The 288358-nt window shown below is 39.5% G+C and overlaps 2 protein-coding genes across 18 annotated transcripts; both read right to left on the bottom strand.

Moving 5' to 3' along the window:
* Nucleotides 1–8102: 8102 nt before the first annotated feature.
* Nucleotides 8103–120148, bottom strand: PTPN13 (protein tyrosine phosphatase non-receptor type 13). 8 transcript variants are annotated; one of them, XM_030946870.1, is made up of 48 exons: nucleotides 120031–120148; nucleotides 95075–95194; nucleotides 87272–87441; nucleotides 83548–83613; nucleotides 80715–80900; nucleotides 77684–77777; nucleotides 65614–66177; nucleotides 56012–56107; nucleotides 54244–54343; nucleotides 47760–47979; nucleotides 46730–46804; nucleotides 46446–46620; nucleotides 46082–46235; nucleotides 45810–45948; nucleotides 45228–45380; nucleotides 43698–43880; nucleotides 42543–42705; nucleotides 38907–39330; nucleotides 38642–38739; nucleotides 36746–36802; nucleotides 35368–35460; nucleotides 33956–34063; nucleotides 33108–33239; nucleotides 32424–32878; nucleotides 31302–31445; nucleotides 29414–29507; nucleotides 28545–28630; nucleotides 27853–28015; nucleotides 26159–26373; nucleotides 25979–26077; nucleotides 23957–24318; nucleotides 23583–23757; nucleotides 22154–22312; nucleotides 21743–21914; nucleotides 21431–21641; nucleotides 20312–20382; nucleotides 19598–19659; nucleotides 18759–18915; nucleotides 18256–18432; nucleotides 16878–16960; nucleotides 15631–15686; nucleotides 14420–14523; nucleotides 13180–13328; nucleotides 12503–12593; nucleotides 11498–11844; nucleotides 10758–10973; nucleotides 9983–10045; nucleotides 8103–8940 (listed from the first exon to the last, which is right to left on the bottom strand). In XM_030946870.1, the coding sequence occupies exons 2-48, from the start codon at nucleotides 95187–95189 to the stop codon at nucleotides 8860–8862; spliced, it is 7557 nt and encodes a 2518-aa protein (XP_030802730.1). In that variant the 5' UTR covers nucleotides 95190–95194; nucleotides 120031–120148; the 3' UTR covers nucleotides 8103–8859. The 8 variants fall into 8 exon arrangements, with proteins under 8 accessions (XP_030802730.1, XP_030802732.1, XP_030802731.1 ...); XM_030946872.1 differs by having other exon boundaries at nucleotides 11498–11835; XM_030946871.1 differs by having other exon boundaries at nucleotides 16878–16957.
* Nucleotides 120149–140193: 20045 nt separating this feature from the next.
* Nucleotides 140194–285492, bottom strand: MAPK10 (mitogen-activated protein kinase 10). Of its 10 annotated transcripts, none has more exons than XM_030946858.1 (15): nucleotides 285136–285492; nucleotides 280549–280668; nucleotides 235299–235455; nucleotides 220175–220246; nucleotides 210378–210547; nucleotides 193569–193698; nucleotides 191617–191675; nucleotides 190726–190864; nucleotides 189616–189781; nucleotides 186321–186392; nucleotides 164829–165011; nucleotides 162453–162577; nucleotides 153118–153181; nucleotides 152551–152628; nucleotides 140194–147509 (listed from the first exon to the last, which is right to left on the bottom strand). In XM_030946858.1, the coding sequence occupies exons 2-15, from the start codon at nucleotides 280554–280556 to the stop codon at nucleotides 147367–147369; spliced, it is 1566 nt and encodes a 521-aa protein (XP_030802718.1). In that variant the 5' UTR covers nucleotides 280557–280668; nucleotides 285136–285492; the 3' UTR covers nucleotides 140194–147366. The 10 variants fall into 10 exon arrangements, with proteins under 10 accessions (XP_030802718.1, XP_030802728.1, XP_030802719.1 ...); XM_030946868.1 differs by lacking the exon at nucleotides 186321–186392 and adding an exon at nucleotides 176571–176642; XM_030946859.1 differs by lacking the exon at nucleotides 285136–285492 and adding an exon at nucleotides 284925–285053.
* Nucleotides 285493–288358: the final 2866 nt, after the last annotated feature.

Below are 288358 nucleotides of genomic sequence, written 5' to 3'. Positions count from 1 at the left end.
CTGAGCTCTTCCTCACAGGGAACTCAACTGCAACTGGATGAGGGACACTGGCTCGAGATCTTCAGAGACAAGCTAGGCAGAGAGCCTGGAATGTCCAACTGGCAGTCACCAACAGTGCTCCTAAACATACAAGCCAAACATGTGCATCATATGTAGCTAAGAAAGGGAGAACCAAGAGATCCATTTTTCCCCTCTCCCATTTCCATTCCCATTTCCCTTCTGCTGCATTTCAGGTCAGCTCCTAAAGAGAACTTCAGGCTTGGCCAAGAGCATGACAAACGAGGCTACTGCTACTGGCTCCAGGATGTTTTGCTCAGCTTTAAGAATAAATGTGCTGTTAGGGCCCTCCCTTTAGACAACCAAAGAGGCCTCCAATGAATATCAACATTCATGAAAAGGGGAGAAGAGAAAAAACAAACATTAAAAAGACAACTATAAAGGCAGCACTGGATAAAAATTCAAAGCAATGTTCAGGAAGCAAGGAGGAAAGAGAAAGGGAAGGATCTTGTAGTAATTAAGCTCCTCATGTCACTATAAGGGCAGTTCCACGCTGTAGGGTCCTCGGACACAGCTAAGTTTCAGTCACTACGCAACTGGCACCATTTTGGCTCATCACAGTAAATTAAAAAAAAATAATTTCCCTTGCTTTGGTCCATGCAAAGGGGGTGAACTCACTCCTACAATGCTGTTCACTCACAATGTCCACCACCTATTTCTCACCATCCTCTCTGCCCCAAACTTGTCTTTGGTTCACAAAAGAGCAGAACTGATGACATTAACATCACTGTCATGAGGTCTGGCCGGGCCCATGAGTGTGCTGTGCAGCCATGTTCTACAAAGACTTTGGAAGAAGTGAATCCTGCCTGGAAACGTGTTAAAGAAGCCTTGATTAATTAAATGCAAGATCACCTCAGCAGAAGCAAAGTTTCAAACAAGAAGAAATAGGACAGAAAATGTTTACATTTTGTTTTGTGACATTCATTTACAGCATGCCACGCTCCTGATTGAGTAAAATTATTTCTGACAGGGGACTAGGCTACAAGAGCTTTATGTGAAGCCTCCTGAACCAACCCACTTAGAGCAACTGATACTAAACAGGAGCACAGGTGCTTTGATGATTAGATGAAGCAGCTGAGCTCTAGGTCATGGCTTTAACACCGGGTGAGGGACATCAGACAATCATTCTGCAAGCCACAGAAGGAGGGGTTTCCTCAGCTGAAGCACAGACCTCACAGTGTAACAACACGGGCAGATGGAAATGCACGCACACGTGACTGAACAGGGTGTGGGGAAAGCCTGCTCTGCTGCCAGCTCATCTTAACACAGCTAGAAAGCATGTGAGCAGCCAGCAGCGAAATCTAGATTTCCCTAATCAATCTACAAGTTTGGCAAATGCTTTTGACAGAGTCAGGTTTTCAACCACACTGACACCCCACGGATTTGTGGTTGTGTGGGCATTAATAACCTGACGTTTTCCCCCAAGTTACAAATGCTTTTGCCACCAAGTTACGTTTCGGCTCCTGGGGGAGCTACTGAAGAAATCCTCCTGAGGCTACCACAAGAAAAATTAAGCAGGTGACTGGGAAAAGCCAGGATGGATTCCCCAAGGGCAAATTGTGCTTGACAGAGCTGATCACCTTCTATGGCAAAGGAACTGCTCAGTCCAAGTGGGGCAGGTGATGGACGTTGTTTACCTGGATTTCTGCAGGGATTTCCAAATGGTTTTCCACAGTCTCCTCCTGGACAAACAGACACATTATGGTCTACACAAGTGGTGCTTGCAGTGGGTGGGGAACTGGCTGGCTGGAAGTGCCCAGGAGGTGCCAGTAAACAGCTCCTCTTCAGGCTGGTGACCTGTCACACGTGGGGTCCAAACTGTTACATACCCTCACAAGTGATCAGCGTGATGGGACCAAGGGCACCCTGGTGAGGTTTGCCAAATGGGGAAATGGGCACTTGGGAAGTAAGACTCACCCTGCAGGAAGACCTGGACAGGCTGGAAAAGTGGGTACTATGGGTAACTTGGGCTAACATGAACCCTATGAAGTTCAACAAGGACAAGTGTAAGGTCACAGAACCTGCTTGAAAGGCCAAGGTAAGAGCTAGACAGAGGATGTTTTTAAACATACATTTCACTTTGACTAGACCCTTCATAACGGCTTCGTTAGAATTATGATTGCTCGGCACAATTCCCTTTTGGATTCCGCTCCTGGATGAGCTGATTCATACACAGTGAGTGAGGCAACTTTATGTTCCAGAGGAAGGGGAACATTTTGAAATGCCCTTTGTGGAAGTCACCTCTTTCCATTCACCTCTTTCAGCCATGCTGAGCTCCTGTGGACTCTAAGGTGAATTTTTACAAAAATTAACTGGAATGTAACATAATCTACCTCTCCACATACATAATATGAAAAATTTCTTATATCAGGTGCTGATTTGTGTTCTTACCTAGGGTCAAGAACACTGGCAAACCTCAAAAAATTAAGTGAATGAGACAACTGGACAACATGACACAGACTGCACAATAAATTGTGCAAGGGAAGCCAAGAGGTCTTGAATGATAAGGTACCTACGTGTTTACCTTGGTTGCACTTGTTTAATGCCCAGTTCCATAACCTTGGAGTGCAAAAGAAAGTTATTGTATCTCCAGGAGCCTCTGATACCATGCCCAAATTCAGAAAACAAGTTCTGAAAACTGCATTATCCCTGTGTGCCATAAACCATCAAGTCACTGGTCACCCAGGAGACATGTAAATAATGTCTCTCTCACAAGAGAGTAATAAAAAGAGAAAGAAAAAGATAAAGCGATTTGGGGGTGAAGAAGGTAAGTGTTCTTGAGGTAAATAAGGCAACCCTCCCTAGTACACCCATGTGGCTGGACACACAAATCCCACTTAGGCAAATATTTCTGTTGAATCCTGCGCTGAGAAAATGCTGATTTCTAAAGCAACCATCAACATGCCAGGGCTACACATCACTAGACAAGGAGTTTATATCCAAAGTCCCAGGACCAAAAGGCCCAAGACAAGTAGCCTGAGCTGCTGGGGGCACAAAGCAGTCATGGTAAGGACTTATCACAGCAGACAGAATTGTTGAATGCTTACAGCAATACAGGGATTTGAAACAAATAAAACAAAATTTAAGCTCTGCTGGGAAAAAAATGCAGCTGTGCATAAAAAAGCAGGTTACAAAAAGGGGATGAATGCAGAATAATTATCATATGAATGAACAATCTTGCAGGGCTCACATAACTCCTGCCTAAATCTAACCTTGTTTGCTAGTGCTTTATGATTCCCTGAGAAAAGCAATGCAGGTAGCTGTGCTTCAGGGAATTATTTCCATTATGGGACTGGGTAGCATAAGCAGATTGTGCTGATGGGAAGACTGGCACTGCTCTAGAAACACTACCATTGAGGAAACACCTCCTGATAACCTGTTATCTGTAGCATCAGCATGATTATCTTTTCATAGAAGAACTGGGAATGTGGCCTTTGTGTCATTATACCAAAAGCCAGCTTTAGGAGGAGCCAGGCAGTGTCACCTCTGTTTCAGAGCATTCAGCACCTGTTGAAGACATTGAGGGGATAAATGGACTTGACCTTACTTTATAATTTAATTTAGTATAAATGAGCATTTTTTTCCTGGATGCATCAAGATGACCCAGACCAGTTATTTTAATTACCAGGTCAGAGGTCACTGTTCTTTGAGACATTACTATTCCTTGTTAGAAGAACTAACTTTAAAAAAGCCTTGTCACATACTAGGACTGTACTGAACACTGCAGAATCTCAGGACAGATTTGAACACAGGAAACCCACAACTATGGGGACCATGCCTTATGGGATGTCTTCATTCTCTATCCAGCAGTAGGCTACACGCAGGAGATACAAGGAAATGCAAGGGAAGTTCTGCTGCACTACCCAGCACATTACCACTCAAGGCCAGGGTATTTTTAAACCCACAAATGTTTGACAAGTGAAAATTTATTTCCTTGACAAGTGCTAAAGGAGCTGTGGAGAAAGTGACCCCGTTCTACAGTGCATGGCCAAGAACTCTCTTGCTTTATTTTCTAACCCTGTCCAGCTTCCAAAAGGCTTCTGCAGATTTGCTCAGCACATCAAATTTGGCTTACCCACCTCAAGGAGACAGAGAGTTGTTACACACCAAATGCTCAGCACACTCCAGTTTCAGTGGGCTTGGTCTGAAAGCTCAGCAATGTTAGAGGTGGAACCAAAACCAAGTTCCTTTACTGAAGTTTTGAGTTCCACCTCTGACAAGGCTTCAAGGAAAGGGGGTTTTAATGGGATATCGCAGTGTATCTATTTTTGAGGACAGTGCAGGAATACCCAATCTAGCTTTAAAGAGAGCTGAGAAGGCAAAACAGACCCTACAAAGCTCCTTGTTACTGAATACCAGGCTACATCTGTGACCAAGTAAACTTGTTTAGAGATAATAATTTATTTGGGAATCTGGCTATTGCACAGTCAGAGCCCTACCAGAGAAAATTTTTGACTATGAAGGTCATCACAGTACAAGGAAGATGAAATTCATTTCCTAGAACCCACTTGAGGAAATTAGCAATTAAATCTGCTCCCAGTCCAATGATTTATCCTTCAAGTCACGTTCTCATAGCCAGCAAGGTCTTTCCAGCACTTCAATAAAACAAAACCAACCACCCTTTTCCTAACATCTCATTAAGAAGCAAAGCTCCCTGCAGAGCCCACTGGGCTGGCCAACACAAACCACTAGGAATTAAGCCCAAGAAGCGATGCTCAAACTGAGGTCTGAATGTTAGCCACAGGATGTGGTGTTCTGCCGTGTTTTTTTTGTTTGTTTGTTTACCCAAAGCAGCAGTGGAAATTCAGTCATCATGTCCACAGTAATACAAGATTTTTCTTTCCATGATGGCTATTATCAATTTTATCAGAAGCTGACACGAACTGGATGGACCAAGATGTGTATCAGCAAGAGATCTATATACCATATAGGCCAAAACTTCAGACACAAATGGTCATTTTCATCCTCACTTGCTCAAGGGAGAGGCTGGTGTGAAACATCCCACTCCACAAATTCGCCAATGCCCAGAGGATGTGATAGATTCACCACTGTCAAATAAAACAGCTTCATCAGAAAACACTCCACTGGACAGGTCACTTGAAATTGAATAGGAACTCCAGAAGGAATTTTCCAAAAGACAGAATCCAGAAGTTTAGTTTACCTCCAATTCCAACCCAGTGGCTGTGCTCCAGTTTGCAGCAATCACTACTCAGAACCACGTGCCATGGGAGCTTGTTATCTCATCATGTATGTGTAAGTCTGCTCTTCATTGTCTTTTCAGTATATCCAATAAAGCATTAATTTGTATCAGCCCCTTTTTGTCAGCATTTTCTTTCCTAGTGTTGAGTTGGCCTTTTCTTCTCTGCTGGCTCATTCATTCATTTACTTGCCACTTTGCCCAGCCAGGAGAATGTCATTCTCTGAATGAATATTTGGTGAATGAACGCTCTTAATATTCAGAGCCCTTGCTACACGGCCCTCTTGAAGCTGCTTAAATGCTGAGTAACGTTTGCCTGAGTTTACTCCTGAGAACAACTGCACTGAGAAGGCAGCAGAGGACAGATTCCATGTGCCACTTGATGTTTGCCCCAAGTCACTGCCCCAATGACTTGTCTGTCAGTGGATGTCACAAATTCCAACTTCCCCACAGATGATGGTTCTTTTTTCCCCACACAGGTAGTTTTAGAAGGACTTTAGTTGTAAGGAAAGAAGCTGCTCAGAAGTATTCAAGTAACAACAGTAATGAACCCTCAAAACAGTTTCCAAGGAGCAACTGGAATCCCTCCTTTGTTGCCCTTCTCTTGCAGGCAAAGACCAGCAAGGAAAACGAAGATATTTTAAACTACCAATGGCACAGGGCTGCTTGTGTGGCAAAGCATTTGTGCTTCTGTCAGCTAATTCTGGCTGGAAAAACAAAAGGATCCTTTCTCTCTTGGGTTAACACACAGGGTCAGTTCTTTAATTAGAACTATAATGGATTATATGTCAGTTTTTTCCCTAGTCTGGTACACTTCCTGCTAAAAATCAGATACCTATATAAAGGAAAATCCCCTTCAGCTGGAGCATGCCCTGGATGCTTACTCAGCAAGGTATCCCAGTTCTAAATAAAAAAAAGCCTCTCAAGATTTTTTGCCCCTGCAAATCATATAGTCAGCATAGTAAGAAAGCACACAGCAATTTTTCTTTCAAGGAACTAGGCTGCTCAATAATTTTACTTCTCATTTCTTCAAAGAGGGCATAAGGATTTTAAATAATCTAATCCTTTGAAGAATAAGATGAACAGATTTCCAACCAGATTTTCCACAGAAACCAAGTTTAAGCCATCCCACAGCATAAGCACACCCATTTTTTTATACTAAGTTTTGAGTTGTGGGGTCTGTTTCAACTAGTGACCACACCCAGTCTCACAGAGAAGAAGTTCCACCTGCTTACCAGAAAAAAGACAACCTTCCAGTGTCCTCAGCAAGTGTCAGACTAGAGAGCATTCAATCTTTATTCAATATTCTATTTCTCAGCACTGAGACAAAAATCCAAGGAAATTCAGAGTACTTCTCAAAAGAGGCCAATGCCATCTTTCACCATACATGCATGATTTCTCAGCAACATCTGAATACTTTGTGTGTGCATGTGTTTCTCCTTTTTTTTTGTGAAGATTTCTGATTTTTTTGTTTGTGTGTGTGTATGTTTATCCTTTTTTTGAGGCCGGGGAGGTTAGGTCTAGTTATCCTCTGCTTTTTGTGTGTCCAGCATTCAAAGGAAATTGGGTATAACACCATACCACAGATCATCATCATATCACTGAGGACAAGCAGCAAAATCTGGAGCTGTTTACTGATCTGTGTTTCCCATAAGTTGTAATCTGAAGCAAGCTGTTTGTGCTGTACCTGCAGTACGTTATACAAAATCTGTTCCTGTTTCTACGTTGTTTGGCATGTACCTGAAAACATTTAAAAGAAGAATTTAACTGCCTTAACAGTGCTGTCTGGTTACCATAACACTTTCTTTTGTTTCTAACACCCAGACATACCCAAACTCTCTGAAGTTACTATTTATGTTAAAGCAGCTGCAGTGCATTAACTAGCTGTGTTTACTTACTTTGCCTGTATACAACTGTTGTCTTGAAAATCTTCTGTCTTCAATTTATAGCTCCTCCACATAGGTATACTGCCAACATGGCTAATCAATTTACCTCTGCTTCTATCTACACAGAATTGATTTTCCTTCCTCAAACTATGGTGCTCTGTAAGGTGCACAATTTTGCTGTTTTGCTGGAGGGAATAAAATACAGAGTATTACTGAAAAGTGGAAAAGGCTCTTTCCTTTTTTAAGTCATGCTCTTACAAGGCAGTGGTCACCTCAGTTTTGGGACACTGGAACACTGCAGGCTACTATTTTGAAGAGTCAAAACCTTGAATAATAACCAGACTCTGAACTTACTTCCACCACTTCAATGCAGAATACTGTTAAATTAGCACTCTTATACCCTTCCTGACAGCACAAAAGCTTCAGTTCTGTCAAGGATTGCTGGGACAGGAATATTGCCCAAGCCCTCAAATGACCACTCGAGGCTGATGGCATTTATTCACCATCCAAGGCTCCCACAGACCTTAAAATGAAAATTTTCTATCAGAATAGTTTTGACTGTTTACAGTATCCCTAAACTACAGAGCTACTTAGAATCTGATATCTTGCCTCCAACCTCAAGCCTGGTGGCAGTAAGCAGAGCAGGTTACACTGTTGTCAGAACCCTGCTGTAACAGGGCAAACACACCCCCTAAAAAAGTGATGTGGTCTCACTGCCCAGGTGGGCTGAAAAACAAGGAGGGAGGGAAAACAAACTCTTCACCATAGCGTGGGAACTCTCCAGAAAGGAGCCCACAGTTCTGCCAGATTTTTCAAACAGATACTGAAGAACAGAAGCATACTGAAAAATTAAAATGTGCACTTTATGTCTTAGGGGCAGCAACCACAAGGAATGATGCCATGGAAGGCCAAGAAAAATCAGTCACAAGGACACAAAAATACCCAGACCCACTGATCAGTGTACATTAGGTATATTTTTATTTACAGAGTAGAGATGCCTAATCAATTATAAGGTTAGACACCCTATAATTCAGCTTTTCTTTTGTGTAAAAGTATATAAATATATACATAAAATTCTATGAAGTAAACATTATTAACTGTGATACAGTTAACATTCACTACTATCCTTATGCTAACAGGCATCTCTTAAAGCTTAAATGCTGATTTCAAGATACCCTCTATAAAATACCTCTAATTGTACTAGAAGGGCAAAAATTCTGTGCCATGAACAAGCTTTCAAAAGAGTCTAGTAAAAGGTCTTTGTAATAAAGTTTACAAGATAAAAATACTGCTTCATCCCTCCCACTTCCCCACCCTGAAAGAAACAAATACCCCAAAACAGTTGCAGAACTGCAGGAAGTAGTATAGGATTACTTTTTTTTCTTCTTCTTTACTTTTCTTTTTAAATTAAAATATTTTTATTTCTGTATTTTATGACATATTAAGGAAGCTGCAAAAAATGCAGCTTTATTAAATATTGTTATACAAAAATCTCACATGTGCATCTGTGGGGCTGAAGATAATATTGGTATTGTATGAGCTATCCCTTTTCCTTAAAACTATATACCTTATTTGGAATGATGGAGAGACTTCATAGAAAAGGCATTGGACAGCAACTGAAGAAAGGGATTAGAAAACTATTGGCAAGACAAATAAAATGCTCCAAAGCGTCTCAATCTCCTTGCTTCCTTATTTTAAATGCACTTCTTCTTCAGTATTTTATTTGTCTCTCTGTTTTTCTTCATCCTGGAGTTTGTTCAGGACATAAAGGACAACTTGATAGCAGAAAATGTACTGATCCTGCAAGGAAAAGGAAATTACAGAACATGTTAAAAATGCCTGCACACCTAAGTGCTCTCACTTGCACTTCACAGTTGTACAGCACTTTAAATACTAATTATACTATTAAATAAAATCATAAAACCACCATCACCAAATCCCAAAGAAAACAAAAGACTCCAAACAACAACAATAACCACCAAAAAACAACAAAAAAAAAAAAGAAGAAAAAAAAATCCAAATAAACAAAAAGGCCACAGTGGAAAAATATGAAAAATATGCAACTTCAACTTAAAGCAAATACAGACACTCCTCTGCCACTGAAGATAATATTTCATATGGGACATTTATCTTTCTTTCACATCAAAACCACCTAAAGGAGACTAGGCACTTTATGTAAGCAGAAATGAAGACTGCAAGTGAATTTCAAGGACTTGCACCAACTAATACAGAATTCAGAGGACAGTGGAACTTCTTACCTTAATCTGAGTGATGGAGGTGTGGGGGCTGATAGATGTTTTGGGGTGTGAGGTGGGGATGGGGCTGATAGTTTACTTATTTGATTTCAGGGGTTTTTTTTAACTATGACTTTACAATTCCTTCCCATTCAAAGAAAAAGTGAAGATTTTAACAAGACCTTGTGATGACCATCTCTAAAGTTAATTAGCTCTAGATCCAGATTATTCTTAAAAGATTGAACTTCTGGATGAATATATTACCAAAAGAGATCTCAAGACATATCACTGATTCACAGCAGCTACAGTTAGGCCTTCTCTTCAGTTTATAATGCAACTTTAAACCAAAAAAGCTTAGCTGGCCTCCTCTATAAACACATGCTTTTGAAGATAAAAACTCACATTTTTTTTTAAACACAGATCAAAACAATACAGCATGTTAAAAACAGCTTGTGTTTATAAATGTTAAATACATCCTGCTACTCATCTGATTCAATTCTTGTGACACAAGTGTCACATTACAGTGCACGAAGACAACTGCTGTGTGCATCACAAAGCTCTCTGGCATTTCAGGTGCTTCAGTGAGTGCCTGGGGAATGCAGACCCACCTCTGTCTGAACCATTCCATGTCTCTGCAGGCGCATGGTGCGCACCAGGTCCGAGATGTCGAACTGCCAAAACAATCAGCAAGTTAAACACTCAAAAAAGACAGACATGCAGAACAAAGGAACCTCCCCAGCATCAAACCAGGGAATAGAATTAGGTACATTAGTAATGAAACAAATAATTCACTACAGCCTATGTTTGTCTGGTAGGTAACCAGCATGTGCTGTCTCTGGGCAATCTGGATGTGGCCCTACATCAGACACTCTCCCCTTTTCTTCTGTTCTTTCTGGACACAGGCAATCTTGCTTACTCTGAGCTAAGCATGCAGAAAATAGTTTCAGACATTCAGAGGGAGCTTAGAAACTCCACTGAGCTAAGCATGACAGCTCATCTTTCTTGGAAATTCACCACAGTTTTGCTACCCCAGGCTGCTGAGGGACATAAACATAAGGAAGCTAGCACCCTCCTGTGGATCACCCTAGAAAGCAATCCCTGGTTGTGCTGGAAAAGCCAATTCACACACACCTTCCACCAATTGCCCAAGCCATCATGGCAACACCATTTTTCCCATGCCATGTGCCAGAAGTCCACTATGGTAGAAGATGTCCTTGCCCTGAGCTAACCCACTGGATATCAGAGCTCTCCCCACCTGGGATCACCAGCAAAGAAACACAGTACTGCCAACAGCACGGCACACTCTTTAAGAGAATGTATGGATTCAGTGGAACACTTCCTGCAGGTCAGGAGCGCCCCTGGGCCATCCCCTGGGATACTCACATCGAGGTCTCTGCCGATGAGCCCCAGGACCACATCTATGCAGATGAGGGTGCCCGACCTGCCGATGCCTGCGCTGCAGTGGGTGATGATGGGTCCTGCCTTGTGCACGTGCCTCATGTAAGAGATGAAGGTGAGCAGATCATCCGGCTGCGAGGGCGTGTCGTGGTCAGGCCAGGCCACGAAGTTCAGGTGGGAAATGTGCCGCACTTCGCCCGTCTGAGGGCCAAAAACAACACCACCGTTTGGCACGTGGCAAGAATGAAAAGAAAGAAATGGAGTTCCCAAAGAAAAGTCTCAGAACACAGGGATTTGCCCAGTGAAGGTGCTTTGTAATTCAATACAGCAAGAGCTAAACTGGAAATAACTAGTAAGTAATTTGAAAGTGTAAGGTTCACTGTGCAGACTGAGCTGATCACACAGAGGAATCAACCGGCCAGGCTGAATTATTAGTGAATTAATATCCTTACATATGTTTCTGTGGCCAATGGGGACCAAAATTTAGAGTCTTATTAGTGTAATTAAATCATAGCCTGGCCCAAATGCTTTCTCCTGTAAAGGTCACAAAGCAGCACAAGCTGCCACAAGGAACAGCTGCCCAGTAATGATCACTGGGCAAAGAGGGGAAGTCCTGGGCTGCCTCTTGATGAGACAATGCAAGTGAAAGCAGGAAAGGCAGAAGTATAAGGATAAATATGGCAACACAGAAAATACTCTAAGCTTGCAGAATTAGATTCACTCACCTGAATCTCTTCAAGCTCCAGCACTCTGATGATGAAGCCCTTCAGCTGCTGAAGTCTCACAAGAGCGAGGCGCAGTCTGTCATTGATCATGGTGGTTTTATTGAGCACATCTGGCCAGTAACGCTGACACTTTATCTTTTCTCCCTCGACCTCCTGAGTCATCATGGCAATCACAGTACAGTTTTGCTCCCAAACCATTTGCCAGAAATCTGCTACAGTAGTAGGAAGAGGTCCTTGGCAGGCAATGTAAACGAACTCCTCGTTCCCCACGGGCATGCGAATGAAGCTGGCATTGATGTATCCACCTTCCACCCCGAGAGGGACTCTGGTGGTGTCATCTGTCACCCCCACACAACAGAGAGACCTCATGTTAGCTGTGCACATCGTCTCACCTTCACACAATACAGGCTGAGCCTGACACACTCACACAGCACTTATCTCCACTGATGCTTCCACAGCTTGCTTTAGAAGAAATAAATCACTTAAATACTTAATTTAGGACACTAATCAGTACTTTTAATAAAGAAAAATATGTCTGCAGGAGAAATATAAATCAGCAGACAGGTGGGATAAGCAATTTGAACTGCAGCAACTCTGAAAAACAGAGGTTGAGTTTTCCTCACATAGAACTAACCTCTGTCAGTTCTTACTTCTCAACACCGAACAAGCAGAATTTTATGGCAGGAAATTTACTGACAATAGTACACATGTCTGTTTTCCCAATTCTGCATGGGTAAAACTAAAAAAGCCTTGGTTCCACATGTATACATCATTTAAGACATGGGATCTGCTAAAACAACTGAAAAAATCTGCGAACATCCGTCCCCACCCACCACAGCATAGTAGTATATTGTTCACTGATCCTAAACTGCTTTAAAAATGCTTGCTTTATTTTCATCCTTACTAGGATTAGGAATCAAACCATGCCACCTCTGATCCAATCCATCTGACCATACAGGTGGTGACAGAATATCAACTGTGAATTTCAAATGAGTTAGGACTTACAAGGAAGTATGTTTTTATATCTGTTCTTTCTCCTGTTCTCCTTTGCTTGTCCAATCAAACACTGATCCAGAGGTTTTAACTCCTGGAGGTTCTGAAAAGAAGCAATTATGTGCATTATGTGCATTAGGAAACACTGATTGGTAATAATAGCAAGAGTGGTTATGTTATCAAGTCATCAACAAACAGAATAATTAAAAATCAAATCCTAACATGGAGATGCAAAATAATGCAGTCACAAGAAGGAATCTTTTACATAGCCAAGAAAATGAAATTAACAAAAAACCCCAAATCAAACCCTATATGCTATCAGTAAATATTTTATCTCATTCTCTCAAAAAAGAGATCATGTAACATGGCTGACTTAAGACTTTGAAAAAACTGATTTAACATTCAGCAGCTAGACTTTACAGCCCTTGTCTATGCCTGTTCACATTATATTCACTTGGTAATTTACCAGAAGCAAGAATGATGCAAAAAGCACTTATGAACTGAATTCAAACTGATCTCATCTCTCAGCAGCTTGTGGGAGAAGGGAGAGAAGTCTTTGGTGTCAAGTCTTTTAATCTCTTTTGAGCTTCCAATTAAAGAGCTGTGGAATTCAAGGCAGTGATGATCCAGCCATTCTATTTTTGTTTCATACTGGGAAAAAGGACTTTAGAAGACAAATAGTTACTCACTTCAATCTCTTTAGAAGGGACTCCCTGTTCCAGCAATCCACGCAGCATCCTGATCACTGACTTCAATTTGGCTCCTGAATATTTGCCTCCAGGGAGCACATTCACAGTAGGGAGTGCAGAGACCTCTTCATTTGTCACTAGGGGGAAATCTAGCAGAAGATATAAATATAAATAAATAGCTAAAACCGGGAAACATAAACTGAAGCTCACAGTTGGATTTGCATGTTGCTGTTTTCTCCTGAATGCTCCCATACACAGAGAGAACACAGTTCTCCTCTTAGTTTGGCAGGCAAAAGCAAATTAACTAGCAAAACCAGTAAGACACAAAATCAGCTCTGATGAATCCAGTAACTAGGGTGAGTATTTTCCTGAACTTCCAATAAATACATTGAAACAAACTTCAAGTGTATTTTAAATGTAAGTTCTTCACGCAATAACCTACAAAAATGGATGGACATGGACAGGGATAATTCAGAACTCTCGACATTACATCCTGTGACTTGTTTTTAGCACTAATACTCAACATGTATACAGCACATCTTACAATTATCTCTTGGAAGGACATTTTTTTTTCCAATACAGCTTGCCTCCCATCAGGTCTTCAGTGCTTCTCTGAAGCACAACAAAATTCATAAACCAAGTATCTCTCTGGTACTGCAATTAGAAGTGTCTTAAACCTACTGACTTAGTCTGAAGTATCACATGGATTATCCTTTCTTCTTTAAATGAATGCAAAGGACTGCTGTATATGAACTTCAGGAACTAACATTTCTAATGCTAGCTTAAAAAAAGTGAAGACTAAATCCTGCCAAACACATCCAACTGTACAGATGCCACTCTGCCACACTGAGCAGCACTGGAAGAACGAAGATGAAAGTAATGCCTCATCTGAGCATGGGGTAGATGGTATGTGAAACACATGATGTATCAATCTAATCACAGTCAAACATATATTTATTGTTGCAGCTTTTGTGAGACAGATACTGAGGAAGGAAGTATCTCAGCTAGTCCCAGCTTTCTACAACTACAGACACAACACTGCCAATACTTGTTCCTATTAACTCTCACACACTTACTACATAAAAATGTAGAGATCCTTCCCAGTGCATTGCTGAGCTGTTAGAATCCTCCTTCTACCTGCCATGACACCCTCAAAACATATCCAGGATATCTCAGAATTCACTTCTGTTTATATAAAGTGACCCTGAAGTTTCCCAGTGATTATGTTAAATGTCCTTGCCTTTATTCACATGCTCCTGGCTGACTGATTCAATCGGCAGCTCATCGCTTCCCCACGTGATCTCCTCCTCATCTGCCTGGCTCAAGGAAGGCTGTGGAGGGGATCTATGAGAGGACAAGGTATGGAAGTAAGAAATAACACCCAGAACCAACACATTTGCTACCTAGTTAAAAAAACACCAAACAGGCTCCACCAGAAAGTAATTTATAGCTACAATTATTTCTGCACTGGAGCCCTAACCAGTAATCTCAAAAATGTAAACTTTTTTTGTCCCCCCGTTTTTTTTTCTTTTTACATCTCCACAGGGGATCTTAAAAATGTAACAGTGGAAAAAGAGCCAGGAATATACAAATCTAGTAATAACTACCACTGCAATTATTTTTCAAAGGCTAAGCAATTAAAGATCATCCAACAGCAGATTTGTACTACTCACACAATTCACTACACTTGAGTATCTATTTCCAATTGCAATTTTTCTAACTTTGTTGAAGATACTGATGAATGTATTAAGTATTTTAAGTCATAACGTCACCAAGTCTCAACCCCAAACTTCCCACAAGCTTAACAACATAAAACCATATACATTTTCATTGAAATTTCACTTGGACTAAAATTATTTCACCAAGAAAAACAACCTTGGAAATATCTAAAGTTCAAAGTGGCTCAAAGTGACAGCTAGCTAGTAACTTGGTCAGTCATATGCTTTTTGCTCCATGGAAAAAACAGTAAGCCCCAGGCATCCAAATGGGAGCTGATAGAGCAGAGGAACTCTATATCTGAGTTGCAGTGGTGTAAAACCAGAAGATGTAACACTAATAAAGGTTGTATAGATTTGAACTGGAGACAGCATTGACTGAATGTTTTCTTCACATCCAAGTACCCAGTTGTTAGCACAATGCAAATGATGTTATTTGGAGACATCTGAACATAGTCCAGTTACTTGCTACAATGACATATGAAATGAACAGATAAAAGTAGGGTGTAGTAAACCACATAAAGCTGACTAGTATTAAGAAAAATTACAACTTTTAAAGTAAGGAACAGATCAAAAGAACAATTCAACAAGACATTGGACAGATGTTTTATTTGGTTTGTTTTGGGGGTGGTTTCTTGGTTTTTTGTAGTTGCTCTTCTCTCATTTCAACATATTACACTTCAGACTTCCAGACTTCATGGGTTGCTTTCAATCAACACTAGAAAAGAAATTTTACCTTTCTGGTACAGCTTTTACTTCACAAAAGTCTTCACACCCATTTACATGTGTTGCCTAGAAGAAGTATTTCAAAACACATTAAAAGACATAGTTGCAACATTCACATGCTGCAAGTTTTAAACCATTAACAATTACTGGGACTATTTCTGAAGGGTACTAAGTTCAAAGCAGCACATAATGGAAGACTTTCCTCTTTTAGACATCTCATTAACCCAAAATAACAGAGGACGAGAACACTAAGCACTTGGAAAGACACTCTACTGTAACAAGGCCAAAAAGCTATATTAAAATCACTCCTGACTCACAGCAGCAGCAGAGTCACCTAAGTTTTCCCCAGCTGGCTTTTTTTTTGTTTCTAATACTTAAGAAACCCTTTATAAGCTAAACTTGTTAGTAAAAACTTCTGCCTCGGAGCTGTCAAGCCACAGTTCCCACACTGTGGATATGGAACACACCTCTAAACGACACACATTCGTATTGACACCTTCCTCAGCAGACAATGAAGACTCTGCAGCACAGAGGAAGGCATTTCCATCCTTCTTTCAAGAACAACTCTAGAAAATAATTTCTTCTTTTTAGGCCAACTTGCTTTTCCCCTGCCATACTGGGCCAATTTTACTCGTGGCTCTCCCTGGAGCACATTGACACAGAGCTAGACTCCTGATTTGATTTTCAGCTCTACTAACTGGACAGAAAGCTGCAAGAGCCAGGATGTGCTGGAGAGACAGAGTTCTGCTGATTTGAAACAAGAGACAAAACCCAGACTTCCAGTAACTGATGTAAACCAGGACATACAATAACATAGAGTAAACCACATATAGAATTTATTCAAGCTAATGAACTTATCCTAGCAAAAGCAGCAGGAGAACAAATTTTAAATCCATATTTCCACATTTTGGACAGCATTCATTTTCACTGTGACCACTTCCCTTCTTTGAGCAGGAATCACTGAAATCTTTTAGACTAAAAAGCTGAAGTAGCATTAACAAAGTAGTTTTATTACCACTCTTTTTGAAAAAAAAAGCTGATGGATTTCATATGATAGCGTAAAATAACTTGAGCTTTGTTCTCTTACATAGGTAATTTATGATAATCATATGCTATTTAAAAATAAATGTGTACACACCATTTAAAGCTACTACCTACACCGTTGTAGTTTAAAGGACATGTAATGTTATTTCCACCAATTCTATGCCAATAAGGAAAAAAACTGAAAAAGCACTTGCTATCTTCTTGCCATCCTACCTCTGAAAAATCTTCAGGTAAAGATGACCCATCACAGTCTGTGTCCTCAGACTTATCTTCTGTCACCCTTCCATTCATCTCTGCTGAACAGGAAAATCAGGGGATACAGCATAAACACACCAGAAAATGCCCAGGAGCCACCCTCTCACAGATGTGAATCCTCTTCCACCTGTCTGGCACTAGACAGGGAATAGAGGTGCCAGAAAAACCAAGAAACACATTTAGAGGCCCTTTGCTACCAGAGTGTTGGAGAGTTCTTACTGCATAGGATAAACAGACTTTAGGTTTCTTTATTTTATAACTGGAACAGCTGCCATGTTATGTGAGGTTGCTTTCACAGAATATCTGTGTCACAGAATAACTGATGGACAGGCTGCAGCTACTGAGGTATCACATTCCCCCTGCCAGTGGTTTTTCTGCAATTCAGTTGGATTTAAGCCAGCAGTAGATCCAAACCAGGATTCTACTCTTCGCATAACAAAATGTAATTAGGACATGCCAGATAAAATCTGACTTGTATCTCTTTGCTGTGGAAGCACCCTGCTGCCATACCCTATGGATTTAATTCATCTTCAGTCATAAAGGACAGCCTACAGGAAACTGGAACTACTGGAGCTCCAATGATATTCCTCAGTTGAGATCCTGGCACAGCCAGAACTGCAGTGACCCCTGACTTCTAATGCAATGACCAATACAATAACCCAATGACCTTGCACTCATGACCTGAAATAATTACAGTTTTGAAAGGTGTATATTGAGTTTTAGAAGGAATCTCTACAGAAGCAGCAAGCATCTTGCTTGAATTTTTGGAACATGCATACAGAGTGTGATGCCACAAAGGAACTACAAACCCTACTCCTCACTACATCTAATAATAAGTAAAAGTGAGGAGATGGAATGAAGCAAGAGAAAGGTGTACAGTCAGAAGCAGGTACTGAAAAAGAGCCAATCTTTCTAAAAGAGACAAAGCAGCTTGGTGAATAGTTTGGTTTTGAGAGATCTCAACACATTTCCAAGTTGTATAATCTGAAGTCAACGAAATACTGAAATGCTTAGCACACCAACATGACTGCAGCTGCAGGACCAGGTACCCAAACAATAGGAATTTCACTCAAGAGACAACTCTAGAATAGGAATAATTTTCTCAGATTACTTAAAGCAAAAATCAGATTTTTCAAACCAGAACCTCACTTATTACATTGCATCTCACATTCATGGTAATCAGCAACTATTTGTCTGTGTTCAACTTGGGAAACTTCCAGTTCAGATATCAAACCAATGTTAACCAACTCCCCTGTTGACAAATCAACTGCTTACTTGGCACCTTGTTTCAAAGTGATTTGCTGTCAGGGATGTTCTTTTTAATGGCTCAGGTTACCTGGCAGGTGATTTTCTGATGCAGCCTTCTTGAGATGTAGAAGAGTCTGAGCCTCTGAAGTTGCATTATTCTGATTCAAGAGGTTCTGAGCTTCCTCATCTACAACATCCAACAGATACTGGACAACTTCATTGTGGTCATCCTCATCATAATACTCATCATCTGGAACCTCTGTTCCTGAAGGCAAATAGTGCAAAATGACCAGTTTTCCCAGTACAGAATGGTTTGCAAGAACTGATTTAAAGGGGCAGACACAAGGCATTCTTTCTAGCTGTTACCTTGGCCTTCCTTTATTTCTCTCTAAGACAAAATCCAATTTCCATAAGTCTACTTTCAACATCAACTAACTCCCATAAAGCAAAGCACAAGACTTGGAAATTATCTTCTAAAAGTGACTGCCAGCCTAGCATTAAATTATTTCAGCATATTCAACCATGGTGTGATTCTCTTGTGCTGGTACAATAAATGCAGAATGATGCAGTCCCCATCTCACCTCCTCTTACCTGATTTGTCAGTGTGTTTAGGAAAATCTGACATCTGGTTGCTAAATCCAAGGGAAGGTGCATCTTCTGCCCCTGAGAAGTTCATTAGTGCTTTTGTGTGATGGATATTGTTTTCTGTATTTCCCTGAGAAGGTCCAAGGATGCCATTGCCATTGACCTGAGGAAGCAAAGAACAATTAACAAATTGTTACAAATTACCTCTTAAAGAGCCTGGCAGTTTGTTGAAGCAGCAAACAACCACTAAAAAGTTTTCACCTCTCCTCAGCAACAAATAAAAACCTCTATTCATATCATCTGAGATATCTGGGTGATGGGTGGGAAGTTTCACATTACAAGAGCAAATAAAACAAAATTAAAGCAACTCAGAAAAAAAACCCACATGCTGATGAAGCAGCAGCTTCTACAAGAGAATACCTGGTAGTACTTAACATTATTTTAATCTCTATAAAATGTATGCAAGCTTCAGTACTTTTGGTCCCACAACCTCAGCATCTCTAACGAAAAACTAAGGAAAAAAAAAAGAAAGGAAACCACCTAGCAAATACAATATGAAAGCATCTGCAGAAACTGTGGGCTGAATGGAGTATTCTGGATGACAGCCTTACATCCTTCTCGTAAGACAATTTGTCTTTCAACAAAGCAGTGCCATAAGAAAGAGCAGATCAATCAAAAAAGCTTGCATTTTTATTATGATCACTGCTTATTCATGTCAATTGATAATAGTGGGTTTGTATACTTTGATCAACAGATTGTTTAATTCAATTATTTAGTTTTAAAAGTGTTTCAAGTAGATCCTTTTCTCTGGTTAATGGTAACAGGCACAAGAGAGGAGCATCTACCTTGGGCCCATAAGCATCAGTTGACTTCTCTGTTTTATCACAGGGATCACCACAGGAACAACCTAAACAAAAATGGGGAAAAAGCAACAACTTTTTCTCTGAAATTAAATTAGCCCCCACTGATTATTTTTATAAAAGAAGCAAGTATTATTTAATACTACGTTATGACATGAGTAGCATTTCTGCCTGGTTTCTGTGCATTGCCAAACTTCTGTCTGAATGACTACATCTCATATAATGACTTTTTGAATGTTCTATTTAATGTGATCAGAAAGCATGAATACTAATACAACTAACCAGCTCAAAGCAAAGAGAAATATTGATAAATATTTTAACAACTTACAGTGGAAACATGCACCTTTGACAACAGTGTTGATTCCTTTTTGCTAAAAATGTACAAGATACAGCCCCACAAACACTTGTCATTGACTACTTTTTTTAAAAATAAATATTATCTGACTCTTGGGTCCTTCTTCAAAGGAACCCTTCTGCTCTATATTAGAGAGAATTTCTAAACTACACAAAAAATTATGTAATACAAACACTGTTGGTGAATCTCTCTTCATGGAGCTTTTAGAGGAAAGATCAAGCAAACTCCTGTTGGAGCTGGTCACAAAAAGCTGGACTGGGATAGTATCTTCTGGTCCATATCAGTTCCTTTATTTTTATGAACAGGTGAATTTCACTTGCTGGGAGTAAGCACACAAATCTTACCATTAGCTTTCATTGGCCATGGACTTGAGTTCTCAGGGCTTTTGGATTTTGGGAACACTGCATGACCATCTCTGTGAAAAGAAATATTTACAGGAATATTTATTTAAAAAATAAGCAAATCACAGTAATCAACAGATATCGAAGTAAACAGTGCTACTGGTAAAACTGCTAATCATTCCCAACCAACTTGGTGTCACTTGCAAACTGAGTGAGGACACATCCAATCCCCTCTTCCAAATCATCAGTAAAGAAATGGAACTGGATTGGCCCCAATACTGAGCCTTGGGGAAAGCCCACTAGCACCATTCACCATCACTCTCTCCCTCCAGCCACGTTTTAACCCAGTGAAGAGCATCTCTCCAAGGCATGGGCTGCCAGCTTCTCCAGGGGAATGCTGTGGGAGACAGAAGCAGAGACTTCACCCAATCCAGCAGACACATCCACAGTCTTTTCCTTTTCCACCAGATGGGGAGCCCAGCCATGAAAGTAGATCCAGTGGGCCAGGCAGGACCTGGCTTTCTTGAACCACTGCTGGCTGGACCTGATCCTCTTGTTCTGTACATGCTGTGTGGTCACACTTGAGGTAATCTTGTTCCGTAACCTCCCCTAGCACTGAGGTCAGCCTGACAGGCCTGGAGCTCCCTGCATCCTCCCTGCATCCTGCAGATGGGTGTCACATTGGTCAACCTGCAGTCACCTGGGACCTCCCCAGTGAGCCAGGACTGATGAGAAATGATGGAGAGTGACTTGGTGAGCTCTCCTGCCAGCTCCTTACATATCCTTGGATGAATCCCATCCATCCTCACAGACCTGTGAGTGTCCAAGCGCCACAGCAGGTCGTGGACTAATTCCTCCTATCTGAACACTTGTAGCTCACAGCTGGATACAGCCTTGTGCTCCCAAGAAGCACAAAGCACAGCAAGTACTACGTACCCTTGTGCTCCACTGCAGCACAAAAGCTGTGAATTTACAGACCCTTTCTGTAGTCAGTCCTCAGTAACATGTGGTGAATTTCCTGTCATACTGGGAACAGGTTTTACTCATACACTCTCAGATACACTCATACAATCATGCAAGAAAAACAAAAAGTACAGGGAAGCATCTTCTTCCAGAACACACCTGGTTGCTTTGAGCACCACTGTTGGAAGGCATGTTTCCAGCATTCTTTTGGCTTCTTTCAGAGTCATTCCTTGTGTGCTTACTCCATTAATGTAATGGATAATATCTAGTACATGGAGACTCTCCTCTCTGGCAGCAACTGATTTGGGGAGAATGTCACTAATATACACAGCTTGATAAAGGCTGTCATGGCCTCCTGACAAGGTCAAACCTTCACAGGGAAAGAAGGGGAAACAATAAAAATCAAGGTTTCTTTGTAACTAAAGGAGGAGGTTTTCCTTTAGGGCAAAATGCAGATTAATTCCGTGTTACCTAGCTCCTCCTTATGGCACATCAGTGTAATGTCAGGCAGCAAATGAGGCAACACTGGCATCTTTGGTAACTCCAGAACACGCCCCAGCACTAATCTGACAGTCCTGGGGGCAGCTCGCAGGAAGTTGACAGCATCAGTATGGCTCATGTTGGTGACATCAATGTCATTCACCTGCAAGGACCAAAGCAACACAGGTGTCCTTGTTAGGTCCCAAGTAAGACAGCATTATTGAGGAAGCATTCATTGCTGTTCTCAAGTGCTATTGAATCATGAGTCTCAGAAGGTGTATATCTTTGTCCTTTAACCACATTTGACTTAGCCTACAACACAGTTAATTTTTATTTTTTTTTTTGGACTCAAAGTTGTCCTTTTTGTTCAAGCCCTGTACATGAAAAGGTGAATTCTCTCACTTTTATGAGTCGGTCTCCAGGGCGCAGTCTCCCATCGCTTTTGGCAGGATCCTGAACAACGTCATGCACGTAGCAGCCAACACTGTCGTTACCTTTGGTCACTGTGAAACCCAGGCTGCCCTTGTCTGACTTTGTCAGAGTCACTCGGAGCTCCACTTCCTAGGGGGACAAAACAACACTTTACTAACAGGCAATCAGAAGAATTAAGAACATTTTACTGAATTTAAGATAACTGATTTACCTACTGATTTAAGTGTGACATAAGGCTGGAACAATATTTCTTATCAGATTCAGCTTAAATGCTTCAAATAAGCATCTCTAATGAGTTCTAGACAGAACCAAATAATGATTTACATGGAAATAACATGTGGCCAAGAGTCTATGAAGTAAAATTCTGAAGGCACACGTCAAAATTCACACCTTATTTTACCCTAAACTAGCTGCCATATATAAGAAAGGCTCTGTATTTTTAAATATCTCAACACATCCATAATTATTCAGGACAAAGTAAGTGAGCATGTTTTGCTACAGTGAGACACAATGCCATAGAGCTTATCTGGAAACTGAACACATGCACGTGCTTTGCCCATTTTAATTTGCATTAATTTTGATTTGAAAGATATGGATCTGTCTCATTTGCATTAAAAAGTCACAGAGCACCAGAAAGGATGGAGAAAAAATTCTGAAGAAGGGAGTAAGAAAAATACAGTTTCTTGTCAAATGGGAGATTGGCTACCTATAACCTGGAAGACCCTCACAACTGGGATGTATCAAGATTCCATTTAAATTTTTTTCAATCTTTGAACAGATTATGCGGGGATATGGAAGTCCCTTCTGATACACAAGACACTTCTGTGGTGTCAAAACCTTTTTCAGAAGAGCCTCAAAAATAGGCTCCATCTTGCAGCAGAAGAGAAAGTCTTTGGGATTCATATTTATAAATGCAGCAAAGAACAGGGTCTCCTGATGCCCTTGATGCCTCAATTTATTCTCTGACCTCTGAACAACCACCTAAAACTAAAAGAGCAGAAGCAAGATATCTGCCATTTAAGCTTCCTCTAAGTACAAGGTTGAGAGGTAGGTAAATATTTAATGCCAAGGTTTCCAGGATGAAATGACCCATGAAATGGACATACACACATCTACCTATGTACACATTGATGCCTCCACAGCCACAGAGGGAAATGTATCAGCTCTTTAAGAGCTCACACAGAAAATACCTGCAGATACTGGTATGAGCATTTGCCATTGATTACAAATGGCAATGTATGTGCCATTTGTTAGGCACACATCCAGAGTAGTGCAAGTATAACCTACAGCTATCCCATTTGTGAATTAATGTGCCTAATTTCTATCCACTCTCAAAATCACGACTAAAACAACCACAGCAGGACATTTATGCTCCTGAAAGACAGAAATAATATATTACTGGCTCATATTCTTCAGCATTTTTTTCCAGCTGGGTGAGTAATGAATCTATTTCTCCCAGGTGTGAAGTCAGCTCAGAGACAGGAGTAGCATAACAGTCATTTATTAACATGGACGTGGTAACATCAGGTACAGTTCTACAGGTGGGGATCACTGGCAAATCCAAAGGCAGATCACTACAGATAAAGCAGAAAAAAAAAAGAAAAACAGGAATAAGTACAATGTGGCTGTCATTCATAAATTAATATATGAACCAAGATTGACTTTATGCAGATCTAAAAATCAAATCAAGAGAAGTATTTCTACAAATAAGTCCAATGAACTACTTCTATAAACATTTCTGCAGAATGATGAGGATCATTATCAGCAGCATACCTGTCCTCCAGCTCTGCCTTGCTGGGAGCCTCCTGATCCGGATACAGGATGGTGCGGACAGCGTCCCTCTGGCTGGGGTGTGCCTCGTACTGAGCCTGTGCCCGTGCCTCAGCTTCCCCTGAGGCCTGGTACAGCGCAGAACTCCAGCCCAGGCCCACCTGGGCTGCTGACTCCATCACCTCCTCATCACCACTTCTGCTGCTGTTACTGTAGCTGTCTCTTCTGGAGGGAGATTTTAGCCTTTTCTTGCTCAGATCAGTAGTTTCATTTTCATCTGAGCTGTCGCCTTGTTCTCTATTTGATGGACCAGAAACTTCTCTGCTGACCTCTGGGAAAACTTGTTGGGGCGAATGGATGGGGGTCTACAAAAGCAAAAGCATTTACTTCATAATAATCCAGTTCTGATGACAAAAGAAAATTTCAAAGACTGCATAAAGTTACCAAAAAACAAGGAGTCAGTGGCTACTGACTGAACTGTTGAAACACATCATAGCAGAGTTCCAAAAAGTTCAATGCAACTTGGCCAAGACAAAGTGTGCAAAACTCTGAAATTTATGCTGCTAAAAACCTTTAAATTCATCTAAGGAGAACAAAAATACTTTAGCTTCAGAAAGCCTACTGACAGCTACTTCTAAACTATGCCCAGCAGTCTTCTATGCAACTACCATGAAATCCCTTCCAACCAGAAGCTGAGGCTCACAGAGCTACTGAAGTCAAACCAACCTCACAGAGGAGGGAAACAGAAAGGCTGTCAACCAAAAAGCAACAGTAACAGACTACAAAGACTAAGATAATTTATGCCAAATGGTGACTGTTAACCAAGTTATTAACCACCACTAGATTGAATAACAATTTTGCCAATTGTCACATATTCCCAAGAATTATGCCAGCCAGCAGACAGAAAAGATTTTAAAACTTCATTTATGCTTTCATGGTCAGATTCTTGTGTATATGAACACATCAATATGTGGTAAAGAAAAATTTTGGTTTTCCTCCTCTTTTAATATGTGCACTGTTTTATTAAAGTTACTGTTAAAGTTTTATAAAGTTCTATTAAAGTTGCTGCTATTCCACATTACAAACAGATCTATTATAGGAATAGTAATTTGTGTTATTAGTTTGCTCAGTTGCTTATCTCTCACTCCAATCCTAACTTCACTTAAATTTGTATTTGTCTATTTAAACTTCTCACATCAGACTTGAATGATTTTATTGCTTGAAAGTAATGTTAAAGTAACTCAGAAGCACAGAATCAGAGTATCCTGAGATGGAAGAGACCCACAAGGATCATCCAAGCCCAATTCCTGGCCCTGCACAGGACAGCCTCAAGAATCACACCCTGTTGTCAGAGAGCCTTGTCCAAACACTTCTTGAACTCTGGCAGGCTTAGTGCTGTGATGAATTCCCTGGGGAACTTAAATTGAAGATCTGTCTCCATTAGTTTTACACTTTCCTGTATTACAGAAAGCCCAATTTTCAGGCAATCTGTCCTCTACACTCTCTTTTGTTGAAACACATTTCATTCCCACTTCTTCAACTATCCTAAAATGGCCTTCTGTTCTTTCAATTTATTTACTGAAGCATTTTGAAAATATTCTTTGAGACACCTCTAATTTCCAGGAGGTAAATAAGACAATATTTTCCTTGTTTTTAAATACATCAACACCAAATTGATATTTTGCAGAATATCCTTCACAGAAATATCCAATTTCTGATATCAACTTCAAAATATTGGGCTGCAAAGAAATCTCTGCTCCAGAAACACCGTGTTAAACGAACTTCTCATGCCTTAGGTCACAAAATGGAGGAAAAAAGCTTTTGAAGCCAAACATTCCTTTAACAGTGCACTCCTAAGGGATTCATTCCAAGAACCACATTTCTGCGACCACTCTCCCCATTATTCCATCTGAATCTTGCAGATGGAATAATGCAGATGGAACTAACCCATCCACCCACCAGATCGAATAAATGAACATTAAATAGCAAATAATTTAAAAAAAAATCCCATTCCAGACACCTTACCAGCAACGAAGGGTCAATGTCTGGTAGTATTCCAGATGGTGGCCGGCAAAGGAGAAGAGAGACCTCTGGAGATGTTCCCCTCAGAGCAGAGATGACTTCCTGTGGCCACAGAGGGATTCACTGTCAGATGCAGACTTGCAGGACTACTACAGTACGAGTTTCACTACTATGGGTACAAACCTGCTGGGACAAGCCCTTCAGGGACGCCCCGTTCACCTTCAGGATGACATCCCCGATCTCAATCTGCCCGCTCTCTGCTGCTGGCTGCCCAGGGAAGAGCTTCTTCACCCGCACAATCGTCGAGCCCAGCTGCTCTGGGGCCAGGTTGTCCTCACGGCAGAAACTGAACCCGAGGCCTGAGCTGTTCTTCAGGAGTTTTACCTCAAATGTGTTCTCTGTAAAAGAAACATTAACTGTGGGTGTACCAGCTGTGGGTTCCTCTGGGTCTGGACTGAAGACACTTGAGATGGTAGTTCATGTTCATACTCAAGTGTTTATTATTTCTTATCAGTAAAACAGTGTCATTACTGTGAGTTGGGCAGCTTTTCATTAGAAGGCACAAAATGGCTAACAGTCTCTTGTTACAAGGTCTTTCAAGACTAAACCGTCCAATTAAGAGCTGACACCTAGATTATTTTCCCTTTTAACCCAGTAAGTGATCCCAAAGAGCCCGCAATGCAGACTTTTCTGCCCAACTACAAAATGCCACCCAAACCCAAGAAGAAGAAGGAAGAAGAAAGCATGAAGAAGAAATCCAGGATGACACCCTGTGCCCTCCATCTTGCTTCTATACTAAAAATTCCAAAATCTAAATTTCTCACCAAGTGATGCACATACACTACTCTCTATAATCTACTTCACACTTTTGTGGATTCTAGTCGATCTTGAAGTCTAGGAAACTTTCTCCATGAATGAGGGTCAAAGCTCCCCTGGGGGTCAGAACAACCCAGAGTAGACAGAAAAATATTCCTGGTGCCCTGGGTTTCCACAATTAACTTATTATTTCCTATAGCACATGGCCATGGAAAGAGTGTCTGGTTCTCATATTCCAGACGTGACAATGTGCAATCTCCCCCTCACATGGTTCTTTCATTGAAGTTGAACAGAAGTGTTACCCAAAAGATCCCTCCAGGTTAAAGAGGATAAAAAGCTGATCACGACTTCTCAGTCAGCTTGTCTGGCCTGACAACATCAATGTGTAGGAAGGCAGTCTCCAAAGGACTATTCCCTAGGAAGTCCATTAAGGAACCTTTTAAAGCACAGAGTGACACAACCTTTCCAACCACTGATCAGACATTAGTGAGAGCAGCAACTGGAGCTCCTGGCAGCCATCACAGAGCCCATGCAAGAAGACCCAAAGGTATCTGCAGGGGTTCTGCCATCTGGGTAGGCTTCCCTTCACCTGTACAAATCACCAGCAAGAGGCTGAATTGCGTCAACCTCTAGTCAGGGGCACAAATCCTTCTCTCTTCATCTAGCTCTTGATGTCTTCTCTCTTCTACGACAGGAGCTGCAGGACCCACAGAAGCACTCATTTATATATAAGTATCTAAATTCCCCTTGGCACTCCTTAATAGCACCAGATACAGCAGCACCCCCCTAACTCCAAGCTTGCTACAGCCTTGGCATCTAAGGTGACACTGGGAAAGAACGTGTAACAGTGAGAGAGCAAAAAGTTAACAGTAGTTAAACAAAGTAACCAAGATGTGAAAGGAAGTCTTAAAAATAAACACAACAGCACAAAGAGACTGCATTATGTGCAAGGGCTTGGTATCGATTCTTATCCAGTCAATTTTCATCCTAAGAAGCAAAGAAAATCTTATGAAACTACAGGATGCTTTGACAGTTAAGACAATTGTTCTGTGGGAGCTGACCTGCAGTGACAAAGCTGTAATCTTTGGCATTTGAAGATTCTGTTACTGGCTTCTCCTGTGGCTCACACTGCCCCACCTGACTTGGGAGCGTGCACTGTGGTGTCACTGGAGCATGAGCCTTGGCCCCTGAAAGCTGACCTTTCTCCAACAGCAGGTGCACCACCTAAAGAGATGAAACATTCTCCAGTTAACTGGCAACAGAGATAGCACAGTCTAGAGTATGTGTTTCCTTCTAACTTCTCAAGGTCCAAACTTTTACAGCAGCAGGTGTTATAGACACTCCCCTCCCCATATATGTCCTCCAATTATTCCTTATTTTTTAAGGGTTGTTAAATGGCAACCTCCAAAATACACTAATGGACTCACAAGACACTTGCCAATAGAGTAAGAAAGGGTGTTCTTCCTATAAAGTTGTGAGGGTGTTAAGAGGTGTCAAAGATAGTGTCACTTGCACATTTGTACAGGGAATTAAGTTAAAAACATTTTATAAAATGAACACAAATAGCAGTTCTCAGCAGTTCTGAATGTGTACGCTCACTGGCTATTTTCAGGTGTGCCAGGAAGCCAAGGAGTCCAAGAAAGCAAATCTAAAATAACCATGACAACACTGGGGAGGATTCCAGTCTTGAGGCTCCTTCACCTCTTTTCTCTGATAGAGAACTGGTTCACCACAGACAGGAGCAGCCACTCACCTGGCCTGTGTTTCTCAGGGTTTCAACAGCTTGCTTATGGGTAGCTCCTTCCAAACTGATCCCATTGACAGAGAGCACTCGGTCACCTACATTAATAATTTAAGAAAAAGTAGGTAGAGCATCAACTATAAAACATCTATTATACACAGAAACTTTCAAGCCTGAGCTAACAAGGACAGTTATTTAAGGAAATTCTCCCTCCCTTCCATGTTCTGAGTCAAGAAGAGAACTTTGTAAATAAACGATATGGTTCAAATCAAAGGTCTTTTCCAATCTAATGATTCTGTGGGATAATCCCATGTCAAACCTAGTATTAACCATCAGAGTGACAGCCTGCCAGAAAGCTCAGACTCTTTATTCAAAACAAATCTTGGTCCACAGCAGGAATGCTCACTTCAGTGAAGAATGTGGCCTGGCTTACTAACAAGAAGGGCCATAACAATTACAGCATTTTCTGTATTGAGTTGCCAGGCGTGCCAAGCAAGGAGGCCACAAATAACACAAAGCCCTCTCTCTTTGTGCCTGGAACAGAGAAGCATTCTCCATTAACATAGGCTGCTTTAGAGAACAAAAATCCCACAAGCTATCTCCTATTTTTCCCTTCCACAGCCTCAGCATTGCTGGTTCTGCATTTGTTCTACATTAGTTTTTTAATATTCACCTGCAGAATTAGCTATCAAGGCAATATTTAAAATGACATCTGCAACAGCTTGGAGAAACAGTTCTTCTTCCCACTGAAAAAGGTGCAAGGACAGGAGGCAAACAGAGTGCTAGTTTCCAGGCCACAGGATATTGTCAAGTCCCCCCCCAGACAGTCCTCTGCCCTTTTTCCACATTAAGAGTCCCCACTGAAAGGATGGAAATCCTACCTTTTTCTATTCTGCCATCTGCTTCAGCTGCTCCCTTGGGAATAATTGCTTTCACATAAATACCACCATGCCTTATGCTAGTATTTACACCACCCTAAACAGAAAACAAAAATAGGATTGTTAGTCTTTTTGCAGTTAGAATACTTAGTAATTAAACACAGTGTCACACAAGGAAAACTGTTCTTAGGAAGCATTTGGGCTACTGGCACGTAGAAAAAACAGAGAAACTATCAAAATCAAAATGTTACATCAAGCATGTTCTGTGCAGTCATGCAATTTGCTACAAATTAAGTTGGGGTGAGAAGACTGTAAAAACACAATGCATCACAATGCAAATGCACAAAACACAAACAAATGTCCTTCAGCAGAAACACGTCTGCATTTTGTCGGACTTTACATGCTTGCATGCACACCAAAGCTCAGAGATGTGCAAGAGCACAGCATGCCAAAGCAGGAGATGCACAAGCATGCAGTGTCCTACTCCAACACAACTTCTCTGATGTAACAGGAGATTAAGGAGTGCTGCTTTCTCTCAATTCAGACAAGTTTGAAGGTCTAAGCTGCTCAAGCTGAACTGACATTGTTTTTGGAGGGCCTTGGCCTTTCTGCTGATTGCAGAGGGGGTAGGACTAGATGGTCTTTAATTGTCCCTTCCATCCTAAACCATTGTGTGATTCTGGCTCACTGTGCTCCACAGACTTGGAGGGAAGAGGAAGACCAACAGTGTGTTAATGCTCACTCCCAAAGCACCCAGATAACCCACAGGTAACTGCACACCTCTCCTCACCACCACTGCACAGCAAAACAATGAAGGGGCAGAATGGGGGCTGGAAAAGCAAAGGAGAGTGAAGACACCACCTGGTCACCCCCCGAGGGAAATCTCTGCATTGGCTGGCATCTTCTAACATCTCTACAAAGCCAGTGCATGCAGGTCTGGTGCTACTCAATAACCAACTCCTGCTCAACCACTGCTCCTCCAACTCTCTCAAGTAATGGAACATGACTTTGAATAGACTGGGATGCCAAAATAACAGAATTTCCTTCTGCACCTCTTACAATCCTACCCATGTATATGGAAACACCACTAGGCTTCCAAGTAATTCCTCCACTGAAAATAGCTGAATATTAAAATACATTAAAATGTATATTTTACATATTTTATATATACACACACACATATATATATATATATATATATATATATTTATTTATTTATTTTACATTTACATATTATACAGGAACACATGCAGTGGAAAATGTATGTAAATTATTCTCTTCTTCCCTGAAGTGCCACTCTGCAGTACGACAGTCCCTAAACATAAAACTACCTTCAAATTATTATAGCTTGAAGAGAAATCAGTCTTAAAAAATATGGTTTTGCCTTCTATTGCAAGAAAGCAGTGTCAGCCAGGTCTCATTTGAGTTTATACAGTTTTTTGCTTTCTGCCTTTTCTCCAGCAGAGGGAGAACACTGAACATGGTGAATGTGACTGAGCATGCACAGATACCCCTAAATAACACTACTGCTTCCACTGCCTGTAGTGCCAGTCTGGGAGGGTCTCACTTCCTTCCTTGCAAATTTGCCACAAGATTAGGTAGCAAGGGACAAAGACCATCTTGCCTTTTGTACTCACAAAGCAGCATCTGTGATAAGAGTCTATTAGGACTTTGGGGCTCCACCATAAAACAAAAAACAAGAATTACTTAAAGGTCAGATGACAAAAAAATGAATATAAATTAATAGTATTACTTTTCAGCTTTGGTAAGATTAACCACACATCAATAAATCTATAAATTAAAGTAATTCTAGAAAATATTTTGCTTCCTTGTAATTTAGCAATTTAATGGGTTGCTGGGAGTAGAGAAAAAAGAGAAAACATCTAAAAACCTTGTCAAACAGTACCGTGACACTTATTCCCAAGCCGTTATCTTTTTTTGCTAGTTCAACCTCAAAGATATCTCCAGGTTTAAGAAGCGTTGTAGAAACCTTTTTAGAATTCACTTTGTTTGTTGTACTCGATGAGGAAGAATCCTTTATTTACAAAAACAAAAAAAAGAGAGAGAGAGAGAAAGAAACAAACAAAACAAAAAGAGACAATGATTTGCCTTTTGCCTTTGGAACAGCTGCTTTCAGCTAAGACCCTAAAGGGTGCGGTTTTGAGTCAGACACAGCCAGAAGGAGTCCATCTGGCAAAGTACCAATTAATAAGACTCAAGGCTCACTGCTTCAACTCTTCCATTCCTGCCATTGAACAGGTTTAGCACACAAATACACTTGGCCTTTAGCAGCCAAGTCTTTACTGTCCAAGTGAGCTGGTTACAGAACACAAACTGCAGTATTTCAGCAGTACAGCAGCCTAGAGTCTGTTGGATTAATTAGCATGAGCTGCCACAATTTAACTGAATAACCTCTATCACATGAACAGAGAAATCACTGCAAGCTGCAAACAGATTTGCAGTACTTGTGACTGTGCCCTTTTGGAAAGGTGAAGCAGCAACTGTATCTGCTCAAGAGCATAACTCACTGCTGAATTTTAATGCACAAGAGCAGTTTTTCAAGGATTAAATCAATCCCAGAAGACAATGAGTTCTGCTGCTACCCACTCCAGATGTATCACTCCTACTTTCCTTGAGGAAAAACGATTTATCTGCCAAGTGAATAAACTTACCTCTAGGAGCGGTCACTAGGTTATGAACATATTGGACAAACACACAGAATTGAAAGGAGGTTTCCTACAGCCTCAGGAAGTGCACTGCAGATTCATCCCAAAGCACAATCTGCCTCTAATAAGACACATCTTGTGACATTGGAAAGCTGAAAGTTATTCCAAGTTACAGAAGTGATTTTCTCTATTTGTTTTGAACAAAATCACCATGCTATTAGAAATCAGCTTCTGGCAGTAGCTGCAGGCTAGGCCAGGCTGCTCTTCCCTCACATCCTGACACCCAGAGACAGCTATCAATCCCACTCTCACACTGATGGGAAATATTCATATGAAATCCACTATGCCTTTTTAGCCGGCTGCTGCTCCTGGCTGCTGGAGTAAGTTGCTTCATCCATGTCGGAATCCCCTCGGTCTGAATACTCCACAGGCTCCACTACCCCAGGCCTTTTACTTTTCACTCGAGTACTGTCCGACGAGAATCTCCTCTTCTCGAGGGCTTTCGAGGCCCCAGCCTGGGGCTCGCTGTGATGCTGGGCATCCTGCTGGGCTCTGCCACTGGCACGTTTGCCCAAGGTGGGCTGGCCCTGGGACAGGCTGGCGCTCTCGGTCCTGGAATCCTGGGAGCTCACACTTCCATCGCGCTTGGACAGCCCGGAGAGGCTGCCCGAAACGGGCCTCTGGTGAGCGCGGCACCGGCTGTGCTCCTCGGAAGAGGACTCTGCCTCGGTGTCCTGCACTGAGGAGGGCCTCCTCAAGTAACCCCTGGCTCCATTACTGATCTGAGCAGTGTTAGACGATGCTGCAAAGCAGGAGACAAGACAGCCATCAGCTTATCTGCAGCACGACACCCTTTTCTCAGCTTACAGCCCAGGAAGGTTTCACCCGCCCAGATATCCCGCAGAAAGCTCTCTGCTCACACTGCACCACCCCAATGGTTACCCTCACACACCACCTCTCCATCCTGTCCCTGAACACAATTCCCAGCTAGCTGGGGTTGCTCACAGGGGAGACTGCACATCCCTCCCTACCTTTGGACAGCCTGTCCTTGGGCTGGGAGATGACAAGTGTCACATCCTCAGGAGCGTTCTCCAGGATTTCCAAGGCTGCGTGCTGGCTGACACCTTCCAAACTGGTGCTGTTTATGGATATGAGGCGGTGCCCTGCACAAAAGGGGTTGTTCAGACACAGCCTAACACCTACATTTTTACCCACAGAGTACAGGTCTGACAACCTCTACACAATGCACAGATTAAAAATTACTGAACTTCAAGTGATGCTGGAATAGGGAACTCTAATCGTGAAAAAAAAAAGCCAAACCCCAAACCACACCACAAAAACTGTTTATATTTCCTCTTTTTAAACCTGCCAAATCTTTACATGTTCTGATTTCTACCTTCTCTTTTACTGTATAAGAAAAAAGAAAAAACAGAAATCAGATGTTAAATGAGCAATATGCAGTTCAGTTCAAGACACAGACTATGACGAGAAGGAAAAAAAGATACATTTTTCTCTGCCCCCCCACTACAGTTATGGTTATATATGGCTCCATTTCACTTTTTAAAACTTTAAAATTTAAGAATTTAAAAATTTAAAATGTAAAAAATTAAAGTAGGGATACTGAGTTTTAAAAACTTTAAATTACAATGCATCTGCAAGACAGACAATGGAAAATAAAGCCCTTATCTTTATGTATAACTTCAACTTTCTGCTACTTCAGGCTTTATCATTTTTACATTGATTTGTAAGATTGTTGTTTTTGTATAGTCTAAGAATGAAGCATCACTAGTTTTCAGAAATTGTCTGGAAGGTGACTGAAGGTCACTATTGCAAGGAACTGTGATACCCAGAGCCACAGATTGCATTTTATGCTATTCACCTGGTTTTAGAGTCCCTTCCAAATCAGCTGGCCCTCCAGGAATAACTGAATGAATAAAAATTCCCAGATCAAGTTTCCCTGTCTTCTCTCCACCGACTATTTGAAAGCCTAGGAAGAAAAGGCCCAAAGCAGGCAAAAATGTCAGTGATCACCATATAACTTAACACAAGTCCATCTTCTAGAACAAACAAAAACTTAGTCATTCTAATAAATGTAAAGCAAAAAACCCCAGACACTTCAAATTTCAATCTGCATGGAAACAGACAGCAAAGCTTTTTGATAAAGCTTTATTGTATACTCTTGTTTTAAGCAACTGATTTAGACTTTGTCTGTCTGTCTGTTCAGGACACTCCAGCAAAGGCTACAGAAGACAACTCTGGCAAGAGAAACACACAAACAGGTGACATGAAATGTACATTTGCTGAGCACATAAAAATTGTTTTCTATCACATAAAAATTTCTGGTTTTCTCCATTGTTTGATGTTTCACAAAGAAGTCTGACCCTGGTCTTAAGATCCAAGTTTTCAATGTCTCTGTTTTATTTTGAGGCTCCTAATCTATTTCTGTTCATTCTACCACATAAACCTGGGACAAATATTCCAGAAGGGGAAAAAAAAAGCAGAAGATATCAGGTCTTCCCTATTCCAGCTTAAACAGCAAATTACCATAAATTGCATAGGGAAGAAAGAGGAGAAATAGTACATTTCTTTTGAACTTTTTTTCATTTCTGCTCAACTTATACATTACTATGCAGTGTAAACTCTAAGTATTACTGTCTTGTAGGCTTTTTTCCCCTCTCAAATTTACACTACAATCTGATTTTGAATGACAGAACAATGTCCTTAAGGACACTTTAGAGAGTCTTCCTAAAGCACAACACTGACATAAAATTTTTCATTACTCATACAGGGAAAAATTATGTGGGCTTATGCAAAAAACTCAGTGGCAGAGGAAGGAATGTAATGCAAATATCTCATCTCCCAGGCTCCTTAACATCAAATCAGTGTTCCATCTGATATTACGGGAATAAGGAAAACACTCCACAATTAGCACATAATGCTTTTATTGTGTCTTTTTTTTTTAAAGCATTCATTTAAAGCATTTACCACAGCTCAAAGCTGTGAAGTTCCACAGAGACAAAATTCTATACTGAAAACAGAGATAAACTTAAAAGGCCAACTTCAAGGATGACTAGTTCACAATATTAATATTATCCTACACTTATATGGAAAAACTGAAAAACAGAGTTGCTTAACATCACAGAAACTGCATTTTAAAAGCCTTCAAAATCCAGCTACTGCCTGCACTGCTTTGCTCAGTTCTACAATAAATGCTTAAACACAGACCAGAAAACTTTATTTTGTTTTTGGCTTCTAGAAATACATGTCAACAGCAATTTTAAAGCCACTTACCTAAGCCAAACTTTTCATCCTTTTTCAAGTTCACCAAAGTGATCTCTCTCTCTGGTGTGGCAACTCTGTTCTGTGTTGTTTGAAGAGAGTCAACTGTAAAGCCAACATTTCATGATCAGACACTGCCTCAACACTTCCCTTCAGGTTTACTTTAAAGTTCTTTTCCATTAAAAAAATATTACTTCTCTGATAACTTGAAAAGCTGTTTTGATCTAGTTGGTTCAGCTTTCATCTTCTAAGCCATGGCCAAACACAGAAAAAAACCTCCACAACCCTTCTAACCCACTTCCATCTTCAGCAGTTAAAAACCTTTTACTCCTCCTAAGAAAAGCAGCTGGCACAGTCTTGTGAAGGGACAACATAACTGAGTCCTAGAATCTTTAATTTCATTAGTCTCAATTCAGGAAAATGTTTAGATCTGTGTTTATGTGCTCTGCTCAGAGGTAGGGAGGATGCAAACACATCGGTAAAATTGAAACTGAGGGTCATTATATGGAATTACTGAAAGGTTACTCAATGAGTTCTCTTAATGGTGTCTCTTCATTAAAAAGCAGCCAAAATTAGAAACATCTACTGAAACTTCTCTTGCTTCAATTTACTTCCTCATTTGCAACTCCACAGGCTGCTGATTCCACCTCTTCTAAAATCTGAGCATCCTCACAATACAACTCTGACTCCTGAGGCTTCCCATCAGGCTGAAGTAGAGCCAGGCATTTAAGAGACCCAAGGAGAATAATTTGGTGAAGAAAAAAAACCCCACTAACAAACACCAACCAAATGCAAAAAAAAAACCAAAACACAAACAAATAAACAAGCCAAATCTCCTGAAACTTCAGGAAACACCAACATACTGCAAGTCTGAACTCATGGATTTGCTTCCTAGAGAAGACATTCATTTGGTCCAGGAGTGCCTGGGATACTTTTGCCCTAAGTGGAAGAGGCAATCCACAACTGCAGAAACCAATGAGTTCCACACACAGGTACAAGCACAGAACAAGTGATGCAGGAGAGTGCAGCAGGCTGCACATCATCCAGAAAAGGAGTTTTATCTCCCTCAAAAACACATCAAGCCTGAAGAGTGAAAGAACTAAAAAGAAACCACAGAACCAATAACCTCCTAAATAAGGGAAATGAGCTTTCAAGCACTTGATTCTGGTAGGAAAGAACACCCTTCAAGTGCTTCACTCTTTCATATCTGAAAAATATCACATACAGATGTCTAAACCTACCTCCCCCAAGAAGCAATCCAAAATAAATACTAGGAAAGGAAATACTAGGAAAAGGTCCTATCTAGCTAACTGACAGAGGCACAGGACAGGTGGAACAGTGAAGCATTTGCAAGTGACAAACTGACTGAACTAATTACTTATCAACTTACCACTCTCTTTTAATGCTGCTGATGACAGGAGATTTTCTGAAGTATTCATGCTAACACCTGTGACATGCATGGAAGTATTAGACACTGTTATCAATTTTTTTAAAATAAAAAAGCTACCAAGAATTATTTCAGTCTTTACACATTTCACACAAGCTCATTCACAATAGCAAACCACTTCTTTTAAAAATGAATAAACATAAAACTAGCTTTGTATTAGCAAATCCAAATTACCCATGTGCTCTAGTTGTAGTTTAAGGTTCAGATAGATGGTAGCTCATGCAAAGGCAATGAATTAAAGGAAGGACAGAGGTTTGGCCTTTATGACCATGGTTAACTTCAGATCAAAGTAATGGATCTTGAGCAATGAAGTCAAAGACTAAATTTTCTAACAATATGGATATTGAATAAGCTGAGCCTAATAAACCAACACAACATATGTCCTGTTTTTTTTTTTTTAAGGAACAAATAAGCTGCTGCAGTAACAAGCAATTTGAACAAGCTACTTCTATTTAAAATTGTTTGCATATATAATCATGTTTTCTTTGAAATTATCACAGCCAAGCAAATGTGGCCCTACTTTAAAGAGGATAAAATAATAAATGTACCAATACATGAAAGTAAATGAGGGAAGATAATTCAAGCTTTTAAATAAAGCAGCCCTGGCCTTCTCCAAACCTATGAACCCCAAAGTTCCATCTGATATGCTTCACCATGCAAAGAACCTATGTCCCCAGCACAGGCAGTGTGATTCAGCAGGACTTTCTGACATGTGGCTAAGACCCTCACCAGAAATGCTGCCCAGAAGATCACGGGCAAGCACATGATCATATTAATCACAAAACTAAAGGTAAAGAGTAAATGGCTGCAATCAGTCACTACATAACCTGCACACCTCATCTCACTCCTCAGCATTTATGCTCTCAGCACTGAAAATGCATCATTCCCAAGTCATTCTTGGTTCCAAGTGCATGGGGTGCAGATGTGGGATGTCACACTGCTTTGTTTGCCTTTTTTTAGTTTGTTTATAATGACCCCATCCCCAGACACTTAACCATCTTCCACTTTTTCTGATGTCCTGTAACTACAGGAAAGCCAACCAGCAGCTAAGGCTGCAAATATTTCCGTCATTATAGTCTCTGTTGTTATAAAGAGAACCTTCCAGAACCAGAAACTGGTAACACACAGACACTAAACATACACTTTTAATAACCCAGTGTTAGTTTAAGTCTATTTAGCTGCTCTGAATGTTTGTTTGTTGTTTTTTTTTAATGTAAGCTCTTTCTTTTAGCTAATAGTAAAACTACTTTTATGCGTTCCAATCCTTGCCAAGAAAATGGAGTAAGTGCATCTGGTTTGCCTCACTACAAAAGTGTTTTTGTAAAACACCCAGCATACTGCAAAAATTTTTTTAACTAATTTATTATATCTGAAAAAAACCCCCCAAAAATAGAAGGAAAAACTCCGAAGTGTGGAGCTACTACTTAGAGGCACTGGCCAACACCCAGCTGATACTGAACAGTCATTTCCAAACAACCACTCCCTACATCCTTTCCACAGAAAACACTAAAAAAGTTCAGCCTTCACAAACAGACTGTGAAGATTAGCAAATTATTAAAAGATCCATATAACCAAATGGCACCCTGAAGTGATAACCTGAAAGCTGTTTTCTGCTACAGCTCTTACTTTACACCCCTGTGGACAGACTGGTGCTGACCAAAGGAGGATTTTTTTGGACTCCCTGCAATAATGGCCTGGATTGCTTTAACATGTGATACTCTACTCCCACTTTCAAATCAGAACATTACCATCAGTTAATAAATATACCAAAGCATTACACCCAAAGCAATTTTAGAAGTTTGTTAGTAAATACAGTAATATTATTTTTTGCATGCTGACCTACAACATAGGCTTGACCGGTATCTTCAATGGATGATGAGTCTGATTCATTTTTCTTTCTTTCAGGGCTTCTACTTAAACCTGCATGAGATTTTGAACTTAAAGGGGAGAAGGAGAGAAGGGGAACCAGACAGAGGGAAGAGGAAGTTGGGAGAGGGAAGGATCAATGTAATAAAATAATGACATGAATAATAAATCAAAACTGATGCAAAATGTACATTGACTGTACACAAAGATACTGCAGGGTGGTCAGAGAGACTCTTACTTGCTTGGTTTTAATGCTCCCATTGTTGATCCAGTATCAAATTTTGGCATTTGCTGAAAGACCCTTCCCATGATATCTTCTATTTTTTTGGGGGAAGAGTCGAAAGCAGTAATAACATTTTTCCTCGGGGGGTAAACAGAGATGTGACTTTGGCTCAGATCATGAAATGACTTGCTCATAACTCTGGGTCTTTCCTCCCATGGACTCTTCTCGTTCTTGTCCCTTGCAGAGCCAGGAAGTGGCTGGAAGAGCGAGAGCTCAGAGCAGGACAGTCTCTTCAGGATCTCTGCCTGGACAGACAGGGGTCGGACAGCGAGTCTGTTCAGAGTGCTGCTGGCCAGGCTGCCAGTGCTGATGGCTCGGCCCATGTTGAAGCCTTTGACAGAGTCTGCATGAAGGTTCAGGCTCCTAAATGAAGCCCTTTCTGTTGAAATTAAAAAAAAAAAAAACAAACCAACAAAACCCAAACAATTAAAGTTATTCAGTAGAGCTACTGAGACCACCTTGTGCAAAGCATGCTTTTCAAACAACCAACTCACACAAAATGTATTTTCTCAAGATGCTTAGCAGAGATATATAATCACCCACCATGGAGTTTGCTCAGGAAGCAAAGTTTGGAGTTCATGACACTACACTAACCCAAAGTCCAAAACCACAGAATATTTATCCTCTTATTAGCATGAAGACTCATATTCCCTGTCAGGCTGCTGTGCCTTAGACTCAGACACATATCTCCTTCTGCAAAACAAATAATATCCTCAAGCCAAGTGACCTGGAACACTACATCTTCCTTTAATAAAAGTCTTTTCAAGGATTTGAACAAATAGGGCTCCCCCATCTCCACTCTATCAGATGCTACCAAACTTCCATCCATCCATTGCTTTGTTTTCTTGGCATGAGCCACTCCACATTTACAGTACAGCTGCAAGGCCATGAGGGCTTGGCAGCATCTCTGCCCACTTACAGAGCACCAGTGCACTCAGGTGCACTTAAGGACCTGCCCTGCCACAAACAACCTAGCACGAAACAGAAAGTGTTGACTGGGGTTCGCCAGACTTTTGGACTCATTAGCAAGGATTCCCTTAAGCAGCAGTGAGAAACAGGTCTTGGGCTGTAATTAAATTCCTGTCAGCTGAGTCGTGGGAACTGTCTGGGTGGATGTTCTTAGCTGAAAGCAAATTCACAATAATACATCTTAGCCTAAACCCCTCTTAATTCAGAGCAAAGCTGAGCAGGGCTCCTTTCTATTACCCTAACTGCCTCCTAAGGCTAGCAGGCTGTGGCTTGGCTTTCACACAGGAACCTGATAAGCTGTGGCAACTGCTTGGCTGGTTAGAGACTTTAAAGGAAATCAGGCCACCTGGACCCTTCATAAACTTCACTGATGTCTCAGAGCCAGTTCACAGGGAATTCTCAGGAAAAGCAATCCTCAACCGCATATATATTTCTGATTTAGGGTGAACCAGTGGGGGGTTTTTAACCCTCTATACATGTAGGAAACAAGTTGCTTTAGGAAGCTGCACTGTAAGTCAAAGGGAAAATTCTACTTTTTGGTACACATCGCCCATTAGGTTTAATGGTAAATACTGTGGCATTTAGAAAAGAGTGTATTTGACAAATGCAGCCTCAGTCCTGCCATTCCAAAAGACTTTACTGCCTCCAATACCTCAGGCCGGAATAAACTGCCACAGTAACTCAAGCTCTGTATGACAGGCATAGAGATAATGAAGATTTAGTTGTGGAAGGTATGTTTTTCTGTATTTTCATCAGGTGAATTAGTATACAACTACCACTTCCTTATCCACACCAAACACCTCTTCTAGCCACAGCCACCAGACTAGATAAGCTACAGAAAAATGATTTTGCCCAATCAGACCAGAAATCCACAAATCCCAATTTCCTGACTCTGACAGAAGGCATCAATGACAGCTGCACTTGCTGTGTTGCCATCATGGGGAAGACTACCCGAATAAAATGTGCTGAGATTTCTTCTCTTGACATTGTATTTACCCTCTGAGAACATCAAACAGAATTTCTATGGATTTCAGATGAATACTTTCACACCATTAACTATATTATATAGGCATTAGTAGGCATTAGGCTTTTCAAACCTTCTGCCAATTCCGTAACTGAAAATTCTCATGTGCTCAAAACTCATCATCTGTAAGGCTGACTTAACCCCTAATTTCCTTTTTTTTTTTGTTTTGCTTTTCCATATGCCCTTTCTGGAATCCAGAATGCCATTTTCTTTACTATTATATATGTCCTTTTCTTTATTATTTTGCTGAATGCTTCCAACTACCAGCTTTTACTGGCATATTAAGGGTTTGATTTAGATTTAGCAAAGTTATGACAACAGCAAATTTTTTGTTTTAATTGTTTTTACTTTTAATAATCAGTGTGCTGGAGTTAACCATAATCCTGATTTGTTTGCTTCTGATTACAAGTGATTGGTGGAATCTGGGACCTCTGATTTCCAAGTGATCTGCACTGTACAGAAGCAAACTATTGTTTCCCAGACTCCCACAGCACAACACATACTCCATCTGCCAAAAGAAACCAAGTTTGTCTAGCCAAGAAAGCCTTTCCTGTATTGCTTTTCTCTGCAATTCAGGATAAGCAAACTCTAAATCATGGAACGGTAAAAAGGCTTTAAGTCACTTGGTCTTATCTCTTTGCCTGAAGTTGGCTGAGCCCAACAGAACAGAAAAAAGGCTGGATAGTTGCTACAAGCCTTTTCCCACTCCCTCCCCTCCCCTTTTCTTTTCTTTTAATTTTAAATTAGAGATCACAATGTCCACAGCAATGTGGTCAAACTTCATCCCAGCTACACTGGTGGAAGTCTGGATTAACAGCAACTAGAATGCAGACAGATAACAAGGAACAAAGAAAGCATGAGCAGGTAGACTGACCAAAACAGCACTTCCAGACCACACTGATGGCCAGCCAGCCAGCCAAGTGAGCTCTGCTCCAAACAGTGAAGAAATTCATACAGATGGGTTTTTTTCACTGTTTACATTATCCAATTAATACTTTCTAGCTAAAAAGAATGCCTTTACATTTTTCTGTTATGCACACAAGTTATGAAGGAAATGGGAATTATGAAGGAAAGATTAGTATCCATGTTGTTCCTTACTAGGCCCATCCAACATTATGGAAAATAAAGAGAGTTGTACCCAAGCTTAGAGATGGAGCATCATGGAATTTCCCCTGTTTCACTTGCACTCCCACGATCACATCATTACTTCCACATTATCAAACCAATCCCTTTCATATTAAGCAAAAGGTAAAAGTCCTGCTATTGAAATACCTTCAAGATACTCCTGAAAGAAAAGGCAAAAGCCTTTACTTAATTAAAGAGGGAAGTACTATTAGTGACCTGTTCTTAGATTCCTTTTAGTTTAGAGGAACTGCTGTGTGCCAGCTTTTCTGTCTTCTCCCAACTCCTTTCCCACCCCTTAAACAAAATCTAAACAAGCTTAGCTAGTAGGGTTTGTTCATAGTATAAACCCTCCAAATGTAGATCTACACACACACAGCACTCAGCACAATTACTGAAGCTCCAGTTCAGTTTTCCTCCTTACAAAAATACATATAGATTGCTAATACAAACTAACACAGCATCACAGTCCTTACCAATGTCCTGAGTGTCTTGGTTGCTCTGTCTGGTTCTCATCTGTAGCTGGAACTTATGCTGGGAAGAGCAGAGATGCAAAAGGTACTGGCAAGTCTTGCTATTGTCAGTCTGAAAGGCATGCTTGATGCCATCTGATGTGTTCTGCAAAGTTATTTTCTTCTTCTACGCAATGGAGAAAGAAAAAAAAGTCAAAGATTATTATAAGAAAATTATTTCTTTTAGCCTACAAAGAATTCAGTGTTTGCTTGTGCACAGTTACAGCATTCAAACTTTCCTGAAGCAAAATGCACTGATGAAAGAGATTTCTATTAAAATAGGAGTCAAAGGTAATGTGAGATTTATAAAGTAGCTCTTTAAAGCTACTCCTGGGCTAGATGAGAAGGGGTTTTGTTATTATTTAATCTGTCTCTGTTACTGTTAGTGCTGAGTAATGACAACCAGAACTATTACATTTTGCAAGATGGGGTTTTCAAACACCCTGAGGAAGTCACAAGGGATGCTGGCATTTAAGAGAAAAATAACTTAATGCTGATCTATTTACCAAATCTCTCCGTTAATGTTCCAGGTCTTGAACTTATATTTTCAGTAATTTTTAAACTTGAATATATCCATTCTAGTGAAAACCATCTCACAGATAAAATGGGCTGTAGCTTTTCAATAGGGTATCAGACAGAATTAGAAGTGCTGTTTTCAATACCTATACAAAGGTAAGCATTTGAAGCTCAATGCTTCATTAAAAACTGACACATGATCACCAGATTATGGTGTACCCACTCAAGTTGGCTGGTGTTGTCCAGATCAAGTGTCAGCCTGTTATCTTTTATCATTTAACTTAATTACTCTTGGAAATATAACTTGAAAGCAACATAGGTGCATGTCCTAATTATACTGAGTACTGGTATTTGCCTGTACCCAGGCCTCTAATGCAGGATTCTCAGTCTGGTGCTCCTTCACTATGCTTGTCCACGCAAGCTAAGGAAAAAAATAAAACCTTCAAAACATGAAAACTCCTATTTCAGTCCCATAATATGACAGCCACACAAAACATGCTGTAAAGCAGCAGCTTAATTTGCAAAAATAACCAACAAAAACCTCACAGTAACTGGAGACACAAATACAGATGTGTACACACAGAGGAAAAGAGACCAACTCACACTGAAGGATATCTTCTTTGTCTCTCTCCATGGGAAGCGCAGCACAGGTGTTCGGGCACCATTGTGAACTTCAAAAATGACAACTCCTTTGCAGCACACTCCCAGAAGGATTCCTGTTTGGGATCTCTTCTCAGGCAGCACATGATGAAGGTGAACCCCATATTCTGTGAGCCTCTGACACAACTGCACAGATCAATGCAATGGAACTTTTATGAGTATGAATTTAGGGCCATTACAAGTTTCCATAGCACTATATGAATATTATATATCTCTCCATAAATGTTTACATGTGCAAATAAATACATAGATTTTAGCAAAATAATCCTCTTTGCCTGGTGAGTCCACTTACTTATAGTTTACAGCTATTATTACAGACACACATCAGCTGAGGGTTTTAAGACTTGGTGGTAGCTCTTGACCTGCCAGACTACAGCAAATGAACCCAATGTTTATTAAAATCAAACAGGGAAAGCACAGAGAACACATGTGAGTAAATCAAACTTGCACAAAGCAGCTGTTAGCAAGGAACTGTAACTAGACAGATGCACTTGTTCTTCATACATTTTTTAAAAGCAGAATTAAACTAACACTGCAATTCTGTGACCATATTAAGGTACCATATGCAGTTTCACACACTGTGCACTCCCAGTTATTCACCTCTGTTGTCATTTCAGTACTGATGTAAGGCACTGATGGAATGAATCAAACAAGGGAAGCTAACTGCTCCCCCCAACACATCCCCAGCCAGGCTAGGTTTTAGCCAGGATCCTGTCCCCTAGTTTGTTCTCTGTGGTTAAGTAACAAGAACACTTCTGTAAAACGAGCAACAGACTTGGAATGGACAAAGTCAGCTGAGTGCCTCTTCCATCACATACTCAGGGATGGTGGAACTGTAGTGTGGCTGTGCAATTACAGTGCAATGATTATTTGGTTTCAACAGTAATCCTTTGCTCCCTGAACTCATTTTGATCAAGGGAGAATCTGATTATTAACCCATGAGCAAACACCATTATTAGATTTCTCAATGGATCCTTTTAGAATAATCCAAATATATCTGTGGATAATGGCTTTCCTATCATCTTACATAGAACCTGCACAAAAAATTCTCCTTGGCAGTACTTCTGGCTTGCTTCATACCAAGGATCACACAAAGTACTAGCTGTAACAAATCTTTTTGTAATTTACAAGCTTTTTGCCCTCTACAGAAAGCACAAAAGGCATGGTGAACACAGGTTGTGCTGCTTCATGAACATTGCTTCCTTTAAGCAAGCATAGGATCAGTAGTTGCTTTTAGCTAGCTTGAGCTAAGACTACTGATTGGAAAAAAGTGAGTGAACTTCCCATCTGTTACAATTTCTTTTGGCTTGTTATGATGTGTCCTTTGGACAAAATCTTTTCAGCTTTCTTCCCTTCAGTGTTGTTCAGAGCCTGAGTTGTTTTACTGTGCTTTCACTTGAAGTCCATGCACCCATATTCCAACAAGGGAATTTTTAAGCCACAGATGAAGGAAGCCAACTGCTGCCCACTTACCTTTAGAAATTCTAACTCTGTCTCTTTTTCAGAGGCACCCACGTAAGTGCTGTGCAGTTTTGGCAGCTCTTCCTTGATGTAGGACAGATCCAGTTTCTCCATCACTCTTGCTGGGACATAGTGTTCTACTCTGAAATAGGACAATCCGTGCACCTGCAACACAAAACACTTTTGTGATGGCACCTCCACATACTTCCATGCCCTATGAGCACAACTGAAGCACAAACATTCATTTTTACAAACAACTGTACATTACAACTCAGAGAATCATAAGATTCTGAGTAAGGGGAGGGAATCACAATCTCCATCTTGACCCACAGCTTAATTCATATCAGTTTCTCCATATTCAAGCCTGACTCTAGTTCCACTGAAAAAAAAAGGCTTTAACACCCAGATTCTGCAACTGTGCTAGACTTTAGGAACACCTGCTCACAGTAAAACCTGCCAAGAGCATACAGCATATCAGCTGAGCTTCCAGTCTGGGACAGAGCTGCAGACCATGTGTGGCAGAGCACAGTCCGGTCTTTAATGAAGCAGCAAGATCACAGCTGAACAAGATTAAAGGTGAAATTGATGATGTACCTCTGCCTGGTAATCTCCATACTCAGCTTGGAGAGCTAAGGATGCCAATAATAAGGCTGTCTCATCATCACAGTGCATCCTGTCTTCTAGAATGTCCTTCCTCAACTGCAGGTAGTACTGGTGACATGTCAGTGTGTGCCTAGAACAGGAATATAAAACAAAACCATGAAAAACACCCACACACCACCTTTGGTACCCCAGTACAGATTAATACTCAATTTCTGTCCATAAATTTAGGGCTTAAGGGGCTATACAAAGTTTCATACACTCACTGTATGAGACTGACATCATCCACAAAAAACTTTATGCGAAAAAAGAGAGTGAAGTTGACAGGAGGCTTGTTCTTCTTCTTTGGTTCTTCTTTCCATCCTTCTGGAGCTACTTTACTTAGCTTTAAGTCAGGATCCACGAAGAAAAACTCATTGTCTGCCACAAACATGAAAGAGAAGCACAAGGGTAAAAGCATGAAAACCAAGAATTTGCACCAGATGGAGGATAAAGACCAGATTTTTAACTCTGAAACTGGGCATTGAAAAGCAAAGTTTTCCAGTGACTAACAACGACTTAATAAGCACAATATCTCTTAAAGGGAATACTGAATAAGGGCAGAAGAAATAATTTAGCAGTTACTCTTACCTCTTAAAGTAGCCAATCCAAAGAAGTGATGCTCCACCAAGCCAATATGGGCAACAACCATATCAAAGACATCTTTACATATTGTTTTGGTATCACAGGTCAGCTCCAGCTTCTGCCCACTCAGGAGCATCACATTTACTTTTCTCCTGGTGTCATCACTCTTGCCTTTCTTAGTCTGCATTTTGTGAAATGAAATCTCTCAATATTCACACTTGTAATAAAAACACATTTGTTGGTTTAACACACTTCCCCTGCCACAGATGGCTCAACAGCCCCTTTCTTACCAGGATAGACTTCGGTAGATCCAAGGAGATGAATGGCTCAATCGTCATTTTCACAAACTCTGGGCCAAAGAAATTCTGCAAACCACAAAAGAGTATGAATGAACACTGTGTTGCTGGGACAACAGGCTGGGGCACAGTTAACTCCCACCCTGCAAATGCAAAAGAGGGACCAAAGGCTAAAATTTGGCAATTACCTGCTACCTAGACTGTATTATATGCAAAACATTTTCACAAAAAAATCTTAAGGGTTGGGGGACAGAGAGGGGAACCAACATGGTTCGTTAAAGCCTACATGAGCTAACTCATCTTAATGTGATGGACTGGAGACAGAAGCAGGAGTTATTACCCTGCATTAGGCACCCAGTGCCTCAGTCTTGCTTCAAGTTTTCCCATCCTTACTTAAAAAAAAAAAAAAATCCAGTTCATAGAAAGCAGCAGCAGAGGGCATCAAGCCATCATCTATTCCACACATCAGACACTCTGTTTACCTCTGTAAATATACCTATATACCTCTGTCTCCCTCTTTGTGTGTAATTCCCTATTTCATCCACATACCAAGATAGCTGGGAAAGCAAAGGGGATTTGCACAGGGTGAACTTATGAGCCAAATGAATGCACTCTCTCTTTACCTTCCCAACTTGTTCATTTAATAACCTCTGATGCTGGCAGGGCACATCCACATTCCATGAAGAGAAATGCAAACGAAGTGGCTGAAAACACCACAGAACAGAGGAGGAAACCTATGCCTTACCTTTGTTAGGATGCTATACTGTTTAATTGATGCAATTGTTGAGCCTTGCTGTCCGTTTTAGCATCTCTTGATGCCACTTTAGGCTCTGTAGCCACTAATGCCACAGAATCTCAGAAGTTTTACCCTGTGAAAGTAGGCCAACCCCACACACCTGGTATTTCATCTCCTGATGACTGTTTATTACAGGACCCGGTTTATGAATCCCACATACCAGAGTTTCAGTCAAGACAGCGCTGTGTTTCAATGAAAACAAGAGTTCACCTGAGCTCAGGGCATTACCCTCAGCTTCCTTTGTGTCATGGCTGTTTCCAGGGCTATTTCCCTCAGTGGGTCTCTGGTGATGTCAAGCATTGAGGATCTAATTGCATCCCCAGGGTAGAGGTTAGGCCGGGACTGCCTCAGAGCCATCCTGGCTTGCAGTTGCATCATTTCTTCTTCCTGCCGCTTCAGCATCACCTCTTGGCTTATCAGCTTGCCTTCAAATGGTGCTTCATGCTGCCTGCAGGAGGGTCAGAGGGGATGACACATCAGCAGCTATGCCTAAGATATTCTGCTGCTTTAAGCACATCCCCAAGTGGGAACACAGAGCACAAACACCAGCCAGCAAATGCTACATTGAACATATTTATTTGGCAGCCAGAATGTTACCCCTGTGCAGCAATCCATCACTGCAGAAAATAACACACCAGGTTTCTGCAGCTGCCTGCAGAACTGCTTCATTTATTCACATGAAAATAAAGGCTCAGCTGCAGTCTGAAAAAATACTCAACATTACGAACCCAGTGAATCAGAGCAAAATTAGTAGATGCACAAGAAGAAGAGAAGTATTAATGCTTTGCAAATATCTTAATTTCTGTGTTCATGAGGGGACTGTGAAAAAGGCACGCTCAAAAACATGTCATTAAAAAAAAGACATAATAGTATACTTCCTCTAAATAAATATTGCATCAACACTTTCTGCTTGCATGGGCCTGATATTTATTCCCTGATTTCTCCTGAGAAGTAGTAGAGCTTGAAATATTTACATAAAAATGTTTATGTCATAACATCCTATATACTAAAGTATTCTAAATATCATACACTAATGTTTCCATAATCTTATTTTGCTGAAAATAGTTCCTTTTTTTTTAAATTCCCAAGGATGCCCTGGCTGATATACAGTCACCCCAATGACTAAATTGGTCTAAATTTATAATCTGAAGGAAAAAATAAGAAAAACAAACAAAAAATGCATCAGTATTAAAAAAAACCACAGCAACATATCTGCCATTTTTTTCTGCAAGTAATGATCCCAAACTTCCTATCAGTCTCATTCTTTACATAAGGAAAGAAATTCACTTCCTGTTTGGGTAAACAAAAGCCATTTTTTATTTGAAAAATAAAATAGCTGGTTAGGAAATGTGAACAACTGAGAAATCAAAAAAAAAAAAAAAAAAAAAAAAAAACCCCCCAAACCAAAAAACAAACAAACAAAAAAACCCCCAACTTCCACTCTCCTTGTCTGTCCCATGCTTACAGAAAAACACCTTCAAACCCCAAACTAAACAAAAACCAATTGTAGAAAATGGTTTCTGTAGAAATCCTAAATGAAAAAAAAGCAATGTTTTCCCCCTGTTAACATAACTATACAGAGGCAATTATTAAACAAAAATGGACAGGGGAAACTAAGGTGGCTTTCATGAAAAAAGTCCATTTTTTGGCAATTCTGAACTGAGTGTTAAGCATACCACCCAAACTGAGTAATGAAAAATATGAAAAAGCAAAGAAGATGTTTAGAAGACTGTGTATCATTACAGTCAGGTTTAGAAATGTACAAAAATAGAGAGTAATTGTGCACTGAGTGACACAGAGCTCTTTGTAGTAAGGTAACGTACAGACTTCTTAAAAATACTTTACATTTATATACCTACTTCCTAGGAGAATCTAAACATATGTTTGATGAGTGACAAATCTGTTAATAAGCTAAGAGAAAAATGCATCTGTCCCAGACATTACGCTTGCCTCCACTTGCTAAACTGGATGTGATTTCAAATTTTATTTTCATCTTTTTACAACATTACTAGCTAATACCAATAATTTTAATACTAAAGTGTCATTGGTTAGCATACAAAACTTGCCTTAAAGTAAGAAGAGTTAAATATAAGAGAACAATGCTAACATTCCTCAAAGAGAATTTCAGGGAAGACACAGAGTAGTACATTATGGAACAAATGTATTAATGGAAGCTTTTCCCCTGTGCAGGACTATCACAGCATTTATTTCCCTTCTCCCTCCTCTGTTTTTTCTTTTTCTACAAGACTGATTAACATGCACCTAAATGGACAAAGAAACGAGAAAAGGCCTCAGACCTGCCAACATACGTGCACATGCTTAGCTTTTCACCGTGAGGAAACTTGTTAGGATTGACATATATGGGAATATTGACAAAACCCTAAGTTAAATACACCCACAAGCACCCTTCAGATCAAGGTCTAAGGATGGGCTCTGAAATAAAACAAAAACAAACACTTTCTGAACATAAATATCTATGAATTATCAAAGACATTTGAAAAAGACATGTTGCAACTGGCTCTATCTAAAAACTTGCTACTGTGAAAACACCTACTGCAGAAAAATATCTTTTTAAAAACATACAGCCCTGTGCAACAGCGGCAATGGGTTTTTATCACTAGGTTGGTTTTATCATCTCTGTTGGCATGTACTAATTTCTCTGAAAATTGGGGTGGCTGTGGGGTGGCCCTGGAGGAAGCTCAAAAACCTAAGGGTTTACAAATTTTCCTGTCTTAGTACATAAGCACTATCACCAAACATAAATCTGCACATTTCAGCATCCTGGGTCAGTAAAATGAGCTCTGGCTTGGTCAGACTGCCAGTTTTCATGGGGAGGGAGCAACATGATTCAGTCTTTAGGTTCCAAGACAAGGAATGCATCTCTCCTACAGAAAAGGAAATACTGCCGAAATGAGAGCTCATTCCTGAAGTTCTGAATATGCAAATGTTATTACTGGAAGAAAGAAAAAAAAGTCAAGAGTCTAAATTACATTCCTAACAGATAGCATCACAGAAGTTTGCTTTGTGTGATGCTTCATCAGACAAGTTCTTGGCTGCTACTCTGTATTTTCATCAGTGTCTGACTGCAAACCTCACAGCTGCTTATTAACGTACAGATGGTAGGGGAGCACAAACCTGGAAGGCTGACTTGGAGAAAAAAAGGGAAGTGAATTCTCTCTTCACCTGGTGTACTTACCAAGAAATTAGCAGGTATTGGATCAGAGAAGGAAGTTGGAAGAAGGGAAGCAGGTAGGCATTCCCTAATGATTAGTGCAGTGGGAAGGTCAGGAATAGACTGAGAAAGATGGATGCATTTTGGTAAGGCAGGAAGGGTATGAAAATGAAATCTACTGGAAGGAAAAGGCAACAGAAGGAAGAGATCCATGTCAGCTGCTGCTCCTAGAGAGAAAAATGAAGAAATAGTAAAGGAAGAAAAAGAAGTAAAAAAGGAAAAAACCCAAGGAATATAAGAAGCAGAGAGGAAACCAGACACAAGCCATTGCCACAAGGAATGCATTCCAAGAAGCTTAAAGGATAACAACAGTCACAGACCACAAGAAGGGTAATACTGAATGTCTACGGCTTCTGCTAATTTAACATCAGGGCATGCCCACCCAAACAGCACAAGCTGCATCTTCGATAACTCTGAACAGCTTTGCTGTTTCTTTTAAAAGAAACCTCCCTCAAATCCAAATCCTCCTATTTGATTTACAACTCAATTTTATCAGGATAAGTGGATAATTAAACAGATTGGTTTTAAGAATATGCCACAGGAGCAGGAAAATTAATATGTACTGAAGGACAGTTGGCATCTCTTCAACACAAGAGAGACACTGAAACATGCACCCCAGTGCTGATGGAATTTAAGTAAAGGATTAAGTTGCATATACTTCCCCAAACTGTGGAATCAAATGGCCAGCCAAAGCATGTAAACTCAGATCCTGCTCCTTGTTATCGCCAGTTTTACTTTGAGACCTGAGGTTTCTGCATACATAAAAGCCACGGTATGCAGCAACACAGGACATCTTAAGGCAGCAACATGAAATGCCCTGGATAAAATTACTAAGTTATTTTCTTAGAAATCCCCCATTTAACTAACTGCCATATTGGATGGAATTCCTTTTACACTTGTTAGCACTGGAATCTTTTATGAGCTGCTGTAGTAAGACAGAGAGAGCACACTGTTTTCTATTCAGCTCACATTAGTAACGGAGGTATAATCTATTAGTACAAGACTGAATTCTGCTTGTGGCTGCTGTCCTGTTTCTCAGTAGATCTGCAAAAAAAGCTAGTAAAACTAGCTGGCAGTCTTTTCTTTTCATCTTGGATATGCATACTGTCTGGTAGATTAAGGAAAAACCCAAACTTCTTCACCTATAAAAATGGGTGGACAATTTTCCACAATGGGTGGAAAATCAGTTACCTGTGGTACTCTACCATATTTTTGTGCTAGTGCAGTGGTATCAGAGTGGAGGTCAAGGATACAGGAGATTAAAAAAATACTAAAAAATACTGTATAGTTACATACATGTAAAATTCAATCCATTGCTAAGTACAACAGGTAAGTCTATGCTGTGCTTGCAAAACATATTTTCCTTCTTGATTTCAGTCATATACAAATTACATCCATTAAAGGTACCAGTCTTAACAGTGTAATATAAAATAATGTGAAACAAACCATGAGAAACTATGTGCTGCTTCACCTCAGCATTTTCACTTGCATAATAGGCCTGGTTCATTTACAACAATGACTCACTTACAATGTGACTCATTTACATACCACATATTACTTTCTGTTTCTGAAATACTTTGTAAATAGAAACAAAAGCTCTCTATCAGCATCCACAAATTACTGCAGGTTTATTTGGAAGCATAACTACGGTGCTGAATGGGCAATTTCCTGGGTTCCAGGCAAAGCAGGAAGGTTGACTTAGCAGTTTTCACCAAAATTAAAAAAAAAAAAAAATAAGGCAAATAAGTTAAGAAATCTATATATTGTTTCTGTACATACAGTGGGAATAATCTGATTTGCCTTTTTAGTGTTGTGCTAAAACAGCGTGAATTACGAAGTAAAAATGTTCAGTTCTTTATCAGGGTTACATGGAATATATATAGTATTATTATATTTATATATTATATATATAGAATAACCAGTAACCCTTAAAAGTCTGCCATAAAAGCACATATATAATGTGAAGACAGGCAGGATTCCCATGACTGCTTGGACACCACTAACACATACAGCATCACACAGATATCATATTCCTGACAAAAAAACTGTGTGGACTTAGTTAAGCTGCACCCAAATACTTCTTCCCTGCCAGAAATGCCAATATACAGGTTTTTAGATGACTCTGCATTTCTCAGGCAAAGTGCAGGTAGTAAGGAAACCTGTTCACCAAACGAGGAAACCAAAAGCTGTATGACCCCCAAGGAGCTCTTCTTGTGCTCACCTGCACTGCCATTTGAGACCCTGCCTTACCCAGATCCACTTCTAGCACACAATATAGTGCCAGGAGCAGACACTCATTTTCATCTCCATGTTCACAGCATGGCTCTAAGCCCTGTTTACCCTTTGCTTTAAGAACACATTCACCAGCAGTGTCACATCACCCAACACAGGCCCAGGCTTCACACATTTCCAAGTTTCTTTAACAGGATTCTCCTCCAACATATGCCAAAAACATATAAATACCCTAGAATACTGAGCACAGCAGCAATATTGCTCTTGATCTACAGCATATAAAGCAAAAAGCTGCCAAGGGAAGGCTTTGTTGCTGTGATGGGATGAGGGAAGAAGGGAAGAGAGAGATGTGCCTTTATTTTTTACCCCTTGCTACCAAAATTATCTGCATAATTTTGATAAAATCTTCCAAGGTGATTAGGTATCTGGCAGAGACCAGAAGAAATTTTTAAATCCAAAAGGTTAATGTCAGTAAAAATTTTCAAACCTTTAGAGGGGAACCATTCTCAAAATGTAACAGACATGGCAAGATATGCTTCTGCTGTATTAAAAAGATGCTGTATCAAAGGTGATGTTCAAAAGTTTCAAAGAACCTACTTTTTAAAGCTGTACTGTTGAATGGCATTTGGAAAAATGAAACTTACATGGGTGCTGTATTTTAATACACTACTCAGCAAAGTAATTTTCAAAAAGCATAAACTGTTGCTGAATTGGCCTGCTTAGTAAATGCTGAGGTATTAAAAAAATGAATTCAAACAGAAAAACCTGAACGAAAGATTTTGCCAAAACAACCAAACCAAATGTATTGCTTTTGACGTATTTCAAGGATATAAGCATGCTTCCATTTTGTTATTAAATGAAAAAAAAACCCACAAATAAATCTGTATTAATATCAGTAATTTCAAAAACTTTGTTCTGGAAAAGTATGATTTAAAAATAATTAAATATTTCCAAGCAGAACATAGCCTCTGACCTTCTGACGGTTATAACAACCTGAGTTCAACCCAGTCTCCACTAAACATGGGAACTAAATGTGTGCACCCAACTTACCTCTACATTACAGTGCATCATGAGACTTTTACTTCAGAATGCAATATTTAATTCTGAAACGCTATTTTCATTCAAGTATTACATGCCTTGTTTTTATAGTCTTAACCAGAAGCAGGGATGGGAGTGAAAAACTTCACCTGCAGATTTAGAATACATTCTTTGATAAAGAAAAAGCCATATTGTTTTCAAAGGGTTTACCTTGTTCTCTGAGAATTAGGTTGACTTGATGTGGAGATATCATCAGCACCTGATAACACACCACTGGCATCATCTCTCTTGAAAACTTCATTTCTTCTCACTAGCAAACCAAAAGACAAATTAATACCTGACTGGGCAACAAAACACACACATTACAAAGAGTAATCCCATCTAAACCTCAAGGATTTATCAGTCATATGAGATTACTCAGAAGGAATCAAATTTATCTGTTCTGCACAATGGCACCACAGTATGAAACAAATTAACATTATGAAGTTGATTTCAGTTTTCAGAGCTACCTTACAGTTTTACCCCAACAAAAAATAGCTGATAGACCTTCGAAGAAGAATACTAAGGAAGGCCTAAAAGAAATCACAATAAAACTTCACAAAATTTCACAGACCCCTTCCCAAGGTAACATATCTTTTTTGTCAGCCATGAGTTGAGACAAACATGGCAGAGACATCATACAAAACTACTCCAGACCAGAAAGAGAGCAGCTAGTTAACTATGCATCCAGTACACAAAAAAAGGAGCTAAGAAGGCAGTATCTGAACTTCTAATCATTATCTTTGGAATCTGACTCCTCATTATAATTTATAGGGTTTTTTTTCCTTTTGGCAATACATTAACCTGTGATTCTCTTTGTAAAATTACAGCTTTTGCTGGGAGATCTTCCTGTGGCAGCACCTGAGATGCTACACTTCAAGCTTGATTTTGCACAGCACTTCACTTCCCCCTCTTACCGTACCCCCAGCAAACAGAGCTGGCAGGAGAGCTCCTGCAGAACACACTAAAGTCACATTGATTTAGAAATAGTTTTTTTATTTTACAGTCATTTCACTGAGCCCAGATTTACTTCTACTAGAAGGCAGCAGAAGGCAGCTCTATCTTGCCTGTAAAAACTTAGGAGTTGTTGACTTTGGACACATAAACAGTCTGTTCCAAATTGCAAGCAAGCAAAGGGAAATTAAAGGAGCCTCAAAATTTGTTACTGCTCCTCAGGCTTCTGGCTCAGTAAGCACAAGGACAGACAATGACAAAGGAGGTTGAGAGAGCAGTGAGTACATGGAGGCTGGGCTGGAATTCTGTGCATACTGAATACATATAGTGCAGCTACATTCCAGCTTCCTAACTATTGTTTTCTTTCCTAATTTTCACCAAATGATTTGTCTCCATATTTTATAATGATTCTGTAAAGATGATTCTTCCTGCCATACATCAGCAAATAATCTTTCCTATCATCTCCCGCTTTTTCAAGTGATTGATTTAATATAAACTACTTAAATTTATCTTACTAACAGCCTGTACTGTGTAGTACTTTAGCATTACACTGAAATCCTTGGCATATAAATTATAAACCACTTAACCCTCATAATAAATCCTACTGATATAATTATACTATGGAGGTCCCACATGAAGCTTTTGTAATTCACTGTTACTGTGCACTAACAACAACTCCATCACTTTTCTGCAGCATTTTCTGTTATTTAAAAAAGAACACTTCCAGTAAAAAGTTAATTATTTCCAGCTTTTCCTACCAAGTTCCCTCCCAGAGTGCCTCACGTCAAACTTATTTCTGAACAGACTGCACATTATGCTGATCTGTACATCATGTAATTTCATCATCTTAGAACTTTGTATCAGGACAATTATCAAGACTCCTACTAAAGGCTTTTGTGGTCTGGTTTTCATCTCGAACTTTTTTCTTTAGGTTTTTTTGTTTCTTTGGGTTTTTGGTTGGTTGGTTTCTAAACATAGGTCTTACCTTGCCTGAAATCTGGTTCTGAAGAAATAACAGATGGACTTTCACTTGAAGTACTATAAACATCACTGTGATAAGATTTGTACCTTCTCAAAGGCTCTGAAAGTTCAAACCAAGGTGTCAGAAGTAGAAAGCAACACTCATAATGTAAAAATCAAACACAAACATTTGACTTTTTAAAAAATATTTTCAAACCATTTAAAAATGCCTGTGGCTACGGAGCCTAAAAGCAAACACCCAGGGGATGCTGGGCAGTCCCATTCTGTTCCCATGGCCTGAGGGTTCTGTGGTCAGCCTGGCCGCTCCTGACTATCCCAATGCTGCCATCTCCTCTGAACCTCCCTCAACATCACTTCCAAGTTAAAACTGGTATTAAAAAAAACCCCATTGAGACCCGAGACAAAAACAGATCCCTCCTGCAAACAAACCAGGTGCAAACGTTTGGTGTGCACCTCTTGCATGTAAAAAGCAATCACCAGAACTCAGTGCCTGGCTCCTTTATGATGTAAAAAGAAAAATAACCAGAGAGATAAAGCAAGCGCTGGAAAATTATAATTCAGCTCATCTTTGACATCCACAAAATATGATTAACAATCAATTAGTAAGCCCCTAGAGGATATTTAATTAACCAGAACAGCTAAACTGATGTGATGAGAAATCAATACAGCAGTCTCAGTTCCTACTCTCAGGGGATTACATAAATAACATACAGGAGCAAAGGATTCCACAGAAGGGGGTATGTACTTGACATTTGCAACCATCTCCCAGAACTTTCCTAAGCACAAGCCAACAACCATACACAGAATGTGCATAAAAGCAGAACACACACACACACACAAAAAGAGTCTCTACATCTTGGGAATACCAATGCTTCACTGTCAAAATGAGACAAAAAACCTCAGGTACCCTCATCTGCAGAAGGCTGTTTCTGGTCTGACTATAGTTAATGTTTTTGAAAACAAAAGCAGTGATATAGAAAAAGCACATGTAACTGCTGTGAAAACAGGTGCCAGTCACTACAGCAAGGAACATGCAATGCAAGAATACAAAACGGGGAACACGTGAGCAGATGTTTCCTGGAGGCTGCAACAAGGAAATCAGAAGTTCCAAGTTTTCACACCCAGAAAACAAAATGTGGTGAAAAATTCCGAGAGACCAATAAACCTGCTGCATAACTTCTGTTAGGTCAGATGACAGGTTAGTCAACAATACTACTCCTACAGAATTCCTACAGAAGTAGGAAAAAATCCAAATAGGAAAGAAGCATGAAAAGAAGTAAGATAATGCAGTACTCTAAGAACTAAAGTTTGCTCATGTTCATTTTGGACAGTTTCCAAACCCTTCTTCTTTAAAAGCCTTTATTCCCCCCATTTTTACCCAGCTCACTTGAGCTGTGTAGGGAATCTTTAGGAAATCTGGGAAAGGTAAGCAAAGCTACAAATCAACTCATGAAACCAAGAGGTCTCACCAGCCCATCACAGCTGCACACTTTAGCAGGATAAAACCCAATTTATCCAAAGAACATGTTACCATTTTACCATTTAACTCTCAGAAAGGAACAGTATGGACCTACAGCAAGATGAAAAGAATCCACTGGGGCTGTGTGGGAGCAGCGAGGTTGCTTCAATCTTCCACAATGGCTACTTTCAACATTGTGGATTTTACAACTAAGAAATCTGCCCCCAGTCTAGCAATTACTTGTCTACCATGGGAAATAAAAACCAAATTCAGTGGGTAGCTTTTGGAGATGTGTTTTCAAAATACTCCTAGCCCTTAAGTGAGGCATCAATCCACACACAACACTGGAGCTACAGTACTGAAGTGTTTAACTAAAACCAGACCTCTTGTTTCCCAGTAGTTTTATTAGCTATAGCTTTTTCAAGTCTGCTGAACTGACTTTGAAGCAAGATGATGGAGAGGGAACAATAAAAAATGACGTGAGATTTTAAACAGACTTATTTTTTTCCACTTAGTCAGCAGCCAGGGCTTCTCAAATTGCACACAAATTATGGCTCCATTCTGGTTCTTTGAGACATTAAATTTTGAAAACACCAAACCCATGGTAAAACAGAAATACACAGTTAAACCACGAGACAAGTGTTTGTAGGTGGTGGCCTGCTAAGGGACTCTGCAGGGTGTTTGATTTCTCCTGATTCATCCTGTTAGCAGGGGCTGGTGCCATGCTGTAGGCCAAGAAGTCCATGAACCAAGAAACAAAAAGCAAAATTTCCACACACTGTTTATCTCAATGTTGTCACAGATCCTCACATAAGGCCCAACAAGGCTCAAACCTACTCACAAACAGAGCTGGAGACAGGACCACACTCCTGTCTTGCCACATCCTTCTCCCTAATGAAGACCACACAACTTAACCCAAGTACACAAGCAAATGTATTATTTTCATCTGCTGGAAGCATTCAACAACCTTTCCATGCTGGGCTATCAGGCAAAGTTTCAAGGCAATTAAGTAGCTACATCCTGAAATTTCATGTAAATCCTCTAGATTTATATCCATTTTGCTCAGTTTAGAGAAAACACATACAGATGTGGAACTGTTTGCTGCTGGGGCATCGTCCTTCCAGTTCTCTGCTGGCCTACACAAACATCTGTGTACATCTCCCCAGCACTGCACCCCCTCTTAACCCAGTGCCTTCCTTCCAGGGCAAAAACAGAATATGCACTGCAGACCTGCAAATACTCCATTAAAATGTAAATACTGAGACTATTCTATCTATAATGCTTGCATAGTCATCCAAATAATTTATGCTCTCTCCTCGGCAAGTTCTCCTCAATTCTAACGTATCATATTAGGATTTAACTTCAAAGAAGGCACTTGGATCATGTCCAAGCTAAGCTTCTAATTAAGAATTGCCTTCCAAAGGTCACAAAGTCCCAGTTCTGGGATCAAATTAAATTTTAGCTTTTCATACAGAAGTTCCAAAAGTAAGGACAAACTTCTAGACAAACTGTTTGGCTGGGAAGGAGCTGAAAAATGACAACAAAAGCTAAAGACTACAATAAAATAACTTCTCTCCCATAGTTACAATTTTCCCTGGGAATTGTGAATGGTCTTGGCTTGCTGTCTTAGTTTCTTGGGGTTTTTTTGGTTTGGTTGTTTTTTTTTTTTTTTTTCATTTTTGGTGACAGAAGAGAGACTTCAGAACTGATCTAACTTGTATAAACACCAAGCACATTGTAGCAAAAATAATGGCATCAGTTACCTTCCTTAACATTTCACTGTTTAGATTACATCTTTTACCAGAACACTTTAAACAGTTTCGTTCCTTAATAGAAAAAACCCATGAGTTTAGGCACTTTTTAAGAGTTTGTAACTAAAATGACTATATAGAATTTGTACTAATAAGTGAAATAAGCATTACAAGTTGGAGATTTGTGCTGCTTAGTGTTCCAGTGGTGCTTTTTCAAGTTCCCTATCAAAACCAGCAGAGCACAACCTCCCAGGCACATCATGCAGCATGAAATAACAAAACACTATTTACACAAGGCGAGACCCGCAAGCCCAGACAAGTCACTTACAGAGAGCCTCACCTCAGCCAACTTCAACAGAAATCAGAGAACCACATTCAGCTTGGAATTTCATTATCCTGAGCACCAGTCACATCAGATACCCAGGTTTTCAAATACACATCATTACAGAATTATTTCTGGCGGCACAGAGAAGGCGGCAGAATTAAACCGACGCTTTCATGACAGGGAGAGAGCTCTCGTTTGCCCTTTGAAGTTTGCTGGTGGGTGTCTACTACAGGAGGGTGGTACTATAATACCACTTAAAACACATTAGCTCTCCTTCAGGAGAAGCTGGGACTCACTTCTTTCCCATTAGTTAAATCAATAGATTAGATTCATATTTGCTTTTCTTTTTTTTCTTTTAATCTCAGAAAACTTGGACCATCTTATGCAAGTCAGTATAGGTTTAACAGGAAGGACATTGAGATCCAGTCAATTCCTGGTAGGGACCCACATGCAACAACTGACAAAGGAAGCTATCCCATTCAGACTTCCAGAGGAGCAGGCTCATTCTAACTAACTTGCAAGGTTTCCACCACTCACACTCCACATGAGAAAGCCGTACTGCACATGCAGTCCAAGTCACCAGCTATCCAGGCAACCCCCCAGGGAGCCCCATCTGGTGCAGAGGGCCTGGCAGGACCTAATGTACCTTAGATTAGATGTAATCTAATGTAGAAAAATGTAGCCTTGGAAAACTGCAGAGAACACACATCTCTAGTGCTAGGATGGAAAGGAAAACAGAGAGATTAACAATAACAGCGCCAGGGTCTGGTAGGAACTCAAGAGTCCTGTATTTAGAAAGACACCCCTGTTTTCTGGATCTGGATCATGCCATCTGGGATAAGGTATGTAAACTAACACAGGCCCAGATAGAGTTTGTCTAACAAAGTTGCTTGCCTGTTTTAATTTAAATGTTTTATCCAACGGAGAATGCAATGTATTGACCAGAAATTGACAATCTCAGCTGAAAGCTCGATAGATGAGATAAAGCAGATGCCATTCTGCTGTGCAATTATGCAGTTGTTAGAGCTGGTTTACTACCCAATGTTAAGCTGTGAAACTCAGCACAAAGTAATAGGTGCTGATGCCATAGTACTTGTATTTACAGATATCCCACAAATACCTTCTTCCTTGAAAAACCAGCATCTCTTGTCTCAGTAAAAGCAACAGCTGGAGTTCACTAACCAAAATAGCACCAGTCCATTATTCTACCTCTCAGATTCATCAAAATTATTTCTGAATATTGTTCTACTGGACAGACCAACCACATGAGAATCTATTTTGTCACAAATGAACTTAAATCACACTGCAGCACCACAGAGACATGTGCAAACTGCCCCTTCCTTTGCTTTCACATACAAACAGATGTGCCATTGTGCATGACTGGAATGGCCCACAGTGAACTCAGAAACCCAGAACACAGAATTCAAGAGAAAAAGGAAGTAGGTGCACTTCAATGATTTCATAGTGCTAAGTTTGTAAAGCAGCTATTCACTTTTTTCCCCCTAAATCCAATCCCCAACCTCTGGGGCTTAATCTGCTGGGATAAATTTGCTACCAACAGCTGCCTCACTACCTACAGAAATTTTCCCTTATTCCAAAACGCACCTTTAAACTAAGAGAGTTCCTAAAATCCAGGCATTTAAGAGTATCCTTAACTGTAACCTTTAACTGCAACCTTCCCAGCTAAACACAGGCTGTCATAACATGGAAATTTCATAAATGGGGTCCAAATGAGTCTTCAAGGTAGCTGATGAGAAGTTTCATGAGATAAACACATGGAAGAAGACTTAGGAGGAAAATACTCTTGTCTAGAAATATAGACTATTACTGCCTCTTCCTGCTGACTCCATGAAGCAAAAGCAATAATTGTACAAAAAACATAAAATCTGAGGACTTCATAATCTGAGTTTTTTGCTGGAAAAAAAATAAAGGTAGAAATAGAGAGGAATAAACACATCTTGTGGGTCTGGAATTCACATGGTTCCCAACTGCAAAAACATTTAGCAAAGGCTTGAGAATATTCCCAAGACACCCCCATTTCCCCACCCCTGGATTCAGCATTCCAGAACTTCAGCAAGATCAACTTTTTCAGTATCCTTCCATCTTTGCTTGCCCTGTCTGCTATTTCAACCCACAGCCAGCTATATTACTACCCTCACACCTGGTTTTGTCCTCCTGTATTCCACAAGGACATGGGCAAGCTTTATGCTCCTTCATGTATCCCACTTACAACATCCTCATAAACAACACTGCATTTTAAAAAATGTAAAAAAGGATACTCATTCACTCAAGTAACACATAAATCCTTTCACTTTGAATCATGCATTCACTCAAAACAAAGAGTGGGGGGAGGAGCTGCCTAAGCAAAAGGAGAGGTTCAGGCAAGGCTACCATTACCACCTCACAGCCTTGTGCCTTGCTACTGAGCCACTGGAAGGCAGGCCTAGGATAGGAAAACTTGAGTGTGTGCCCACTTCACAACTGTCAGGAGATACAATCAGTTTGGTGGGAGAGAAGGCCAAAAAAAACCTGGAGCATGGGAGAACAGACGACACCTTCACTCTGGAGCTGCAACGCAAGCTTGCAAAATGTAAAAGATTGTTATTTTCTCTCTGAAAGAAATGGGACACTATCAACAAGTGCCAGGCAACAATTTCTAAGTTTCAAAAGAACACCAAAACCAAAACCTACTCTCTGGGTACAGGTAAGATGTTTGGGTTTAACACCTAGCAGCTTCTTAACTCTAATAAATTCTAAGGTCACAAAACCTCCATAACAAAACAAGAATGAAGAAAAGGGCAAAGATGAAGAACTTACTGTCTTGGTAAAATTAACACATACTTTTGGAGTGTCTTATTAGTGATCAGAATTGGCTACACCATAAGTCAAATAGCAGACTCTTCTCCTTGCCCCCATCTGGCTAAATGGCACCTAATCATAAACAATCATCTTCAGTATAGAAGAGATAAACAACCTCAACCCTGAAACTCTACAGCAGACTAACATAAACCAGCAAGTTCAAGAGCAAGGCAGTCACAAGGACATGGTCCTTTGAAGCCTTTTGAGGCTAAATCTGAGATGTTCTAACAGTATATTACAGTGCAATTTAGATGGTCTGCAGCTCACTACAAAGTACCACAGCACAGCTGTAATTAAAGCTCTGTCATTCTTTCCACTATAAACTCTGCTTTTCATGAGTTTATAATTTAGATTGTAAAAATCTGTTCTGAGTGAAAGCTTGGCAAACCAGAGCCTGTGCAGAAGAACATTTTCTTTTTCCAAGGCAGTCAGCTCCTTAAGGTTTTATGAATAACAAAAGAGTTTTCCAGCTTAACCCAAAGTAAGTTAAAGAAAAATAAGCCATATGTCACTTAAATTCCTTTGTAGTTTGAGGAGGGAAGTTTTATCTCGCCAAGTTCAACTCACAGAGAGTCCAATGTCACTTCACAATTCAAAAATGGAAAAACAATGCATACAGCCAAAAGCAGAGGCTTAATACAATTTACACAGGCTTAGCTATAACCTAGACCTGGACTCAACTGAAGTGAAAATATCCCCAGACCTACCAAAGAGAAGGCAGATTGTGTCTCCTCTGTTAACCAACTATAACCCTGTTTCCCGTGACTTCTGGCCCATTCCTCCCCCTTCAAACTGAACTGAACTCTTATTCCAAAGTGCATGAACTTTTGAAGTAAGTTATTCTCCTTTATTTTTCACTCATGCCTCTCAGCTGCTCTGGTCAGAAGAGTAATTCCACACACACTTGACACTTGATAGTGTTGGATGTGGAAATATCTATCTACCCACTAAGTACTTCAAAATTACATACAACAGTAACACACAAAAACTCAAGACTGTATTTTTCATTTCTTTGACAGATGAAACTGGCAATAGACTTTTTACAAAAGATCTCAAAAGACATGTCTCGTGTAAAAAAATCTAAGATGAGGATCAGTATGGAACAAAAAAAGGAAAAGGGAAAGAAGTCTTAACAGACCCGCAGACTTTATGTATTAAGACTTTCGTGAATCTGCTTGCTAAGGCAGAATAGATATTTCCAGTCTGGCTTCCCAAGCCCTAAAAGACATAACAGCAACTAACTCCTATATGAAGAATCATTCATCACCCACATTACTAGAATACTCCTTTAAACTGGCTCATTAAAAACTAACATTCACAACTAGTTTCTGGTCCAAAAGATTTTCTTTAAGTAGTTAACTGACCAAAGAAATGGTACAATTAGGAGCCTAAAATATAGCAGTAAAGCACACACTCCCACCTTCAAGAGTGAAACATACCTTCCTTGAAAATAGAAAACTCCGAAACTCAGCTACCTGTTGAGAAAGTGTCTTTACTTTTTTCCTAGCAAGTAATTCAGAAGGATGGGCAGTGAGTCATTGGCTATTGCCCCAGTCTTCCCTGTACAAGTTTGTCACTCAGCCTCTGTGACTATTAAGGCTCAGTTCCCAGTTTACTTTGACTGCACTTTCACCCATTCTCCTTATGAATTGAGTAGTTTCACACATCTGACCAATCTCAGTTTGCAAGGCATGGGCATGTTTTGTTTTCTGCCATCTCCCAATCTGCCCGAATGAGAATGATAAACCCATTGCTCATCAATGGGTTTGGCCATGCTTTTGGTTTTGCTCTTATGCAACACAAACCTGCACAAAGCTGCACTCCTGAACAACAAGGCTATTGAGCTTTCCCAATGCTGGGAGTGGCCTCCTCTTAAACTCTGTCAGCTGCCTATCCCCAGCGATCCCAGCTGACTCATAAACTTGAGATGGACCCTGTTGATTTCAGACTCTTAAACCAAAAGCCAACCAAGCTTCCCTGGATCTCATCAGACACCCTGGTAGATAACAATAGATAATAAACTTTTATAGAGATAAACAATGGTAACCCCACAGTGCTGCTTTCATCTGTGTTCATTTCTTCAACGATAACGTGACCCTCATCCCCTCACTGGAAGATGTGGTCTGATAGCACAAGAGAACTCCAGCTGTACAGAAATCACAGCAGCTTTTTAACCTGCCTATGCCATTTCAGTAACACTCTTCCTTTCTGGAACAAAAGGCTCACATGCACAGGAGAGGATCAGCTTCCCGTGCTAATTGCAATACAAGCATCTCCCAAGATGGCTACAAAGGGCATGAGCAGGCATTTTCAGAAATTCAACCTTTACAAAAGGCTTTATCATCTCTCTTTAATATGGAGGTATTTACACCTCAGGCAGAAGAAGGAAGTCAAGGTAGGGTGTGTTTTCAGTTACTCCTGTCACACAACAGGCAGGCTAACTCACCAGTGAACTCTTTGAGTGCACCTGAGTAAATGCCTGAGCCAGCTCTGTACATACAGCTCTTGTAGCATACACCTTGGATGACCAAGTGATGCTCTCTGGCCCAGCACAAGCAGGATCCAGCTCTGCTCTCAGTTTCTATCCAACTGTCTCAAACTTACAGCCCCTGAAAATCACCCCACAAAACCAAAGAAAATAAAACATGCAGTTCCAGTTACAGGGCTCTGCATCAAGGTAATTTTATAACTTTCCCCACAATGATTACTAAGACTTGTTCTCCCCCATGCATTTTCTTAATGAACTGATGGAACTTGTGTGAAGTGTTCCCACTGAAGTGAAGATCTGAACACAAGGCCAAAAAAGATTCATATTTAAGGGATTAAGTCCAGAGTGATACAGCACAAAAACAGAGATCTAGAGATGAAATTCTGCCTTTCCTAAGGGGCATAAATCCATCTGTAATAGCTGGAGATGAGAATCTTCCTTTGAGAAAAATTGCTTGACAATTGGCTGTTACCAGCTTTTTAGTTTCTAATTGTAATTGATGAGCTTGATACTGGTTAGAGATCAACTATTCTGAGTGAGCAATCTGGACAACCAATTTATCTTCATTGACAACAGATTAATGACTTCACTTTATGTAAAAAAAAAGATGAAGCAAAGCCCTCAGCTGTTTCAAGAGCTGCTACAAGAGAACTCAAATTTACCATAATGAGAAATCTTTCTTTGGAATAGTGGAATACTGAGAAAATCAAAAAGCTTCACTAACCTTCTACATTCATAGCTTCCCTCAGAAGCTGCAACTTCTTCTGTCTCTCTCTTATCCTGTCAAAGGCACTTGATATTGCTGCAGAAGTTGATGTCTCAGGCATGTGGCGTGTTTGGTCCAGTTTTTGTGGTCCGAAGACGTCCAGTGCTATGCTCCCATCAGAGTACCTTGCTTCCTTGTTCCTGGCAGCAGTAGAAGTTCTTACTGTAAATGTTTCACACTGATGGCTGTTCCTGTGACGGCCTCCAGCATGGTCCCTCTCAGCTGCCTTGTCAGTAGTGCAAAGCAAATCTGTGGAAGAAGCCCATATTTTCCGTTTGGGAGGGACATCTGTGTGAAGGTGACCTTTTTTCTCAAGCTCACTGGTTTTACACCTATGAGGACAGAAAACATCTTCCTGACCCGAACTGTAATCTGCAGAAATGCCCTGGAAAAACTCTTCCTCTTCTCGTGTTCCTCTAATGGACAGAAATCCCATAGACTTGCTAAGTCCTTTGTTAAGGGTGGTCTGTTGAGAGAAGTGAGCTCTGTGTCCATCAGGCACATCAACCGTCAGTGTTTTTCCTGGAATGAGGAGACATTTCATACATGTAATTTTCTATCTAATACACAGGAGTCCCACACAAATTAGTCAAGGTGTATGATGAACACACGTTTGGGCACAGGTTTTACCACACAAAGCATTGAGAAGGCTGCTCCAAGGACTCCCTCAGACAACGAAGACAGAAATACAACAGCTTCATACATGATGACCATTCTATTTCTTTTATTTCTAAAAAGCTCAAGAAAAAAAATAAGGCCTACTATAATTCTGTGTTAACAGTAAAAACCCCCAAACTATCACATACTTGCTGAAAGTTGTTTCCTCATTAGTTTCATTTTCAAAATAGCCTGGACTATCACCAAAAATACTACTTAATAATCAATCTGAAATCAGCCATTCCTCTCACACCCAAATACACCGCCTACAGGTTTTAATAACAAGTCCAGGTTTGTTCTACAGATTTACAGATGCCCTGCAATAGAGTCAGCAGTAAGAAAAGAATGACTGTGTACTTAGGAATTATAAAAATCCTGGATCTTCCTCTAATGACTAATTTTGGGGACTACAGTATCTCCTGGTAAAGAATACTCTGAAACCAACAAAGCTTCCAAGGTTAAAATGATTCTATGAGTCTGTACCCTTTGAGTTTCACTAATACATAGATCTGCCAATACTTAGGAAGTTTCTCTTCTGCCTCTCCCTTCTCATGAAATTACTTCCAGAATAAAAGAAATTGCCAGAGGTGGAACCATATCAATGAAATATGTGGTCTCTGAAAAATATCATATCATGGTGAGCCAGATGGAGTCAGCATGGCATGTGACTGGTGCCTTCCTTAGAGCTAGCTCCATCTTTATGGTGATATTCCCATGTACCTTCTTTAAGAAGGAGCAGCCTTGAAGATTTCACTGCAAAAGCAAGCAGTCATGAGTTCAAAGTAATCCCTGTGCTGTATTTACTACTCTTAAAGAATGCTACACAGTCCTGCCTGCATCGATTGAAATTAACTGCCCCACTTGCACAGCAGGCTCCTGATGATCTTTATCTAGAGTGTTATCCTTCCAAACAGAATTTCACAGAACGCTTTAGGGATGCTTGGAAATGTAGTCACTAATGCTTTAAAAGCTTATGGCTTTTAAATGTGTAAACACCTTTCAACTCTGATATACTTCTTCAAGAAGGGCTGTGCTTTTAGTTTGTAGTTTTTATTTAACTAACAATCAAAACCAGCAAGACTCAAGCCAAATGCAACCAAGTAGCCCCTTGCTTCCTACCACCATGCAAACACATGATGATAAAATGTTAGGGTTTGGATTGTCTAAAGGTGTCTTGTAAGAAATCACACAATTCCCACATGCTCTAGCCAAGAAAATAAAAAACACTTTTGCCAGTGAGAACACTAATCTTCTAAAAGGATCTGATGCCTCATTTTGTATTTTACAAAGATAGCTTTAATATTAAACTAAACATAATTATCTTTGTGGTCAAGTAAATATTGCATTATTACCTTATTCTCAGACTACACATCATCCTAAGGCTGGTGAACTACGTATAATTCACACACAAAAAAGCCTTTTAAAAATAAGTGTTCATTGTGAAGTTCCCACTACCCATCTAAAGCAGTGGGATGACACCCACTCTGCAAACATGTACTTCACATTCATGTACATGCACCAAGGACAAACATTCCTGAACCGGATTTTAACTCAGTCATTTGCGAGACAAAAAACTAAACACTGCAGTTGGCTCTTTAAGATGACCAACAGGAACACAAATCAAAAGGAGCTATGAAATCGTCCCCAGTAATGAGAGCTCCAGGATAATTTTAGTCTGGAAAAAACCAAAACAACCTCCTCTACACACTGTTAAAAAACCTCAAACACCCACTTCTTTAACACTGAAAGCATTTACATGCAGGGTCCTTACTGAACAAAACAAAGGCAAACAAAGCAAAAAAAAACCCAAGAGAAGCAGGCAGCTGCAACTCCCATACATCACCACAGCTATGCACACAGGATTACTTGCTACAGAATTGGTCATGACTCAGAAGTACATTCCTGCTTCAAAAGATCATTTAGGTCTCTGCACACTGATCCTGTTGCAGGATCACATGCAATGAAAAGAGTCACAAGGTACTTTCAGCATCTGTGGGTATCCTCACCACAGCACTGCAGAGACACAACCCTCTCTTGCTGTGGGCTGGTGAGAACTGCAGCTACAGTCCTGTCAGTGAAAGGGAGTGCTGGGGACAAGGAGCATCCTCTTCACCAAAGGAGCTTAAAAAACATCTCCCACACCATCTTTGTGCTTCCTGTGCACTTGGATATACCAGAAGCTATATCCTGTCTGCACAGAAGCACTGAAGACCCAAGCTCCTTTGCCTGAGCACACAAGAGATGCTCTCTACTCCCCATCCACTGGGCCTTCCCTAACAAGAGAAGTGAAGGCCATGAGCACTGTCCCATGGGCAGTGGCTAGGGAAGTGCTCATGGCTACAGCTTTGCCACTCAGCCAGCCAAGGGCATGATGAGGCAGGAGATGATGAGCTGTCCTGCCAGGAAGCTGCGCAGGAGGTGCTCCACTTCCACACTGCTCTTCACTCTACGGGTCTAACTCAGATCCCCACTGACTTCTGCAGTCAGCGAGAGATTTCTACATAGTATCAAAATGAATTTACAGCTGGCCTCAGTATTCCGGCTTGAGACTGCAAAATTCTCTTGGAAGGCTTTCATCTGTCCTTTATTACTCTTCTCATTCCCACTTCTGCTTTTCATCAGCCTTGCCAACTCTTCCCACCTCTGCAAAACCCATCCCTCTCTACGTGACATTATTTCAACAAGCTCTGCCCAAACTGACTGACAGTGCCAACACGAGCTGATTAAAAATCATCCTCAGAGAAGTGGAAAAAATGAGACTTTGGGGCAAGGAGTGCACAGCCTGGGTATCTTGAGAGGGCAAACTGAAACAAAGCAGTAATAGAGAACTTTCAGACCTGTACTTTATCCCAGCCAAAACTGCGTGCTGCTTTTAGTACCAGAGCGCCAAGGCCAAGGATCAAGGGCAAGACTTCTCAATACAGAAGTAACTCAAGTGCAAATACCAGTAGTAAAATTGGATTAGGCAACCAGCAATCAGACCAGGCCAATATTTCTGTTTTTAATAAGGTAAATATGTCCTCATCCCTTCTTCCTTTTTTGAAGTACTATTATCGACTTTTTTTATAAGTCACACGATCAACTGTTAAGGTATTTTCACTTTTTTAATCCTGGACTTCCTCCACTACTTCAGCACTACTTGAATCAAGAGTCTTAAACGACTGCAGGAAGTCTCTTTCAGCACAAGGCTCATGTATCCGGATTCCAAAAAACAGTACACCTCCAAAACAGAGCAGACTGGAATAATATTCCTCCTTAAACACGCGGATTTTCAGTTGAATGGCATGCTCAAGTCCAAATTCATAAGTCAATATGTGGTTTATTCTTCAGCTTTTTCCCCCCCAGCTTTTATAATGAAATGTGTGGAAAAATGAAGGAAAGCACCACCATCAAAAATCTATATATAAGGAATAAATATCTAACTAATGATCAAAAGGAACCTGCATAAGGGAACTTTTATGTCTTTATAATGCAAGACTCATTCTACGACCTTCCCCTTTAAAAAAAAAAAAGTTTGTATTTGTAGGGAAAACTCTGGAGACCTATCCCAAGTATCTTGGCTCAACTGGAGACATTAATTACACCACCTGAGACCACACAGAGCTACTCCAGGCTTCAGCTACCCAGGTGTGTAACAGGACAGAGCAGTGCCTCCCTGTATGTCAGTGAGGGTGACAGAACAAGCCATTGGCAATTAAGATGCTGCAGCATGTAAGCAACTTCAAAAAGAATTCTTTCCCCTTCCCCAGTTACTTCTCTGTTGCACTAAACTCTCCTCCTTGCCCATCTGAAGAGTGTATGGATTCTTGATTCCTCATATCGCCCTCGGGTGTTTATCCTCCACTTGATGTTACATTAAGTGCAATTATTTATAATTACTGTAAATAATTCAAATGCAATTACAGTAACTGTATGATTCCAGTGTATAATATATAGTGAGGGAATATATACAATAAAAATAGCAATTAATCACCAGGAGTTCACGATTAAATTCCCTTGTGGTGCTAAAATGAAACTCTAGTTTTCCACACACACCTTCAACTGCCAGATGTTACATTTGCTAAATGACCATAGACCTGCTTCCCTCTTCCTTTGGTGTTTCCAGCTGTGAATGCAACTACACCCTTTCACACCAGTGTCGTTCACAGACCATCTTTCTCTCAGGCTGACAGTAATCTGGTTGATCTTCCTCTGAGAGAGAGCTGTTGTCTAACTAAATCCAGTCTGTCTGCCATTACTTGTGTACCAGCCTGATCATACAGGCAATTAATCCAATATTAAGTAAGCACAAACTATAACTGTTTTTGCTGCCTAAATTAAACTCAATTTTCTTTGTCTTTCTGCCTGCCCCTTCCTTTATTTTGTGAAAAACAGAACACCTTTTTCAACTCTGTTATGGATTTTGACTTGTGGATGTACATAGATGCACACATATGGGAGTGAGGGGTGGTTGGGAAGAGGGGCTGGAGGGAGCAGGGAAAGACTGCCCACATGTGCATGAGAACACACCATCTCTGCCAGATTGCAAGGCCTCAAGAGAGGAAATTATTATACAGGAGTTTAAAAAACATCTCCCACGCCATCTTTGTGCAGAAAACAAAGCAATAGGAAAAACCTCTTTCTCCCCAGACAATGTGGTTAGTTTCTAAAATATGAGTGGGTAGCTGATGGAGGAGTTGGGTTTGCAATCCCTTTGGGGCAGGCTAAAAGCCAAACAGAAGACAACAGAGCCAGATGTGGCCTGTGGGTTGACTGCTAGGAATGGCACCCCCTCTTTTCCTTTCTAAATTGTTGAGAAAAATCCAAGTTTCAGACGGAAATACTCCTAAACAATGTATTCTCTGTGAAGGAAGAACTGAACTGGACACAAGGACTGCTGGAAGCACTATATGTAATGGCCAAATTATCAATCCTGTACAAAAATTTGCATTCTGCTTTGGACTGACAGCTCTTCTATCAAAAAACACCAAACAGCTCAAAAAAACAGGCAACTTGTTCAGAACAGGGGTAGTGAGCCTTGCCAAGCAGCACTTAATATTTCATAAATGCAACATTTTACCTCTTCCCTTCCGAGGCACCTCTGCAAGAAAAGGCAACCATTGCTCTTCCCCACTCAGCTTTATGGGTCAGGGTTTTGTGGTACATTTCTCAACCAAGTAGGCAAAAAATCCACCTAGCTACTCCCCTCCTGGATTTTTGTGTATCCCAGGAGAAGCTCGGTGATACAGCTGCTTTTCTGCACAGAGACAGCATTTGGCATCTCTAGATTGGTTTCCTCACTGATCTCTGTGTCCATTCTTGTTTTATCTTCAGAGTTCTGAGTTTGTCCTCACCACTGCTCTGGAAACATTTCCAATAGCACCAGGCTGGAAGCTCCCTATACCTGGACAAATTATACCTAAATTTAAAAGATCTCCACCAATGCCAACCACCACTACTACTAGATGCAAACAGAAACACTTATTGGAAGAAAACAGGCATGGCTTTTGGAGTGAAAAAGAATAAAATCTTCTTTTTTTTTTTTTCTTTCAACAAGAAATCTTCATCTGACTTTCATTTGGTTTTGCTGAACTCTGGAAGTTATTCTCCACCTACTCAGTTCTTTTTTTCTGGAACTGAGGAGCCAGGGGAAATGAAAAGAAAAAAGTAAAAAAAGGATATTTAGCAGATTTGAAGATGACAGACTTTCAAGCAAATGGAAATGAGTTTGTGCTGCAGTTTTTGATAATTTAAGTCTGTGTGTTTGCATTTATCAAGATAAAGTTTAAGTTAATTCAGTTCACACATGGAGGTAATCCTATATACGTTAGGATGTGCAGTAATACTATAAAACATCTCTTTATAGAACAAAAGTGGTGTTTTCACCCAGATCAGGAACTAAAACATTAATGCACAGTCAACTTCCCTGGATCAAGAGAAAAAAGGGCAGATTTTCATTTAATTGAGTTTTATGTTGATATTATGGAAAGTGTTAAATAAACAGTAGAATGTTGTTAAAATTAAAAGCAGCTGCACTTAGCATTTTTCAGTTTACAACACTTACCATTTTTGTTACACCTGACAGTGCATACAGTCTAATTAAACAGGGAGTTGACCAACATCCACAATTTCAATCACTATTTCCAAATATTTCCTATTGTGTACAGTTAAGTTGAATCTAAATGATCTTTTAAATTAATTTCAAGCCTTGGTTCATGTGGCACATATTTTTGGCAGAGAAAAAGGTCAGAATGCAAGTGTGATATTATAATATATGAGTTGGACTTGTGACAGTATACCACATTGTAAAAGTCAAGTTAAAATCAGGGATCCTTATGGCAAGAAAGCCAAGACACCTGTTAGCTGCACCTCTTTAGAAGATGAAACATCTCTGGCAAAGGTCTGCCCTTGGTGGTGATGGATCATCAACTCAAATTGGAACTTTGCAAACAAACACACAAGGTGCAGGATTTCAGGTATTAGATGGCTGGGAAGCAGGTTTCCAGGCAAGTACAAGTTAGGGAGATTTCAACTGAGCATTAAATAGCCTACACATCCTTTTCAAAGATAAATTGTGGCAAAGAGTAACAGAGTGAATTAATTCCTGCTTTATGTTTGGAAGAGTTGGACAGTTATTTAATCTTTTGTCACACCAAAAGGACTTCATGAAGCCAATTAAGTAACTTTCACCTATAATTCTTGATGTAAGAACACTTTTAAGGTCTAAGGTGTTTTCAAGCACAAAAATTAAGTAACTTATTGGTTCAGATGACTCATGACAGGTCTTACTGCTTCTATTTCTGCTGGCTCAGTCAGTACCTAAACACTGTGTTCCAAATATCACTTGAGTAAAACCAAACATTCTGTAATATTAATTTACAATAAATTACTTCTGCAGCCAACCCTGCTGTAAAACTCATTCACCAAGATAGCCACAGAAAGTGAGTCATGGAAGAGACAAAAAAAATTAAATTTAACCGGGGAGAATATTAACACAAAGCTGTTTATAAATGTAATAATTATCTTGAGGACATAAAGATGGAAATGAATAGCTGAAAATATCGAAGCTGATTACATAAGGTGAGCAAAATATTTGATTTAAACATGTGAGGTGAAAAAAATTTCAAAACATTTATCCTAAGTCAACAATAAAGTCCTGGCAATTATAACTGTGGATTAACACGGTATGGAAAACTGATCCTAATAATAATGAAATTCAAATAAAGGAAAAATCTTATCATTTTACAAAGACTGCAAGTATCTAAAGCTTTAGTTGGCTACTCTCCAATTAGAAGCACATCTCTCTTACTGAACCATCTCTTGTATTCATGAACTTAGCATGACTTAGCAGCACGATTTATTTTAAGTTACATGCTCCAAGTAACTTTACAATACTCTAAAGTTCACAATAAATGGCATTCCCCTTATACTGCTTTTTCTCCATATGACAGCTATTCTATTCAACATGAATTCTAAGATTTTCACAATTCGACAGATCTTCACCTCAGTGAGAATCAGAGTCCTCTGTCCTTTCCAGCAAAGATTGCTGCTCACTGTATTTACTTTACTTACAATACACTAGGGAAGTGACTAGGAAGGTTATACACGTTCTTATGTGCACCCACCTCACCTCCTCCAATCATCCCCATGCTAAACTTGACCCAAAATGTGTTCTCAGAGGCAGTTAAACCAGAGAAAAGGGTGAAAGATGACTCACAGAACTTTTAACTGATTAGAAAAATGAAGGCTCCAAATTGTAATTGTCTCTTAGTAGTTTACTGACCTATTAAATGTTTGCCAATTTGCAACTGGACTAAGAAGCATTTATTTCAACTATAAACAGCAGCAGAACAGCACTGTGACAAATCAGGGGAAAAGGGCTTTGTGCCTTCCTGAGCTGTTCTGGTTTTGTTGTTTTTTTTTTTTTTTTAATTGTAACATTTTTCTTAAACCTTCATCTGACCTTCTACTTGTGGCTCCTCAATCTCAATTTATGAGATTATGAGATTATATTTAATCAGCACTACATTCTATAGCTCACTTTCCCTGAAATTTACAGCTGTGCTCCCAGGGCAGCTGCTCTGTGCTGTTATTGACTGAATTTGCACCAGCAAGCCAGCACAGCGTTGCAGAAAAAGAAAAAACAAGCACTGAATTTCCCTGAATCAAATGCAAGCTGTTGCCCATTAGTATCAGACACCCATTTCACTGGGTCCTCACTAACTTCCAAACACATGACTCAGTGAACTTAACATCAGTGTAAAAACAGAACTGAAAACAGCAAGAACTGGTTTGGTTATTTGAGGGGTTCTGTTTTGTACATTACAATTCCCTGAGGTCTCAGCAAAACGAAGATCAAGCAATGAATGGATTAAAGATCAAAATAAAGAGAAGATGGTGCTATTAAGGCATACTAGGAAAACTGACTGATAACAGAAGCAGAATTGGGAAAGGTTTTGGAGAAGCTAAGAAGGTTGCAAAGCTTCTAAGGAAAAGGAGAAAAATTAGTTCCACAAATAAAGAACGTGATACAGAGAAATTGGAAATGCTAGAGTGGAAGCAGGTCAGGCAACACATAAAACAAATGAATGAGTGATTTCCATTTTTTTAAAAATGAAAATAGAGACTCAACTATCAGAAAACATGAAAAATATTTTCTGCTTCTAGGGATGGGGGAAGACAGAACCATAATACCAAAATATCATAAACCCTACAATGTATGTGAAAAGCAGTTGTGCTCATTGACAGTTCATCTTGAAAAGAATAGGAAAAAAATCAAGTATTCAAGAACATCTCATTAATAACTTGTACCTCTCAGACCAGGCTTGGAATTATGCAGACAATATAATGTTTGCACTGGAAGAGTGAAGCAGAAACATTTATTCCCTGGGCTGCCACACATTTTCTGTAACACTCCACACATGTAAGCACTTCCAATGAACTTCACAGGAACAGGTGTTAAGGGATGAAGACTATTCAGGCAACTTTGCAGTCTGGGGGTTGTCAGGTTCTCTCATTTCACAAATATTATTTGAGTAAAGATTCTATTAAATTAGAATTCTTCAGATAGTATGAAGTTCCCTAAAAAGAGAACTTTTCTTTCAGAAAATAATTTTGACCAAGATTGCTTAAAACTCTCTGTTAAACTTACTGGTTGATAGCAGCCGAGCCAAGTGGACTCAGTCTCCAAGAATAAGAGGAAAAAACATTCTACCCAAGACATTTTTTTAAAGTTAGAGAATACAAGAAAACCAGCAATTGGATCATCTAGTCTACTTCCTCTGAGTTAAAGACAGAGTCCTCAGAGGAGGTTTCAGACATTACATCTTATTCACCCTGGTGCTGACCCAGAAAGCCACGAAGATATTGGCTGAAGCTAATACAGCAATCTCCAAAATTTAGTAGAACCTAAAACAAAAGGTTTTTTGTTAAGATATAATGAAGACACTGGGGACAAGCATTACTTCAGGAGAAAGAAAAATCGGCTAAAAAGTTTAAATGAAGTTGGGGTAGGAAAACACATGTACAGAGAAACAAAACTCCTCAAACCACACACATTTAAGAAGAGTTAAAGATTTTCTAAGAAAATGAATAACAAAACAGCAGAAGACTGGTCAGTTGTATTAGAGAACAGAAGACTAGAAACAACAAAGAAAAGAATAATCATAGTTTGCTAATGCAGTGAGAATAGACTTTAAAGACAACCCTGCTATGTCCCCAGAATTTTACAAATATTCTGATCATTACCAAAACAGAGTTAACTATGGTTATGGAATAAAAAGTAGAATAGGGGATGGAACAAGGGTATAGGAATGAAAAAACTTGAGGTAGAGTAAGGCATTGTGCGTAAATAAAGTTCTTGAAAAATATACAGAATAGGGTAGTACTGGCAAAAGAACAAAGGTGTGTAAAGAAACAGTGATGTATATTGGACAACACTGGACACTGGGAAGCATAGAGTTAAAAAATAAACAAATTAGCAACCAGAAAAATAAGATTCTGGTTCAAACCTTAAAATTAGTGGGAACCAGGGAAAGAATTATTTATTTTAAGAAAGCTCTTAAGAAATTCAGAAAAGGCAGACACTACACAGTTTATGAATCCAGTCAATTAGATTGATCCAATCCCATACTCTGTATTTCTAAAAGATCTCCCTATTGCTACAGAAATATTCTGGAAAAAAAAGAAGAGAAGAACCAGTAAGAAAACAAAGCCCCTGAGAAAGCAGTCAGAACAGTGAATTTGTGCCAGAAAATAAGAAACAGCTTGTGCCAGAAACTGTTCCTAAACACACAGCGCAGTAAGGGAAGGGCTGACAACCACTACCATAAGTGTTTTATATCAAACAGTAACATAATCTAGCCTCATCTTAAAAAAAATTATATACATATATATATATCTCAATAAATGAAGACCATCAATCCCTTGCCAGACTTGTGTCTAATTTCTGCAGTTCATATTGTCACTGACAACTTCATGGGTTAGTTCAGCTCCTGCTTTTCACTGCATTGCTGCTTGACACAAAGCCAAAGAACAGAGGAGCAACTTGAGCACATCAGCAACATATCTTTGTTGCAATGACTTAGACTGGTCCAAGCTGATGCCTTATGAAATGTTCCTGCTCAGCTCACAATTCTTCCAGAAAAATTAGAGACCAGCCTTTTGGAAGAATACATCCTCTTGTCTGAAAAGCCTAGCACAGAGCTGATGCTGCTGATGCTGCCAATGACCTTAAACAACATCTGTGATCTTAAACAACAAAAAGTCATGGCAAACATCAGCATTCAACCTACATCACTTTATACTTTTACCTCCAGAGTGGCAACAGCAACTGTCTGTCTCCTCCTTGGTCTCCCAGTTTCTTCTTTCTTTACTTCCCTGAAGTAAAGTACAGCCCTACCTGGCCTCTATATCTACCTCACACTATCAAAGCATAGCAGAACTGTGATAGAACATATACCACTTCTCTTCAGGAAAAAAAAAAAAGACAGTAAAAGAGCTTTGTGTGTGTGCAGGGAAAAGAATTCAGGGCTCCTTGGGATGCAGGAAGAGATGTTTTGTGCAATTAGAGCTATGATGAGAGAGCAGAGTCCACAGGAAAGAGGAAACAAGGGAAAGCTGCTTCCTGTTCCTCTAGCTGACCAACCTCCTGGTCAGCTGAAAATCTCCTTTCTCCAGAAACAAAACATTTGGCTGAGAACCTTTAAAACCTGTTCCTACCATAAGGACTGAACTGAAAAACAAATATTTTCTTGACATCATCACCAACTTTTAGCTAGACACTGAACCATCAGAGTTCTGTGAATGTAAGCAAGTCCTCCTCTATTTGATTTCTTTGTTTGCAAAATCTCCCCAAACCTGGGTTTCCCCAGGGCTGCAATGAAGCACTTACCTGTGGGAAGCCCTTTTCCCCTCAGCCTCTCCCGAATAGCCTGGCTCCTGTCTGGCTGCAATTTTCTATCTCCATTACAAGGCAACTGATCCATCTGCAAAAAAAGGCAGTAACAAAGTCAAAAGATAGGAAGAGCTCATGTTAGTATGAAACAAGCATTGTTTTTATGTAAATGCACAGTATTAGTCAAAGAGTTAAGTGCAGAATGAGAGTTCAAACTTTTTAATAAAGAACTGATTCATCAGTGAGAATATCCCCTTGAATTATCCATATTTGAACAGTGTGACCTTTATTTAACTACACATTTGGTTTACCTTTTTTCCACTAAGAATAAATTAAGGTCACAATTTAAACAAATTGCACCCCTACAGCAAACTGAAGGGACAGCAGCACTCAAAAACCACCTTCCATGATTACATCATGACTAGAACTTGCCTAGTTCTACGGAGGAGTTTTCTGCATAACAGGAAGGACTGTCTTGTACCCTGGCAGGACTGACTGCACATGCCAGATCACATGCACCCATTTGTGAGCAGCCTCTTCAGCCCCTCAGGCACATTCCTTTCACGTGCCATTCCTTTTACTCCCACTAACTTTTCACTTAACCTTATTTTTTTTAAAATCACTTCTTCCCTAGGAAAAACTTTCACATCTACAATCATTCAAAGAAGAGTTTATTTGCTACAACAAAACATTCTCAGTGAGATCCTTCCATATAGTGGGAGTGTAACCTGGATAGCAGGAGGGAAAGAAAAATCAAGCAGACTTCACAGTTACAATACAACTCAGTTAACGTGAAACAGACTGAATCAGCCTGGGGCTATATTGCCCTTTACAAAGCATTTTAACATGGCAAATGAAAACATTCAAATGGGACCTCTCAGCTGTGCTTCAAATGACCAGTTACAGAGATAAGACCCCAGGAGCCTTTGATGAGGCCCATCAAGATTAGAGCATGCCAACCTTGGAACAATAAGTTGTACTCTGCCTCTGAAAAAACAAAATTTATACATTTTTCTTGTTAACTTACAAAATTCCAAGACACATACAGAGCACTGAACATTAAAACCAGCAGGGCTGGTTGGCTAAGGTGCACAAAAACCTAGCAGCCCAGCTATACTGTCATTGCTCTGTAAACTCTAGGTTCTGTTCAGCTGGGTTTTTTCCTTGTCTTCTTGCAAAGCCAATGCAGTGACATGTTCAGCATTAAAAAGGTCACTGGCAGAGGAAACGAGCAAAGCTTCAGCACTGGATAACTGCTAGTCCCACTCTAGTCCCACTCCTTCATTAACAGCATGGACAGGAGACTGGGAGCACGCTTGCTGGATTCAGCTCTGCACTGGATTTCAGAACAAGTACTTGGGAGCACTGTTACTTCTTGGGCAGGCTGGTTGAGATCAGTCTGCTGCCCTAACCCCAGACTTCCTGACAAGAACAGGAGGAGGGAAAGCAGAAAACTTGCTACCCTGAAATGGCCATCAATAACTTGGAGAATAATGACTCAGAGTGGCTGTTTCCATAGATTGTGGCCTGATGTAAAATGTGGATCTTTATTTTAACAGCACCACTGATGATGGCCCTGTAGCCTTTTATTTCACTGAACCACAGACTAGTTCCACTTGGCAACTACACAGACTTCAGACACTACAGTGAGGAGCACTGGACTGACAGACATACCTCACCGACTAGACAATGCTTTGTGGAGCTCAGGCTCAGCACTATTTCTGGAGGCCTGGCATGATCAGCTGCTGTCAAATATTAGACAAATGCAGGGACCTCTTGCTTTCTACAAGCTTTTCTGAACCATATATATGAACTATCTAACAATTAGATCATACCTTTTTATTAAAAAAAATACGGGAAGCAAATAAACATCTTTCATGAATTTCAGTGCTGTCTCTCTGAACAGCAATTTTTAATTTACATGGACCTGCTGCAAAGAATCCAGAGAAAGGACACTAAGGTGATTAGAGGGATGGAGCACCTCTCCTACAAGGAAAGGCTGAGAGAATTGGGGTTGTTCAGGCTGGAGAAGAAAAGGCTTGGGGTGACCTAATTGTGACCTTCCAGTACCTGAAGGGACCCTACAAGAAAGACAGAAAGGAACTATTTACAAGGGCATGTGGTGACAGGGCAAAGGAAAATGGCTTCAAACTGAGAGTAGATTTAGATTAGCTATTAGGAAGAAGTTCTTTACTCTGAGAGTGGTGAGGCACTGGCACAGGTTGCCCATAGAAGTTTTAGATGCCCCATCCCTGGAAGTGTTCAAGGCCAGGCTGGATGGAGCCCTGAGCAATCTGGTCTTACAAAAGGTATCCCTGACCATGGCAGGGAGGTTGCATCTAGCTTCAAGGTCTCTTTTAACCCAAACCATTCTATGATTCTATGACAATTTATGGTCTTCCTTGATTTACTTAAAATTATTTAACTATGCTGAAGTTATGCTGTAATGGTTTAGGTGAAGAGAGAAGTTGCCCTTCAGGAATAGTAACTTTGCAAGATGAGCTCTGCAATTTCTTTCACTTCTAAAAACAGTTTGGTCATTATTAGACAATAAAATCCTCCACAATTCTCATATTCAAGAGCTGAGCAGAAGTGCAAGAGAATTGGCACACTGCCTTATGAGTCCTTGTTTCTGTTAATAAGCAACTCTCCAAAAGTCAAGCATAACATCAAGTTAAACTCACAGCAATCATTTCTGAAGCATTTCAAGTAGCAACAAGACTACGCCTTGCCCTACAGTTCATCACCTTGCTCTCCTGTTTCTCCCTACTTTTTTTTTTTTTCAATGAAGACAGTTCACGAAATGACCTCCTGAGAAACTCATGAATGCATGTTCCAGGAGGAACTGTCAAGTGCACAAACTGCTACATGGGGACAGAAGCTGTTCTCTCCTTTCATCACTCATCTTTGTGAAAATTGCAACATACCGAAACAAGAGGAAGAAAGACAGCAGAGTGACTCTGAATTAGCACTTTTGCTCTCTTCCTGCTCACCTCTATTGTTCCCTCAGATGCTGACACAGACTTACCCCAGACAGGCTTCCCAGAACCAGCCTGACCAACTGCTTCACGTAGGAGAAAGAAGGGGCACAGTTGCTGTTCCTTATGTGGGCACTGCAGGCATCCAGAACTGTCCGTACAGACACACGGGCGTAAATGACATCCTCACACATGCCCAGCAGGATGCTGTTCAGGTGGTCTCCAAGCTTGATGGGCTAGTGACAAACAAGAACAGGGGAGACAGGAGAATCAGTTTTAACAGTGATTTGGGGGACACTCAGAAACAAAAGACACTCAACAAAGCACATTAACTATTCATGAGACTTGTTGCCTACATTATCTGAGTGCCAGTTTGAAAGTCACCATCCAGGAGGTGAAAAAATAATGGCTGTAGAACGGGAAAGGGGCATTTAGCCTCTGGATTCAACCCCTACTCTACAACGACTTGGCCTAAACAAGCTGCCTGATCTGCAAGGTCAGGACTCCAAAGACTTTCTCAAACATTTAATGAACAAGTGAAAATAAAATAAAAGGGAAAAGGTTCAGAGGAAGTTTTAATCTTTAATTTTGACCATTCTGCGGCTCACAAATATAAAATTCAAACCTCATAACAATAATTTTGTACAATCCTCTGTGCTCATTTTCTGCAGTTCCTCCCCTCACCAATACTTTGCAGCAGATGTGTTAGCAAATTCCCAAATTCCAGTGATATCACCAAACAGTATCAACAAAAAAGGAAGGAATAAAACAACCAAGCCAATGGTTAACAAAGCAGAGCTTCACAACTGCAGGACAACACCCATACAGAGTAAAAAAAAATAAATCCAGATGTCTTTCTGCTCTCCCTGATCAGTGAATGCAGCACAATGAAGGTGGAATATCCCTCCCCAGGCTATGCAGCAGTCAGTGATAACACTTGTTCTCAGGTGCCACAGGCACTTGGGGACCTGAGCTTTCTGATCTGCAGCTCTCCCAAAGTGGGTGGTTACCCACAAAGCACAAACACTGTCAGGCTTTTTGCATCTCAGAGTGCTTCAAACAATTGCAATCTTTCAATCTTCCCTGTGTGAGCACTCTTAAGGTGAACCATTAAAAAGGCATTCTGGACCACCCCGATTTAATTAATGTAGGCTTTTCCCATCTATCTGTTTATCAGTACTAACTAATAATAAAAATCATGTATGTGAATAAGATATGAATCTCGTGTTCAGCCACACTCCTAGCAGAGAAGCAGCTCATTAACCAACACAGGCAGACAAATACAGAAAACATATTAAAAAAAAGGGGGAAATCTGCACATGAAAATTAACACACAAAAGTAATGCCATACACAAGATTGTCCGTTTGCCAACACTAACTCCACAGGACACAGGATCCACATGACAACGTCCCAAAGGCAAATTCCTTCCAGGCATACCCTCACCACATTGTCTTTGGGGAAATATTGTTTTATTAGCAGAGCATGCCTTCCCACTACATTACTGACAAACTGCTGCCACACTCTTGACACGAAAGATAGAAACAAAGAAAACAGGAACTAAAATTTATGCCTACATTCCTCTCAACACCTACCTTCTTTAAGTCACCTACTTTAAGGCATTCTCCTACTACTGTTGAATACTGCTCCTTTCATCTCAAGACAGGAGAGCAAAGAAAGAGAAAAGCCCTAGTATCTAAGAAAACTCTAGGCATTTTGGGAGAGGCACAGTAGGCATCATGAACAGGTACCCCTAAATAGTCAGAGCTTTGAAGTTTTTTAACCTCACTTAGCTGCATTCAGGCAGCTACTTCCAAATAAGTATGACTGAGATCCCAACTACCACTCTGTTAAAGAAAATATTAGGAACTGAACACTTAAAATGCTCAAGTCTTTCAAAATTTTCTTCCTCAGTCTTATATATCACATCAAGTAGTAGGAACAAACCTAAATCAGAACCACAAATTGCTTCGCCCACAGCTTCAAGTCCAGAAGCATTTCATCTTATTTCCACTATTCTAAATATTCACTTCTTAAAGTTTAATTGGGGGCAGAGAAGGAGCACTGAGGAAGATAATGAATCACATTTATCTTCAGTCAGTTTTGGCAGGACAGTGTAAGAGTTCTGCTGGGTGTGTAAAATAACCACATTGAGCAATAACACTCAGCTCTAAGCAGTCTGCAACTGTGTCTGCATTGACTGACAAATCAATAGCAAGACTCTACTCCCTGTTCCAAACAATTCAAACCCTTTCTTCTTCTTCAAACCCTTACTTACCATTGTGAAAGGTAAGTATCTATATGTACCAAATCCAGATTCACAGAAGCTATGGCAGCATGGAGAAAAAGTTTATTATGTGTAAAACAACACTGTTACTTCAATATTTATTTTTATATAAGCCTAAACCAAAACAAATTATTTTCTCCTTTGTCAGCAGCTTAAACCACTGTCTTTCAGCCTGTGGCATTACAGGATAGACCAGCCCAGATGTATCTTCATGGAAACTAACACAAACGTGCTATCAGCACCTTCCCCCTGCAAGACAACACCACATTTCACGAGAAAAAGCTCCAAGTATGGGAAAGGAAACTTCTGTACAGTGCAGTGACTGGAACAGACTGCCCAGAGAAGCTGTGCAGTCTCCCTCGCTGAACCATCTGGATGCAATCCTGTGCCATGTGCTCTGGGATGACCCTGCTTGGGCAGGGAGGTTGGACCCACTGTGGTCCTTTCCAGCCTGATCCAGTCTGTAAAATTCTGGGAAAGGCATCTTACTCCTCAGTGTCTCAGTATGAAACCCTGCCATGCAAACTCAAATGCAGAGTCAGTCAAACAACATCAAGTCTGAAGTTGCAATATCAAAGAAAACCAAATCTAAACTTACCTGACTTTGAGGAACTTCGTGGTCAGCTCCCCAAAAGAGTGCCATACCAAGAGAATAGATATGGACCTGCCACAAGACACAAGATATCTGTCAACTCATGGAACAAGACTGCAAATGCAAAGCAGACTTCTTAAAGGAGAGCAACTAACTTAACATCATTTTGCTTAGAAATACATTTCTAGTATTTAAGCTCAGCTGTCTTTCACATCCCACCTCTCCTTTACATGAGATTCAGGGAAGCAAAACCTAGTGCTACAAAACATTCAGCATCCAACCAGTGCCCCCATCTTCTCTGCTCAGTTTTAAGCTTTCATCTCACACTGAAGCCAAAAACTCATGTAACCCATACAATCAGCCTAGTGTGGGGTAAACACTGCATGGTTGTGTCCAAGGATCCTTAAAACCTGTGTCTGAAGGCAAGGCAGACTCAGCACGACTCAAGCAGGGATCACAAAGATTGAGATCAAAGGAAAAAGAAGGAATGAACAAAAGAAGATAAACACTGAAAGCAGTACCTTAACCTATAACTGATATTTGAAGGTAAAAATACATTAATCATTACACATATAATTAACAATTAACATATCTTCAATACAATACACCCATCAGTACAGGGAATAAACTCTTTAAATACTGCAGAATTAAGAGCACACCTACAGAGCCAGCATGTGCGTGACTGCCAAAACAAAACAGGTAAGTGTAGAAAGAAAGCACAGTTTAGTTTTTCTAAACTGTGTAAATAATATACACTAGTCATGGCTCTTTATACTTAAAGCAACAAATATATTGAATAATTCTGAAGACAATGAACAACAATTACAAGGACAGCAATAAATTAAAAGCTCACATAAGCTTCTTCAGCCTCTTTACCAACTAAAAGCAAAACATCTTACTTCAATTCTAGATATACAAATTGACAAAAATCTGAACAGATTAGGACAGTAGTCAGAAAAATGCATCAAGAGTTTTAAGTCAATACCACTGCCCTATCCAATCAGAAACATTCTTTTTCAAATACTGAGAAAATTGCTCCCTATCTGGTTTATTATCCATTAGTGTTTCAACTGAAAAGCTACAAATTCTTCCTTACATTTTAAGATATACCACAGTTACACAGAAAAAGGTGAATATGCTTTCATGGCAATAATGAATGCAAAAAAACCTTTTCAGAAAAAGTCAACAAAACACAAAAGACACAAAAACAATCCAGAAAAAGCCCCAAAAAAACAAAAATGGAAGTTCTCCAATTCTTTCAGTCCCCCAATATGCAAGAACAGCAATTAAAAAGACTATTATAAAATTAGTTAATTCTAATTAGAGACACTGTCATAGTCCTAAGCCTGTCAGTATTCAAGAAAAATTAGGACAACAGTCAGATACATTTCTGGGTTACCCTCTTTGGAATCTGGAGTTGGACTTGATGATCCTTGAGGAGCGCTTTCAATTCAGGGTATTCCATCATTCTATGATTCTGAGCTTCAAAATACCCAAAGATATTTCCAAAAATGAGATGTGCAATCAGTCCTCTTAACTAAAACTTGCTACTCTACTAATGCATCTGAATCCAGCTTTCAAAATAAAAACATTTATTCAAAAATTCTAATTAATGTTTGTACTATACTTAAAATATGTTCCACAATAAATAGATCAACATGAAATTAATTTCCCAAATCAATCTCCATTCTAATTTTGAATCGTTTGGTTACTCTATTTCCAATAAGCTTGCAGTTACTTCAGACATATTTTGGATTCAAATTGACTGTGCCTTGGAATAAAAGGGGTATTCTTTTACTGACTGTAATTTATGTTTAGTACTTCTCCTTGAATACTGTTAATTTGTAATAGCAAGTACAATCATAACTGAAAAGACAAAGGTAAGCCTGTCACTGTCTGACACAAGGCCTTAAAAAACAAGGTGTTTTTCTGCCTTCAGCAGCTTTTAGTAGAACAATCTAAAAGGAAAACACCAACAATTTCCAAAATTAATTCAGCGAATTACAGCCAGTTGTGATAGAAGAAAAAAATCGTTTAAATTTTGTGTCAAAAGTTACCACAGTCAGCAAAGCAAGATCTGATGCTGTGATCTAAGAAGCACAAAGCCAACATATTTCTTACAAAGAACCAGCATACACCTGATACAGAGTTTAACAGGAATGCAAAGGGAAGCAGTCAAGAAAAGAGGGGTGCACATATAAGCTATTTATCACCCTTACCAACCTCAACTAATAAAGTCATAAAAGGACACCAGTTTTTGTACAAAGCTATGTTTCAGGGAGCTTCCTTCTTCCACATCAGCAGCTAATGGATCACCTTCCATCCAGCAAGCAGGGTTATGCTGACACCAGGGCAGAAATTCCCACAGCCCAAATGAGCAAGGATTAATCAGCCCTGCACATGTACAGAGTGCCAGCATTTGCTCATGGCCTATTGACACACTCTGTGCTGGCATTTACAGGCCACAGAGGTCCCTCTGAGTGCTTCCTTCCTAAAGATTAAGAAACATCACAGCATGGCTTTTCATAGTAACAGTCCTCCATTTATTTCAAAAAGAGAAAAAGTAGCTTATTGAATGCTGGCAGAGAACAAAGAATGCAATCAGCTCTGACCAAGGTCACAAGCTTGTCACTTCAGAACTATTTTTTCTGCCATTTTTAAAGGCCAGTTTTGAACATTAATTTCAGAGCTGGCACTAGAGGTAATGTTATTGTCTTCAAAAGTGTTGTCCCTCTTGAAAGCAAATAAACAATTCCAAGAGTGTGACTACAGGATTTGGCAGCTATATCCTACATAACTGAACCTGAGTATTCATTGATATCAGAGTTATTTTTACTTCTCTATTGGAACTTTCAGCCTAGGTTTCTAATTGTTTATAGTTTTGCCACAGACACAACTGTAAACATATTTTATTATACCATTAATTTTGACATTATGCAGGGCAAGAAGGATGTCTAACAGGCTTGGGAGTAACTGTGGATATTCAGTAGGTGTTCAGTGATACAGCCCTAAAGAAAACGGACTATATATAAAAAGCTGCTGAAACAAAATATTCAACACAGAAACACATGTTTTAATAGTCCTTGTGCACACAACAGCAACTCATGCCAATACCACTTTCCTCTGAAGTAAGAGCTGTTTCTTCCTGGAGGAACACTGCCAAGTGTCATAATTGTTCCCAGATTACAGCACTGTCTGTGGCTAGCTTCCCTCCAAGGATTATTGATCCAGGGAAGCCAAGGAGATAGAAATAGCTTGGCTTCCTTTTCACTCCCACCACTACATATCTTGGGCTAAGCCAAGGGAATGGTTTCCTGAGGAAAGTGTTACCATTCACAACAAATTCTTGTCAAGAAGACAGCTGAGAAGATAATAATTTTGACTGTACCTGTCAGTGACCTGGAGGAGACCACATATACAAACCTTACCTGTCTGAATATTTACTCTTGTGAAAGAGTTCAATGGGAAAAATGGAAATTCTGTGCAGCCATTGCCCAAGTATGTATGTGGCCAGGGCTTGTGCAGACTCTTCCTCACAACTGCATACAACTATAATCACTATTCCATGTTAACCAGAAAAAACAAAGTAGGAGGATCCCTCTCCCACCTCACAAAAGAAATTACATGAATCACAAACCAATGGGGAGAAAAAAAGGCCAGTTTAAAGCTATTTTGTGAAGGGATCAACAACAAAACACCAGAGCTGTCTGCCAAAGAAGAGGCACTGTACCTTTTCAACATCTGACAGGGATGACAGTGAGTGGTTCTGCAGAAGCTCCGGTGCTGTGAACGCTCGCAGGTCTTGTTGGGACACATTCTCATCAGTAAATGACACACTGCCAGATGGGAGCAACAGGAGAGACCATGGAGAAATGATGAATCCCAGAGCAGCAGGATCAGCTGCAATTGAAAAGGGAAAGAAAAACAAAAACCACCCTGAAAATGAAGCAATATTGTTCGATGCCCTTGCTGGATGTTAGTTTATTATCAGCCTACATACTATTAGTGGAATAGATTCATGCTTCCTTTTCCACCTGTGGTGTTTCATAACCACAACAACCACCTCAATTTTAATCACACTGGGGAGTAACATCTATCTTTTATGACTATTCTTCACTATTACTCGTAACAGCAAGCTTAGGAAGAGCCTGCTAAAATACTCACAATCTCCTGTCCTGAAGTTATTTCATTTATGTTACAGTTGACATATAAAATGTTCCCTTTCTGAAGTGCACATGTCATTAAGGCTAATTCCTACAACAGGAATTCCATTCCAAACTCCATTCCTACCATGGAGTTTGCTCCTATCCTAACATAGCACTACTGCAGCAGCAATGCCTGGAGGAGAGTAGACAAAGTGGGGAAGGAAAATACTCATTAGAGTTGCTAATAGAAGGGGACAAACCAAAAGAGTTTTGGGGCACAGAAGTCCTTTTTAGCCTAAAGTGAAAAAATATTACAAATACCTGAACATTTCAAAACAAGCACTGAAATTGCAGAACAAATAGTAACCAAGATATGCAATTCGCCAGCTAGGTTTTTGATATCTGATGACACTGCTGTCAAACTAACTAAAAAAAACCCACCAAAAAACAAAACAAAACAATAAAAAAGACTATTTCCTTAAGTAAAAATATTTTACATGAATCAAATCAGTTTCACTGAAGGAGGTATTAAGTTTTACTAAGCAAAACTAAAAGTTAACTTTTATTTTTTCATAGGCAAAAAGGCAACAGCTCTGCCTTCTGCCACACAATATATCAAAGACCTGAGGAAATCCACATTTGAATGATATGTCCTTTTCCCTTGACACAGTAAGCAAAACCAGCAGAATAATAATTTCCTCCACTAACACCACCACTAACATTTTCCATTCTCCAGCTCAGGATATTCCTACAGTGCTAGTTCCTAGACTGATGAACTATCTTGTAATCTAGAATATTTCTAATCTCCTAGGAAATGTATTAAATTACTGCTTGCAGGTATCAGGTGTAAAAGGATCTCCCAAGTAATTCCTTCCATTTTCTAACCCCACTTCCTCTGAAACAAACAGAACAAGTACTGGTCGCTGCTGTGGCAGCAAGTTCAGATGTTAAAAAAGAAAAAGAAACAAAGATGGACAGGCCATTCCTATTATATGTAACAAGAAAATACCACTTTATAGAGCAAAGCTTCCAAAAACATTTTCAGGAAGACTACCTTAATTGGCCTTTGACTTTCAAAAATTATCCTGTGGGTAACTACTGGATTCTGCACCACTTCTGTGTGTATTCACCATTGATATGAAACCCCTGAACAACCAACACCTTATAATATTTTAAGATTTCACCTTATGAGCTCAGGAACCTTAAGAAATGTAGAGGCTTTAATCTTAAATTAACATTTTATATAACAAATACTTGAAATACATAAAAACTCTTCATATTCTGAAACATACTAAGACAAAAAATTGATTTAGTTTTGAGAATTAACCCCCCAAATTAGTCTGAAGACTTCCCAATATTAATTTCAACAAACTCTAGAGCATTTGCCCCCTATAGATATAGAGTCTGAATTTATTGATCCACCCCCCACTCAAGAATCTTCATGACCTGAAGCAATGTAAAATTAATGTGATAATAGGAAGTTTAGAAAAAGAACTGATTTTGCCAGGCTCAGTTTACTGACATTTTCTCAGCTTCCTCCTTCAGTAGCTTATAATTTATGTAGCAGATCATAGTGCCTACATCACAACTCCAGGAAATCTCATCTGTTGTTATGAAGGATGAGGATAAAACAATTAACTCTCCAGTTTCTTCCTTAAGGCATGCATCATAAACCAAAATAACTATCTCAAAGCTCCAACCAGGTAGCTATTACTAAGGAAATACTTTTTAGTAACACTACTCTAATGTGTTTGCACCATGGATAAAAAAATAGCAAAGATGCAATGCATCAAACAGCCAGCAACTATAGGAAAACAAAAGAAACTATTTTCCAGTGATACTATTCATGTCATCTTCTGTTTAGGCTTTCAGAATCATTTACAAGAGCAGTTAGGGTAATATACTCCTGAAAATACTGAGGAAAATGACCAAAACAAAACCCCAAGGATTTCAACCCCCTTTTTTAAAGGCACTGGAATTCAGGATATGGCTCCTGGTCAATTTTCTATCCATTGGGCTTTCAACTGTGCTAGAGTTGCCAGCCTTCTGAGTTAACTCCAGAACTATGCAAGTGGGTAACAAAACACTTGTGAGAGCACAGCATTTCAAGCAGTGCCAAGACAGAGATAAATAGCGTGGTCTTACTTAAAGTGAGAGAGTGAACTGGCTTTAAACAATAAAAACAGAAATAATCTTCAGCTACAGAGCATCTGCCAAACAAATGAGAGAGGAAAAGAATCCTTTATGTGCTTTAACAGCATACAAATAGCCTAAAAATGACCCACCACATTCCAAGAAACACGACGACAAATATTTGAAATGGATCTATTTTACATTATTGATAGCAGGTAATTTTGAATTCCCAAGCTACAGTCAAGTCAGCCCTTCAGGATCTTTTTCCCCCACTTCTCTCTTAAGCCACAGCCATTAGCACAGAACACACAAACAGACACACAGATCTCTGAAAAGCACAGAACAACCCAAAATATACACAAGGTTTTCAACGCACATCTTTGTTTCCCCTCCACAGCCCTCATTGAGACAAGTAATCTGAACATTTGTATGCCCAGGCCAGGCTGGAGGCAGCCAGAGCAGTGACTCCTCTGCAGCCTGGGCAGGAATCCTGAGGATTATGCCAGCACACAGGACCACTTGTGCTGGAAATGCTCTCATCCTTGGGCTGGTGCAGCATGTCCCTGCACGCCTGCTGCGCGGGGCAGGCAGCGCTGCAGCGTCTCTGCTCCCTCTGCCTTTGGCACAAAGGGATAGGAGAGCTCTGATGGGACACTGAACTCCTTGGAAAACTGAAATGCACTCTTTCCTGAGGGCACTGGAGAAACAAACAGGGTGAACAATTAGTTTCTGAGATCAGTTTCTGTTCCTGAGCTGCCCCACAATCAAACACCACACTACACTTCACTGTGGTGCTGACCACATCCAGCAGAGCTCTGCCAAGAGTGCAGTCACTGAGCCTCTGTGCTGGGAGTAGGGTGGGTGGAGGTGGAGGAAGGGATGAGGAATAGAAACTAAAAAAATTTTTAAACACCAATAAAATTACAAAAGCCCAATCTCTCTCCTTCTCAGCAACCAAAAGATCAAATGTCACCAGATGATGAAAAAAGGAAAATCATTCCTCAACAGTTACTGGCAAAGGGAAAAAGCAATTATTTATCACCTGCCAACAAGGATGAGCTAGGAAGTGAGGATTAGGGTTTTTACCCCTTTCTATTGCATTTTTCTTCTTGTCAACCAAACCAATCCATTTCCTGCTCCATCCCAACTAGGTCTGTAATTACTCTGGACTCACCACTAGTCCCCATCAACACATTTCACACTTTGCCTTCCTTCTTTTCATTACACTTACTCAAGCAAAGCAGCTCCAGGAGTTTGACTGTCAACAAGATTTACAGGTCCCTGAAAACCATAATCTTCCTTCTTCACATCCACTTTCAGATGATATAACTTTTCTTTACATAAATAATTTCCCATATGCAAATTTGCAAGCCATTGAACTTGCAAAGACTTTCTTTCTTTGCTCAACCTGTCTTTTTGATATCAGACTCACTTTTCCCCTTCTCTTCTCCTTCCTTTAGATACATGTCTCCAAGCTTAAGGTCCAATTATTTTCAGAATCCTCAACACACACTTTAGAACAGGAGTGGCCTAAGTGACATATGAAGGCTTTCCCAGTTTCCAGTTTAGATAAATCTTTTCCAGTTAAACCCAGCAAATTAGAGGGACGCCTGTTTTATAACTCTCAGCAGCAGCGAGCGCAGCATTCTCCTTGTGCTTATACACTCACATTTGAGATTACTTCAAAGACTTGTTTCTTTGACCTCATGGAGTTCTGAGTGCAAGATAGAGCATGTCTGAAACAGCTGATACACCCTTTCAACAACAAAATAGTTATTGCAGATAATTAAACAGATGTAAGAGAAGGGCAGGTCTGGTATCGGCCTTTTCAAATCTCCAGATTAATCTCAACATCGCCAGTGCAACTGATGTCAGATCTGCAACTGAGTCCCAGATTGCCTTTCTCCTTCATTTAACAGCTTATAACATGCTGACAAGACAGCTACCAGAGCTGATCTTCTAAACTGCTGATTAGCAACTGGGCACTTCAATCTAAGCTTTCATTTTTTATAATGCTAGAAATAAATGTGTGAAGTATTTTTAAGGAGTTTAACATCTGTTAGAACTGTAAATATAAAGAGGGATAAAAATATGCACATTTCTGTATTTGTTGCTGAATGAGGTGTGATGTGATATTCAGTTAACCATGAAGACAATGGATCTCCATCCTGTGCTTCTCTTATTCAGTGCTTTGATGGATAAGAAGATAGACTCACTAAAACTCACGCACAACTTCTATATATTGAGAAGTCCTCAAATCTGTAACAGACCTTGTTATGGACTTTTTTCTAATTTCCAGAAACTAGTTTAAATAAGAAATTAATTGAAAAACAGGCTCTCAGTTGACTGAGTGATAGCAAGATTCCCAACTTGAAACAAACTACCAAAACTCTACCAGGATCACATACATAAATTATTACTTGGGCTGGTAATTCCTTTAAGAGTCTGTGGTTCCTGGGCTGGTGTGGGGAGGCTGCCAACAGATGGCAACTTGAAAGCTGGCTATTTCCACAACCTTTTTTATCCCCCTCATTTCAAAACAGCTGGTGCACAGACCATTGAACATTATGCCTAATTTAATTTTTTTAAAATAAAAAATTTACAGAACACTCAGCAGCGCTTATCTTTTGTTACAGAACAGCCTGTTCAGGGACTCCAGGACCCTGTACAGGGAGGAAGAACACTTTGGAGAGCTGGTCAAAGCTGAACATGCTGTCATCTTGCAGAAGCTAAAGCTTGCCCTATCTCCCTCTGCCCAGGAGTGATCAGTCAGTTCTGAAGAATTCTGGACACTCACCCTCTGCCATAAAATAGCTCTTCCACAACAAATGCATGGAAGAAATGGGCCTGAAATTTGACCAAGGAAAACAAGATTTCTTTAGAATCCCCTGTTTGCTACAAGTCCTCCACAAATAAAGAGCAAAATTGAGTCAGACAAGCCTAGAGGAACCTCCACATTTTCTATTCCTGCATGTCAACACCACCTTCATAAGCCAGCATAGAAACTGATATTCAAGATGACAAAAAAAGTTTCTAGATTGCTTCCTGAGTGAAGACAACCTTCATTAAAGACTGTCTGGTTATCCAGCTCTTGCTGGGAGGAATTAGATTACCTTTATCAACCTTAGCTACACAGAAAAGCTCTTTCGAGTGTCTCTTGAAGTGCATTTTACCAAAGGCTATATCCCAGGTTAATTAATAGCATGCAACTGAAAATGGTTTGCTGAACTAGCAGAAAAACAACTCAATAAAACAGCTCCATCTCCAAAAAAGAGACAGATTCTTCTGGCACTGATTTTATCTGAATTTGTGTTTTGGTCTTCATGGATAGGAAGTAAGATCAGAAGCTTCTGCCAACTTAGCCAGTCTTGGCTGGCAAACATTCCCCTGCCTTAAAAACACATATCAGAAGTCCTGGGGCAGATTTCTGGTTTGTGATCTCATCTTTCAGTACTTGTTCTTCTGAAGGAGGTCTGACAGTGTTCTCATTGTCAATGCTTGCAAGCAGTCTTCATGGAGATTATGGAAACTTTTCTGCACTACTCTCAGGACAAGAAGGAGTGAGCTCTCATTTTCAATGGAGACTCCCTTCTAGAAAAACTTTAGACCCAGGATAAAGTTTTAAGTGGAAAATTAGTAGTGAAACCACTACTATGTGCTCATACAACTGTGATCTTGCAGGTGGATTAGAAGATGGAGCTCCATGTGTCAATTCCTGTAAAGTTTACAAGAGCAAACCTCTAATCATTCAAGATCCCTCTTAAGTCAAGGTCTTAGCAATCTGCCCTCTTAAAAGAAATAATTCTCCTGACTGTCTCTAAGAGACAACAAAGAGTGAAAGAGAGGAAAGCAGATGCCAGCTTTCCTTTTCTTGCAGTATGAGAAGCAGCAGGACGGGTCAGTTGCTCAAACTGCAATAACAAACTCAGCATTCCTAATAGGGAAAGCTTTTTCCTACACATCAGCTGTGAGAACACTGGTAAAGGGAGGAAGGTAAATTTGAATGGGATGTCAAAATTACCTGTAATTCACCTGGCAAAACATATGTTGGAGGAGTTGATAAAATTCCTACTTGTAAAGCTAAGTCAAGTGTGATCAGAGATCAGGCACCATGTAGCAGTTTCTGCCCACATCTGCCTTCTCTGGAGCCTGTGAAGTATCCAACAGAGACCACTCCCAGAGGCTGTGCAATGCATAAGACAGAGCCAGCGTCTGACTCAACAGATTGTCTACACCAAACCTTGAATAAAACAGCCCAAAACAACCTAAATGTTGAATCTTGATAAAACTCTAAATCAAATGCTTGCAAAAAATACAAAATATTTTGCCCTAAATAACAAAGATGTGCCCTTTGCATAGTAATGTCACTAAACAATGACTATTTTCAAAGTGTGAGCTTCTGATTTATCATTAACAAAACGGAATAAGCTTACATATGCATGTTTAGATATAAGGGGATGACCCCCATAAAGGTGCTGAAATACTAGGATGCATCATGGGAACATATGCTTTATCTGAGAACAAGTTAAAGATGTTACTGAAGTTCAATATGTGGGTTAAGCATTTATGGCTATTAAAAAAAGCAAGAAAGGGAGGGAAGGGCCTTAAGGACTTGCAGATTTTGAAGAAAAGAAAGGAAAACATAAGGAAGGGGAAAAGTTCCATAATCAGACCTAGTGCTAAAATGTGTATTATTAGCAGTATTGCAGATACCAAGCTTACAGCCTACTGAGGTGGGAGGGAGAAGAAATATTTCTACTCCTTTGAAGTACAAGTCAGCACCACATTCCTTCAGTAGCTATGGAGGTGCTGCCATCTGCATTTTGGGCAATCATACCCTCTGGTGAAGTTTTCTGTTTTTCACCTTTGAGACTAAATCTCTTCAGAGCACACTGGTCATGACTGCACAGTTCTGTACCCATTTCCATGTCCCCTTCAGTACCAAAGTGTTTCAGTGTTCTCAGACTTATTTATCACTTTTTTCCTATGTTTCCATCTCACTCCAATGGGCCTAAAATAATTGAAGTTACCATCACAAGAACTGGTGTGTGCCACAGGTTCTGGCAGAACATGAAGTGAAGGTTAAAAGCAACCTTTGGGCTGTGGTGCAGAGAGGCACTTACCCAGAGACAACCCAGGAGCAAGGTAATGCTTGTGTTTAGAGCCTAGAAGGACAAGGCAGTTTACTTCTATGGCACATTAATATAACCAAGATGTTTCCAGTTCTGTATTTATCAGTCTTAAACAATGCTTACCTTTTCTGAATAGTTCTTGAAGGCTCTCTGCACTTTGATTCAAAATAGCCCATATTTCCTCTTCTTGCAGTGGTCCCCCCCGAACTTCCAGAGCCTCTGCTAGTGACACATGCATGTTACCTGGGAAATAAACAGACTAATGTAAGACTAAATAACATCCTTTCTTCTCCATGCATGCAGTATTCAAGTAGTAATAACCCATGTTCAACCCTCAGTCACAAATATTCTCCAGCATTAGCAGAACCCATCAAATATCAATAATACAAAATGCTCCTTATGGCAATAAAGAATTTTGAGCACCCACTCCAGAAAAACTCAGGTTAAGAAAATAATGACCCATATTAATATCAGAGGCTCTACATCCATAAATTCAACAAGCTAGCATTAATCCACATACTATAGGCAAGAGCTTGCTGTTTATAAAGATGACAGATCGATCAGTAGTTGCAGGTTTATTAAAATAAATCAGCTATTAACAAGATTTTGACAGGTTTAAGTCGTGAAGCTGTTGTTAGAAAAGGAGGAAGAGCTTCCTTTTCTAACAACAGCTTCACGACTTAAACCTGTCAAAATCTTGTTAATAGCTGATTGATAGCATCTCATGACCATACTATGAGACCACTGCCAGCAAATATGCACACAAGCAAAATTGCTATGGAACTGATAGGTAGCTATGGAACAGCTTCTCCTTGCAGTTAAAAACCAAAATAAAACTGTTAGCAGCACTCGACACATCCCCAGAAAACAAATAAAGATTTCTTTCCCCAGATAAATGAGGTTATGCTTTGTTATTTTTTGAAAGAGCTAAGCCATTTTCATCACACTACAACATAATATTCTGTTGTCCAAAACCATCTGAAAACTGAAGACTGCATCCCTAAATATTCTGGCAAAGCAAAGCTTCATCCATTCGATAAACTCAGGAGCAAATAAACCATGTGTCTGCTTAATTATTCCAGCTTTCTATGGAAAGTTCTATGGAAGTTCTCAGATTGAGCACTCATGCCAATTTATATTTCTGATTAGGATGCAGCTGCAGTGGCTTCTCTCTGTGCTTCTCTCCAAAGCCCAGAGAATAAAATCTTGAGGCTGTGAGCTGCAGTAAGAGCCTAAGGTGTACGGTCACTCATCACTGGTAAGTTTGTCATATGTCTCAAAGGCTCCAAAGTTGCTGCTGGAAATGGAAAATACAGTTCCACAAGCAATGCTTATGGTCTGGAGACCAGTAGCTGATACCAACAGTTGCAGATGACTCAGTGGTACTACTGGAAGCTCTTCTCCCCTCCTGTAAATCACCCATCCAGAGCTTCCCCACCACACCATACAACCCTGGCTCAGATGTAGGATACTAACCTAACAAATTTAAAGAGGAACAGGCTTACAGGCTATATTTAGTTTCCCAAAAGTCTAGGCAGCTTTACACCTTCCATGTGTTTTTAACTACAGATAACCAACCTAAACACATATAATGGCAACATAAAAGGCTGACTATCCTGCAGTTTCTAACTGAAAACATGGGGTTTGACAATACTTGCTAAAATACTAGCCTTTTCACCTAGAATTCCATACTACCAATGAAAAACCACATATTGCTGGCTGCTTTTCAGCACAGCTTATTTTTCCTTATTTCACAACTTGCCAGTTTCTAGCATTCAATTACTGTGCATATTTACTAAGCCAGATATATTTTCAAAAATTAATGTTCAAAAGTCATCATCAAAGGCAGTGGAAGGGAAAGCAGGCTCAAATACATTTAAAAGAAAGATGAAACCTGAATTCCCAAAGAGAAAAATAAATAAACCATGAAAAATGGCAAGGTAGGGACCAACACAGACTTGCAATAAATGGATGGAAAACCAGAGAAAATTGTGCTTCCAGTCAGCATGAGATTCACATACACCAGGCAAAGAGTAAGTGTCTGGTCTCACTGTTCCAGGAAATTCTGTGATTTCATGCCACTGTCTCAAATTTCAGTAGGTACATCTAGAATCAAGCTATCTGGATTATTCAGATTAAAAGATCTCATCTTCGCCTAGGGACTAAAAATACATGAACCAAATGAAAACTTTCTGTGATAAATATTCTAAAGGAGAATGGCAAGCATAGGAACAACAATCCCCTCTCCCCCACCCCAAATCCTTCTCTGCCACTCCCCTTCTCCCCTTTCTGCAAAACACTGCATCCTTTCAGCTGTGATTAAATAGTGTGGACTGTTCTGTAGCAGATAGAAGCCAATTTCCTATTTAACAACACAACAGAGACCATAAGCATGTCTGCTCAACCTCCCAAACACATTACATCAACAGTAAAAGAATCCTACAGCAAACAATTCCTTGATCACAGTAAGAAGCAGCATGAATATACAAACCCAGCCACCCAGGCCTCTGCTGCAGCAGTGCAAGCAACAAGATCTGCTTGCATTTTACACTTAGTAGGAGCTTGACAAATGAAAATGAAACACGCAACACAACAAAACCAAACTATTTCAAACTGATTTTGAAAGCCCAAGCAAAACCTGTCACAAAACCAGTCATTACAAGCACAACCACATGAAAAATGCCACAAGCTGGGATTTGAGTGGGATTCTCATTGAAGCAGATCTGTTTCAGCAACTTTTTGGTAACTTTCTCCATGACTTTTCTTCCTCAAAGTTATCTTTAAGCTGCAGTGCTTGTCTGTCTCAGCAATGGGCAGAGCAACACGCTGGTTATGAGGATTAAAGAACCTCCCACAAAATGGTTCTCTAGCACCAAGGAACTGGCTGAGGGAAGCTGGGGGGAAGCTGTTGGGAGGAAAATGCAAGGTCAGGTTTCTCTACCTGTCCAGCCCACCTGGCATCACCCAGGCACCGATTTGGAGCTGACCGTGGCAGTGCCTGGCTCAATACATATTTCTGCTCCACCAGTTTGTCTGTCTCAGATGTTTTTCACAAGAAGATATTTGTAGAAATGCTGATGTTTGGAATGCACAACTCCAAATTTGCTCTCTCCTTAGATTCTGGGAACCCTCAATAGTGTGTGAATACAGAAACCTAAATGCTCAATTCATTCAAAAGCTTTTGGTTCTGTGCAATACCCAAACATTATGATAAATTGCAATTTAAGGACTATATTGAGTAATTTTTCTAAGAGAAAAACATTTAAAGTTTTTGTAGAATACTATATCAAAAGGATGCTCCTAGCAGTCCCTGTGTTTTTCCCAGTGTTCCAGGCTGACCAGCAAAGAAATCCAGATGCACTGGTAAAGTTCTCTATGGACTCATAGTCCACGTCAAGCCATTTTTTTTGCCACAAGTGCTCTCCCCATCTCCTCTTTATCCAAGAAAAGCAAGATCTGGGATCCTGTGCCCTGTTCCTTTCACTCCCTGTAATAAGGATGGACAGACTAAAGAACATGGAAAGGTGCACCTTCCAAGGATGAGTTCACTTCCCCTTTTCTTGGGACAGATTTACGATGGCATCTTAATAGGAGGCCACATGGAGATGGGATTGGAGCAGGCAAGTCTCAGGGTTAGGTGGTATGAACTCCACAGAAACTGCTAGGGCATGGAGTATTCATACACCCAAAACTCACATGGGATCACAGCCACAGGACATCCAAACAGGGAGATTCACACAGCAGAGAGCACAGCACAGCGTAGGAAGGCAGTGGACAAATAAACACAGCTAGCACTGGAGGTGCATAGACATGAACCTGACAGACTGCTTGTTCTGGGGCAGAATTTACTTCCAGACCACACAGGAATACTATTTCCACAGGAAGGGAGTTGCATTGTATGGAGGCACCTTTTATGCTCCAGGACAAGAGAGTAAATTCAGGTGTAAATCATTTGTATTAACAAGCTCGGAGTGCAAATTTCTTGGCACCATTCAGCCCTGAGCCATGCAGGCAGCACAGTCACGGGGAAAAACGTTGCCTAAGCCAGAGCCTCTCCCATGTTTCAGACACTTTTTAAAAAGAGCCTGCCTACCTCATGAGGAGCAGCTGCCAGCTCCTCCCTCCAGAAAGCTCTCACACTCCCCAGTGAGCGGGATGGGGCTCTGCCTCTTGCCTCAAAACAAGTGACCTCCTGGCTTTAAAAAAGTCTCATTTTAAAGTCCCAGCAACCCATGTTAAAAGCACATCACCTATGGAACATCCAGCCAGTGCCAGCCCCATGAGGCAGCCTTCCACTTGCTCTGTCCCAAGGAAGACAGAAAGCACAACAGGAGCGGCCCTTCACACAGAGTAATTCTGTCACAATGACTGTTTGCAAGCTATATACTTTTACCCCTGCCACTTACAAAGGCTTCACTTTTTAATTGCTTATGTATGCAGAAGTTAAACACTCAGAATTCTCATTTCCCCCAGCCACCACCATTTCTCCTCACACATTTTAAATTTTAAATTGAAGGTCTCCAACAGCAACAAAGAATTCAGAAAATTTTAAAGGCTTATACTTTCCAAATTTTATTGAACTGTCACCAGCCAAAATATTAAGAAGCTTTTGCCATAACAGTGATTATTAAAGACTTTAATACAGTAATTTTTATCCAAAAGTTCCTAGAAACTGACTAAAAGTCAAAAGGCTAAACTGCATCAATTTAACTGATGCTTGACACTTGGTGTTTTAGTAACACATCCCTTGTTTTTTCCTTACCTTGTGCATCAACATTTTTCCCCAATGTTGTAACGTCAGACAAAAACTTTTAGTCAAAAGCTGTGCTTCAACATCAGCTAACTGAAATGCCTGCACTACCTAACACTTGATATTTCATAGGAATATGATGCCAAGGAACATGAAAAGCAGCTGCTCTGGCACACACTATGCAGGTGTTTTTAGGTGTGCAAGAAACAGTGAAAAAATCTAGAATACCAAAATCTGTTAGAATTTCTCAATGATCACATAAAATATTCTGATACTAATTTTTTATCATTTGACAAAATTTAAAACAAAGAAGAGAGAGTAAGAAGGCTCTATATACATACAAAATACTTTCTATACTGAAAAAACCCACCTTATTTGTCCCACGTAAAACACTGTTAGCTGACCTTAACTGGCCTGAATATGGCAATATTGCCCCCTTGCTCCACAGGGACACTTGGGCAAAAGGTGGCAGGTTCTGAGGAGACTTTTCTCTTAGCAGATGAGCCAAGAGCCCCTTCTTGGAGATGGCTTCTTCCTCTGGAGATATAAAAGCCTGGAGGCAGAAGTACATTTAACAAGGCAATTCTATCCAAGAGAACCTCTTAAAATTCACCTTTCTTATGCCATGATTAGCTGTCTGAAAATAAAACACTGCCACTTTCATTCAGCACTCACTGAACACCAAGTGCTTTCTAAAAGCACTCGAGAGGCACAAGTCTCAGTGACACTGAACTGGGGCTAGACCTGGACACTTTCCAGAGTCTGGTCTCTCCCATTTCAGAACCTGAGCACCTTGAGCCATTACCATGCCCTGTAATTTCAGAATCCTGGCATCTATGCTATTTATTTACATTGGCCCATATCTTACACCCCCAAACAAGATCTGGACTACATCTACCAATTAGTTTATCCCCAATAATACTGTTGCTGAAACTGGGCTGAAGTGCAGAACCCTGGAGCCAAGTTAGAAAGCTTGCACTTCAGTAGTCTTTGAAACCTTATTTTCAAATCCACACATAAAATGTGGTTTTCCTATAGCTGCAGGTCCGATTTGCATAGAAAATATCCAGAAAATAAGGCATTATTTGCAAATAGTCAAGTCAAACATGCAATCAAGTCAAACAAACAAGCTAATCAAGGCAACTGTGCTTTAAGAGGTTTTTTTTTCTTTTAGAGTCCTGCTCTTGAGTTAATTACTGCACATTATTCTCAATTATTGTCTTGAAGGATAAGGAAACAAACCCTTGTGTCACATCCACTTTTTTCATTTTTCCTACAGATCCAAAGACGGGGGACACAGCCTCACAAGGTCCAACTACCATTTCCCTCCTCTTTTTTGAAGTATTTAAAGAGCTGCCAGAAATCAAAGTTTTTGGGAAAAAATCCCACAGTCCCATGGTGCTTTTCATTCAACCTGTGACCTGATAACAGCACTATTCCTTCTCTTCCATTTTAGAGAGGCCAGCAGAGATTAGTATTACCACCCAAGTATTTCTCCCCTCTTCCTGTTATGGAATAGATTAGCTTCTTCCACTCACATATTTTCTTTCCAGGTTCTCCTCCTTCTCCCCCACAGCAGACAGGATGAAATGTCAGCAAAACAAAAATCTCATGCTCCTGGGCAAATCCTCAACCTATACCAAGATTGCATTTCCTCTTCAAACTGACATCTTGCTGCTTGAGCTCAGACCTCCTAAGCAAGGAACAGAAACTAGCTCCAATTTGTGAGAAAACACAATATGGAAACACTCCCAGAAATATAAATCTTGGCCTTTTATCTGAGCATACACAGATTAACAGATGAGATGTTAGCATTTCTATTCTCAAAGCCTTAAATCAGTATTCTATTCCCAGATCTGGAAGACAGAAGAATGTGACATACTGCGAATCTTGGCTTGCCCCTCCAGGACAAGCAGGGTTTATTTTACTCAAAAAGTGCTTGCTTTCTTTCCTGGAAGGTGGAAAGAAATCAGCTTTTGGCATTGGCCTGAACACACAATGGAAGACAAGCTAGGGTTAGTGTTGACTCCCTCCTGTGCTCTCCTGTCTCCATCACCAGAACCAGATAAACTTGTTTATCTGAAGCTTCGTGTTAGGCAAACTAGTAAAGCCAGTCCAAATTGCATATAATGATCATGAAAGTCATGTTTTCTAGGCAACTGCAGAATGCTTTTTTATACATGAGGGTAGCTGATGTTTCACATTTGATATTAAAATTTTATTTAGAAGAGCATATAATTATCACTACAAAGTAAGCTTAATCCACATAAATCGTAGCATGATTCTTGTATCCCTCTCTTTGTTTAATTGTCAGTGGAAGATTCTTGGGCAACTCCCTTATTTTGCTGTTGATCTGCTCCACCTGGGAGAGGGCACGTCTCCTTGATGCATTTCTCATACTTGCAACTTTCATTTTAATTGCTAAGTAGCAGAAGAAGACCTGTGACTAAGGCAAGCTTTAGAAAAAAAAAAAAAAAGATTTCAGGACTACAAAGTAGCTTGGCTATAGTTACACTTTTTAAACAGCACATGAGCCAGTAACACCCTCATTCACACATAACAAATTAAACCCTTCTAATGACCTGATGTTAACCAGAAGCAAAAAGGCATCTTGCTACAGGATGGAGTGACGACGATGTGCTGTCTATCAGACAAAAGGCACTAAGAATGGCACCTCCAGGTTTAGTCCAGCAGTTATTCCATTGTTGCATTCCAGAGCCACACATTCCTCACATACTGGGAAAAGGTCATGACTGAAGTCTGTCCTTACTCACTCAGCTCTCAGCACAGCTGAAGAGGGAATGAAAGCTTTTGTCAGGGGAGCAGAAATAGTGGCAGGCACCTGATTTAAATGTCATGGAGCTACTAGAAAGCATTATTCTAAGTCTGTAAGTAGTGCTTCCCACCATCTGTGACATTCTAAAGCTGCCTACAAATGAAACACTGGGGCTCTGGTGAGCAAGCGAAGGAAGCACTGATAATTACTTAGTACAGTAACTGCTTTTTCATTCAGTACGTTATTTTACAACTATATTATAGTATTATTCATAATCAGTTCCCAATGTTTGAGAAGACTAATGCTCAAATATTTAACACCAAGATATAAATTGCCACAGACTAGAATAAGTGATTCTACCAATAAGTTTCACCAATGGATCAAATTACTTTAGAGCAGATTTTTAAAAGCTTAGCTTAAGGCCTCTCCATGATAATGAAGTGATAACTTTTACTACATCAGACAAATTCTCTAGTTCCAAAGGGCTCAGGTTCTGCCAGAATCCTTTCAGTCTCAGTAACAGAGAATGGTATCTTCCTTTAAACATGCCTCTTCTTGGTAAGGCTGTCCCCTTGCAGTAATGCAATAATCAGTGTCACAAAGGCAGCACAACTGGATCAGCAAAAAATTAAGCCAAGTGACCAAGAGTTTTCTATTTTATCAGATGTGGCACTTGAAAGTCCTTCAGACAGGTACAAAAGTAATAAGTTATTGTGCTGCAATACTGGGGGGGAGAAGGGAAGTTTTAGCACCCACCAACCTTAGTCATAAAGAAAAGTGCTAGGTTTGCAGCATATTTGTAAATAACATAGGAGTCAACATACTCTTAAGAAGTGTAAAGACTGACCCTGCCATATGTTAGTTCAAAGCCTGACTTCAATTCTATATCTTCACATCCAATCCTTCCACAAATGGCTTTTTAGGCTATTGAGTAAACTGAATGGTTCACTTGGATCTTGAGATTTCTTCCTTCCATGGGCAAAAGGTGGATCTTGGCAAAACAATCTTTGTTTATATTTGTCTATCAGACATTTTGGAAAAAAGAAATTAGCACAAAAGATATACCACTATGGCATACCAAAGCAGTTTTTCCATAATTAAAAATGACCTAATGTATGGTACAAGTAAAGAATGCAATGGATTCAAAAATAAGGTTTGTGCTCTTCATTTGGAAGCAGCATCCTTACACACTCATGAGAAGAGAGAGAGCTGCTGACCTGTGTACTCAACCAGGAAAAACCCCTGGTATTCAGAGGACAGTTCATACTAACAGCTACCTCACATCTTCTCTGGAAAGGAAATAATATTCAACAATAACGATAAAACTGGCTGAATAACAGAATGAAGTTTGAATGACTTCTACCTGCTTCTGATTCCTCCAGCAGTGCTTTACCTCAGGTGTATATAGGTAAAGAAGCTGCACGGCTAAAACACCAGGATTCTTTTGTTTAAGCACACATTTAATTTGAGAGCTGACAAACTCCCACATGGATCACCCCACTTACCGTATTTCTCCTAAACTGCACTTTTGTGTTTGTATGGGTTTTGCCATGACAATTAAAAAAAAAAATCCAACCAATTTAAAAGTTAGTACCCAGCCCGCATCCTCTGCAGCTACTCGGTTCTTACTAATACTCCAATATTTTTAATGGCTTCCAATAACTTTCTTACCCAATGCCCTAAGCTGAACTACATCCTCACACATGTTTTTTTCTGCCTGTGACTTGGTGAAAATAGTTGATGAGTCCAAATAATTACTGATGGAGAAAGATCATCTACTGAGAAAGATCGTCTACTGTGCACCAAGTCTTCAGTCTTTGATGCTCAAAGAAGTAATATTCCAAGCGCCTGGAAAATTTAGATTTCCTTAAGCAATTACATATGCTCTACAACACAGAAGTTGTAGCAGAAAAAAAAAAGAGGCGTGTTGCCTTCTCAGACAGTTATGATTTCTTAGGTTCATTTCCGGGAAAAAAAAAAAGGAGAGATATGGCATAAGGAACAGAACATTACAAGGTCTGCAGATAGATAACACCATGGATATCTTATCTGTGAACTCACCTGTCTGGCAGTAAAGCTATTATTCACACAAGTGATGACTAATTATTATTGTGAAAGTCTGAATTTCTAGACTGAAAAACAGACAAGATGGAACAAAGGTCTACATTTCAGCTGTCAAGAACTGTACACACAAGAAAATCTGTGTCTCTAGGACCAAAGCAGAAGCCGAGAGATTCTTGCTCAGCTTTCCTGCAAGTTCTGCAAGTTGAAATAAATGCTAATTCAAGCACAAGAGCAAATATCAAGTCTCATTCAAGGATTACTGCATTTTCTTCACTGGTCTGTAACAGAAGAAAAAAAATAATTTTGCTCTCAGACAGAGAGCCTCTCTATTCAGACATGGTAGTACCAGGTGTGAGATTTACTCTTTTTATATGCATGAAAATACAATCTAAAATGCCCATGATATGTTATCGTCCTATTAGGCATGAAAACCTTTACAAAGATTTAAGCAGGGGGAATCAGTGACTAATCTTATAAAGCAACTTCATACACTTCCAACTGAGAACCATAACTGACAATGCCCTGGTGCCTCATCAGGAAACACTCCAAGGGAATGGCAGAGACATTGAACAGACAGCTGGCTGGATTTGACTTGTCCATGCTGCCTCAAATGAAGGAAAGATGATTCTAAGGAAATGAGAAGCACTGGCAAATGCCACTACATACCTGGCTCACTGCACTTTGTCTGTCAGACTTCAGGAAGGATGCGCTTTTGACAGTGCCCACTCATGCTGAGAAAGAGTGTGTGCATGTCCCCACACATAGATGTGCTCCCCACTATCTATATAAAATATGTGGGTGCATGCATATACTCCATACAGATCAAATATTTCACTTTTCTATTAGGTTTCTGCTGAAGGACAAGAGAAACGCCCTGAAGGACAAAGAGAGTTACAAATGGGCAAGAACACTGATCTATTTTGAGAATCAACATGAACTACCTGAAAGCCTTGTCAGAGGGTCCCTAAAGCCTATTAAAGGTTTTGGCCAAGGTAGATTTAAATAAGATTCTGTAAGCATTTGGAAAAACAGATTTGATACCAGCAGATGGGCTGCAACTCTAGTAAGAGGCCTCCATCTGTCCAGAAACTAGCTCTTCACTCTACACATATAGACAGCCAGACACATGGTATTGCAAGAGCAGCACCAACCATTTCCTGCAAAGAACTTCAAAACATCCATCATCTTTAAAAACCCCTGTCCTCATAAGAGACTTCACAGCACTTCCTTTTCTCCATAAGCAACTCATTTTCCAGAGGGAAAAATAATCTAGTCAACTGCTATTTCTTGAAAGCACTTAATTGCTGTTCAAGTGATAGGAAAGATATTTTTCTTTCAGTGATATTTCCTTTCAGTGATGCTGAGCTGAAGAGCAGACTGTTGGAAATTGTCCTTGAACATGATACATCTCAGTTTTTCCCCCAGTAACTGAGAATCTGTCTATGTAATGTAATTTAGGTGACCTACCAATAAGGTCCAACATGCCCTACATGAAAGAGTATTGGGTTAAACCATAATACAGAAGATACCAGACCTCTGAGTTAAATGCACACTGTGCAAACATGCAGATCTCTTCTTCTGCCTAACACCTACTTGTCCCACAGAAACTGTTTCCACATCACAAGGTGATCATTTGTCCTCTCAGGCTGCAGATCCCTTCTTTCTCCACTTCCTTCCATATTCAAGCACACAGAAATGAATTTAAGACTAAAGCTGTGCTTGGTCTCTGCATATACACTCCCAACCAGCAACCAATTTACAGGGCACTTAGAAATCTGAGAGCAAGCAGAAAATATGCTGTGTACTCTTCCATGCTGGGAAATAGACCCACTACCCAGAAAAAGGAAGACAAGCTTTACATGAAGGATATTATTCCCTATGGGCTCATGATAGGATTTCCCTAAATTCTCAATTTCCTGCTGCTGGTGATTTCATATTTCAGTATTTCCAAAGTTCTTTGACTACTCTGTTAAATCTATTATTAGCAGAGTCTTTATGCATATTACCCACAGGCATCTTGCAAATATTGGGAAAAAAAAGGATTTTAAAGGCAGATTTTCTTTATCCAACCATCCACTGCTGATCCATTTCCTGCAAATGACAGCGTGCATCAAAATTTACCTATTTTTCACCCACTCAACTCTTTAGGTGTGGTATACACCAAGTACTGAGAACAGTATGGTCTGTGTGACAACTATTTAGCAGCATGTCTAGAGACAGCCACCAGTTCAAAGACTCCACATAAAACATGAAGATTTTTGGTGATGGAAACTTGCTTTTTAAATGAGCTCTTTATGGAGGCCAAAACCTTCCCGAGCAGCTTATACTGTCTAGTTTAAATCCTGCAATTAGGAGGTTTTAGCTCCAGATTAATTAGTAGACAAAGCCACTTGAAGACTTGGAATGCTTATGGTTAGGAAATCATGATCTTCCTTCAAAACATGAGTTGACACAGCACATATGGCTTTGTGCCAAAATCATATGAGTTAATCAGAACCTGACCAGTTAACTTGAGTCCCTCAGCCTGCCACTCTGCTCCCCACACTTCAGAAAAATATATAATTATATACTGCATGATTCAGTATGTGTTTACAACTGAACAATTGTTAAATTGACTATACTGCCCCTTGAACAAATTTCTAACACACACCCAATTTATGATTCATCTTAAATTCAGCGGTTATGCATGATTTATTCAGTCCTACAGCCACGATATTCTCCATGGTTTAACTGCCCTCAAAGGTGGTGTGATTATTAGTCCTTTTCCTGTTAGGTGGGAAAACTTGGCACTTCTTTTTCACAAGAGATTCACCTACTTGCTATTTCTGCCCAGCTTCAAATGCTTACCAAATTTATGGTTTCTGAGCCAAGAAACTGAATGAGATTTGGAGTGTAGAGAAAGATCCTGACCACAAAGAATATAAATCTCAGTATCATTTGACAGCAGCATGAAAAATCCTGCAAGAGTGATTTCTACAAATCCTCAGCAGACCTTCCACACAAAACAGACTGCCTGATCTATAGCAGAGAGTGAGTGATGTAACATTTGATTTAGCTTCACACACCAGAATGGACAAAGAACTCCATCTGATCGCTATCTGCTCTCCATAATGTTTTGGTACTTGGACAGATTACAGGACAGAACAAGCTACAGAAGATGGCATTGCCAAAAAAACAGGAAAAACAAGACAGCAGCACCTCCTCCCATGACATAATACGAAGCCTGCTATCACCAAAAAGAAACCCAGAGTTCTGGGAAGTTTTACTTTGTCTGGATGATAAACATTCACATTAGAAGGACAAAAATCCATATTATACTCTTGGGCTGCATAACAAAGGCAAATTAGCAGAAAGTTTTCCTCTACAGGCCTCGAAATTGAGAGGGAAGTGATTCACAGCATCATCCTTCTTTCCTTTTCTTTGAAGAACATTCCTACAAATAGCAATGGAAAGTTAGTCAGACTGAGGACATACACAGGTATTGCCCAAGTACAAATTATATTTGCTGTACTGGAACAGAACCAAGCAGAAGGTCACATTAATCTCTGAAGCCATTGCCCAGAGAGGGATTAAGTGAAAGGAGAATAGAAGGATAATATAACAGTAATCCTTGAATCTTCTATTCATACAACTGGCCCAAAGGGAGTTAGACCAGTTAAAGAATGCACCAAATCTTGCTGCCTTCACAATAAATTTGATGATACTGTGTACCACAGCTTAACTCTGTAATTGTTACTGCATGGACACCCAAGAAAACAGTAACTACAACTGCATAAAATAAACAGAAAAACCTGACACTAAAAAAAAATATTCTCCCTTCAAAACTTTAAAGCTCAAGTCTTACCTAATCTAGTCAGCATACAATACTTTCATCCTTTCCATGTATGTCTAAAACTTAGACAACAATCCAAATTTTCTTCCAGTCCTGACTTTAGTATTTCAATTTTATACTTGCAAGATTAAAAAAAATGGGTATATTATTTAAAAAGCATTATTTACATTTTCAGTATACAAATGGCATTAGCTCCTAGGAGCAAATTCAGCTTTTACACAAAACTGTTCACAAATGTGCAAAAAACCCCACGGGTTGAACCTCTTCAACTCGGTAGTTGTATCTTCCATTGCTAGCTAAATACTTTGGAGATTATTCACTGATACATGACATACAAAATTCATAAATGTAACACTTAAAAAACACCACTTGGAGAGTAGTCTGAAACAGATTTCAAAACTTTCAAATGTTTCAATAGTTTCAAAACATCCTCCCATAAACTTTGCTTACAAAATACTGAATTTGAATGAGAGTTTATCAAACTTGACCAGTTGTACTGGTTTACCTCAAGTTGCATACACACTTAACCTGAGAAAAAGCAGTAGCAGCAATCAATGAGAAGCATCAGGTGTTCACCACTTACAGAAATACCCAATTTGGTATTAGTGTAAAGAGGCAAGAGGAAATAAAAGAAGGAGGGATGGAACAAAATTTTACAGTCTTGAGATGGAAATCTTAGAGACAGGAAAATGTATTATCTCAGTCCACAGTGGGAAGTTATCCATGGATTCCTCACTGTGCATGAAAGCTGGAACCAAGACTTCATCAGAGAGCTGAGAGAGAAGAACAGGGAGTGTGCCTGCACTAAAGCACACACAGGCTGTTTTAGCCAAGGAAAAAATACCCAGCTTACAGACAAAGCAGAAGTCAGGAACATTAGAAACTTTCACACAAGAAAAATAAATTGAGAAATCATTATAGATATCAAGCCTGGCTGGCAAAATTAAGGGATTCAGTGGACCATTACTAATCAATTCCAGAAGAAAAGTACTTTTACCTCCAAAAATTGCTTTACCACTTGGTTTTACACTACTGACCCTTTTTCATCCATGTACCTAGACTCTGAATATTAACCCAGTTATATGGGGGAAATAAATGTATAGAACCATTCACAGCCTGCATTTTAAAAGGTGTAGATTAAAATTTTGAGCTTTGGCAAAAATTTAACTGAAGACAGCTGGCATTAACCTAGATTTTTCTTCCTACCATGCTGATGAGTGACTTCTCCCATTTTCTAGGGATCTTTTACAATAATTACTTGTATAGAGGTTGCTGTCAGGCTTCACCCTTGATTTTAGACCATCAGTCTACAAAGAGGTAATAAAAAAACCCCAATTTCTCCCATTAGCAGATGGGAGTGGGGAAAAAACGAAGGTGAAGGAAACCCAAACTTTCCCAACCCAGAAGTCACACACACTTTACAGCTGCTTTTTATACCCAGGTGCCTGCTGGTGACTAAGTAGAGCTTTTTCCCCACAGCAAAATCTGAATTCCACAAATTCTTTGAAAAGAGTTGGAAGACTTTATACTTTGATGTTCCAAAACTATTGTAAAAAGCAATCGCTCTTTTCAGATGCATATTACTTCTTGGCACAAACTTTATGTTGCTTGTTGCTAGTTTTTTTCTAACTGGCATTTATAGCCTATCACTGAAAATACATCATAAGCCTTGAAATGAATGTTGTCTACATAAAATATATATATACAAACCTATTAAAGTCTAGACAGGCAATAGTTTCTCTTCCATTTCTCCAAAACCACTGAAGAGGGAAGCACAACATGCTGATTTTGCATCAGCAGTAGACTTCCCAACCAGCAGCTCATATTACAGTGAAAAGTTAAATTCTGTGATCTTCAGCTCCTTAATATTCTCAAAGCAAAGACAATGGGTGGGACAGAATCAGTGATAATTAACATGTATACCAAAGAGTTCAGTTAATGTTAAGTGCAAAAATATTTTCTAAAACACTGCAAACTATATTCTGCACTGTGCGAGCACCAGGAAAATTGCCACGTATCATGTTAAATTCAATTTGCTGATTCTATTCTGCTCACTAATACTGAGTAGTTGAAGACACAAATTCCTTCAGTGTCTAACAATATCACAGAACTAAGGGTTTTGTATTGAAAAATGCTCTGTTCAGCTACTCTGGGCAAGGCCAAAGAGCACACACAGCACACATGGTAGTATCAACAGAGCAAAAGAATCTGATATTGAGGGAAGCAAGAACAAAAAATGCCTCTTACACAGTATGTCCTTCCCTTCTTAAGTAATATGTTTGTCATCTGTAAAAGGAACCCAATTATTTATGTCTCCAGAAGTTGGCTTTTGTTGTACTTTTCATGTGATGCCATTTAAAATGACAGTATACTTACATGTTTTACCATTTTACCATTTTCACTTTCCTGTTCAACAACTAAAACTACAACCTTAACCAATCACCAAAGTGTTCCTGTCTTTTTCTCCTTTCTTCCTGAGCAGCTATTTTTACTCTAGAGTCACATGCATGAAAATTAATTCCCCTGATAACTTGACCATCCATCATTTATTCCCTCCTTAAGCAATCTGAACAAAAGGGAATACAGATTCCAAGAGGCAAAGGATGAAAACACCAGGAAGGAATTACAGCTGGAACCAGACAGCTGTTCTTCTCTGAACATCAAGTCAAGCCCATGTGGTCACACATGAGCTTCAGAGGCAGATCACAAAAGATTTCTTATTAAGCTTTTGGGCTTTTTCTTTTTTTTTTTCTTTAAGGGTTTAAAGAAGTTCTGAGTTTGGAAGAGCTTCCCATTTCTGTGGTTTCAGAAACTTCAGCAATGTTTAATACAAGAAGTACTAAACTGGATCAGGCCAGCTCTCCCATCCCCTTTCCTGGCAATCACCAGTTTATTGAGGTCCTGAGCTCAAGCTGCACAGTCAAATCTAATAGTCACTAATGGTCTCTGTTCTGTTAACTTCTCTAATCCCCTTCTGAGCACATTTACACTTTCCCCCCACATGACATTTTGTTCCAGTAACACAGCTGCAATTAAGCAGTTCACAAAGAGTATTTTCTTTTGTTTGCTGTAAGACAGCAACTTACTTCTCAAATTTCATCAGAAAAGAACATGCTAAAGGTCTTGAAGGACCCAGTCATGCCTCAAAGTTGCCTGACTTCTGCTAAACACCAGTAATTGTTTGCAGCTATCAAAAAGAACAGAAAATGGTTTCTTCCAACAAAAGCAATAAAGCTTCCAGCATACCGAATATTTTCTCTTCTTAAGGCCTTGCAGGATGTAAAATTTCAAAATTATTATAAAACCATTTTTAGGATTTTCCTTAGTATTTCGCGACAAAACAAGAAAAACCCAGCTTAAAATTTTCTTCCTTTACACACTATATTCATCAAATACACAGAGGATAGAACTGGATCAGAGACCAAGGAAAAACAGAAAAATTATTCTTACCAAAACTGTTTGGCAATAGATTGAAACAAACTAATGTGATACAATAATATCAGAAAACCTCTAAAGACAAGAGTAATAAAAAACCAAAAAAAGACTATTTTTATAATGCATCACACTTCTGAAACACCCAAGTCTTGTGCCAATCATGGTGAGCACGCATATTTTAAATTGACATAAAGGAGCTTTGCACAGCTATTTCAGTAATTCAGTTCTACGTGTTAACCCATGTGCTTAAAGCTCCAGGCTGATTTGGCTACTCCACACATGTGATAACCTAACTGCAAAGCCACTCAATAAATGAGTCTATATTTCTAATGAAACAAACTTTCAGCACTGCCAGCTAGCAAATCTTTTATAATCAGATAATCTTCAAATTCTTTATTAAGGTCGTTCAAGGGATTCAATGACAGGGCACACTAAAAAAAGAAGCTGTTCAAAATTTAAGGTTCTTTACTATTAGCTTGATTGCTAAGCATTGTCAGATTATAGCATCAGAAGAAACCTCTTTCAGGAAATCTAAGTCTAAAGTTTTGGGGTTCCTGAGAAAATTATAGCATGTATTTCTTGCAAATCTTATTAAATAGATCACTGTAATAAGACTTCCCAAACTTTTGATTTTCAGAGTCTGAACAACCTTACAAATAAAAAGGGGTAAGAGGATAAATAGATCTAAAAACCCTACAAAAAGTAAGAGAGCAAACAAATAAAAAACCATAAGATAGAAATAAGATAATTATTAAGCCTTGAAGACCTTACACATTACCACTAAGCTGGGAACACCAAAAGTACTTGCAGCTATGAAGGCCTGAAAACTCATCCCAATCTTTATGAGGAAGAAACCTCAGCTCACAGAAGCCTCCACCAGCAGCACATGAGATAAGGACATTTTTGCAAAGCCCACAAATCTGAACTAGAGGGAAAGGAAGGTGTCACAGCACAGCTTGAATGAGCCCAATCTTTTCTCTCTCCCCCTACTTCTTTACTCCACCTTCCTTTTGTTCCAGACTGTGTACTCCTCCAAAAGAATAATGGTTTTCTATCAGTTTTCAGACGCTAGTCCTTCTAGGTCAAAATTTTCCAGGTGCTGTACAGATGTTCTTGCCACCTTGCAAAATAATTTCTTCCTTTTTCAGATACAAGCCATTTGACAGCCCTCAACTGCTCTTCTTGTACAGAGCACTGTTAATTTATGGATGTACAGACACATACTGCATTGTCTATTGCAATGTTATGTGTCAATAAGGATGTCAATAGCATTTGCACTCCACTTTCATCCCACTCAAATTTCCAGTGAAGTTAGTAGGGAGAGCCTCACTGCTCTTCAGGGTGTATCAATTCAGGCACCAACCATAAATGTCAAAGTTATTTTTATGAAAAAATATCATCAAAATTTAAGTTTCCCTAGACTGCAACATATTTTTAATATTTCAGTGGATTCATTAGCTGCACTATTATTTTTTGCTGCCACTTTCTGTACAGTTTTCTAACACTAATTAATAAGCTGAATGTTTGTTCAGGTGTTTCTGAAGCTCTGTCTCTAATGGTTAAGAGGAAAGCCCTTCAGGTGCAATACACTGGTCTAAGAACACAAAAGATGATTGAAGATACATAAAAACTCTAAGATATAGAGTCAATGAAGGCTGGATAGGATCTCGTTCCTACTAGAAACCTACTCAAGACAAATCCTTTACCAAAAAGTGCACAGGAAGCTGATTAACAAATAAATCTCTGCATAATGCATGCATACAGGCACATTTATTTCCTAAATGTCAAATTAATGTGAAGAAGTCCAATTTCAAAAGTTAGAGAAGCTGAAAGCAAACTGGCTTCAGAAGAACAAACAGAAAATGCACCTCAATCACTGAAAAATTGTTAAAACACACTAAGGCACTTGAAAGACATACCATAACAAATCCCCTGAAGGAGAAACCAATACTTATCACCTGTTGAAGCATCCCATTTAAGGAAGTTCCACACAGTCTTTAATTAGGCTGCTGGAAGGATAGCTCCACATAAACTTAACCACACAATTGTCCAGTCAGTGACACATACCACAGAGATGTCTCTCCAAGCACCACGTGTGCTGTTCCTCACTGCCATTAAAAAGCAAAGCATAAAAGCAGCACTTGGACCATCCTATCGACCACTTGCTGGCCCGGGATCCAAACTCCCAAGTTAATTCATTGAAGGCAAATACAGCTTTTGCACTGACTTGAGAAAAGAGCTATTTTTCCACTGGTCATAATCCTAAGCACTAGGAGGGGATTTTCTGACTTTACAGTAAAGGTACTAAAAGGCAAAACTTCTGCTCCATTTCCCTCCTCTATTTTTTCTCTGCTGAAACACTTAATTCTTTGAAGAGAGAAATGGGTAAAATTGGTAATAACATAATGCTGGCCCTTGATGAAAACTCAGCAAGATATTTTACAGCACTGATACCCTGATAAGCAAACTAGGTAGAAAAGTTAGACTGTCTATGTATGACATGGTTAAATATCCACATGCTTCATTTTTTCACCCCCCTGTTGCTTAAGGCAATATCCAAGTCCAAATCTATCACCATTTAAACCACACATGACTTTGCCAGGAAGCATAACTATTTCTAACAACTGAAGTTTCAGACTTTAATTTAGCTCTGTCTTTAGTCATTTATTTCATTTTTTAAAATAACAATATATAGAAGTGGTTAGTAGAAAAAGTCAACAGTCCCAACAAGAAAGATGGAACACATTTCAACCCTAAATAAGGTTGCTCACAAGTTTGAAATTTTGTAGTTAATATTTCAACACTAATGTTCTACAGGGTAGAACAGACAAGGGTTTATGAGTCAAGTCTCATTACCTTTCCCTGGTGACCCTAAGAAAGCCCTGGAACCATGTGCGTCACAGATTTATTGGGGTGGGTTTTATGCCCTCCATGTAGCCATTCATGTCTATCTGAAAACTGGAAAAAACACAGTGCAATATGCCCATGCTATTGAGATGCTGAAGAAATTAATATTAAAAGGGAAAAATCCTTATCTGAAGCATAAAATTAATCACTGGGAACCAATTCACATGTGCAAACAAGGAGCTGCAAACAAGGGTGTCTATACCCCCAGAGATTATGAGATAAACCCTGCTCTGTCTGTACTCAGCAGTAACTTAGAAAACCTTTGCACTCAGTTCCTCGGGTTTTTTCTCTAACCTTCCAACCGGTTTTCTAAACCTTCTCTTTCTTTCTAAACCTTCTCTAACAGGTTTTGAGGGCCTGCCCCCTACATGACTAGAACACTGGCTGTGACATGAATAAAAGTGAAGACAGACTGTAGAACAGACACGAGACTCAGAGACCCTTCCATCTCCAAGCACGCAATTTTACCCCAAAAACTGTTTACATTAACGAATCTTTACGCCTTTCAATGCTACTTCTGAAACAGCATTTAAGTCAACAAAAAATGCAACAATTTCCTAACAAGGTCAGCATCAATTTCAAGCTTACAGCACAAATATAAGTCACCCACAAGAATGATGCTCAAGAAAAGTCACCCATAAAGACTTCCAGCTCCAGATCTACTTTTCTAAATAAGCCAGACTTCAGATACACCATTTCCAATGTACCTCTCTGCACATACCTGAGTACCCACACTACATACAAATACTCAGAGAAGATGTCAACACCACATGAAAGCCATTTTCAGATTCACTTTCAAAAATTTCAGTCAGGTCTACAGAATGTTCCTGCCCATATTTCTCTCTCAGATACAGACAAATGCTGTTTAGGAAGACCTCCAAGAAACACACACACACACACACACACACACACAAAAATTTAGCCAGAGTTGGATAAAGAAGACATGATACCCCAGAAAACCACGTCCTTCTGCTGACAAGGCAGAAGCACACAGAAATTAAAAGTCTCAAAGTCTAAAAAAGCATGCTAAGAAAGCATGCTAAAAAAGCATGATGCTCTTGACAGTATCAGATTAGTTCATTAAGAGGTTTGTGTTCAGTTCAAACTTGTGCACTTAAATTTTCATCATTTTTAGGTCAGTCAGTTCTTCTCCCTGAGCTTTAATTTTAGCTGCAAAACAGGAGATAAAGTTTTTGTCTCTTTTCCAAGTGCCCCATCTCACCAAATTAAACAGCCAATTGTTTGAAGCAGCAACCAGGAGGTAACACAGCACCTAGTCCTAAATCTGACATTAATTACCTTACCACCTGCAAATCCTAATAATGCCCAACATCCTGCAAAACTACAGTATTCCCTATAAATACCAGCAATCAAAAATCAGCAGTTTTAATACTAGGTCTCCTGTAATTCTTGACATGATACTTGCAGACATTTCTGTGGCATATTAAATTTACACATAAAAGATAAAGGACAGATGAAACCCTGAGAAGAAAGCCTTCCCACGTCTGTTATTCTTTCTACAGTGTCACAACTGGAGCAGATCTCTATCCTATCCAATTGGATTTCAAATTCACAGGGCATATCATTGTCCCAAGGCAACCTACTCAATTAATTGCCTTTTATAAAAGCATTTGAATAGATAATGATGCACAAAGAATATGCCTGGTTCCTCACCAGGTATTTAAGTGGCAGAGGATAAAGAGAAGCCCAGATGAAATAAAAACATCACCAAAGAGTCGTCTCGTGCCCTTCCCATCTGTAAATGCCAGCTTCCTTCTCTGTACTTCAGGAGGAGGTGGGGCTGAGAAACACTTCTTTCAGAAGTTCCACCCTTCTTTACAGATGCACAGATTTCATTAATAGTTAACTGGCGACATACAACATTAACTTACCCTGGTATTCACAGCTTTCCATCCACACTCGTCCCATGGTAAGCGACAGCTTGGGGCAACTGCTTATACTGCTTACCAATATTTTCTGCACCATGACACCCTACACCAGGACTTGCTTTTCAGTCTTTTAGTCTCACTGACTAGCTCACTTTGAAACAGTAAAATTCCAGTCAAATTTTTTTGTGAGCAGAGGTACAAAAAGTGACAAGACTGTTGAGCTGATAACCAACACTCTTTCCAAAAATACATCAATACTTAATGTTCTCAGGCTTAACAAAATCTTACAAAATCACTTTTTGATGAGTTTCACCATCAGTGGACTAAAAGTTCTAGGCTTATCATGCAAGTAAACTGGAAAGCCCTTCCAAGGAGAATCATTCCGCTTAAAGAGCTGACCTTACTCTTGTTCAGGTTAAGTCTTCACAGGAGCTCTGGAACAACCACTACAGAGGCTCTTGAGTGCAAGGTGTCCTTCACTGTGAAGAACTTTGAACAAGAGAATGTCAATATTAACAAGGCCCTCTGGGCCATAATGTTGTGTATTTCAACATATAAATATTTGAAGCCATTTAAGTATGGCAGCGTTCAGAGACCTCAGTGATAAAGAAGAGCTTTGTGAAACTGACAGGCACTTCAACAATAAACTCTATTTAAGAGTCTGCCCAGTCTCATTTTATCTAATTACTTACCTCCCTTGTAGGAATAGCATGCTATTAAGGTTTGCTGATTAAGATTTGAAGGCACTTTGAAGATTTATTGTACCATACAACCACTAATTATTATTGTTCATGCCTGCATTTGGTTGGGAGAAAAATAGCTATGTGCCAAATAATTTCTATTCCAGATGTAAAAATAAAAATATTTGCCCTGCTGTGCTCTTTAAGAAGTGAACAGCTAAAAGACTGCATTTTTACTTTCAGACCTTCTCTGTGACAGTCAGTCTGTATGAACCATATGGCTGAAAAAATCCCACCATAAAGGAAAAAAAAAAGGTAAAGACACTAGAATTTCCTGTCACCAGAACAGGTAACATTTATGCCCTGGTAGCTTCCCACTCTCAGGAATGCAATCTCCTCCCTTTCCTGGACTTCTTCACTGCTTCCCTTCAAGGCACTGAAAATGCCAGTGCTTCGCACAAGTTACAATGCTATGCTCAGGTTATCACTGGTCATGATGAGCAGTCACAGTGGTTATTTAGCACTCATCCACACAGTCCATTTTTACTTTCAAAGGCTTCTGAAGCTGTAAATAAACTATTGGATCACATCCTTTAACCAGGCTCTGTTATCCTAGTGAAAATACACGCAGTGTACTCACATTCTGCCCAATCTTTTCATACAGATACTTCCTCACTCTTCCATCCACTCAAATATCCTTGAGCCTGGGGTTCTCACAGCCTTCAATTCCACTCAACAACAGCCGTGGAAATGAGAGGGTTTTTTAAATTAAGCTGTTAGAACAACACCCTGTGATACAGCCTGTCTCCTCTTACATCTGGTATATTTGAAAGTGTTTACTTTGACTGTACCTTCAACTTAAAAAAAAAACCTAAACCACCACACTCTGATTAGGGAAAAAATCAATATAAAACTCCTGATCTAAATAAGGTTCTTTTTTTATCATGCACAGCAAAAGAAAAAAACAGTCCCATTATGGAAGGAATACATTATGTGCCTTTCCACTCACCAAACAGGGTTATTAGGTTAAAAGTGAGTAATAAAGTATTTTTAGAAGTTAAAACTGTATATTTCTCTCTTTCTTGCTGTCATTCTCTTCTTTCCTTAAATTACTGCTTAAATTCTAGAACTGTTCATGGAAAGACATGCTTGTTGGCAGGTAAAAAAAAGGCCCTCCAAGTGAAACGCATCTGCTGCATGCGAAACTGAACAGATATGTCCAATTGATAGCACTAGGAGTGGTAGCAAATTCTGTTGTAACTGCACCACCAAAAGATCCTCTGACTAGATTTACTCTTTCCTCATCAGTATTTCTTGCACAAGACCCAAACTGTTTGTTTTCTCATTTGTACCTCTACTGTGGCCGATTCTAACTCTTGCAGGAATGTCTTTAGATCCTATTTCTGGCCATCCAAAGACCGACTTTCACAGGTGACGTTCAGTCAGAGGCCTGATCCTCTGATGTGAACAGTGACAGCAGTCCTGCTCTGGAATGGGCACTAAACGTCATCATTTCACCAACCTGAGCCCAAACTAATGACCTGGGAGTCATGACACCTCGGAATGTATATATTCAATGTACAGCTTTCTCACATGATGTTCTACCCTCAGGAAAATGTCTGTGCATTGTGACCCAGTTTCGCTGCACAGTTTCACAAAACACGTCCTCTTCCCTGAAAAGGTTTCAGGAACTGATCAGGGTTACTGCCCCAGCTAGTTCCACATGCAAAGACTTTCATATTCCCTTCTCCAAAACTCACACCTTAATAAGATGGCTAGACACAGATTACCTGCAACCAACCTTACAGTTTCCATGTCCTACATTTACTTCTGATCCTACCTACAAAACCAAACCGGTTCCCAAATGTTTCCCCAGTAAACAGGAGGGGTACGGAACAGCTCCTGGCGGTTCCCTATGAAGTCACTGCCTTTGTTGTTTTAAACATGCAATTTAAAGAGAATGACACAATCTAGAATATGAGGGAGATTATCCTGCGGTCTGCGGAGGTGTCGATTGCTAGAAGATAAAAAGCCAATGAAACCTACGCTATTTCTCATCACCGGCCAACAGATTTATCCTTCATTTCTGCTCCTCCAAAAACGTTAATGAGGAAAAAGTTTCCTCTCTGTTAACAAGTCCGAGGGCCGCGGGGGCTGCTTTGTTTGGCTGGCGCAGGCAAACCCAAGCCCTTCTGGGCCGGCAGAGCGCGTCCCGCTGCTGCCGAGCGCCCAGCCCGACCCCACGGTACCGGGGCTGCGAGTCCCGCTGGGAGCACCAACATCCCCCGCCGCTGCGTGCGGCCTTGCCGCACCTCTCCCACACCCCGCCGCCGGCCCCGCCGCGATCCGAGAGCCAAAGCCAGGCACTCCCACGCCCACCGGCGGCCGTCCCTCCGGGACAGCCCCCATCCCTCCGGGAAAGCCGCCGCCGGGATGGCTGCCCCGCTGGGAGCGGGAGCCGCGCACCTACCGCCGCTCTGGAGCCGCCGTCTGCGCTCGCAGGGCGGCCACGGAGCCGAGCAGCGCGGAGCTTCGCCCGGAGCGGCCGCGCACGGCTGCGCTGGGAGCGCGGAGCAGCATCTCCTCCCCGCCGGCCGCCAGACCCGGCGCGGAGGGGGCGGGAGCGGCGGCGCTCCCCGCCCCGCGGCTCCCTCCTTCCCTCGCATTCCCTCCCTCCCTCCCTCCCTCCCCCTCCCTCCCGCTGTGCACGGCCGGCCCGCAGTCGCCCCTGCCGGTGCCCCGGTACCTGCGGGTTCGCACCGCGGCCGCCCGGCCCCGCCGGCCCGGCGCTCCCGCTGCCCTCTCCGCTCCTCCGGTCTCTGCCCCTCAGGGCCGCCAGCAGCAGCGCGGGGAGGCGGCGCGCACCGCCCTCCGCCCCCGAGCGCCGCGCCTTCCTCCCCTCCCTCCCTCTGTCTCTCCCTTCTCCTCTCTCTCTCTCTCCCTCCCGCCCCCGGGGCGGCGGGGAAGATGCTGACACACGCCCGGCCCCGCCCGCTCCCTCCGCGCCCCGACCGGCATCGGCCCCTTCCCGCCCTCAGGGTCCGGCCGCAGCTCCGCAGCCACTTGAGGATTGACTCGGGACTCGGCTCTCCTGGGGGCGAACTTCAGCCCCGTTCGTGGCCCCAAAGGCGGTTTTTTGCTTTTGTTTCCTTTTTTTTTTTTCCCCTCGGGGATGATGTGGCTGCTCCCAGACCTTGGCTCTTCAGCTGGAAGTCTTGCTCCGCAAACTTGAACAAAAGCCTTCATGCCAAAGCTTTCAAACACGGCCGATTGTTCATAGCTGTCAGACAAACTTTGGTGGAGTTTGTCTGACAACAGAAAGGTCCACTTCATGAGGTGAAAAGTTGGGATGTGTTCCTCCTTTTTTTTTTAAGACTTCTTTTTCCAATTTGAATGTGAAATGCACTGTGGGAACCCACTGCCCACTTGTGCAGTGGGGTTGGAGCTTCCCCGGTGGGTTCCTGTGGAGTTTTTGTAGTAGCTCCCTCCTCTGTGGAGCCAGACTCTGGAAGAAAATAGTCACAAAATAGCACTTTTAGTCACAAAGAATGATGCCAGCAGAGATGTGGCCCCAAATTTGGGCTATGTGAAAATGAACTTTCAGAATGATAGCCTCGAAGAGTAATTTCTGTTTGAAAAAAAAATTAAAACATTGTGAAAACAGTTGCTTTAAAGTAAATAAAAATGTCTGACTTTAACTGTTTCCTATTGAAATACCAATTGCTTTGTCTCAACTAAAGTATTAGGGACTCAGCATAAAAGTCAGTCTGCCATAACTAATAGTGTCAGGGACTTTGTATAAGTCATAACAAAAATAAAGATGAGTAGTAAAACTAATTTACATAGTAAGAGGCTACAGTAATCTGAGAGGTCGTTAGTTACGTAATTTAAATATAATTTTCTTGTAATACAAGTTCTTTAAGTTGATAACTATCTACTTACATTTTAAGGTGAACTGACTGTGTTGGTATCCACATTTCCAAAAGGAGCTCATTTTGGTCCCTGTACATTTATACATTCTATGACACCTCCTCTTTCTACAGGTCACTGTCTCACTGAAAGAGAGTTTTTAATATATGTTAATGATCTGTAATAAATTTTATCTTAAAACTCTGTTTCCACACTTCAGACCAATTCATAGTGGCCCTAAGCCATGCCACTATATATTCTGTCTTCACTGTATTAGAAGGTAGGCCACAGAAAGAATTCTTTGTAGGAATATGATTTTTTGCAAAGGTACGTTATTAACTCAAGGAAACAGAATGAATGAAGCAGGACTTGGGGATGTGTTAAAACCCAACCTACATAACCAGGCCACATTGTATACTTGTACTAGAACACTCCTCTGAATATAGAAGTCTCCTCCCCAGAGAGTCATCTCCCTTAAAAGACTGTAAATTTGATTGTAATTTACTTTCCTCAAAAGATGTATTTCCTTGTTCTTCATTCTCCTAATGAGCATCTGTTTGGGACAGCATTTTCCTTGGCCTTGTCAAATGTATGTGAATACCTTAATAATTATCTCATTAGACTATTTGATTATATTTTTAATTAAACATTTCAACACAGAAACTTGGAGCTTAGGATCAATGAAAAATATAATTACCATCTTCACCTACTGTGCATTTTACAGGGATGCAAATACATGGAAAACATTGCCATAACTTTAGAAACTTCTTACATCACTGACTAAAAGAAAGACATAGCATGTACACAAAGACTGATGCCTTGTAATGCCTCCACTGTGGGAAAATGAAATGGCTTTTGTCAGTGTGGTGCTTCTGGATTCGTTGTGAACACAACACATTTACTGCAAAGATTGACATTCCAGCACTTAAGAGATTCCTGAGTGTGGCTTTTTCCTTAGCTGTTCTAAGGAAATTTCCATACTAACCAGAGTTGCAAACATTAAATTTTCTTCTGAAGAGATTGTCTGGCAAGTAAACATCCTCCAATTACTCCACCATCAAAATCTTGCATCATTTACTTATAGCTTATGTTTAATGTAGTGCAACTTTGCTTAAGAAAAAAAAAAAAGACAATTTATATTATCTACTGTTTATGTTGAAACTTCCTTAATAAAAAGTTAGGTGTCTATCTATGCCTAAACTGGGAGGTCCAAGAGCATCTCCAGGTTCCTGGTTTGGGATGCATGTCTGGCCACACCTTGACTGTGTACTAGGACAAAACCTGTACATAAACTGGACAGAATCATCCCTTAGGCTCAAGAGTGTGGGCAGCTGAGAACCAAAAATTGTGTGGCCTGCTGCAGTGTACATGTGAAGGTCAGTTTAGAGGGAGACTAAGTCTGACAATTCAAACTTTGTGACTAATGAAAGCCAGAAAAAAAGAAAAAAGCCCAACATCTTACAGTAATTCACACTCTTGGCCCAGAAAGTACCTTCTGTTTGTTTGTATTAGGTGTTGTCCTTATATTGTCTAAAAGATCCTAAGCAAATTACATGAGTGGCTCAGAAAGAAGCAGCAAAGGGAAATAGCTACCACAAAGATTAAATCTCTGGGAAATATTAAGACAGTACAGTGACTGTCTGGGATTTTCAAAAGCGACAATGAATTTTGGGTGCTTCCCTGTTTTGGTGCACAAATGGGGACCTCATTTTCAAAAAGTACAGTACAAGTGGTATCTGAACTTTGGCAGCTTGATTCACAGATCCCTTTAGAAATACTGGCCATTTTATGTTCTTTGGCAAAATGACAATCAAGGGATAGGGAAAATGCTGCCTACAAACGTTTGATGAGGCTCAGTGCCAGTGGGAGGAAGTATTTTCAGTCCCCATCTGCAATGAAATCTATTTGTAGGCTAGTGCCAGTGAAGTCTGCAGTGTTCCTGTTGGCCCTATATTAGTACTGTTGCAAAAAAAGAGGCCTGAGATATATTTGGGAGTATGGGTATCTTGTAGAAATTAAAAAAAAAAAGGAAATGCACTAGGAAAGTAGTTCTTCCATCAAGACTTTTCGCTCTTGAGGATAATCTTCAAGAAAATCTAATTTACAGGAGCTAATTAGCTCTAGATACTTAAAACCAGACTGGTTGAAATAGTAGAAAATATACAGTAGAGAACAATCTTGCCCAGACAGAAACTACTTGTTCAAACTGGTCCTCTCTGCATTTAACTTTGGAGTCTATCTTAATGAAGGTTTTGTTCAGGAATATTACAGCGAAGAGTTAAATCAGAGCAGCGGAAGAGAGACATTAAAATGTGTAGGGAGAGTAGGAGAAAAGGACTTGTTTTCATCTGAGATTTGAAATGAGATGAAGGGTCACCAAGGCTGACGAATACACAAAGGCTGTCCTAGACTGCAGCCTGTTTGGAAGAAAAGGCTCTCACATCAACAGTAGTTAGATTGTATGGAGGGACAGACCAAAGTCTAGACAAGTTGCCAGGGGCACAGGGGGGCACAGAGAAAAATGATTTTTTTTTCCAAAATGGTAGTGTTTCTATTATTTCTATAATTCTATAATTGATGACTCTCTGCTGACCAAATTGTAAAGGCCAGGCATTGTGGATTTTGAATATTCTTCTGTTGTAGCTCTCCAGCATCTACAAGCATTGTGTTTGTCTTCAATCTATTCATTCCTCTTGCTGTAATGCAACTTGGCATCATCCTGTGTGCAAGTGATAGCACAACTGCTGCTGAGAGCTCCATGGTTCCCTCAAACAGAGAAGGAGTGACTTGTACAAATGACAGCTTTATATTTGGCCATGATCTTCAGTACTCACAGGTCAACAAGAAATGCTGCTTATCTAGTGGTGAATTCTGTGATTTGGGGGTCATTCCCAAATTTGTTTTTGGGTTTGGTTTCATGCAAGGAAAGTTGCACAATGACAATTTCAGTAGGTGGCTCTCTGCAGGCAAACAATCCAACAGGAGTTGGGAGTTTCTCAGGCTACGCACGTGAATTTTTTCTTCTTGATCAAATCCCACTTTGCTAAGGTGACAGAAATGACTGGAAACTAAGGTGGTCATATTCATCTTTAAGGATTACATGATTTTGCTATTTTTGACTAGTAAATATGTGCATATTCAGATGGGTGATCTTGAACCTAACTGGAAGGGATGAGAACTGAATGTAGCAATTGCAGTGCTTTTCTTTAAAAGGTGGTAAACCCAGTAAAAGTTAGCAAACCAAATTAACATAACTCAACCCTCTTTTTCCTAACTTTTTTACCACTGATTGTTGACATCTGTAAGATTTTTTTTTAAAGTTTCTCTCATGGATAGCATTCATTCAGGGACACTGGTTGTAGCAACAGTGTAACAAACTCTTGAGTCCTGAAAATTGTGCTCAATATTTTCTTCATGATTTTTTTTTATGTTCCCAGTGCCATCTTTACAGAGGCAATACCAGAGTTCTTGCATTTCCTAGGAGCAGCCAAAGGTACATAAACAAATGCCTGACATTACAGGTGATGAAATATTTCAGTAAAGGTAAAAATATCAATGGATGAAGAGATAATAATAATATAGACTGATGCACACGTGTTTGTTGAGTAATTAAATGCTTTGGAAAACCAGCAAAAAGAAGTTTGAAGATAGACTCCTGGAGAACATAGCAAGAGAAACACAGGATTAAAGAAGAGTCCCTGTATAGACTACTAAAGGAGCTATCAAAGAGTCAGAAGAAAACAAAAATAAGAAAATATATCTGATGACATAGAAATATTGTACTCACTGTGATGGTGCTTGAATTTATTTTCATACTCATAAACATCTCTTCTGCCTGTCTGAAAATCACTTAAGGGTATCATTCTCCACAGGAGTTCCACCAGAATTGTTCCAGAGTAATTATATTGAAATCTGTGGAATTAGTCCAGTTTTGCATTGAAGTTACAGTGACCATAATTTGACTGTAGGTGACAATTACTGTGACATCTACTTATTTACAAACCATTGTAATTTATATTTCTATTCACATTTGCCATAAAAACTTGTGAACTAATTTGACCAAAAAGCTATCTTGTGTCCTATGTAATAATAAAGATTATTTTAATACACTTTTTTAACGTTATTGTACAAAACTGTGCTTTTAAAAGCTATGTGCTGGGATATCTGAAGATAAGTTTGATTTGACTAGGTAAAAAGCTGTTTTGTCATACTGAAGGGACTGAGTTTTGCCCTAAAAGTGAACCTTTTTAAGCAGTTTCGCCCACTGAAGTAGATTACTTTTAATTTTATTGGAATAATAAGCAATAATAAGTAGTGCTTTTGCATTTGAGCAAGCATTTTTTTCAGTATTTTACCTTGCTTTCTTAATTGCTTATTAACACCAAGCTTTCATGGTAATTTTACTCTTTTCTTGTAAGTCATTATCAATTAGTTTTGCTCTTATGGATTTTAAATCAAATGTCTTTTAAAAAGAAAGAAATACTTTTGAAGAAGAGAACTCCTCCCACAGAGTGAGTGGCATCCCTTCATCCTGGTAAATTTTATCTCCAGTAATACAGAGGCCAGCCACTCTCGCTGACTTCTGTGAGGATTGCATGTGAACAGCTTGTGAAAGTTTCACACTTTGGTGATTAAAAAATTATATTGATTAATATAATTGTGTAATAATTTTTGGACAATTCTTTCCAACTTCCACTTAGTTGTGTCACACTGCTTCTCTTAGTAATGTTTTACTGCTTTGTTAAGTGGAAAGTATTTTTGAAATACGAAGCAGATGGAGCAGTGTGATGGACGGTCTTCCTCATACTTCTTTTGTTCTATGTATTTCCACAACTTGAAACATAAACAGATTTTCTAAAAGTTATTAGCCCCAAAGAGAAATTTCTTTAGCATCTCCTGGCCATAAATTACTTTTAGAACAAGCAGAGACAGGAAACAATTTGTAACAGAAACACGCCCTTGGAAAAGTTTCTCACTTCTCAGAGACAGGTCATCCTTTAATCCCTGTGAAGGAAACACTTGACAATTGGGGTGAAGTGTTAATGAATTGCTTAATTTTCAATTCTGCCTTTATAGTCCTAATTATATATTTTTATGTATGCCTGATAATATTTTGGCATCCAACTCTTTCCTCTTGAAGCTTTCAAAGCAGGTGGCTATATGGGATTTGCTAAATCTCACAACACATGGAAGAGTAAAATTATCCACATTTCAAAGAAAGAAAAGCTGAGGCATAGCTTGATATATTCAGGGTTATGCAGGAAACTTGGAGCAAAGTACTGTTTTGGTCTAAAGCTTTGGCTCCCACTTCCACATTCTTCCTCCAGAAGAGCTGGTAGTCAGAAGGAATCAGACCCTTTCTCTTCTGGAAGGTTTTCCTCTAGCTACATATAGCAGTAGTTAATAATCTGTTTTCACTTTACTACCTTCCATAGCGAGTCTTGTATTTTTTTTAAATTTAAAACAAGCCCTTTTCTCCCTGCAACTGTGGAGATTGCTCTGTAGAAGACTATCTTATTTAAATTTCAAAGGGCTTCTTTGTACAGTACTTCCTTATGGTGGAACCACTACTTTATGCTTTTAAATAAAATCTTTACTCAGCATGTTTAAAAATTACAGGGCATTGCACACAAGGAGCATTTCAGGCTACATTTGCAAGCAAACTTAGTGTGTACAAATGCAGTGAGAGCATAAGAATGTTGTGATCTTTAGAGTAGCCTCTCCTGTTCTGAAGTTGCCACTCTTTGGCTCGACACTACCTAATGGGTACAAGCCACCTAAAAACCAAAGAAACTGTATCTCATTCTTTTTGTTTGGCAGCTTGTGTTTTTAAAAACCCAAGCACAAAACATACCACGTGTCCTTACTTATCACATGACTAATTAAAATCCATCTGCTTTACACTCAGGGAATGCATTTTATTATGTCAATTAAAATCAGGCATCATAAGATCCACACAACTTTGGCTGAATCCATTAATAGGAGAAATGCAGGGTGAACTGAAGCAACAGCATGTGGTACCTGTCTCTTCATAGCTTCATTAAACCCACAAGCACTTCAAACACCTTCTCTTCAAAGTTAACCCCAGCACTCCATGCCATCAGTGAACAGGGACAGAAATGTACAGCTGGCAAGAGGAAAGTCTGCTAATTCCAGTGTTTGAAAGGGACAATCTGTAATGTGGTGTTTGGGTGATAAGAAAACACAGCCACCCATGAGATAGTCTGTCTTTTATCACCACTGGTGGTAAGAATAATCTAAATCTAAAATAAAAGAAGCTTTTGAAAGTATCTAAGTAGGAAACAGGGATTTTTTTCTGTTTCTTGAGCTAGGATTTGACTGTATTGTCCACATCTCAATGTAATTTATCCCATTGCATGGAAAGAGAAAATAATAGTGCTCTAGGGAAGGCACACTTACCATGTATTCAAAAAATGTTGGAGGGATATGTCCAAATCATACAGCATGCCATGACAGCAAATCATAACCACATTACCAATTTAAGATGGAGAGGAAAAAAAAAAAAGAAGTTGTCATTAATAGAGTGCTTTTATTACTTGGATTATGCTATTGCACAACTACAAATAACACTTAGTTCTCTGTGGTACATATCATAGTCAGTCTACCTGAGGTTAGAATTGGGAAACTGCCATTATTTACAGGGAAAAATATAGGAACGTGTTTGTCCACAGCATATTTTCTGACCCTCATGTACCAAAGGTCCATCGAGATGTACTCTGACAACTTCAAGGACAGCAGACTAATAGAAAAATATAAAGAAATTCAGGGAAATGCACTCAAATTCAGTGTGACTGAATTTGTCTCTAAATTACCTGGTTTGTATGAGAGTTTAAAAGGAAGCCTAAGATAAGAGGGTTAAGCTGTACTGTTGGATCAAACCCTTAGCTGAATGTGACTGGAGAGAAGTCACTCTTCTATTACAGGAAACTCTCTGGCATCAATTGTTTCCTTTACAACTTTTAAATAGACCCATTGTCTCTAAGGCTTATCAGGCAGAGATTTAAACAAGCAAACTTAGCCATATGTTCTGCACATTCAGGAAACAAAATATGAAAAAATATATTTTTCAATTCTTATTTTAATCTTAGTGAAATTGTCATTGCTAGATAACTGTGGGAATACGTTAGGTATGAAATCACCAGAGGGGAAAAAAACCCCATGTTTTTAAAGCTGTATAATAGTGGGGATAAAAACATAACTTATTGAAAATTATTTTCTCTGAAGATCACTGAAAATTTGCAGAATTTATCTGTTCCTGGAGAAAAATATTAGTATTTTTAAAAATAGTTGTTTAGATTTATATTCCCTACTGGTAGGGCTTCTTTATTCCAATATGAGCAGTTCATTTTCTCTAAGAAAGCCTGAGAGGTTCCAATATTGTAATTCTTCTTTATTCTAAAGAGAAGCTGACATGACATTACTCAATTTTAATATGAATCAAAGGTCTTCTTTTTGACAGTCGGCTGGTCAGTGTCACAATATTCAACAAACTCACCTGGGCAGCGGAACAAGGCTGAGAATTGGAGCTACATCAGCTCAAAAGTTTCTGAAGTGTTTAGCCAGAGAGGTCTGCCCTCTAATTTAAGACTTCTCTGTATGCAAACTGTGAAATTATTTTTTAAGTGGTCTGATCAGCAGTTGTGTAAATAAATATGAGCCCATGTACATTGGGTATTCAGTCCTTGACATTATTCCAGCAGACCAAGTGACTGCAAACCCAAGCCAAATGCAGTGGTTGCTCTTCCATGAGCAGGCTCCCAAATTTGGAAGGTAGAAGTACATATAGATGGCAAGTAAGAAAAACCAAGATTTTCTTTCTTGTTGGACCTTAAATTTGAGTCCTTTGAGCGTTGCTATGTATAAGATGTTACTGAGAAGAGAGGTGCTTACCGAAAGGAAACCAGGAAGGATCAGAGCAGGCTGTGATGTAGTTTAGAAAAGGCAAAAAAAGGAATCACTTTCATAATTTTGCTCTGTGGGCAAGTATTTTTTAATTCTCAAATCCTTTGTGGTTAAGAGTTGTCCTTTCTCTTTCTTGAGTAAAAAGAAATGAAGCAACCTGTATGGGGATCTTAAACACTAAATACATGAGCCATCAGCAAATCAGCAGTCATCTGAGTTGTGCACATTAACTTCCTCTCACCTCACTCCAGCCTACGCCAGGGGTTTCCTGTTACATCCCTGCAGCTCAGTCTCCTTCCCTGGTGTAAATTGATATGGTGCAGGAGACTTCACTGGAGATAAAGGACTCCTAGTAGTGCCCCACATGCAACATCCATGTGATCTGCTCTTGGAACCTAAACTTTCCCAGATCCAGGGAGGTTACAGTTCTGTGGCTTGTCCACACTCTTTCTCCAGGAGAGCAGGTGGGATGACTTCACTCTTGGTTCCCTTTTTTGCTCAAGTAATGCTTGCTGCTCATGGGTTTGTAATTCTCTACAGACTTGTTTCATCTTTTGACTTGAAACATTCTGTATATTTCCATCCACCAGCTCATCTCTTTCCATCTCTTTTCTGTCCTGCTCAGGCTGGGAGTTGCTTTCACCAATGATGCAACATCCACTTTCTTTTATACAAAGAAAATACAATTTCAAAGCAGGTTTTTTTTGTTTGTTTCAAGTGCGTTAGTCTACTCCAATGCCATTTGTCTTTCTATCTAATACTTCTGATGTTCAAATATGGTATGAAGCATAGGAAACATAATAAGAATTATTCTGTTTTAGAAGATGGGATTCAATGTGTTTTTTCTCTGAAAGGAGATATTCCAAGTTAATTTACTGATACTGCCACAAATACACTGAAGGCAATGGAGTTGCACTGATTAACTGTGCCTGCTAAAACTCAGACTGACGTCCTTGTTAGCATTGGCTGTGTAATTATTACCCAAGAAGGGGCTCAGATGATATTTTTTATGACACTGCTGGAAAGCTTTCTATTGTGGAATGCTAGCAAAACAGATACCAAAAGCAGGTATCAATGTACTTGCCCACTTTTAAGTGCCTTAACACTGCAGGTACTCTTTTCTGCCCCAGAAACATGATTTACTGCAAACCTGTTCCACAGACACTTCAAGTCAAGTAGTTAAATGTTCAAAAAAAGAAATCTGAAACTCTGCTGATTTTGTTCATTTTGTCTTGGGAATGCTGCAGACTGCAATATATTTCTTTACACAAGAGACTTTAGCATCTGATGTGCATCTGTTCTGGTCTAAAGGAAACAAAGCAGCTCCCTTTTCACCCTGTTCATCTCTTTCATTGTTAAGGCAAATAATGAACAAAAGCAGATAGTCTCACAAATGCATTTGAAATTAGCATGCCATTTAATCTTTCAGACTAATATTTTGCTGTCTGCATGACTGGGTGTTTAGCCTGGGTTATATTCTATATAATCTGTTTCAAGAACTTGCAGTTAAGCTGCACTTTCTTGGCACCATTACCATGAATGCTGTGACCACCTCCAGAACAGGCAGCTTTCAGCAATAACCCCATGGTTCTGTAATGATGTTTAAATAAACAGAAAGCTGTAGCTGAAATTCCAGTACTATTCATACAAAATATTTCCATGGATGTATTTCCTCTGTACCCTCTTTTACTTTTGTTGTAGTTAAATTTACCTGCATTCCCTTGCTAGCTTCTGCGTGCTTCAGCATCCATAAATGAGTTAATAACAAATCCCTTACCTCTGTTTCTCCATTCTGTAGGCACGCAAGCTAACTTTTTATAATTTATAATGAGTTGATATCCAACTTTACAGATTCTTAAATGCAGGGAGGTCAAAGCAAATTTATTTCAGACTATGTGCAGGATAATAAAAAAATTATTTGCATCATCAGCATAACAAAGTACTTTAATGTACATGTTAGTGTTGTTATTTGCAAACCCTTGGACAATCTCTTATTTCTGATAAAAACAAGTAGGGAAGAGGGAGATGATTGAATTCCTGCACATGATTTAAGTGGAGTTGTAGCCATCTCAGAAAGTTTAGCTCCCAACGTCAGAGACTGAATTTGCAGCTTGTTTAAATAACACTCTCAGATGGTCTGTTGTGATTTGCAGCACTTCTAGCTAAGAGAAGTGGGGAATCCCATGGTGCTGTGGATAACAGAGCCATTATGCAAATGTACAACCTTAAATTTGTGCTGTTTGCACCAGTAGGTTTGTAAAAATCTAATGCTGACATAGAATGAGTTTCAGATTTCCCTCAGTAAAAACCTGATTTAATTTCCTGGTGGTGTTGAAACTTCAACCAAAGGCTGGAAATGATAGACATTTCATTTATATCTAGTATCCTAACCAAAATTACAAGAAAACAAAATAAAATATGAATAAAAAAAGATAAATAAAACAAGATAAAATATGAAAATTACTTCTTTTTTTTTAAACTGAGTACCTTCTTATTTCCATTCTAATCAAATCTCTCATTGAATAAAGTGACAGTTTTGTACAAAAAGTATTTATGAAGAATGTCTGGAGGAAGGACAAAGTGACTTGTGGTTGTAAATGGATTTCAGTAGCTAAAACAACCAGTTGTAGTCAAAGCACTGGAGTAAGTATAGGCAACATTTTTATACCATTCCCCAATATCAAAGTATTTGAAAATAAATAAAATAGAGTTAACCCTGGCAGTAAATTGTTTTCTCCTTCAGTATATTATTCAATCTTCAATTGTCTTGTAAAAGAAGTGGCTGAAAATATGGTATCATGTCAAATGTTTACTACCACAAGCCAGAGTATTCCCACAGCACAGAAATTGACTATATCCAGTATATCTACATTGGAAGACAAAGTATTTTTCATTTACTTTGCTGTCTCCCAGACTGCAATTGCCAAACATGGCTGCACTTCATTTGATTATAATGATACCCTTGCAAAGAAGGGCTCGAGAGGTGAAAGTGCATGACTGATTTCAAAGACTTGCTTTTATTTTAAGTCACATACAGAGTTATTCATACAGAAAAATTTTTAAATCTCGAGCCCCTTTTTGGTTCTTTCTTCTAAAGAAAAGTATTATTAGTTCAGGATGGAAGACACATGTAAGTAATTTTCTGAAATTATTATACTTTTCTGAAAATCTGGTGGTGGTTGGATTGCAGGGAGCAGAGAAAAAGATGTAGCTGTCAGTCTTGCACCATACTACTGTAGAGAAACTGCACTTAACTCCTTCTCACATCAAAAAAAATCAGTCACTATCAGTTAAAAAGAAAAATGAGCCAGAACCGTCTGAGCTGCTATTCATTTAGTTACTTTGCAGAAAATAATTACACTTAAGCCCCACCAGATAAGGAGTTTCTTTCTCAGCCTTCGTCTCTGTATAAGGCTTGACCTTGATTCTGACCTTGGTCAGCCAAATCTCCTTTTAGACAGTGAAGGAGGAGTTTTTGTTGGAAGAAGGGATCCTGAGTGAGTAGTGTTATTGAAGGAGAATGTACACATGAGGTCCAAGAAATGACTGCAGCTAATACCTGAATTTCCCTTTCTCACTGAGATTTTAGCTATGTTCAGCTGTGGCATCCATGACTGAGATGAGGAGGAGACTGTAATGCATCTCACTAGTGAACACTGCTCCTACAGCATTTTGTCCTGAAAGGGCAAGACAAGATTTTAGTGTGTCAAGAACATGGAGGGAAAGAGCTAAACTTTAAAGGGTACTTAATAGGATGCACCTCACATACTTTTTCACTGTCACTTTAGTCCTTTTAATTGCTATTTTAAGTCCTGCTCAGTTGAAGAATAGTAATTTTCTTTCCCAGCCTTAAGAGCTGCCTGCCTTAGTCTTTTAATTTTGAAACTCTTTGAATGGGTAGGTCGGAACCATGTGAGTGTGTTAGAAGAGGCCTCCCACAGGTAAAGCATGGACTACTTAGCCTGTGTGACAATAAATATTCCAGTTCCCACTACTGAACCTCAGGGAAAATATTATGTATCAACTGAAGCAAAACCTACAAGTCTAATTATTTGGCATCAAAGGCCACAACCACCAAACCAGCAATTGTTCACAGAGCACCACAGAGAATCAAAGAACTCCTCCTGCCATGCAGGGGAATGATGGGGAATCCACTGCTTCTCTGCAGCGCAAAACTCTCACACCTGTATTCACACAGTGGGACAATGTGTTGGCCGCTCCCAGCTCTCCCTTTTTCCTTACCCTGATGTGCATTCCTGTGTGTATCCTGTGTTTTAGGGGTAATCTTACACACGGTTACAAAAGCCTAAAGCTCCAAAACCACACGTGGCATTTAACCAGCTTCTGACCTTGGCTGAAGATGAAGTTCTGATTTGGTGTTATAAACAACCCCTTGCCTACAGGGAGACTGTTTCCCATTAGCAGGTGTTGTTTTGTTCATTATGCTCATTAAACTTGGTATTTCCTAAAAGAGTGATGACTGAAACTGGCTGTCAGGTTGTCAGGTATTTATTCATCAGTTCAAAATGCTGAACACAGCATCACCAACATAATTGCCTGTAGTGTCAGAGCTGTTTCAACCAGCTACTCATCAGTCCTGTATATCAGTTCATTTGGGTTGATTATTGCAAAAAAATGCCACTGTGGTAGATGATTTTGTTAATACTACTGAGACAACTGTGCTCCTCAGCAGTTAAAATAGTGGAGGAAAGAGAACATAAAACACCCTCTGCATTGCTGGGACCTGGGGGCAAGTATACACCCTTATTTCAGTGTCGTGTTCTAAGAAAAAAAAGAAAAAGCTATTGTGCCAAAATGTTTCCAGGGATATTTTCTCCAAACACCACACTAATTGTAATGAACTGCTGCCTACATGCAATGTCATTTACTTTTCTAACTTACCTTCGAACATACTAAGCACTGTGATACAACTAACTCACACACACATAGCACAGATAAGAGGTAATTCCTGCTTGAAGAAACACCTGACAGAAACTCACTGCCTGAGGCAGGCCTTGATGGATTCTATTTTACAAAAAATTTGGTAAGGAAATATTTTTCATTTGGCTTGTTGAATGAATTGCACTTTTTCAGTTAGGGGCTATGTTGTTATTACTCTGACTGTTCTTCCTTTTAATGCTCTTCCATGAAGAAAAAAAGAGAGTTCTCTTGTGTGCATTTACTGTGTTACCTGTTCCCTGACGTTAACTCTAGACCACCTCAAACCTCAAATCAATGACAATATGAATTTCTTGCATGGACTTCACCAGGTAGTGCAAATCATTAGCTCCTCACAGCAAAATTGCAATGTTGGTGCTGCAATGTTTTTTTTTTTTTTTTATAATACACTTCTTGCAGGCAATGTAGCAGGAATTTGCATGCGATCATTTCAAATGGCTCCTCTGACATGGTGAAATGAGAGATATGATAATTACTGAATGCTATTTTTTTTTTAAGAGAACTCATTTCCTGAGATGATGGAGTAACCTCTAATAAATAAATGCACTACAGCATAAAACAGAAGATGAAAAGCTGTATCACTTGGCAAGATGTGTGAGTTTTTAAAATGCTTACTCTATGTGGGAGCAGCAGGTTCAATGCACAGATTTAAATGAAAGTTTAGCCTGTTACTAGTAGTCATTAGCTGTTTCCACTGCTAAAGAAGTTGTTATAGAGGTAAAGAGTAATTATTAATTAATTAATATTAGGATAAGGTTGATCTCTATAGTTTGGGGGTACTGGTGAGACCCCACCTGGAGTGCTGGGTCCAGCTTGGGAGTGCTCAGCTCAGAACCCATTGGACTGAGTCCAGGGGAGGCCATGGATGTGATCAGGGGGCTGGAGCACCCCTCCTATGGAGACAGGCTGAGGGAGCTGGAGCTGTTCAGCCTGAAGAAGAGAAGGCTCTGGTGAGATCTTAGAGCCCCTTCCAGTACCTAGAGAGGCCTACAAAAGAGTTGGAGGTGACTAAGGTAGTACAGGGACAGGACAAGGGGGAGTGGCTTTAAACTGAAAAAGGATGGGTTTAGGTTAGATATTGGGAAGAAATTCTTTACTGTGGGGGTGATGAGGCACTGGCACAAATTGCCCAGAAAATGCCTTTGTGTTAAAGTGAACATGAAAACAAAAAGAGCATAGATTTGAAAATAACTCAACACAAAGGAATTTCCCCAAATGGCAGTGTTGTCCGGCTGTCCTGCTGTCTGATGGCTGAGCTATCTAAAGGGAAGAGGAATAGTCTAACATACGTTATCTATTTGGATGCAGTTTTGCATGTTCTGTTGGAAGAAGTTTCCACTACATAATTTCTAGTTGGTCACAGACAAAAGAGTTAAAAATGCATAAAAGGTAATTGTCTGAATTCTTTTTGGCCTCTTACTTTTAGGACTCCAAACAGTTTTGAAGAGACTGAGAGTGCCTAAATCTACCCACGCCCCCAACTGGTTCAAGCACCACTCTCTTCTACCCCTCAGTTCTGCTCTCTTGACCACCTTTCTTGTTCTCCCCTGAGCTACAGGGAGCCTTTTACACTCAACCATACAGAAAAACTATTGGAAAGGGAAGAAAAAATAACAAAAACTTACTGAAAAAGTAGAATTATGTGTTGTCCCTAAACCTGGAGCATCTAAGAAATGCTCCAGACCATTAAGTCCACGATGAACTGTCCAGGGTCCATCTGGCTGGAGAAGAAATCCAACAAGCAGATGATTTATAGGCTGAAGAGCTCGCTGAAGTTTGCCCTTGCTGGAGCCTTGAGCACATTTGTGCCTTTAGGTGTCACTGTTCACCTGCACCGTGAGTCCTCCTCGCTGAAGGCAGCTGTGTCTGTGCCGCACCAGCCAAGTGAAGAAAAATTCCAAGGCTGCTCTGCTGCAACAGCTCTGCAATACCACATTCAGAGGAGCAAGACGACTGTGACATTAACCTGAGGTGAGGGATCTGATCTAACACAGAGCTGGGACAACCAAGATGCTTGTCTTCCTTCTGTAACACTGCACATTCTGATTTTAAAATTTATTTTCCCCCTCCCCAGTTGCTGGATGCTCCTGTGAATTGGTTGCAACACAGTGCAAACTTGATGTACATTCACAGTCCTGGATTTAGTGTCACAACAGTGGTAGTAAATTCTTTGCAGCACATGTGTGTGTGATAACTGCTTAGAAATCCAGCACTAAAAGTGATGGATGGCTTGGTGGTCCTGTTAGTTTGCTCATGCTCATAATTATGGCCAAGAAGGGAAATTAAAACAGCCTTCATGTATTTCAGAGATCACATGACAACGTTGGCAGATGAATTATTTTAGCAATGCATGCTGTAATTTGTTGCGTCCACTAACCCTCTCTTGTGCTTGTGACAAAACGTCAGAAAGCTAAAATTGATGAGTACAACTGTGCTGAAACCTGACCAGCATCATCCCACTGACCCACCTGCAGCCAGCAGCATGGAATTGTGTTGCAGTGTTGTTCAAGATCTTATTTTTCTCCTTTCTGATGAAAAACATGTGAGTTCTATACTTTGCCAAAAATTAACATTTTCCTTTATGCCTTATAATCCTTCAACAGACTGGCATTGCAGAAAGCCGTGCACTAAAACCCTCAGAGTACTCCTGCTTTGAGAACATAGGTGTTTTCTGGTCTGTTCCATGGCATTAGGATTTTGGAAACAAATTTGCACAATGTTCTGACTGCTTGGAACTCAGTGGGATTCAGACATTAGGTTTGATTCCTGGACTATTTCTCATAATGCTTTTTGATTTTCAAACCAGAGCTTCATCCTTCATTCTCTCAGTGACATGTTGGACCCTACAGTACTTCCAATTTTACTGAAAAGAGCTTTTGCTCTTCTAATACTCTGAATTTATCTGTGTTCAAACCTTGTTAAGTCTGAATTGAGGCTGGTATTAAGAAAGAGTCTCCATTCCCCCTGAGCACCCATATCCACAAATCTTTCCCTGAAAGGCAAACCGCTCTCTGGAAAACAGATGTGGGGTAGGCACATTTAACAGCACCCTGTGGTGAGATACCTGAGGATTTTCACTATTAGGGCACCTTGGATAATTATTCATATTTTAAAAAAGGAAGAAAATCAAAAAATGAACATTTATTCTAGCTGTGATTTAGCATTCTGATGATACACTTAAAACATATCCTTTTCCTTCTAAGACAATGCAACTGGACTGAAAAGATAAGATTATTCCAAGAGCAGGGATATTGTCTAGAGAATGCTGAGGACAAACCCATCAAAGTATAAGCATAAATGTATATACCAAGGCAAAAAATTCCAGAAGTAATCTTTCTGAACATTTGTTGATGGCAAATCAAGACTCAAAGACATTTTTATAGGATCTGCCGTTAATTTGTTAATTACTATCAGCTTAATCTTGTAACATCAGACATGTCTCTACCTAGTTGGCATTAACAGCAGAAAGGGGTCTTTGTTTTTTACCTCATCTACACCTTAAGCCATTAACTGTTCTGGAAAATAGAAAGGTTATTTTGTTGCATTAGCTGCTTCTTTGTAATTTCTTCCTCATGTGTTTATAAGTATCAAAAATAATTTTATTTTAATATAATATTATTTTCCACTGGCAGATGTGGAGTAGAGTAGGGAATAATTTCACACATTTTAAATTTAGCCTAGAGGAACATTAAATGCCCCCATTGTTAGTACCAGGCTTATGATGCAAGAAAGGCTAAAATCTTCCAGACAGCAACAATCAACCATTCCCCATAACGGGACTTACTTAACAAAAGCCCCAGTCAATCCATTAAATAGACATATTCACAAAGGGAGCTGTTTTATCCAGGACCCTAATTCCTGGATAAATTTTTGTATATAAGTGCCCCTGGAATGGGGCAGAACATCATATGGAAGCATCAGGTGACAAACAACATTTCTTCCTAGCAGTCAATTTCAAAATAAGACAAATACCTTAGGAAATTGGAATTAATTCACCAGCTAAACCTTCTCCCTGGCTTCTTCCATTGTATAGGAAATGATGTTTTCTTGGAGGCTGAGCAGTTTTGCAATTCAGGCTCTAAGCTCTGCCATTGACAGAGAGGGTGTTGGAAAGCAACCGGAGTCTCTGTCTGTATTTACTCAAGGAGAGTCCCAGCCACAGAGCAGCAGATGGAGAATCATTTCCTTTGAGCATCAGCACACAGAAACAATAAAAACTGAGCAGCCTTCAGCAGAGGGCTCCACAGGAGCAGCAAAGCTTCCCCTCTGCCATCACACCAGGGAGTTTGCCATGTACATACCATGCAGTCCCACTTACCATGAGGGTGCTGTGGGCTGGTCTCAGCGCACCCACAGGCCTCCCAGCGCTGTGCTCAATAAATGTCCATCAGCCAGAGCACAGGGCAGCTCACTGACCTTCATCCCCTTGGTCTGCCTCAGGCTGAGAGCTCGGGGGGTTTAACAGAGGCACTTTGATCTCCTTCCCCATGGACGGTTCCATGGATCTGGCGCAGGCCCTGCTGTGGCCTCACAGCACGCACGGGGTGCTCGGGCCAGCACATGGGCCTGTGGGGAGCTAAATCACACAACTTCAGAGCTCCATGATGTATCAATCACTGAAATATGGCCATAAAAGTTGTGTCTCCTGAAAAGGGCAAACCTCTCAAAAAAAGATGACCCTTCAATTGTTTCAGAAAGTACCCAGTAAAACAAAAAAGATGGTCCCTGTGGTATTCACATGCCCTCTGAAGAGAGAGAAGCTGTGAGACAAGCAGAGAAGAAGGAAAACAATTCTTATCTCGCTTGCTGTGCCTGTGTTGTGCTAAAGTAGAATGCAACATGGAGATTGTTTACCCAAAGTGAGGATGTTTTGTTCCCTTGGCCTATCAGGGCCAAGAAGTGTGTGTGTGTCGGACTGTCACGGGACAGTCACGAGAGAATCAGAGATGAGTGCACTTCTGAGCAGTTGTGAGCAAGAGTGAGTGCATGGCAGATTCAGTTTAGATGAAATGTACATAGTATAGTATAATAAAGTAATTCATTGGCCTTCAGATAAGCTGGTGTCCTCATCATCATTCTCTCTCCCTTTTGTCAGAGTTGCCTTTGATTTACAATAGGTCCCTATATAAAATGGGTCCCTCCCATTTTGCAGCAAGAATCACAAAGCCGAAATTCCCCAGCCACTGCAAATCAGAGGTTTCTATTAGATTGTGTAGCTTGGCCAATCTGCACATAGGAACTGGGAGAAGAACAGCAAGTCCAAACAAGAGTACAACTGTGCATAGTAAGCTTGAAACAACATTCAAGTACCAACAGCTATAAGAATTTCTTTCCTTACAGTAGTTCCTACAAGGAGCTTTAATTCATCCTTTTCTGCAGCTCCCACCTTCAAATTGTTTTGGCAGAAAGCTGTTTGGGATTTTAATTTTCATCTCTATACATGATAAATCCAAATATAAAAATGTCCTTTGTGTATTATGGTTTGACTTGCTTGGAAATGTTCTGGACATAGCTAGCTTGTGCAAGAATTGAAAAATCAGCAATCTTTTACAAATGATGCATCTCTTTCCTGTTTGTTCTTTTTTTCATCTAGAATGAAGTGTGTTAAAATTTGTGAAAAATCAATCTCCAAATATTAACTCTGCAATTAGCATGGGGATTTAGGGGTTGGTTTTTGTTTGTATTTCTTCTGGGCTTCTTGTTGTTGGCTTGATTTTGGTTTACATTTTTTAATTGGGGAAGAGCTGGGAGAGGGGCTAGGTTTTACTTGACAGACTTTCTTCATTCTGACCAGTCGTGTCAGACCTACATTTCCCCCACCCCCTCCAATATTCCTAAGCAGTCAGCCAGAGGAATAGACTCCAAAGCTACTCAAAGAAAAAATGTTTGAGTCTCATATGTCTTAAGATACTTTTACATTTCTGTAGTGCTGTAGATGCTTCTTAAATAAAGCCCACCCAAAGCAGCACTGAATTCAGTAATCCTGGCAACGTCCATGTGTTTACTGCTTTATCTGTGTCCCCTAGAAAGGGCTGGAGGAAAAGAAACAAGAAGCCAGGAGAGCTGTAGGAACATTCTTTCCACCTTCTTCATTGATACCCTTCATGCTATTCAAATAGACTCCGAAATACACTACTTTAATTAGCAAAGCTTGTTTTAAAGTAAACAACACAAACACTCCTTATAGGACAGTCACAGTCTCCCCTGCTAGATATACAGGCTTTTTGGCAAGATCACATTCAAACAGCATGAAATTCACCCATGGGCATGGTCCCGAGAAGGCCCTTGCACCTCTTTAACTTCCATTTAGCTGCTCTGGATAGGAGCGAGTGGTTTGTGGGATAAGGACAGCTTTCCTCCAAAAAAAAAAGATGGTCCAAATCCACATCTGTAAAGATCATCAGTTTTACCACTATAAGGTCATAAAGGTGTGATATAGGCGTCATGCATAGAGTACATACCATACTTAATTGAGTCCTGTCCCCGAGTGACTTTGAGCCCCTGTGAAAGTACAACGCACAACGCGCCCACATGGAACCTGTGGTGGCTCTTTCCTGGGAACACTGCAAAGTCATTCACCAGACAGGAGTCAGGACAGCAGTGAGAAGAGTATCCTCATGAGGAAGCTCTGACAGGATTCCTTTTGACACATGGGAGAACATGAGAGTCCCATCTTCGTTCAGTAATTGCTAAACAAACAGAAATCGGAAATCATTGATGCGACATTGACCCATAAAACACTGATCACTGAGGCCCTGTTCTCCCCTGTGCCACACACAGGGAATAACAGATGCTCAAAGTAAACAGGATAAGAACAAAACAGTATGGAAATAATGTTGGTTCCTTAACAAATGTCTTACTGTAGTCCATTTATGCTGACTGACACCGGTTGTTCTTTTCAGTTATAACTGTGCAACAAAATCAGACATGTCTCATCTTCCAGTCTTGATACTGAGCTGTTGCTGATTTTCTTTTGTTGGTCAAGTTATTTAATTTTTCTGTTATTTTTCTTTTTTTTTAATTTTTCTTTTTTTTTTTTTCTTGTTTACATCTACGTTTATCAACACTGATACATTACAGATCTTGTTAGGTATACTTTGAAGTCTGATCATGCAGAACTACAGGCAGGTGCAACTTAGATCTTATTACAGGATGGACATGGCAAGGTGAACAGTTGGTTTTGCTAGTTAAGATCTGGAGCTTCGTTACTGTTGTGGCTTAATGTATACTGGCCATAAGTCCCACTTACCCAATTTACTAAATATACATGATTCTATATGTACACTGAAACTTCCAGCACCCTCCTTTATCAACACGTCACTGACTCAGGAGAAGGTCAGAGGTCAGCCATATTTAGGCAAACAGCAGCCTTATTGTAAAAGTTTTTAACAGAAATAGCGTGTTGGATTATTACATATTAGTTACAGAGGAAGGGAAAAAAAAGTCCATACAACTATTTACATTATAAATATCTTGCTTTCCAGAAGACAAGAATGGCCCTGTTCAGTGAAAATTAGCAAAAGAGACCTGTCTGAAATGATAAGCATGGTAAGGATACATTTATTTCCCAAACTGACTCTGTCTTCCTTCAATGTGTGCTTTTCAGCTTTTCCTTCTCAGGTAAAAAGGCACCATTAGCCTCAGTTGAAGTTTTTCAACATTCTTTTGTCAAATCAAACCCTCTTTAAAACTCAAACTTGCCATAGGCTGACGAGCCTGAACATGCATTAAGTTAAACATTTCACTTCTTGCAATCAATTGTTGATTAAAAAAACCCCAAACCTACAACAAAAATGAAAGAAAAATCAGGCCCCACTGGCAAGTTCCTAATACACTAAGAAGATTCCACTAAATTCCACTGGACAGGTCAGTTTTCCAGCTCACTGGTGAAGATGACACATTCACCATTCCCCTGCATACCTCAAGCATCATACTAATTAAGACAATTACATATTCATGTAGTATGCAAATCTACTGCACAATGATTTTCTTTTTTTTTTTTTTTTTGTGTGTGTGTGTGTTTGTGTGTGAAAAAGATCGCCTTGAGCTTGCAATTAGTTAACTGTGTCTTTGTAAAGTGGTGGAAGTTCAAATAAGCACAGCCATCAGATTCTTGAAGATGTGTGATTATGTTACAATTCCTCTCTTTATCCACACTGACAACTGGGATCAAGCACAAATGGAACAGAGGTTCTACAAATCCATATGAACACCCTCTCTTCCCTACACACACATACAGAGGTAAAGAAAAAGAAAAGCTTGAACATAAATTGAATTACTAGCTCAGACTTTAAAAAGAAAACTAACTGGTTCCTGCAGGTTTTCGTTCACGTTGCTCTCCCTGGAAGCACAGAGTTTGTTGCAAAATGCCTTTTTTGTTTGTTTGGTTGGTTTTGCATGTTTGAATTCACACAAAATTTTAAACTCTCAATAAGCATGAAGGAAGAAATATAAATAGATCTGAATAGAAATAAATAGATCTGAAACTAAAATAGTTTTTGGTCCTTTGAACTACTGTGAAGCTTGCAATATATATAGCTATCATTGGTTACTAGAAGTTACTTTGAATTACAATATTCCAATTCCATTTTACAGTAATTCCAGCATACTTAAAACACTTTTTAAATAAAACATTTGGGAGATTTTCTAAAAGTAACTCAGGCAGTTCTAAAAGTTACTATTAGCATGTTTTTCATGAGAAAATAAATTGGTAGAAATCACTGGTGCTCACTGACAAATTTAGAATACAATCCAAGTCAGTTAAGTAGTACTACTTTGGGAAATTCCCTAAAGGCACTGCATCAGGTCTAATTTCTTCAGTATTGTTATCCCAGAATTAGAAAGTAAAGCAGTATTTATGAAGATAAAGGAATGTATATGAAGCAAATTGCTTATAAATTTGGAAGAGTGACATAGTGACGTGATCATCTGTCTTGTGTAACCTTCAGAAGCCAATGCTTTGCAGAAACTGGTGATTTCCAGAGGAAAACCATCAGTGCATTAGGGCTTAGAAAACCTGCTCAGGCTTCCTGTAGCTTTGCTGTTTAGGTTTTTTGTGGGTTTTTTGGTGTTTTTTTTTGACACACTGCCATACTTGCACTCTGATTTCAGTCTATTTTATGTAACGCAAACTTGCTATGATTCATGAATCTATTTGTGCCATGGAATTCTAGATAGGAGGGGGGAACATCAACCACAATACAATTCGCATAAATCACAGTGATCAACTCAAATATCTGAACTCTCTGAAGATATATTCTAATGGAATACAGTCAAAGCTCACAAAATACTATTGCAGCTAGCAAGTCAGTATCTGAAGACTGTTTTCAAAAATTACCAAAATTTTGGATTGAAAACATACATAACCTTACATCAACTTGTAATAAATCAATGCCTCATCCTTGTTTAAACTCAGCAGTGAGAAAGAAAATAGAAGGATGGTCTTTTAAGAACTGTTCTATTTCTTTTTTTTTTTCCTCATACTATCCCAAAGTTCTCCATCTGAAAAAAAGCAGGGATGTATTTTCCTCTCTACCATCTCAATGCAGCTAGTGCTCTGAGCAGTCACTGACAGATAATGCTCATGCCATTCTCCTCACCCTGCAGTTGCCTATATACATGACTTAGGTGAGCCACTTGGAACAGAAATCCCTTGGGTATTGAGGCACTTATGACACCAAGAGGCTCCGAGGCATATTTTCAGAAATGCCAAGGTGTCCAGCTGCCATTCAGGATGATGTAATTTGTGCCACTTCTGGCACAGGCTCACTGATTGCCCCCTATGGTGCCTAAATACCTTGGAACATCTGTCAAAGATCTTTGGCTTCCCAATTTCCTTCACTTCTGCACTGGTGGCAGTGATGCTTACAACTGCAAACCCCAAAATATTAAGTGAAAATTGTTGCCAAAGTACAGTATTTAGGAACATGTTAAGCAGACATAGGTTTAAAAGATCAATGGCAAAATTAAGGAAAGCATCTATCATTATCAAGATGAATAAAATTTTGGAATAATGGGGAACAGACTTTAAGAGGATGGTATCAAAACTTCTAGAATCAGAAAAAAAAGTGGTTTCCCTTAAAATATCCTCAGAACATCCTCACTACGATCCTTTATTCAAGAGTACACGTGTTATTGTAAGGTATCAGCTGACAGCACCGAATTCCTGGCACAAAGCAAAACGAAGGATGCTATTCCTGCTACTTTAGTTTGGATACACAAGGACCAGAACTTTAAAGAACTAATGCTTTTCTTCACTGATGGCTTTTTTTTTTCCTAGTGTCCAATGTGGACAGCTCCAAGTCTCCTCCCCCAGACAGAGCTTCTCATGAAGGAGACTGATTTGAGGACAAAAAGAGATGCAGTAATTCTTTCAGGCCCCATTTCAGCAAGGCACTTAAGCACATGCTGATGTCGATCACTGCTGAGCAAAGGACAAAAGCACACGCTAGTTAATTTCTTGTAAGCATCCTACAGTCTCCATGAGATGTTTGAACAAGCCCTGGTGCTTAGCAGAATCAGGGAATAAAGCTGATTATGTAACTCCTGTGTTGTGAGTCCATTCAGCACCCACCTAAGGACACCTTCTCCGGTGACTGTTTTTCCACCCTGCACTCATGAACCCAAACAGGACTGAATTATACCACGAGACTAAGAGCACAGATTTGCCTTCAAGAGATGAAACATGGGAGGTCTACAAGTCTCCATCCACTCTAAATGGCTTCTCTGCTATTGCCTATGCCATGTCTCCATAACATCACTGGCAATGAACTGGGATTACTCCCAGTTTCTACAGTCTACACTGGTGATATTTTTGCAGTTTTGCCTCAATGAGACTTAGTTTAGCTTTGCTTAAATAACACACCCGATAGGTGCACACTAAGGAATGTAAAGTAGATACTAGTTACCTGAATATTATTAATATGTATCTATGGTAAATTAAATCTGGAGGTGATATATTTAATTATTGCTAAGAAGTCACCCTTGGTGTTATTGCCTACATACCTACAGAGCTTTGCTGTTAACCTTTCAATACTTTTATGATCATTGGCTTTGGAGTGAGAGTTACATCACTCAATAATGACCTGATGTTTCATGGCTTAAGAGAGAATATTGCTAAATATATTTAGCAGTAGTAAATTATTGCTTTTAAAATTACTGCTCTGAGTTTTTAGAACATTAACAACCTAATTTTATTCTCAAAAATTTTTTGATAAAAATCTACGAAAAATATAACCAGGGAAAGACTCCCACTTCTTATAGCAATTCTGATACAGCTCAGACCTACCAAGTCTGATTTTATTTTATATCCTCTTCATTTTTATCTCCCCTCCTGCCCACCCTGGAGAGAAGTTTTTTTCTTCCCTTTCTTCCCTTTGAAAAAAATCTGATTTGATACTATTTTTTTTTTCCTACCACAGAGTGGCAGGCTTGTAAGCCACCCAATGGAACAGTCTTATTTTGGTAGAGTTTTGAATATTAAAGAATTAGTGAATTTAAAATATCCACTAACATAGTCTAAACAGTTTCTCTCTCTGGCATTTGGAAAGGCATTAGAGTAGGATTTAGCTCATTTCAGTTTCCATGGCACACTTTGGTAAAAGGAGAGATGACTTGGATTTTAGTTAATTTCCAACTCAGATAATGATGACCTTGCAGTGGAAAATGCCAATTGCTGTTTTGGCTGGAAAAAAAATTCAATTATTCTGAAATTTTCTGTGGAATTTTGTCATTCTTGCAGTTACCACGGGAAATCCTCTGCTGTACTACCTGGCAAATTCAATTTGATATTCAGTCACTGTTGGGTTCCTCAGAACTTGTCCAAACTGCCCAAGACCCCTGGCTGCAACCCTTCCAGGCCAGCGCACGAGCTGATTGATAACCTTGGCTGTTAGAATGTTGGAAAACTAGACCCATGCACTCTGTGGTTCTTTTCTGTGTAACACAGATGCTAAAACTTCCTGGGGAGTCCACTGATTTGTCATGAGGAAATGAAGAGCCAAAAGCACCCAGAGAATGCCTGTTCTCTGAGTAGCAGAAGTGCCTGCAAGAGAATGATGAAAAGGGAAAACAACCTCTGAGCTGCAAACACACGCACTGAGAGGGAGTGAGCTGCAAATATCCTTTCTCTAGCTAACCTAATAAAGATCTAGACATAAAATAAAAACAAGTTGGTGCATGTTCTTTTGATCACAGTCTGCTTATTCCCCAACCCTGTCATACCCTCTAATTTACAAACAACATGTACTTCAAAATAGCAAGCCTATCTATGCCCTAAGATGATAACTCCCTTAACATTGACAGAAAAAGTTGCTTACTGATACCTTTCTGGGCTTAGACATGCATAAACCCCCCTCATTCTTGTTCCCTGTAACTTGCAAAGATACGTGTGCTTCCTTCTAACCCAGTATTATCTTGGCATATCTGCTCTAAAAATCAGAACAACAAGTCTTAACATTCACAAACTAGCATTTTTTCTATGAAGCTCTGTGGCTTCTTCTTTCAATAAAACTGGTTATTATTTCAAAATATATATACAACTCTCAGCAGAAATTTGGTGCTACATCTTCAAGTGTCTGAGGGAGCCACAGTTCTATGTGGTTATTTACACTTCCACAAGTCCTCATATGTAACCTCATCAAGGAGCAAACAGATAGAATTTGTACTGTAAGATCCCATATATTGTTAAGCAGTTCGCCTGGAATGGGCCATTTATAGTTGTGGAGTGCACACTAAGTGCCTGTGCAGATGTGCAGGCACACAGCTGCATGCACTGCCAGGATTCTGTTGGCACATGTGTGTATATGTGTGAGGAAAAAATGCATGGAGATCCCTGCCTGCCTCACTGGGCAGATGGCAGAGCAGACAGTGAAGGCAGACACACACTCGTATGGAGGAGCGTGGCTACTGCACACCTTGTCATGCCAGTGTGAAAAAGACAGTTGCAGGTTGCTGGTTTTGCAGCCATTCATTTTACATCTTGTGGGGAGGGGGGTAAAAAAAGGATTTTTTCAGTTCCTTTTTTCCTTTTGCCCCCCAGTAAGCATCACTGGAAGAAGACCAAAGCAGAGCAACTATAAGTTAAATACACACTTGAGCTTAGCTGCATTACATAACTCTGTAGGAGAAGCAGGCCGAAAAGATTTTTTTTTGTTTGTTTGTTTCTTTGTTTGTTTCACTTAAATCTCTGTGTTTTATTTCTCTTTCTTTTCATCTCTTAGCTCCCATCATTTTTTCCTCCTAGGTTCCATCATCCTCTGAAGAACGCTGGGTTTCGCAGGCAGGCGGCTAGTCACCTGCAACAACCGAGGGGTCCCGCAGAAGCTTCCAGGCTGCTGTCCGTGTCAGACGCCAGGGTTTGATCCGTGGACATGGATGAGATGTCGTTGACAGATGAGGATGGAGGGAGGCTCTCACTGCTGTTCACTGCTGCACCTGTGCTACGAAAACGAACACCAACGTGATTAAACCCGAAACCCCAGAAGGTGCCATGTGTTAAAGAGCAGAGGGTGCTTACCTGGTGGTACGCAGATCATTTTATCCAGTGGCAAACCTCAGCAGGAAATGGGCCATACAAACTTTAGACATTGGATAATATTAAATATCTTACCAGGAAATTCTGTCCCTCAGTCTGCTTTGAAAAGCTATAGCTCATACAGTGTTTGTCACCCCACTTCGCTCTAGTCCGCTTGGAGTTCCAAAACACCCAACAGCGGGCCAAGGTCAAACAATGCGTGACCAAAACAAAAACAGACCCTACCTAGTCCTCATAAATTCTTCTCATATATTCTTCACATTCTCATAAATTTCTCCATATTCTTCTCATAAAATTCCAGTTTTCTTAGTGGCAATCTAATAGAGTGGGTGGGATCAAATCACCCAGAGGAAATGCAGAATGGTTTCTTCCTCTTACTAAGGATTAAGGGACTAAGCCCAGGATTTCAGCCATGACTGCATTTTTGTACAGTCAAGCTTACCTCACCTCTCTTACCATTACCATTATGATGGTACCAGATATTATTGCAAAAAATCACTTTGACTTTATGAAATGAAGAAAGAACCTTCCTGAGATTATCATTAATGCAACTGAACATTCATCACATCCCTCAATATTATCAGAAATTATCTGTCTGATAAATTCAGACAACTGAATGAAAAATACAGAGCCATGTAAAGAATGTATTTATCCTGCACCTATGATTGCTTAACTGTTACTGCTCACTGACCTCAGCTCAAACTAAAGTTTGCAGAGAAGCATAAACCTGTTTGATTGGGGTTTTTTCCCCACTGAATTTCCAGGCAATGTTTTTTTTTTTTGTTCTCTCTCTCTCCATACATTAGCACTGTGTTCAGTTTGAGAGGGATACATTAATTTCCGTTAAATATTCGTGATACTAAAATGTGTGATTTTGTATGGTCTTGCATAGCTAGAAATTACAGCTAGGCAGGTGATGCAGGTCTTTGTTCTGCAGATAGATGCCATTTCATTCTTCTGTCTGAAAAGTGTGCTCAGCCAACTTTTACAAATTTTCCTTTCCACCAAATGGCTAGAAATGAACATCTATTGTCCAGTAAAACTACGCAACTCATATATTCCAAATACAGAGATTAAAAGATATCTCTACAGCTTAGGCAAAGTATATGCTGCTATGGACAAAAGGAAAGGATTTTTGTCACTTTCTAGTTTGCAATAAAAACATTAATTTGAGAAAACAAGCCACCATACCATACCTCCAACCACTATTCTATATTCCTCAACTTTTTCTTCCCTTAATACACATCCACTGTAAATATGCACAAAACAGAGATAGATATGTTCACATTTAGAGCTCCAGATGGGAACTGCTTTCTGCTGTTCTAGTTGTACATTATGGCATCAGAACCAATTAAATTCATTTACTCTCCTGATACATTCGGAAAATAAAATAGTTAATTTTGTAAGAGCTGCAAAAAGAGCAATCTTAATGAAGTCTGACTGGTGGCTGCAGACAGCAATCATCCATCCTCTCTGTCATAAAATGTGTTTTGCAAAGTGTTATTTATGTGTACCTCATAATTCAGTACAATACTGTTACTTCATGTGTACATATTATTTAATCATGTGGTATTTTATGAAAATACTAATCAGTCAAGACAAGTACATTTATGGGTAGTCAAAATATGACTGAATTCATTCATATTAATGACTAAACAGTATATTACCTTTCTATGTTTACCATGCTGGGCAGTAGCCTGCCATTAAGTCATGGATACTGTCCTAAGAATAAAATGGAAAGAATTCCAGTAGGTTCAATCAACTTTTGATCAAACTGCTGCTTTCTTGGAGGAACGTGCACTCAACTTAGCTAGGCAAAATAACTGAAGAAATAGCTGCAGAAATTGTATGGGTGAAAATTTTGTTACACTCTGTCTGATTCAGCACCACTGAATTCAATAAACCCTGCTATGATCTTCTCAGCAAGTATCAGTGCAGCCCATGAGTTTCTGGAAAGTGCATTTTTATGGCTATTCCTAGCTTTCAGCACAATTCCACATGACACAACACAGATGTGACAGCTCCTGCTGCAGCCCCAAAGCACCCAGACTCACAAACTATCCACAAAAACAAAGGAAATCACACTAAACCTCAATGACAGAATTAAAGAGCTCCGCAGCACAAAGCTGGACTTGGGCAGTGACACTCAGAAGCCCAAACAAAGCTGTCCCAGTCAGTACGGAATGCTCCATTTGCTGTGCTACAGCAGTTTGCTCCTGGAGGGATGTGTGTCAGGTGAGACAGTGCAGATATGACAGGGGTGCACTCAAAAGAGAAAAAGAGCCCCATTTATGAAGTTGCTGTTTGGCAGGAAGCTTCTCACTGGCTGCAGGATTGAGGAAAAGTGCTAAAGGTTACAGCAGATGGGAAACAGCTCCTGGGATCTGTTCCTGGCTCTGCTATTGCCTTGACAGCTTCTCTTTTAAAGCACTCATCAGCTTGTGTGCTGTGAAGAAGGGATTCCTTCCCGAAAGGGCTCCTGAGAAATGCTACTAAATAGCACCACTGGAAGTGCCTCTGAGACTTCAACTCAAGTGATACAGATTTGGGGTAAAAAAACTGAAAGGAGAACTGCAGCACTCGCAGTTTCCAAAAAAGCCCAGTGTCTGTACTGGGGATCTGCTCAGCCTCTCATAAATTGTGTAAATAGCAGCTCCTGGGATTGAGTGTGGCAGTGCTTGGCAAGTCCAGCAGCTGCTTAATTTAGAGTCTGCACATGACAGAAGAGGTTTCCTACTAGTAAAGGTGTCCAGTAGCTCCTGGGTGATAGCAATTCAGACGGCAAGTAAGAGGCAGGAAATGAAGAATAAAAGTTCCATTTTCACCTAGAAAGGGAATGCTACAAACAAGCTGCATTAAGATCTCTGCTATTTACTATACTCTGTACCCAGAAAGGACAAGAGAGTTGAAAATGTTATGTGTGAAACTACAGCTGGGTAGTGAAGGCTAGGGGAGAGTGTGAGAGGAGGTTAGATACTATGGACAGAACTTAAGTTTAATTCTAAATAATCTACAGCTTTGTATTAAACTTTTTTTTTTCAAATGCCACTGTTTGATAATAACAGAGACACTCTTTTTGTGTATGACAGGCAGAAGTAGCCTCTGCTGGGAACAATTTTTGACACTGTTGATTTTGTTCGCTGAACATAAGCATGAGGGGCAGCTACTTGAGTTTCCAAGCCGATATGTTGTACTAACCAATTCTTCACAGAAAAGAGATTGACAGGCTGATACACAGGCACTCTAAGTGGCTCTATCAATGAGCAATTATTATCCCTGGTGCTGTCAGCTTCAGCAGTCTCCTCCAAAACTCTTATCAAGTAATCATGGAAACTAAGCTCCAGCTTGCTTGCCATGATTATTGATAGAGCACTAAATCTCAGCTTTCTGAATTCTTGCCAAGAACACCAACCAATGAGTAGAGCCTCTCTCATTTTCCTTATGCTCAGGACTGGTGTTTTACCTCTTTCTTCCATTATTTCATTCATCTGAAAATTTAACTCAGGCACACAAAGTGAAGAAAAACAGGAAATCTACTGTTTCACAAAACAGCCTCGTCTGAGAGTAGTTTGAAATATTTTCTGAACTTGTTGGTGCCTAGCATTCAGAAACAGTCAAAGGGAAACACCAGGATAAATGCTAGGTAAAAAACGACAATTTTGTATGTCTGAAAATGTTTTACATAAACAATAAAAACCTTCCACAGAGCAACACCAGAATGCAAACTCGATAAAGAAATCCCTGGGTAGTTAATTCCTGAAACAAGCAACTACAGTGTTTCTTGATCATAAATCAACCTGCAGCCACAATTCTGCAAGGGAGAAAAATTTAAGGATGAGGATTTATCAGATAAGTTTTAGGGCCCCAGACTTCTTTTCAGTGGTGGCACAGTAGTTAGGTAAATTAAATCTGCAAGTTCTGTTCTTTGCTACTTGGCAAGAACAGAGTGGATTGTTTCCAACACATTACTTCATCCATGTCAAAATCCAGGTGCAGGGCTTGTGCTCCAACATCACCACCCAGCACTTTATTAACTCCCTCCATTATTGCCGTGTTCCCCCTTGTCCTGTCAATTACTAGTGATGTATTCTTGTTCTAACATTACCTTGGCTCAGCAGCAAGTGAAAAATGAGAGTGTAAAAAAAAAAAAACCTGTGTGAAAATATGCAGAGAACACTGAGTTAAATGATTATACTTTGAGGAAAGGCAGTTTTACTCATAAACACAGCTGGAACACTGTGCTCAAAATCTGGGCACTTCAAGTTTGCTGTGAAACTGTACCTTCACAAATATGTATTTCTGTGTACTGGCAGTAACAGCTTGCACTTCTGTGAAAAGACTGCTGATGTGAATTTTACTCAGAAAAAATTTCGTCATGATTTTTTTGTGACAGGACTTTAGGAGTCAGTGGTTGAAGACAACTTTCCCTTCTCACTGAAGTGTCCTCAAGTTTTGTCAGCCAGCTGTTCTAATGTCATTGGACTTCTGAGAGGATAGACTACCAGATTAGTACCAGACACCTACACAGGGCTGGGGTGGGGGTCAGGTGTGCAATGTTGTGTGTCCAAGAGATTAATGTGTGCTAACATCACCAGTATTGCTTGCTTCAACTAGCAAAGTATTGGTTCAGTTATCCAGCCATAAGCCCTACGAAAATACCAGTGTGAGAGAAACATCCACACTCAGAGGAATACAATCGGTAACCACAGACAATACCAGCACAATTGTCTCTCAAATAGCAAGAAGATAATTTTTAAAGTACTATATTAACATGACACTGGAGTACTATTAATAAAGGTCAACCCATTAGAAGCAGTGGATCTCCTAAAAACTTCTTCATTGGCTTGCATAACTGCAAGTGTAGCCTAAGCCCTTCAGCAATCTCCATTCCCTCTTTGCCAGTACAGAACAACACCAAGGTTATTCAATGGGGCTGAGTACCTGAAGGAGAAGGCTGTCCTTTTACTACGCCATTTTTAGTCTTTTCTTCAGAATTCATTACTTCTTTGTAGATGAGTTCTGGAAAAGAGAATTGGGACAGTTAGTGACAGAGGCCAGTGCCTGTGATCAGGAACAGAACAACTACCACACCCTGCTGTAGCCCTGAGCTTCCTGAGTCTGCCCTGCCTTGTCTTCCCAAGTCTGACAGCTCTACTCACCTAAGGCCTCTCTCTTCCATTCCCCTCATCTCATCTCCTTTTGGAGCTGAATGGAGACAAATGGGATTCAACCAGAGCAGGGGAACTGCTTAATGCTGCACTATCTAGAAGAGAAGCAGCACAATATCACAGCACCTTTTACTGTGGCTAAAATTCTGATGCAATGCCCTGCTGAACAGTATTCTGTTCTCCTTGGATTTCAGTGAAGCACTGGAATCCACACCTCCTGTGTTAACGTTAACCTATGTAGACAATGATAGCCCTCAGAACATTTTCCATATTTTTTGCTATGGTTTTGCCATTTTGCCACTAAAATACTCCTTCCCATGTAATTCTAAACTGCAATTACCTTTCCATTCCTCGATTGTATGTTCCCTTTCATCCAGCTGTTTATCATATATCTGAGGAGGAGGCTGCAGGAAAGAAACACAGCTGTTTAGTCAATTGTCTGTAATAGTGTAAATAATCAGGACTAATTACCTAATTAAAGATAATTTCTCCCCTCTCTCTTTGCAATTCCTCCTGTACATGCAAAAACATCTGAAACACATTTGAATATTAAGGGGATTAACACTCCTGGAAGTTAACTCTTTTTGTAGAAGAAATCAACATACTCCTCTGTTTTCCTTTCTTAAAAAGGAGGCATAGCTGCATTTGAAATAAAACCCAGGTCAACAATGTCATTGTGCTTGTACTGAGCCCAGAAACTCCACACCAAAATTATTTGTACCAGCAGAGAGGTACTGTCAGAATACCAAACAAACAGCATTCTTGATTAATTAGTAGTAACATTAACATATTAATTTTTAATTTGCTCTTTAGATTTGCTGCTATACAGAATTTCCAAAGTAACTCTAATTTTTAACTGAGTCTCCATGCCACAATCTCTAATCCATATTCCAAATTACCAAAATTTCCAGTATATGTTTTTTTAACTAACTTTACTTTGGACAGAAAGTTTTGGGTTTTTTGTTTTGTTTTGTTGGCTTGGTTTTTTTAATTGTGTCTATTTTAGTTGATGGAAATGTCAGAGAACTGGCAGATCCCAGAATTTACTGAGACAAAGGCACCTAGAATTTCAGGGAGCCTGAACACCTGCTTTCATTGGGCAACTAAGCCATATGTTCATTGCATCTCCTGATATTGGCTGCCAAATAGAGCAGCCAAGGAAGGCAGAAGACTCTCCCCTCCTTCCTTCTACCCAGAAGCTCCAGCATCTGAGGTAAGAGTACCTAATGAGCATGGAAACAAGATCCACAACACTTTTCTTGCTCAGATGTATTTCCTCTGACTTCCATCTTGGGCACTTGCCATTGAGTCCCCTTCAAACTATCCTTCTATTAAATGTATATTTACCAAGCTGTTTTATTGAATCACTGAGAATTTAGAAATTTTCCATCAGTCCATAAGAAATTTTCCATCAGTCCATATGCTACAAACACAACTGAAAAAGTAATAGCTCAGTGACATGATATGGACCAGGAAAATTATATGATAGCTGAACTGCACAAGTCCACTGAAAACAAGGGCAGTTTCCCCAGAGTGACATTTGTATCAGGGCTGAAGATAAGGGGATTGGGTGAAGTCATGGATTGCTGAGTCTCATACCTGAGAAGGAAACATATAATGAATTAAAGTGAGTGCCAGGCCTGAGCATGGGTACCTGAGGTTTTGTTATATCAGCAAGGTAAGACACAGGCCCAGACCAATGCAGCTGTTCTCTTATTCAGCATAACCACCCTCCTCATTCCTTTCCAGTGAGTCCTGATGCCACCAAGATTGGCACAACCTCTGTGAGGATTCTGTGCTCCTGCTTTGTGTTGTCAGAGAGCTGGATGCTACAAGAATTGAGGTGATCCTCACCACTGACCAGTGGGGTGAGATAGGTAAGCTCCATTCCTCCAGCTGAGCCTGCTGGGCTCCTGCTCAGCCCCTCAGCCAGCCCTGGAGCATGCCAAGAAAATTGAGGGGGGTAGGGATTTATAGGAGCAGGAGGAGAGGTGTTTGGCTGAGCTGAACCACAGTGACAGAACCACCTCTTCTCTGCCAGGTGCAAAGGGAACAGGCAAACCAAGTTGGACAAGAATATCCTGGAAGTAGCTTTCTAAAAGCTTCAGGAAGAAGCCTACAAAAAGCATAGGTGGGGGTAAAATTTCTTCTGCCAATTATAAACACTCTTTTTACATCTTCCATAGAAAAACTTGTATTTCTCCCCCAGACAGAAATAAGAGGATAGATTCCCTGACTACTTTAATTCCCAAACACAAATGTAGAATCAAAAGGAACAAGTGATCAGATGCACCTGTTCTTAATTCACACAACCACGGAATCTTTGGTTTATTTATCTTCTAATTTAATTCAGCTACATCTTAAGCAGGGGTAATTGGCTAATAAGCACCAAGAAAATCAGCAGTAATCATTGCCTAGATTAATACACTCTGGAAACAAAGGCATTTTCCAGGGAGAGAGCCCAGAATAACCTCACTCATTACCCAGCTCCTATTTTTTTATAGAATCAAACAAGGGAGAGCAACCAAGCTGTCCTTCACACACTGCAGGATGCCAGAAGCTGCACCTGCACAGCATTCTACTGCTCTGCCCGTGCTGACATTGCAGACTTTTTACTTGTGAGTTAGCAGAACCCACAGCTATGAGACGTGGCTCTCAGCAGGCATGAGGGAGCCAAGGGTAACAAATATTCAGCAAGACAGTAGCATGAATAAATCCCTGCTCTTCACAGAGGCTGGGTCTGTAACCACTCTAAAGCCTGTGCGGAGCACAGTCAAATGGAGTTCTGCTGAGAGCCCAGGCCAGTGCTTCACACTGGGAGAAGTGAAGCTTTCCCATCAAAATTCCCTGAGTCCTCCCTTTTCATTGAGTCAAAGTACAGAGATGAGCTGAGAATACCAAAAATATTTTGAGAATTTATTTTCCCACAATTCTCATTACTTCATATGAGAACCACAAATCTTAGCACACTGTTATTAATATATTGTAATGCCCTCCATGCTGACCACCCCTTTTCTGCTAACTTGTTTGTTTTGTGGCTTTTTTAAAAACCAATTTCTAAAATTAGAGGGAGGAGGTTTTTAAAGATAATAAAATTAGAGGTTTATAAAGATAATAAAAAAGTAGTGTCTCAGCAATGGACCAATCAGAGCAGCTGCCAAACCTATGCCCTCCTGAGCGCCTGATTTTAGTCTTGATGCAAAGCTTTGCCTAAAACTGAGTTTTCTACCTAAATCAAACATCTTAGAAAATGACTGAGTTCATAATCATTAACTTTCCATGTGGATGCAGCTGCAGTGCCATAGGCATTCGTATAAATCCTTCATACTGCACATGCCAAATGAAAGTTACATAGTTTACTTTTTTTTAGGTGTTTAAAAAAATGGATGTGGCACTCAGTGCCATGATTTAGTTGATAAGGTGGTGTTAGGTCACAGGTTGGACTTGATGATCTCCAAGGTCTTTTCCAACCTAGTTGATTCTGCAATTCTGTAAGTCTCAGAAAAACTACAGAGTTCAAGAGGCATCAAATCAAGGCAGGGTGTGGATCAGTCCTATGGGGGGCAGCATCTAGCTTCAGTTTAAGGCAGCCATTTTCTCCCCAAAACAGATTGATTTGTAAGCAGTTGCACTGGCAACAATAACAAAGTATAGAATCTATTTTTGGATGCGGAAGCAAAGAATAAATTATATTTTTCTTGTAGGTACTAAAACATCCCCCTGTTGTTTCAATGGGTCTTGGCTCTTCCATTTTACAAATTAATTTTCAATATTTTTCAATAAATGTAACATTCATTGGACATAATAAAATTAAAAAAAAAAACCAACGGAAAATGTCTACATGGGTCTCTTTCTGAGAAAAAACAATAAAAGCAATCCAAACAAACAAATAAGCAAAACCAATCAAAAAACAAACCAAAAAGCAAAATACACAAAAGACAAGGGGGGTTTATGTTGTCAGATAAACAGCAGGAGACTACTGGGTTTGTTAAATACCATTCTAATATCCAGAGAGTCTTTTCACTAGAGAAAAACCAAAACATATGTTGAAACCAATGTATTCTCACTTTCCCAAAGCAACACAGATTGGTTTGCATGACACTGCTAGAAAGCAAAGGGAATGGGCTGGAGCTCACACTCCAGCAAATCCTTCCATCTCTGTCCTTGCCTCTGCAGAGCTAGTGCCAGCACAGTGGAGACCTTGGGATGAGCTGTTTTTAGAAACCTTGGCGGAGCAAGGCCTGAGTCTGCATCTCTTCCCAGAATTGCAGGGTCTGGGGCAGCAGTTGTGGAGCAGCACAATGAGGCAGCGATGTAATTAGCAAGATAGTGCAGATAAAAGAGGGAGCAGAGGATGCAAAGATTAATGGTGTGAGGTTAAACATTTTGTTAAATGGCTTGGATCCTTATAACAAGTGAATACAAAAATTCCTTGTGCTTTGCTACAATCTAAATTGTGTTACTGATACCATTCATGTATTTATTTTTGCAGTGCAAGCCCAAGTACACCAGCATGCTTGTCACCAGAGGTCCTGCATCTCTTTATTTACAAAGTGCTTGGGATTTCACCTTGTATTGCCAAGGGATTCCACAGTGGGCTATAGATGATCTCAGCTATGGATATGGAAGAAGAGATGACTCTGGGCCCATTTGTTCCTTGGAGTTTGTGCAGAGGCTTTTGGAAAACTCCACACATTATGTGCATCAAGGAAATTGTAGATGGAGCTATTTCTGAACAGCTGGACCATAAGGATGCCATGCAGCAGGATCAAGATTACTGGGCTACACACAGATGACTGAACAGCTTGAAGATACAACAAGCAAGCTGGGAAAAGATCAAGTTCGGTTCAAAAAAGAAAAATAAGAAACGAAATGCCTCTTTCCTCTCTAGCCACTCCTCCTCACTGACATTAACAAAGATTTTTGCAGAAGCTGTGTTCAGCTTCTGTAATCAATCAGCAATGAACAGATAGATATTGTCGACTAGAGGAAATGTCTGTGCTTGTGCACAAAGCAGAGCTGCACACTTCTTTTGTGAGACAACAGATGCACACCATCAATCTCTGAGCAGAAAACCAAGCCCTATAACTGAGTGCTAAAAAATGTGGCAGCTCATTGAAGACTTTCTATACAACATCTATACATACAGAGCTGAGCAAGAGAAAAAAACAGCAGAAATTATGCACAACCTGACAGCCCTGCTTATGTCATGTAGTGAAGGTGACACCTTCTTTGAAGTGTGTTTGCCAAGGTCACAGAGCTCTCCAAAGTGCTTCTCCATCATAATGGATGCTTAGCACTCACAGGTAAAATAAGAGGTGGGTGATTTGTTTTTTTTTTAATTGTGACAAACTAGTTTTAAAAAATTGAATTTAACAGCAGGTCATAGATAGTTTATATAGGGCTAAGACAGTACAGCCGCAGTTTCTGTCCTGGACCCTCAGACTGAGAACCATAAACCAAGCTGTTTTCATTAGCAGCACTGGAAACGCATCACATTAATAGACAGTAACACCCAGATTGGCATGCACAGAAAAATGAATGATAATTCACAACTCAGCCCCCTGTGGATGGTTCTAGATGCAGAAATACACCAGTGAAATATAAATCCTGTAAAAATAAAACCAGGAATGAAAGCTATATGAGTTACAGTGAATAAAACCCTACAAAATCTATCACTGCTGTAAAATACTGTCAAAAATAGAGGAATGCTTGAAAGGAATATTTTTAACACCTGATATTTCTGTTTCATTAAAAATCTCTCTTCTAATGGATGGCACAGATCAGACAACTAAAAATAACTGCAGGTACAGGAAAGTTCAAGACAAATTTTGAAACCAGCTAACAGAAACCTGACATAATAATCTACAGCAAATTTTGCTACTGGATTTGTTCCCATGGAATGGAATAAGTTTTTCCAAGTAGGAATCAATATGACATCACACACACATTAAAAAGGTTCCAAAACGGAATCCAATACAACATGAATGGTCTCTTTGAAAATATCAATAAGAAAAGGAAGAACTTTACTGTGCTAAAGCAATGTATAGGAATCAATTTTGTTCACAATTTGATCATTTTGGGATAAATCCCAGTGACCTGCAAATAGGCATAAACATTAGGGTAGATATGAAAAATTAAATACCAGATTTGGGATTTATTCACAAATCATCTCAGTGAAGGATGAGAATGTATAGCAGCTTAAAAAAAAAAGGCAGCTGGGTAATTGAAAACAGTCTCAAGCACAGCATTTTCAGACAGGAAAATGGAGATGCTAATATGTCATCAGGGAGATACTGAGATTATCTACAATAAACAGGAGAGTCTGCATGTAGACACAAGAGATATTGGAAACCTCTTCTTTCCAGAAAACAGAGCAATTGGAGGGAGAATAGGTATCGTGTGTGTCATTTATTCATATAATAGTCCAAATGCTGTTATATAGGTAAATATCCTCTCATCAAAGTAATAAACATAATATTTGTTTAGAAGTAGATCTGAGATAGTTGCTGAAAAAAAAGAGACTTCCAGGAGAGTCTTGAACTAAAGAATAAAACAGAGAAGTAAGTTCTATAAGTTCCTATTCTGATTTTACAGTAGATTTCCTGCATAGTAGATAATACTTTTGCCCTGCAAACTCTTGTTTCCCAACATTTAAATTAGGTGTGAAGATTGATAACAGATTTCAACATCTGGGAATTCCACACGACCCAAGCCATACGTGTTCTCCTGTTCATGTTTTGCATGTTCTCCTATTTTTTAAAAGCAGATTTTAGTTGTCATTGGCTGAATACAGAAATTATCTTAACTGTCATGCTATTCAAAATAATTTCAGTGTATGCTCTGGAAACCTAACGCTGTGACTTTTTAATCAGAGATACTGTGGCAAGCTGTGTGTGCTTAAAAGAACCTGCCAAACTCCCTATGCTAGACCTAAGAATTCCATGTAAATCCACACCTGTGCAAGGCCTGTATCTAGCTGTGAGTATAATGCTGTTTCAGAGCTGTTGAGGGCTTTGGCTGTGTTTGTTTCATGAAGAAGGAGAGCCACAGCACTGTTTGAGTAAACTCCTGTGGTTGGTGAATAGCAAGTCCCACTTCTAATAATAGCTCATCTTCCTCTCTGGGTCAGAGAATCACACTTGGCATTTAGGGCCACCCAGAAGAGTTTAATGCTGTGACACATTGTGGGAGAAAGGGTATTGCATTCCCAGAACTTCCCATTCGTGCACAGTGTTTGCCCATTAGAACAAGGCATAATAGTTTTATTGCCCCCACACAGTCTCTGAAAGACTGTAATCTTATAATAGACTTATAAAAAGGGACTGCAACTGTCTCACTAGTCTGCTTTTTAACTGGATAGGGCTGTTTTATCTGTTCCCCTCACATTTATAATGCTGTAAATCTGAGCAGACACAGAGGGTTCTTACCTCCAGGTTAAACTTTGACACCAAATTCTCTGCTTATTCCCTGAGCTGGCTTCAGTGCTCTGCATTGTCTACTCCAGCACATGCTGACATTTAACGATGCTGCAACAGCTCACTTCAAAATTCCTGTCGCATTAAATGCTTCCAGTCACCTGTCCTCTCATCCTCCTGAATGAAATGGACACTGTACAACAGATGCCGGGCTGCTTTTGATGAATTAATTTACTGGGGAGAAGAAGGAATCTAACTAGACAGCAGAAGTTACCTAATTCCCCCCTCCCCAGTACTATACTGGCTGAAAATGTCATCTTGTTTAACACCTCTCTATCCTAATCTCTGTTATCCCTACTGCACAGGATTACTGATAGTGGGAGGAATCCTGTCTCCTATCACAATATGGGAGGAGAACTTCAAAAAATCCCAAAACATCCCACTGCCAAACCTTTAGCTACATGATGAAAGACTTCTGTCTAAAAGTGCTTATCAAGTATTACCAAAAAAAAGGAGTGCAGTGAACATGGGCAGATGCAACACACCGCAGGCTTCTAAATCCCAGTGGGGAAACCAGGAAAAAGAGTGGGAAGTTAAGCATTATGCAATGACCAAGCACAACTCTGTCACTAATTTTCCCATTTCTTTCTTGTCAGGTTCCCTGGCTGCAGATTTGCAGGGCACTCTGTGAAAAAGCAGGGTTGTCTCATAGAGTCTCATCATGCTGCAAATTCAACATTAACGAGCCACATGGCTATTTTTAGGCTTTGAAATGTCATTCAAATACAACTTTCTTTGTTCAGTTGTACCCTATTATAACTTCCGTGGTTTTGTTCAGTATAGTCAAATCTACAGAGTCAGATTATTAAGTGAATAAGCAAAAGTATCTACCTCTCAAACAGCTAATTTGTTGGATGTTTCTAGATGTCTTCTAAGTCCCACCCCTGCTAAAAATTTGGCAAGATCTAACAAAAATACATAAGATGAGTCATTTCCCCATTGCCCATGGCTTTAGGAAATATTTACTGAATTTGATCCTAACTCTTCTGCAACTGTAACAGGGCAGATATCTCAGTGGAGTACTTGCTGAAGAACACCCTTCTGAGCAAGAACAGAAAAGCGCCAATATCCCACAAATATTTTTTTTTCTCCAGAAAATAATTAGTAAATGACTTATAGCTAACCACTGAAGGTGTGTCAGCATGAACAGATGGTTATTTATAATTTAATAAATTGTTCATTATGAAAAGAAAGTCTTCCACTTTAACTTTCCCTCTGAAAATGAGAGTGGCAAAATGAAACCCTATAAAGTACTCCTAAATAACATCCTCTGAAAAAACGTCATGCGCTGGAAATTTGATGGGGGTTTGAACATTCAATTTACTTCAGAAGTTTACTGCACTTTCAAGAACACAGACTGAATTGGAGCATATCACTCAACAGCAGTGATTTAATTTTACAAGATCTTCATTTCCTATGGTGGCTAAATCAGATTTCTGAACCTGTTTTCACACATTTCATACAGGGTATTACAGAGCACCTCTGAATTTATACCTATATCCATTATACCAAACCTTTTATACCATGCCACTGAAGCGCTGACAGATTGCACTCATCCCTGTTAACAGCAGCCTCACCAAGTCTTACAGAGAGGTGTCTAGAGCATAACAGGAGTATAAGAAAAAATCCATTTCTGTTTGCACACAGTGTACATGATACTGTACATTGAACCATAGCCCAGGAAAACACCTGAGCCCTTCCTTCATTTTATGGAAAAATTTATGTCCTGGTAAGATTCTTCTGAACTCTGACTTCAGGATTTTTTTTTTTTTACAGAATCCCAACTAGTTTTTTGCTCAATTTTCCTTTTCTCTACATATATCCTTGAACACAGACATAAAAAGTGATGTTTGCTGTCTTCCATAGGGAAAGGTTTGGAAAGAAAGATAGTATCTTTTGCCAGAGTGAGTTCTATAGCTAAAAAGGTGAGCTAGTGGACTCAAAATCCTTTCTAGAAGAAAGCAGAAAATGGCTTCATATGCTTGAAGTGGTTTTGTTCTTCCCATCTATTATCAGTTAATGTAATAAAGAGAGATATCCTGTCCCTACAGATCTCATTTCACATCACTCCCCAGACCACCACAGTCCCAGCATTGTTGTTTCCAGCATGCTCATTTTTGTGCTGCTGTAAAGCAGCAGGAATCCCTGAATCCCAGTTGTGCTGGGTATGTGAAGGGAGCAGTGCTGCCTCACTTACCGCCTCCACCTCTGCTGGGTCGTACCAGACATTAATGTATGGATGCTGTAAGGCTTCATCTACTGATATCCTCTTGGCCGGGTCAATGACCAGCATCTTTGATAAGAGGTCCCTGGCTTGGCTGGCTGGAACAAGGGAAGCAGAGAAACACAGAGTTAGTACAGAACATCCTCTGCCTCCAGAGGAGCCTCAGTACGGGTAGGAAAAGAGCAGTGGCACAACCCTTTGAGAGATTGGTTGTGTATGTACCTCTGCTCCCTTGCCTCTTCACAGCAAGAGCTCTTCAGTAATCATTTTAGGTATGATTCACTAGAAAGGTGGCAAAATCAGGGCTGACACCATAAGTTCCCTAGCAAGCTTTAGTGACATTTTACATATGTGCAGATTCCACACAGAGGGATGAATAATACCCTAAAAAAACCCCATGCTTGATGGGTCTGTGATTATTAGCAGGATCAGAGTACAAAAGTTCACATAAAGTCTAAAATGATGGCATTATTAAATCAAAGCCTGAAACTTACAGGCACTCTTAGACTGGCTCAGAAAATCATGCACAGCTCTCTGGATGTTTTAAAGTTTCTCACTTAACCTGCTGTGAGGCATTAAACATTTTAATGAGGCATAGACATTAGGTTAATCTTAAGGCATCCCCTTAGAAGCAATAATTTCAAATCTGTAGCCTTGGGGTATGGAAGTGTTTGGAACAGCTTGAGTCTTGTTTGTCCTGCATAATGAAATTTAAATCAGTGGGGCACATCATCCTGCACTACATATACATACATACATACGTACGTACATATATATATACATATATATATATATATATATGAACACACAAACATCGAATTTTACACTGCAGCATTGATTTATTTTACCTGATAATATATTCCATTGTGCCCATCAGGCAAACAATGCTTGATCAGGCAAAAAATGCCTGTTTGCCTGTGGCAAACAAAGCCACAAACTCAGCTTTATATTACCCAAATGGATTTTTCCTAGTTGGAGTTTGTAAAAAATAGAATACCATCTGAACCCACACAAAAAAATTATAACAACACATATTTATGTTATCATTATTATTATTAACTATGTAGTGTTCTAAGCTCTTGGATGCTCAAAATTATTTGCTGTGTAAGTGAAAAAGACAATGAAAGGAAAAAAGTTGCAAAGAGCAGTAAGTGCAAAGATATTATTAGGTATCTCATCATACATGGATAAGTATCTAATTAAACCATTAATATTACATTATATTTAGGCAGGGCATGGGATGATACAATGCTGCACAAGTAGGGGTTCCTGAATGCACTGTTTCTTGCTTCCTGGCTATATCTTCAAAACTGGCATTCAGGATGCTCAAATGTATGTGCTTTCTGTACCCAAAAGATAACAGCACTGTTTGACAGTCATTTTTATTCATTAGCTGCAAATGCTGGAAAATTCCATTATTCAGTTGTGTTGTGGTAGGAGTATAAAATTCTGTGTATCCAAAAGCATCTGCCCAGACCTCTCTCCTTACTCCCAGAGCCAGGACAGCAGCTGGGCTATGAAGCAGTGGTTAACTGGAAGAAAATTCTGGGTCGTGTAATGACATGCAAATTGCAAGCAATTGAAAACCATTAAATGCCAGTGTGGTGAGTGGCTCCAAGGACTGGAGTGGTGCAGAGCCAGTGCACAGCACAGGTCTGCAGGGGCTCCAGGGCTGCCTGCTAAACACACAATAATCACTCTTTCCCATTGAAGGTCAATGCCCCATTCAAGTGAAAAAATACTTCAATATATTATTAAAATCATGGCATTTTTTCTTCTACAGGGAGATATCTAGTCACACTGTAATTAAGTTAGTTTTCTACTTCACATATCTTAAGTGACCCACAGAATTTTTCAAAAGAAGAAATCCACCCCAGTGGACACTAAACCTCAGCTACTTCATTTTGGCCGATGTTGATAATATATTTGTATTTTCTAGTAAAGGTAGAGCTATAAGGCAGGCACTTGGCTGAACTGGTATTTTTCACTTAAAAAAAATCCAGTGCAAGTACTGAGATCTCCCAACGGAAGTTCAATTGTTCTGTTGTGTTAAAAATTCAAGAATTAAGAGTAAAGGAACACCTCAATTTCTTGAGGCACAGGATCATCACACGGAACACCACGGGAATATTCTCAATGCATCAGTGATTATGTTCCCTTGACTGCCCAAGCACCAGGATCTCCAAAAACCATTTCCAAAGCCTGCCTCTCAGCTGAACAAAACCCATGCAGTCACTGGCCTGCAACTAACTCCATTAAATGGAGTGCAACTAGAGAGAAGAAAAATTGGAAAAGCGTTCATTCCACTGCAGCTGCTGCACGTAAACCACATCCCTTTGTCAGACATACCTTTGAGTTTGTTGTGTTCTGAGTCTGCTGGGAAGAGAGAGTCTGGAAAAAGTTTGGGGAAAGTGAGGCCAGCATACTTGGGTCTGTTCTCGACGTAGTTCCGTACTGTTGGCTGCAGCTTCTTCATGAATTCTGGACACGGTGTTCCCAGCTGCTCAATAACTTTATTCCACTGATCAATATCTGAACACCAGTAGTTAAGGCAAACAAAGTGCAAACCCCCACACAGCCTCCTGACATTTCTGCTTGTGTTCTCTGAGAATCCTCAGAGGTATTTAACTCCCTTCACAACATCTTTACAGTCACTATCTTTCCTTCTCTTCTCACTATTCCTCCAGGTCCAACAGCCCGCAAAGGGAAAAACTCTCACACATAACTGCAGGAGATCGTACAGCTCTAAAACCATGACCACCACAGAACAACACACAGATTCTTCTCTTTGCATCTACACTTGTTACCTTTTTTTTTTTAAACTTGAAATCCAGTGACTTGCGCTCTGTTTTTTACATGCAGATAATTATCACTACTTCAGCTTGGAAGAACAACATGTGCACCTGTCTCCCTATTCAGTCTGTGGAGAGGGAGACCCAGCTGGCTTAAAGAAGTTCTGTATAGGACAAAAATCTTCCTCCACTCATTTGCTTTGTACTTTACTCTCTCCAATAACTTCACTGATGCTAATTTTTCCAATACCAGCCAACCAGCAACCCCTCAAACACAATTTGTTTGATTTTATAAGAACCCACTGGGACTCATTTTCTATTGACAAATGATGCACAGGTGTAGACAGATGTTTCTCTTTAACTGAGAAAGTGACAGCTACATTGCTAAACTGATACTGGCTAATGGGAAACAGGCTCTAATGCCTAAAAAGAAAGTGCATTACAGGCATTTCCTACTGAGCTTTTTATTTGTTGAGGTGTTGATATTTTAGATTTCTTGTGCTAACATTTAGGCACCTGATGGATGTTATGTAGCTCTTTCAGCCACGTTCAGTACAAGACTGACTGCTCCAACACAAAAGCAAATTATCTGTAGCATCTCTACATCACACTAATTCACAGAGCTAAGAACCTGATGACTACATGGGGAAAAACAAAGGAGGGTTACATGCAGCCATGGTACACTGATGCTGAGAAATATGATGGAGTTTTGCTGAGAACACACTAGAAAGAAAAGGCTTTTAAAAGACAAACATTCAAAGCATTTCAGCACAGAGATTTCTGTTTTTAAAAGTATTCTTTTGAGTTACTATTTTCATCAGTATCATAAGTGTGGAGGAGTTTTCCAAATATTAAGACAGATAACAGAAAAAATATAGTCAAGCAAAAACCAGTTCTTGGTTGCAGTAGCAATATCAGATTTTAAAAAGTATTTTATTTTAGAGAAATGAAAACAGTCTTTTCACATATCTTGGAAAGTAAATACAGACTAAATTTGGATTTACATTAAATATCTTATTTGAGAAAAAAAAAAAGCTAATAATTAATTTAAAAATTGCAGGTTTACTAATCAAAAGTGTTTAAAGGAATGAAAATAACTTAAACATATGGTTTAAGAATTCTAAAACAGTGTTTTAAATTGTTTCATTTTCAGCTGAAAAAGGTTGCTAGAAATAGGAGCAGTCTGGAAAGATTTTTCTGAATACCTCTTATTTTTTAAACTAATATGAATATTTATATAGAAAAGCCCCTCCCACACACACACCCTGTAGGTTCTATGTAGTTTATCTTGTGTTGTCCATGAAAAATATTTTTTTCTCAACAGAAAAATGAACAATTACAACAACAGTAAAGTTATCTAAGACTACAGCTGCTCAAAGAGTAGCTTAAATATTTCATTAGAAAATAAAGTGGTTTGACATTTTAAACTTATGTTCAAGTCAAGACACCTCAGTGACTGCTAGCTGAACTGCTTCAGAAGCAGCTCTCTGAGGAACCTGAGAATACAGAGTGTGCAAATGCTTTGCAGAGAAGAACAGAGAGTACAGAAATGAAGAGGCTGTTAGTTGTGCCAAGAGAAGCTAAATGGGTGAGAGTGCCAAGTTTTAAAATCATCACTGGAAGCATTACCTGTGCTTGTTGAGTGAAGTGTTTGATAAACAGGGAGGGCCAAACACAGGACTTGCTTCAAAGAAGGTCACCCCTGTACAGAGCAGGTGAACCATCTCCCAGGCCTTTAGTGAAGGCCAAAGGAAAACTGATCTTTGGGATCACAGAATTATGTGGGACTTGGACACACTGAGAGGGAAGATGTAGTGAGATGCCCTAGACATGAGCAATAAGGGAAAAGGGGTACAAGAAGTTCCCAGAGTAGGGCCTACATGACGGGAACCACCACCAGTGGTGACAGAGAGGGAAGAAGGAAAATCCACAGAGAACAGATCAGCTCCTACTGCACACATTTCTTCTAAGCTGACAGAAAGCCTCTCACTAAGAGACAACACACAAGCAGACTACCACCCACAACTGGGACATGTTGAGATGGAGTCATCCCTGCAAACACCAGAGCCAAAGGCAATGGAACAGGCAGGGCCACCATGTCCTGCTCCTTGACTGGACCTGATTTGCAGGATAGCGCTGGACCTTTTGCAGCCCTGCTCTTACCAAGAGCCAAAAGGTCAGGCTTTATGTCACAGCAACCTCACGGACTGGCTTTATGTCACAGCAACCTCAGCGACTGGCTTTGAGTGATGAATGATCTGAATGGGTAATTGTGCTTCTTTACTGTATTTTTTCTGACTTAAGTTGTTTGTACACTGCCAAAACCCTTAAATAAAATACATCCATTTGCTCTTTAGATACATTTACATGTACACAAACACACATACTGACATGATGGAGCACTCAGGACTGTTTTTGACCTGATCATAGCAAACAAAACCATGCTAAGTAAAAGCAGTTAGATAATGTTTTAGTCAGATGAACAGACACATTTTCTCTCTAGTAATGGTTCTCCCCTTACCTAGACCTTAAATCCACTGGATTATATTCTGCTGGGCCAGCTCTATTTCACTGTAATGTCTTATGCAGTCACCATGTGTGATGCATCTGTGATACACTTGGTGATGAGAAGTTGTACTTGTCATGGTATGAGATTATAGAAAAGTCTTGGAAAAAATCTGAGGTCTACACATCAAAGCAAAGAAACAGGCTTCTCTAGCTGCCAGCCAGCATTAGCTTCAGCAATTCTGCAGGAAACAAATGTTACAACAGGACAGTCCTAATGTGAATCAAAATCTACAGTAGATGACATGAATCGATTAGAAATTGTAACTATTGATGTTATTGAAAAAATGGTACTGAAAGTTATTGATCACATAACTCTGACTTCTGAAGTTTTCCAGGAAAAAAAAAAAGAAAGAAAAAAGGAAAAAAATCCCTTAAAGAATAAGAAAAAAAGAGGACCCTGTTTTTCCTCTTGAAATTAAGCAAATGTTAGACTGACAATTGGAAAGAATTCCAACCCAAAGCTCTGGAAAATGATGGAATGTCTGCCTAACAGCTATTTGAATCAGTTCAGCTGTCCATTGCCCTGAGCAGGATCAAGGAAAACGTGTCAACCATTCATAACAGCATCTGTATGATTTAAGACAGAAGAAGGGATCTAACCTGGATTTATTAGCTTGCCTCTGGCACTAACAATATGGCATTTAGTAGCATTAAGATGGCCACACAGGGTTACAGCAAAGATTTAAGAAAATAGATCTAAAATGAGTATCTTCTGAAGGAAGATTTGTCACTAAGGTCTCAGGTTGCCTGAAGCTCACCCACCACCTTTTCTCTTTGCAGCTTTATACTCGCCTAAGGATTGTTCTCCTTTGCTTTCTAAATACTTGGTTATTTATTTGGAAAGCAACACATAGCTGAACTTCAGACTAAGTGACACAGTTTTCTAAAGCAAAGGCATAAAAATTTAATGGGAAAATAATATTGTGAATTAATAATAAAGCATTTCTTTTGAAAAAAAATCAGATTTCACAGTAAAGTCATCTATTTAGAGGCACAGGCTGAAAGTGTACCTGTATTTATTTTTTCTGTGTGCATTGATGCAATATAGTTCAAGAGCATGGATTAAAAAACAGTGTTTTGTTCATTCAGTTGTAAACCTCAGATAAATAAAATTCCTGAAAATTTCCATACAACTATAAGGAAATTGAGTTTGGCTAGAAGAGAAAATTTACAATACTTCTCTGTCTCAATCAGAAAATATTAAAAGCATTTCTACAGTATACAAAATAGTAGCTTGTAATTAAAAAAACAATTTAGACAACAAATTATTGTTTCCCTATCTAGCCTCAAGATCACAACAATTTTTCTTTTTCCCTCTCATGATGTGTCTGTGTAAATCACACTTTTTTTTGGAGCAAAAAATTGTATTTTTAAGTTCAACAGCAAGGATTTGCAGGAGTTACTGTTTGCCTTAGGATGCTTCAGTTGTACTGCAATACAAATAACTTAATCTCTCGTGTTTGTTCATCTGAAAGAGAAGCATTTGTCTGAAATGCTCCTAGAGCAGTATCAATGGACTGTGATGTGGGAAACAGGAGTAATTGTGCCAGAATAGCTGTTTGTAAGAGAGCTGCTGGAATTGTGCTGGACAGTGGCGGTGCTGTGGGAATCATGCTCCCCTGCCTGGCACACTGGGCTGCTCTTGCTCCACCTGCCCAGCAGCACCTCTGAACCAGCTTTGCTGCACAGGAGCAGGATTTGCTCTTTCTGGATAAATGTGCTGCTTCTGGACATCACTAAAATGAGGATGTGTCAAATCTTGCTTTTCTTAAGGTAGGCACAACATAAACAAAACAGACACAGGATTTTTTTGTTTGTAACAGGCAGACAGGGGAAGATCATCTCTTTTCAATCTCAAAATCTTGAGGGAACCACCTTGCTAATTGTTTTCTTCTTAAATCTGCATATTCCACCAACAAAAACTAACTGCTCCACTTCAGGCAATTTTTTAATGCTCGTAACTTGTCAAATTTAGAATAATTGCTATTAAAAGCTCTGCAGTTCCTTTCCCCAACACCAAATTGTGGCAACAACTGCAAAGATGATAGGCCAATTTTAAAAAAATTTAATTGGACCCTTCTTTTTAAAATAAATCTGCTAAAAAAGACACCAACCAGCTTCACTGTGGGAGACATCAGTGTCACATTCATATTTTTTTCCACAGTCCTACAATTTACACATTGATGCCAACACAGTTTACAAAAAAACCCATACAAAAGGAATTGAAAATGCAACCATCTGACAAGAGAGTAACTATAAAGCATTTTCTGTTCCAAGGTGAACACTTTGAGAAGAATGTGGCATTTGTAAAAATTAGACTGCAACAGAAAATACTGTGCACTGTTCAGAATAATAGTTGCCATTTATATGGAATAACAGAATGTGGTGATAAGAAAAACTAACATGTAGCACAAATAAATTACTTAAGAAGATTACCATTGATCATTCAGGAGTTAGGAGATAGCAGTGTTCATTGTGCAGATGCTATCATTAACATTTTGGATGCCCATTTGTGGCCCCTTAACTAAAATTTTTAAATACTATTTTTTGGCTGGTATTTCATTCAGTTGCTGCTCATCTGTGCTTACACAGCAGCAAGCAAATAATAAAATCATACAATGGTTTGGGTTGGAAGGGACCTTAGAGATCATCTCATTCCAAGTCCCCTGCCATGGGTAGGGACAGCTTTCAGCAGGCCAGGTTGCTCAAAGCCCCATCCAAGCTGGCCCTGAGCACTTCCAGGGATGGGGCATCCACAGCTGTTACACCACAAACATGTTACAGGTAAAAAGCCATAAAAGCCACCTAGGAGTTGGCATAGGAAGTAGGATCTTAGTGATACAGCACAATCCTAAAATGTTTCTGTTTTTACTGTCTTTAAAGTTGGTATGAGCTCAGTTTGCTTCTGAATCTCAGGTGTACCTGCAACAACTTGGATAAGAAATCAAGACTAGATTCCTCAAGCCCAAAACATAGAAAACAGGTTCCTGGAAACTGTAGGGTTGCTCCTCTTCCAGAATCAGGAGAAAACAGAATCATTCTGTGTTCTCATTTGTGTAATTATTCAAAAGTTCCTTTTGCCCTTTACCAGTGAGTTTTTACAACAATTAACAGTTACTCAATTGCCCAGTGTTTAAGGAGAGACAAATTTTGGCCTCAGAGTTCCAGAATATTCAACAACATACACCATTCTATATATTCATGTATCTATCAGTCTATATCTATCTATCAGCTGAGCCACCTCCAGCAATCCTCAGCTCACCAATACTTCATGAATCTTTACCATCAGTTCTATCTCTACATTTTCTCTGACTTCCAAGGAGTGGAAGCTGTACACTCAAAGGATGGAAAGTCAGCAAAGAGAAAAGGCCGAATAAAGAGAGAAATGAAAAAAATCTTCATGAGAAAATATAATAAATATGCAATAAAGCAGTTGTCAAAATGTATGATCTGAGTTGTATTATTGGATAGGACCAAGTGTTCTCATTTTCCTTGTATTTACATACAGATGGCAGGTTTTCCAAGATAAAATCATAAGCTGTTAGCACACTGCCAAAGTTCAAACAATTTGTGTTTAGTACAAACATTTCTAAAAGAGTTACATTGCTGTATTGAAAATAATTAATAAGCAATGAATAACCTTTCATCCATTTAATAGTGCTGGGAGTGGATTTTTGCAGCCTGGGCACTCATTTTTTGGTGGTTTATCCACAAACAGCACTGTTTCCATGGAACCACTGCTCATTCAGCATTATTGCTCACAGAAAAACCACACCAAAAATTACTTCTCAAATAGAGTATAATTCTCATCTCAGATTTAAAGCAGAATGAATTTATTGTGCAAATACACAAAGCTGCTTTCCCTAAGGAGTTTATGATTTCTAACTGCCACTGATACCCTGAAAATCACAAAATGCTGTTTCTCTTACTGTTGTAACCTTTAAATCTGTACTTGTTTTAACAGGTAAGACCACAGTAGACTTCTGCGCAAAATTTCTGCAGGCTCTATGTCTTTTTCCATCAGTTCAGATTTCCTGACAAAGAAAAGGTACAAAAAATTAGTTCTTGGAAGGTTTGCTGGAACATTTTCCAATAACCTGTTCTCTTATATTTTCAGAACAGTCCCTGCATCTTCTGCATAAAGCAGAGAAAGATTTAGGGCGGTTATTAGGATCTTTGATTCCTGAGAAAATAATTTTGCCACTAATTCTAGAAAGTACAAGCCCATCTTTTAGAAAAAGATTATGACCTGTGCTATAATGACTTGTGTACAGATATTGCTGGACTTTATAGATCATTCTGACTCGATACAGCAGTGTTGGTATATGGAACCTAGACAAAGTTATTAGGCAAAATATGTATATTGAAAAGTTTTCTCAGGAACTACAGTAATTTTTCTGCTCTGTATTTCATCAGCAATGCAGATCAATTTGATGTGAAGTTTGTAAGTAAATTAACTCTATGCCTGGAAAGAATCTGTCAAAAGGTGAAACTATTGTTTCAGAACATGAGTCTTGAAAAACAGTTTTGTTTTTGTTGAAATGAAATGGCCAGAAGTGTGGATTTTAAAACAGAGGTCCTTCAAGAGTATTGATGACTTACATGTTTTTCTGTCTATTTTCTTCACCTCACAGTTCTGATCATGTTCTTCACTTTCTGAGCACTGAGCCTCGGCTCAACTCCTTCTCAGCTGATGGAGTTTCAACTCTGTGAGAATCTTTAATGATGCTGGTTATCTTCTGAAATTCAGCTATCCTTCCTGAGCTCAAAAAGGCCCTGTTTATCTCCTGAATTCCACAATATGGCTTTGAAGCTCTGCCCAGCATTTTTTCAGCAGTTCAGCTGAAGTATAAGCTCATCAAATCTGTTGATGGCTGGAGAACTTCCTCTACAAACACATCTGCTGCTGCACCTGGCACTGGCTGAAGATTTCAAGAGCTCTGATATGACTGATACCTAATAACTTCAGGGAGAAATTTAGTCATAGAACTGTTTAGGTTGGAAAAGACCCTTAGGATCATTGAGCTCAGCTGTTAGCCCAGCACTGACAAGACACCACTAAAGTCCACTGAAGGCTGCCTGGGCTGCAGCGATCCTGCACTGGTGGAGTTTGCAGTCCTGAGGAATATGGGTCAGGTGAGGAGTAAAGTCAGGACCCTGAATTTTTGGAAAGCAAATTTCCAGCTGTTTAAGGAGTCTGGAACAATAGGACACTGTGGGAAGCTGCCCTCAGGGACAGGGAGCAGAACAGAGCTGGCATGTATTCAAGGACAATTTCCACAGAGCACAAGAGCCAGAAATCCCCTTATTCTCCAATACAACATGCATGGCAGGATTGCAGCTGTAGAATAAGGTAGAATAAGGCTGCATAAGCTTGTGCAGACATATACTAAGAGCAGCTGACATCACATCTCTCTACTCAATATATACTTGTTTGCCTGAGCTTGTCCAAGTAGAGGATTTAAAGGCACATTCATCCTTGTCTGCCCAAAATGCCTGCAGTGGCTAAAAAAAAATGTGTAACTACACTTTCATAGCTCACCAGAGGGCTAAGGCACCTCCTTCACACCTCCAGATCATCCATGCAGCAATGAGAAAAGGTTAACAGACTCCCTCATACAAAATCTTAAGGAGACCACGTGGAACAAGAGTCAGACTCAGGTACAGCCAGCTTATTCCATTGTTCCTGAGGCAGCACAACACACCAAGTCCTTGCTCAGGGCTCAATTAGGTGCAAGCTTCATGCTGATTGCTTTTTGAAAGCAGAACTACTGCTGCCAACATTGAAATGAAGTTTTTATATGAAATTTAAAAAATAAAAAGGAAAAAAAGAAAAAGCTATAGCACACGAATTAAGTGCATCACACGCATACACCAAAAATGGTGGAGAGATAGTAAAATTTTGAGGATCAATAAAGACCATGAGGATTTTGGACACAGCAAATCATTCTTCCCAACTGGGAGTTTAAAAGAGAATAGAAGTGGGTTCTGTTCTCAGCTTCACCCCAGTGATTTCAGTGAATTCAGATGGATTACAGGAGTGGGACAAAGCAGCCTAGCAAAGTACTCCACTCTGCACTTACTCAGAGGCATTTTCTGCTTTTCTGCTCCTGAATTTTGCTACTGAAATTTTTAAAGTTAGCTGAATGGACTATTTAATTGTGTAAACTGTAACAGCATCAAATGACCTGCATTCCTTATCCACTGGAAAATGGCAAAGAGTAAATTTTGCAGTCAAATATATGACTGACAGTGCATTTCTCATGAATATTCAATCTTTTAGCTTCAAAACTGCTTTTCATGGTTATTTATGCATAAAAATTGACACAAATTAGTATTAAATACTGTTCAAAACACAGTGTGGATGTGAAATGAAACACTGCCTGTTAAGAAAAAATTGCTGATAGCAGATTCTGGTGCACTGCCAGGCTTAACCCATTTTATGTCAAAGAGGAAACTTCTTTAAAGAAACGGATGTTTAATTACTCTTGCTCCTGCACTTAAACACATCCTTAAGTACGCTGCCCTCAAGCTCTGAGGGCTTAGAGTCCCTGCTGATGGAATTATCCAGCTGCCCAACTCCATCACTCCTCAGAAGAAATAATCTTTTTTACAGCAATGCTAAGCATTTTCTGTGCAGGTTTAAGGCAGAGGATGGCACGAGGTCATGGATCTCAGCAGGCTGGGTTGGAGCTTGCAGCATCCCAACTGGTTTCCAGCTGCACAGATGGGCAGGGGAGCCAGAAGTGCTGAACCCCTGCTCATGGCTGCTCAGCAGCAGGGAAAGGGTGTGGGGGATGGATTTGGAGATGAGGTGGCTTTGAGGAGCAGCCTGAAAGAAAGTGGTGGCATCGTTCTCTGTCCATGGAATTGGCAGCCATGGAATAGCAGAAAAAAAGCAGAGAGGTACAGAAAACACAGAGCAAGTTTAGCAATGTATCATAAATGAAAATTAAGAACATGAACTCAATTACAGGCCAATCCCAAAGAAACCAGCAGCTGGTAATGACAATTTCTGTGGAGTTATTGCAATAATAGATGGCACACAATGCTTTAATTATAGAGGCTTTGTGCAAGTTCTTTTTAACAAGCGTGCAGCTGTGTCAAAGAAACCAGTTTTTGAAGTGCTATTTAAGACATATTCAATTCTTTCTGGATTTATTTCGGAATATCTTTAAATGCTAGCTTATAAAATGTAGGTCTATGAACAGAAAGCCAGTTACAACTACATCACTGAGGGATGCCTAAATGTTTGACTCCACATTGACAGGAAACAGAAGCACAGCAGATCTGGAGCCCAAACTGACGCTAATGATTCCCATTAACACACAGAAGGGAAACACTTACTTTCACATAGGTACAGGAGATGTGCTCCAGATCATACAAAGACACGAGGAAAGTGCATTGCTCATTTCAGTATGGGTATGCTCACCCAGCATTTTGGACAAAACACAAGTTAGAATCTTACTAGGCAAGGCTGTGAAAATATTAATGATATAATTACCTACTTTCATTTCTTTAATGCTCTTCAGATGATACTTTTTCCACATTTTCATCAAAATATTGAACCCTTTAAAATGTAAATGAGGTCAGAAGTGCTGAAGTGAGCTGGTAAGCGTGTGCATATACACACGCAAGTGTACATGCACACCTACTCAGAGAGAGTTACATAAAATTAATAATGCCTGGAAACTCCTCTGTCATCTAAGTACAGAATTTAAAATAGAAGGAAAACTCATACCCAGGCCATGTCCATTTCTCATATTCATGCTCCTATGGACAGTAAAAGATTGGACTTAGATCAAGCAGGTACTGATCTCAGTTATTGTTATACACAAGGAAGTGTTCCACAATCTGATAAATACTAAAGTGCTTCAACAAAGCATGGAACAAAATAAGAAATATGGCTGCCTCAGCCCTGAGTGTGGAAGGGTCTCTAAGGAAAACAAATATATTCTTAGTCTGCTTGTCCACTGATTTAGTGTAAATCACTTCTTGTTGATGCCAAGAATATATTCTGCTTTCACATAATAGTTCCATGTTCTTAAATAAAAGATGGCAGACCCAAATCCATTACAACAGTTTCCCAAGAAACATCCAGACTTCTGAGTAGTTAAATTACTACCAAGTGATGATTTTAGTCTTGGGAAGAAGTTGTGCCCACACTGAAACCATTTCCTACTTTTCTACTTTAATACCACCTGAAGAGCAACCAAACAAAGCAAATAAGCAATTCTATGAGTCTATAACAAATAAGCATTTCTATGATTTATGTCTGAGTATCACAGAGATGCAGAAATGCACGTGAAGTGCAGAACCTCTAACATCTCTCCCTGAGGTAAGCAGTGACTTGTGCCTCCCCTTTTACCACCTTTAAAAAACCCTCATTTGTGCAACACACCCTTCCCAAGCACATACCACCAAATTAATACAGAGACATTCATAACACAAAGCTGTGGTCACTGGCTGCAGAAAGCAATGCTGATGAGCTGTGTGGGATGCTGTTTTCCATCTCCTCGTGCTGTACTTACTGTGGCTTTCACCTAAGGCTTTTGCTGAGAGGCAGTAATGGTTTGGTGACATTTTGGCTTGCAGAGATTTTGCAGTGGGACTTAAGCCAGCTCTTTAGGTACAGAACAGAGGTGTGTCAGCACTAGTCTAGTGGGATGGGGCTGGAAGGGAAAGGGTTGGAAGTACCTATGGGGGCCAGAATGGCTGCTAGGAAGGATACGATCAGTGCCAGGAAACAACACAGCACCTTTAATCATTTCTCCCATGATGCACCCTACTGACCACATGTCAACTGAAAACAAAAATGAAATGAAGGTAAACAAGAAAACAGGAACAGAACAACAAACAAATGAGAAGACTTATCCAATCATGCTATAGTGCAGAGCCTGCAGATACAGAGCTGCCTCTTGCTCTTGGCGGCTGCTTTTCTGCCTGAGCACACAAGTTTCATGACAACAGAGCAAGTCTGAGAAAAATCAACTCCAACAGTTTCCTTTACCCCAGTGAGGATGAAAGACAATGCCATTAAATACAGAAACCCAACTGAGACCCGCAGCTGGCTACTGTGTCATAATAAAACTTTGTAATTAAAATTTACCAATTAATTTTGTCTTTTTCAAGTTTTCATTTGTATTCATTACCTAGGTTTATGATGCTTTGTCTTGTAAATGAATGCTGGTCTCTGTATTCAATAAGGATATGCAAATTGCTATTCCTTTATCATTCCAGCTACCAGAGATCCATGCATATTTTCACAAGCTGAACTGCCAGAAGCCGCAAAAGGAACTTGGGTCCTTGTGAAGACATATCCACTGCTGATTCAGGGTTATGAATAGAATTTTTGAGATCATTCAACTCCAACAATGCTTGCTTTAGGGCCTGTGGCTCACTTCCAGCAAATCTCAGTGAAGCCAGCAGTCCATCACAAGGATCTTGACAATCTCATAAGATTTGTATTTGCCATGATAGGAAATGGTGATTTCTAAATAGGCCAGTTGAGACACAGAAGTGCTAAGCTGCACCTTCTGCAGTGAAATTCAGAGAAAATCAGGGGCCTATTTACCTCCTGCAGGGAAGAGCAGTTCAGCTGGGTCAAACAAAGCTCACCACAATTTACACTGGACCACAAGATGAAACTGACTCCTTATATCCAGCACAGGATTAAGGTGGCATTTTCCCCCATACTGATTCCATGTAACCACATTACCTCTGCTGTCCTTGCTCTATGATAAGTCATAGGGCATGAAAGCAAGCACAGGGACAGACTGGTGTCTCAGGGCCAGGAACTGGGGAAAAAATATGAAAGCATCATGCTGCTTGGTTAAATTTACTCTTACAATTTCATATTCAGCAACAGTTTAAAGTGCATTTGACTTTGAAGGCAAATGCCCTATTTGTGGAAATCTTAACATGCCCGGGTCTAAGGTTCCCTTGTTGCTCTATTTAGCATATGAAAAGCTTCAACACTACACAATAAATAAATCAATAAACAAAAAACAAAGAACTAAAGAAAAGGCTACTTGTTCGGAAGCAATAAGCAGACCTAGAGATGCAAATTATTGCTGCTTTCATCACAAGCTAAATGGCATGCAAAATATCAGGAAAAGATAGAGCAAGCAGTTGTTTGTTCGTCTGTTATTAATTCCTTTTTCTTTTCAGAGGCTGCCTCCTGACATCACTGCTCTATGCTATGCTCCAGAGGGCACACACACAAGTTGAACTAGTGCCTTACTAAACTGCAAACCGTGTAAAATCAGAGATGATTATTCCCCTCTGTGCCTGAGGTTTGGGAAGGAAGCTCTTTGAAAATTTCCAAACCAGAAGGAGCAAAGATAAACACCTAAATATAACCAACGTCCTTCTTGACTGCTGCCTGTTTTTCACCTCCTGAGGCAATTAGAAATAAATCAAAGTGGAACCAGGATCTGGCTGCATGTTAGAAGTAGTTAGCTGGAGGTTAAGAATTTTAGCACATACAGCAGCAGCTGTCAGCAGTCCCAGTCCGGGCACTGAGACTTGTGCAGAGCTCCAGAAAGGACTGCAGAACTGAGGTCTATGCCTTGATCCTCTGCTTCATTTAGTCCAACATTAAACCAGATGTTGCAGTCCAAGTGATTTCACTCATATAAGCATCAGAAAAAACCAAGCACATGACAATCTCTTATCACCTGCATTCAGCTCCAAAGCACTGAAAATCTCCACCTGGTAAAAGTTTTTTTTTTTCAAATGTGAGTAATCACAAATGCTGGCTATGCTGCATTAACACATGGAACATCCCTAAGCTTTAATCAAGGGCAGGCTAACTTGTAGTGACAGACCTCTTCATGATTCAAGGTAAAGCTTCAGTTTAGCAACTATTTGCCTTGATGTTTTTAAGATCATGTGAAACAGTGTTAAGGAATTTAACCTACAGCTGTTCAAGACTCTCTGAAGTGGAACTGTTGGGATTTGGGTAGCCCTTGATGGGAAACCCACTCACCACTGGAATATCCAGGTCCTGGTTTACCAGGAGTAGGGGATTTTTAATGTGTTCAGAAGCTCTACAAACAATATTATTGCACACTCTGGAACACATTCTTAAATGTCTACACACACTTCAGAATATGAGTAAACTTGCCAAGGACACCAAATGCCACTCTGGCACAGCCAGCTTGAACAAGTGCTCACCAGAAACCAAATGCACGTGGCTTCCTGACCAAAGGAAAAAACCATTTTAATCATTAAAAAAACCCAGAAAATCTTCTCTGGGCCACCTCCTGGTTCTGATTCCCCACCAAACAGGTACTTCCTGACCCAAATGAGTGCTTGCTCATCCTTCTAGATTTCAGATTCCCTCCAGCAGAGATGCAGAAGGGTCACGAATTGTAGAACTACCCAAATTTGCTTCTATATGGAGAGGACCCAAGTCAACCTTTCATAGACATTTCCTTGGTAAATCTACATTCTTCTCCTGCAAAACTGCAGGCTCTCTGGGACTTCACAAAACAGTGAGAGGGAGCCCATAGGGAGAATCTGTAACTGCCCTTGCCCAAACTCCCATTGAGGTGGCTTTTCAGTCTTGCGCTCAGTAAGATCTGACTGTCATTCAATGAAAATTGTGACGTGCAAAATGAAATTCATTAAATGCAAGCCACCGGACACTCCAGAGACCAGAGATGCATGCGCACCTGAATGAGCTTTGCTATCTTTTCCAGCCTCATGGGCTGGTTCACACTTTCTTCCCAGAGCACTAGTGAGAATACCAAACATTCACATTTGTAGCAGCTCCTGTTTCAGTGATGCAGAAATCACCCCTCTGCCAGCTGAAAAGAGATGTTCACCTCCTCAAAACTAACTGAAGAAGATAATGATAGACATATTAATTAAGCAAATCATGACACCTGATTTTACTTGTGTAACTGTAGGCCAAAATATTTAGCCTACAACACTGCTTGCCAATGGCTAAGGTGCAAACTCCAGTAAAGGCAGCTGAGTATGCCTGTGATAACAGCGAGCTTCTCTCTCCAAATTCTCCTAAAATGGACAGACACCTTGCGGGGCAGGACCCCTCTTTACCTCCCTCTCTGTTTTGAGTACTTCTGCAGATCTGTACTGATGTCTGCTCTGAAGAACCATTTCTAGGCCCTTACTTGAATTTGCAGCATGAAAAATATAATAGCCTGTATGGGATGCTCTACCTTTTTTTAAAAGGTTTTTCTATTATTTCTATGCAATAAAAAAGGGCATGGTTTATAAAAATACAGGGTAGTTTTCAGTAATACGTGGGCAAAGATGCTTTTTTTCCACATGCTCCAGATACCACAGCTATAAAGACCCCAGACCTGCCAATGCCAAGGAAAGTCTGTGTTGTGTGGCACTCCCAATGACCATTGTGGAGATGGCTCAAACTCTTGAAAAGGATTAAAACCCTCCCCAAACCACCAAACCCTTATCTCCCTCAATTCTGGCTAAGTCATGGCAAACTCCCAGTTTTGTGACATTCCAATCTCCTTGCTGAGACCTTGCTGAGATACCAAAACCCTCCCCTTTGTGCTTGTATTTGTCATATGCTTGAATTTCAACATGTTTTCACAAGGGCTTGCTCAGCACAGTATCAGCTCAATCCATTAAGATTTCCTGAGAAAGTTTTTCCTTTCTAATTTGAAACAACACTTTCCACATGATGTTATGAAAACCTTTATATTTCTCAATAACAGTTATAAGATTCCTAAGTGTTTAAATAATTGCCTTAGTGACTTCTAATTTTCTTCTTGCCAAACACCATGGAATACAGGTGCTCTCCTGACAGATGCTATATGGAACCAAAAGGGAATTGCCACCATTTTACAAGGGTGAGGCTTCAAACCAACCTCTGAATTTCTGTCTTTTTTTAAACTTTCTGTGACTCAGTGGGAAGCCTGCACTGGAGAAGGCTCCTGCCTCTTAGGCTGCAGTGCCAAACAAGTGCTAAAAAATGACTGTTAAAAATGACTGAAAAAGCCATGGGAATCCTGAGCAGAAAACTCAAGAATAAGTGGAGGCACAAGGGATGACTCACACCCTTCCCTTTCTCCCATTTTCTTTTGGATATATCTATAGAAAAATACCATCATGGTAAGAGAGACCTACAGATAATCTTGCCAAGGAATGTGAAACACGCTACCTTGTGTCTAACAGACCATAGCATTGAAAATCTGTTTTGCAGATCCTGCATTCCCTAGCTTCAGGTCCTCTTTTAGCTTCTTTTACATTTTGATTTCAAAATATCTCTTCTCAGTTCTCAAAGACTATTCAAGTACTCTCGTGTTACCTCTTCCAGCAGGAAACCCACAGGTAGCCTCTTTTGCTACAACACAAACAGATCAGCAGATCATTTGTATGTTTTCATATCTGCAACAGGAATCACAGAATATGCTGAGTTGGAAGGGACCCATCAGGATCATCCAGTCCAACTCCTGGTCCTGCTCAGCACACACCAGGGGTCACACCCTGTGCCTGAGAGCTTTGTCCAAACACTCCTTCAACTCTGCTGGGTTGGTGCTGTGACCACTGCCCTGTGCTGGTGCCTAGTCATCCTCTAGGTGAAAAACTTTTTCCTGATATCCAACCTAGACCTCCCCTGATTCAGCCTCATGTGATTTTGAAGGTGTTCCAGTTCTTTATTTTGATCCTGTCCAAATACCTGCATGCTCTTGACAAAAGGCACTTCAGTACTGTTTTGTCCACATGTTCTAAATTCTCTGCTTAACTGTTCCAGTCTGTCTCAGCTCAATTTAGCACAGCTGCCATCAAGAAAAAGCTGACTAATGCCACAGAAAAAAACACCAAAACGTTTGACACCATCCAATTCTCACAGGTGCCAGAAAACTCAATTAAAACTTGCCTTGGTTGAAATTCATACAAGGCAGCAGTACATCCTGAAAACCTTTAAGGTGAGTGATGGGAAACAAGCAGTGGATCATCTTCACTGTGGCACCTGGGATCCAGTCCAAGAGCCACTCAGATGACAGACAGCATGGGGCTTTCATGCTAAGTGCAAATTACACTCTAATCTGTTGGAGTATGCATATCTAATTTAAAAAAAAAAAAGAGAAAAATGGCAACAGCCAAATAATCCTCACATCCATCCTGAGACCTCTTTGAAACAGGTCTCACCTCATATGAGAAACTTTAGGACAAATCCTGAGTCCAAAACCAAATACCCAGGGAAGAATAATTCAGGTCAACAAAATCCAAACTTAGCTGTCAATGCCATCATAGCTTAATGCAGCAGGTTAACATGAACCAGTTGATCCCACCTGGAAAGCCAGGCCAGTCACACTTAACAGTATCTTTTACATAATCCTGATGCTAGTTGGTGGTTTTCATTTTAAGACAAAGCAAGCCTTAAGAAAATACCACCCGGAACAAATAAAGCAACAGACTGCACTTAACAAAAGAAGTTTTTATTATGCTGTAGTTTAAGAAACACCCAAAAATGCCCTCAAAACACTAAAATTACACCTATTAATCAATGCAGATCAAATGCAAAAATAAATTCTGATTATGAGAGGTGGAAAGGCAGCCCTTTTCCGAAAAGACTTTCTTGATGAAAATTTTTTCTAAGGCAATAGAACACTTTCTGTCAGATGTCAGAGAGCATTTCTTAATCCTACCACTCTCAGAGACAGCTGGTGGGCAAGGGAATTTTTGAAAATCTGGCTGCAGAAAACATTAACTCTATCTGTTAACGCTGAAATCTCTCCACAATTCCTATTGGATGTTCATAATTACACAGAAGAAAGTTGGAATTTTTCTCTCTTCCTACTTTAATGGTATTTTCTCTTTTGACTGTCTAAGACTTTAAGCTACTAGCAGTAGGAATTCTGTTCTCCATATTTACAGTGGAAATTCAGGCCTAGCCAAACTTAGGACACTTGTCTATTACCACAATATATTTCTATGGCTAAATCACTGTTTTCCTTTGATCTGCTGAAGGACTCACAAGTAAAATTGCTATAGTACCATCCTCTACATGCCTCCTTTTCAGTACTGAAAAGAAATGCTCTGATCACTTTATTTTTCCCACTAAGTCATTTGTGCCTGTAGGACATCACTGTGGAACCTGGCAGCTCAGATCTTAATAAAACTGTCTCACGTGAAAGCATTCATTTTAAGTTTTCCCTTCCCTTCAAATAAAAAACCAGAAATACATTTCCAATCCTTAAATTGAAATCTTATGAGATTATGAAGATGTTATTACCTAGAGCTGAACCAGCTTTTAGGAAAGCCCTGGGGTTTTCTAACATATTTCCAATGGCATCCAAGAATTCAGGCACTTTTTAGCTGCTCACATTCTTTCCAATTTAACAAAAATGGAATTACCATCAAAGAAACACTGAGCAAGAAACTCAGAAGTGGACTACAAAAGCTTACTGGAACTTGCCAGGAATATTTTGGTTTGCAACTCCATCTGGAAATGGATTGAAAGGTGGATTTCTTCTCGAGAGGGTCTGATTTCTGACAAGGAAGTTCCCCTGGCAGTATTTTCAAATGTCTGCTCTAGCTGATAACAAGGAATGAGGACACCTGCCAGGCAATTTCCACCCAGTACTCTACAGGACACTGGAGGCTGTTCTTACTTGTCTGAAAACCAGCTGTAGTCTACCCAGATTCCAGAGCTTTCTCCTAGCAGCTTAAGAGAGAGTTTCTTGTTTATGTAGATGAGAGGTTCTGAAATTAATCCACTCCATGTTTTAATGTCCACAAAGTCTTTAAAAATGAAATTTCATTTCGAGTCAGCAGCACCTGAGTGCAGTGGTAACTCAGTGGGATGATTTAGGTGAGATCAAATTTTAAAATATTTTCTTTCTATAAAACATGGCAGCAGCTGTGAATTTTCTCTTAGATGTATACTGTGCCATACACAAATGTTCACACTTCAGACTAGAAATGAGTAAACTCATATTGATAGCAAGTGCACACAGCAGACTGTCTTCTGAATGATTAAAAAGAACTGGTATTTTTGATTTCTATACAGACTTGCCTCTTCCAGCTAGAAAACTCTCTGCTGGAAAGCCTTAAGTAGCCCAAGGGAAGTATGTAATGTGAAGTTTGCCTGCAGCTGCACAAATGCTTCTCCAGCTCTTCCTGCACCTGGGAGGGAGGGAAACTAGACCTGCTCATCAACAGCCATGGAGGGGTGGGAAATCATATGGGTCCATACACAAACCAGTCTTTTCAACACTGACAACTCATTCATGGGATCAAACTGGTTAACAAATGAGTACTGACTTGGAAATTAACGTAAAAATTTTTTTTCTTCTTATTTTCTCTTTTTTTTATTTTTTTAAACTTTCCGCTCACCTAAATAAGGCCACCTTTAAAGCATGGTAGTAATTGCAACCTGGCCCAAATTCTATTTCAGGAAACAGGATTTCCAATGATTTAAAAAGTAGGACTATCTCACAACTTACACAATGTTCGCTGCATTTGTTCAAAAATTCAGTTGTTATTTTCAACTGATGCTGAAATGTTAAAAGAATTTTTAAGATTATTTTACTGTTATCCCTGAATACAACGCTGTCATAAGAGACTGTTTCCACAGCCAGACAGAAACAAAGTAATTCTCATGTTTGAATGATTTTTTAAAAGCTACACTGCCTGAATTATATAGCATCAACATTTTTTCTAGACAGGGGCAAAAGAACATATCTCCTAATTTGTTGTGGAAAAAGGAGAGCAACCCATTAACCATGCTTCTATGCTTTTATCCTGAAACCATTCTTTGTATGAATTCCAGCTGCTTATCGACTAAAATATCAGACTTCACTCAGAAAGGATTAAATGGAAATATCCTCAGTATTTACAGCTGAACCTCGAGTGTATTATAGATAATTTAGTTTTTCATTTTTGTTGGGTTTTTTTTCTTTTTTTTCTTTTTTTTTTTTTTTTTTTTTTTTTTGTTTTGTTTTGTTTTGTTTTTTAAGAGGAAAAGAGTGCATTGTATGGTGGAAGCATTATGATGGTGTTACCACTGAAACACAGCATAACTATCACACTGAATTTCAGATCTTGGGAATGCTGGGAGCTGCTCTGCACTTTGAGGTTACAGCTGAAGGTGGGTGTGCAGCCTGCTCCTCATGCTGTAGGGACAGCTCAGCACCTTTAAGCACCTCAAAGCTACCTACTAATAAAGAAAATCACCATTTTAACCTCTCTGCCTTGTTTTGCATCCAGTAACTTTCCAGCCCCTCTTCCTATAAGACTGGAAGCAGTAAAGTGCTGCTGTCACCCCCTCAGCAAGCAGGAGGTCCCTGCTGTCCCTCCATCTCCCTGTCAGTGAAGTACAACAGCATCTTCACCAGGCCACCAAGCACAGCTCAGCTTTCAGAGGAAGTTGACAGAGCTGTGAAAACAGGACAGGCAGCACCCAACTTTGACAAACATGACAGGAATTACTCAAAAGTCAGCAAAAAAATAATTGCTTCCATGGCTACATGTCTGTGAAATCTGGGTTTTCTTCACACGAACTGCCAGTGGCTGCTGATGCCAGATTTTCATGGTGCCTTTCTGCCAACTAGCTGAAAATAAGATGCCTTTTTGTTTCCAGAAGTGAAGAGATGATATGTTGCCTCATTTTATTCTGATGGGCAAAACACACTTACTTACATTTCCAAGCCAGCACGGGCAGGTTTAGCCTGTGATAAACAGGAGGGTAAGTACATACCTCCTCTTTTGTTTTCATTTTCTAATATTGCTTTCACCACCTTGGAAGGGGTAAAAATAATATCACCCAAGACAAGAAGAACAAGATAGGAGGGAAATAAAGTTTAGTTGACAACACAGACCTCATGCAAGTAAAGGGAAGTTCATTTTAAAATCAAGAGAATCTGATTTCAGGCCAATTTGGAAACCACAGCAGAAAAACGGTTGTTTTAAACTGGGTGAGTCAAATTCTTCATTTTGTTTTAAAGAAAAATAAAAATGTTGTATTGACTCAACACTGAGCCCATACAGCATTGAGATGAATCCAAAACCATGATGCATTAGCAAGCAAAAGATTATGATGTCACCACAAATGTTATGAAGTCAATATTTCCAAAACATAAAAGCAGAAAAACAGATTTACAGGAATGAGATGGGCCAAATTAGGACTTTTTTCTTTTTTTTTCTTATTTTTCCTTTTAAGAATAGTAAATAAATCTGTCCAATTTGCCATCATAATGCTTGTTTTCTATATTGCTTATTGACATGACATAAATAGTATATAAGATGGAATGATTACAGGTTTTAGAGTAATTTAATTGACTGAAATAATTCTGTGCATCTGTTTTTCATTTTCAATTTTGCGCATATCAGTAGTGTGCTATTTTTATTTAGCCGTACCTCTGAGATTCAACTTTCTGCTTCTATCTTTACGCTCCTGGTATAGTCATTTTATGGTAAGAGGGATGGGGTGGAGGAGAGGAACAAATAATAGGTGAAGCTGCAGCAAATGGCACAAGGATACAGTCCCTTCCTGGAAAGAGGATTTTGTGGCGAACCATTTCTCCCATAATGCATCCCACAGACCATATATCCACTAGAACAGCAGAGACAGGGAAGTGAAGAAGGAGGGAAAAAAAAGCAAAGTTAACTACAACATTTCACTCCTAAAGGAGGGGAAAAAGGTTGATCAGCACAGTACAGTTTGTTTTGTGGTTTTGTTGGGTTTCTTTTTCATGTCTCACCAAAAGCTAAAATAAGTAACTAAACAAATAAATGCTGTGTCAGTCAGCTCAACAGCAGTTAGTAACAACAGTGGAAAAAGTTTAAAATCAACATTTTGGGTAAAGGTCCAGAGCTAGCAAGTAAAGATCAAGTAACAACTGCACAGACCCATGGTATACACTGAATTTATGGCTAAAAACTCACTCCTTTTTTTTTTAGGAAAAAACCAAAACAACCAGATAATGATAATCTGAATAAATCCTACTTGCAGAGCTTCTAGGCTTTGTTCTTCAGCACTGTCTCTCTGTAGCAGCTGACAAGAGGCTCCAAATGGAACTGCTCATACAAGTAAAAGCCATATGGAAAAATACCACCCTTAAAGGTTATTTAAAACTCGTCTTTCAGGATCTATACCTATATCCTCTCTGTAGGTACCTATCACAGAGCATGACCTGAGTGGACTCTGTTTTGTACTGTGTAAGCACTCAAAATAAATGCTAAAACAAAAGCTCCAAAGGACAAATATCAACAAGACTAAGAACATTTCCTATTTCCAATCCTGCCTTCAGCTTTTAGATGAAATATGCACAGTTACCTTATCTGCTTGACTTTGATAGGGTTTTTTTTCCCTTTAAGTCTTTAAAGAAAAAATGCTGGCTAGATAGCTACACAGTATTCACAGAAAAAAAAAAAAAAAAAAAAAAGAAAAACCCTGTCTTCCATGTGAAGAGGAAAAAACTGCTTTGAAATTATTTAAAAGACTATGTTGTTTCTGAGCCTGAAATCCTCATTTTTCTGGTTATGTTTGACCTACACAACCAATTTTTCTCCTCTTTTTCTTCTCCTTTCTTAACCTTCAAAAGCAATCCAAAACAAACCAAAGAAACAAACAAACAACTCATTTCTTGGTGAAAAAAATAAAGGTGAAATGTTCCATTTGGGAAAAGGAGGGTACAGGTATCAGGGGCATGGGACAGCAAAAGCATGCCAGAGGCAGAGGCAGAGTTTTCTTCCTAGTGACAGTTTTAGGACCTTCCATAGAAGTGCAGCAAACTGGTGATAATTATGCATCTTTAGCCAACCAAGTGCAGAAAGAAAATGAAAGCAGTGAACAGTCTTTATACAGGCAGTGTACATAGTCAGAGGGGAAAAAAGTTGGGGAGCTTCAGTAATGTGGCAGCATAGGCCGGAGCAGGGAAGCAAAGAACAACCCTTTCTGTTGACTTCCTTGGGAGCTGGGTCAGAGCCTCCAAGCAGAGTGGCTCCTCTGACAGCTGAGCTTCATTTTCAAACTTTTTGTTTTCTTCCTCTCTTTATTTTGGCTTTGTCCAAGTAAGACAAGATCATTCATCCTAAGCCAGATTCATTGCCCAGGGAAGTCAAAGGAAGTCTCTGTGTTAACCTCAATGGGCATTTGATCAGGACCCTTGGATGTGGCAAACATTAGAACTTTCCCAGCTGTGTCACAAAAGTGTGTCTAACTTTTTCTTGGTGCAGTTTTAATCATGTGAAAAGCAAATGCTCTCTCTGTCCTTTCATGGACAACAACAATAATCCTAATCATCTAGTAAATGTCTGGAGGGAAAAACATCCAACAAAAGAATTCATTTGACAATAGAAGAACTCTGGATATTGACTAAAGAACTATCTAAAGAGTGCTAGCTCAAATTTCTAATGGCAGTTAGCAAAAATTTCAAACAAAATACTTTAAGGAATATCATTACTTTCAGAAATTATTCTCTAAGCTAAGAATCTGCATAATAATAATTAATATAATATAATATAATATAATATAATATAATATAATATAATATAATATAATATAATATAATATAATATAATATAATATAATATAATATAATATAATATAATAATAATTTATCTACTTTTTTGACTTTTGTATTAAAATTTATACTTGAAACTCATAAAAATTACAAATAATTCATACAGGGACTTGCTAATTTCAGAAGAGTTTGTATGATTATATTTTTAGTAGTGCTGAAGTCATGGAATTGGCTCCCAAAATCAGTTTCACTGCCCTTTACAGGATGCAGTTAGCTGTTAGGAAAAGTTCTTCTGCCGGTTAGCTAACCTCCTCAACATAAATTAAGTAGGACACTTCTAATAAATTCCTGGTCTTGTCACATTTGCTGTATTTGCCATCAAAAAGTCTCCTCAAACAGACAAATTATACCTTTGACAGTAAAATCTGAGCCATAGACTATTCTTTCATTTCCTGCCTGGTCTACCTGGCACTCAGATGCAATTCTCAGTTTTGCTACAAAATGAGAACAACTTAAAAAGTTTTCCCTTCATCTTCTGCAAAATCTGAGTTTTTCCTTATCTTCTTCTCTATAGCAAGCACCTCCACCTGCTTTTCACAATATTTCCAAGGACCAAGATCTCTCTCAGACTATTCAGAGGAATATCCTATTTACTTCTAGGGAGATTACATACAAATTATATGTTTTCTTTCATTTTTTTTAGTTTCAGTTTTTCCTCTTCTCTGCAATTCTACTTGTCATTTAAAAAAACTGAATTCATACTGCAAAATTTATACCTAGATCTTGACAAGATGAAACCTGTCAGCAAAACCTGGGACTTTGTTAAATTTATCATGAAGAGGGAATTAATTCCTGAAATTCAGATCTAGCTCCGGATTTACAGAAATGCTGGAAGGGCCAGGATTTTCTATTTCAGCTTGTACTTCTTGTTCCTTCAAACAATTCAGGGATTCAGACTCAAATTTAGAACACGTCACTCGTTCAGCAATTCCAGTGGTTCCCACATTATTTCACGGCCACAGAAGGCAAAAATGAAAGCTCTGGTCAAAATGAGTTTGTAGTTGTAACTTCAAACGTAACTAAGAATAAGTTTCCTGTTACTCTGCCATCCCACACTGATAAATTCACCAGCAGTGCATCCCAAATACATTCTGCAGCTGCAGTTCACAACAGTGAGGAACTGCTCTAACTCCAGGTGTCATTTCCCACCATTTCCCACTACATTTCCTGTCCCTCCTTTGGGTCCCCCTTACAGTGGTGAAGCAGAGCTTGCCCTTGAGGGGGCCTGGCGCAGTGGCACTGCAGCCCTACCGTTCTCCTTGTAGCCCATTCCCAGGATGACCTCCGGTGCTCTGTAGTAACGTGTCACCACATAGGGGGTCATCATGAAGCTAGTGCCTGCAGTCCTGGCCAGTCCAAAATCCAGAATCTTCAACGTGCAGTCAGATTTTACTACAATGTTACTTGGTTTTAAATCCTGCAAAAGACAGTGAAAAAACCATGTGACTTTATAAAGCCAGGCACAGCTATGATACCGACTGATACTTAAGGTCACCCTTCAAATGCTCTTTCCCTCTTCTGACCCAGTTGCTATCAGAAATACTTGTAAATATCCAGCAAACCCTTGCTGTTGTTTCTGTAGCAAACTGTTCTGGAAGTTGTTCTACGTCAGCATACTGGGCTTTACCTGGATAACAGGAGCCTACTGGCATTAAATTAATTGTATTTACTAGGATTAGTATCCAAGTGCTGTTTTGATTAGATTATTTTCTCTTAATGCTGTGAACCTGATAGAGACAGTCCAACTGCATGTGTAGAGATATCTTAATGCTTCATTTATAATAATTCAACTCATCCTTTGCTAGATGACTCTCTGGCAGCCAAATCTATAAGCCTCTGCTAAACACATGAAATGCCAAGAAAGGAGAACTTTGTAGAAGAACATCCACTTTGTAACCCACTTTATCAGCCTTTCTTTTGTTTAGGGAATTTTTTTTAATGTGGAAATCCCAAATTAGTGAAAGCACTTTTCAATAAAGAAGTTAAGTCAGGGTATTTGCAATCCATTGAGAATTCCCTCCTGCTCACAGTGACATGACCTGATCCCCCCTGCTCTTGACTATCACACATCCACAGCCAGGTACCACATCCTTACCAGACACAGCACTGATGTGGAAAAAGCAAAATGAGAGGATGCATTGCATATAGACTCAGCAGTCTTTTCATTTGCTTCAGCACATGTAAAAGATGGCAAATGCCAATTCCATATCCCCTGACCTCTGACTGTGGCTTTTATGTCTTTTATCCATTGCACTGGGACACAGGGCTTTGATCCCCAATACACAAGAGATCCAAATGGCATTTAAAGTCTTCATGATCATTTCATATGCTGCCTTAACTTTTAAGCCAAAGGCCCCTTACCCTGTGAATAATCCCTGCAGAGTGAAGATGCTTGATTCCACAGAGCATTTGGTACAGAAGGTAAGACATTCGCTCATGGTCCAGCTCCATCTGAATGACCTGGCACAGGTTGGCATCCATTAATTCCATTACCAGGTAGCTGAATGGAAAAGCAAAGCCACAGGGTTATTTTTTTGTGTTGAAGGCAAATCACAGCCTCATCTCAAATAAGAAACAATGCATTTTCTTGCTTTAAAACTCACTTTATTTCTGAGGACTGGGAGTAACACAGCTGGAGACTGGGCCCACTAACCACAGCACCATGGTGGTGTTTGTATCTCACTGCTGAGACACCACTCTTTCAGCACACCAGGAAAACTGGTGGATTATTTGCCCTTTCTTGGTGTATTCCCCACGACAGAGACCATACCCTACATGGCCAATCAGCACCACACAGAAAGGCACTAAACCCAAAAGGCCCACAAGCACCAGATGATGTAACTGCTTGGCCATTGATCACAGCAAGGATGGCTACCAGAGTACACATAGGAATCTGAGTGAAACAGAGGTGTCTGAGAGGGCAACATATGCATCTCCATGCAAAATGCCTTCAATGCCTAGTGGTTGTCCAGCAGGGCAAGGTTCCAACAGAGGTGCTGATTTTCTTCTACACCTACCCTAGTTCCCCAGGCAAATAACATTACACAACAACAAATACGAAACTGGTGGTTTTCACCTTAAATTATCAAAAGAGCTCCCAGTATGGGAATTCCGAATATTTTTCTACCCACTAGACTCACACTATCTTTTTTAGAGGGGGCTACAACCTTTGTATTTTGCTGAGGTAAAGGTACACCATAATGCCCCACAAATCCCTAAGGCTTTAGTTTAATTTCTGCCCCTGTTACTTACACATCCTGGAACTCCTCCAGAGATTTCTGTGGTGTGAAGACATTTAATAAACTTATAATCTGAAAAGCAAAGTAAGACAAAAGAGTAAAAATAAATTATATGCATAATCAGTTGAATATGTTTTGAACTATGTAAAGAATAAACTGTTTTTTCACTGCTCTATTTATATTAACACTTCTCAATGTATGGATCAGTAAAAATGCAGCAGCATTCAAAATAAAATACCACAGATCTCTCAGATTTCTTTTAGGTGCACTTGAAATCATCTGAAAGAAGGATAACCAGTGACAAAACAAAGTGCTAAGGGGGAGACACTCCTCACAATTTTGAAGTTGCAGGTTCAAAGACCAACCTCAGCTCAATCTAGCATAGCAGTCTCTGTGCTACAGCCAGAAGTTTCTTATTTATGAGGAATGCTAATTTGAGGGGGCAAATAACCAAGGACCATCTTATCAAACAGTAGTCCTTCCTTCTCTCTGACATGGCCTCAATGCCTTTGAGGGCACACACATGCACATGCTGGCTGACACAAATTCCATTGTGAAAAGTACAACTTTTCAGTAGAAGCACTTAGAAACAGAGACATCCTGAGCAAAGGCACCTTGCATAGTTCAACTCCTTTTCTCCTTTCTCTTGTTCGGTTAGCATTTTTGTTTGGTTTATTTTAAACAGGCTGGGCTTCTGAAAGACACTGGTAAAAATATGTGAAAAAGAATAGAGGGAATAATGTGACCCCACAGATCTGTATTTCCCCTGTTTTCCCTCAGTAATAGAGGGAAGCAGGTAACAGAGGTAGATGACACCAGCACTGCTGCCATGAAGGCAACATCTGAATGTCTCCCTTCCTACTCCATCACCTCTTTACGTTTTCTAACAGACATTGTTCAACATTCTTTCTCTTTACTCCACATATTTTGACTGAATCTTACCTCTGCAAATGTACCTTTACAATCCTCTCCTTCCTTTGCACTTCTCTGTACAGACAGATTAAAGCTCTGACCCAACCCAACCCAGCTCTGACTCTGACCCTGCTGTTAGAAGCTGTCATGCACCATGTTTAAAATTATGTATTTAGAATTAGTGACACTCCTGCTGCCCCTCTGCTCTCTCCAGACCATTAAAAAACTTCTCACTCATCCCTGCATTTTCAAATCCTCATGCATTGGGCTGGCTGAGGGTAGCTTCCATCAAGTCAACTGGGAAGAGACAGGAACAGTCCTGATCAACACAATGGGAATGTAAGGATAAATCACTGCCCAGAAGTGAGGCAGAGACACTGTAGTGTCGAGTCCTGCAATTTGCCATTTTAGGGTCAGTCCTTCCTCTTTCCATGTGAACATGTGATTGAGAACAAGTGTAAAATCTCACCTTCCATCACATTGTTTTAAGCTCATTTATGCTTTGCATAAGGAGAAAGAGTCATTGCAAGATCTGAGGGACAAGTAAACACTGCAAACTGAAAAAATCTATCCTAATGAAAAGGAAGGGGCATATAGATATGGCAGCAGGAAATCTAGGAGGTGGAGGAAAATTAAATCCCTGGGACATCCCTTTACAATGCAGTGTGGCAATCCTACATATTTCACTACAAAAAAGCAGGTGATAGAGTGTCAGGCAGATAGTTCTAACAGATAATGGTTAAAATTAGCATGCAGCCCTGGAATAACACTCCTGGTGCAGCACAGGAATATTTTCATTCATTATGGATACTAAATGATATAGAATAGATAGCACAAGAAGCAGAAAAGTCTAGAAAAATCCCAATTTGGCAGAGCCTTTAAATAAGCACATGGAATACCCTCAGTTTCTCCTGCGGGCATGTAGTACCAGACAGTGTGTAGCCCTTGAGCATAATTTACTTGTGATTTCTTCCATTTAAAAGAGGAACCCAACGAAACAACTTCGTTTCTAACACAGCAATGCACCTACCATTTCTCCTGCTGAACACTTACATTTTTATGATTCACACACTTCATGAGGACCAGCTCCCTGTAAGCTCTCTTGGCATGAGTTTGGTTCTGAAATGGTCTGCTGAGTTTCTTAATGGCCACATTTCTGTCAAGGACGGCATCATATGCAGCACTGTAGTGATGACAAACACAGGGGTTATGCATCTTAGAGGGTATCCAGTACTTCTCATGGCAAATTCCTGAACCTCAAGTCCACCTTTTCCTTTGGTTTTTCCACTGAGAAAAATACTGGGACAAAAGAATAAGAGAGTTTCTAGTAAAAAAAAAAAAAAAAGTAAGAGATCAATAGTAAATGTAGCACCATATCAGCAGAAGACAGCCTACACCACCACTTCTGAACTCCAACTCCATTGGAAATTAACACTTATTTTCAAGGGGTGGGGGAAAAAATTAAGCAACTTCAGATAAAAATACAATAAAAACTGGATGAGAAGGAAGTTGTTTCAGAAAGCAACTGTCTCTGCATGGCTACAGCAGAAAAGGGTTTTGCTTTTTCTGTCTCAGTTAAGAACACTTTCATAACATGGCTCAACAACCAAGTGCCCACTTACCCCAAATGAATTTTGTGTTTTCCTTATGATATTTCTAATGGAGTCAAGTTATTTAGTCATTCTTTGAGACCATATCATTCAATTCCAATAACATACCTAGAAACAGAACCATTTCACAAGGATTTTTACTGATTCCTGGTAACAAAAATATTTGTTACGTATGCACAGTTACAACTTTTGAAAATGAAGAAATACATTGTTTGAGAAGTGAACTTTTAAAGCTGGGGCCCCAAAATGCTCCTTAAACTTGTATGTGTTTTTCACAACCTTCAGCTATTTTTATAAATGTTACTTACGTATTTGAAACACTTATTTTGCTGGTTCAAATCTGACTACATAATTTCTGGCTTCTAAATACCATAAAGGACACTAAGTTCTAGAAGCATTCCCAAATGGACAGCAATCTCAGACCCTCTTCCTGATTTTTCCTTTTACCAAGAAAGAGGAATGGCATGACACAAGTTTTCTGCTAGTCCATGAAAAGCAACAGTGTAATTCCCAAGGAGATAAATCAACCAAAACACTCATTGTTCTAAAAATTGCTTTCCTAAGCATGAAGTAAATATTCGGAATCCTGCAAATTTTCTTCTCATTAACCCTTGCTTACTTCAGACACTCAGTGAGAGAGGCTAACTAACCAATTTGAGCTGAAGCATGCAAGTATCAGAAGCTTAGTCACAAAGCCAACAAAAATGTACAGCTGTTCCAAACAGGTAAGAAACTGTTGGGAATGTTTGTCTGGGAAACCACACAAGAAGAGAAGGATCAGAAATACTGAATTTCCACTACATCTGCATAAATAACACACCAAATGCATCCCACAAATTAGAACAAAGGTGATGAGAAGTTTGGCAAAGATTACTTTTAGGACTTATTTAGGAAGTCTCTTGAGAGTGGGCCTAGGGAAGTGATCTTTCCACAGCCACATCTGGAGTTCTGGGTGGTACTCCAGGCTCCCCAGTATGGGAAAGATAAAGACTGGAGCACTTCCACTGATGACCTATGAAGTTTATTAGGGACTGGAACATCTGTCATACAGGGAGCAGCTCGGTGAGCTGGAGAAGCTTAGCCTGGAGAAGGCTTAGGGTGGATCTTATCAATTTTCCTAAGTATCTGCCCGGAGGAGTAAAGAAGATGGAGCCAGACTCTTCCAATGGTCCTGGGCAATCTGCTTTAGTTGACTCTGCTTTGAGCAGCTGGGTTGGATCAGGTGTCCAATATCATCCATTCTGTCAGTTGGTAACAATTCTTTATTCTCCTATTCATGAATAAGGCATGTAACTTCCATGACCCAGCTAGTCACACGCACAAACAAAAATACTGCACTCACCAGTTAAACCATACAAGCAGCAGCTTAGGTGACAAGGCTATCAGAGATCCAGCCTGACTTGATTTCTCTCTAGCCACAGAATTTCACTCAACTAAACCTTGTGTTAGGAGGAACATGACATGTGATTTACAGCCTGACAGTATGTAGCAGAAAGCAAACCTCCTGTAGGAGCTGTCAGAACTGTGTCTCTCATTCTGAGGTAGTTCAGCCAAAACAGGGCATCCTAAAGGCAACAGCTAAAATACCCTTTAGTTCCATTAAGAAAGCATTGAACAAATAGGATGCAAAGCCCAAAGATTTAAATATACAGGATCTTTCAACAGTTAAATATTCTGTCCCTATTGTTCATGGACATATACTGCAAATATACTCCAGCAGACAAATCTCTCAGCTAATCCATATTACTTGATCACCCAACTTCTTTTAGGATGAAAAGCCTATATAAGACTCATCTGAGCTGAGTAAGAGTACTGTGAATCATTTTAATAACCTTTTTTCATATTTTAATCTCACTAGATACATCATAAAATTACTGACTAGGAGTTAGAAAACAACAAAAGTTTGAGCAAACATTTTCTTCAGCTTCTGATCTCTGCTTTTCTGAATTTTCTCTCACTGTCAAAGCAACAGACAAAACAATCAATCTAAAATCAGAAAACCAAAGGCTTCTTAAGCAGTTGGCTTTTATGATCAATTCCTGCCCCTTTGTATACCATGGAAGAACTAAAGTTCCTAATCCTTTGTAGAGGATATTTACTTTGAGACACAAGGATGTTGACTGCAATTCTATCATGGTCTTCTGTCAAATGGAAGGTGCCCAACTACTTGAAGAAGTCATTACATAAATTCATTGCCCTGGGTAAATCCAGAGCCCTGATGGGTTTTTTCTGTGCTCACCAGAAAGAAGCTTTGGTTTGCAGCCAGCCAACTCTGCACTTCACTACACTGAAACTACAGACACCAGATGTAGGTCCTCTCTCTGCTGCTTGCTACACAAAATCCTTACCTTGGAACACCGAGGTTAGTACTGATGATAAGCCTCCCTAAGACAAACTTCAGTCACTGGCAGAAGAGTGGCTCTATAAACACTTGGCTCCAGGGATCAGGAATAAGAGAGAGAGTAATGAGTGTCTGTGAACTCTGGTGAAAAGGCTGAGTGTGAAAGTCACTCTAAATCTCAAATAAGAGACTGGACTTGCATCTAAAAGAGTTTCTCTGGAAACTCTATCATAACACCTCTTGCTCAACTGTGAATTTATTTTTTAATTTTACAGTTTCTTGATTTTATAGCAGACTCTAAATTACCCCTGGTCTTGTAATAAAATGATAACTTTACTGCAACATGAGCTCAGAAAAATCCTCAGAGTTTACTACCATGTCTCTGGCAGCTGTACAGACAGAAAAGGCAGTAAATAAACTCTTTCCCCATAAATCCTCTTTACAGTTAGCTTGACATGGTAAATGTTAGTGCTAAAAATGCCTTTTAAAACGGTAAATAATTTGAAACAAACCTATTTAGCAGAGATAAAAAAATTTAGTGAATATAAAGTTGTGACTACCAAGAGATATATGTAATCACAGTTATTTAACAAGGCTGTTTTGCTGACTTTGGCAGGAAAAAAATGAAACTCCTCCTAGTCAGATTTTCACAAACCCAGGTTATCATTTACCATAATATTCTGTGTGACCTCAGACTATGATGATCAATGAGAAATGATCTGTTGTCAGGCACTTGGAGGACCAGGCATTCATTTTTATACCTATTTTGAAAAGAAATGGAAAGCATTCTAGTTTCATGTCCAAGTTTCTATTTCAATAGACACTTACCAAATAAACACTTAAATTTATTCCTCCCATCTTCTCATCAACAGGAAAACTTAACATTCATGAATTCCATTATAGTCTACCCACCAGAAAAGACTGTTAAACCTACAGAAAATTTTTTAAAGCCAACTCTTAGAGATGGGTTCTTAGGATAATAAAGGATAACCTGAAAATCACATTTAATAAGAATGCTAATGATGGTTCATCCTCAACCACCAATCACCACCAATATATGGAGTGGAGCACCTTCCCTAGAAAGGCTCAGATACACATCTAAATGTATATGCACAGAGAGATAAAAAAGAAAATCATAGATGGATGCATATATTAATCCTTACCACAGCAATTTCTCTGTGGCAATTTCAAAGCCCTTGGTTTCAGATAACTATAATTATTGCAGTTTCTGAAGAAGTAATTCATAGGAATGACAAGAATAAAATCTTTTCTTGCATCAAGCAAAATTTCTGTAGATGTGGTTTATGATGTTTTAACCATAAAATGTTTCAAGTGCTTTACATTCTCTCTACTTGCAGTCTCCTTTCAGCTAAGTACTCCAACAAAAACGAGCGAAAATGTTATTTTGCTTCAAGCAGACTTTTCTAAGTTTGTTGTGGCAGGAATTTTTTGGTGGGTTTGGTTTGTTTACTCCTTACAGTGCCCTCATGTATCAGTTCAAATTTTAGAATGAAATTAGACTTTCTCATTCTTAACTTGTTTTTTCTCCTCTTGATATATAACTTCTGAGTTTCTAAAGGCAGACATTCATACAAACAGTTCATATTCTGCTCTTCAATAATTACTTTTAACCAGAAAAAAGTTATTAGAGTGAAAACTCTCCAGAAACTATATTTAAATATAGTGAATGTTTTCCATTAAACTAGTGGAAAAATAAAAGAATTCCATACATGCACCAGGGTGCAGAAAGCTTGCCCCAAGCAGTACAAGTCAAAGGCCACTGTAACAAAAAGCCTTCAGATGTCCCTATTAGATTTAGAAGCAACTTTGTGCTGAAAAAAAAAAAATCCAGTATGACTGTAATGAAGAGTTGCAGACCTCTTGTCAGGAATGGCTACTATACTCTCTGGATCAGCTCTATTCCCTCTGAAAATGCAGAAAAATTCAGACAATATTCAGAGCTGATGCTAAAGAAGACCAATACAGTCTCACAATGGATGACTGCTGCACTTTTCTTATTGCCAGTTATGGTTCCAGCCTGCTTTTTTGTGTGTTTCCATCAGCTCACAGCTTCTTGCAAGCCAGTGGAAGCAGCTAGATTAGAAAATATAACCAAGCTGCCTCCCCAGCTGCTACACAAGTCATCAATTTTTTACTATCACCAGATTCCAGTTTCACAGAATAAATAAATCAGTTGCCAAGGTTTTCCATTAGGTTCCTCATCCCTGCAGAGATTATTGATTGGGCTCAAAGTGTTCCTTTCTGCATTGCAGATGCAATGTGCATGTGAAACATGCATGTGAAACGTGATCTATTATCTTGTGTTGGAATGAAGTAACATGAGAGAGGACTGAAGTGCCTGTATTTTTTGGGATTATCATCCCAGTCCTTGAATGTAAATTCAGTATTGCTGTCAAGATTAATAGTGAATTCTGTAGTGCTTAAACTTCAAAGATGTGCCACAAAACCAGGAGAATTTTAAGAAAGAAGTTCAAAGTATGTGGCTCTATTTTTACATTTCAGCATTTTATCAGGAAAGACAGCTGGGCTCACTCATCCCCTCCTTCATCCTGCTTTGGATGCAGCCCAGGATGTTTTGGCTTTCTGGGCTGCCAGTGCCTATGGCTGGGTCATGTCCTTCAGGGCAGGGCTGCTCTGGATGTGTTCATCCCCAGCCTGTGCTGATCCTGGGGTTGCCCCAACCCAGGTGCAGCATCTTGTACTTGGTCTTGTTAAAGGTCATAACCCTGCAAATTTGCTGAGATGCACTTAATCTCTTTGGCTGTGATTAATGAAGATATTAAACAACCCTGGTCCCAGTATGGACCTCTAAGGGGCACCACTTCTCACTGATGTCCATCAGGACTCTGACCTGTTGACCGCAACCCTCTGGATGCACACGTTCTCCCCTCAAATCCACCTCTTGCCATTTTAGAGAGAGGGATGCTACAGGGGACTCTGTCAAAGGCTTCACAGAGGTCCAGATAAATGACATGTGAAACACTTCCCCTGCCCACTGATGGAGTCACTCCATCACAGAAGGGCACGGGGTCAGTCAGGCAGGACTTGCCCTTGGTGAAGCCATGCTGGCTGTCCTGAGTAACCTCCATGTCCTCCCTGTGCCTTAGCACAGCTTCCAGGAGGATCTGTTCCATGACAGTCCCAGGCACAGAGGTGAGGCTGACAGGTCAGGAGTTCCCAGTAGTTCCCTTTCTATCATTTTTAAAGATGGGTACAAAGTTTCCCTTTTCTCAGTCATCCGGGACTTCACCTGACTGCCATGGCTTTTAAAGCGTCATGGAGAGTGTCTTGGCAACTACATCAGCCAATTCCCTCAGCACTCTGGGGTGCCTCTCATCAGGTCCCACAGACACATGTACATTCAGGTTCCTTGGTGGCCATGGACCTGATCTTTATTTACGGTGGGAGGGACTTTGCTCCCCAGTCCCTATCCTGCTGTCCCTCCACTGCAGAGCTGTGGGAAGAGAGGTTGCCCCTGAAGACTGAGGGAAAAAGTTGAGTATCTCAATCATCTTCTCTCTGGTAGACCCCTACCAGAGAGAAGATGAATGAGATACTCAATGTTTTTTTTTTGTCTATTACCTGGCTCAATAGCCTACATGCTTACATGCAAACACAAAGTCCAAGGTCACATATCATTCAGTCCCTTTACTCCCACCCATAAAGAATTAAACTGTATCATTGTCATATTCAAAACAGTCCAATTTTGAATCTGTATTTCACATTCTTTGTCAACTACTACAGTCATTGCCTAAAATGTCAAAGCCAAGCAGCCTTTTGCAGCAAAGATAAAAGTGGAAGCAGAATTCATTCATAATCCTAAGGACAGCTGGATCTGAAAAGTTCTCTGTGAAATCTATCTCACAATTTAGTCATGCTGAGAGAGCTCTTATCTGCCAAAATTTCAGATGGGAGGGTCTGAAGAAAGGTGTTTGAGCCATCATATATAAGATAATGTAAAAGAAGCTGCAGGGATAAAAAAGAACGGAACACTTCTTTTTAGTAAACATATTTACAATAAAAGTTAGTTATCTTTCTAATTACATGAGCTGGTGATGCCCTAACAAGAATCTTTTTGCAACCCACCAGTTACCAGTTGAGCATATTGAAACAAAATAAAACCCTTTCCATAGTCATTTTCTCTCACAAAGACAGCGGGGATACAGGGATACAGTGGGAAAGGCAATGTGGAAACAGCTATAAAGTTCACACATTGCCTGGCACACCACTCAATGGGCTCTGGTTCTGTTTGCCAGGAGATTAAAATATTCATGAGGATGCTGAGTATGGAGCATGTTTACACACTTCTCATCTTCATGTGCTCTGCTAATTCCTTGTGCTTGGCTCGGAAAGCCGCTCGGCTGTTTAATACTTTTCTGAACAGCACTGTAAAATCAGTACTTTGTACTTTCTGGTCTTGAATGTCTCTTGTCACTACCTCACTACATGATCTGCTAGCTGCCAGGAACTTTTGTTAGCTGCCAGCCTGGGAAATTCAACCTGGGCAGCAAAAGGAGCCAAGTTTCTTTTCCATCCTGCTTTGAAAGGGCTCTAGACCAATACACTTTCTTCTACATGTGAAGCATGTAAGAGATGACAACCTCATGGTTTCCAGAGTATCCTACACTACTCACTCTCGGCATGCTCAAGGATTTACCAAAACCAGAGCAAAGTAAAAAACTGAAAAATGGACCAAAGCTGGGAGTGCCTATCAATATTCAGTGGCAGGAAATGCATGGGCAAAATAGGCTTAAGCATGATTTGCAGGTAAACCATATTAAGTAGATGTTTACCCCACATCTGGAAAATGGATATAAGACACTGAATTTGGCAAAGAGATCTGACATTTACTGCTCTGAACTCAGCAGGGAATGTAAACTTTGGACAGTTTTCAAGATGGGTAAGCAGCACAGCCAGAAAAAGTCCAGTTTCCTTTTTAACAGCAATTTAAAAGGCATGGGAAATAATGGCATTGAGGCAGAGTCTGTGCACCTGGCAGAAGCTGAGTACCTACCACATTCAAAATGCCAGTCACGTGACAAACCTGCTATTTTTTGGACCTACAAACTGGAATAGAAACCAGCTACTATCTTACTATTATCCCCTCATAACCATAATTTAAAAGACTTGCTTGCTTGCCTGACAAACAGAACAAAAGCTGTCACTTGGGTGAATAAGAAATGCTATTTCATTTTTTTGCTGCATTTCTCAAATGCTTAAAAACCAAAATTCAAGAGTGGAATAAAAGTGTACTGCTACCAATCCTTCACCTACAATGTGATAATCATGGGAGAAAAAAGGTAAGAATTTTAAGCCTAAAAAGCTGCTCAAATTCTTGTTCCCCCCCAAACTAACCCTGCAATCTCTACAAGGCTGCTCTAAGCAGACAAAGCCAGCATATTTTACTGCTGCATAACAAGCCAAAGTGTCTTTTTCCAGTCGGAACAAAATGAAAAATATTAGGTGCTGCATAGAGGTAAAACCTTAGAAAGAGAAGGCCATGTAAAATCATGGCTCAGGCCTGCAAATATGGATAAGCAGAAAAGGACTATGGGAGAGAGACTCAGCTGAATTAGAGGTAGAAAAATGAGTTATATAACCCTAGCATGTTCACACTGTGGTGTATGGTGGTTGGTTTAATTATGTTTGTCATGATTTAAAGCTATGTAACTGAGAAAGGCCTGACTGCTTGAAAAGGCCTGGATTTTTCAATAAAGCAGCTCTCCTTTGCACCTGCCTGGGGACTCTGCATCACTCCAGACCCTCACCCCACAATTAGGTTTTTGAGTTGCCATGTTACACCAAAAATTTCAAGACTTAGATGTGTAGACAGAATTTTAAAACACTGTATTTGAAGCCAGAAAAAAGATAAAAAACCAACAAACCCCCCCAAAAATTTCCATACAAATAACACCCATAAACAAACAAACCAACCCCTCAATGTCCTATTTTTGACTTGCAAAGGGATTCCTGTATTTGAGTCTTCCTACTTTCTGCTTCCCTAACTATCTGTCTCTATTGCAGACCCCTGCCCATTCTGCTGACTTCTCCCATTCATGTCATGCCAGGCATGTCTTGCATTGTTCACAAATTTCACCCAAGCTTCACACTGAATATCTTGTTTCATATTGTGTTTCTATCTTCCACAACTTCTTTTTAATTTTTTTGAGCTGTCACTGGCTCTTGTGATTGTCCAAGGACAGGTTCTTGGACACAAGCCTTAAGTACAATATATTACTTTCTGTAAAGAACTGTGAAAATCTGTAGACTACATTAATTTTAGATTAAATATCAGCAATACCTGCTGATAAAAAACACTGAATTACCTGAGCTGCATTTCTTTCCAGACTGGCTCTAGTTTTTCTAGAGTTCCACTGCTCTAACCAGTTTTTCTGGTTCCACTGCTTCGTTGTTTTGATGCCTGCCCTTTTATTTAGGTGCCCTGTCCTATTGCCCCACCTCCCCGATTCCATGTGGCCATGGCCATTCTCCTACCCCAGGAGAAACCCCTTGGTCCCAAGAGGGAACAGAAGTGATTTGTCACAGCAATTGGTCTCATGTGAAACACATGGTGATCAGTGATGATGGTGCAAGGGTGTTCATGTCAGTGGGGATGGGATTTCAGGGGAATGACATGGAAGGATAAGCCTGAAGTCTCTTAAGGAGCAGCTACAATGCACTGACAGGAGTTAATGCCAGTCCTGGATTTCCAGGAGGAGCAAAGAGAGCCTTGAATAAATCTGTCCAGTAAGTTGCATCATTGCAGCGACCCAGGACAAATGTGAGAAAAGGGAGATCTGTCAGCGACCAAAAGGAAGCTTTTGACAGTTTAGGAGCAGATAGGCACCTGACATCTGTAAAGAGGGTTTGAAAACATCACTGTCTGATAGCAAAAAATGTAAGTTAAATGGAGTTTCTAACTAACCAACACCAAAAGAGCTTAAGTTTCACAATCATCAGTTACTTCCCTGCAGACACAGAATTTACAAACAGCTGATACATTTTTTAATGGCTCCAAGGGGAGCACAAATCCAGACACAGCTATGAAGAAACCTGTTCAATGCCTAAGAGTTGTACCAATTCAGCTGAAAACCCTGCCTGCCAGGGCTCTCAAATGAGCCTGACCCTGCCTTTACAGTACTGAATTTGTGATCAGGTAAAGGGAGCATTGTTGCCAGGGTTCACAAAAACAGATTGCACAGAGATAGTTCCCTCACAAACTTATTTATTTTTCCCCCCCATAAACCTGCAGAGTATAAATATGGAATAGATTTTGCCTGCTTAACTGTTGTAGTCATGGAAACCATACAAGTTCTTTAAGGAGAAAGGAGTCAAAAAAGGACATAGAAATATAGGCAGTGTATTTTAGAGACAGAGGGCATGATTTCTTTGCTAGAAAAGAATCCGTAGCACATTTTATTACATACCATTTGTGATTACCACTACATTTTAAATTTTACATTTCTCTCTACAAGCAAAGGGAAATGAAACAAAAGAAGACAAATGTGAAATACGTGGTGACTCCCTGCCTACTATGAATGTCTGCATTCTGATAGAAAAAGGACATTACCAAAACCCCCCCAAAAATTTGAGAAATATTTTTTTATATATCCCTTATTTATTTTTACTTCTTTCACACTTATAGATAGTTGTAGTACATAGAAGAAGCTTCAAGAATCAAAGCAAACAATGACTCAAACACAATCCATCTGTCCTATTTTTTAGATGTTATGTATAGTTTGTCACATGGCAACAGCTCTGTGTGATCCTAACAGCAGTTCCTTCCATATCCAAGCTCAGTTCTTTGCTGCAAGAGCACTCCAAGACATGGCCTCTACCTCCCACTCCATATGCAAGCAAACTGTCTCTGGATATGTGTTAATATGCAAACTCTAATAAATCAGCTTAAGAAACACAAATCTGACCAACTTAAACAAGCACCTCCACTCAATACTCTGGAGGTCAAATACAGAGAGATACTCAGCCTTTGCTGTACCCACTGGGAATCTCTCAGCACCTTAAAATTCACACACTGGTGATCCAGATTCCAAATACAACTGAGAAATTTGCTGTCTTTCTCAAGAACCAAGGCATAGATACATCAGAACCACAAAGCAGAATGTGCTGTTTTACATGTACACCAGATCAATGGGCAACCAAATACACAGTTTTTGGTGATTCAAAGCAATAACATGCTAGAAAATCCAAAGAATACCACAGTGTAACTGCAAACTGGGGCTGGGGAAATGTTCTGCAATGTACAAATGAATGAGGTTTGAAGCTTGCTGTGAGTTTAACTTCTGGTATTGCAAAAAGAATTTTCCAAAATGTAAAAAAAATTTTTAAAAAAAGGAAGAAAAAAAATTTAAAATCACTATGTGTTGCCATTGTATAGGATGATATTAGCACTGGGAAACATGGCAGAATGGCAGAATGTGCTCATACTGGCATACTTATTTCACTATCAGTGCAGTAACAGTTCCCAGAGCAAAGTGACAGCTCTTTCTTACATTTCTCTCACAGAACACACTTGTAAAACTCTCTAAAAGTTGTTTTCAAAAACCTCCTCGGGAGCAGGATGTCAAAGCACATCAGCAAAGCACACAACAGCACGAGGAAGAGAACACTGGTTGAACTAATGGACGTAATTTGAAAAATCTACAACAGAACGGGATCAATCTGCAGTGCCAGCCAACAGAATGTTAAGCACAAAAAGCCTGCAAGATGTCACTGCAACTGGAACGAAAGTAATCAAACTCATGACATATGCTCAGTTCTGCTTCATGTGGGACTCTGGGGCTGACAAAATTTATGCTGCCACTTCTCTTCAAGGCCACTGAAATTCTAGGCATATCCAAATACATTGTTCACACCCTTTTGCCTCTGAATGACACGTATTCTTTGTTCTCCTCTTCTGAGGAAAATTAGTGATTGATCCCACAGAGAACATCTCTGAACTTCAATGGAACTATACCAGTTTACACATGCACAAATGTTGATCTCTATCAGGGAATACAGTATTTCAATTCAGTGACACAAAGAAATCAAAACAGTATTGCTGGGATAGCAGGACCACAAAGGAGAAAATTATTCAAGTCTCAAAACTTGAATACACCAGCGTCCAGCTAAACAGTACAAAAAAAATTGTGTATTAGCTGTAAGACACTGATATGACCATTATTCTTTGTGGTTTTCCCACTGCACTACAGCAAAAGCACGAGCTTGGAATTGATTATGGTCAGAAGCATCAACTGCTCTTTTCTATGGCTTTTACCATTATTCCCATTGCAAAATCCCTTGAGATCCTTATAGCCAGCCCAGGAGTCAATGGTGCTACACAAAACCAGAACTGAAGGATAATCATTGTACAAAAGAGCTCAAGTGTTTCTGCACCTTGTAGTGGACAATACCTGTCACATTTCCCCTCCAGCCTTTGAACACGCTGGGGAGTGGTTGAGTCACACCCTGTAGGTATTGAAAAAGATGTGCAGATGTGGCACCTGGGGACATGGTTTAGTGATGGACAGTGCTGGGCTGGACTCAGGTGATCTTCAGCGTCTTTTCCAACCTAAATGATTCTGTGGTGCTGTGATTACTTTAGGGAAAGAATCAGCAGATTTCTAGGCTACAACAAGCACCATCATCACCACAGGCTGCTCTGAAAGAACTCTGTACTCCATAAGATTCAACCACCAAATTACAATTAAATCAACAAAGGACAACCTATGGTAATATTAAGCAACACAGGAAGCTTTTTATTGTCTTGCTGGCTCTACCTATTACAGGGAACACTGAAAGATTGTTATCTCCTTTAGGTTCAGCCTCAAAAGTATTATCAAACCTCTAATTCAAAGAAAGATACATGCAGTACATTTACCAATTTACTACTTCAGGAATGTATTTACAGTCTCCTCTATATCTGCAGATGAGGTGTCTTTCTAAATTTATAATGCATTCACTGAAAAGCTCTCATAAAAGCATAATTCCTGCTCCCATATCCTCCACTCGAACATTGCTCACACAGAAACTTCCTGCATCAACAAGACAGAATAAAGCCCTTCCCAGCCAACCCCTCCAGTCCAGCTGACACATCATTAGACCACATCTCAACATCATGCAGCATGAAAGCTTGTGCTCACTTTTAAGAAAAGACCAAGATAAAAGATTTCAGCTGAAAGGCATAACCAGACTCATTTATTTGATGTTCACTCAGACAACTTAGTTTTCAAAGCTGTAACTTTCTCCTGATAATACACACAGGCATAGCCACCATGTGGTCATAAACCAGGCCAAATGTCTTCTATAAGATACTGCTAAGATTTTAATTACTTGTGTCCTCAAGCCTGTAAGTGATGTCTTCCCTATCTGTCACAGAAACCTGGACTTCACCCTTGCTTCACTCGTAAATTCAAAAACTGTCAGAGGCCCTTCAAATTGCTTTTGAAATATTTCTGTACAACACTATTTTTCTAGACATCACAGACAGTATCAAAAACATCACAGGCAACATAAAAATGATGGCTTGCAAACCACAGCAGAAAACCTACAGATCAATTACCTTGCTTCCAGGCAAAAAACACTCATCTAAACCATAAAGAAACACCCACTCCAACATCAGCATATTTCTGTTGATTTTATGGAACATGAGAATTCCTCTCCATCCACTATCATCCACCATGCACAAACCCAAGCTGAAAGTGACCTGCCTCTCTTTCTCAGCCCCTTGCAAAATGAGGTAGGTGTCAACTCCCTTCTAACATTGCAGAGGGGTATCAGCTACTTCTTCTCTCAGCAGTTTAATGGCACATATCTCATTAAACTCAGAGAACTGTTTCCTGTTTCTATGACAGACTCAAGGATTAACTAGTGTGGTTACAGGCCTGTGCAGTTTTTACAACTACAGTTTGGTCTAATAACCTCCAAGCTGTGTTTCAGCCATGCCCCATTGTCGTCATGCCTGTAATAACAACATGATAATGATATGCAAACACACCCTTTATAGGCTTTCTCACGGATGTCAGTGTGATGTTCAGTGGGAAAGCCTACATTTTCATAAAGAGTAGTGTTTGCAGGGTGAAGAAGAGCTTCTCTGCTCAAGAGATTTCAAGCAGCTTTTTTTCTTTCCTTCTTTCGGCTGCTAAAATAATTTTGTGAACATAGTTAACACAAAACCCATTGAAAGAGACCAAAGATTAATTTCCAAAGATCCTACATATACTGTGTCTGTATAAATACCATTTCCTCACTGGGTTTATAATTATTTCACATGGGCACAATTATAACAATCACACCATATAGGTTTTATCTTTTTCACATAATTCACTAAATTATCATCTCATGAAGATTTAATATCTTTAATGCTTCCATATCAAGAAAATAATTTTTTCTTTGATGTAATTTTCAGCACAATCCAGTGAAATCAAGTCCCTATTTTTTTCATAACCACGTTTCCTGCTTCCTGTGCCTGCCTCTGTTCCATGACACAAATTGTTTTCCACTGACATTTTCCTGCTTATCCTGAAACCTGTTCATAGAACTGTATGGGAAAGTTTTCAGTATTCTGTGGCTTTGCCTAGGAATCCTGCAACACCTTCCAGAACCTGAAAAACATCAGGCCTCTCCCCCTAAAAGGAGTTAGCATTCAGCAGCCATGCTCCATCACTCCATAAAACCAAGTGTCACTATGCACCAAAGCTGTCTCCAGTAGCTGGGCAGCCAGCTATTCCACTCAATAAGAGGTCCTCACCTACAGTTATCCTGAAGGAAAATCCAGAAAGTGTTCATGCTCTGAGAAGACTGAGCCCAAACCCCTGTGTGCCTGCCCCTGGCAGAGGGAACAATCAGAAACCACCCATTAGGCTTCTACACTTCTCCTAATTCTGGCAGCAAGGAACAGAATTGCATCCCAGATCTGTGACACTTCTTGAACAAGCCATCAAGTATAAACAGGGCCACTGGATCTGAAAGAAGCTATGACCTAGGTTTTCCCCACTATTTCATAGAGGCACTCCTTGTGGCTATTCTTTGCAAAGGAACAAGACAAGCTGGGCAGATCGCCTCCACCAGAGCATGCTGTGCTGCATAAATAGGCAGGGTTTTGGTATTTTTTTACCTTAATCAGCTTTTTCTAGATGTAAATCTATTTCCATCAAAATACTTCTTAATAGAGTAAGTTTTTACAGTAGAAACTTATTCTAATAAAGTTTACTGTGTAAGCTTATTATTAAAATTAGGTAAGGAGAAACTTACACAACTGAAGATGTTTCTCATCATGCCTTGTTTTCCCTTAGCTAAACTACAAATATTTATCTCCTAATTGTTTTTTCATTAATTAATCACTTCACCATTGATTCTTCACGATTTGCTGATGGATGGTTTATTGTATTTCTGGTAAATTCTGCCCTACAACAGGCAGTTTACCATGTAGCACAAACTAATTAAAAAATGCTCATTATCTTCCCCATCTATCATGTAATACTTCTATAATGTATCAGGAAAAGGCCTTTAATGGCCTCTCCATGCTACTCACCATTTATGTGGATTTGTGTTAACTTTCACTTGAACTTGCTTGTTTTATGATTTGATTTTCTTCCCTAAGAAATTCTTAAATTTTGCTGTCAACTCAGTATGAAAGTAACATTCACAGGATGGTTTTGACTGTATTTAGCTTAATTTCTCTATTTTTTGCTGCTCACAATTGATCATTACAGCAATTCAGCTGCAGAGAGGTTCAACAAAAACTGATTTTCCTCTGAAACAAATAGAGGATAGAAAGGAGGAAGAAAAACCATCTTTCCTTTATAGGAAATTGAAAAAACAGTGCAAAATTAATTTCAGTAGTACTGAACCCAAAATATGCCTCTTTCCCAAGGCTGATTTAAGAGTAACCTTGAGTTGTTTTGTGTTTAAGGTAAGGAATATAGTGCATGGTCATTTAGGTCAATCTTTGGACTTGCATGGTCTCAAAGCATACTAAACACTGGAAGTGATGGACTGAGACATAGAGGTGTGCTGTCAGTGTGCTGTTACACTGGCAATTATGGTGTCAGCGCCAACAATCCTAGGAAAAAACATTTGCCACTGGATTAAAGAAACCTCTTGCTTTACCACTGCCTACACCTGTAAAGTAACACACATTACATCAAATTCTGAAAAAAAACCAGCCAGTGACAGAGGTGACAGATGAAATTAAGACTTTGCCCCGATCAAGTTATAGATAAAAGATTGCAATAGCTACCCGAATGCCTCATAATTAAACAGGTAACAAATGCCTGCACAGAGACATTTAAATACAAGCCACAGAAATTTAAAAGTCATGTCTAAAATGCAGAGGCAAAAGCCACCCAGGATTCCACAACTTTTGAAGATGATAAATTCAAATTGCATTGTTTAGGAGAGCTAGTGAATTTGTCTTTTGTTCACATTATTCACATCAATGCAACATCACTTTTAAGAAATAAAGGAAAGATTAGCAGTTGCCTCGATTCGAAAGGCTTCCACCCTGAATATTTGAGAATGCTATGGGATGTGACAAGTTTCTGTATTGCTCTCAGTGACTTTTACTGCACAAAGACTAAAATTACGGGGTTTTCTTGGGATATTATTTGCACTGCCTCTGGAAATAGTGCCTCAGTTGTCAATTATGATAAGATCTCTCTCCTGCTTTCTTGCTAGTTCCATTTTGCTGTGTGGAGAAACAAACCCAGTGCTATCACTCTCACCAGCCAGGGAATTTATTAGCAAACCACTGGGCTCTTTCTGCCTCAGGATGTCTGTTGCCTGACTGCTATTTTTGCAATTTTAGACAACAGCTGTGGCTGGCAAACTCTGAGGAGATGCAAAATGCCAATTCTGTTTCCAAGCATCGTAAGAGAAAGTGCTGATACTCACCAAACTATTCCCTGAGCCCCAGAGCCAATAGGTTTCAAGTTCTGGTAGCGTTTGAGGACTGTGAAGGTCGAGTCACCTACTTCCACGCTGTAGAACTGGTTGTCAACTTTGCTTTTGCTCATGTTGTAATGTTTGGCAATATATGACACATCCACTTGTTTCCCAAATCCCTGTCGTACAGAAGAAGAGAAGGGGAGAGGGGTTGGTAAAAACAGAGAAACCAAGGCTGGTAAAGCATTAGAGTACTGATAAAGCACTGTCAGCCTAATTTTTCAATATAAATTCTTGTAATTTTCGGCTCGTTTTCACAAAGAATTTATCAAATCTTCTTTCATGCAGGAAGTCACCATAAAAAGGCACTGATTAAAGAAAACCAGTTAAAGAATGCTCCAGCTGATGTTTGTGACACAGTTACTGCCAACCACTGGGTCTCTGCCTGCCATCACTGCTGCTTCATGACTACTGGATTATGTGCTTGTGCTGATTCTTCCCTCATTTGTTTTACAATTAATTTAAAATAAGATGACTTTCCTCAGTGTGGAAGTGGGACAAAAGACGCAGGAATCAGGCCCTTCATTATGGATCAGACACAGCAAGCAAATGTATTCCCATGAGTGCTAAAACTTTCCCTAAGCACGTGATAAAGGCCTTGAGAACTTTCCAACAGGGGTTGCAAAAGAAACAGAGCAGTTAATGAGACAAGCTGTGACCCAACATGGCTCAGTATCATGGAGATTCATTCAGAAGCTCCAGAGGTCTTCAAGAGTTCTGGGTTCCTAAGGATAGGAGGGAGACTTGCTCTCATGACCTAACAAATGCAGCAAACAACAATTTTCATGACACAAAACCAAGCACTGTAGCTAGCACTGCACAGCAGGGCTCCTCCCCAAAACTGTAAAATTAAAAACCAATAATTTTTACAAGACTTAAAAAACCCTCCCTCAAATTTGTAAAATTACCATGCAGCAAGTTACATTATAACCCCTTTATGACTATTGCTGAGCTCAGTTCCCTATGGACTACAGAGCAAATTTATAGTAATTTGAGATAAAAATCAGAATTAAGTGCTTGTAATTAAGGATTCTGTAGTACATGATTCTGAGCATGGGATGCAAAAGCTCAACATATTACAACAGATCTGCCCTATAAGAGTTGACAGTTCAGTCATGGAAGTCAAGACGTGCCCAAATGCCTTCCACAAAGCAAACCCAAAAAACAGTTATGCCTCTGTCTATGCTTTTTTCTTCAGCGCTTCCAAACACAGCTTATAATTTTTCTTATTTGCTCTATTATAAATTTCTTTCCCGCAAAAAAATCTGAATGATCAAATGCATTATGCGTTTATGGACCGCTAAGTTGAAATTTGATGGAGCTGGGAAAAAAGTAAAGTTGACTTTGATTACATTACTCATTCAATTAAAAAGGACATCATTCCAGTGTTCCAAAAATCTGGCCATTAAAAACAGATTACTGACCTTGCAAAGAACTTGGATTTTAAGGTTTGCCTTGGAAAAATTATTATTATTTTTCTGTCCATTATCTGACTGGAAGGCCCTTTGGCACTGGACAGCATCATCCTAAACACCTAATTTGGAGACTTTGAAACATCACCTCAAGTTTCTAAATGAGGTGATGTTTCAAAGTCTCTAAATTAAGTGCTTAGGATGATGCTGTCCAGTGCCAAAGGGCCTCCATTCAAACACTAAGTCTTATCTCAGAAGACCAAGTGGAAACTTTAACTTGTTCTTCAAATATTGTGAGGGGGAGAGCAGGGGAGGCCTTGCCCTAACACAAAAAGTGAGAGATCTATAGACACTGACACAGCGCTAAATTGAAGCTTCCAGAGAGTGAAATGATTCCAGAAGATGTTTGAATTTGTCTCATTGGAAGACGAACAGGCTGCATCTGATTCACACTGTGTAGCCTTAGTCTTAAAATGTCTTCCATTCTGTGAAGAGAGATGCATGAATTTGGCTATTCAGCTCAGGTATTCATACCAGACCTGAAACTGGGAGGTTTTTTGGGTTTTTTTAATAACATGCTCCTGATTGACAGGAATTTCACAACTCCCTCTGGCTAGACAAGCACATTTGGAGCATGTTTTTCCTGATGTCATTATCAGAACAATGCAGGACATATTCAGCATTAACACCCATTACTCTGAAACCAATGTTTATATATAAAGTGTCAGCATAAAAATTGCATTCCTGAGTGAGCCTGACTCACATCCAGCTCCTCTGGAAGTACAGAGTGAGTGAATTTTTTAAACAAATTGGATGACTGTGTTAAGGCTTGGATGAGCCAGGCCTGCCACAACTTGTTTGTGTCCTCACTCCCAAGCTACCTGACAGCTCCTTGTGTGGCATGGAGCTACATGGGAGCACATATTTTATCATTCTACGTCTAGAATAAAAATTGCTTGCTTTTGAGTTAGCCTGACTGTGTGAACTAGTAGCCTCAGGAAACTCAAGCCGCGTACAGTGGGGTTTCTGAACTGCTGCGGTTCCAGCAGCTGGTTCTTTTAAATCCAGAAATGTCTTAAAAATCAATTAAAACAGCTGAGTAGAACCACTCTGTAGTACCTCAGTTATATGGGTAATTAACATATCCAATTGCCCCAGTCAACAGCAATTAAAGTTGTGGACCCGGAAGACCACAACTGATAAGAAAATGCAAATGTCTGGATGAGGAGCTCTCCTCTGCATAACACAGACCACTCCTATGACAATCTGCTCCTACTGTGTGTGAGAGAGGTAAAGACTGTTTCATTTTTCATGGAATCATTTTTTCTTTTTAGATTATTATCTTTTTCTCTACTTAAAAATTTGTGCCCCATAAGGTCTTCGATAGAAAACAAACACCAAGCATTACTTGGAAAAATTCAAGGCAGGCTGATTTAGTTTGAAGTTTACTTCAAGCAGAATGCCTCCTCTGAGTGACAAAAATTTCAGCTTTGTGGACAGGCCAAGGTCTAAGTTGCCTCCTTGCTCTAAATCCACGCTGTTAAAAAACTACAAAAAAACCTCTACTCTATATTTTCCAATTTTTGCCAAAGCCTAAACAAGCAAAAAACCAAAAGCACTGTAAGGTTACTGATGCCCAATGCACTGCTTACTTTCATAACAACAGGAGATGAATGATATAATTATCCTTGTCATGATGCTGACTTAAACCAAATCCCTAAGTCAATGAATCAACAGCATTATTGAATTAATCACATTTGATCAGATCCCCAAGCCAAGCTGACACATAATCAAGAAGCCTCTCTGGTTGATTCATCAGCCACTTCCTATTGAAGGACAAGGAAATGGCAGTTTTGTTTCACTCCAAAATTAAGATAAAAAATGTTTTCCCTTTAGCAAGGAAATTCATCTCTTTACAGAGCATGTCAATGTTAGTTTTAGTTTCAAACCCTGATGAGAAAGTTCTTCTCCCAATCTTCAAATTCACAGAGTTCATCTCAAAGAAGCCTACATACCACATTTTGTTCTTTTCCTGTTACATCCTCAGTGCTCATTTAAACCCTTTCCAGAAGCCTTGGTGTTGGTACAGATATTGATATTCCCCCAGATGCCCCTCTGTACCCCACTAAGCTATTTCAGATTCAGGTTTTACTGCACAGTGCTTACAAATCCTGTACAGGCAGCTTAAGTTAAAGTTTTGATTATGTGGCATCAGAAAGGAACCCAGAGCTAGGAATTTCCAGTATACACCCTTCTGTAGATGCACCTAACCATAAACTCCTTTCAAATGTGATTGAGGCTAACATCATAAGAAACCAGGAAGTAGCACTTCATTAAGAAATAGATGGGGGAAGGAAATTTATAGATACACATTGCAATCAGGATATCACAGTAAAAATGTATAGGTCTCATATAGTAAAGTGAATTTCAGTGAGTTAATATATTTTCAGGTGAACTTCAAATGAACTTGGGCAAGCTACAATACTGAGGCCCCAGAACAACAGTAAACATTGAAGCTGTGAAACTTTGAACAAAACACATCTAAGTTTCTCAGACCTCCGTGTAAGATGAAAGATTATTCCTCAGAGACAAAGTATGCATGGAAATGCCATTTGTTCTCAGTTTCCATAAACATTTGGACAATGAAATTACATTACTTCAGCACTGAGAGGAACTTAGCTTTCATTTCATACCTACAAAAATGCATGAACCATTACTTTCTCCTTTCCGTACCTAATTGAAAACTTGTAATGCACACACACACATTCCCCAATGCCATTCTCTATCCTCCATACTGAGAAATTTAAGAGTAAGAGAAGTGAAAGTTTCTCAGCCCTGAAAACCTAACTATCCTTGTTAGCTCACTTGAGCACGTAGCCATATTTGCAATAATGTTTAGTTAGTAACCTGACAAGTGAGAAAGAGAAAAGAAAATAAACTGTCAACACTCAAGCATTTGAGATGAAGGAAAAAGATACTCTCACCATTGCTAATTTCTTAGAGAGCATGTATTTTGCTTTCAAAGGACAAGTATTTAAAAATTCAACGGAACTCAAATAACTTACTGCCTCACACAGAGCTACAAACTGTGCTCTTTTCCTTTCTTTCAGAGTACAGAGAGCAAGAGAGTTAAAAAGCCCAACAGAAATAAAATTATGTTATTTTCTATATTGTAAGGTGAGTTGCTTCCTGATGTCTCATTTTATTTGTCCATTTCTATCCTACAAAATAACTATACTTATCATATTTTACTGACAGACCTTTGTTTCTGAACACCATTCCTTCTATTATTGACGAGCCTAAAATATGACAAAGTCTTGGAGCTCAGCATCTCATACATTTCAGCTTTTATAAATACAAACCATGCTAGCAGCTATTTAAGGCAAATTGCTCTCCCTTGCATCTCCAAGACAGTGAGCACTGTCACAGATTCTGCTGGCAGCATCAGCAGAGGGGAAACTTTACCTCAGTGTTTGTATCCTTCCCTGTCTGCCCACAGAAATCCTGGCAGGAGCACCCATTTGAGGGTGCCATGATGCAAGGATGCTGAAATCAATTAAATCCCTCCAGGTGTGTGCAAATGCAGGTGAGTGAAAGAATCAGATGGAAGGCTGAGAGGCTGACTCCCAGCTGGCAGAGAGCTCAGGGATGGGCAGGATGAAGCAGAGAGGATGCTCTGAGCCAGACACCACGATGGCTCCCCAGCAGCTCGCACATCTGCACCCAGCCTCAGACAAAGAACCTGGTGTGGACCACAGCACATTCCAGAGGTGGGCGCCTTTGGATCCCTCAGGATACAAAAGGATATCTTAAAGCTACAATTTAACCTTGAAAGTCAAATGCGGAGATTGTGCAGACCAACATTCACGAGTCTGATAAAAGCCTCAGGTTTCTGGCCAGCCCTGCAGATGTGCACAGAGGCAAGCCCTGCTCACCTGGGTGCATCTGCCCAGCCAGCAGCACCATGAATTTAATGGCTGTCCTCCCACTTGCACAGCTCTAATTCTCACAGAAGTCACAAGTGCCAGAATTCTGGCATGAACATGAATTTGCTGAGCCCTCTGCTTCGAATTTCATGGTCACAGGTTGCTGTGTAAATCTGAATGGCCACAGAAGCTGTCACTTGGGAAATACAGAGTGTCTTTGCATAGAAAGATCTACTATATTGTTTTAAATTGTGTATTCTATATACGACACATTTGTGGCAGAAATTTTATCTATTTTTTTCTCCCCATAAAGCCAGACTTCTCACTTCTTCTGGCTCTCCCTGAACTCAAAAGTCCATAAACAATGATCCAATCTCCTACACAGGGTTTCATCTTGTGTGTGTACAGTTGGATGCAATATTACAGATTTTGGTCTTACCAGCCACATCATACCACAGTTCTCCATTCTTCCACCTCATTCTCCTCCTGTGAGACTTGTGTTAGTCATCCAGTTTTCCTGATTTTAGTGTGTTTTGGGTGGGATTTTAAAGCTAATTTCTGGCCTTCTTTTAATCTCTCTCCATCTGCCTTGTCCCCCAGACAGGGGGCTTTCTGCACTTAGCCTTTCAAGCAGACAACAGACCCCTGCAAACAGCTCAGCCTTGACTGATCAGTGATTGATCTTTTTACATTTGCTTTATTCACTCTATTTCAACACATCATATGAAAGTATTTCATTAAATGTAGTGCTAGTTGGGTTTGGGGTTTTTTGTTGTTTTTTTTTTTTTTTTGTTTGGTTTGGTTTTTTGTTTGGTTGGTTTTTGTTTTGTTTTGGTTTGTTTTTTTTGTTGGTTTTTGTTTGTTTGGGGTTTTTTTTCAGGTTGGGAGTTTTTTTAATAGCTGTTGTTTTTTATTTGTTTGTTTAAACACTCTGTTCTTGTTTAACCTCTTCTAACTGAGATAACAAAATCCTATCAGCTTACCTAGCTCTTACCTAGTTCTGATTACACACAAAGCAGCAAGTCTGCCTTCTCCTTTTCAATTGTATCTACTCAAAACATGAAGCAAAGCACTAATTACTTATTCTTCTCTTATCCTCCACATGTTCACTGAGCTCTTGGTACTTTTAATTCCTTCATTCCTGCAGATACCAAATTTTCATAGCTCATTTATAACTGTGGTATCATGTACTGCTCAGAAGTCACTGTATCCCAGAGGTGTGGCCCTCATGCCAGGCCAGATTCCTACAAATGTGCAATCTGAGAGTATCTGCACAAGAAAACACTACTGCAAATGATTCCTGATTCCCCTGATGCCTGAAGAGCTCAATGCTGACACACAGGTGACATCCAGCCCTGGCCATCACACCAAAGGAGGTTGAAAAGACTGATCGAGAAACACTGAAAGAAAAGGTTCCTTGAGACTGGGGTTTCTTTATGGAGAGGAATTAAATCAGTGATCCAAACCAAAATATAGCCAAAGATACAGGAGAGAAAGTAGATTTCTCAACAGAACTATATAATTACAGTATGTGATGTGAAGATAATAGCTAATGAAAGGATTCTCCCTCTTACAAATAATGAATGTATGGAGTTAAATAATCACATCTTTAGCTAGAAACAGACAGCCCTTGATCCTATGAAGTATCATTTTATTCATACAAATCTAATACATCCATTGTTGGTAACTTTTGAATGCTAACTAATCTCCCATTGGAGAGAAGGTATAATCATAGGACACACTACATTTAGAATTGTATTCTAAATAAAGGCATCCCATATACCTCCAGCTTAGGGAACATGTAAATTCTGAAAGGCTACACATGTAGCCTGTCACATATTGTTTTAAAAAAACATACTGAAAGACTGAATGGAGAAAAATATGGATGAAGAAGTCAGTATTCTTTTGGAATTATTAGATATTGTTAATATATTAGTATTAAAATTTAATGTCCTGTTCTACTCATGATACACTACTCTGGCATTACCTTGTGCTACAACAAAAATGTGTAGGGTCCTACAGATAAAAGCTTGTTGGTGATACCAGCCTTACAGAAGTTTAATGAAATTCTATAGGCCTTCTTGTCCTACATTTTTTATGATAGAAAACCAGATGTTCTCTTCCTCAGCCTTAAGAAAGGTGTCTGTTTCAGAACATGAATTGCCTATCCATGTCCAGTAATTCCAGACCTGGGTGTTTTCACACTGCAAGCAGGGTGAAGGGGTGGGGAGCTACATATTTACCCTACTTATGCTGCTGAGCATTTCTCAGGAAGGTCTGGGTTTTTTTCCTTAAGCTGGAAATCCTTAAAATTCTATTCCTGCTGATTTAGCATTTCATTGCACAAAACTAGTATGCTCAGTGACATGAGTTCTATGTCAAAGATAAGAGCCTGTAATTATGAATATGTCACTTTCCTTCAGAGCACATAAAGCTATGGCTTTTAGGCCACAAATACATATTACAAGAAAAATACACCCCCCAGCACTAAAAATAATCAAGGTTCTCTTCAATATTGGAGCTTTAAGGAAGGCATTTTGGCACAAACACTTTGGAGAAAGTCTGCAGTGAGGCATAAATTTCAAATGGAAGCAGGAATAACAATGGAATAAACAATATTACCACCTGGACACTATTCCTAGTCGCTAAATAAAGATCTGGATGTCTGGACCAAGGACAGAGATATAACCCCCATCCCACTCTAAGCAATACAAATGAACAGCACCCCAGACAGGTCATAATGCAAGCAGACACTTAATTTAGAGACTGTTCTTGCGCATAGTTACAGCTGTTATTTGGATCAGAGCCTATCTTCATGGAAAGAATAAATTAACATGAAGTTTAAACCAGTGTTTGTCCTTAAGAGAATTGATCTGAAGGTCTGAAGACCTTGAAAAGGTGTCTATGTGGTAAGTGCTTGAAGGATGGAATGCTGTTCCCTACAATGCCAGGATAATATCTCTTTGTATGTATTTAGTGGATGATGCCATTCTGGGTACCTGCTGCAGCCATCAAATAGGAATTAATCTCACTCAGTGATAAAAATGCATCCAAAATGGTCTAAGTAAAAAGGAGAGGAGAGATATGCAAAAAACCTCTATTCTGCCCAGTGAAAGTATTTTTTTATCAATAACACTTTTCTCATACAATCTGAGGAAAAAGAAATTGCAATTTCTGCAATTTTTTTTGGAAGCAAATTCTGTCAAAACATTACAAAAATACTACATTTGACAAAGCTGCCAGTGGAAGAATTAAGCCAGTTAAACACACGCACATAAATAAAATAAAATAGAAAAGACAGTTAAGCAGATTATCAAACTGAATAGCCAAGACCCATCCCAGAGCTGATCATTCCTAAGTCCAGATTCAACATTCTCAGCAGAATTAATATTTAGTGTCCCTGAGTTAAAAAACATAAAGCAAACTTTCCAACACCTCTGTCTCATCTTAAATGCTTTTACACAAGTAATAGCCCTTTCCTCTTTTACAATTGTGCTTTCACTTGGACTCCATATGTAATATAAAAGAAAAAAATAGTGTTTATCATAAATTCATCTAATAATTCATTCTAAGAATGCAGCATTGTTTTCCACTTCAAAAAGTGAAGAATGTCCCTAATATCTCTCCTGTTAGTTAGATTACTGATGTCCCATCTCACAAAAAAACCTTATAACTATGAAGAGACAGAATTCAAGCAGAAAACATTGTTCAGAAGTGAGCAGAAAAAGTCATCTTTCATTCACAAGGGAAAATTATGCACATAGATTTGCGACTAAATATGTTAACTAAATTAACCAAGAAAACCAAAAACTGGATAAATCAAAGCTTTTTCTTTGCATCAAAGATTTAGTTTCCGCTTTGTGGGCTCCCATACATTGTGACCAAACGATTTCAAGGGTGATGTAGAAATACAGAATTGGTTTTAGTGCAGCCTCATGGCTCCAGGACCTACAACAGCACATGGTGTTCAATGGGAGACAAGACAAAGACCACAATTTTAATTACACTTCCTTCATTTCCAGCACAAGTAAACAGAAAATTAGTCACAGGCTACAATGTAAAAGGCTCTGTCTCAGAAGAACAGAGACTAAGATAAAATAGTTTTAATTTGCAGTTTTTCTGTTTGAATACTGTGCCATTATTTTCCACTAAACAACCTCAGAATATTAACTGATAGTTTGTCAAAACAAAATCAAAAATTATTAAGACTAAATTACAAAATAAACTTGAGGGCAATCTTTGGGATTAATTTCTCTATTTTTTTGGTATTTATTCTCATTTTTATAACCAGTTACTTGCAGTAAGCTGCTGAAAAACTCATTTCCATTTTTCTCTTATTATAGCATGTATTGCAAAAATGAAGTACAAGTATATACTGTACCTTGTTTTACCTGTAAGGAACACACACCTGACAAAAGGCAATCTTCACATCCAGAGTAGGTTCACCAAAATAATACAAGAAATGGCGGCTCATAAATACCTGCAATTAAAGAAAAGTAGACATAGAATTCTTGTCTGGCTGCTGATGTGCAAGTAGAATGCAGCTCTAGCTTCATTTGGATTATAAAACCAACCTGATTTGTTACCCAGCTTGTCAAAACCAGAAATGTTGTAACACTGAACTGTAAAAAAGCTTTAAATTCTGTCCAATGCCTGTCAAGGTTATGACCCCAAATATGACTTGGTTACATCTGGAAAACCTTACAGTAACTGGCACCATTAATTCAAAGTTTATCATGTCACTTGCATACTCCTACACCAAAAATAAAAACAACAAAATCAGGTCAACAATGTTCTAAACAATGTGGGAATAGGAGACACTTACTATTATGGGGAGGAAAAAAAAAGTTCTAAGTTGACAAGTATTAGGAAAGTTATAGAAGTGGAAAGACTAGCTACATCACTGTGGAAATTCATCCACTTTGTGAGCATTCCATGTAGTTCTCGTTCTGGTCTTAACATTCTACCACTAGAAAAGCTACAGCAGAGAGCAGTAAGAAGAGTCTAAAGCACAAAGAATTTTTTTTTTTTAGCCTAGAAAAGAACTGTCTGAGCAGAAATATGCTGGAGATACATAAAATGAGTGGCATACTGAAAAATGAAAAGGAAAACACCCTTCCATTTTTTTTCAAATTAAAAATAAAAAAGGCACCAAGCTATGTTATCAGAGTTAGAATCAACAATAGGAAATAATTCTTCATACACTGTTTCGTCACAGTGGATCTCATGTTGCTGTGGAAGCCAGAAGTCAGCATAAGCACTAATATGATTAGGCAAATTCACATAAGAAGAAATCTGCTGAAGGCTATTAACCTCAGAAATATCACCCCTGACTCAAGACACCCCTGAGTCACAGTCTGCCACTCCACGCTCAGCTATTTCTGGATTTCCCAGTCATCTGATACTGGCCCAGGGAGCCATAGGCTGGATCAGACAGGCCTCCCTGTGCATCCCATCACAGCTGTTTTTGTTTTAATTTAGTTCCACAGCACCACATCCAGCTCTGCCTAGCCAGCCCTGTCCTAGCTGCATTCCAGCGTGGCACATCAACCACCAACACCCCCAGCAATGTTGTCAGGCTGGGATGGGCAGCTACATCACAAGACTTTGGAGCACATAGATTCTTCTACAAGACTCCAAAAAACCGCAAAACACCCAGCCAAACACACAAAACAACAACAAAAACCTGTTAATGGTACAATGAAAAAACTAGCAACTTTCAGCTAAAATTAGATACATTATATAGAACTTAATGTTTTTCTGTTAAATATAAGCTGATTGTAAAGACTTGAAAATGAAAACAAAACAAAGACAAAGCTATGATTCTGAAACACTATTTAGCTACTTATGGCACTTGTCTTCAGTAGAAACAACTAACGAATTTCAAGTGTAAATGGCACTAAATAAGACAAGACTTAATTTGGAGTAATTTCAACTCAAACCAACTGATCAGGAGTAAAGAAACTGTAAGAACGTATTCACCAATACTTGCCAACTTCAATGCACCGTGTGCTCCCACATGTGTTTAATTTTTAATGAATGAATATATGAATAATCCTGTTATGAAAGCAAGTTTATGACCTTTTCTGCATCACGTTACAGTGTCTGAGATTGCTGTCTCACTGCCCACTGAGTCATTACCAGAGTCTCATATTCCACAGAGGGTTTTAATAGCTTATATTAAAACAAAAAAGAAGAAAGGAAGGTTTTTTTAAAGGAAAAAAAGGAAAAAAGGCTTTTAACATTAGTCATATTGCCAATGATTTCTGGAAAGCCAGCAGGTAATTACACTGTCATGCTGCAGATATACTCCCTGTATGCATTACATTGCTATAATAATCAATGACTGAAATGTCAATAGTTATGACACACCATGTTCAAGTCAGGGCTTAATGGTGGAAAGTGAAGAAAGGAAGGGAAGAAAGTTGGGGGAATTTGGTTTCTCCCTGAATTTGCTGTGAGGGTCTATTGAAAAGATATACTTTATATTATGCATGCATGACTGGTCATATCCTGCTCCTCAGCTGTCCACAGGAATTACTGTGACTGCTAATAGTCACCCTCGGCGGAACAATGGACTGGTGAGTTTTAGGAACTGGAATACATTTTAGAATTTATGATGTTGTCCTTGTGGGCAGTTAATGCTTATAAAATAATAGAAGTATGGTATGTTTTAATGGCCTAGATCAATAGTCATATTGCTCTGTACATGAGATACACCAGATGAATCACAACGGAGCTGAGCTCCTCCAGCTGTACAATGGGAACGAATGCCACCTTTCTATGGCACAGAAAGGTGTACCCAGGACAAAACAGACTTGAGTTCATGTTCTAAAATGTTTACTGAATTCATACAAGGTTCCCTTCAGTGCCCGGTAAGTGATCCCACATGCATGTAACTTGTAATTCCTTCAGGCAGAAAACAGATTCACTCTCAGCTGCACAGATCTCCTTGATCACGTCTCCTCTGGTGCGAGCTGACACCACATCACTAGAGATGTTTAAGAAGTGTCAGAATAAAGAACTGGCCTGATGCTGAGATAATTCTGTTACAACATAAAGCAGTTATAAAACCAGAAGCTACTGAGACAAACAGCATCACTCACCAGCGACTGGAGCTTTATGTGAGAGCATAAACATCCAATATTTCTTTACCCCACCTCTGACACTTTATCTTTTCAAAACTGAGTGAAATCACCCAAGGGGCAGAGAACTGGGAGAACAGAACATTGCTGATAGAATAAAATACTCCGGGAAGCCAGAGACTTCTGTAGCATTAGAAGGAGAAAACCTATCTGTGAAACAGCAAAGCCACAACTAGATCCCAAATCTTCATTATGATCAAGGCATCTGTATTCCAGAAGCCAGAAAAACATACAAGACTCAGCAGCAAACATATCACATACTTTCAGGCAAAACAAATCTAGGAGGCACTAAAATCAGGAAGAGGAAACCAGCCATGAAGGCAAGATAAAGAAAATCCTGAAAATCCTTCTGAGCTGTATAGTGGCACAGCCCCCAAGGGAACTGCTGGATGGATCCACTGAGGCTTGGCCTCTACCTAGCTTCCTGCTTTGCCATCCTTTTCTTCACTCCACTCTTCCTTCCTTATGGAAAGCTGTTCTTCAAAATATAATGTGGACTAAAGACAGGCCCAAATTTCAGGCATGAACTTCTCTTTACCTGCAGTGCTCCTATCAAATCTTCCTTTTCCGTACAAGGATTTTTTAGGGCTTTTTTTTACTTTTAATAATGTTTATCTGTCTCTCCAGGGGTCAGGAGGATTATCTAATTATTATTCAAACAGCTCTTTGAAGACTGAAAGGATTTAATCAATACTATTAGTATAATTACTGAGAGCAGAGAAAAAAACATGAGAGCAGTTAAAACAGACCAGAAAACCAACAGCAGCTGCAGTTCTCAAATAGAGCCTCCCACAGTAAACCTTTCTGCTCATCTTTGAATTCTTTCCTCACCCTCAGTGCTGTATGATATTGGTACCCAGGGAATGTGTGGGCAATTTGGCCCAGTCAGATTAAATATTTTGGCCTAGGAGTGTTGTTTTCTACCCAAGCTGCCTTATCCTTCATGAAGTAGCTCCTGGATCATGGACAGGGAGACTGTGTTTGCCTCAAGCCTAAGAGATGCAAACCTCCAGTCTGAGGGGTCTGGGCTATTGCTCTGCTGGCCCAAAGAGAGCCTGAGCACTTGCACCCACCATGCTGAGCTCCTTTATCTGGAAAAAGCATCACAGTCACTTACTTTTGAGAAAATACCTTCCTGACGGTTTATCATCCCTGCATCCCCTAATCAACAGGGGATGGAGGGATGGGAAACCATCCATCACTGCCCAATGGACAGTGCCTCAGCCTGACACAGTATATTTAAAGCCTTTTGTGAAAGTTCAGGAGGCCAATGTCGAGCCTCAGTAAAGTCCCATGTAAATTTTATTCAGAGAGGTAAAGGAGCCAGCTGCCCTGCTGCAATACTGCTTCCTTCATGCCAGCCCAGGCAGGCAGGGCTGCTCCTCTCACCCCACACATAACCATGTGTCTCAAATGCACTGATCCAGGGCTCAAACAAGGCTCTCCATGAGGAAAAACTGCAGCAGCTCTTTGACCTGTATTTAAACCAGTATTTAAATGCACTTGAAATGAATATTCCAAACTAGCCCTGCTGCTGTTCTCATCACCTCCCATGATCCTGTTCCTATACTTTGAGAGGTATTTACATGCCTACAACAAAACAAAATGGAAACAAATGCTTAAATTCCTAAAGTTAAAAAGTAGCCCCACATGGAATTAAAAAAAAATATTAGAAATGCAAGTCCCAGTTTAAACAGGAATCTAATGGCAGCTGGAGATAAAGTAGAAAGAACTACTTGTATGTAAAAGTTCACTAGATTTAAACCTGGCATATTGTGGCTGCAAACTGGAAGGTTGTAAAAGAATCACAGGACATCCACCAATATCTAGGCCAAGTCCCATCAATTGTGATAATCTCAGTAATATGGGGAAGCAATATATATTCATATCAAGTAATCAAATCCAGCATTTCCCTTTATATGATATTACCACCCAAATACATGGCATGTAAACCATGGGCACAGTGAATGTGCTCCCTATCTTCAACAACGTGCAGTTCTCTACTTGTTCTACGAAAGGAGAATTAAAGTATTTATTACTACCTCATTTTGTTTCATTCATAAAGATTCAGGGCATGAAAAAAGAAAAATTAATGAAATAGCACCATCACTTAAAGTTATTTCAAAAACCCATCCTGTCCTAATTCAATGAGAGGGGGCAATTGATCAATTCAGTTGTCACTTAAAAACCTTCTTTAAAAACATTAATGTTCAAAGATTAACTTTCATGAATTATTAATGCTTCCTGTTTTGAAAATGTGCTTGAACAATTTCATGCATTTCCAGTACTGGAATTCCTCTCTCCTTCATCTGAAAATACATCCTCTCACCACAGTATAAGTTCTCTGAAGCTTTCAGTAATATTCTAACTCCTGTAACTATATTTTTCCTTTACTGAAACTTGCTTCTTCTACTATTCTGTGTAAACAAGAACGTAGGAAAGAATGAAGACCTGAACAAATTCACACAGCATGACAAAGTGTGCCAGCAGAGAATGGCAATGTCTGATCCCCAAACTCCTACAGAGTTTCAGACATGGACTCTGACATCTTTAGCATGCTGGATCAAGAAAGAAGTCCTGCAATTCACCCACATTTGTCATATAATTGCTGCTTCTTGTAAGAGGGATTTGCATGTTCAAATATCCTATCAAATTGGTCTTCACTTCAGAGACCAAATCTTTAGGCTTATCAGCTTTTTGTATATAACTTTTTTCTTTCAGATCTAATGTACAGCACTGCAACAGGAGACCCATCGCTTAACAAGGAGCTGAAAGACACCTCAGAGGATAAATATGAACTGACATTTGCAAGCAGATTAATAATAGGCAAGGAGAGTGCTCCTGCTGCAAAAGAGTGCCTTTCTGTTGTGTCTACTCTCCCATTTTAATTATTCTTGGAATAACCAGGGAAAGCAGTGATGTGAATAATGTAATTATTAAGGTTATATCCCAGCAGAAACAGATCATCTTCCACTGGGAAGAGAAGTGGTGGCAGGTTAAAAATCACAAGGATCACACAAGTAGCTCTAAAACAGCTGCTGGAAAAGAGAACGAAAAGGAAAGAAACAATTTTGGAATAGCACTTAAAAGGAAATATATATGAAACAAAAAAGAACAAACCGAAAAGACAAGGGACTGATAAGCAGATATTCATAATGAGCACAGCTCACATGCAGAAGACAGGAACAAATAAGCTATAAATCTGCTCTTGCTACCAGCTTCTTGTTTTTTCTCCAGCCCAGTTATTATGAGAGAGAATTCTTCACCTGACTATATTTGGTCTAAATGCCCAAGTTGTACAGCCCAAGATACCACATCCAGAGGTGGTATTATACTTACTGTTATGAACAGGTATTATAAGGAAAAGAGCCTACTCCTGCAAGATGCTGCAGCAGATTAATTAGTCAAAGTTTATGATGATCTTCTCATAATCTCTTATACCATCTTTTCATTTGCAGCTGGATGTCTTCACTCCCTGAGTAAATCCTAGCCTCTTCCTAGAGTCATAAAATTAAACTTTGATGTTGGAAGCAGCTTGGAATTTGCATAGGATGAACCTGGAGTGGCAAGTGTGTGAGACTGTGGCTACTACTGTTAACAAAAAAAAAAAAGAAAAGCTATTTGGAAAGAGATGAGCACAGTTAAACACTGCCTGCCTCACATAAGATAACTTTTATCACAATAGTGAAAGTAATATTTTTTTATTTTTACGCATTTTTCCTGTTTTGGCACTTGATTTTAATCTGCTTTCTCTTTCTGAGGAAAAAAGAAAAAGATAAAAAATTGAGGTACCTGTGTCAGCACAGCTGAATGAAAAATTCTGCTCTCTCAGAACTTTGTTTTTCTCTATTAAAAAATAAAATCAATATAAAGCTGTTCCATGGATAAATGTCAGTGGCAAAGCTGCCTGAAGGTATGTACTGAATCACATCAAAATATTTTTAATAAACTGCCAAGTCAACCTCCAAACCTAATTCAAATTCAGTTACATTTGCCTTCAACACAGATGTCCCTAGCACTTTATGATGGGTGAAAATGACCTATATTTTATGGACTACATAGAGAAAAAGACTTGATTACTGTCTGTATCAAGCAGTATCAAGAAAATAATCAGATTTGACTAGAACATATATTTTAAATTTGAATAGTTTGGAGTCAATTTCTGATCAGTTGAACTCTATGGCATTGGATCTCATTCTTACAAGCTGCGCTGTTGCACATGTTAAACACCCCATTAATGAAGGGTGCTTGTAAAAAGAATTACTATCCCAGCCAAAAGCAAAATTCTAACTTTGGGAGAAATGTATGAAAGGCCAGGGCACTTAGATCCCGTTATAGATCCTGTTTCAGGGTACCTTAATTATGTGGCACTGCAGTAAACAGCAATTTCTGTCAGTTTGATTCAATTTAGGGGAAAAATTGACAGGTTTGGTCACTTAAGAGGAAAAAAATTGCAACCAAAATAATATTTAGTCATGCTTTTACTTATTTGATAAAAATTTTATTACATTCTACCAATGCCCATCTTTCCTGTATCAAAGTATGCATGATGGAGATATGAAATAGTTCAGGACTGTGGAATAACTTGCTCAGCTGCAACATCTGTATTTATCATCACAACTTTAAAAGGGCTGTGTAATTGGCCAGCTAATTCACACCTCAAGGTTATTCAGGAACAGAGCCAAAAAATCACTCACCTTGGAAGGGACCTTAGGACAGCTATAATCCAAACTTTCTAATCAAAACAAGGACAGTTGCTTCACTTATTTGCAAAGTTAGGGTGCTCAATCCCTGCCTTGGTTTGCATTTACATATTTGTAAATCCATATTATATTTACATATAGTTGTGTGCGTGCATCCACTAGCCACACAACTAAAAACACTAAAAAATGCAAGAAGCTTAGTTATGGAGTGCAAGGCTGCAGCCATGAGCAGATTACACTGTAAATTCTGCAGCTACAAAACAGCTTATTTCTCAAACAATGAAAATACACATTCATTTGCTTCTGAAAAGCTTTTCCCCCTTCTAAGCTTTAATATTTGCAAATTTTAATTACTCCCATAACAAAACACTACTAGAACAACTCATCTCCAGGATGCAAGCAGGATTTATAGCAAAATCTCTGCAAGCTGTTAATATCAAATGACAGTTACATATTGTTTTACAAAACACAGAAAATATTTTGATACTTTCTGTCTGCTTTTGATTAAAACCCTAAATTTATGAGAAAAAACCAAATTCTTAATGGAGTAAGAAAATACCCTGTGTTTCTGATGATCAATAGTGACAGGAAAGAACAGCTTGTCTACTGCTGGACTGTAGTCATTCACCTATGCTGCTGTTATTTAGAATGTGTCATACTAATGTAGAATGGCTAAAGAAAGAAACACCCCTTTGATTCAGGCAAATACAAACCCAGCAAAAGTGCGTGTTTCCTTGCTCCAGTCTAGCTGTAGATAATGCTGGGTAAAAGTTCTTCAAAGCATAAGGGATAATAATGATAATTATTTATGCACTGAATAAGGTTAAATTTCCAGATTATCACAAAACAGTGGGAGATGAACTATTTAAAGAAAGCATATCTGATGCTGCCAAGGGGTGTTCCTGCAAGTGTCATTTGCTTTTCCATATGCAAAACCAGAAATACAGTAGGTGATTAATGCATAAATACAGAATCATGAAGACTGTTGTTAGTTTCCTATTATACAGATAACTGCAAACTAGCACATAAGGAAAAAATTCATAATCCTGTAAACTTAGACTGGACAGGTAAGGAGTGATCAAAACCAAGTCACGCTCCCTTTAGGTTCTTAAATAAAAGTAAAACAAGGAAAAGCATGTTAAAATACAAAAGGTAATCACCACAAGAAAGTAATTTCTTTTCTTTGGCTCTCTTTGTTCTGTAGCATTGGAACAAAGTGACTTTGATAAAGTCAGGGGATAGGAATTTCTTCAGTAAGGAAAAAAAGGAGCCAAAGAGGCAAAGTCTGCAATTTTCTAGACAAATCATTTGGGAAAATGCGGAAACCAAAACAGGCTATTCCGTAATTCCTCCCTCTTCATTGCCTCTAAGACACAGAGACACTAGCTCATACATCTTTCTGACTGCAGGGAAAGTCTCCCTGCTATGGGTAAACAACAATTTGGAATTGATTTTTCCAGGCAGAGGCCCACAGCAGCACTTCAAAGCATGGGTGCCCTCAGAGTTAGACAGAAATGCTGGAACTGATTAAAAGCAGAACTGAAGCACAGACATTTTAGACAAACAGGTGACTCTGCCTCTCCTATTCTTGGGTTGCTGAGGAAGGTTTTCTGAAAACTTTGACTCTGCTGAGGAACAAAGGTTCAGAGACAAGGATAAAAGGCTTTAAAAATCTGCACAAACATACAATGTCCAACACCTCATATGAAAAGAAAATTTTCACAGGTACTGAATGTAACTCAAATGTGACATGACATGACATTAAAAACTCTATTCTTTCTTGTATCCCAGCTCCCCTCAGAGCTGGGAAAAAGGGCAAACACAACAACTATGGGTGTCTGGGCCAGTAAGGCAAGGGGGCTACAGACCATAAAGGAACAAGCTTAATTTACCTGGGTACACCAGAGAGACTGAGGACTTCTTTCCTCTGCCACAAAACAGTACCATTAATAAGGTGAGGTGTACACCAGCAAGAACAAACTGAGCATCCTTGAGTCTTTGCCACCAGCACTCTGTGGTGAGTAATGCAAGGAAGCACTGGGGGAAGAAAGATCAAAGGAAAACTTAAATGACAAACTTACGTATTACTTGGAAAGAATTTGGACTGGACTACCCAAGATGAGTATCATTAAGTACACTGACATGAAAAAGGTGAACATATTTTACATGAATGCTTATACTAAAGAATTTAAGAAGTACAAGAACACAACTGTATCCTACTTTTGACTACCTAAATGTAAGTGCGAGAATAATTCTCACACGCTTCCTTTTAGAACCTTCTTACGTAATTTTTTAAATGCTACAATCCATAGCTTGTTCTTCCTATGATTTTGGCTTCTTTTTCAACTGTGACTCAATTACCAGAGCTCCTCCACAGCTAGAAACCTTCTGATGTCCAAAGTGACAAGCTTTCTTTAGGCTCACAAGAAAATAGCAAGATAAATAACCTTCATTTTGCCCAGCCTTTCACACCTGATTAGTTCTATTCCCTGTAAATCATCAACCCATCTGCCTGACACCCATCCCAGTCGGATTAAAAGCTTGGAGTGCACAAATACTGCACATCCTGCAAAGCTTCATGCACACAAGCCATCAGATCAGTAGCAATAATAATCACACCTCTTACATGTGTTCATAATGCTCATGGTCATCTGAAGAAGAGAAAGCTCTTAAGGGAGATATAAACCCAAATGCCCTTTTTGTTCTAGGAAAATCCCAACCATTTAGCGTGTGTGCCCAAGGCATAAATGCTTCCTAGAGCTCCCATGGGGACAGTGCAGCTTTGCATTAGTCTCAGTGGAGGCCCATGCTCATAAAGCACAACACAGCCCTTGCACAACCCCACTGGAGCACTGGCATTCACTGTCCTAAACTAGAAATGCAAACATGAATGAAAAAAAGTAGAACTTGGTCATATGCCAGAGCTCTAGAGTCTGGGATTAAGGTCTCAGGGCTTTACCATTTTTGGTTTTGGAGTTTTTGGGGCGGCAGCCTTTATCAAGGGCTCAGCAGGGGATCATTTTCTGTCTCTGGAACATCTGTTGGCCACTAAAATCCCAATTACACTTAGCTTTTTTCTTGCAGCAGGCAAGGAATTACGCACCACAAGAAGGCAATTGCAGTTTGAGCGAGTGACAGACCAGCAAATGTAAGGGTAGCTGAAGTCACCTCCTCCTGCTTTTATACTTCAACTACAAATGTAAACTCTCCTGAGCTGGGCAGAAGCTACAGCACCTTGCTTACTTTAACTCTATTGCTATCTTCTAGACTTCTAAACAGGTACAATATATTATGAAAAATATGTATACATAAAATACATAAATATAAAAAATATATTCATATATTTCCTTGTTCTCTTGAACCTCACAAAGGCCACATGTCCAGAAAGCACAACCAGCCAGCTCTGCTGCCTGATTTCAGTGCCAAGTTGAAAACACTGCACAGAAAGGCACTAATTCCCTGTATCACAAGTTAGTTTGAGCCTGCCTCCTAAACAAGAACAGATGCTCAGAGAATCAGATATGACTGAGCCTAAGTGTTTTCCGATATCATTTCCAGTTCCCATAGACACTAAACATGAGGTAAATCAACTTAAATCCAACTGACCTGACATCACTTGCAAGGCATTATCCCACTGTGAAACAGCTGATTGATTCCTCTTCTCCATTTCAAAATGGTAGTGTGAGCTACTGCAACATGCAATGAATGCCACAAAGCTGCTCAGCACAAAAATGACTCTCTGTCCACAAAAAATAGCTGAATTTAGACAAGAAATTTTCTTCACATGGTTTCCAGCCTCCTGTAGACTACAGGATGGCTTCCACACCCTATGCTACATAAACCCCTTGCAATAATGTGCACAGTAAATGTATTTCCAAGGTAATTGGCTGTTTACTGCAAACTTGGTGATAAAACCACACAGTTTAGACCTCTCCCCTCTCCAAGTATGGTGCACCATGCAAAAGTAGGATCTAAATGTTTTACAAAAATAGGTTCTTTGGTAAAGACGTCAGGAGTTCCTCCACAAACATTTGACAGATAATAAAACAAAGGCACTGGAAAATAACTTATATGTTCACTCAGTCAGGAATAGTGGCTTGGATGCCTGGCCTTAATCCACCTACTGAAAATTAATATAAATAGGAAAGGTCAAATTCCTAAACAAAACAAAAGTTTCTCTTAAGTCTTCCTTAACAGAAACAGTCTTCCTTGACTGTGTTTCTGTCAAGGAAGACTCAAGAGAAACCCATCCTTGTTTCCAAGAAACAAAGGAACAAAATCCAATTTTTCTTGCAGTGCTTTCTTTTTTTGCATTTCCTTTTCAAATCCAAACATATTGGAGTAGAAATGAGCAGCTGAATAAGCTGATACACTTCTCTGTGAAATCTTGTATTTCTATAATCTTTTTTTTCCCTACAACACATTTCTGGGTTTTGGTGTGAAATCAAACGGATACATGAATAATAACAAGAGATTTCATGTTCTTTCGAATGGCAGGGAGTTTTAACTTAGGCTGGGCAGAAATTGGTGAATGATGATGGGATATAGGAAAAGGAACATGATGTTTTTGAAGCAGGATGAGCCTTTAAAGCCCTTGTAAATGTAGGTATAAAAGTAACCATGCCCTGCCTCTCTTCATGAGTACAAAGACTCTCTATCAATCATTCTGTGTCCCCCTGATCCTCTTTGTCCTCAATTCTCTGTTCTTTAGGGCATGAAAAAGAAGAAGGCTGAGATTTTGTGTAATTTAAGTACTTACAACTACCAATACACAAGTTGGAGCCTTAAAAACAAACAAAAGATAAAATCTTACACCAGATTCAGACCTCACAAGAAGGTGTTTTATAATACTGTAATTTTTTTTAGTTTTTATTTTTTAATCTCAATAGGCCATCAGCTTGAATAACAATCTTGCAAAATGCATTGTTTATCAAAGCAGATGCTACTTTCACAATATATTTTGTTTGTAAATCTTTCCTTTGGTTTTTGTTTAAAGTTGGAGGTTTTGTTTAGGCACAATGTTATAAAAACATTTCATCCCTGATTTACACAAAAGGGGTGAAAACTGAAGGCAGGCATTTTATACCATTATTGATTTTTCACAAATATACATAGGTATGTGCATTATACACAATATAAACACAACTGTTCAAACATTTTCCAAAACTGAAACTCAATGAGCAGAAATGCCACTTATTGGCCTCAACAGAACAGCAGGGAAAATGCTGCCCTGTTCTCCTTCTCATGACTGGCCTATTTCTCTAAATTACAGGGCCAAACCTCTGCAATAAAGAAGCATCACTATTAATCCCTTGTGCCAGCTGTCTTTACTTTGCTCACACAGGGGCTCAGTGCCCTGTGCTATGTAATTCAAATAAAACACATTATTTGAAAGAACAAGAGGGAATAATTTCAGCAGATTAGTTCTGAGTTGCAACTGAGCCTACCTCAGTCCTACTCAAAAACTGTGCTTGATTTCAGTTTCCTCTCACAATCTCTCAGGCTCTCTGATTAACAGCAACATTTTATCTGCAGGTAGCATGTCTTCAGAATTTACAGCTGAAGATACTAACTTTGAAAAATGTAAATTGACCATGTAAATTTGTGTCTCAAGAAACACTAAAAAATTCTAAACTGAATGGAACAGGTTTGGCAGACTAGGTATGTGAAACAGATACAGATTTTGTGAATGGCAGGATTTCATGATCCAGTACAGCATATTGAAAATGTTCCTGTGCTGAAGTGTGCTTTTTATCCTCAGTTCTAAGACATAAAGAATTTTCACAGCTTCTGCACACTTTAAGATATTTTGACCCATGTATGGTGAGAATTTCAGTGTTTTTTCACCTCTAAGCTATGTAAATACCGACCTCCTTGGAAATGTAAGCCCTGTACATCTAGCCAACACAGACTGTGGTCTCAGAGAAGAGGACTCATTTTGTTTTCTATTAAGCACATTGAAACTACCAAAAATGTACAAGAAATTACTTCTGGGGAGGCATGGAGCCCGCATGCTTCAGCCTTAATCCTCCTTAGTCTTTAGCCATAAACTGCCAGCTCCACCATTTCAGTGACTTCTTGCTGGTTGTTGTTGTTGTTGTAAGAGAACCCTGGTACTGAGCAAGGCTTCACTAGACATAAAGTGAAAAGGGAAAAAAGGCTTTTTCTTGTACTAATCTAGTCAGAACATGGAAATCTTAATAAGTTCAGTTTGGGTCTGTCTTGCATTTTGAATTGCCATCAACTCTTCCACAACACAGATTCATGATCAGTTCTGTCTCTTCCCTAATCTCTCCTAGACAGGTATGAACAGACCCCCAACATCATCATGACAATGCTGTTCCCATCAAAATTAATCCTGGTACAGGCTCTGCACTGGTGTTCCCAAGCTGACCTCAGAGGGATTCCAGGCAGAACAGCTGGAACAGCACCAACACCTCCTCTCCAGCAACAGCCAAGCATTGTTTAATGGCAGGTCATCTTAACATGGCATACTGGGGACCCAGAAATGGAAACAGAGTCATAGAATCCTAAAGGTTGGAAAAGAGCTTTAAGTTCAAACATTAAAATCCTCATTTATTCCAATTTCCTGTGCATTCACTTAACATGCAGCCAACAGTTGTACCTCCAGTAGGATCTGTTCCTAGGAAACTGGGTTTACCCAGTCACATCCTATCATGAATTTAATTGACTATGTTTATCAAACTAAAAGGACCACAAAAAACCCCAAACAAGTTAAACTTAAGTAAATCACTCACTTGGGCGGAAAAAAAAAGTAGGCTACATAAGATACAAGAATGCTTTGTGATTTTCTGCAGCTGTTCTCAGCATTGCTTAGCAAATTAATTTAACACAGAATGTCATTCAGAACTATCTTTAGTCCTTCTTAGTGTTTTAGTACATTATAACAATTAATCATCTTTTATTAATTCATGGGCATTCAAAGATGACCTAAGAACAGTCACATTGTACTGGGTACTGCTAACTCATCTTTAATATTAACATTTGCACTATTATTCTACTTATTACTACACATCCATATTACACAGAGAATTTTACAAGTGTATTGAGACCTTGATTTTGGAAAAAAAAAAAAAATACAGGCCTAAAGGGAATATGAGCATGTGCAACATTCTCTAGACCACAGAGGGAAATATGTGCATAAGGCTTTGCATAGGATCCACAGCTGCACAGTCATTCTTACAGAAGAGAAATATTATTAGAATTAGATTTAGTGGTGAAACTCCACTGTAAGATATGCAGCTAAATAGGTCTGCCTCCCCATTCTGTCCAGGCTTAGAGCTGTCATCTATACCTATATATCTTCATTTCAATATTTTTTCCAGGGTTCATTGACAGAGCAAATCAAAACCTTCTCTGTCCTAACACATATAGGCATTTTTCATAAATGAACATACGGTCACAACCAGTTCTCCCTCAGAGGAGGCAGTCTAAAAACAATGTCTAAAACCAACCAACAGAACACCTTTAGAAAGTGTTTCTTTTCCAGCACTAGTTTTCCTCCTATTACTTTGCATGGAATTTTTACAGCATGCTCATCACAGCCTAATGTAAACATTTCACAAACAGATGACATGTCCTAGTAGTCCCCTTATTTTACAGGTTATTTTCCTTTTTATTAAGCTTGTTTTCATCAGTAATTAGGTGGCCTTAGATGCCTTACCAGGGATAGGATAGTCTGACAGCGAAGTTTTACATTTTGTCCAGGTGACACACTTGCAATTGTTGTCAGGTCTTCCTGGGGAGAGCTGCAAATCTGGGGAGCACTGCTCAACACACGCAGTCTGTCGAAGTTCCACCTCTGTCCCAGTGGAAGACAGCTGTCAAAGAAGTTAAACACAGGCAGGGTTAAGGAAGCCTCACCTGGTCTCAGTTGGGTCAGTTAGTTCATTTTGGGATTGTTTGCTCCATTTTACCATGCTCCAGGTCAAAACAGCACAGATACCAAGTAGTCCATTTTCTCTCATTAGAGTAGCTGGGTTTTTTTAAACCCTCTGCAGCTTTTCCAAGGTCAGTACTTTCATGTACTGCCATAGTCTGTTGGATTAAAAAAGCCTGAAGATCACTATGATGCCTTGTGATAGGCAGATACCTGCCAGTGGCAGAGAACATTTTTGTTGCTATGGGCCTTTAGGTATAGAGAGCTCTTCAAAAGGCAAATAAACAAGAAATACATTATTCCTTAAATGTGCCATTAGACAAGTTTAAGGAGTCCACATCCTGCATCTTCTTTCTGCACAGACTTGAAGGCTTATTTGAAAAGGACAACTCCTGATCTGGAGAAATAAAGAAACCTTCCGAGGAGAGGTAAATTAAAAACATCAGTGTTGAAGTAATCAGGAGTAGAAATTTAAGGGAGGAAATCAATAAAATCTTATCAGCTGCATATCTGTGAGGAGAGGGTACATTAGAAATATGTATTGCTGTCCACTGTTTAAGAATAATACTGACACTTCAATTTCTACCAAACTCATGAAATTGCAAAAGCTGTTTACCAACCTACCTGCCAGCTATACATTTCCATCTTTCTCTTTTGCCCTGCTGTCCTGAACAACTGTAGCAGGTCTCATAATCTATAGAGCAGGGGAGGGAGGACAAGGGCAATCAATAGCCTTGCAGCTTCTCCCATTTACTCACTCTGCAAGATGCTTAAGTGTCACTTGCATGGACAACTTGGCAAAATACACCCTTCAGACCATCACAGGGCACATTTACTTCCAGGTGTCCTCAGGTTCCTACAAAGGTTTGTACAATGTGCCAAATCTGATTTAGGATACAAACTTCAAAAGGAGCGAACAGTTGTTTGAGGCCTTTAGGACACCCTTACATGATACTGAAAAACAGGATTTGTATATTCAAGAGCCTCTGAATCTTCAAAAAACAGTATCAGTGATCATACTCTGCTTTCTACACAGGCATGCACGAGTAAGCCCATGCCACAAACCACCAGGCAAAGTCAAGAGTAGAAGAGAAGATCAATAACTCTTCCTTTCCTTTTTTTATCCTCCTTACAAGTGATTTTAGATTCTAATATTCCTGATAACAGTGCTATAAAAAATACTGCTGAGGAAGACACCAGTAAATTATCCAATCTATATTCCTGCCTGACAGCAGGATCAACTGTAATTATTTCTGACAGATATTTTCATAACTTGTTCTTCACAATGCAACATGTCCTTGCAATTTACATTACAGTCAGTGGAGAATTCCTGTTTACAAAGAATAAAATCTGTAGCATCAGAAGAACAGTGCTCAACAGTATGCAAGGCTCACAAAGATATGCAAGAATTCACAACAAATTTATACACCAATTTAATTGCTGGTAGAAAGGTTAATCAGGGTTTATGATGACTCCCATGATGTTTTCCTCCAGAAAGTCTGAGAGTTTTATCAGTTAATGAAGAGCTTGTGTGTTTAGTACCCTCTTGTGTCAGTTGCTTTACACATGCCAAATATCATCTTAAACAGCCACTGCATTTGAATTACCATAACCTGATGAAACAGGTCTAATCAACCTGATCAGAAGAGGTCAATGAACTTTTATCATTTGCCTCTGTTTCTTTTACAGTGTGTATTATTATAATTGTAGCTCTGTATAATCCAAACAATACCTGAAAGCTGCTCAATTAAAATGGTGGTGATAGACTTTAAACAGAAGGTCCTACATCAAAGATAGACCAAAAGACAAATAAATTCATATTTGTGAGTTACTATTCCCACATTATTGCAGAACAACCTAGTCTGTAAGTTGTAAAATGGCCCATTCTTCTATGAGACACACATCCATCTGTCGTATGTAGAACAGATTTTCCCCAAATTAACAGCCATGTACTACCAATCAAACAATTTCACTGCGTTGCAGAAAGGGCATAAGCTCTGGACTAGTCTTAACATTTCAATGAAGTTTAGAAATTAAGCCTATCTCATTTAGTAAAATTGTCTTCAGACATAAAGAACCAGGCAGCATTTGCTGTCAAACTGATGTCTGAAAGTGATACTCTGAGCACATAGTACAATCTTTTGGATTTTGGGGGGTTGTTTTTTTTTTGGTACACAGAGCTTACCTGCAATCCTTGAATGGTTAGAGAAGATAATCAGATCTTTTTCTAGTCTGGTCAGCATGTGCTGTTCAATAGCTAATCACTCCTGAACAACATTCAAAGATGACATAAAAAATAAATCTCTATCCTATTGTTAAGCAGGATGCAGTTTATCAGTCCATATGTTGAAAGAGATGTACAAATGAAATTCACAGCAGCAGCAATAATGAATGGCATGTTTAAAAAGCAAGATGGATGCTTCCAACTCTCAACCAGAAAGGCACATTATACCAGCCACAGAAAGATGTTTCCATTCCAAGACCTTTTAGTGCATTCATGCCTAGTCCCAGCTGCATTTCAATGAAGATAAAAATAAAATTACTTGTACACTACACCAGCTCCACAGCAGAAGCACTTCCATTCCTGGGAATGGAAGAGACAACTCCTGAAGCAGAACTTCTCAGAGACATACAGAGTCAGCAGGGCACAAAGCAGCTGTTGCCGCTGACTGGATGGAAACTGAATGTGCAGGAATTCTGCACTGAGTTGGAAGAGGAGAAGGGAAAAAGGAGAAAAGGTATGTGACCTGTGCAACTCCACAAAATTTATCACATGTCTTCCTTAGATAAATTTCAAGGCTCTAATGGGAAGGCCAACACTACCAGCAAAGAAGCAGAGTTCTGTTGCCATTATAAATAATCCTCAGCAAAAGAAATGTTTCAATTATTTGCTTAAATCCATAGCACAGTGTAGCCCTTCCAACTTCAGGCATGTAGTGTCCTCCAAAGGACATGATCCACTACCCAACAGGGCCAGCCTTTGCTCACTTCTCCTATGTTTACTGCAGCTATTGTGACAAGTATTGGTATCACAAAGTCCAATGGTATTTGTTGCTTTTCTCAAAGCTTCAGATTAAGAATTTTATCTTTCATTTAAAAGATGCTTCTCTTCCTCAGAGTTGCAGAAAGGCAACAAAGAACATATTCAATAGCCTCAGAAGGTCAAAAAAGAAAGATCATACAAACATTTTTCATTTAAAAACAAAATGACCCAGTAATCTCTTCAACTCATGATTTCTGAGTACATGAAAAATGAAAGGCAGACCTAGGCATGAGCTTATTTAACCAATGTGTAGCCATAAATTCAAATAGTTTCTTGTCTTGAAAAGAGCCTTCCTCTATCACCAGTCTTTAAAGGAAACTCTAGCAGTTCCTGCAGTGGGAGGAAAAGCAGGTTCATTGGTGGCTGGTGTCAGTCACTGCTACTGAAGGCTGAATCACCATACAAGAGTGAAGAGTCCAAGCAAAGGTATGCCAGCAGCATGGACAATTAATCTCCTGAGAGAAATTTCCACTGACATAAAATTCTGCAGCATTAACTAAGGGTCAGCTCGGTGTAATGCAGAGCCAAAACACAGACAATATCTCATCTACACTGTGACCATGAGCACTGCACAGCAAACATTTTTTAAAATCTAGTCAGTGTATAAATCTACTGCAACCCTTATGAATACATATGGGGGGGGGTGGGCTACTGAAATCTTCTTGGCTTAATTTGAGAAAAAATTGCACATGGCAAGGAGCAACTGCAGGGCACTGGCTTACAGGACAGGATTTTATTCACCAGAAATTGCCCCAGTATATCAGAGACACTCTGTAATAAGACATTTCAACATATTTGTTTTTATGCAAACATGACCACGTGACACAGAATGCTGAAAAAGTGCAAAGAAAAGACCTGCATAAAAAGTGTTAAACCATTTTCAATAGTAAGAATTGACATCCAGTTTCTCTAGACAACTTTTCAGTTGATGCTGCAACAGCTGACAAGAATACAACTTGTACACTGTCCATCTGATTGTCCTCCCAAAGGCTGGCCCAAGTCAAGTATCCAAGTTGCTACTTGGATGTGAAACCTGATGATCAGAATGACTGCTAAACATTTAAGAGTGAACCATAGAATCCTTGAATAGTTTGGGTTGGAAGGAATCTACAAAAATCATCTAATCAATTTCCCTGCTGTGGGCAGGACATCCTTCATCAGGTCAAGTTGCTGAAATTCCCATCCAAGAGCAGCCGACATGCACTTCATTTGAGGCACAGTTCAACACGAAGAACAGGCTGCCTTTCACAAAGATGGTTACAATGATGTGTTGAGTCTGTCTTTCCACTGTCCTTTTCTACTGAGATTACACAGGGGCTTTCTCTGTACAGTGGGCATTATCCAACCCCTCTGAGTGCAAAATCCCAGTGCCTAAAGAACAGAAGTTATGTTTTGAACTGAAGTAGCAAGACAAAAGAATCCCTTACTAGCCAACACATTTCTCGTCAGCAAGGGCAACTAAGTAGTGTTTTGCAATCACACAGATTGAACTATGAATATATGCAAAAACTTAACACCACTGAGGGAAATAAACTCATTATTGTTTCACCATTTAATTATTATTTCTTTCCTCATTGCACTATAGGTATGAATCCATGCTGCCACACTTGTACCTATTAACTCTCATGTGTACAATAATGTAAGCTCACTGCAAGAAGTTGCTTCTAATGAATCCAAATCAATCACTGCTCACTGAAGAAACACTGAATGGCACTTACTTAAGATGAAGACTGGAACAGTTTTAACAGCTGATAGCTGGGGCAGAAGGGCAAAAGGGAGAGAGACAAAAAGAGAGATGGACTCTTTTTGCTTTCTTTCTATGGCATTGCCTAAACCAGCCTATTTTGAAACACACTGCTGTGAAGCAGTTAGGTACTTCTATCACTATGCAGAGTTTCACAGTAGAATGCTTTTTGTCACAACCATTACATCTGGTAAAATTACTGCAAAGTGGGTGTCAGATATAATTCAGAATTGCTCTGACCTAGAGAAACTGTGAAGCACCTGGTAGCGCAGGTTATACAAGAGCTATTAAGAATAAAGATTGGACAAAATGTTTGGAAGCTATTCTTGACAACATCAATAGGTCATGTTTATAAACCAGTACAAGATTTGAATGCAGTAAAAAATAGAGCTGTAAAAGCTCATTAAAGATTGTACTTGGTTTGATTTCCAAGAGGCAACCACACATCTTGGTTTTGGCCTGAGAATATGTGGTCTGGTTTTGGACAGACAAGTCTTTCTTTTAAAAATAACTCAATCACTTTTCACCAAGGAGAAAAAAATAAGGGAAACTGGGGTGGAGAGGTTAATTTATGAAAAAAGTGTATTGTACTACATTTTTTTCTTTGGTTGGTTTGTTTGAGGTTTTTAAGTGAACTTAAAAAACAACATAAACCTTGGATTCCTACATGTGCTCTTGAAAAACAATGGCCTGACAGACTGAAGGACCTCACCAGAAGTGAGGGCAGAAAAAAAGAATTATTTTTGGTACTGCCTGTCAGCTTCAAAGGGAGGGAAGGAAACCAAGGTCTAGGTGCAAAGGACTTAGTATCAGAAAAAATATACATAATCCAAAACTTTGATATAGCTTCAGTGTTCAAGCTGCCTGAAGTCCTATCAGTCAGGACTTGTCATTGTCATAGCATAGCGTAAGTCATGAGGGTGACAAAACTTTCTAAGGTTTCCTACACTCCCACACCTGCAAGGCATGTAATTATCTGCTGAGGAAGGAACATGTCTCCTTTCTAAGTACCAAAATTCACTCTGCTCCACTAATGAGCCCCTCATGGGCTTGCAGCTGTATTCACAGTCCTAATGATACACCACATTGAGTATGGACCACTGCGCCTTTGCACTTCAGGAACATCCCCCCTTATATTTATATAGATCCTGCAAGTGTCAGAAGTCACAACTATACAACCTGGGATAAGCTACAATTCTCTCCAATTTCTTCAGGTATTTTTCTCTTACAACATTCACAGCCCAATCAGCAATGGTCTTATCTTGAAGGAAAACTTCTGTTTAAGTATCTTGAGTGTATTGAGATTCCTTCATTTCTCTTCACACTAAGTAAGTAATGAACAGGTAAACTATTGTCAGCTACATGTAGGAAAATACTGTGAAAATACCTTCTTCTTCAAGAAAGATGATGCCTTAAGGAGAGAGATCCATCTGATGTATTTAATTACAAATGTGAATGTGGCTTTAGATCATGAAAGCACCATGATAATGCCCTGTTTCTCATTTCATGTCAACCCTAGCTCAATGTCTACTACTGTGACAGATTTTAGAAATGCCACCCCACAGGCCTTAGGTTTCACTGCCAAACAGACAGATGTTGTCTCTACTTACAGCACCCAGAGTTCTCTTACATCCCTCATCTGAAAAGATTTCAGCTCCCATTTGCTCCCATGTTGATTTCTTGTCCCTCCTGAAACTCATAGCAGCACAAAGCAGCAGCACTGTTTGCCAGCAATGCAACATCTGGGATTCCCTCAGCTGGCAAAATGCACCACAAATTCTAAGTGCAATTCACAGAAAGAAAAGCTCAGATTAGTAAGTGTGTACAGATTTGTAAACATGCAGCAGTCCTTGCAAGCATGTGTCTTTGCATAACTACTCAAATTTCTGTAACTGTGACAAGTGTATGCAATCCTATGTTTGATTCCATCGACCTTCTGTGAAGTGCTCTTCAGCACTAGTATTCAGATGAGGTATATTCAAGGAGCTCACAGAATGAACAGCCAGGAGATACTGGTGTCTTTGCAAAAACCTCCAACATCCAGTTATCACCAGCTGCAGATAGGGAACACTAAAAATGACACCATTCAGGGACTGGACTCATATGCAATTGTCCCCTGAAGTAAAGTTCAGAGGCACCAGCTCTGGAATACCATCAGTCTCGGCAACACGGAGATGGTAAGTTGAAAAACATATCCATGAAATTCTCATTTCTTTACCTATTGTGCAAAATCAAGTATAAGGAGGTCTATGGGCAGGCTGGAATAACTACTGTAATTGCCTCAATGGCCTTTCCATAAATAAACATATTAGAAAGGCACTCTGAAAATTTACTGAGGTACACAGGAAGAATTCAGTTAGCATTTTTCTCAAATTTGAAGGGATAGTTACTTTAATACCTTTCCTGGATTTACAGCTACTTCTCCATATATACTGCTAGATCACTCATACTGAAACTGAACCTACAGCTTTTCTACATCCTCTACAGTGCAATGGAGCACATCAAATGGCAAGATATTAAAAAACCTCTCTGACGGAGAGCAAGCATAGGTCTGTGTCCTGCTCACTTTGTACTGTCAGATATGCACATTCTTGATGCATTAGTGCTCATCAAAAAGTTCAAAACAAAGCAACCCCTTCATTAAAGTCCCATCTGAAAACTGCCAGTGCTACAATTGTATATGTCACACTGGAGGACATTGTGAAATTTAGGGACAGATTAATAAGGACATGAGAGCAAACCCCCTTTGAAAAGGACAGTCTTTGATGGCTTGGCTCTTTTCTTTGTTTTGTACTGGACCTGGACACGAAATCCAAATACCTTCAGGTCTCAGAGTGTGGTATTCACATGCTCTGAACAGAGAGAGACATAATTCTCTCTCCCAGGATTTTTCCTTGAGAAGCTCAGAGAGAAAAGAGAAAATTCTTATCTCTACTTGCTGCTCCTGTTGTTTGGCAATGCGGAATGTGTTATGGAGACTGTTTACCGAGAGTGATTTGTTAATTGGATTCTGCTGATGGTTGTTTGGATTGCTTGGCCAATTGGATCAAAGCTGTGTCATGACCGTCTGAAGACAGTTACGGGTTTTCTTTAGTATCCTTAATATAGTATCTTTTTAATATAGTTTTAATATAGTGTTAGTGTAATATAGCCTAGCTTAATAAAGCATTGTTCAGCCTTCTGGAATCATGGAGTCAGAGCACATTATTCCCTCCAATAGGGATGCCCTGCATCGATATCAGAGGATGGCAAATTTTTATCATCAATGTCCAAAGTCAGGTCTCACACTACCTGCAGCAATATGGAAAGCAAGCTTCATTCCCACAAGGGGGAATAGGTTTAGCATTCCTGCATTAAATTATGAGTAATTTCAGAGTGCAGCCTGTTCAGCTTTACAAAAGCCATCCTGAGCACTGCTAATAAATCATGGAATCACAAAATATCCTGACATGGAAATGACCCACAAGGATCATCACAAGTTCAACTCCTAAAATAGCCATGGTAGCATGCAGTGGGAGCAGCACCAGCTGGGCATCAACCCATTTTTAGTGCAGTTCACAGAGAGTCCCACACTGCTGGGACTTTACCCTTCCCAGCACCCAAACTGGCTGATTTAGGACCAGTTGCACATGCACTATAAACCTGCACTGGCTACAGTGCAAACTTACAACGAACAAGTACTGAATAAAGGAAATAGCCAGTTCATCACACAGTCTACCTAAAGTTTGTAGATACTTCACAATAATTTGCTTTTCCCTGCACTTCACATATGGATAAATAGTTTACATAACTGGCAATTGTGTTTAAAAAAAAAGGGAAAAGACAAATATTAGGAATATTAAATATTAAAAAATAGTAAAAGAAAAAATAAATTAAAATAGGCAAAGTAAGATCAACAAAATCACTGAACCTACATATTTTGAAAATGAAATATCTGCAATGAGTAGACATAGAAGAAAATGGGGAAAAAAGGCAGATCATTGTTTTAATATTTTACTCTTATCAACACCAAACAAACTTGTCTATTCAACAGAAATGGACAGTAATGCTGCAACATTAAAACATTAATTATCTAATCAGATAAAATATTAGTTAATATTAGATAAACTATTTGCACAATCAAAGTACTGAAAAGAATCTCTATGGATACAAATGTATCTGTTAGACATTTATTTTCCATCAAAGAAAACCCACTATAAGCAAGACCAGCACAACAACTAAGTCTGAAAAGAATGCAACTAAAAAAAATGAAAAGAATGCAACTAGACACAGACAAAGGGAATCAGTAGAAATACAGGCTGCTCCCAACTCCAAAAGGAAAAGGCTCTGCAATTACTTCAGGTTTTCATAGAGGCTACAGTTCAGCATGTTTAGTAAAGAAAGTAGAAAATATGTCACCATGAAGCTAAGTTTTCAAACAAAGAGCAAAACAGTACTAAATAAAAGGCAAGAAATGAATACCCACAGTTTCGGCCTGGAGAAGATACAGAATATCTCCCAAAAAGCATTCACATTCAGAAGTAAGTAACTAGCAGTGGCTCAAAATAAGATAAATCTTTGTGTACAGATACTGACAGCAATTGTTGACCCCCATTTCCCAAATATCAGTGGCATCTTGTATTTGGATTACATCATTTATAAAAACCACAAGATTTCTTACTCTCATAACAGAGAAGCTTTCTGTGATTGATATAGAAGTTTCAATCTTAGGGGTAATTTTTTGTGCCAGTTCAGTAACTTCATTTCTGATTATACAACACATATGCAATCTCAAAAAAATTACTGCAGTTGACATTTTGTCTGGTAGTGAGTTATTGCAGTCAATAGATATCGTTCCACTGATTTCACTGGGCTTTGGCTTATTTCATTAAAAGGTGTTCTGCTTTGCAATAAAGGTCTCATATTTATGGCACCAACCTAAGAGCTTTTGGTTATGTTTTAGAGTCCAGATTCAGCAAAGTAATTAGTCTGGACCATTCTACTTCCCTGATGGATATGCTGAAGTACTTTGTGTAACAAATCCAAGATATCAAACTGAAAATTGCTTAACTGATAAACTGAAATTTAAGGTAAAGCATCCTTATTTCACTACGTCAAAAATGTTGTCATTTTAAGAGGAACTTATCACTGCTTAAATATTACATAAGATCCAAGACCAACCAACATATTTTAGTCAAAGAAATTTAGCCAAAATATTTAGTCAAAGTAAGATGAAGCAAAAGTAAAATAAACTTCTGGTTATTAACATGTTAACATAAATCAGTGTGGCATTACTGAGTGAGCACTAGGTCATTGTCCCAGTTAATCACCAGAGGAAAGAAGGGATGCCATAGAGGAATGGAAAATGTTTTTCAACCCTGGCACTTGCCATTGCTCTTGTGATACTGTGAATAGATGGAGGCTGAGCCCTATTGCTGTGGGAGCAGCCAGCACACCTCTCTAGGCACAGGAGCAATGGCAAAGCCATCTGGCGAGCCTCTGTCCTCCTGCACTGATTGTAAGCTGCTGCTGAAAACAGATAGCTAGTCATATTTTTATGGTGAACTATTTGTTATTTGCTTATTTGTTTCTTCTAGGCCCTTAACTGTCATGTCTGGACAATGTCTCATCTTCCATTAACTATATACTCACAATAAAGTAATATAATGAAATATGTAATATGTTCTTACTAAGTATATTTATATACACCTTTATTTATATTTATATAGACCTTTGACAATATCACAGATTTAGATTACTATGCTTTACCTAATTTTTCTTTCACCATGGTTCTAGAGTTTAAAATACAAAATAAAAACAGTTTAAAATAATTACTGAAACCAGGTGCTGCACAGCAGCCACAAGATTACAAGAAACAGCAGCATATCCAGTTGCCTTGGATGTCCCCAAAGCAAGACACTAAGTTAGGTTCAACCAAGCAAGTTTTTACTGCTGGACATGTGAGGCAAAGCCCAATTCCACATCACTGACTTAGCATCCCCAAAAAAGCCCCAAGCCACCACAAAAAAATCACATGCAGGTTAGATAAAAATGTCTGCCACTGATGATTTTCAAAGTTGCATTTCTAAGCCACTTTTTTAGTCTCAAAGGAATCTTTATTAAATTTTCTTTTAATGATTTGAGAGTCTAATAAGATAACTAGACACAGTTAAATACTAGGTCAGCCTCTTGCTGCCAGTGTCTCCAAGAAGCATGAAGGTGGAGAAATGTGAATGAATAATAGTGCTTCCTGAAGATCCTCTTCTCCTCTTCCACCCTTTGAAAAGTTAATTTGCATAATAAAAGCAGCAGGATATCCAAAAGCTGAAATATCAAAGTGAACTCACTGGCTCACATTTCATTTAGCTTTGGTCATAATTCTGGTCTCCTCTCGGCTCATTTCACTCACTCTCCTTGATGTAGTTACCCTTACCAGTTTGTGATCTGTGGTAGCACATGAAGACTGACTGACACGGAAACTGCTTTTTTAGATGTGCTGTGACCTTGTACACGCTCAAAAAGATTTAATTCTCACATTCTTACTCCTCAGAACAATGAGTGAGTTTTGGGCATAATTAAAAGGAAAGCACTACAGAGCAAGGTTGCATTTCCAAGCAGTTGCTCTTTGTTTGAGGGACCCTCTAAGTCAGTACATGAATTGCTTTAGAACTCACAAGTCACAGTCATAGAATGGTTTGGGTTGGGAGGGACCCTAAATATTATCTTGTTCCAACCATCCAGCCATTTGCAGGGACACCTTTCACCAGACCAGGTGTTCAGAGCCCCATCCAGCCCGGCTTTGAACATTTCCAGGGATGGGGCAACCACAGCTTCTCCGAGAAGCCTCTTCTGGTGTCTCTCCAATGTCACAGTAAAGGACCTATCATGCCTGATCCCATTTCCCCATCCAATTCTCATCCACACATGACTTGCAGGCAGGCAAGACACCATGAAATTAGTGTTGGTTACCTGCCTACCCCATTACCTGCCAAACATTTCCAAAGGCCATCCCACCACATTCAACTCTGCCACTTGGATAGGAGCTCTCCATACGTACCAATGTAACCAAGATCAGAAGAAATGAAGGCCTGAAGGACAAGACTGCCAAATTTAAGGGTAAAATCAGATTGTTTTCTTTAGCCAATTTTAGATTGCATTCAGTAAAAAAAGGCAGGTCAGTCAAAAATATAACTGGTTGACCTAGAAACCATGTATCATAGTCAGTTGTTTTTACATCTCTTTCCATGGGTTTATGTTCCTGGACAAAACTTAACTCATAAGTGTTCTAACAGTTGACATATTTAAACAAAAATCTCTATGTATGAAACATTCAAGGGACAGTGTTTATAGTATTTGCAGCATCTGTTGCCTCAAAGTACCTTAAGATGCATTTTCACTATCTTTAAAAAAAAAGTTTTTCATTTTCAGTTCAGAAATCACAGGTTACAATGATTGAAGAGAGTCCTGTCTCAGTAATTCCAGTTCGCTCCTCCATCAGCACAACACAACATGACAGCTTTCACAATGCATCACCTTCCTTAAATATAAATGCTATCTTTCTGAAGTACTGCCAAGAAGTTTGGCACAGTTGCCAGTCTGGATTACAAGCAGAAGACCACTACAGCACTGACTTGCTCAGAACAGAATGCTTTTTGGGGAAATACATCCACTCTTTTGCAAAAATCAAAGACAACAGGTAAAGTACCAGTCACAGCCATGGAAGTCACCTAACTACAATACATACAGCAGAATACCTTTGGTGGAAAAACTGTGAGCACCAGCAGCTGATGCTCCAACCTCACTGCCACCAGTGGCAATGCCACACCAGCAGTTCTTTCTAGACCCACCACAACCAAAAACACAGGATCTGTGCCCCACAGAGCTGTTTTCCAAAATGGCATTAAGTTGTACAACAGTAAAGAGCAAACATGTAACAGACAATGACAACAGCAAAAAGCTGAACTATAACTCAGTTGAATCAACAATAGATAAATATACTTTGTTTTTAATGCTTAATTATTGTACAGTTGTTGTTGCTGTTAATGATACCAACTCCTACTTTTGCCATGATGATCAAGACAGGCCAGTGCTTTCCTGAGAAAACATGGGACCTTTTCAGATGCTGTTTGGAGCTGCAAAGCTCACTCTCATTTCTCCTCACCCCACAAGCCTGCACAAATTCACTGCCAGAGCTCCCAACTTAGTAAGCCAACTGGTTTAACAAGCTGAAGGTCACTATTAGCCAGATCTCCCCAGCTTCTGCCTTCACATCAGACACTTTGGTTGGTATGAGTTGCCCATCAGCCAGAGCTATAGCCTGCAACACCAAAACACAGCCATAAACCACAAATACAGTGAAATATAAGGTAAATTGTGAGTGTTTCCGTACTGAGTAGTGTTAAGCTCTCAGGGAACTGGCAGACAAGAAAAAAGAAGTTAATTTTTTTTAAAAAAAGAGCCCTTTCTTCCACAAAACGACAGAAAAGGTAAATAATTTCGTAGTTTCTTTCTTTTTTCAAGAGAAAGTCTCTTCAAGGTCTACTATTAATGAAGAAAATCAATCTTCTAAAATTTAACAAAGCAAATGGAAGGATTCTTTAGAGGTCCCTGAATCCCCCTCCCCACCTCTCGAAGCTGACTATTCGCCAAACTCTGAGAAAATATTTGTCTCCTTAATGGTACAAGCACATTTTCCAGAAATAACACCTTTGTATTGCCTGCATCCTCAATTCCCAAATTCTGCATTTCTTTTATTGCAGTGTTTCTTATCGTGCTTCTTTTAACATACTTCTGTGTGTGTGTTTCTATTAAAGCCAATGATACAGCATTTTTTATTTTAGGCAGTTTTCCACCTTCTTGCGTGCTTCCATGAACTATGAAGGAACTTCTGGAGCCACACAGTGTGAAACTGTTAAAATTACCTATTTTGGGCATGCTGATGTGTCAACAAATTTATGTACACCAGAAAACTTCCTGGAAAATGCCTCTATAATCTTTAGGAGAAAAAATACTATACTTTCATTTAACTACTGCATGCTTTGGTGTTCTAGGTATATGTAGATGACTACAACCCTCTTTCTGAAAAAAAGCTTTTCTTAATTCTGCTTGAAGATCACTTTCTGTCTCCTTCTTGGCTGCAGCTTTTTCTAGCCTGTTACCTCTTTTCAGAGCAGCTAATTTCTGATAATTTCAGATTGCTGTAGCACAGGAGACTGAGGAATATTCATTCAAACTACAAGTATACCCCTACTGTTCCCACGTGGGCTTTCTTTTTAAATCCTTTCTCTGCTCCTTTATGATTAGAAACTTCCAGCAACATCGCATTCAACAAGCACCAGTGTGCTCACTGAGTTTCACCAGTTTTCTGCCCATCAGTGAGCCCCATTAAGATCCCAAGTCCTTCATGAGTGAAACAGAAAACAATCAAGTTTTTATTTCATTACTCACTTCAATAACGCCAGCTGTAAAATGTAGATTCTAACTTTTGAAGTCTGTTTTAATAATTTAATAATTTAGTTCAAAATAAAAACCTTAGAGAAAAAGTGGTCTGTCCTGACCCTTCCTATCCATCCTTCTCCAGAGAAACTTGGTACACCCATATCCCAAGCTTTTTTTCCGTAGAGCTTGTTTTTATGCAGCTGCGTTATTTTTTACCAGCAATCTAGACAGATAACCAATGTCCATTTCATGCTGGGTGTTGCACATCTTTGTCCTCCAAGCTTATATTTATCTCCCATTGTTCCTACCACAAACCCTAGAGCAAACAGTAGTCACAAGCCTATAATTTGTCAAAAGCAGTGAAAGCACAATTCTGTACAAGTAGAAAAAAATGAACTGAAAAAAGACTTCTTTCAGTGAACTGTTTGTTCTTCAACTTTCCAACAATTTGGACACTGAATTGAAAGATATCTTCAACAGCTTGAAGAACTAACACTAGAGTAAAAAAATCTGAAGTGTGGCAAGGAAAGCCACACTTAAACGTGACTATTAGAAGTAAGAAACAATCAAAAGGAAGAAGCTATAAACTTGTTCCAAAAAAACTGAATTCTCTTCTGCTCCCTGCCAGAGGTTATCGAAACCACTTTGAAAAGCTCCCGGAGGTTGCCAAGCAAATTTGTAAATTGCAGCTGCCAACCCAAATCACTAAAAACTAAAAGCAGTAAGGGAAGCCTTCCAGAAATTATTTAATTACATGGAATTATTTCTACAATCACCTCCTTTCTGTGGGATGCGCAGCAAGTTGAGCCCTCCTTTGTGTCTGCTTTCTGGAATGGGAGTTCACTGGAGCAGAAATTCCCTTTATATTTGTGTCTTGTGCAGCACAGATAATGTCACCAGTATTCTGCAAATACAGCACTGCAGCAGAACTTCAGCACTAAGTAGCTGATTGTCAAAGTGACTTTATAAACTTAAAACTTAGTTTCTGGAACATGGGACTTTTTTCAAAGCCTGAAACTGATAAAATCTTAAAACAGCACTTCTCTACTTCTTCTCACTCAGGGAAATAATACATCTGGAACAAACTAGCTTGCTTTTTTTTTTTTGCCCTCTCTGCAGAGTTTAGGAATTTTAGGGCAGTTCAAGGCTGGCTGATTTGTTCTTCCACTCTTTTACAATATTACATGCAGCTATTCAAAAGCATCTAATTAGGAGAAAAATAAAAAGCACAACTCAACTGCCCTTTTCTACACCTCATACCTGCTAGAAAACCAATGGGTTTTACTGGCGTGCCAAAACAATGTATGACCCCAGACTGCATTGATAAGATCAATCTTTCAGGTTCCCTAAGGAGAAAAAAAAAGACCACTTGGTATGAAAAAACATCACAAAGGAAGAAGTTTTAATATCTATGTCTATAATACCCTTTATCCCATACTAGTAATTTAATAGAGGTGAGGTAGTAAAGGGGGACAATTGCTTTGCTAAACAAAATGCCAAAGACCTTCTGTAAAGTACAAGTTCACCAGTTTCATAAGAGGGCTGGACAACTTTTTGCATGCTACATTGTTTTAAATGAAATGAACTCTCCTGGGCGTCATAAGCTGTTAGTTAATTCTGGAAGTGGCCTGAAGGCCCTGTAACAAATGCAACCTTCAAAAAATGGCAGCTCAGATAGTCTAAACGCACATCAAACCAACCAAAGTGGTCCTAAGTCAGTAATCCCTTAAAGATGAGCTTTGACACAGAAAAAATTACCACTTTGAGCCTTCGGACAGAAACATTTTCTTAGACTTTTTCAGCTCCCTCCTTCTTTGAGATGGTTGTTACCCATCAGTTAAAGCATTTAATAAGCCATGGTTTAGGGAATTGACTGTGAACTGCAGATACTCTTGTACCAGAAACCAGACCAGGGATGCAACATAAAGAAATATTTTTCTATTTTTGCACATCACTCTGGTCTACAAAGTCCCAAAATAGCTTATCAGAGTTCCATACCAGGGAGTCAGATAAATAACTGCAGATAGATATAACACTTATAGGGCTGAAAACAGCAAACTGTAAAAATTATAGGAATACAACAGAAAGAGTTTTCCATAGTAGTAAAGAAGTCCGATCCATTGGGAAAAAAATCTGTGAAATGCCATAACAAGAAGGGAATAGGACTGGAAGGAGAAGGATATTATTTGCAGCATATTACAACTGAAACTGTTTCTCATCGCCCAGATAAGTGCAATCATCAAAAAACATGTCAAATGTCTAAATGCAGAATGAATGAGAAATGCAAAAATTGAGGGTCTTCCTTCAAGTAAGTTACTTTGGATTTTTTTTCTTCTTGTCATTCAAGTGTTCATAGATAGTTTCAGTTTAAAGTATTAAAAAGTAGGTGGCAATATATTTTCCTTTTCTCTGACTATTGCCCAGCTTGTAACCTTTGATGTGCGTTGGTGGTTGCTTTAAAGAATTAATTAGTCTGACTTTACTACAGAGCTGTATTCCTGTAGCTGAGCCTGTTTGTGCAACAGTTTGTCCTCCCTGGCATTCTTCCTAGATTCTCTTAAGTCCATTACAAAAGCAGGCAGATGTCCTTTCTTAATGACATTCTACTTGCTTAGAAATATTGAAACCTTTCTCCCAGTCCCAGACAAAGATATCCTATCATGTCCTTAATGATTCCATCTTTATTGTAATGAATTTACAGGAGTTGCTTGTTCTTCCTCTTTAATTGAATTCCAGAACCAAGCCTTCATACTCAAATGACAGGGAGTCTCAATACTGCTATGGAAATTATTTCTCACTAACATCAAAATGCAAGGATGTTTTCAATGCATCAAAAAGTAAATTCTTCTTTGTTAACAGGAATAGAAACAGAAATTGTCTGCTTTTCATGTTATTAAAGGATTTGAAGCAAATAATACTAATTATTTTCAGAACATCCTTTCAAAATGGTCCTTTCACTATTTCAGCAGTTATCCTAAGATGATAAATTGTAGCTTGAAAAAAAATTAAATTCTTCATAAGAGGACATTTTATTCACCATCCTAAACAAAAGTAGAACTCTGTTTCTATTCCTCTGCCACCTTATCACTATTCTTCCTTTCCTGTTGCCCAATTTTTTTTACCATTTTTGTCCCAAAGTAGCCTCTGCTGTCCCAAAATGTGGAATCTTGCTAAATCATAATTTTAAGGACTGGCTGTAGTTTACAGAATATCAGTTTCTATATCTCACATTTGAGCCAAAGGAAATTTGGAGTGCTAAATTCAGGCATGAGCTTTAGCAAAGACAAAATAAGCAACTACTTATATTAGCATGGCTCTGGGCACAGTACATTCCCATTGACCCCTCTGCCTAATATGTTTGTGCCCAAGTGACACACTAAAATAAAAAACATTAACATTTTTAGGCAACTACCTTGCCTTACATATAAGGAAATGTTTGGAATAAAATGGTTTCAACCTCTGATCTTATACTGCAAAATTTTCTGGTTTTCAAAAGGAATACTTAGGAGACATTACCAGAGCATTTTAAGTATAAAAGACAATGAGACCATGAGATATATTTGATAAGTTTTCTAAACGACTAGAATACTTAAGTAGCAACAAAGAACTTGGTGATTCTGGCACAAGTTACATTTACTTTCTACTTAGAAAAAGACCAACTCCAATAATTACTTTTTGCATAGTCAAAATTCATGCTGCTACTATTACTACCCTCCTCTATCTTGTTTCCTAATAAGAAACTATCAAAGCCACTTGTTGTATGCTACTAATGTTGATAATGTAATACTCATAATAGAAAACGTATGCTCTATTCCAAAAATGCTTTTATTTGTCTGCATTGTCTTGATACAGAAAATTAATATATGTCTAACTTCAAGGATAACAGCCATTGCATTCATTTCCTTGGCATTCCTTACATGCTTAGGAACTTGCTAGTGTGTACTGATCAAGGAGAGCAGCACACTAAAAATAGAGCAACAGTGCATTCCTGACCTGAAATTACTCACTTTGTATGGAGATTTGAATCTCTAATTAGTTAGTTAAATGTCATAGCAAAAAGCACATTGGAGGAGAAGAGATTCAGTGGATAACCTGAAGTACCACCTGGATGTTCAGTGTGATTTCAAATGAAGTCCTGCTGTTTTGCAACTGTCATGTGAGGTAGAATTACAGGCACAGCATACCCTAGCTAGGAAAGTCCAGCCTCTGTTCTTTGTGTGGCACCTTGCCAATGATTATTTGGAAAGCTATGGTGTACTTGCAGCACTGCTGCCTCTGTGATCACTTGGTTTATTTTACTAATTGCTCTCCCTTTTGGGAGTGATGTCTTAATACCCAGTGAAAAGTTTCTTCCTCCTTTAGCTTCAGGCCATACATCTTACCCTAGAATCAACACAAGCATTTGCAAAGGCAAACAGGGAACAAAAATCCCAGGCTGGTCTTGTTTCATTATTTTTCAGCCTGTTTTCTGAACAATAGATAGCAGTACTTTGTTGGTACAACACAGAAAGCCTCATTTGGAAGGGCCGTAGGCAACCACAGTTCTGCCTGTGTTTAAAATACCATCAGCTGTTCCAAGGGGGGAGAAAAGCAGCATATGAATAACATTCATATCTAACAGCTTGCTGCATATCTGACTCTTATCCCAGATAAAACTGACCTGTCTACATGAAAACATTTAACCAGCCAACTGCCAAGAAGTTTTTATTTCCACACCTGTAGTCTTCCTCCTTGCTGCTGTGGACAACAGCAAAATGCCTATTCTCAGTTCTAAATATAAAGCCATCACTCCTGATATTTTGAAATTGTAGTCACTTTTAAGGTTTTAGACTACAGAAAATCAATTTTGAATCAAAGCCATTGATGATAAAAAGTAGATGCAAATTTGTTTATTTGGCTAGTCTATGATACCTTTGTGTTGCCAGGACAGAATAATGTGAGCAGAGTATAGCCTTAATCTGGATAAAGAAATATGAAAGCATTGCAAATACAGGAAAATCTCTAAATAAAAGCACAGCTTACAGATGAATAGGTATATTAAAATCTACAGTAAATTTGTCCAAATTTATCTTAGTAAGCTTTGACACAAATTCCACTGTATTAAAAAAAAACTAAAAAGCACCGATAGCAAAATAAATCAAGATTATTTAAATCAATACAGACTCTATGACATTTTCCATTTCATCTTCCTATGGGCATAATCCTGCAAAATATTATTTCCAAGACATTAGCTAACATCTGCATCTAGTACTGAGAGTTAGAAATTGGAAGAATTAGGAGAGTTACAAATGATTTCTCAGCATAGGAGCATATTAAAATGCAGATGTCAGATAAGGTAGATCTGGCATGTACTATGTGAGTGATTTAATGTGTTAAGGAAAATGCAAGTGGAGCTTCAAAAAGCAGTTACACCTTCAATCACTTCTCATGTGTGAAACACAGTCTATGACAAAGCCTTCTAAAAACAGATGCCTTTTGAAAAGATGACATACTGGAGGAAATAAAGTACAGTAGCACAAACAGCTTGAAATTGACCCAGCCTTAGTACATTTCTTAACAGAACTCAACATGTTCAGAGATTAAATGATCCAACAATCCAGGCTGCTTTTACCAGCATCTGCAATGTAAAAATTCTAATGATCTGGGACTACTCAGATCATTGGCTTAAGTTATTATTTTACATGCATTTCTCTAGGTAGAAGGTCATTCTACCTACAGTCAATGAGGCTGGAAATATTAAACATAAATCACAACATCCACATGGACATTGGGAACAGCCAGATAAAACAGTCATAATGAAATCCAGTAGCCATACCCTACTACAGAAAACACACACAGAAACTGGCACAGGAGAACTCTCTGCTCACTGAGCGGGCTGACACTGCTCCCACCCTCTGCCCACCTGCTCATCTCTTCCAGGGCTTCCAAAGAGGTTTCCCAACACCTCAAATTCCAGGCAACTAAACCATTTGTGTTGCCATCAAAGCAAGTCTGGTGGTATAAAAATGGATAGGCACTTAAAATTCACTGGGGGCAGTTAATTTCAGTAATTCTCTTCATCCTGTGTCAAGCTCTGACTATGTGAACTGTCTGCAAGAGCAGATATCTAGAACTAGTGAAAGACTCCCAAATCCAGTGACTTTCCATAGGACTCTGAGCACATTCAGCTCCAAAGTATTCTTTCTTTGAGAACGCAAAAGTGAGAAATATTCCAAAACATTTGAAGCCTTCAGAATCTTAATTTCTGCATCTGTTTCAAAAATAAAGGTAGCTCTATATGTTTCTCATTAAGTTGCTGTGAGGCTTCCTAAATGCCTGCATAAACAGTGTTTTTTTAAGAAGACAGGAGAAAGAAAACTTATTTGATTTTTTAAAAAGTGCTTTAACCATTGTGTATTAAAGTAGAAAATAAAGATACTCCTCCTTCTTTCCCTTTTTTCTTCATCCAAAACACAAACAAACTACCCAGCTGATGGAAAACAAAATTGGACTATAAAAACCCCAGAAAGATTGAGAGCTAATTCTCACTTCCTTTCCTCCAAGAACAATTCCATAAACTCTTAGCTTTTATCACACTAAATAAGACCAGATATACAACGGTGTAAAAGAAACCACAACATGGACCATATGTCCTGTTCTGATTAATGTTATTTACATTTCCTAAATCAAGAGTACTTCTAAAGCCCTCATTTTACTGTACATCTAGCACATACACCAGCTATCTGTGTACCACGTGCATTTATCTAGTCAGACTCATTGAGCATATGTGGTTCTTTGAACATGGAGGCCTTTTAACTTGGCAGCCAAAGCAACATTTCTTGTCTCTTCTCCTGTCCCTCCTAGTGAACAGCAACCCTGCACATCTTGAGCCAAAAATGGCCAGCAGTCTCATTTCTCACAGGCTGTGTTCCACAAGAAATTTACTCACTGATCCCTCACCAGAATGTAGATTTGCTTTGTTACTAAGAGTGAAGTCCAGGAACTCTCTATACAATCTAGTCATGCCCCTGCTATTACAGCTTTTAAACTGATGTTAGACATAATTTTAATTTAAGGTGTAACATCTTCTTGGTTTTGGGTGCCTTTTGGAGTGGGGGTTGGAAGGGGGAATAATCACAGTTAATGTTTCATATTCCAATCCTGAACAGCAGGTGTTCAGATGAAAGCTCCGAGATATCAATTTGAAATTATTGCTGAACATTTTCCACTGCTGACAGCGCAACAGTTGCTGATCATTTTAATAGTATTGGCAAATCTTCCCATGTCAATAACCACTTATCTTCAACATAAGTGGGGTTATTTGTTTCAGCTTGGATTCTGAACTCTCTAAACTGCTGATTAATGACAGTTCTCATCTGTGACAAGGGGCTGAGCACTCCTGAGTCAGTTTCAGTTCAGCAGGCCATTTGACATGCCAAAATTATTTCAAGCAGAAGTGGAAGATCAGTTCTGCTTCACATCCCAGATGTTTTCCATACACAATGACATCATGTGTTGAAACACCACCAAAGTTGCTTCCACCCAGAAAACAGGCATATTCCTTGAGGACGTGTGGAGAGCCTCAGGACCTTTCATTGTGTCAAGGTTGTGCTGCTCAGCAAACAAACAAAAACAAAAAGTTCCTTTGGCTGAGCTAAATGCTTTCCCATGCTTGCTAATATGGGTTTCTGAGATGCCAATTTATCATCAAACCACAACAGAACACAAAGCCCAGCATGCTCTGAACTCTGAGATTTCCAATCCTTTCATGCATTATGCTTTGCAAAAGTTGTTAGTATGAGCTGGGTTTTTTTGTTCTCAGAACAGTGCATTGAAGTCCAAAGTAGGTATGCATGCTGCTAAAATGCAGAAATGTTGCTGATGAGTGAAATGATCAGAAGAGTGCTCAAGTATCCAACCTGTAACTCTGTTACTGTCACCTGCTCCAGCTCCATTCACACACTCACAAAGAATTAGTCTTTTACAGAGCAGTTACATTTTTGCCTTCCTACACTCATTAGGAATATTAGAATTCATTGATCAAACTATTAATACAAAGCTAAAGACCCAACACAAATGTAATAGTTTGAATTGCTTGCAAGTTGTATTTTGTACTTCCAAGTACAGGTCAAGTTATGGAAGGCCTTCATCCCCTGGCAGAGCTGTACAAGAAGTTGTGTAAGCTGCTGTTTCCTCTCTTCAATGACCCAAACCAGCACCTCCCTTCAGACTTTATAAGGGGACACAGTCTGGAAGTCACCATCTTACCAATGCCATTAACAGCAGCAGTAATACAGGCACTGAACAGCAGCCACTGCTAAAAACCAACACAGCTTGCATTATTCATCACCCTGGCACTCCATCTATCAACTGCCTTTACTGAGAGTCACCACCAGCCATGTCACTAAAATGGGCACCAACTCTTGCAGAAATTTTACAGAAGACTGTGAAATGAAGGTCCAACTTTCTCACAGTGAAAAAAGACTTCATTTATGTCCAGAAGCTAAATTTAAAATTCTTCAGATCTTTTGGTCTTATCTTCTATATTAAGGATATTCTTATTTCATTTTTATTTGATCTCAAGACACTGAATTCAGAAACAAATACACCTCACACAGCAATATTTTTTTTCCATTACTTCCACATTTGGTTTCATTGACTTCTGTCTCTGGAGCTAAGAAACAAACAAACACACATGACAGCAGGTGTAAATACATAAAACTCAGGTGTATGTCTAACTAGTTCATCTTCTGCTCATTATTAAACCTTGCAGAGGCAAACAGTGCTTGGATGCACTGCACTGAGCATAATAATCAGCATCAGCCCAAGAGGTCAGGTCTCACTCAGCAGCATTTCACAACATCTGAACGTCACACACGTGACAAGAATATGAATGAGCTCTGTGCAACAAACACACACTTTCAGAGGGACAGGCAGAACACATTTCTGACCTGTGCTGTCAGTCACTGCCTCAAAGCAGCACGTCTCTTGACAGATGCCAAAAAGGGGGTGAAAAAGTGCAAAGGAAAAAAGAGACACAAAGCAGGAATTTCAGACTGCCCAGTTTTTACATGTTTACCTTCACAAAAGCCAAAGATAAAATCACTGCTGTGGACTGGTCTCATAAAGATATGTTTCTCCAAGAGCAAGTGGTGACTGCCTTGGGAGTTACAGCAGCAGCCAGCAGAGCTCATTTCTACCTCATCAACAGGGGTTTAATTCTTGTGAGGTACAAGTAGAAAACCCATAAAATTACCAGCCCTGTTGCTCACACAAAACAACCACGGACCCACTTCAATTGCTGGCAACAGCTGCCATTCCTCTGGAGGGACTGTAAACCACCAGAGAGAGGAATTAGTGCATGGAACACAAACAGAAGCTGAGTGAAGATGCCACAGGAAGACAGAGGAGACAAGGGGGATGGTCCATCTGAAATGCTTGGAGAAAAAGGCTTTGTGGGGAAGCACAGCATTCAGACAGGGGTTGGTATCTTTCTTCACCAATTCCCGTCCCTCTTAATTCCATTCCTGAACTTGCTTATTGCCTCACAATTGCATGCAATCCTTCTTTCAAGTATATTTTTTCCTCTGCAATTCCTTTTTTTTCCTTGTTTTTTTCTTATTGCATCTTTTACAATTTCCATTTTTTGCTTTTTCTACCTATACTGCCTACTCCTTTTCTAGTCTGTCTGATTTCCTGGTGATGTGTCTCATGCTGTTACCCTGGAAACAGGGATTTAGATACTTAAATTACAGATAACTCTACCTGAAATCCCTAATATTGCTGAGTATGTCTGTGAACTCCATACACAATTTGAGGTAAAACCTCAGCAGGCAAATAAAACCAAAAGAGCACAAAATTAAATTTTTATATATTGGTAAACCCAACAAATGGTCAAGTCATCCCAAAGTCAATCAGTGCATCTAAACCTGAAATAGCTCCACACAACTATTTCCAGAAACTCCAAGACGAGCCTTTTTGTGTTTAATTATGAGACTGATTAAGGTATCATTAGTGTTCCTGATCCTCCAAGTTTAATATTGAAAAACAGCCTCTTAAAATTTACTCCAGTGGAACAGGCAGCTGCCAGAAAACATGGACAAGCTCTCTCAGTATAGAAGCAAATTATTCTTCTTGGGAAACTGACTTTACACAGCTGTTCTTTCTCAGATTTGTGAGGAAATTTATAAGAATACAATCACACAACCTCCTGAACTCAGAATGGCCATATTAACAGCTTTTCATCCTGCCTGGGTAAACTTCATTAAACTCTCTTCATACTCAGCAGATGAAGCACAATTGAGCACATACAGAGTCAGATGGAAATGCAAAATTAGCTGGTTTAGAGATGCAGGGACAGTTAAAGACAGCTGAGATTTTTCATTCCATTTTTTTAATAAAGTGCAACAGTGACTAAATTTAGTTTTACTTCTCAGATAAAAGAGAAAAAATGCAGGTGCAAAACCATTTAAGACCTGCTAACATTCTACATTCATTTGAGAAATTACCATACACCAAGCAACCTGATAACACTCCCACTTTGTTCAGGGCCTCACAGGATTTTAAAAGCCATGACACATGACAGCCATCATCCTTCCAGGTCCTTTAGCAACTCATCTATTCCTCAGTTGCCTCCCATTAGAGAGTCCATTTCTACACCTCCAACTGCCCCAAAAGGAAAGCAAAATGTTTCTGAAAGCCTTAGTATCTATATTCTCCAGGTTTGCCTAAGATAGCTCTCGGAGACAGGGAACAGAACAGTGCAGATTTCAGCTTCCCACCAGATTCCCAAGGCAGCAGGAATAAGCGTGGTCCGCCTCTGCCATTCTCCCTTCAGTCCTCCACTTTCCAGTTTTGGATGAAGGAAGAACAGGCCAAGATAAAGACAAGGCACAAGATAAGCCAGGTCACATAAAGGAGGTGAAACAGAGCACTGTGCTGGTGGAACAAGGCCACATAAATTTATGCCTTACAAAACAACAAAAAAAGGACACTGAGAGGGTTGAGACTCAGGAAAAGCATTGTAAATAGGAAACATTTTAGATACTAACAAAGAGATTTTCCTCTTTCAATACAGACACAGCCAAAATATGTCCCTGCAGCTTATACCTCAAGAAAAAATGGAAAGAAAAATATCAGTTAATTCTCTGCCTGTTTTAGGTCTTCTTTAGAAAACTGATTTGAAATTTGAACAGTTCATACTAGTGATGAGGTAGATCTAAAAATAAAATATTTCCTATGGTTAGAAACTGCCTAACAGTGATTAATCCTGGAGAGCAGTTCAGCAGAACGATACTGTTGACTGTTCATGGAAACAAACCCCAATTTTCTTTTCTAACATTCCACACAGATGAGCTCCTATAAAGGTCCCTCTTGACCTGTCTCAGTCCCTCTTAAAATATCCCATCAGGTATGGTATCAAAGGAGTAGCCCTCACATCAGCCCATCTTCCTGTAATCGTCATGCTCACTCTGATGTTACCTGCACTTCAGCTCACTCCTTTAAACAGCAATTTTCCTGGACATATATAAAGAAGAGCAAGGAAGACCATAAAGCCATGGGAAGTGCCATCACTTCCACAATTTTTTCCTTTCTTTCAAGAAGAAACCAGGAAGAGACTGGTCAGATTTTAACCCAGGCCAGATGATTTTTCCAGAATTCTCAAAATATGATTACAGCAACTCCACCAGGCATGGGGAAAGGCCATAATAAATTGACAGGGGCCCATTGAGAGTTACAGAAGTGCAGATGTAAAAGGATGATGCCCAGTACTTTCAGCAGTAATGAATTACTGCTAATTTGTGCTCCAATAATTCTTTACACAGGCAATGGGGAGGTTGTTATTTTTTAGCAGGTATGATTATTTGGTTACTTGTGGGTAAGTCAGGGAGGCTTCTGGACAAAGCCAGGGAGGAGGTACCAATGCACTGTTCAATTTAGCAACTGTTGCCATGGAAATATCTTTTTTACTGACTGCTGATGATTATCTCATGTTTGAAATGTGATTTATGTACATTTATGCAAGAGCAGAGAAGCATATTTATAAATGAGCAAACCATGGTTATTCCAAGATTAAAATGCAGTGTCCTACATGTACTTTTCAGAAATACATAATTTGCCAAAACAGATTATTAATCAGGAAAACATATTGGTCTTCTGCAGTACATAACCCAATTACCAGAGTAAAGCAGAAGCCCTTTTCAGATCTGAAATTAACAGGAACAGGAAACATAATGCAATTCCCATTTTCTTCCTCTTATCTTCTCACAGGAAAGGACAGGGAGTGAGCCAGAGAGACTATCTGGTGCAGCAGCTGCTATTGTTATGAATTTACAAATGCACAGCCAGAACGAAGACATATGCTGCTTCCTGCTGCAGGATTTTTGTCAGTTTTCTTCATATTGGCCTTTGTGTCTAAAACTAGTTTTCAGAATCAACATTTTTCCACAAGCTTAGACACATTTTTTAATCTGCTTTCTACTGATATTTGCCTGCCAATCATCTCTCATTCCACACACTTTTTTCTATTTCACCTATTTAAATAGAGACTCCATGGGGATGATTCACTTATTTGTGTGTGTGTGTGTAGAGATGCCAAAAAATACCTCCATTACCTCTGACAACCTCTTGAATGGGCCAGAAGTGAGGGTTTCTTTACCACTTGCAACAAAAGACAGTGAATGAAACTAGCAAAGAGGATCAAAATGGATGGTGGTGAACGAAATAGCTTCAACTGCAAGGAAAAAAGTGTTTCTAGCTGCAGACTGACAGAACAAAACACCAGGTCCCGTGAGGAAGTCCCAGCAGTTCCAGCAATTCTAACTAGACAAAAATTAGAACTATTGAAAGTCCTCGCTTTAAGGTGCAAAAAGCAACATATAATTGCAGAGCCTCAGAGAGCTGAGACTTCTTGTATTAACCAGCCTGCACAAAAGTATTTTCAAGGTAAGGAAAGCAAGAACTGAACCAGTGAAAGGAAACATAGAACAACAGGTCACACAAATTGAAAGGACTCTGCAATTGCACAAAGCCACCCAAAATATGATCAGTACTTGAAGTACCAGCAAAAATGCAGAAAATTAAATGCCTCTTCTCCCATGCAAATAGACAAAAAACTCATCATTCAAGACCTGCAAATGGTTTGTTGAAGCCAGATGTGATCAGGCTGCTTTTGTGTGTAAGACCTCACAGATTAGAGTGAAAGATCTTTAAATGAAAATGCCCAAACTGCAGACACATTGCACCAAGGCAATGCAAGTTATCAGCCAGGCTCCTTGTGTGCATTAGGTATCATTTCTGAGCCATACTGGGAAAAGAACCCTGCTAGTTCAGTGCAAGACTGGAGTTCAACTGCACTTTGTTCACTGTGAAAGCAATATACCCACACATTTCAACTTCAGTACTGCAGCTAAAGTTCATCTACTACCCTGCATTTGAAAAAGGTACTTTAAAAACCACCTGAACTTAAGTTTTGTAACATATGGAGATCAGAGAACAGTTACTAGTGAAATCCTCCATCCTTATTTCAAGAATAAGGCCAGTCTTCAATTCTCCACTTCTATTTTAATGTCAACTGGATAAATATGTAAAGTTACAGCTAGCATGCATTATAATCTTATTATAAACAGAGACACAACACCAAGAGAGAGCTGATTACACAATATCCAGAAATGTGAAGTACAAGAACTCTTGAATAAGCCCAATTAATACATCAATTGTTGAGTGACAACCATCATATGTGGGTGCAGAAATAGGTTCTTTGCAACAACGGAGCTGGTAAATGGAGGGACTTACAGCTGAAGCCCACTCTGCATGAGCCTGGCCAAATTTAAGAGAGATATAGCAAGAATAGAATCCACCTCTGCTTCCATTTTCTTAGCAAGGCTATAGAGAGACAGCATTCCTCAGTTCTCATAGCAGACATTCAGTGCAGCCACATTGTTAAGAACATACTTAGTCATCCATACAGATACTGACAAATCAGATCAGAAAATCAACTGTCTCAAGCACATACTTTGAAGGAGGGGGGAAAATGCTTTGCATTCTTCTTATTTCTGGGAATTAAATTGAATAGGCTGACAAAGTATTTTTGCTAATGAGCACAAAAAAACCTGAAGGTGTTGCCAGCACATAATAGCTAATGACAGCATAAGAGCATCAGCTCAGGCAGAGACTGAAGCCAGAGACAGCAAAGGCCCAAGCAGAAAATTTTGAGGTCAGTCCAGGTAAAATTCAGTTTGTAATGAAAGAAGGCAAATGCATGAGACACCTACTCATAACTGACAGAACCCAGCCAGTGAATTCAAAGTCACTTCTAAACCCAAAATTGTAAAGATTGTTCCAGAAGATCCAGTTGCAGAATATGCCAGATAAAACCTATTTCGCCCACTGCAGCAACGGCTCCATGACAGCAGATCAGGAGCAGCAGGACAAACATTCCTGGGAGTATTTGAGCCAAGCCATCTGCTCTGGCCAAAATTGTGCCCACACAATGACCACTGGTGCCCAGTGCTGCAGTCACAGCAGACTGAGCATCAGGGCAGCGTGCATGGGAAGCAGCTAACACTGTGTGCCATACCTACAGCACACTTATTTATCCCCAAAGGACAGCAGCCACCACCACTGACATGTGCACCAGTGGTTAGAACTGCCACCACCATCTTTAGAGAGGCATTTTATACAAGACATGTCAGTAAACAAATTACCAAGTGGGAATGGGTCATGCATCCTGGCTTGACAGGGTGACACGTGTGACAGCTCCACTCAGGCTCTGCATGAAGAAACAGGCTCAAAGAGTAATAGAGATTGAGCTTTGACTAGTTAAGTGTTAATAATATCTGACACACATGGATGAGGATTAATCAGGGAGTTGTCAGGACTGTTATAATAATAGCTGCTTGAAATGCTGTTCAGTGGGAGGGATTCTAAATATGAGAATACATTCACTTAATATATTGCAGAGCTTGCTTTAAAATTAATCATGAATAATCATTAGAGGGCTTCTGGGTGGAGGGAGGGAGTATTTCACATGACCCAGATGCTGGTTGTACATCTCCACAGATGGGATTATAGCAGCCTGGTACCTAATAATGAGAGCTCTGTTTCAGCCTCATGCCTTTTATTTCATTCTTGGTCTAACTGCAGTGGCAGTGAGAAGGTCCATCAATTTTAGCCAACAAATGTCCTGATATTGCTGGGGTTGAATAAAACTATGATGTACATGCAACTGTGTACGTGGAAGGTTGTCAAAGACACTGGAGACAAAACTGACTTCTGCCTGGGGAAACTTTGTTTCTGCTGTGTTGCAATTCTGTTTTCTGCATTCAAACATAATGCAGCAATGTTCTTAGTTCTGTGCCTACTTTTAGATACCTGGATAGTCTGATTGAGACACTATTCAACTGCTTAAAGTTAGATGTGTTAGGATGCTTCCGTTGCTTAATATTAAGTTATGCATACAATTATCCTGGTAAAGAGTTCCCTCTTTTTCAGTCCTGTGGGTAATACTGCATCCAGAAATGCTCTTGATGGTAACAATAAAGCATCCAAAAATGACAGAATGCAGATTAATATTTTTTTTCAGTAGTCAATGAGTGCTGTTCCATCTCAGATCAAGGTTAAACAAAACTAACTGCAGGCTAATACAGAGGAGTACCTGAAATTCTTATTTTCTTCCATTTTGACTCTAGTATCCTGATTACATTGCTTATTTGGTTCCTTATAAGACCTCCTAGAGACAGACTAGGTTTACTTCTAGTCTACTACTAACACCAACAAGGCAGCAAAAGAATTATATTATTTCCTATTAGAAGATAAAACTTCATTATCATTTTTTTTTCACTCCTAAAAATGAACCAAGAGACAGCACTGCTTCAATTTTTGCTCCTTCTGTAGTAGTCAAGTACCAACTGACTCATTGCCCCTTTAATCTGTGGGTAAGTATCAATATTCATGAATGTAACTTCTATTTAATAATTAATTTAACGACAAATACTGCTTAGATATGGTAAGTACTTGAACTTCTAATATACACCAAGGTTAAATACTTGTCAGAAACACCTTATGTCCTCATATCTCAATTACCTCTCAGGAAATAGAATGAAAAAGATTTTTCAGTCACATCAAAATGTTTTGCTTATAAATACATAATACTGAATTTACAATAGACAGATGTCTATATGCTATACAGCAATGTATATGCATTGTTATATACAACATATGTTATATGGCCTTTTCAACCACAGTAATGGATGTAAGCTGTTGATCAATGTAAATGGCATTAACTTCTGTATTTGTGAACTTTACACATGCTACATAAGTACAGCGAGGACATCTCTGAAAAATATCAGTAAGCAACACCAGAGTGTAATTTAAGTTAGAAGCCAACAGCAGCCTTTGGCCACACTGAAATTCTCCATCTCCCCAAAAGGTGGGCTTTTAATTTCCAGGTGGCTTCATCACACTATTTATGATGGTTTGCTTCTATTTTTTTCTTTTTCTTTTTTTCTTCTGAAGGAAGGAAGGTTTTCTATTCCTAGCCTGCTGTGGTATACCTTCCATTGAGGGATCTGTAATTAGTTAGTCTGCATTTCCTGCTGTGGTGCAGGTGAGGATATATTTCTGGAAGTGGCAGCAAAGTCAGCTTTAATTCAGTCTAATTTTACTCTATTAGGTTTTTTATTCATCAAATGCACCTTGACAATCTCCCACCAATCAGCTTCCCAAAAGAAATGAAAGTATTCCCTATGTGAACTGACCTTAGACTGCTTTCTTTTTCTGTTTGCAGACATTATCAAGATGTTACATACAAAGTCTTTGCTTGGAAGCTACTGGACAAACTTCAAAGAACTGAGGTAACACACAAGGTCCCTCAAATCCAGCTTGGGCTGGGCATTTTGTCAAGGGATGATCAAAGTCCTATAACCCAGCCAAGATTCAGGGTCTTCATGTTTGAACAAGTGAGCTGTGAAATAAGAGATTGACCACGATGCTTTGCTCAGAGGATGCTCATGGATTGCTTTTGTGGTCACCCACCCCCTGATGTGTTCCTAGCTCCTCATCTCCACAGCAGCAGAGAGCACAGAGATCTCCACCCCTGCCAAGGGTGATGCACCACAGACCTGTCTTTTCCACCAGAATCTCAGAGCCACATTTTCTGCCACAATGCATGTTATTTACACAGTTTTCCACCTACACTAAGCATTGTTGAGGTTGTTTTTGTTAATAAGCCTCAAGGATCTAGCCTAAAATCCGCACTTTAACACTGAGGTTCACCGAGCTGAAAGGGTATCCAGGAGGTGCCCTTTTCAGGATTTGTCACTTCACACTAAATCACTTACCCTCAATTATGTTTACCCAACTATAAAATAGGGGCAATAATACTTATTTTTCAAAGATGATATGAGGCTTATTAATGCTTGTTTAAGTGCTTTGTTATGCTTGAATGGAAAAGGAAATTATTATTATAATTTTAAGTGAAGCTTAATTATAAAACTGTTAACATAAGCGTATTAGAAAAATGAATTCTGAATTGCAAGCCAGCAATTGCTCACTGTTAAAACAGTGTGAGATGATTTTATATGCATCTTGCTATCACTAATCCCCTCTTCTCTAAATCCTACATTTGTTTTCCATATTGCAGCTAAGAAGAGGCAACATGCAAATTAAATTTAGTGTTGAATCAATCAAGACACAATACCTAGTAACATATTTGGTGATCTGTCATCACTAGAAGCCCAATTAAAAAACATAAAAATAGCCTTCATACAAACCCATTCTGTTTGCTAAAATAAACTACACATATGATTGTCACTGGTACAATCTCTAACCTGATGAGCAGGCTAAATTACCTCTCCTTCAAAGGCAGGAAGAGAGTTGGGTATTTTCAGCCTGGAGAAGGGAAGGCTTCCTGGAGTATTCTGTGCCTAAAGGGGCTACAAGAAAGTTGGACCCCTTTGGAGCTGGAGTACATAACCTTTTTACATGGGAGTGTAGTGATAGAACAGGAGGAAGTTGCCTTAAACTGAAGAAGGTAGGTTTAGATTAGATATCAGGAACAAATTCTTTCTTGTGAGGTGAGGCACTGGCACAGGCTGCCCACAGAATTTGTGGATGCCCCATCCCTGGAAGTCCCAGGCTGAACGGGGCCCCTGAGCAACCTGGTCTAATGGAAGGTGTCCCTGCCCGTGGCAGGGAGGCTTGGAACTGGAGGATCTTTAAGGTCCCTTCTAACCCAAACCATTCTATGGTTTTATGAAGATCAAGTCACCAAGTTACCAAGATAACATCAAATATGCAGTAAGATTCTGTCACAAATTTGCAAATCCTAGAGAGCACAGTTCTTCCTTTAATCAAACCACAATACAAAATCCTTTAAGTGGCTTGCTTAGAAGACAACTCAGGACTCATAAAAATACATAACACTGAGGATTACACAATTATTGTACAGAAAGAATTGAGCAAAATAATTTGCTTTTACCTGCCATAACGCATTTCTCAAAACAAATATCACTTCACTCCCAAATCTTCTGCAAATGTGTTCTATGAGCTTAAGCTCTGACACTTATACAATGTATACAAATAAAGGCAGAACTCCGGGATCATTTCCAGACAATAAACAGAAAGAAAATAAGCTCACTCCATATCCGCCAACCCTGCCACCAATTTATACTTCAGAGGCTTACCAGAAGAGGCAAATAAACAAAAAAAAATCTGTTTAGGTAAGGCACTGCTCATAAGTGCCTTTAAAAAAGCTCCTCTAGAGCTGGGGGCTTGGACTGCTCCCTGCCCAGAATTGCTGTGTCTGGGAATGCAATGGTAGTTTTCCATGGTCAGAAAAAGATACTTCATGCTGGGGAGGGGTGTGTGGGTAGGTGCTGTGTGAAGCAACAACAACAAAAACAAAACAACAAGAAATCCCCAACAAAACAAAAACTACCCCAAAATGAATATCCAGTGAAAGCCAAGACTTTAGATGAAGAGAGGCATCCAATTTTGTCTAATGTTGTCCAATATTGACCCAAACCAAATGCCTATATCAACAAACACAATTTGAGCAGAACTGATCATCAACAGGACTAAATCTAAATTAAATTCTGTAAGGTTAAAAAAACAAGTCTTAAAGGAAGCAGCTCTCTCTCCAGAATTCCAGTTGAAAACTGCCAGTAAGAAAACTGTCAGCAAAATCAAAAGACTTCAGTCAGCTGTGGCCATTATGTGTGGCTGGACCTTGCCTGGAAGAAGGAATGCCACCACTGTTCCCTCCCCACTGCAGCACTCCTGGAGCATCACTTCACGTGCCACTCCCAACAGCCCCCCAAGCACAAGATGAGAGGGGGAAAATGGAGAACTGAGAGACTAAATGCACCAAAATTATTTGATAGAACAGCCTATTTGATGCCTTCTAGACAAAGGGAAAATAAGAACAGTTGCAACAGCAAAGCCTCAGTACCGACAGGCCTCTGATGGACCAGAGAACACGAACAATGTCACAGAGCTACAGCAGACTGCTGCTACTGAAGCAACCAGGAGATCTCACAGTTAAGGACCAGCATGTGCCTGGTTCTCTCTGTGCCTGCCGCTTGTCCTCTCCCCTTAATGATATTTCAGCCACAATTAATTCAGAAAGCCACAAGGTTTTCCACTGGTTTGCTGGGTCTTCCCTCCTGCATGCAGCCATGGTGTCCTTAAAACAACTTCCCATCTTTGAGACAACTTAGCTGAAGGCAAAAGTTTTTCCAGTCTGGAGCTACCACCAGTGTCAGGTGCTTGCTTGTAATTTCCTACTCCTAACTTTATTAACAGATTGAAGTCCTAATTTGGATGAATAATTCAAATGCTAGTAACTAATTGCACTTGTTCCCTTGGCAGATTTTTCCCATGACACTGGCTTGTCCTACCAACCTTCAATGACAAAGGCTTGATGTCATATTAGCAGCAGGTTTTTTTGCCCTCTTATGCAAACACCCTTTGCATTGTCCTCCATATTTCTGGGCTGCAGGTTCTGCAAGCATAGCACACTTGTCAACTGGACTTATTGAAGGTTTAACAAACCCACACTGACTGTGTGAAAGTCTCCTGCAAAAATATTGCAGGATGTCACGTACAGCATCCAAACCTGGGCTCCAAGAACAACTGTGTCAAAGTTGCTGTTCTTTGTCTTTGTCCCACACCATCCTCACTTTTTCTTCTCCTTGTTTTTTAATCCTTCAGTTACAATACATCTCAACAGCAAGCATGGTACTCTGCAAACAAATACACTTACCATATGCAAAGACAAATCAATTCATTCACTGACCTAATTTTAATTCTGAAAAGCCAATTATGATTTACTACATATTCTATTTATTTAAAAAAACAAGACTGACATGCCAATGCAAATGTGCAATGCTGATGATGCACTTTGCTAGACAATTAAGCCATAAAATTCCATAGCACTGAAAATAGCACAAAATACCACATGCACAAAGGAGCCAAGTTCTACATCCTGAGGAAATAGCTTTGTATTCCATAAATTTACAGCATTTTATATCTTACAAAAAAAATTTGCAGTAAACCCCAGAATTGAAGGTTTCTACCCCCAATCACCATTATATGTGTTATATGGGAGCCATCACTAAATGACTGACATTGAACATGAAAAAAATAACTGAGTATAAAGACTAAGTGCCAAAACAGAAGTACAATACCACTTTCTGATGGTAAATTTGAGCAATTTAATGGCAACATCTGCTCTTTTTGATAAAGAGGCAGATGTATTTTGGGCCTCACCCTAAGTGAATGAAAATGAATACATCACTTACTAAAAAGCAATATTTTACATAAACTCATAATACCAAACCTACAATGAAAATCTTATTTATTCTGATGACTTACTAGCCTAGCAGAAGCTTTCAGCCCAAATATTTCTTTTTACTATAGGAATGAAATGATTCTCTGGATGAATTTCATGCTATCCATCTGCAGAATAACACAATACTGGAGATGGAATACTGGCTTAAATCTCTCTTGACACCATGCTTTATTTTCCTGCACGGTAATAAAAAGCAGAAAGTTTTATTAATGTAAAACCATGAAATGTACCAAGAGATACTCTAATACTATTCACCATGAATATAGATTAACATTTTAGGATTTATGGCTAGTTATATATACATTAAAGTTACTGTAAACAATATCAGGTAGAGGTGAAATAAACATGAAAAAGCTCTCCATAGGTTAGGTATATTCAACATCACAAAGCTCCTCATATGCTCATTAAGTGCAATGATGTAACAGATATAAATCCGACATAATGACACAGTTAAACATAAGTCTTTGTTTAAAACTCATTCTGCCTCTATTTTGCTGCATCTATCCCTGTTCTGCCTCTATCTGGCTGCTGAGCCAGTTATCTTTACATATGCTTGTCCTTCAGAGCAGCGATACACAGTCCTTCCAAACTGCAGCTCATTGCTCCAACACAGAATTTCTGGAGGACAGGAACATTCTTCTCACAGAAAAACAGAAGGCATTCATAGCACTCTCTCCCTCAGATAACTCTCAGCTCCAAGTGGAAGCTCTGCACTAGAACATAAGGATCGAAAATAAATAACATAAATTTGAAGTGTCAAAAGCAAGTGCCTCACACAGGGGAAAAAAATCAGCAAGATAAATCTTGCAGAACATAGGTACATTGCTTTTTTGCATGTGTTCTCCCTCTTCCTCATCCAGAGACAAGGTGCCCAGTGAAATAACTCAAACAGCCACTGATTTCTGGTCTGGATTTACTGATTGAATAAAGGAACATCCCAAACAAGGAAATCTGTTTCCTTTCCAGCATGGCCAATAAACAGTCTCATCACAACCAAGCTTTTCCAGGTACAGACTTGCTTGTCTGAACTTGTTCAATATATTTAGGCTGAATTTTTCTTTCGAAGTTGAATTTTTATGGTATTGTTTTGAAGACATCATGTAACCTTCTTTCAGGTTTTTAACATCATATTTACTTACCACCCTGAGCTGTACTAGAAAGAAAACAAACCTCCAGATCTAACCCAAAACCATGCAGTTGCTCTTCTGGGCATTCCATGCAGTATTACTTTGAGCATCTATTTTGGGAAACATCCACTAAACCTTTTCAAGGACAGTTTCTAACACAGAGACTGAAAAACATGCAACTACAAAGCAACACAACTGAAGACGACTGGACACTGAAAAGAAAACTGAAAACAGGTTATGGATGCAGAGGAGGTACAATGGTATGGTCAGTAAGGCATAGAAATAAGAAATTGACTCTGGGATCTGTTTTTATTACAAGCAGGTTCTAAAGCAAAATACTGGCAATCCTGATGGATGAAATAAAAAGAGCAAGCTTCCTTCTTTACATCCCTCCAAAAGTTCTGAATGAAATCCAAACCAGAGTTCTGCTGACCTCTGCAGAAAGATCCAGCATGCAGAGAACCATGTTAGTTGTGAAAATGACATCTATTTTAACACAGTGCCTAAATTGCAAAGTAAAAAAGAAGCAGTGTTTATCTAGAGCAGCAAGAAATGGAGTAGGTGGTGGGACAGAAGTAGCTCACATCACAAGATCAAAGCAACTGGGCTTTATTATCCAGCAGGATGGGTAGGAAAAACCTGAGGCTTGGTGACCCCAAAGTCTGTATGAGGCATCAGTGGGGAAGGAAGGATGTGTGCAGGGCTAGGTCAGGCTGCTCAATGAGCACAGCCATTGGGCCACTGCAGGGCTGTTGGTTTATCTACTGAGCAAACTTTTATTTTCTTTCTTTTTGATTGGAAGGGACCTCTGAAAGGTCATCTAGTCCAGTCCCCTGCAATGAGCAAGGACATCTTCAACCAGATCAGGTTGCTCAGACCCCCATCCAGAGTGATCCTAAATGTTTCCAGGAATAGGGCATCTATCACCTCTAGACAACCTGTTTCAGTATCTCCTCTAAATTGACCCTCCTTCAGCTGAAAACCATTATCCCTTGTCCTGTTGCCCCTACTATAAAGTACCCCCATCTTTCCTAGAAGTCCCTTTTCAGTACTGGAAGGCTCCTCCCTTGGAACCTTCTTTCTCCAGGCTGAAGCACCAGTATCTCAGCATTTCCTCAGAGGAGAAGTGCTCCAGCCTTCTGATCATCTTTTTGGCCCTTCTCTGGGCCTGCCATGACAGGCCCATGTCTATCATGTACTGAGCTGGATGCAGCACTCCAGGTGAAGTCTCACCGGAGAGGAATAGGCCTGCTAATTGAACTGATGTGTGCTTGCAGATGATTAAAATTTGATTACTGAGCAGAACAAAGTTTCCTTGCAATATTTCCAGGTGTGAGGTCAGAGGTCAAATTCATTTTAGTAATCACCATTACATTGGATTTTGTTGCTGGCAGGCAAACCCCGACATAAGACTTAGAATACATTAAATGTTATCCTCTTTTTTATACTTAGAACCCAATAAAAATCATTGTAACATGCGAGGGGCTACAGTTTGATATAGGGTCTCTAGGGAGTAATGTTATGTGCAATTCTTTTTGTTGTTTTAAAAACTGCCCCTATTGCCTTTGGCCTGTTAAAGCAGCATCTACCCCCACCAGAATCAACCTTCACATTGTTTCCATGACCCCACCAAGTTCTGCATGGTTTTACATTTCTTTGATTTTCAGAGTAAACCTTAACAATGAGATGTGAAGGTGGCCTACAAGCCCACAAAATCAAAATAAACCAGTTCAAAGCCTGAAGGTTTCACTGCAGGTTTTTGAATACTTCAGTTCTGACAACACTGCTTCCCATGTGACAGTTTGAGCTTCATGCTCTGTGTACAGAGCCACACGTGGAACCTCAACTAACAACTGCCACATCTGCCCAAAGAAGCCAAAGCCAAGCAGATATCCTTGTCTTTAATTTTTCCAAATTCTCCAAAGAAAAGCAGAGAATTGCACTACTGGTTTGTGACATTGAAGACTCTATATAGCACCTTCAAAACACTTTATGAAAGGGTTTATAGATCATTGCTCTTTGTAAAACCATGTGGGTATTTTTTTTGACAGTGTTGTGTCATGGAAAACATCCATGAGATTCTCCTTGCACAGCTTGACAGATAAATTATTTTAAGCACAACAGCAAATCAAGCATTCATAATGCCATAAAAACATTTATCTATGCGCTGATGACTGAAATCTAACATAAAATTAATGCAGGCATTTAAGTAGTATTATGATTCACAATTAAGCTATGCATATCTTTTTCAGGAACATCTCAGAGAGAATTTTATGTTTCAAGAAAACCAGCATTAAAATGCAATTTTCTTTTTGATTTGCCCTTCAAGTCCCTGATTTAAGAGTTGGAGTCAATTTTTAAACACTGTCTCTGAATTTTTGGTGGTGAATCACATATTCAGTGTTCACACTGATTTGAACTAGGTCTGAAGTAGTGAAGTTAAAAATTATGATACACAGACATAGCAGTAACCACTTATGCTCAGAGAAACAACTGTATTGAGAATACAGGGACAGGAACATTTGGATACAAATTTAGGTCATTATTTTACCTGGTTCTGATATGTGACCAAGAAAAACCATCACATCCACTCTATGAAGCACAGGGTAATTATTTCCACCCAGTCTTTTCTTGTGTGCTCTATTTCAATCGTAATAGCCTATAAATCAAGAAAATCCTCCCATTCATGGCTCCTTTCATGCAGTACTGGCAGGCCAGAATGGAGAGCACTGACACCTGCTCCAAGGAAAACAGCCCCACTAGCTGGATACCTAACTGGAGTTGGATTTTTCAACAAAGGCAGTAAGGAAGCAAATCAGAAAGCCTCTGTGGCCCCAGTTAATCCCAGAAAGAAGGCCCTGCCTTCCAAAGTCCCTTCAACCCAAACCAATGTATTACTCTACCTGATGCACTGGTCTAGATAAAGCAGCTTGGGATAGTAACCATGCGAACACAAAGATATACACAAAAGAAATTACTCCACAGCCTGCTGTATAAATATTACCTTTAGCCATGATTTCATATCTGTGGAACAGAACATCTTATCAGAGTGCATACATTTATAGTATTTTCCTACATTTATAGTATGCTTAAGCCCTTGCATTTTTACAGTAGGTTCACCAGAATTTTGTGGGTTTTTTCCCCAGAATAGGGGTAATATGTATGCTCAATATCCCTTTTTAAAACAAATGAAATCCCAGAATTTTCAATGCAACCAGAACTTGATCATCATAATGAATATCTAGAAAAGATCTCATAAAACACATACTGGGCAGAAAATGGCGAATTAGGAAAGAGAACTTTTAAGACAAAGAAATAATTTCTAAAAAAAGTCAGGCTGCCAGAATACAGTCGGACACAACAAGGAAACCATTGGTGATTGTTTATCTTGTTCTTACTTTTCTTCTCCAAATATTTAGCTAATGGCCACTGAGGACAGAAACCTTTTCTAGATCGATTTTTCCTGTGAGCCTACTGGCTGTTCTTATATTCTTACTCTTCTTTAAAGTGATTAAAAACTGTAAGCCTCAGGAACTCTGATTTTTATTAAACTAATCTAGAGCTATTCAACATCCAACAGCCCAGGAATTCCTATTTAATAATTACATCTCCTCAAACTCCTCACTGGTGAATTACTCCTATTAATTCTACCTGGGATTTGAACACATTAAGAATGCACAAGTACTGCACCATGCCTGCAGTGTTCCCTCTCTTCCTGCCAACCTTCAGTCTGCATCCAACGCAGGAAGGATACCAAGTGCTGTACGTGAGGCTGTGGATGGACAATGAGTTGGAATGACCTCTGGATAACCTCACTCTTCTGGACAATCTTGCACCATGCATTTTTGCAATTGTGCTTTCAAACCTGTCTGCCACTCTCCATCCCAACAATGATAGTTAAGAGAGAAGGAACATGACATTAATGTCATACTTGCTGCATTGCACTGATAACCCCCTACACATCTTTGGCTTCTTTCACTCCCTTTTAGAGCTGGGAAATGACTGCCCAAGAGCTTAAAGCTGCTCACCTAATGCCTGTACAGCAGTTGGCACACTGCAGCCTTGAGCCAACGTCCCCTAAATCCTTGTGCAGGGAGCAGGAATGCAGCAGCTGATGCTGCCAGTACTGTGGGTGCTCCTCCCTACAAGAGCAACACCTTTCACCCACAGCCAGGGCTCCCCAATCCTTCCAACACACACAAGAGCAGAAGAAAAGCTGGCAGTACTACCTGGTATATCCAGGTTTCTGCTCCTGTTGACAAACTGTGAGAAGGGAAGGCACTTTTGATAAGGAGAGGCCACAAAGCAATAGGCTCAGAGACACAGCACATTGACAAGCCTTGAAGAGGAAGCAGGAAAAACCTTGTGCCCTGTGGTCACAAAATACTTCCCACCACTTTATATAATATGGGTTTGCATGCCTTGCCCATTAGCAGAGCTGAATTTACTGCTGTCTTGGTCTCTTTTCCACCTTTCTGCTGGCACCATTCCAGGTGTTTTTTGCTATTGATTTGGCATTTCCATTTATTCTTCTGCAGGCTATTAAAATTATTTTAACACAGCTCATAAGAATCATGCTGGAAAACTACTCAAAGGTTCAGAAGATATTTGTCTGACATTCTACTCCCATATTCCACAGCAATAGTCCTGGATATTCTCCATAAGATTGGAAGAGGAGCCTGCCAAACACTGAACTAGCCTGGCAGGTGGTTCAGAGCTATTTTTTCCACCAGGAACTCAAAAAATACAGCAGACACAAATATTTCATGGGATATATTCACAGGTCACGCCTGACACAGGGAAGCATTAAGCTCATAAATTAAGCTCACTCCTTTTCAGTAAGCTGAGAATGATATGTGGCAGAATAAAAGCACTTGGTCCAGCAGTATTTCAGAGCAAAACCAAACTAGAGATCCCTCAAAGACAGGCAGCAGGCACTTGAATTTTCTAGATAAATTTTATTTTCATTTTTTAAATGTGCAAATAGCTTGACCTTTGCTGGGCCAGTTCAGCTACCAGGGGAATACAGACATAGATACAACATATGGTATGTCTGTGTCTTTGCAAGCATTATAAATGCAGCAAATATTCACTTTCCAAATAAATAAAAAATATTTTTTAAAGACTATCTGTCCCAAAAGTCTAAGACTCATGTTATATGATCTCAAAATTCCAATATACCACTAGGGAATAATCTTGGTGGGAGGGCTGTACATTTTTGAAGCCTCACTCTTTCACATACTCAAGCTTCAATTTTTTCAGTAATATAAACAAAAAGCCTACATTTTGCTAAAGGAAAGCTCATAGTTTCTTACAAGTATGTGATACTTAGACCAGGGCATTAAAAAAACCCACAAATACTGCATGAGTTGACAATGCTATATTTCAGTATAATTTAATTAAAATACTAATCTTAGGGGCTGTAGGAATAACTAAAGACAAACCAAGGATGGAGGGAGAAGGGATATGAATCAAAATAAGAGCTAATAGTATAAACCCCCATAACATTATCTGAGTTTTAAAGGCAGTGAAAATACTCTGTAAAACAATATCCTGAGGACGCAAAAAAGAAAATCCTTATGAAGAAAAAAAGATAATCAACAACAACAACAAAAAAGGCAAAGGCAGGAAAATTCCCTTTATGGGCAATTTCAGCGAGGTTTATTGAAATAAAAGGTGATCAAGTGGTTCTATAATCTAAAGTGAAGCCTATAATCCAAAGTGAAGATCCCAGCACTTTCTGGGAAAAGTCCAGCCCCCTTGAAAAGTAGAGAAGGTGAGCAGCTGAAGTGTTGAGTGTTAGAGGTCACTTCTGGAAAACCTTTGTTTGCATTAGCTGATCACATGACAAATAGCTTTTGGAAATAGGCTCAGGCAAGATCCTCCAAGGGGAAATGTGCTGCACATCACATGGCCATCATCAGTAACAGGCAGTAAGTTTTTACATTTATCATATGCAGCAAATTTAATATAAATATGGTTTTTCTATTAGGAGGAGGAGTAGAACACAAGTTTCTCAGAGAAAACTGTGCTCTGAGTTCCTCTGATTTTTCCTCATGCACTTAAGACCTGTGAGGAACATTAGAGGAACCAACACAATATTCCAAAAAACCATGTGACTGTAGTAGCAAGATACCAAGCCAAGACACTACAAAATAGATACTCAAATGTTTTTTTCAAGCACTTAAAAAACCGCAAATTTCCTTTATCCCAGGTACTTTGCTTCTCTGCATGTAGCAAAACCTCTCTCACGTGGTTTCTTGTAAAATTACTAACTCAGCTGTAAAAAACACCCATTGCCCACGGCACAAACATCAGTTTTTTGGTAAACAGAACATCCCAAGTTTTTTCCTTGCTTGATCTTTCCTGTGTTGAATATTGATAGGTACTTTTGTTCTCCAAATGCTTCTTTTCCTGACCTTTTATAAAAGATTTTGGCAGTGAATTCAACTTCACTAATTATATGCTAATTTTTGCACGTGGTTTCTGATTTCACATACAATTTCTACAGTTGCAAAGCTTGTGTTCTGACCAACAGATATTGCTGAATGCAAAATAAAGCTATATGATCAAACTGTCTTAATGAGCAATATTAACTGGGGAGAGCCTGCACAGAGACCATAAGCCCCAGATTTCAAACGGCATTTGTTACCCACACTTTTACAGGAGTGCATGCCTAATTCCTATACAGACAGATCTTTAAATCCATTAAATGCCTGAAGACACCTACAGATGGTTTTTGTAGCCACACAACACTACAGTCTTTAATTTCTGTTAAGCATATTTAACTTATTTTGCCTATTAATGCTGTGTCATCTGGGAGGAAACTTCTCAAGCAACTCTCTCCCTATGACATCTCTGAGTTCTTTCGACACATTTCATATGCTGATTCTGAAAACCTGGTATTTGCACTGATTACCCACCCTAAAATCTAAATTGAGAACAGAGCCAGGGGAGGTGACTTAGATGTGCACTGAACTCAGCAAATAACCTGAAGAGAGCCATTGGTAAATTCCTGAAATACCACACAGCAGATATCAATAGCTGCAAGATTAAGATAAAGACATCTTGGTGACCTGGGGGACAAATGAGCAAGTCACATTGCTTGTAGACAGCAGTACCACTGTGTTCCAAAATTAGCACTACATATACTACTAAATGCAAAATCATCAGGAGTGGGGATTAGCATCAGCCAGCTTCTTAAGAACAATTTTTCTGCTTACACAGCAATTTAATGATGTTAATGGTGAGAGAAACTGAGCTGCCATGACTATCAGCTAATTGCATTAACATGTACAAAACACCATAAAAATTTCATGCAACATTTGTTTAGCAACCATCATCATGGACATGTTAACAAAATCCATTATTTGCACCCCTCCATCAACTACCAGAAATCATACATACTTTGCTGTTGCCAGCTTATTTAAAGTTCTCATTATCTACAACTAGCAGGTTATGTGTAGGCTCCTAAACACAGAATTAAAGCAAAATAATATTATTTTTTTTAATGGTTTCAGGCTTCATTGTAAATGCAAAAGTTACCCAGACCCATTCATATGCAAAAGGCTCAGTGTCACAGTTTCTAAGCCCAGACGTTAAACCAAGATGAGGGCTGTCTTGTTAACCAGAATTACCTTAGGACAATGGGCCCTAAAAGCCATAAGAAGTTAAAAATATCATAGTAGTAAAAAAGAGAGGTTATTAAGTTCTACATAAATGTACTCCTTCCAGTGGATGTCCACAAGTCAAGGATGAGAGCATCCAGACTGTGACTCCTCATGCCACAAATCACTGTCCATGTCCAGTGCATATCTTCTCCCCTTGGGAAACCCTCTAGACTCCAACAGAACACAAATTCTGACAGTGGCACTCTAGTAGGCACTGCTTTCTGCTACTCAGCTCACTTCAAAGCAGTCAAATACATTTAACTGACACCTGTTTAAATCTTCTTCATCAGCTTCATCAAGGCTGAAAGTGTCACCAGAGCATTCATTCCATCACCCTTGATGGGTCATTTCATCACCCTACGTGCCATATCTACTAGTAAGAGCTCTATCTCCCTACAAAAACATTTCAATGTCTTGGAGCTACAACTTACTGGAGTAACAGTTGCAGTTTTTGACAACAGTTCTATTGAGATTACATGAGAAATCTGAAAATAATTCCTCATCTCCCAAAGGTACACCAAAACCATGCTAAAGAAACTATCAGATCCAAAATTACTTATTATGTATGAAACATGCATTGAGATTATTAGCAGACTTAAGACATTAAAGCTACAAAGTATTTTTAAAAAGACTATTTGATATTCATCATTGTTCTCACTATTTTCCTGTCCAAGAATAAAGAGATATATAACAAAAAAATCTGTGATGACTCCCCCAAATAACCTTCAGTCATCTCAAAGAGAAACAAAACACCTTTCCTCTCCCCCCTAACCAAATCTAAGAGATGGAAAATATTAGCTACAAAAATCAGTCCAAAATTGTGAATTTTGCAGTAGTGAAACAGATTTTGCCATTTTAAATAGTGCTCAGAACACTGCATGTGTAGGGTTTTTTTAAAAATTATTTTGCTATATTAACATTTCCTCTGAAACCACATTCTGAATGTACTCCATCTGATAACTGTGCAATGCAGAAATTATACACTTGGAAAACTCATTATAAGATGACAGCATTATGTTAATGTGTACTAAAAATTATTACAAGTTGTAACTTCAATTTTCCCTGCCTCCCCCCTCCAAAAAGAAAAAAACAAAAAAGGAAAAAAAAAATATCATGTGCTTCTGCATTAAGCATCTTTTGGCTTGTTGTGGTTTTTTTCCCCCAAGAAGCATGATTTAATAAGATAATACATTGTTGACTCACCACAGCATGTGCTATGTCTCATCTATAGGAAATAGTTCAAAGGCATCAACTTCATGCATGGGTTGCCATAGCTGATATTTGAGTCTGGCCTGCTGTTGGTACAGGCTTCTAATACTAGCCCTAAGCACAAAAAAAGAGAAAGAAATATTTGGGGTTTATGTTTCAAGTCTGATTGACACAGAAAATTTCAGAAAACTAAACTAACCTGGAATATCAATATCTGCACATTATATAACAAAGAATTTAGATTTTCCTCTGATAATACCATAATGCATCCCATTCAGGCAATATCTGTACCATAAATTTCCTTTCTTCCACACAAAGAAGAAAGGCAGGAGACAGAAGATAATGCAAAATGAAGTGCTGTTTAAATGGGAGAAGTGTGTCACAGTTATTCTCCCACCAGTAAAAAAATAAAGAAAAAAAAATCAAGGCCTTAGTGCTCAAGAGCACATGTTCAAGACTGTTCAAATTGAAACAGATGGCACTAAAAAAAAAAAAGACCAACATAAAACTGATCTAAAATAATTCTTTTTGTTTCTATACTATCTATCTTTCTCAGGCCAAATCTTCAAATTTTTCTTTGGAATGAGGAAGAGCAGAAACTTTACCTATGACAAGTTGAGATATGGACACAGTCACCTGTCACCAATACCTGGGGATGGTAATTAAATTTGACTTATGACATTATTAACAGCTTTAAAAACTGTGTGATATGGATACATACAGGCATCAGGAAAGGCCTGTGAATTACTGCTGTTTATCAAATAAGCACCCTCTTAAAAACAAATAACAAAGCATGTGACAAAAAAGTTCAACTGACAAAGCACATGCAGCCAAGAAACTTACAGACAACCTCAAGAACTGTAGGAAAAAGCAAATGCTGTGATATTAAGATAGTGAATCAGAGAAGGAAATATCAAACATGGTGTTTTGGAACCTAACCAGTCAACAAAATGAAGTGACTACTTTTAAGTATAAGGTTTGACCTGTATCCTAACATGCTTTCAAGTACCTGAGAACTAAAACTTTGTACTAAGAACAGAAAATGAAAAATCCTCATGAGAAAACAACTCCTTAACAAAAAAGAGCCCAACTCAGGCTCCTGAAATCCCACCCTCAAATTACAGCTCCTAATTTGCTGGGCTATTGACCTCTTAGTGTAGAATCCTGGTGAAGCAGCTATTGACTTGACTGGAAGTCTCTTCTGGACCTCCAACTTTTACTATTACCTCACAAAAGTCCTGAGAGAGTCCAACATATTCAAAATTGGTGTTAGATCAGGTCCTAACACGTCCCAAATTTCCCATGTCACTGCTGTGATGTGAGCAAGGGGCTGCATTCACAAGGTCATCAACATGGTCTTGCTCTTAGATAGGAGAAAAGCCCAGAAACTGCCTGAAAACACAACAGTTGCTTTTCCTTTTTCTTGCTGTAAAAAGACACTGCCCTGTGCTCCAGGCATAGTCAGGAAGATCCTAGGGTACAATAATAAAGCTTATGAATTCACATTCTTCATGTAGAGATGAAGCTGAGAACATGCCACCACCACTAGTGAGCTCACACACTGAAACTTCTACCAAAAATCTCACTGTATAAAAAACCCATAAGGTTGGAACATTTTGGGATTTGAATTCCCTGCCTTTCTCCTCTAACAACTAGCCTGATTCTAAAGACTGATTCTAAAGCTTGCTAACAAAGCTACAGCTCTCAGGATACAATACAGTAGAGTAACTCAAGAAGACCTGTGTAACTTTTATAAACAGTGGAGAGGGGACCAGGAAATTCCATCCCATCCCTTCTACTACTTTTGATTTCTACTTTAATCACTGGTGGTCCTTTCACGAGGGTTCATTTTCCTCGCAAGTAGCCTTCAAAACAGTAAGTGTGCCAGAATCATAGAAAAGGAACAGTAAGTGTGCAAGAATCAAAAGCAGAATATGAGCATTGAAGACCAGAATTTATACATATACATATATATATACACATATTCAGTATTGTAGTCCAAAGAAGACTCTCTCCTTTACTCCCAATGACATAACAGAGCAGCAACTGTGGTCATTCTGCAACCACTAGGCTTTCAGGACATAATTTCTAGTAGTGCTATTATTGTAAGCTCAAAATGTAATCACTGGAATGGGAGGGGCTATGGGTATAGAATGCTTGTGACAAAAACCCCAAAAATTTACTTGGATTTGAAAATTTATCAACAAGCTGGTGATATTTTCTGTAATTTGGAATTGCCCAAGGAACTGGGTAGTATCTACTGAACAACAGTTTAAGTGATGGGCAATTTTAAAGCTGGAGGCCTTTCCCTAAATGCAGCTTTTCTATCTTCCAAGTCTTAAGAAAATTATGATGTCTTCTGCAAAAGCAATGCTAAAACCAATTTAAAGAAGGGATAAAGCAAGCCCAAAGGAGGATTCCTTCGGGCCTGCTTTAGCCCTCCCCTAATTTGGATGAATTCTGCAATGAACTGTAAACTATAAGTGAACTTTATGACCTTCTCCAATACCATGGCAGTGAAATTTTGATAACTCTCACTTTCCTTTCCCAAGCCAGATTTGATACTGTAACACTGTTCGAAGGTGTATTGATCCAGTACTGTTAAATCACTAAAAAACAGCTGCAAACATGCCAGCCACTGACAGCAGGGAAAAAAACCCCAAACCTACAAGAAAACACTCATCCCTGTCATTTGCTCATAGAAACCTGTGTGTGCACTGAAGGAGCTTTTTAACCATGAGAAGGACATTTTCCAAACAGGCAGACAGGCAGCTGAAGTTAACTTATTTTTCATGGTAAGTGATTTTTGTCCTTATCCTATTTAAGAACATCCTTGTAATCCTAACACTCCTCAACAAAACCATAATTACAACAGGACCCTGAAAAATTATGCATACTCTGAAACAGCAGGAGAGAGCTATGAGCAAGACTGCAGTTTATTGAGAGTCAGGGAAAAAGAATATTTTTAATGGCTGAGGTCAAATCACCTTTGTCGTTCACATCCGCATCCCTGTAAGACAAAGTCATTAGCTGAGCCAACTGAAAGGGTATTCCTATGCCACCATTCCTAGCAGGAAGAGAGCAGACAGCCAGAGGACCACCGAAGAAAATATTGCTCCAGTGCTCCTGACCATTGATTACACAGCATTGTACTGAAAGAAGGTTAAAACAGCGGGGGGTTGGTGCACCCCATTTTCCCCAAGGCATGGGGACCAGAGAAAGGTTACACATGGGCAAACACAAAACAGCCCTGTGCCATACCTGCACCAGCCTGTTCGTCTTAACCCTTCCCTTTTGCTAAAGCTGGGCTTGCAGGACAACCTCTGTGTCCTCCACCAAGCTGATTTCAGACTCCTCTGATTAGTTGCAATATACTTATTTCCATTTTCCTCCCAATACATTTCTACTCCATGCCATCATTTCCCTCAAAATTTGCATTTCCACATAGTGTCGGTTTGCCCCTGTTGAAGTCTCTGGTAAAACTTACAATGAACATATCAGAGGAGAGGAAAGTTGCACTGAGATATCAGGAAGCTATGCAGCAAAAGGAGCCCATGTAAACAAGCTGACAATCCCCCAGCACACGAATGGTGTGAAACATGCCCATCATGGTTCACTGGGAGCACAGCCTGCTTATTAAACAATGCTGTAACACTTAATTATCCAAGGTAAATTTCTATTATTTCTAATAATGTCACTCTGCTGTAAAAAACAAAACCAACATTTCTTCCTGTAGCAGTAGCTTTTTCTGACAGAGGATCTCCCTGCAAAGCAACATTGATTTCACTGCAGCATTTACAGATTGTTAATTCTCTTTTGCAAAATAACTGGCCCATAGCTTGCTGTAAACACTTCTCCTGAAAGCTCTTGTGGTTCTGTTAAACCCAGTGGGCTGAGTTGTTCACTTGAATCCAAGTAATGTGGAAGTGTGATGATTAAAGGCTACTTTCTTAAAAACAACCCCCACCCCCACATCCAACAAGGTCTGTCAAACACTTCCACATACACACTTTTTTTTTTTTGGCATTCAATCACTCTGCAAAAGGCCAAGACTTCTGTCCTCTGAATCTTCCAGCTCCTTGTCCTCTCTTTATTTTTTCACATTCAAATTTTTCACAGCTGTGTACGGATGGATTACCATATACCCCTCACAACACCCTCATCTTTCTCCTGAGCTGCAAGCCAAGGCGCCTCCTTCCCCCCAAAGCCCGCAGGCAGTGTTAGAGGCGATGAGGCTGAGTAAAGCCCCGGTGTTTACAGGAGCCAGCTGGTAAAGCAGCAGCACCACACTGCCATGCCCGGCGTGCCCCTGCTCTGCTCGCACGGCCGCCGGTCACCCACAGCGCCCCAACATTAACGCTCATACCCACCCGCACACAGACAGGAAAATGATGCTCCTCCGGCCACAAAATGGACAGGTGCAGCCTTCTTGCTTCGCTTAGCAGTTTACTTCATTAACCTCTCTCTCTCTCCCCCTCTCCCCTGCTTTAATTTTTTTTTTCCTTCTCAAGCAGCAATCAATATTCATCACCCCACCCTGCGAAAGCAGTTAGTCAAAGAATATTAGCATCAGCCACCTACCATTCCTTGCTCGCCAGCTATTCTCCTCGTCCAGAAACCTTTTCCCCAAACTGCGACTTTAGGTGGTATTTTTAAAATCACATTCCAAACAGTGCCAAAGAAAAAAAAATGGGCTATTTATAACAATAGAGGGGGGGAAAAAAAAGGAAAAAAAGGAAAAGAAAAAAAAAAAAGATGGGCAGTTGGTTTCAAGGTAAATCACCGTATTCCTTTAAAGAACTGAATAAAAGCCTGGGGAAGAGGGTAGAAGAGAACAGAAAAAGGGGAGGCAAAATGTCTGATAATAATGAAATAAAAGGGGAGGGGGGGAAGAGTGGCTTGCTGAATCACGCTCTTTCACTGCCTGGAAACCATTGTGCAGCGTGATGCTGGCTGTACCATTGTGGAACCTACCAGAGGAGACAGGCAGAGAGCTTGGGGAATGGGGCTGCTATGGCAACTGAAAGGAGCACACATGACGTCAAAGCACACAGAGGTCTCGCAGGGGGAGGGAGAGAAAAATCTAATCTGCAGCCACAGCCACGGTATCTCCTGGAGAATCAGGGGATAGAGCAGCCTGCAAAGGGAAGCTGAGCAGCCTCCTGTAGCACTCACCAGCAGCAGCAGCTCAGACATCTGCAGTACAGAGGGAAGGTGGTAACAGCAAAGTGGATCCGCTCTTTCGTTTACATTAGCTGCTATACAAAGGCATAAACGCCCATCACCCTTTAAAAAATGCAAACATCTTTAAAATTCAATCAAGTTTCAGCTTAGGAGAGGGATTTAAAAAAAAATAATAAAATTACAACACATCTCCTCCACAGCTATTGAACACAGATACTGCTTGAATGAACAAGCAGTGCAACTCTCGGAGTCCTTCAGAAGCCCAAGGACCTGCTAAAGATCTCTCCACCAGCAGTAGGTTGTGCCCACTGCTAGACTGCCACAAATCCCACTTCTAAAAACTACCACTGCACAGAGGGACTATTGCATTTTTTGCTCACAGAACCAAGCAGAGTTGGTGATGACTTCTGATGCCCTCCAGTTTAAAAATTGAGCAGATAACATTGCTTCTGCACATATCAAACTGCAGGATGTCTTTTCTCTTCTGACATAAAACAGCAAAGAAAGTACACTGGAAGACTACTACACTTCCATGAGATTTAGGCTGGGATATTATCATACAATCATAGAATGGTTTGAGTTGGGAGCAACCTTAAAGATCACCCAGTTCCAATATCCCTGGGCAGGGATGTAAATGATTTGACCAGGTTGCTCAGAGCCCCACCCAACCTGGACTTGCACATTGCCAGGGATGGGACATCCATTCTTTCATTCATCTTCCATCCACCCATAATTCTTAATATCTAACCTAAACTTGCTCTCTTTTCAGTTTTAAACCGTTCCCCCTCGTCCCATCATTCTAGGCCCTTGTAAAAAGTCCCTCTCCATCTTTCCTGTAGGCTCCCCTCAGGTTATAGAAGGCCACAGTTAGGTCACCCCAAAGACGGCTCCAGGCTGAACAATCCCAATCCTTTTTGTCTTTCCTCCTATTATGGCGACATTCTGTCTTGCTAAAATACCCTTTCAAAGAACCAAACCATTTTCTTCAGTATATCAATTTCATGGGTCAAAAAGAATACCAAGGAACTCATTGCAGCTTTCTGGCCACTGGTCTGAATATTCCACAGGTTTTACCACACCCAGAGCCAAATACAGTCCTGTGTGACCAGGAACTCAAACACAGAGGTTATCTAACCCAGGCTGGGTAACTCCTGTTTTTCTGAGGGCCACCCAAGTGCCTTCAGCAGCCATTAACATATGGCATGACACATAAACATTTAAATCATTTAACCTAACTACAGACCAAGTGAAGTCAATAGCTGTAATTTGCCCCTGAGTTGTTGGTTGCCCATTCTTGCCTATATATACCACTCCCCCTTCTCCATCAGTCTGTTTCTTATTTTTTGGAGGGGAAGGTTTTTGTTTTGATTCATGCATCATTCCTGCATACATAAACACAGGCACGAAGATCTGAACACATTTAGTTGCAGGGAGAAAAAATTCTACAGTTCCAACCTTCACACAGCTGTCTTCCCCCCCACCCCTTTACCTAACAGCTCCACCACAAGCCAACAATCACCACAGAAAGGCCTCCCCACACTCTACATGTTACTAAGAGAAGATGTGAAGATGTCCTGCCATTGTCACCAGTGCCCTGTGGAGGCACAAAGGGCAGCAGGACACAACTTCCACTGCAGTTCTACCTGGACAGTAGAAACAAGCAGTAAGCCAGATAAATGTGTCAAGCTACTGGTCTCAGTACTGATCTTCTTCAACAATCCACTATTTTAAGGTAAAATACCAGGATGAAATTATCTCTCTGAAAGATTTTTTTTCTTAAAAATATATCCATACACATATTTTTCTGCATTACATAAAACATTCAGCATACAATAAATTTAAGTTTCATGGAAAAAAACCAAAACAACAACAACCCCACACTATTGTGTGAGTCAGGAAAATACCTTTGAATATACCACTAACTGACCACTCACTGGTGCAGAAGGGATTAAGGGTGGCTGTTTCTGACATAATTACAGGAGTGGGGTTGGAGAAACAGAGAGGAGACAAAGAGCCTAAGCTTCTGCAGCAGTGACAGAAGCTTTGGACTACAATTAGGATATTTGCCCTTAAAACAATGTATCTAATGGAAAATTGTGGCTTTTCAAATGCTTCTTTCCCCAGTCAAGGGATGCTGCTTCCTCAAGCTCAACACCAATTCTCTCCACCTTCATCTCGGGTGATTTCAGTGTCCTCCTGAGATGCTCTACTGGCTGGGCCAAGATGCACCAACATGCCACAAAACGCATTCCACACTGGAATCAGGCCTCAGCTAAACACTGTAATGGCCTGACACAGTGCATCAGACTGGCATCTAACAATATAAACAGATCATTTTTGGCACCAGTTTCCCAGAATAGCTGCCCCAGTCTTAACTGGTGGATATGCTCTCTGTGACAGGTAAGGCCAGAAGTGGGCATGGTCTAAATTTAAGGTCGACTGGATGTGAGCAGATGTTTACAGCACAAAATTAGCTACAAAGGTCACAATGAGCCGACTAAATTATTTTCAGCTAAGCTCTTGGACCTCCTCTTTGCGCCTCTAAATCATTCAGTGTTGGTCCTCCTTATCACAAAAATAATTTCATTTCAAATGCAAATTCTGCATACAATTTGCATCC

The sequence above is a fragment of the Camarhynchus parvulus genome, chromosome 4, assembly GCF_901933205.1.
Source record: "Camarhynchus parvulus chromosome 4, STF_HiC, whole genome shotgun sequence".
Lineage (NCBI taxonomy): Eukaryota > Metazoa > Chordata > Aves > Passeriformes > Thraupidae > Camarhynchus > Camarhynchus parvulus.
Note: the sequence above shows the minus strand (reverse complement) of the source record. Positions and strands in the feature narration are given on the sequence as shown.

Bases quoted from the DNA above. Each gene is read 5' to 3' on its own strand.
- PTPN13 (XM_030946870.1), bottom strand. From the start codon at position 95,189: ATGCATGTGTCACTAGCAGAGGCTCTGGAAGTTCGGGGGGGACCACTG. The intron at 66,178-77,683 runs GTAAGTGCTTCA...TCCTCATTCCAG, and splicing joins GGGAAAAGGGCTTCCCACAG to GAAAAACACTGACGGTTGAT. The intron at 43,881-45,227 runs GTAAGTGGGCAG...TGATCTGTGCAG, and splicing joins CAGAGTTAGAATTTCTAAAG to TTGTGTCAGAGGCTCACAGA.
- MAPK10 (XM_030946858.1), bottom strand. The intron at 220,247-235,298 runs GTAAGGCATCTA...CTTTAATTGCAG, and splicing joins GTCAGACTATCCTATCCCTG to GTATTTATGAGCCGCCATTT. The intron at 189,782-190,725 runs GTAAGGGGCCTT...TGTCTTTTGCAG, and splicing joins CTGCAGGGATTATTCACAGG to GATTTAAAACCAAGTAACAT.